Genomic DNA, 288,358 nt, shown 5'->3' on the forward strand with positions numbered 1-288,358 from the left:
AGCTTCTTCAGTGGCAGGATGATTATGATTACCAGCGCACTGCAACGATCAAAAAAGGTAAATACAGTTTTAGGAGCTGGCACAAGACACTTCCATTGCAACGAGGCACGCGTTCATCCTGAGGTAGAAGCAACAAGGATTCTTATGCATCCACTTAAAACGGAATCGGGAACAGGTGCAGCAAAAAGTCCCTAACGGGACGCAGGGAATAAAGTTATGCCGTTTGTTATGCAGGAGGCCGGCAGGCCCGGCTGCCCTGCCGTGTCCTGCCCTGCCCTACCGACAGCGACCCGGGGGGGCACCCGGCCACCGCACCTCAGGGAGAAGACGAGGGCGGGCAGCAGGTCAGCACCGGGGCGGACGTACAAAGGACCCTTCCGTGCCGCTTGCTCACGACCGAGCAGTGCCGGCCTACAGGGGGAACGAGCCGAGCCCTGGGGTACCGGGGGAGAATGTCGGGGGGGGGGGGGGGGGGGTAGGGTGTGGTGCCGCCCAACCCCTCAGAAACCCCTTCTCTCTGCCGCTACCCGCCCTTTTATTACCGCGGCTGCTCCTCCCACCGCTTCCGCGGGCCTCGGCTTGCCTCCTTTGCGCCCCAGCCCCAGCCGAGCCCGCTCCTTCCCTTCTCTCCCCGCCGCCACCGCCGCTTTCCTGTCACTGTCTTCCCGCCCGCCGCCGCCGCCGCGCGCAACGGTCCGCCGGCTCCGCCCCTCCCCCCCTCCGCGACCGTTGGGAGCTTTGAACAGAACGGGACGCGGCGCGCGCGCGCCAGCCCCGCCTCTCCACCCCCCCCCTCCACCCCCGCCATGGCGGCGCCCTGCCCCAGGCCGTGACAGCGGGAGAGCCGAGGCCGCCGTCTCTCCCGCCGCCCTCCCCCTCCCCAAGACAGCGGCCCGGGTCCCGGCTTGCACCCTCGGCGGGGCGCGGGGGAGGGGCCGTGAGGAAAGCTGTCATGCAGGACCCTACCCCAGAACGCGGCGGTAGCCCCCGCCCCGCTGAGGAGAGGCAGGGGGCGGCGGCGGCGACGACGACGAGCGGCGAGGCCTCCTGGCTGCAGAGGGTCTTTGAGGAAGCGCGGGGCTCCTCCCAGCTGAGCGTGGCCCCCGCGGAGCCGCCCCCCGTCACGGTGGTGGCGGTGGAGCGCTACCTGGCCGAGTCGCCGTCGCCTTCGCCGCCGCCGCCGCCGCCCGCCCCTCGGTACTGGTACGACGTGACCCTGGCGGACGGCGCGTGCCAGGAGCGGTGCTACCTGGCGCCGCGCCTCAACGGCCTGGTGCAGCGCGCGCACCTGCGCCCCGGCGCGCGCCTGCGCCTCACCCGCTGCTCTTACCTGTACGACGAGAAGCGCCTCAACTACGGGTTCCTCTGCCTGGAGGAGCTGGAGAGGGTCGGGGGAGCCGGGCCCCCCGTCTCCCCTCCCCGCCACCGCCCGCCGCCCCTCCGCGGGGAGAAGAAGCACTACCTGCCGCTGTGGAACAACGAGGATCCCTACGGAGACATGTGGGTGGCGGACAAGCCCCAGGCGCCGGTGGACGTCGACGGTAAGAGGAGAGGAGGAGGAGGAGGAGGCTTGAGGGGGGGCGGAAACCGGCCCGGAGGCAGCCGGGCGCCCTGGGGAGGCCTGAGCCGGTGAAGGAGCCCGCAAAGATGAGGGGGTGCGGGGGCTGGCGTCGCTTGTGCGGCTGGGCGCGGCTCCCCGCTCAGAAGCGACCCTCCGGTCGCGTTGGGCGCCGACACCGCCGCCCAGCGTGTATCGCGATTGACGCCTTCGTGTTATTTTGGGAGGGTTCTTTTTACGAAGCGCTGGCTGAAAATGGGTGGCTGTGGTGCTTGTACCCACCCTTCCGAGATGCCAAAAACATCTGCTCCGGTAGCGGTCTCTTGGCTAGTCTGTGGGACCGGGTGCTCCCGCCAAGCAGCTGCCGCCCAAAGCGCGGTCAGCGTCGAGGGGCTCAGGCCAGTCCGCGAAGCTTGAGCGGGAAGGAGGTGGAAGCCCCTTGCAGGCTGATGCTTATGTCTTTCGTAGTAGCTCTTCTGCTCCTCCTGACAACACTTCTGTGTCATTTTAAATGCATCATCACTGTCCCTTTCAATTGAAAAAAAAAGAGAAACCAAAACTATGCTGTGCGCAAATAGCTCAGAACAGGACTTCACGGTGAGTAGTTATCAGCAAATGAGCCTTTTTAGATGTTAGAAACGTTAAGGAGATACATACGACGTGCTGGTCTGTGCATTTTATTCCCGCAAACTTAAATGTTCGATCGTGAACACTCTTTTTTCATCTTTTTTTCTTTTTTTTTTTTCCTTTAACCTAAGTCTCCAAGCTGACTTCTCTTGGTCAGCTGGAAATGACGTGGAGAAGCAGAGTTCACTTCCATCCACTTCTTGTGAGAGTCCTGCACAAATCTAGACTAAGGTACTACGGGAAACCAGAGAAAAAAATGGATATGCCTTATCAGGTAAAGAGGGATAAATACATAGGTTAACACTTGAACAAATAGCGGTAGGATATTTGGAAATCATTATTCCCATGTAAGCACATAGTTAAGATTGATGTTGTAGCTACTTTATATTAAAAATGCCACCTTTACAAAAATGATGAGCCCTTTAGAGTAGAAAATGGTGAATTTAGTGATCATATGTACAAACTTTGGTGGATGTGTTTCAGTTACTATAGTTCAGTTGAGCTTTTCGTGAAGGAAAAAAAATTGGAGTTTTTTAGTAGTTTAACAGCGTAAATGTTTCTGGTCTCTATCCTTTGGAAGTTGGAGTTAGTCTGTCTTGTCCAAAAAAAAAGGCAAATAAATTCTAACAATTTGTATCCCCTAATTCTCTCACCTGGTGACTTCCAGATAGATTGTTTTACTGTAAATTCTTAATGATTTTCCTAATATGTTTTATTCGTGATGGTTTTGTGTAGAGCGTCTTGGAAATGGAGACAGGAGGTGTGGTGGGTTGGTCCCAGCCAGCACCTAAGCACTCATCAGCTGGTTGTTTGCTCTCCCCTGCCCCCTCCAGGGGAACGGGGGAGAGTATTGGAAAAGCAAAAGTGAGGAAAAACCCATGGGTTGAGATAAAGACAGTTTAATTCGGTGAAGGGCGAAAGGAAAGGGTGGGGCCAGGCAGGGGGGTTGGGGAGCGGAAGGCAAGCAAGTGATGCAAAGGCAATTACTCACCACCTCTCACCAGCAGACCAATGCCCGGCCAGTCTCTGAACAATGGGTACTTTGGGAAGACTAGGAGCCCATTTTATATCTGAGCATGATGTTACATGCCATGGAATATCCCCTAGGTCAATTCAGGTCAGCTATCTCTGCTGCGTCCCCTCCCAGCCTCTTGCCCATCCCTAGCTTACTCACTGGGGTGGCGGAGTGAGAAACAGAGAAAGACCTTGATACCATGCAAGAACTATTCAGCAACAGCTAAACATTGGCATGTTATCAATGCTATTTTAGTCACAGATCTAAATCACAGCACCATGCAGGCTGGTACAAAGAAAATAAACTCTATCCCAGCCAGACCCCATACAGGAGAGAAACACTTTATAAAGAGCTCCAATAACTCATATGAATTCTTCCATGGGGGGAGAGAGAGGTATGAAGTGTCTTAATGAAGGGCTGTGGTGGTCTCTTATTCCAAGTTTCCATTCCTTTTGCACATGAAGATAAATCTGGGTCTTTGTATTGGAGCTGCTTCTCAGCAGACAATCTAGACGATACTCCTAACTTTCATGGCAACTCCTCGGTCACATTTCCTGGCATTAGATGTAGAAACAATACCCATAACTGATTTAGCTCAAGAAGTTAGGAGACAGATTTTACATGCTTTTTGCTTTATGCATTCCTTCTTTAGATAGTGTTGTGTGTTGAATTATTGTTATTAGATAAAAACCCATGGGATAACAAAAGATTCTGTGATGTAATGGTTTACTTCCAAGGATGCACAGTTCATGCTAATTAGGAGTATTAGAATGAACTAACAACTGTTGATTTGTATAATCTCTGTATTGAACTTGGAATAAGGAAAAGAGGATTTTAGAAGCAGCAAGGGGGCAAAAGCACATAAGGTGTTAGATATGTTCAAGAATGGTGATATATTAAAGAGAGCGAATGGTAGTATGAACAAAAGCAGATGATGTTTGAGGCTGACAGATGAATGGATAAAATGAAGCATTTTGATAGAGCTGAGATTTTTTTTCAGTGGATTGCTACCTTTTAAGACCATTATAAGAGTGTTTAAAAATCTTTTTCACTGCTCAGTGATGTGCTTAGTTATGGATTCAATGTTTGCCCAGTTTAAAAAAAAAAATCTGGTGGAAATCTTTGTCGTCAGAAAAACTTCGATGAAAAGATAGTGGTTTGCAATGCAGATGGATTTCTGCTTTTTTTTTTTTTGCCTAAAAATTAGATTTGTATCATCTTTTGATCAAGAATGTTTAGCAAATGGTCCTGTAACTTCTCAACTTCCAAAATATGTTTTTTCTTCATGGATATTTTGAAATGTTATTCTAAATACAACATTCTCTGATAAAGAAGAATCTTTTCAGTATTGTTTCTTGTGCATGGTATTTCCTCAACCTCCTCCAAAAACCATAGAGTGGAACTGGTGTCACCTACCATTACTGAGCACTGGAAAAATAAGAGTTTGGGCTGGGATAGTTGTGGAAGAATTATTTTGTGGAAATCAGGGATTTCTTCAACGATAGTATTCAATACAAGTTTTGGAACATCCTCTGTATCCATTTGTAATCATCAGATAAATTGTTCATGAGTCAAGTAGCTGATGCATTATCCAAAATAAATACATACTAGAATGATGATAAATAAAAGATGAATGTATTTTGTCTCTTTCTTTAGGCTTACTTTGAAGTTGCTGATGGTTCAGGCATGATGTCCATGGTTTTGTGGAATTCATTATGTCCTGAATGGTATAACAGTGTGAAGGTTGGCACAGTACTGCTCCTTGAACAGTATGCTATCAAAACCAGTTACCCATTTAAAACACTGCCAACCCCAGGGGATTCACAGATGAAGAGATTTGCTACAATTGGTTAAGTATTGCAGAAACCTGTTTTGATTCAATGAAATACAGCTGTAAAAAGGTAGCTCTTCATAGAAATAAAATAGAAGGTGAACCATTGCTGAGTAATTAATAGGGTATATATCCTTAAATATTAACTCTGAAAGGTGTCTTAGCATCCAATTTCTTATTGTTCCCTGTTTATATTTGGATCATGTCTACAAAGTTTGCCACAATTAGTTAAAACCTTTATTTAAAAGTTAAATAAAAATCTAATCCTGTTTTCAAGTATTTGGGTCATAAAAACAGGCTTCTGGCACTGTATTTTAGTCTGATTCTACTTCCTATTTAATAATACAGATATCATTTGTGCACTGCTCACACCTTCTTCCAGGTCATTGAAGCACATTGTCACCAGATCTGACTTTAGATTTTAGTGCATGTGGTCAAGGCCCAGAGTATCTGCAAAGGTCCACTGAATAAAAAGTTACATTGATGACTGCTGACTGTGCTGAAACAGCAGCACCATGGGAGTGCACAGATGAAGAATATTCCTTGGCTATGGGAAAGTATTTTCTTACTTGCAGTTGTTTAGTATGACAGATATTCAAAGGAGCTACGCTACAGAAATACAAGTGCTGCAATATAACAATAATAGCCTTTTCAAACTGGATTTGGTCAACGTTGTTTTTTTTTTCTCTCCTACATCACTGAACATGAGTTCTTTCCCCTTTTGTGCTTTTATACTCAGAATAAAATGACAGCCAACGTTCAGAAAATTCAAATAACTTCCCTGAAACAAGCAAATATGTGTGTTAGTGAAGGATGTTAATAATATATTATTAACGATGACAGTTTCCTATTGCGGTTGCTACAGTGCACAAAAATAAATAATATTTTCACTGCTAGAAGTGGTGTATTCTCTGCCTAATGTATCTTTGCCTTAAAACCAGATATTAATATCTGAAGTGTTTGTGATGAGCTGGCAGGAGAGAGACATATTTAGCCAGGAATAGAAGTTTGTGAGGGAAGCTGATGATTACAAGCCAGCCCTGAAAACAATTACAATTGCCACAAAACCTTTCCGTGGGAAAAGGACAGAATAAAATACACCTTCTGTGGTGACTTTCGCTATGGGCAAATATCACTTCATTTTAACAGCTTCATTCACACTATACTAGTGATTTCTGCAAGCGTTATTGGGGTGGAAATGTTAACGAAGAGATCAAAATTGAAAAATAGGCCAATGGGCTGTAAATGGTAATAGGTGTGTAATGGAAGAATTACAAGTCAGTCTATAGTTAAGTGCCATGTTGTATTTTCAGACCACGGATAAACTGTAGAAATTACTGATCTTCGGTTCATATCAACGTATGTACAGTATGTTATTTCTTTTCTCAGCACAAAGCTCAGAATTTTGTCTTAATATAAACTTAAAAAGCACGTAATACCATGCACTGATGGATCTTATGCCCATATATCCTGTAAGAAGAGAGTCTAATGAGAACAGAACATCCAGAAAAATTTCTAGAGCAGTTATAGAATGGATTTTATGCAACTCCTGGTGCATGGGGTTTTTTTTGTTCGGATGAAGTGAAATTTAATTCCTCACTAAATACTCTGTTAATATAAATATCTCTGTGTGTGCCCAATATGGGGCAACGTTTCAGGGTTTTTTAAGCATGCGCAATGAGTGCTCCAAAAGTTCTTCAGCTAGCTAGTTAAATCAGTCAATTACACTGAACTGCTTGCATAACAATTACTTTTTTCATCATCTATTTCCAATTTGTAATTCCATCAGATCCCAACTTTCCAGTGTTTCCTTACAACCATTCACCCGTAAATGTTGTAAAATGTATCTGGAGGGTTAACAAGGTCACAAGGGAAAGGGCTTTCCAGATTAAGAGTTCTTGCAGGACAATATGCTTCTGGCATATTCCTAGATTACTGAGAAACGAGCTCTGCGTTGCTTGCTTCTGTTCACAGTTGCAGCATTGTATGACATGCTGAGAGGTGCTGTTTCAGGACCTAAAACCTTTGGAGCTTAAATAGTTAGTACCAACACCTTGAATTCCACTGCTAGGCAATGCGTGCATTTCACAGATCACTGAATTTATGTGGTACTGATGAAAACTGTTGTTTCTAATAGCCTGGGCTGACCTTAGCTTCTGAATCGTCCCAGGGTATAGTCCTGAGTTGAGTATGAGACTTTCATCTAATCTCAAAATGACGAAACAATTGATAATGGGGATGCAACAATTGATGCATGGGGAAGTTTTGGTTTCCGGAATTTTCTCTGAGATACTGTCCTAAAATACCATAAGCAAAACCACAATTGTCCTCCAAATACATTTCTATAAAGCAGCAGCCAAAAGAAAATTCTTAAGTAAAGCGTCCAATTTCAAGTATAACACCTTCCTAATGTTGCACCACTAGGGTGAGGGGCCAGATGTAATTATGTAAACGGTTATATACAACATTTATACCTATTTAATTACTTTTCTGTTTGCATTATTTGAATAATCACTTACCCAAGCCCAAGTATCTTGTAGAAACTTCATCAGAATCTGTCTTTTTCATACCAGCAAGATTTGTCTTGTTACAAGAGACACAATAGAGTACCACCTTCTGTATTCTAGATGCTGAAGCCATTCCTCCTGTATTTTGTATCTGGTTGCAGAACCCCTTGCTTCCCCCAGTGCTCCACCATTTTTGTTATTTGGCATCTAAACAGTCTGCTCAATAAATTAGATTTTTCAGGTGCTATAGAATAGACATGAGAAGACCTTTTGTTTTCCTCCATGGCCATGGCGTATTTCTATCATATTAATAACTACCTGAACTGGTATCAGATGTGGAAGTTCTAATCTGCTAGTTCTGTCTTCTGTTTTATTTCATTGTCTGCAAGTCAATTTTAGATCTTAGTGACATTTGAGAATGAAGCTAGCATAAAAAGTACTTTGTATCTAACCAATATTGTATTAGTTGCTGTTGCTGGTTTTTAAAATATCTGGCTGAATTGGACTAATTGGCTCATGTAGGGAATTAGAAAGCTTAACATTTCTCAGATTATAAAATTGCATTGTTGAATGCTCTGCCTGAATTCCTTACTTTATTTTGATGAAAACGTAAAGTCAGAGGAATTGATTAATAATTTCACAAGCAGTGAGACAAAGTTGGAATATTTCATTTAAGAAACTTTATGCTGGGTTTTTTGTGGGTTTTTTTAAGTTTGTTTTTTTAAAAATTTGTATTCATGCCTTAAATGTTACTGACTTTTTTTTTTCTTTGTCAGAAATCAGCCTTAATGTTCGAGACCCTCCTACTAAAATAAGTATTATTCCAGAAGAAATGGTTAAGCCAGAGTGGGGATTACCTGAAGTTAAATATCGGTTTATCACAAGGTAAAATAGAATTTTGTTGGTTATCAAGCTGGAACTTAAATTTCACTACATTACACTGAATGTTAATTGGAAATGTTTTTTGAAAAGTTTCTGAGAAAGCTTTATGTTTTGTTATTAACCAATACTTACGTTTTTGCTTTGTTTTGGTTTTAGGTCAGAACTCGATGACTTACCAAACAATCATTCCTGTGATGTTATTGGTCTTGTGACATTTGTAGGAAGGGCTGAACGAGCAAGAAAGAGAGGTTTTTCTATAAATATGACTTTCAGAATTTATCAAACAATTTTTAACTTTCTGAATAAATGCTTATACATTTTTCTTAATATTTGTTTATATAGAACATGGTGAAGATTTCTGGCTCTATCGTTGGGCACATGCCATTGATGGGACCTCAGACCAACCATTCATACTGGAATTATTTGCAACTTCTCAGCCAGATGTGTTTGAGCATATTCACCCAAGTATTAATCTCTCTATAATACTTATTAACAATGACTTACAGTGTTCTAGTTGGTTGCTAATTTCAAATTCTGAGTATAATTGCCACAGAATAAAATATTGCCATGGTTTATCTTCTCAGACAGAAAACAGCTGATCAGAAATTAAAATTTAAAAATTAAAAAAAATAGTTGTAAGTGTTTGAAACCCTTATATTGCCATCTGCCAGTTAGTCTAAAGAAAACAGATGGACAGCTGGGCCTGGGGCTCATCTGATCTCATTATTTTCAAACAGAAACTTAAGCGAAGCACCTGGGGCAACATGTCTTGCATCTGAGGCAAATAGAGAAGGCAGATGGTCAAATGTATTACTCCTTTTGTCCTGTAAATAAGTATTATTTTTTTGTAGACAGGAATAATTTAAGAGGATTGGAGGAAGGGAGAGGTGAAAGCGGAAAAGCTGTGTTAGTTATTGCATGTGAGCTAAGAATGACAAATTTGAAACTGGGGAATCCTTAATTAAGGTTTTTAAAAGAGGTTTAAATATTTCTTCTTGCCTTCTTTCTCTTCTCCTCCAAGCACTCACCCTTCCATTAACTCTGGTTGGTGTCATGTGCATTTTTTACATCATATGATGTGGGACCAGCTGCACAACCCTGTTAAGGTTATGGCTGCATTCATCTTGAGAGTTCTGGGGAAATGGCAAAGAATGACATTCAGTGTTTAACTGAGATATTAACAAAAGAGTGAGTTTGTACTAATTTAGAAGTTTTGCAGTGGCATGTCATGATTTCTTGTGCTTTCCATGATTTTATGCTTTTTATCCTTAAGAAGCACAGCCATCTAATATCCACATGTTTACTATTTGTTTCATTGATATCTTACCTGATGAAGTATCTCATGTTTTAGTCCTAATATGTATGCTGAATTTCCTTGCACAGTTATTAAATTGAAAATTTAATTGCATCTCCATGTTGTAATTTATAACAGAGGCTCAATACATGCTGAAGCATTTGTAGGGTCAAGAACTAAAATGTCTTGTTTAGAGCACTTAAGAAAATTAATCCAGTGTGTGTCAGTCTTGACATTCTAAAATCAGTGAAATACCAGGAAAAAAACTGAAGGTTTTTTTTTTCTCCAGTGACATATTTGGTGTGTACACAGATGAGAGTGGTACGGGACCTCACTGACAATCCTTCCAGCACAATTTACCTTACGACTTCAAATGAAAGTCAAATATTCATTACAGGTAACTTTAAACTAGTTTTAGGTTTATGTAGTTCTCATCTTATTTCTTTGGAAAAGGGTATTTTTGTTTTACAACAAAATAATCAGTGCATAATATTAGTTTCCCTGTCAGAAATCATTTTGAGTTAATAATGAAATACCACTGAAAAAGAAAAAGGCCAATTTCATTCTTGTGAGCCATTAATGGGTGTTTCTTATGAAAAGTACCTAAGCATTATTAGGTGAAGTCATATGTTTACTAATTCTTTCAGACTGTTTTAATCCTTTGATAGTATAGCAATGTAGATTGCCACTTCTTTAAAAACATCACAAAATCACTTGAAGCTTTTCTGGCTTACAGATTTCCTTGTTACAAAAAAAAAAAAAAAAAAAAAAAAAAAAAGGGTATAGTTGTCCTAAATTTATCTTAGGTAATCTTTTTCACCAAATATTTGGAGAGCTGTGTTTCAGCTTTCCCAATGTACCGGGCCTTACACAGACCACATGGTCTGGGAAGGGATGTGATGCTGAGCTGCACTGAAGGAGCATTCCTTTTAGATAGTCTTGTTTGAATACTCCCATCTGCAGTTACAATACTCTTTATGGTCCTGTGATACTGTACGCTAGATGCCACCAGTCAGCATGTCACAGGCAGGACCAGGCATAGCTGTTTGTAGTATATTTGCTCTTGAATCAGGAGGCAGATTATAGCAGTGTTGCAGATGTACTGGCCTAATTGCAAGGGAGTATAAGATTCAATAGGTGTATCTTTCCTTTGTTTATCCAGCTTATTTCTTAAGTGTTACTAACATATCGGTCACCCAGTCTGAATCTTTCTGCTGACAAGTAGGAATAGAGAAAAATATGTTCCCCAAAAGTACCTGAACATAGTTAGTTCTAGACACATGATCTTTCCTGACAAGCTGGGTAGGGTGTTTTGTGCTTAATTGGACTAGCAAAGCAAGCTAGTCTTTTTGTTAATGTTCTAATGATTTAATTTGTTCCTAAATGAAGGGGTTGAGATGTTGTTTTTTTTCCTTTGCTTTCCTTCAGTATATTTTGTGCTTAATTTTCTAATTAAATACTTAAGCTTTAGTTCATTTTATGTCTGTTTGGGTCCTAAATGAGAACTACAGCTGGAGATTGCAAACCATTGGGTAAAGTCTGTTTCAGGTCACAGGTTAGACGTAGACCTGGTCAGATTACAATTTGTTTGATAAAACTGATATTTAGTCCATATCTTGGTTTTAAACCAGCCAACAATGAATATGTACCTTGCCAATTACCTGTCAGTAACAATCTTTGCTGAACCCTATGATGATGATTTGTTTGCTTTTTCCTGCTAATAAAACAATTTCTGATCATTTTGTTGTTTCGTATGCTCCTGTGAGAAAATATCCTAGTAGCATTTTTGCTAGTTGTTTTATTTCTTTCTATTGCTTAACATTTGTCTAACTTTCAGTGTCAAATGCAAGCATTAGTCAAGGAATTCAAGATACTCATTTCATAAAACACTGTTGGCTAGTGGAAAGGTGTCTTTTGTATTCTCTAGTCCAGTTTTAGTTAATTCAGTTTTTCTACGTATTGTTCAGGATAGTTTCAAGATGAGAACAGGTGACAGTAACCTGCTTTGGTTTTGATACCTGATTATTTTTGTTTTAAAAGGGTGGCACAAGGGCCAGCCATACACCAAGGATACCAAAGTGAAAAACTTCATTCAGTGGACTAAAACACAAAGCGAAGCGGATCAAATGAAGAAAACTGTCATTGGTGGCTATTATCCTTTTCCACGACCTCCAAATAACTTTTTGAAATATTGTAAAAACAATAAAGGTATCATACCGTCGAATAACTTTACGATGTGTAGCCTTTTTCAGTTCAGTCTTACTCCAAGCATTTAAAGCATCAATTAAAAAGCAACACAGTTACTATTAGTGATTACACAAATTTGTAATGTCATTTAAGAAAAACTCCCTTTTGTGACTAAATGTATCATAGGCTAAGTCCTCATCTTACAGAAAGTATCACGGCACCATTAGCTGCAAGAGAACTGTAGCAGCTTACATAAGTTACAGATCTCCTCAGAAGTTTTACTCTGAATATTTTGCTAAATCAGAATTAAAGACAGTTATACTGAAGAATACAGTGAATTAGAAATTTCACCTGAAACAGAAATTGTGATATCTGATAATGCATCCTAAAAGATGCTTGTGAGCTAAAAAGGTTTATTGTTTACATTTTTTTCCATGTGGTATGAACAACAAAAAGATTTAAAATTATTAAAAAATATAATTATTAAATTGATTTAATATTTAATAACAAATTATCATTTCTTTTGAGTCTTGCATTCAGACATTTTGATGCTGTATTTCTTTAAAATTTTTTTATGGAAATTCTTTTTTGCAGTTGAATCGGTTTTGAAAGCCATAGGTGAAACGGGGAAAGAGATTGAAGACTTGCACTACAGAGAACACAAGCGCATTGCTGTTCAGGGAATAATTAGTGCCATAAGATACGTAAGCTGTAGCAATGCAGCTGAAGAAGCCTCAGGAGTGGAACTTGTTCAGGTACAGTGTTTGAGAATTAATGCTATAGCACTTAAGCAACTATGATCATAATTACAATGGAGAATTTTGCATCTGAGTGCAGAGCCTAGTTACGTTGTCTCTTGATTAACTTCATTTGCTATTTTGGGAGCAAAATTTTTGAAAGTCATAATTTAGAACTTTTTAAAAAGCAGTGCTTCAGTGCTTTTCTGAAAGTGTTACGGCAGTCCTCCGTAAAACTACGTAATTATTTAGAAGTTACTTGTTTGCCTGACTGGATGACCCTAAAGTAAATTACAATGTGAGAGAGGCAACTACTGCAACATGCTCACTGTCACTTTCTAGACAGAATTTATCTTATTAATATTTTTAGAAGATAATTTCTGCTAGATATAACATGACTTTCAGAAGGTAGGGTAAATTGTTCTATTCCTTTAAAAGTTATTTTAAAGCTCGCAGGTTTTTTAAGTTGGAAGCAATAGCTTTAAGTACTTTGAAACTCTTAATTAACTGTTGTTGCAGAAAGATACTTCTCAGTCTCTTGAAAGTTCTGCTATGTCCAAAGAAGACTGTGGTCACAAGGGAAAAAACACCAACCTTCAAAATAAAGAAGTTAAGTCTTTTCTGGGGCAACATTATACTCCTGGGGAACAACATCAACACCCAACTCTACTGCCAAAAAAGAGTTCAGTCAAGAGAAAGATACCGTGCAGATTAAATACAGATGCAGAACAGTAAGCTCTCTTCATAAATATGTAGTGGATCTTCTAAAAAGTGTTTCTAGAAATTAGTTCAGACCCCAGGCCATAGAAAATATATAAGAAAACTTTAAAAGCATATATAGTTTAATCTTTAAAAGGTAGTTAGGTACTTTTCCTAGCATCAGTTGATGACAATTATACTGTTCAGGCTAAAGAAGAATCTATTAAAGCAGGTGTCTGGTTTGCAATGCTCTCTTCTGATTAATATTTATGCTACTTTGTTGTTAATCTCACAGATTTGAAATAGAAGTAGTTAATACTTGAACCATATATAGTTTAGTGGCATAGCAGTGGAACAAGCAACAGTCACAGTGGTGTGAGGAAATAAGATTTCTTCACTGATGATGCAGAATCAGGATCTGGTATACCTGTTCCTTAATTTCAGACATACCATTTTTTTCTTTCTGGTTAATGGAATGTACTGCCTGTACCTGTGACTTGCTGTCAGAAGGGCAGGTACATGGTGGTCATGCGCTAACCTGAAGGCTCGAAACAATTGGTAGTACTATGGTTCTGCTTGTGATGGGATTTCATGAAATTGTATTGCATATAGTCAGACATAGACAAAGGATATCAGTCCAATATAAGGAAGTGGAATAAAACAAAGTAATATGATACAACCATATTAAATTCAAGAGTAAAATATCTGCTTGTATAAGATTGCCCTTTGTTGCAATGTTTGTGCAAAATCTAATGTACCCATAGTTAGTATTAAAAGCCTGGTGTATACATTGACAGATTTAATGTTGCAAAAATCTAGCCAGTCACATCTTTTTTTTTGTAGTGGATTTCTCATGCTGTAAAGGGTATATTTTTTCTTCTCAACTTTTCCCATCCAAAAGTCATAATGTGGGAAGAGGGTGGGTATTCAGAATATTTTGAGGGAAAATAAGATGAAATATAATTAGGATTGAATAAAAACTTGAGACTAAGAGAATCCTGGTGAATAGAAGTTCTGTCTTGGCAGTGTTACAGCAAACTTGTTAGTGGATTTCTGTTCCATAAGAAAAATTCCAACATTTGAGTGTCTTAGGTTAGTTCTGCCTGAAAGAAAAACATGCATGTTCTTTGCTTTGTGTATTTCCATTTAAATAAATACTGTAAAATAATGCTGAATTTCCTGCTTTAAGGGGAAGTGCATCTGTTATTCCTGTATCATCTTACCCCTATTTCACACGGTCTGCAAGAAGAAAATGTGGGTAAGTCACATGAAGTTAATTATGTTAAATAATTGCAATGATGAAACAAAGATATTTGCAGTGAAGCTTTTACAAGTCAGGAATCTGTATGGAAATGAAATGAAATGAAAGAACAGATGAGGGTAGAGTTTAATATTTTCTATTCACTTCCTCTGCACTGATTCTAGTTCAAATATATTGGATTATTTTATTCTGAAACAATTTTGAGTGTGTATTAAACATTTTTATATTGCTACTAGTGCTACTTATGGAATATATAGCAACGGATTCATTGTGGTAAGCAGAGTAATATATGTAGTCTTTGTTTCAGAGAGATTACAGTTTAAGTAGGAAAGTCAAAGGTAGGAGGGAGGGATGCTTAATTAGCAAGCAGAGTGAACAGAGTAATAGCATTAATGGATTTGCTAGCAGTGGTTAAGCTATACATCATCCTTGATGCTACAGAGGTGTAAGTATAGTTGTCCCTGAGAAGCCACTTGGCTCCTTCCACTACCCAACACTCAGTCTTTATTGAACTCATTTTGGATCCAGAGAGGGAATTTTTTAAAAAATCCAGACAGGAATTTCAAATCCAGAGCCCTGACAAGTCTGGAACCTAATGAAATAACTACAAACGGGAAATTATTAAGAAAACTGAATGAGTGCTGTTATTTGCTAGTCTGGGATAAAAAGCTACTTTCCTTCTTGCATTTTGTTTAACGGCCATAAATTCTTGTCATTTGTTCCAAACACAGCTCGGGTAACTCGAGTAGTTGAACTCTTTGGTGTCAGTAACTCCAGATGTTTGGGTTTTTTGGCAGTGGTGATTTGGGCTTGTGTCATGAGTACGTATACCCCTCAGTTGCCGCATTAGTTTACTTTTAGCACCTCTTCCTTCCCCCCTAAAACAAAGAATCATGGTGCCAGTGATATAGCAACAATAGTAATGATGGAGTTGACCGTAAGTTGTTGACCATTCTGCCGGGATTACTGCCCTACAAGCATGCCTATTTTTTGAAAAACATTTCTTGGAAGCTAATTTGCAAAAGCTTTTTCTGTGGGATAAACAAGGCTCTTTCGAGCCCATGTCTGTTGTTTCCTCTGGTCCTCTTGGTAGATACTGCATTTTCTAGGGGAAATGGTTGCCTGGCTCTGCAGCCCATTCATTAAATGTGTGACACCTGCCTTTAAGGTCACATCTCTGCAGGTGGTGCAGGAGTTTGCATGGTCTTGTGGCACAAATCCATAGGAAAACCAGGAGGTTTTTTGGAATGTGAGGAATCCTGTTTTCTTCTGCTTGCTTAGAAATGTTCCATTTTTTCTTGGGGGTGGAGGGTGGGAAGAATGTTTTCTCCCCATTTCTTAAAAGTGAAGCAAAAAGTTAAGGCATGTTTACTTTGTTCTCTGCTTCTCTCAATCTGCTACTCTCCTCGCTACCTGTGTGTCCACTCTATGCCATTAGTGCTAGAACCCCAACTAAAGGAGGAGAAAGTCTGTGTTGGATTATGGAAAGCTGTTTCACTCTATATAATTAAAAGGTAACTTGTGTATTTCTGTGATTAACTATGAAGTTGTGCTGAATTCTCCAAACTGCAAAAGAAAAATAGAAAGTTAGCCTGACGTTCCTTAAAATTGCATTGGTTTCTGTTCTGTTGCTTAGAAGTAGCAGAATGTCAGCTCTCACTGAAATATTTTAATACATTGATGAAATAACAACAGTAGCAATATGTTTTGAAGTACATATTCTAGCTTAGATTATTTTGTGTCAAGTATTTTGTGCAGTTTTTCAGCATGTGGTTGCATTTTTTAAGTTTTTTGGTTTTAAACAGTAAAAGCTTATTTTAAGGCTCTTTATTGACAGCCTCAGTTCCCACATTTCTGAGGTAACTTATTTATCGATTGTTTCAGAAAAAACAAGGTAAGAGGAAACTGGTTAATTTAGTATTATTGTTGATATTTATATCCTTGCTAGTAGAGACATTCAACATAAATGTACTTTTAAGCATTTAATATACCCCAAAGTAGTTTAATTGATAGTTTATTATGAATGGGGAAAGATCAGGAATTTCAGAAAGGCTTGTTTATATGTGGAAGTGAAAAAAAACCCCACAGTAGTTTTCTTAGCATTTTAATCTTTGTAAGTTTAGCATTGCAGTTACCATGGAGCTGCTGGTGCACCACATGCTCACATTGTACATGGCTTAAAAGTAACTTGCTTCTATCCTTGGAGTTTCACTTCTAAATGTTTATGTAACTTAGACCCTTTTCTCCTTTTTCTCTCTCCTCTGATGAGAGCGAAGGGATGAGGATTCTATCATATGGGGAAATTCAGCTTGAGGTGTCCATGACTGAAAGTTTCCTAGAATTTGATGTTTCCTTCAGACCCCTTTTTCACATATATCAGAATTTTTCAGGGAGAAACTGGTAAATATCAACAATCAATTTATGTAGACTTGTAAAATTATTGTAGAAGTCTGTTTGGTTTCTTTGTTACCTGCATGGTAGATGCGTATACCATAATGCTGTCATGACAGTTGAGTTAAGTTGATTTCAAACCAGTCTATAAAATAAGGCTTTTACCAGTTGTATCAGTGAGGGGGTGGGGGGGGTTGTTTTGTTGTTTTGAGGCACTTTCATTCCTTCCATCATTTGGGCATAGCTACAAGATGTAACTATTTTCTTTCTCAATTTTATTTATCACATTTAGTCCCAGTGCTTAGGAAATAGGTGTGAAGCACAAGACATGCTTATTTTCCCAGTATTTTCTAAAAGTATTCATCTGCCATCTATTTTGATTAATGTTATTTTCGTTGACGGTACTTTAAAGTAAAATGACTGAAAAGATGAATAGCAGTGCATCTGGAAATACTGAATAAAGGCTTTTTTGCGAGTGGGCATCTGTGAAAAGAGGGAGGCTGCAGAATACAGGCTGGGAATAGCAAATTTGGCATGGCACAAGTTCTCATAAAGCTGGCATGGGCAAAATAGGAATGTGGGTGTTTAGGTGTACAACAGCCACAGCATATTGCAGTAAATGGAAGGGTTTGGGTTATATCAGGTGGCTTGCAGACATACTGGCTGGCAAAGCAGCATATAAACTGTGTATAGACAAGTAGGTTTCCCTTATGAACTTAGCTCAAGTTACACTGTACGCACATCCAGCACAAAGCAGTCCGGTAGAAATAACGTGTCGGGCAGGTAGGAGAAATCATCCCAGCTACAGATCTGTGAAAGAAGTGGGGGAAAATTGTGGCAAGTTATTTTCATATTTTTTAGAAGCTCTACTAGCTCTAAATCAGAGCCTATTCACCTCAGTTTTAAAGGAAAAAGAAACCACTTCCATAATAGCAACTTGTCAGCAGTATGGTTGTTTTAATCTTCTGCTTTAATGAAGAGGGAAGTTGGCATGTATCTACCTTGACATGTTGATTTCTGAGCAAGCCTGTCCTAACATTTTGCTAGATTTTCATGTCTCTTGTTGAGAAGTCCGAGTCTCAGAAGTGAGAATTAGTTTTGTGGGCATTAATTTTCAGTTAGACTACTTTTGTTAATACTTTTGAAAATGTCATCTATTGGCTTGAAAATGTATTAATATAGCTGGTATATAAATGTTTAATTCATTGTTATGCATACACAGTAGTTACTTTCCATGATGGTTTTTGTAAAAGGAATTAATTCTTCATAAGATACTATTTTCATGGAAATGTTCTTTTATCTAGAAATAATACCATAAGAAGAACAATGTAATTAATGAATTACCATTTTACAGAGAGGCAAACTTTCCTACTACCTTTCATCTGAAAACATAAAAATACCACTGCAAAAACTTAGGTCTGACATCTTGCATGTATCTTTCTGAGGTTGCCCTGGACCTCAAAATTTGAGAAATACTTTGTACTACAAAGTTATATAGAAACACAAATTTTCATTTACCAACATTTTCAACACAACTCTGCTCAGAAGCTTGGGTGGGTGGTGGGAAGCAAGTAGGGTCACACTGTTTTAAAGTTCTCTGTGGCAGCTTTTTTTGTTTACAAAATTAGGTGGCTGAAACCTCAGTTGCATGGTTCGTGCTGCTTAAGCGAGGATTCTTTTGTGCCTAGACTTGGAGATCACAGGAAGGTCACTCCAGTACTTAGCTCATACCACGATGATAGTACATTTCATAAAATGTACTTTCATACTAAAAAACCACAATGTATTTCCTTTTATCTTTTCACTAGATTTTAGATATTTTCCATGTTATGAAACATTGACATGAAATTTTCAGGATATATCCTAGTATGAAATGGGAAAAATTGGGAAAAAAAATGTAAATTCTTATGACTGAAATACAGAATGTCCCACTAAACAGCATGTTCAGCTTTGATTCCTTTTTCACTGTTTGTATATTGTCCCTGTGTATTCGCAGTTACAATATTTTTATTAGTAACAACTTTGGTAGTCTGGAATTTTAATGGTACCTTAACAAAGTCTTCCCTACATCTCAGTTGTTTGTGATGCAAGATAATCAAGATACTATTTTTCCTAAGTTTATTCAGACATCACGGTGAGTTTATAGTAAGACGAATGGAGCAAAGAAGAAAGGAAAAAATGGGCCTAAGAGCTTATTTTACCATGTTGTGGCTGCAGGCTGTTACATTTTTCTCCTGCATGATATCCTAGGTCATTCATTAGAGATTGTTAGAGAATAGTTGCTTACTGTTAATTTAAAATTTAATGGTTAAAAATGAAAATATAACAAAAATCTAGTTTGCTTGATTGAACTGATTCTTACAACAGGGTAGTATGTCCAAAGGAAAATATATTATTTGGAATTTCTCTATCATTTTGGATCCCAGAGTGATGATGCGGCTCCATTCATGCTTTGGTTTTGACTGCTGAAGGGTGCTGATATGAAAGTGCAGCAGCGTGCTGTGCGACCACTTTTTAGAATCAAGTCATAAACCCGTTGGCTGTCCGTGATGTTCAGCTTTTAGTGTCACGCTATTTCCAGTAGGTGCCCAGTAGAGGGCAACAAACACTGGGTTTTTTTGAGTGCAAAATACTTAACTTCATAAACCAAAGAAATACAGCAGTTCTTGTCCTACGCTTTTCAAAACTGATTTACTGAGTGTAGTAGGTCTCGTTATGTCAAGCTGCTATATTACAAGTCTCGTGATATGAGGTAGCACAGCTACTAGTGCTCACTCATTCGAGCTTGTATCATTTATCACTAGAAATCTGTCAAGGTTTGAACTTTTGCTGCATAGTGCTTGAGGTTAAATAGGTTTTAAATATATATATACTATAACTTTCTTTTTATAGCTTGGATGAATTTCAACATGAAGATTCTGTGCAAGATAAAAATGAACAGGCTGTATCAGATGGTTTACAGTGCTGCACAGGTATGTTGCAAATAGTTGTTACATTAACCTTAGAACATTTAAGCCTACTTCTACTCTTCAGGTCCAAAACAGGCAACAGAGGTATCCTTATAACCCTTGTTTGTCAAGACAGCTCTAATGTACATCTGGCTGCATCAGCCTCTAGGGAGCCACTGTAGCAACGTATTGTTAATGTCATTCTGCTCAGTCACGTCCCTGATGTGTTCTAAAGGATGGCTGGAAGGATGGTGTTGGGCTGTTTCCCAGTATGGGGAATAAATTCTCAGTGTTGCTTTATACAAGTTTTAAGTTAGTTCTGTACCTCAGAAGCACTTAGTAGCGTAAGACCCCACATTTTCTGTTGGCAGTTTTCTTGCTATAGTGATCTGCATGTGATAAAATTGGCCCTCTCTGGGAAGGTAGCCCCAAAGCTATGTAAGTACCTAATTAAAAAGAATACAAGATGTGGGGAGGAAATGGATGAAACATATAAGCCAGTAATAAGAATGATGTTTGGTTTAGGGATTTTTCTAAGTTAATAATATTAAGTTTATCTTTCTTCCTCTGCAATTGAAAAATGAACTCGTGTTCCATGCAGTTAGTTTCTTGATACCTGGTTTTGGTTGGAGAAAGAAGTCTAACTTGTCACTTGTCATTATGTGCAGATTGGTCTGGTTTTTTATTTCATGCAAATATTTTGACATGTTTTCCTCTTTTCAGAGCTGACTGAACCTGAGTCATGTAATTTTATCTAAAAGTTCGTCTACTACTAGCATCTGTCCCAACATTAACATCTGCCAATTTACTTCTACGTATAGCTATATTATGTATAATGTTGTCCATCCTTTTATTTTTGCAAGGCAGCAGTTCATCTTAGTTTAGTTATGACTGCGATAGGTTGTTCTTTTTAGCCTATTGGTGATGATCTACTCTATTTTGCTGCTTTAAAGCAATAGAAATTACAGTGAATTTTCCCAAAGGTTTAATATATTAAGAGACTCAAATTTCTCCAACTTTCAAATTGGAGAAAAATTTGAACAGGTAACTTTGAAGTGAAATTTTATTCCAGAGAAAGAGCAGCCTTGGGTACTACATAGAGATCTGTTCTTCGAAAGTAAGAAAACATATCCCTAAGCAAGTTTGCTAATTAATTACTTTATTGGTTGTTAGTCTTTGGTGAAATTTCTTGTTGCTTTTAAAAACAAGAAATCAGATTGAGTGTTCTTGCCTGAAATTATTTTTACAGGAATTTCTGGTAGCTGTAGTGTTCATTGTGCTATGCTGTTACTCTCTCGAGAGTTGTTGGGATATTGTGTAGATCTCATAAAAAGAATGCATGTAAGCCATTTCAATAAGATGGTTTAAAAGGTTGGTTTTCAAAAGAAAAAAAAAAAGGATGTGAAGATGTACAGTGAAATACATGCTTCATTTTTTAACTGTACTAAAGAAATCTGCATTAGATACTCGTATTTAGATACTTTTATATATTTATATATGTACATATTTATATATTGAGATACATTTATTCTCAAATTAAAATATCGTTTACACTGATATTTCCTCACTGCATGTGAAACCCCATTTAACTTCAGTTGGCTGACACTTTGAGTGTAGTCCAAAATAAATGAATCAGTCCCTCATCTAATCTAAGTATGCAATAATTACATGAATATGTTAGTAAATGTAGCTACTAAACATATGCATATATTTTTCTCACATAACATCAGTCCTTCTGGGAATATCATTGTCTTATATAAAATACCAATTGTTTAGCTGATGCTAGTTTTATGTAAATAACAGCATGTTTATATTTTGCTTAACAAGCCTACTAATTATAGTGTATGTATCAAAGTGAACACTTTTTCTATGTTGTGTTCCTTCAGATTTTGAAGATACTTTTTTTTTTTTTGCAGTATTCTGACATTGTATATCAATTACTTATGTATCATATACCTATTTTTCCATTTACTGATGTGCAGGTCATAGGTAAATGGAAAAGTGTTACTCTAAGCTTCATAGTGTTGTTAATGTGGTCCCAGGTAGAGAAATTTCTGTTTTTTAAATACCAGCAAGGGAAAATGCCCTTAGCTGCCTTTAGAAGCTATTTATGGTAACATGAAATTTCTCCACCCCTCTCTTTATAAGTCTGTATTAGCAGTACTGACACTTCAATCTCTTAGCAGCTCCATATCATAACAGCCTGCATCAAAGTAACACTTTTTGATTATTTATTGGGTAGATGTACAAAAAGAGGTGATAGAGACAGCCAAAACAAGATAAATTATAAACATGTATTTTTTAGATGTTGAAATATCTGGGGGGGGGGGGGGGGGGGCGGAGAGCAGTACTTGGATAAGGTTCACTCCCCGGAATTCCGTTTACTCCAGATACTGTTTTTTTCCTTACAAATGAGGAGTAAAAGATTGCACTCTGTGCTGTAAGATAATGTAAAACGTAACTCTAAAGCAGAAATGCAGTGACTCACATTTACTAACAAAAGTGTTTGCAAAAAAGAAACTTAATAGTAATAGTGTAGGCTGATGACCAAATTAACTTCTAATTTTTTACAAGAAAAAAAAATCTGCTGTATACTGTAATTATACAGTAGATTTTAAAAAAAAAATCCTTCTGCTAACTGAACTCAAAATATGGTTCATCTTAATTGCTTTTTGTGGGAAATCATGTGTTTAAGTGTTCACCATAGTCACTTTTATATTTTTTATTGGTTTAAAGAAGAAAGTAGTCTTTGCTGCCAAGAGGCTTTCTATAGCTAGAGGAGTTCAAATATTTGCTTTATTTTTCTTCTAAAGTGTGGTCAGATTGTTAAAAATTTCAGCATATTATTGTTTCAATAACTGGTGGTGGCTGTTTCTACTGTGCTGTCCTAATTACAGATCTGTTTATGCTAAGTTAATAATGAGTGTACAAGTAGGACACGCAAATCACAGCACCAATGATATATTGAGGGAGAAAAGCAAACTCTTGACTGAAGTTTTAGAAAGAGAAAGGGTTTTTTTAATCCCACTACTTATATTCTGAAACTTTTTTGTACTCAATACTATACATTAGGCAAATAAAGTCTTCATGCTTGTAGAGAATACTGTAATTCTCCAAGTAAATTGGTGAGAAAAAATGTTTCTTTGTGTAGCAGCTTTCATGTGCCCCTTTGTCTTATATGATGGATTCCAGTTCTGTGAGAAAAATACTGCAGGCTGCTTTATGCAATCCAGAGCTCACTTTCAATTTCAGTATCAGTGTCAATTTTCTTTAAATTCACTGTCCTTTGTTGTCTAATTCAATGCAGCAAGACTCTTATTTCCCTTGTTGAATGTTCTTGCCTATGTTGTACCAAGTTTGTGTGTGTACATTCTGGTTTTCTTCATTTTTTAACATCCTGATACTGCATCATAGCAATTATGACACTAAAAAGAAGTAAAATAAAAAAGTGTATGTTCATAGAGAAGTGTACCCAGTTCGGAAGGCTACTTGATGAGTGGTTGTTTCACAGGAGATGGAGGAGATACAAGGCTGTACTGGGAATATTTTGAAATGAGCTTTCTGGTAAGGTGGGCTTTAATACTTGCCTCCAAAATTGGAAGTGATGGTTATATAAGCTTTTACCACTAACAATCCTCAAGTTACATGTAATAGGAAAGAAGAACGGAGCTATCATTGACTGTATAGCAAAAAGTTTAAATGTAGCATAGTTCTAAATGTAAGCATATAGTTATTGTGCAAAGGATGGAAAAGTTTGCCTTCACTTGTACCCATTTTAAACCTTGTTTTCGTGGTTTCTGGCTGTTTGTTAAAGACGTTTCTACTCTCCAAAAACAAGCCAGGATGATGCTCTTCATGTGGTGAAATAAGTCTTTTGACTACAAGTCTAGCCTCTAAGGTTACCAGTTTCTCACGTTCCAACCCTAGTTTAATTCATTGTGTTGTATGTTTTGAACATTCTGCCATGTCTTCATTATAGAAATGTTCTAATGAAAATACTTCTCATCTAGCAGAGGATTGATACAATTCTATGAGCATATATGCAACTAAAGGTTTTCTGTGTTTATAATAGATCAAGAAGGAATGAGTGATGTACCTGAAACTGAAGAGACTGGAAGAACTTGTGATTCATGGCAGAGTGACCTGTGGGCACAAGCAAAAGACAAGTTAATGAAATATTTGCATCACAGCACAATTTTCCCAGAAAGCATCCCACGTAAATTTGATTATGTGCACAAAGACTTACTTATGCAACAGTATAACCTTCACGCAGCAGTGCACCAGCCAAAAGAAACCAGAATGGATAAAAATATCGATGAGTTTAAAAGTGCTAGTGGCCTTGGGTATTATGAAGTGACGGTTCTGGGTAAGTACTTGGTAGCTTGGCTTCTAAAAAAAGGTTAAGCAAGAACAGTGTAAGATCTTAGATCTTTGCTGTGTTAACTTCAGAATGACTTGAAGGTTCGTCAGAAACTGAATGGATTTTTCTAGATTAATCAGTTGATTCTGAGTATTTGTTGAAGTTTAAAAAAATTATTGACAGTTTAGTTTTTTGTTAGAGTCATGATTTAGGACAATTTTTTTACCAGAAAGCTGTAGTTCTCATTAAGAAATACCTTTAAATTAAATGAGTGAATATCTTGGGTTTAGTATCACTTTTCATATAATTGCGATTTTATGTATATGTTTATGTGTATTATTTGAAGAATGTGTGTAGTCCTTAAGCTATTGATTATTACAATTAGAGGTAGGTCCTGTTCACTAATTAACCAGTCTGACATAATCAGGTAAATTATTCAGTTGCACTTGATTGTCAGCTGACTTTCCTGCTGGAGAGGTATTAATCAGAAACAGGTTAGTGTTCTTAAAGGGAAAAGGACAAGTATAAATGCTTCTTTTGAGCTTTATTGTCATTGAGTTGTTTTTTGAGTACTGTTGCTCCTAAAGTGCTTTTCTTCCATGTAGAAAATTAAGGGCTGTATTTTAGCCATACTCATGAACTGCTCTCTGCCGTTTCTGGGTTAACACAAAGCATCAGTTGATTGATCTTTATTTGTTAAAATACAAATGTACAAGTTGATGTGTGTCTGTTTGTTAGCATTACTGTGGGATATTAATCTGTTTGATTTTGTTTTCCCATTAAAAGGAGAAGGAAATTGCCTAGCTTCATGATGCTTATGTTAAGTTTCCATTATTTGCTAAGGGAGATTTGCAGAGAAGTTGTTTGAATATTTAGTCATTAGAATCCTGGCACTTACAATATAATATTCAAGACAAAAGTAGCACAAGTACTGCACCGTATACTGTGTAGATGCACTGGTTGTAAAATGAATTTCTCTGCCCATGTAGCAGCACTAGAGTTAAAAAGGAGTGTGAAATGGCTTCCAATGATGGTTTAATATTTTCTGAGCTAACAGCATTGTTAGCCTTAAATTACAGTATGTTATAACATTGTATCAAATTGAATGTGCTTATGTATAAATATATATACAAATATATATTGAAATGTATTTTTGATATCAGTTATTAATTAGTGGACAAAGAACAAGTAAATAAAAATCAGTGTTCAGCCTGCAACACTTTGGTTTTTAAAAAAAAAGAGGAAATGGTGCATGAAGTTGCTAATGGGCTGAAGGAAAAGTTTTCTGCTAACTTAAATATTTTTTTTTCTACAGGTATAAACCATGACGTAGCAATAGATGTTGCATTTCTTCCACTGTTTTGTCCTGAAGATCCCCACTTATTTCAACTAGAAGACATTCAAAATGATAGATTATTGTCTTGTATGAGTTGCATCTCTGCATGTCAGCAGAAGGCCACTAGCAATGGAAGGCTTTGTGACATGTTTCCGCTTTCGAGTGAGACTGCCTTTCACTGATGTTACTTATTTATTGTTTCTTGTTCTATCTTTCAGTGCAAGAGTTAATCCTTTATAGAACTCTCTGTTGTAGGTCAGACATTGTTCACCTCTTCAGTGGAAGATATATGAATTCTATGTGACCACCTTTAGTAAACAGATGTAATACTGAACTTTCAAGGCAGTTTTTACTGGAGCTGTTCTCATACTCTGAAGATAGTATTTTAATATCCAAACCACAAACTCCTAAGTGACCTAGATAGTATTTGCAGTTATTTGTTGATCCAAAACTATACTGATGTAGAAATCAGTATGTGTGGCTGAGCACGTGAATATGCTTTGAAATAGAGCAGAATAACTGTCAATCAGCCAATACATTTCACTGATGTCACTTTGAACAGCTGCTTTAATGCAACCTGTAGTGCCTATAAGCTGAAGTATTTGCCTGCTATTGAATTATTTCCCTTCAGATTATGCTTCTAATTACTAGCACCTCACAACAAATAAGGTGACCACTATTAACATGTATCATACTGCAAAGTGCTATATAACCATTGTGTTTTGCTGCATGTTTATATAGACAGACCTGATTTTACTTAAGTACATCTTTACTTTTCCCTGAATAATACTATGAAATGTGAGAATCACTAATGGTTAAGTAATGCATATTTCAGCTTTTCCATATGTAAGTTCTGATGCTGTCGTTTCTAGTGATTGAATTTACTAATAAAATTCTACCAAAAAGAAAAACAAAAATCCCAGTAGGCCAGCATTTAATAGTTAGAGTGAGGTTTTTCACTGAAAGAAGGTTGAACATAAACATGTTACTGCATGGAAAACAATGTCAGTTCAGTATACCTTTTTATGTATATTAAAAAAAACTTTTCTTAACTTCTAGATGAAATTGTAGAAGCAGCGATGGATCTAGATGGCAAACATGTTGTCTGCATCTTGGACATCTGTCACTTGGGTGATGATAAGGTGGAAGTCTTTCTGAGCAAAATCTACAAGACAATGGAACCTGGTGTGCTGGATCCAGTGTAATTTAATAACTTATTTTTCAAATTTTTATTGTTCAAAAGGAGGGAAATAAAATTGCTGTAACTTGAATACACCCTCTACACATTGCACTTTTATAGAACTAGTAGACACAAACATAAAATTATGATTCTTAGAGCAATTGTAATGGTCATCCATGTAACTGAGAAGGACAATTGTTGCCTTTATTTTTGGGCAGTCTTGAAACAGATTACACAATGTCTTGGTTACCTATGTTCAAGAAGGATGAATAGACAATACAGTGAGCTTATCTTTTGATAGGATACCAAGGAGTATGATTGTCATCTCTCTGCCTGTGCATGTACATACACAGGAAATGTATATATCAGGGTGAGAACTGAGAAGAGAGGCAGGCTTTCCCAATATTAAAGGCAGTGTTTGCAAAAGCATTAACTGGCTGTGATATAAATTTAGGCTGGAAATTAGAATAATTTTGAGGATTAGAGCTATTATGTCCCATAGTGATCTTTTAGTGGGAGGTACTAGGGGCAGCCTAACTTCAGCCTAACAGGCTTGAAGCTTACTGTGTTTGTGAAAGGGATTAAATATCACGGTGCCTTTAGTATCCGGGACTGGTCTCAGTGGCCCAAGAAGCCACTTTCAGTTCTTTTTACCTGAGGAAGGTCAAATGCTGTGGTTTTATATGTCTGCTTTTGTATATACGGTGCCGGGTAGTGAGTGCAGCACCCAAAAGTTTTTAACATATTTTATTTATTAATAAAAAAAAAAAAAAGAAATATTTTAAAAAAGAAACTTTTATTAGTGGAACTTGCTTCTAGCTTTGCAAGAGAAAAACTGTCTTTAAGGAGTGCTTAGCATGGCAGGATACACAGTTTGTCACACCATTAGGTTTTTTCTACTGATCACCACAATCCTCTTTCTTTTTAGTAATAGCTGTATTCTGAGAGCATGAAGGAGCTCAGCAGCTGTGAGAAGCTGCTACTTCTGCAAGAGCAAGAGACTCTAAAATTCTGTCAACTTTTTGCCTATGTACTAAGTAGCAGCTGGCTCCTGCTGAGTTCAGAACCAAGTCCCACTTTTTCCTCCCATGACAAACAGCCTCAAATAATTTATACAACCAAATCCTTAGGAAATTATTCTCAAGCAGGAGCTGAAACACATTCCTGTTTGACAACTTGTCCATGTGAAATGCTGGTCTCAGTTCAATTCTTTGAGAAGTAATGATTGCATTATGGAAGCTTGCCAATTAAATTGTACCATTATTAACGAAAGCCCACAGAGTTAATTTATAGGAACAAATTTATTCTTTTGTGGAAAACTTCTAGGCACATTTTAGCAGCCTGTTGGTAATTCAGGAGTATCTCTTTCAACTAGTAGCTCACTCATCTGCCCTGGGGACAGTGGACTTTGTCTTCAAGTACTTAAATTCTGTACCTTAACTTCAGTTAATGGTAACAGAAGAAGAAACGTAATTGTCTTTATTATAGTACAAGTTCATAGGCAACTTCAGATGAAAAGTAAAAGCCTTAACATTCTAAAGAAATTGATGAAATTATTCTGTCTCTCTAGTGTGGTTTACAGTTTTAAAATGTATTAATGAGAAAAGTTTAACTTAAATTGTACAGGTTCTAAAAGTTAATTAAATGTGACTATGTATTGTATGTTTATATTTTGTATGGTTCATATAGTGTTAGTTCTAGAGCAATGTTTGTCAACCCGTGCCTTTCAGGGTACATTGTAACCTTGCCACTGAAGGCAAAATGAAAACATACCAACCCGAGAAGAGCACAGCATTGGTTGCAATATGTTATTTGTGTAATTTTGTTGCTTATGGGTATGTGAAGATTAGAGGTCATTGCTCTAGACTGAGAGAGATTAGCACCAGCACTTCGTGTACCAAACTGAGCCATGCTGACTGTGTCAGCCAGTATTTTTTATTTAGATATACTTCAGGTCGAAGTCTAATTTTAATGAAACCGTTATTTCTAGACACAATTTTTAAAGTAATTATCTTTGTATGAAAGGACTGATGTGGCTACGCTGACAGAGCCACTCTATTCAGTTGTTCTAGCCGCTCCATCCATCCCTTGCAACAGAAATGCAGCAAAGGCTGTTTGCCACATTGCACTGCTTACTATGCTTTAAACATGTAGCATTAATCATTTCATCCTCCATGTTAGGAATTCCTAACTCTAAAAGAAATATCAGAATGGTGTGGAATATGTGTAATATGAGCTTGAGACTTTAAGGTATATAATTTTATTTTACAGAAGTGTTGTTTGAAATTTTTCATGGCAAAAGCAGGAAAGAGAGATATTTACTCTTGCAGAATGAAGTGCCAATGTTAGAAGTACAGGCTCTCTGTGTGTAGCTAGAGAATATTCAATGCCTGTAGTAGACCTGGAGTTTCAGCACTCGGGGTCATTCTGTAGAGGCACTTACCCCATCCCTGTAAGTTAACACTGAACTTAATATGCCAACTTCAGTTTCTGAAGCGTTGCAGTGTTAATACATGGTTCCACCACTCCTCCACTTCCTCCCTGCCAAACCAGCACTGTAGCACTGGGCAAAGGTCCTCTCTGCAAAGAAACTACCTGCTGGTTTGTTTTACTTGGTGTTTATTGACGGAAGTATAAAACCGAACTATTTTTGATCCCAAGTCTGTCAAAACATGTTAATTTTGCTGTGTTAAACCAAGATAGAGAATCTTTATTCCTGCAAAATGTCATAGGAATCATCTTTCTTGCTGCTGTGTATTGCTACTGCTGAGGGTAAAATACTATCAGAGCACATTTCTTAACTATAGAATTCATACCCAACTCTAAAATCTTACCATTTGCATGTTTCTTATGTTTCCAGCATTAATTTCAAAGAAAACCAAGGGAAGGTATACTGTATGTAGCTAATGGTACTTTTGAGTATATAAAACTTGCTAAATCGTAGATCTTAGAGTTAAGATCAGTTTTGAATTAATGTGATGTAGAATTAGTGCAACACTGAAACTTGGAGAATATAAATAAATGAATTAATATATGTAAACGTCTTGCATTATTTCTTTCAATTTCTTTCCATTTTCTTACGAAAGTTGTTTCAGTTTTCCAAGAATCTTCTCCACATTGATGTTTACTCTTTTAAAGAATCTTTACAGGAGAACTAGGTTGATCTTCTGTCAAAATACACGCCACCAATTGCAGCTTCTCTTGGCTTTCAACACTGTGTGCAGCATGACTTTTGCAGAAAACCAGGAAAAAGATCTTGATAACTTTACAATTTGTCCTTTGTTTTCGTTATGGACTACAGAGTTCTGACATTAGTAAGGTTTTCATTTTTGTGTTCAAATATAAGAAAACAAGAGTTGATGCTAGTAATTGTTACGGAGTACAACACTGACTGAATTCAGAGAAAGAATCTATAGAGCCTACGTCCAGAAATGGAGAGTTGTGTGATAATCATTCAAACATCTCCATGTAAATCTTGAAAGTGAGCTAGAACGTGAAAATGGGCTGAAAGAGGTAGTTTGCTTCTGTGATCAGTTTAGCTGATTCTACATTTCTTGCATTGGTATAAATCAATATTAAAATCAGTTCATTATAAACACCAGAACAAGCTGGACCTGACAGAGTAGATGACTGGAAGAATCTGAAAGGAGAAATGTGGGGAATGACTTGGTTATCTTAGTCTGTAAGATGAGTAATTTTTTTAAATATTTCCCTCCCTCCACTTGTGCCCTTTTTAACAGGGTCATTTGCATCACAGACTGTGCTGTGAAGTGAGAACCCTGAGCTTACATCACTGAATGAAAGCTGACCTGGTCCTCTGAAGTGACGTTCAGGTTGAAATAGGAGCAGGGGGCTTGAGCAATCTCTTAGGAAGCCTCATCAAAGCTAGAATTTGTGCAGTAATGGGAGAGAAGGGGGTGGGAGAGCGATGCTTCGTGAAAAAGGAGCAGAAAGTTAGGGCCAAAGGTTACTTGCAGGTCCTTCAGCCTGCACCTCTACTTCACAATAGGCAGGTGTGTCACCTGTGTCCGTCCCAGCCCCCACTCCCGATAAGCTCACTGACACCTCCAGGACTCACCTGGCTGGTGTCAGGTTCCTGCTGGACCTGAAATTTCAGACTCCTCAGCAGGCTGTGGGCTAACAGGGGCCACTGCCAGCTGAAAATACCTATAGACGTCTACATTTTGTGCTTATGTGAATAAGCAATGAAGCAAGCAGATAAGTTCAGGTTTTTCTGCCTCCCGGCGGTTGTTAGTATTTTATTCAAGCCTACAGAGGCATTTTCTGTGAGGGCCTCTGTAAGTGTATTCTATTTCAACAGCACTAGCAACAGGTCTGTGTCGGAGCAGTGCGAATGTGGCCTGTATGGATTAAATTCTCCTCTGGTGAGTGCTCAGGGGCTTGTGGGCATTCCTCAATCTGCTAATCTTCAAGCCTGCGACGCAAACACCCAGTTCACCGTCACAAAACCACCGTGGATAGCACTGATTGAAAGAGGCAACTGCAGTTTTGCTGAAAAAATTAAGGTGGCAGCCAGAAGGGGTGCAACAGCAGCTGTGATCTACAACGCGCCGGACAAAGGCAAAGGCATCGTCCTGATGTCGCATCTCGGTGAGTATCACAGCGTCAAGCGCTGAAACCTGATGATTTCTCTGAAGTTTGGTCCAGGGCAGGCTATAAGGAAGCAGTTGTGTTTGTGGATGACTGTTGCTTTAATCGAGAAATTCAGTGGGAAAGAAAATGCATTCTGCAATTTGAGTTTTGACTTCAGTGCTTAGTAAGAAATACTCCGCTGTTAGGTTCTGAGCTTGGTACAGTGCAGCCAAACTGGTGGGTCTCTGAAGTAAATACCATTTTTTACTTGCACAGCACGCAAATTATTTTAGACAGTGATGTAGAGAAACCCGTAGTGTCTGCTTTGAAGGCACTAGTTTATTTTTTGAGGCTAGAGGACACAAATGAGCCTACAAGCGTCTGCACCATAGCTATATGCTTTGCAGATTACAAGTCAGATCTTGCTTCCCCCCTCCGCCCCCGCCAAATCATTCTAATCCTTTCTGAATAGTGGCTGATCTCCGCCTCTTCTGGGATTCCCTAATTCCTTAATGAAAGGTTAGACAAAATGATTGTAATCACCCATTCTGGCCCTAATAGCTATGGATGTGTCATTAGGGAAGAACTGAGAAGCTAACTGTGGTACTGCGTTGCTTGGCTTTTATTTCTGCGTGTGTTCCTCTAGGTCAACCTGTCTAATAAGCATTTAAGTACAAAGCGTATGTATACATAGCTAATTCCATGAAATATACTTTGGTGGAGCTGCACTAGGAATCCTTTGGTGTAAGTCTTGCTTGTTTGATTTTGTGAGCAAACTGAGCAATTTTTAACCTGGAGGTGAGCCAGCATTTTAGTGATCACATCCCCGTGCTGGTTGGAGTTGCCGCTTTTAGGAAGTTTCTCGCCGCGGAGCCCACACCTGGGCAGTTCATAGGAGTCAGCCGACACCAGCTGTTGAGCAGGCTGGCTCGGAGTCTCAGTTGTGCACCTGTAGGAGCATCACAGGTGCTTTAGAAACCTAACCATCACGTGAGGCTCAGCTCCAAAAAAAAGAAAAGGCATCCCAAACAAGAGGTTGCACGACCCAAGAAAAAATGTGCTGTACAGCACTGAAAGTGCAGCGGCTTGTTGTACTACACAGCCAGCTTTGGCCATCCTGGTATCATGATTGAGCTAGTGTTTGCAAACAGGGCTTAAGTGTTTTACTGGAAATGTGTAGCCGATAAACCAAAGCTTTTGTTCTACCTCTGGAGAAAGTGATTTAGACTTCAGTGGCTGGCATGTCAAGATTCAGATTAACTTGCTTTTTTTATTTGGTTTCGGAGCGTGCCAGCTCATACTAGCACTGGGTGAATAAAGAAAGAATTGTACTGGCTTTATGTAGCTGCAAAATCAGTGCCAGCTGCGTTTCTTGCAAGCGGTGGTGGCCCCAGCTGGCCCACAGCGGGAGCAGGGCAGCCCGTTCCCTTGGAGGTCAGCGGAGGAGAACGGGATGGAACCTGGTTTAGACATGCTGGGTAACTGGGATGTCACAAACCCGACAGTTAGACCAGACTCCAGAAATAAGATAATTATTTAGGACGAGCTCTGAAAGCAGACCCTAGATTTTCAGATATTTTTTTTCTAAAACTGACAAGATTTCTTAAATCTTGAAAGCAACAGATATATCACCCAAGAGTGTATTTCATGAGACATGAACTTCCGTCTTTCTTAATTTAATTCATTTAATTTTCTCAAAGGCAAATTGTGATTTGTGACTATTTCCTATAGTTGTCCTATAGGACTAAAGTGGATGTTACGATCTGTTTGGTGGCAAAGAGGGTTTATAAATCAGTGCTAAACATCCAGTGAGATGAGCTCTTTGTCTAAACAGCATAGGAGAAGCATCTTCTCTCTGTATTTGTTTCCCTCAGTGTAAAGTGTGGAGCCATACGTTCTTTAGGTAAAACAGAAAAAGCCTGGGAAAGGGGTTGTCATTGCGGCACAGCACTTAAAGCAAAAGAGCGCTTGGAGATGATTTAGTTTTTTACAGTAGGGTTGTTCACAGGGCTGGGGAAGGAAATCTCCTATTTGGCTGGAATCTGCCAATGGTGGCATCACCCAAAGAGTCTGAGGACACTTGGGGATTAATCCTCTCTGCCATCTGGGCAGGGGACCTTCGGAGATGAGATGGCCGGTTGGCAGAGCAGCGAGAGAAAAATCTGCCCTGCTGCTGCCGGCGATCTGCGAGCTTCTGATTAAAGAAGGAGCAGCAGCCCCTAGGGTTATCGGCCGGCTCTCGGCTGGGGCCAGTCCTGACATCTTCAGGCATCCGCCTGCACTGCCCTGCTGCTGCGCAGGGTGACAGGAACCCCATCCCCTTGGTTATTTATTAGGCCCTGGGGCCTTGGCCGCAGTTTCATAGAATCACAGAATACCAGGTTGGAAGGAACCTCAAGGATCACCTGGTCCAACCTTTCTTGGCAAAAGCACGGTCTAGACAAGATGGCCCAGCACCCTCTCCAGCTGAACCTTAAAAGTGCCCGATGTTGGGGAAAACCGCTGTTGTTTCCCGCAGTCCTCCTCCCTTCCTGCTGACTTTAACATATAATTATTCTTTTCTAGATAGCTTCCTAGACAACCTTATTTTCTGTTATAACAGTATAATATTATGTAAGTATTTCACGTGGTAAAATACCCGCCCAGTCTTACAGCAATGAAATAGTTTGTTCTGGGCAAAGTCCAGGTGTGCAGGAAATGTTGGTAATTTAAAGTTGCTGGGAAGGAAGAAAAATCTCCCCTCTTGGTGACTCCTCCCTCATCCTGGACGGCAGTTCCTTTTACCTGTCCTCAGTTTTACCTGTTACTGGGTATTCTTTTGTTGTTACACACACACATACAATAAAACTGATATAATAGCTTTTACTACGGAAAATTTTAGAGGTCAAGATATTAGAAACAACTTTCCCATTCCTCTCCGATTACACAAACCACTGGTGGGAAAATGCTCTACTTTAATCTGAAAGATTTTCTGCAGGTGTTTGTGTCTTATTTGCACAAAGTCAGATTGTTCCAATGGTACAGAGACTAAGCTTTTGCTAGAAGAAAAATGTCATTTTTTAGTAGTTCTAGCACTTGCTTGATTTTCTCTGGAAAGGAAGTGGAATATGCATCTGTAACAACATTTTTCCAGCACCCCTCCTTGAAACTGAAATGGAAATTCCAGGAATTATCAAGTTTTTGAAACCTAGCCAAATTTAAACAAGATATTTTAGGGCTCCTTTTTTAGTAACAAATACCAGACCACAGACTGTAGCAGAAGAATTGTGCTCTAGAAAGTCACACAGCAGCTGGCTTGGGCCCATGCTTTGTGAGCAGTGCTGGCGCGGGTCGGTAGAGGGCTGTATCCTCTTGTCACTGTGATCTTTTTCCTTTTTTCCTGTTCGTTTACAAGAGAAAATAGGAGACTGGTGATAGCATAAAAACGAAGAATAATAAAATTAAAACACTGTTATTGCTGCCATTTGGATCCTAGTCCGATATAGCAGCTAAGCTAAAATATCAAGCGTGTTCTGAAAAGTTTTCTCCAAGGGATTTACTAAGACCCAGTGAAAGGGAACTATTAAAGCCTCCAAGACTCATGAAGAACAGTACCCTAGCACAACTGTCGTACAACAGGAGCAAGCAGGTATCTGTTTGTCTGTACAACAGAAATAATTGGCAATCCTGACTGATTGAAAAAAATTGTTGTGGATCTGTGTTTCCTTCTAACTTGTTTCCAGGATATTCTGTAGCTACAAAGTCTAACTTTTATTATCTCAGCAGTATTTTGAGATAGGGTTTTATTAGCTGTTGGTGCAATACCTATTACAAACTTGTGGGCTAAATGCCTGACAGTGGAGTTCGGTTTTATCTTTTGGTTTGAAAGCTGGTATAAAATCTTGCTCAAGTTCCCCATCTTAACTCTCTAAAATACCATTGCTTATTCCATCTTCAGAGTCATCTCTGTTTTACAGCACATTTTCAGTCATTTCCTCAGTTTACCACAGAAAAAGCCGGGTTCTCTGCCCGAGCTTTGAATAGCCTGTGGGACCTGCACATGAAAATGAATGAACTTCCCAGAACATCCATGCAAAGCAGACGCCGTGAGGTTCCCTTTTCATTTTTTCCTTGCAAACTAAGTGGCTCTGCTAACAGCAGTCCAGATGCCTCTGTGAAGTCAGCGGTCTCGTAGTGTGGACTAAATTCCTCCGTTTATCATCCGAGAAAATTGTCTAAGTGGCTTCACGCCTTCGATGGAGTGAGAGGTGCAGCGGCAGGAGGGGTGAAGCCCAGAGCCCTTCACCAGCGGGACCGTCCCAGCAAGGAGAGGCTGGGAGAGCTGCGGCGGCTCCGGCTGGAGGAGGCTCGAGGGGTTCTCATCTAGGTGTGCAAATTCCTGATGGAGCCAGGGAGGGTAAATACGATGGAGCCAGGCTCCTCTCGGTGGTGCCCAGCGAAAGAAACAGAGGCAACGGGCACAAGCAAGAAATTACATAAGAAAAAACTTCTTCACTGTGAGGGTGGTTGAAGAGTGTGGCAGGCTGCCCAGAGAGGTTGTGCAGTCTCCATCCTTGGAGACTCTACTCAAAAACCAGACACGGCCCTGGGCGGCTGGAGAGATCTGCCCTGCTCAGACCCGGGTTGGACTGTCCCTTCTCCAGAGCAGACAGCCTTTTCCTTCCAGAAAGGCTCCCGAGCAGCCGTAAAAAATCTCTGCGGGCTGTGCTCATCGCCGCAGAGCGCAGGCTGCCAGGGAGCTGCGTTCAGGTCTGGGATTTTCCAGAGCCCCCAGAATATGGAGCCAGCAAAGCCCAGGACCTCACCACGCTGGCATTTAGTATGGTTTCTTTAGCTTCCAAGGTAGTCAATGTGATAAACACTGGGTTTGTTTCAGGTGACTCCATACTGTGACCCACCTGTTCATCCATAAACTTGGTGGTGAACGTACACAGGGAGCCCAGAGTCTGCTTCTGTGGAAAAAACAGCAGAAGTTTTGTCCTGGGACCACAGCGTGGCTCTCTCATGAGCTTCCTTGTTTAGCAAAGCTCAGGAGAGGCTTTGCAAAACTCTAACTGCTAGAACCAGAAAAGGAAGCCAACCTGCTGGCTAACCATTTCCCCTAAAAAGAGAAAGGCGGCATCCTCTGTTTAACCTGCTGGAAACAAAGAACAAAAGAAATATTTGCATCTAAGTGAGTAACTCAATCTGGCTTCTAATTACAAGCATGTAATATGTTACAGAACATGCACAGCTTTCCTCAATCACTTGTCAGTGTCACCTCTCTTATCGGTCAGGCCATTGCAGTTGAGGTTGTGTTAGTTGTTACAACCCCAAAAGAGAAAAAAAAAAGAAGTAATGCTGGAAGCCTGATGGTCACCTGCAGGTATGAGTGAAATGAGTCCTTGGGGGATTGCAGAGTGCACTGGGGAGGGTCAGCTCCTGGTGCCTCCACACCGGCACCGCTGTGAAACACCTCGGAAGGACGGATGAAAGCCAACGAGGCAAATCACAAACTGCCTGAGTGTAACCGCCCGAGCGAGGAGCTGGGCATGAATAGCTAAGAGGAAAATCCTCGAGACCAATTGAATTTAAATTCTGATCTCCTGGAAGGCTCCTGTGGTTCGGGGCTTTGCTCAGGCTCGGGCCAAGACTCAGAGCTTGGAACCCAGCTGGATTTAAGCGTTTCACGCGCTGTCTCTCGCCGTGGTTTGGGACGGTCCCTCCTGGTGAAGCACAGAGGGTGTGGAGGAGAACTTTTCCTCCAGGAGCTCAGTGCACTCACCCACACCGGTGAAGAGATGGGTTTGGCTCCTTTTATCACCTGAGAGGTTTCAAACCCATTTTCTTGCTTCCCTGAAGATCCCCGAGCTGCAGGCTGTGCTGGCATGCAATATACCTTTTGCCATCACGGCACTGCAGGAAAGCAGAGCGGGTTGCTGGCCCTACCCAGACCCATGGACATGGAGAAGCAGAACAGCAGGTGCTTGAAGCAAATAAATCGCTTTATGAGCAAAACAACTTTGTCCTAACACCTTTCCCCTGTGTCCCTGCACTCCCTCTGACTCCACGTGAGTAACGTTTTCCTCTTTTCCCCCTTCCCGTCCCTCTGATTTCACCTCTGTTCCCACCACAACCTTGAGACTCCTTTTGCTTCCTTGTTCCTCAAATTAATAAACCCGCTGCCTCGCAGGCGGGCCTCTCCCTGGGCAAAGGCAGTCAGGGAGTTGCGGAACCTCAGGATTCTGCCTCTCCTGAGGGTCCTCTAACCAGCTGCTGATGTTAAAAGACTTGTGGGAAACTTCTCCTTGAATTTTCCAAGCTTTCAGCCAAGGCTGGCTGAAATTGGTCACCAGTGTAGGCAAGCAGGAAAGTTATCTGCGGGGAGGAGATGGGGAAGGAGGAGGGATGAGGGCAGAAAGGAAAACTAGATGATTGCATACCTTGTTTCCTTTGAAAACCAAACCAAAAATGAGCCAACTTCAGATTTTGGAGGTCATCTAAGCAGCAACTGATCAGAGGTTTTCAGAGGACGTTTTGGACCCCAATTTCACTCTCTTTTGGGATCAGCCTTTTGTTTCCTTTAAAATTCTTAGTGCAACTTACTGTCCTGTCTGCTTACCTCCTAGTCCAGCTGGCTTTCTAACTAAGGATTTATACAGGATTTTTCCAGAAAAAAAGAATAAATCTTAAACCTCACAAAATCAGTGGAAGTGTTTCCTTTGATTTCACTGGACTATAGACTGTGCCATTTGCACATGGAAATGTTGGGCCAGCAAGTGTACAATAAGCTACGCCACCTTTCTATAGGTGCATTTATTACTATCTCACTCAGAAATTAATCCTAAATATTGTAAAGTAGTTATTTTTGAAGTTATTCAGAATATTTTTTTTAATATGGGCCATCAATTTGCTTGTAGTAGTCACCGTTTCCAGTTAAAATCTACTGCTGCTTTCCGTGCACTTTTCCAGATGGGTTGGTAAATCCATTAAAGGATCACGTGCATCAAAGTGCATTACCATGTGCATCCCCCCAGAAGAGTGAAAATGTTCATTAAAAAAGCCTGAAATATACAAATCGTATTTGTACACAAACTGAAGAGATCTATCAATATCATTATTTGCTATGAATAGGGTCCGTTTCACGCTTGGAGAAGAGCTTGCAGGCAGTGAGCTGCCCTCTCCCCAAGCCGCGGCCGTGAGCACCTTTGCATGGGTTGAGCAAAGATGCAAAAGGCACAGAGGAAAAACCATCTGTGGTTTACAATTTTTTCCATCTCAACGAGGGAGACGTTGAAAGAAGCACACGCTGGAAGGCATCGCTGAGCCCAAACCGCCGAGCGAGGTCTCCGTCCTCTCGGGCGGCGAGGAGCGCTGCCTCTAGCTCCTGACTTTGCAGTTCAGACCTCTTACACTTTGAAGCCATGTGCCAAAACTAAATCTCAGAAAACATCTCCTGTAACCTCCCTCAAGCCACCAGCCGGGTCCAAGAACCCAAACCGTAACTCTCACATGCCTTCCCCGAGAGGATTTTTCTCCTTCCTGGTTGTTCCACTTGCATGCTTTGCCCTGATGTTTGTTTCCTCCTCTCGGGGCTCGGTCTCCGCCGGGGTGGCAGATGCCCCTCGTGGGTTGCCAGCAGCCTGTGGGGTGGAAGGAAGGACGGACGGAGCGAGCCGGGCAAGTCCTTGGCCTGGGGAGGCTGTTGGTAAAGCTCCCGCTGACATTACTGGGCTCGCCGAAGTTTGTCACAACTTACGTCCTAATTATGCTGACGTCCTAATTAGGCTGTAAAAGCTGAGCTTTTACAGTTCTGTGATCTTAAAAGCCCCTATTCAGAGTGTTCCTGCCTTCGGCTCGCGGTTCTGTAAACAAGGATTTCAGGACCAGCTCGAGTCACTGCTAAGCTTTCCCTGTTGGACGTAGTGAGGGCTTGTCACAGAGACCTGAGCAGATTTGATGGAGATAAAGTCAGAATTGAAACTAGGCACACTTGTACCTTGGATGACAAAGCTTCGCAGGGCTGGGCTACTGATTTCTGCGAGTAGCTGCAATCTGTGGCCCTGTAGTTTGTGCATACACACAAACAAATCCAGAAAGGGCAAACTTTTTGACTTGGACTCATTTCTTCCTCCAAGGGCCAAACATCAATATGTTCTGCTCTTGAGGATGTCTTCAGACTTCCAGTCACCTGATGCTCCTCAGTTGGTCAACTGCATTACATGCATTCTATGGAAAATCTCGGTCCCCAGGCTGGATGGAGATTTGCCCAAAGCACTGCAGGGGAAGGAAACCACTGATTCAGTCCCCTGCTTGGAAAATCCACTGTCACTGAATAAAGACCACCACTGAATCAACAGGCCTGTGTAGCATCATGCTTCAGCTCAATGTTGAAACCAAAACAGACCAAAAGGACGTGTTGTCTGGCAAGTTCTGGCCTTTCTTGTATGTTGGGGGGTTTTTTTGTTCTTGTTTTAATTTTTCAGAGGAACTGTAGATGCTTTTTTTTGCTCAAGGCTCCTTGTAGTCAACTGTGAGGAATGCTTTTGTCTTCACTTTAATTCTCTTGCATCTCATAGATATTGCTTATTTCTATTTAGCAACAAACTTCCTTTGAAATGAAAGATGGAAAACATGATTTCATGAAATTGCAAGTGTCTTTGGCAGGAGGAAGAGTGCTTGCAAACTTTGGTCAGTGCGTGAGCATCCATCCCTTTTGTAGCTCCTGCCTCTGCTGGCAGCGTTTTACCCCTATTCTCTGGGGTAGCAGAGGACACATGTAGTGCTGTCACAACAATTGGTCCCTCTGTGCCAGAAATACGGAGAAACATTGTTTGCTTCCCTGGCGCCGGGGACTCTTGCGCACATCTGGCTAGCCGAGGGAAAGTGTTCGGTGCCAGCGCACAGGGCGATCTGACGCACTTTATTTTTTTCCACATCCAGCGAACAGAGTCGTGTGGGCTGGAGTTTCCGAGTTGTGTTAGAGCCAGACAAGCTCACAAATTCATAGTGAAACTTAGCTGAAACTGGCAACCTCTGCATGTCTTCTGCATCTCGTCACAAGGGTCACCTCAGATTCTCCTGGGAGCTCCCAAGCCCCGCAGGCAGGGTCAGGGGAAGTTTCCAGCCTCTGCCTCCCCCGGCCTGAGCCTGTCCTCTTTGTAAAGCAGCAAAGACCCACAAGCTCCATTCTCATACCTTAATTTTTTTTTTTTCAGCTAATTTAAAAATTTGGGATGCTTTAGCCCACAGCATTGCCTGTGCTGGAGCAAGTCACCTGGCCAAGCCCCTTCCGTTGCTGGTCACGGACATGAGCTGGTTTTGAATAAGGAGATGCAACATCTGTTGTCTTTAACTTGTGATTCAGGGTAACGTTTGTTCATGGATTTTTTTTTGTCCCATGACATTCAGTTCTGGGTTTCATTTTAGGGCGCTCCTTTTGATTGTTTTTTCCATTTTCATAAGCGCTTCTCCTTTCTACTTTGTTGGTCAGTGGAGAAGGCCCAGAGACATGGTCCAGACCCATACGCAGCACTTGGAGGGTTCAGTGCCGGCCCTTGTAATGCTTTGCCCTAACAGAGATCTCTTGTGCCCTTGTGAGCTTTCCTCCAAAGACAGAGATCCAGAGCTGGGTATTTGAATGAGAAGCAAATGCAGTTTTGAAGGACACGAGTGTGCAAGTCTCTCATCAGCAAGATGCCCTGAGTCATCTGGCTTGACATTAAAAAGCAATATTTACACATACACATATACATTTTTTTAATCTTGAGAAAAGATGTTTAAATATTTACTCAAATAAGATAAAGCTCCAGATAATGATAGGGTCCATCCCTGTAGAAGGCAGTGACAGCATTTCCAGGATTTCACTTTGTTCATCTGAAAGTCATGCCCTACTTTCTGAACGTCTCAGAGCCTCCACCAGTAACCATGGGGAAAAAATGAAAAGCAAAATTATACAGCATAAGTTTTTAAATAATAAAAATCTTCTAAGGTTTTAAAAAAATCAGATCTATGCCAGAAATTCCATCATGCTGTACCTATTTTACATGTAATTCTGCTTCTGCTTTTGTGGGAGCCAATTAATGCTGCTTACCCTATCATTCTCACACCTGTAGTCCTCATGGGCTACAGTGCTTGTAATTTCAGAAACTTTTAGAAAGCTCTCACAAACAAATGTAGCAGAAGTAAGTTGCACTACTTGTTAATACGTTGTACTACATGTCACAGCCCCTACAATGTCTGGCCTCTTTCTCCAAAACAAAATGTGCTTTCTCCAAACTATAAAATCTCAGCTTTTTGTGTAAGGGCAGGAAAAAAGAAAAAAACCGAACACCAAAAAAAACCCCCCCCAAACAGCAAAAAAACCTTATTAGCCCTCCTCTTGCCTGGTCCCTGGAGGCTTCCTGCTAGCAGTGACTATTTCTAATTGCTACTCAATACCCTTTTTTTCTGTTGTGAATTACAGGTAACTGAGCTGAAAGCCATCAGACAAACCACATTTTTCAAACACGAGTAAAGGATACACTTCAGTAAGGCTGCAGATCTGTTTATTAATTATCATTCTGAAAAAAGATGTAATGAATGAGAGCCCAGAAAGTTCTCAGGGTGAGATAGGCAGCTTAAAATGGGTATAATTGGCATGCTGGTTTTAAAACGTATTGTTTTAACTCTGACACTGTCCCAGCCACCTCACCGGGCTCCTCTCCGTTCTGCTGGCCCGGAGTTGCTGCTAACCATGCCGGGATGCACAGGGACCATTGGCCTCTTCCAAGTGGCTTCCCTGCCAAGCCGAGCAAGGCTGGTGTCTTCCAGTGTTTGCTTGGAAGGACTGACCACTATCAGCACAAGCGTCCACTTTTTTGCCCCAATACAAACACTCGGCTTCCTTTGCTTTGCTAGGCTGAGAAATTCCCCAGCCACGGTCAACAAGGTTTCTGTTTGTGCCCGCCGTTTGCTTACTCGGTTGTTTTCAAGCGAGTGGAAACATTGCCTGAGCAAGGGGTCAGATACTCGTTACCAGAATAATGCCATGGCAGCAGAATGTCCGCAATCACAGCTAGAGCAATTCTGTTCCTTGTAATCCTTCTCTGCGCTGCCCGGTGAGAAGTTCAAGTTAAGGCTCCGTGTTCATTTTGGTGAGATTACCGAACGCGCCGTGGACATTTTGCCACCGGGCAGTAGCCTGGACACCCTGCGTATTTCCCACCAGTTGCCAAAGAGCGGTGAAGTTTTAGTTACCACCACCCGATGCCTGGCAGGTCTGCTCCCTGCAGCCTGCCCCCGAAACGCCTTCGCACCCACCCGCAGCTGCAACATCTGCACTTTATTATCATCACGTTACAAACTATAACGTATGGAAGGGTAAGCGACTGTGGCTAAGCCTTCTACTCAAAAACCCCCAGAACTATAGGAAGTTTTGTATCCTGCGGAGGTTCCAGTGTTTGTCTTTTTGGTCCAATTTAGTCTCGGTGAAAACTCCAGAGCCGAACATCCCTAAAACTTTGGAGGCATTTGAAGCTGAGCGGTTTGGCTGCTGTCAGTTGCATAGAGCTTGGTTATATTTTCAGAGTGTTAAGTTGTTCCCAGCACCTATGTGGAACAGGTTTCAAACCACCACCATGTCTCTGCTTGCTTACAGATATCCTTCTTATTATAGCTAAAGACGTCACTGTTGAAATAAGTTGTCTACTTAGATGTGGAATGAGAAAATGAGGGATTTGTTTAGGTTAGGACAAAAGAGATCGCTTAGTAAGCTTTGCGTGTTTAGCAACATTGATCTTGAGCAAATTGCTTCATCTGCTCTTCATTACCTGCTCTGCACGCTGCTATTTCAGCAGCAAAACCAACCGCTGATCTCCCTGTGCTACTGAGCTACAAAAACCTGTAGCCGCCGTGCTGGCAGGGGTGGACGCCAGTGGAGCGCCTTGGTTTTGAAGCTCCTGTCCCCAAGGAGTCATTCAAACCCGAGTCGGATTTGACTGCGTAACGCTCGTCGTCCTGCGTTTAGCACGGGTGCAAGTGAAGGAAAACGTGCGCCATAGCTCGACGCCGAGCTATCGGGTTATCGGCCGCGTGGATTCAGAATCAGCCAAACGCCTGCATTAAAAACTAAGCGGTGGTGCCGACTCATATCAGAAAGGCTTTAACTCTGTGTTTACCCTAATTTTGCCGGTGATTGCATAGGCAGAAGCTGATTTTGTGCCATGTAATCACTGCACAGGAAAAATCCTTTCTAAACGACGGGCTCCCACCCAGAGACCCAGCCTGTGCGCAGTGACACGTGGCCGTTTGGGGACGTGTTCGAGTGGGTCCCGGTGCTGGGGGCAATTCCTGCAGAGCAGCTGGAAGGAGCAAGGCCTCTCCATCGTGTCACGCATGATCCTGCAAACACTCTGACCGCACTGCCTGATGCGGGACAACCTAGCAAAGATGTGTGTGCGCTGGAGCAAGCGAGTTTTGAATGCAAACTGGCTGCCCAGAAAGGAACTGTAGAGCCCTGAAGAAATGTGATGGTTCATTGCGAGTTACATAGATCAAGTAAGAATCAAATGTGCAGACATGAGTAGTACATAAATGGAAAAGGTGTTTTTGGTTGAGGTGGCGGGTTTATAGCGTATGTCTAATGACACGGAGAACAGCGGCCGGTGAGTTAACGCAGCCGTCCTCGTACTCTACAAACCTCTTACTCTACAAACCCGTTTCAGGGGGGACTGCTACTGCGTGTTGCTGAGTGGCAGCGAATATTAACTTGGGGGTGCCAACTGGGCTGGGTCGCGGTCAGGCAGCTGGCGCTGCTGGGGGGGCTCTGTCCCTTCGGGGGGTCGGTCCCTTTATGGGGGTCGGTCCCTTCGGGGGTCGGTCCCTTCGGGGGGTCGGTGCCTTTATGGGGGTCGGTCCCTTCAGGGGGTCGGTCCCTTCGGGGGGTCGGTCCCTTCATGAGGGTCGGTCCCTTCGGGGGGTCGGTCCCTTCGGGGGGTCGGTCCTTTTGGGGGGTCGATCCCTTCATGGGGGTCGGTCCCGTCGGGGGGTCGGTCCCTTCGGGGGGTCGGTGCCTTTATGGGGGTCGGTCCCTTCAGGGCGTCGGTCCTTCCGGGGGGTCGGTCCTTTCATGGGGGTCGGTCTCTTCGGGGGGTCGGTCCCTTCAGGGGGTCGGTCCCTTCGGGGGGTCGGTCCTTTCACGGGGGTTGGTCCTTTCGGGGGGTCGGTCCCTTTATGGGGGTCCCCACGGTCCCGCCGTCGGGACTCCCGTGGCCGCAGCGCTCGCCCCCCCCCCCACTCCCCCCCCGCGGGATCCCCGGGACTCCCGGCGGGGTTCCCGCGGGATGGGCGGGGCTTGCGGGGGCGGGGCCGTTCCCGCCCCGCCCCCGTGGGCGGGGCCGCGGTGATTTTAGGCGGCGGCGGCGGCGGCGGCGGGGCCGTTCGCGCCGTGCCGGGATGTCGTCGGGGGCTTCGCTGCTGGCGCTGGCCGCGCTGCTCTGCCTCGCCCCCCCGCCGCCGGGTCCCCGCGGAGGGGTGGTGGTGGCGGCGGGGGCGGCGGTGTGGACCGCTTGGCTGAACGTGTCGTGGGAGGACGGCGGGGACCGCAACCGGAGCGGCTGGGAGGCGAGCGAAAGCGGCCTGTACGGGCAGGACTCGCCGCTGCAGGCGGCCGCGGGGGTGCTGGTGCTGCCCGACGGCCGCGACTCCTTCAACGCCTGCAGCGCCCGCACCAACTTCAGCGGGATCCCCCCGGCCGGGGTCGGTACCGGAGCCGGTACCGGTAGCTCCCCGGGTTGGCTCGCCCTTATCCAGCGCGGCGGCGGCTGCTCTTTCGCCGACAAGATCCGTCTGGCCGCCGAGCGCGGAGCGGCCGCCGCCGTTATCTACAACTACCGCGGTACCGGCAACGAGGTGCTGCCCATGTCCCACCACGGTGAGCCGCTACCGGGACCGGCAAGCCGCTGGGGAGCGGGGGGGGCTCAGAAAAAGAAGGGTCCTACGGTGGGAGCTGCTCCTTCCCTCCCCTCTGCAGGGTGCGAGGGCACGGCTTGGGTTAAGCCCCCGCTGATCCAGCCCTCGGTGAACGTCCCCAGCTTTGGTGCTGGGGAAGAGACGGGAATTTCTTTTTTTTTTGGCTCTCCTGCACAAGAAGAGTTTCTGCCCGGACTAGCCGGTGCTGTTCAAGGAGCTGCTGTTGTTGAATTTTCTCTGATTAATGAGTAACGACGTCTGATGGCTGAGGCTGCTGTTGTGGGCGAGCAGGCTGCCCGAGCTTTCTGGCCTGGGTAGGCTGGGCACCGGCGCTGGCGGTGCCTGGGGTGAAGGTGGGAATAGTGTCTCCGGTTTGGCTTTCTAGCATGACCACGTAGGTGCCCAGAGGTTTTAAAACCTGTAAAGCCTGTGGAGTAGATTTGGGCAGTGAAATAGGCTGGGTTTCCACACTCAGACACTGCTTTTCCCCACGTCCTGCACACTAACCAGCTCAGAAACAGGCAGAGCACGAGACTCTTCCAGAGGTAACTTTTCACCAAGCAAAATGCCACCTTCAATCCAAGCTGCTAAAGACCTTTAAAGGTTGTTTCCATTTTGCAGAGGCTGATGACAGAGCTTCTCTTCTCTCGCTATAGAAAGCCTCCTACTTGCCAGCAGCGTTTTTGTTTTCTGAACTGCCCATCTTTCAAACGAAGGATGAGATTTGGCTGTATTTCAGGCTAGTGTTTCCTGAGAAACAGCCTTGGGCTGAAAGCTGTGGAACTGCCTTCTGGGAACAGCAGGAGCAGGTGCCCCGTCTGCGGTGGGACAGACGGACCTGGCTTCGGTGGCTCTGTCCAGCCCTCGGCTGTTGGATTGATGCGCGCACACCTCGCGGCATGTCGGTATTCTGCTGAGTGCCACTGCTTTGGGAAGCCACATCTTCCAGAGAGAAATACAGCAGTGAAAATGAATAGTGAGTCTTAGAGCTTTGACTGGTTTGAAAAATAATTGTATCCTTGCAGTACCCCTCTTAGAAGGGGTGGAGGGGATTTTTTGTCTGTTAGTGGTAGAGGTAAGTGTTCTGGTGAGACAAGGAAACGGTAGCTGCCTCTGGAGGATCATTGTGTGCAATTTTAATGAGCTGTATGACTGTATTCCGCTTTAAGAATTTAAAACGTACAATCTGGATGGGCTCTGGCCTTTCTGAGGCAGAGCTTTCTTATGTAATCAAATCATCTGCTGACAAATGCTATCGAGGTCTGGCTATCGCTGGGTGAGTTTCTCCTGCTGAGCTGACAGGAGCATTTCTGCCCTGAGCCATGTTCACCGTGTGCCCGCCTTATTCTGCAGCTCTCAGAGGAGCTCCTTTGGCACTGCTGCCCTGGGTAGGTCACTGCTGAACCTGTTCTTGAGGGGAAGGTATGGGTGCTCCTGCCCCCTCCTCCATCCTGGCCGCTGGGAGACCTACGGCATCTTAATCTTGCTAGGAGCCACTTCTTGAAATGAGCCATCTGTTCTCCGCAGGGCCTGCTCCAACAGGAGCTTCCTTCTTTCCTATACTGTCCTTAAGCTTTCTGCTGAGGGATTTATGTCAGAGTGGCTCTAGCTGTCCCGATTATCCTGCATGATGGGTTACAGGCTCAAGGGCATGTTGAAACTTCCCAGCTGAACTGTAGGCAAACAGGACAGGGACTTCTTGGAGAAGACAGCTTCTGTCAAACTACTTATTTCATCTGTCTGACTCCTCCTTGCCATGTCCTAGCACAATTACTGGGCTAAGCTTGTTGCTGCTGTTGCTTTTATTCCTTGTCCTTCTAGTCCCTCACTTTCTCTCCTGTCCCACCCTCCCTTTTCTCTCTCTCTGGACTTGAGTTATCTTTTTGTATTTGTTGAAGTCACCTGTGAGCCCCTGTTCTCACGTCTTCCCACAGCGATGTTCTTCCTTCTGCTCAGGGGACTTTGGTGGCACGCTGTGCTTGGGCCACCCCTGCCCCATGCCCCTGCTGGTAGCCAACGTTCTCCAGTCAAACTTGACAAACGTTGCAGGCTTTCAACACAGCACAACCAAGAGGAAGTAAGCTACAAGTAATCAGCCTCATTCGTTTTGCCAAGTGCAGGATATTTGTGATAAGGCGTAGTGCTGCAGGCTGAGCTCAAATTGAAGAGCTGGTCATATTACCCTTTGCTGAACTGTGCTTTGGGATGGGTCTCCTCTTCTGGTCTCTGTCAGTGGCACTGGATGCTCTAACTCTTCTGGAGGCAGTGGTGAAGGTAGCCCTGCTCATTAAAGAATGGGGTTTGTGCAACTACGACTCCCGCCGTGGCTGTAACGGCTGTAGCTGTGCTAACGGTGACTTCAAAATCTAGGTTTCCTAATTGGCTTCATTTCTGCTTTAGCTGGGCTATCATAGCCATCAAGTGAAACCAAACGAGGCTGAGCACTTCCCCCAAGCTGAGGCAGTGGCAAGTAGCGGGAGGTGGCTTTGCTGGGGCGAGCGGGAGCTAAGCCTCGGGGTTTTCCCATCGCCCGACGTGTCTGGGGTAGCATCTCCTCCTGCCTGCTGCAGCGCTGCCAAGGGCTCTGCTCTCCGCAGCGGGGCACGGGAGCTGTCATCTGCCTGGCAGAGAAGGAAGGTCCCCGTGGGTGGGCTTTGATAAAATGTATGGCACAATATGTTTTTCTTTGCAGAACTTCGGTAGCAACAGAACACAAAGTTATTAGCAGAAGCTTTTGTAAAAGTACAGTGCGCTTTTTTTCTCGGGCTGTCAAGCTTGCCTTTTGAAGCAACTTTCTTGTTTAGAGACTTAAACATGCCTGTACTTGACAGAAGTATTTGTCCTGGTCATCCTGCTTCCAGAGACTTCTTTTCTTATAATGATGTTAAGTCTGGTGAATTTTTTATTGCTTATGACAGTGCTCTGTGTGGCAACTTTAAAAAAAAAAAAAAAAGGGCAAACAAACCCACCCAAACCCAAAAAAGCCCCAAGCCACCACCAAAACCCAAACTACCCTGGCAATAAAAACAAGAGAAGGCAATAAATAGCCAAATCAGATATGATGAAATCCGGCCTAATCCTCTCTAACACATGGAATGTCAAGGATTTAATGGAGTCCAAAGTAATATTTACTTTTTAGTTTTATAAGCACAAAACCATATCAATTGGCAAACTTGAGTTTTAACTGTGTTCATTTTAAGAAGATGGTACCGCTCTGTGGCAGGCTGAGCAGGGTTTCAAAGTACAGTCCTGTGTGCTTATAATTGCACCTCTCTCTGTAATCTATATTGACCTTCTGAAAAAGACATTTGATTGGAGAAAAACAGCAGCACGTGGGGAAAAAGTGCATGACAAGAGTTGGTTTGTTTTAAAGGTGGACCTTGACTTAAGATAGAACCGAGCTGTTAGGTGGCTTTGGTGTCAGGGTATGGTGGTAACCATGGAGAGTGTTTTGTGGTGTTAAGAATTTCCCTGCAGCTGGTAAAGAAGGATTCTTTGCGGGTCAGAAAGCTATTGTGATAATTTTCTTTGGTTTCTCTCTTGTTGTGTAACTCTAGCCTTGAGAAGCAAATCACCTGATCTGCAGAGGACTTATGCTGGGGGACCACAGCTAAGTAATTCTGGTGAAAACAGCAACAGTGTGTCTCAGGCTAACACGATCTGGTTCAAGTGTAAACTTGCATTAGTGGGTGAAAGAGGAAGGAAAGGTTAAGTATGTAGCACTGCCACTTAACTCGTTCTGCAGGAATTTCACTGAGGTGAAGGCATAATCTCCCTCTGCTTAGAGGATGGCAAAAGGGTATAATTGTGCTCTGCTCCAACTTTGTGTCAGGTGGGATCTTTGGAAACAAGCTAAAACTTTGCCATGATACTAAAAGGCTGACGTGACCTGTAAAACTGTTTCTGTCAAAGATTGAGACAGACTAGTAATCCCAAGGCAGGCTGTGCTAATACTTTGTAAATGTTGTGTAAACAGATAGTGCAGCTTTGCAGTGAGTGCAGACTTGCACTGAGCACATCTGAGGTGAGGAATGAGGATGCAAGGTCTAATTAATGACCCATTGCTCTCCCGTATTCCTTGGCCTTGGCCGGGTGAACCTCAGCAGATGATTTAGCCCTTCCTACCAGCAGTTCCTTATTGAGAAGGAACTTGAACAGATCCACTGTGCCTGGATCGTATCTGCAGTCTGTAGTGCCCGTAGTTAGCAGCTCTTTGAGAACAGCTATTTGATGTGTATGTGCTGCAACTTTGCCTTTATGTGCTCGGTTCAGTTCTCCTGGCTGCCTGGTTTAGAGTAAATTAATGTCACGGCTATAGTGGCGTTCCGATAACCGACCGTGGTACAGAGTCTGGCCGATGACCCTGATCTCCCACCTGCAGGGTACGTGGGGCTGCGGTAGGGAGTCGGAGTTGCCCACAGCTCAGAGGTCTGAGCAAGCACGAGAGGCACTGAGAAGCAGGATAGACTGATCGGTGCTACCAACAGCTTCTGATCCCTACCCTTGCTCTTTTCGGTCTAATTTAGGTACCTCTGTGCCATGGAAAACCGCAGGGTAGGCACCAACCCTTAGATAGCCTGGAACAGGTCTGCGAAGTGTCCTTGCTCTTCGGGTTTACTGGGCCGCTGAAATGTGAAAGGATGAATTAAAATCCTAAGTGACAGCTGTGGTAGCAGAGGCTTCATTGCGTGGGACATATGGCCCTAAAACAACGACAGTGCTTGTTTGCCTCTGGTCTTGAATGTGCCAGTGAGCAAACAGCGGTCGGGCTCAGCACTGTTCCCCACTGTATCAGATGTGACCTGTCACCTTCCTGCAGACAGATGCCTTCTGGCTTACACTGTGCTGACTTACATTATTTTATCATTAGCTCTCTCGGACTTACTCGTTTCCAGTGAGTGCTTAGCTGCTACCAGTATGTTGAGAGCAAGGGATATTAGCTGTGAGCTCAATCTCATTTGAAGAGGGCGAGCAATGTATTTAGTAAATCAAATCTGCTGAAAGCTGTTGGGTAAATTCACCAAAGAATTTTCATTAGGGAATGTTGATTGCTGCTTCTCCAGTGGGTTTTAGATGCTGTTTGCTAGATTGAAAGATGATACTTTACTCTTGCAAATGCCACTGACCAGATAGCGTGTGAAGAGAGCTGTCCTACAGATCTCATTCATCTCAGTGTCCTTAATAAGCATACTGTCTTGGCTGCTGTTTTAAAGGATGATTTCATGTTCTAAATGTTCTAAGATTTAGGGCCTGGCAGCATTTACATAAATCTCAAAGGCTTGGCGGGGGGGGGGGGGGTGGTGGGAGAAAAAAGGGCTGGTAATTGTTGGATTCACTTGGCAAATAGTAATTTTTAACAGTATTTAAACTAAATAGGGTGCAGGTTGGTTTCCACCTCCAGTATCCCCTGGGGACCCATGGAAACTCATGTCATGTAAAACTACGTTTGGTCTTGATGTGCTCTTTTAGACACCCGGTTTGTTTGGTAAAAGTTTCCCTGTACTTCCCACTGGGGAGATCTTCCTTATCCACCGTAACTGTTGGGTGACCAGTCTGGAGGCCAACCTCACTGGAGTCTCCCTAGACAAACATGGGCAGTAGTTCCCAAGAAGCGTAGTCCCATTAATAAATGTAGTGTTGGTGAGGAGCGTACGGTGGTACGTTTCCAGGCGAAGACTGCTGTGGGCATCACTTCTTCAAAATACATGCTTCTTTTGCGCAACACAACCACCACCTAGTAGGGGGTTTCTTTTCTTCCTCTTTTCTGTCCTCACCATACTGAGGATCTTCTAAGGCTCTCTCTTATCTTTAATTTTCTCTGTAATGCTCCCCCTCTTTTTTAATTTTCTTTTTAAAGCTCTGGATATTGCTTCCCGTTCCTGAATACTGCCAAATTTTGCAACTTTTTCAAGTGTCTTGCTGTTCAATGTTTACCTCTGTACTTTGAAAGACTTGTGTGTTGAGGAGGAAGAGATCAGACATAGCGCCAGCTGCCAAGTAAAGCAAGCTGAAAGTGGATTTCCTTAAGCTTAGGTGATAGTGTGAGCAAGAAGACAGTTCAATCAAAAGGCTGGGGTCATAAGGGGCTGTTGCTTTAAATAACTGCTAAGTAGCCTGGAAGCGAGCAACTCTTTTATCTCGGTGCCAGGCAATGTTTGGGGTGGAGAGCATGCAGAGCAGGAGAAAGGGGAGGGCCAAGCCTACCTGCATGTCAGCTTGCCCGGGCTGAAATTGCTCTGGGAACTATGAGTTCAGTCGCCCTTCCCTCTTGCAAAGGGGAGAGTTTATCGCAGGGCAGTAAAGGCGTGAGGATGACGTTTCCTCTGCCAGCATCTGCGATGGAGGATGAATGCCAGGACTGGTGCTGCTGGGTCAGATCTGCGCTCCCGATAAGACTTGGCCTTGTGCATGTGGATGACAGCGGTCGTTAACTTTTTTTTTGTCGCCGTTGTACCGTTGATGAGAGCAGAGGTAGCGTGCAGGCGTCTGGTTTCACAGTACTGCTCTGAGGCCGGGTATAGCCCTTGCGTCTGTAGCGTGGCGTGGTGCCGAGACACAGTGGCTTTTGTGTGCAGCGCTGGCCTTTCATCCCAGGTGAATTACATCACGTCCAAATTACTGTCTCAGTCTGTGTATGCTGCTAGTTTATTTTCCCCTTCTTGTACCAGCCTGTTCGATAACCACCAGAAATCCCCTTTTTCTATTTTGATACAGTGAGATAAGCAATATTCAAAATGTTGTGTCTTTTTTTTTTTTAAACCTGAAAGATGGTATATCAAATATTCTTGCATGCCTGAAGAGCCAAGTGTGCTAATCTGGTTAGGGAATTGTTGGAAAGTCAACTGACAGTGTCTTTCACGTTAAAGTACAAGAGATGGCTTGGTCTCCCAATGCCTTTTTGCTGACGTTGGGGGTTGGAGGGATGCCAGGGGAATACTACTAGCTCCTTTGACTAAGGCTGGAGGCACAGCTAGTGCTAATCTTCTGTGCTGCAAGCATCATATCCTGTAGATAAAACCAAAGATCCAGCCACCATCTGACCAAGGCTAGGGTTTGTATTTCATCTCCCTAAAGAGTCTACAGATAGCGATTCTGCTGTGGTTAAGGAGAACCTATCCTTTCCTTGAGAATTCAAATTCTGAAGTCTGCTTTTTGCTCTTCTTTTTGTATGTGGAAACAATCAAAATCAAAAGTAATTTCTTCCATTCTGCTTATTCTGAGCATGTCGTTTACATGGTGGTCAGCTGGGGCTTTCTATAGCTGCAGAAAGGGGGTGTGATGGGTTATTGCTGTGGTACTTTGAACAGTTTTTTGCGACTGCATTCTCTGAAGGCTTCTCTGCAAGATCATGCAAGCTCTTTAAAAATAAAATCCTTCATCCTGTAGTAGTTTTCTGGCAGAACTTACTCAGCAGTAGCAGAATGCTTGCAGCCTTTAATCTGTTAAAAACTGTGTCCTTCATTTCTCAGTCCCCTTAAAGCATTCAGAGAAAACAGTTCATTGGTTGTCTGCTGAATTGCTGTTTAATTCCTTTGTAAAAAAAAAATCTTAGTTTATCTGGACTCACTCTGCCACTGTGATATTAAACAACTTCCAATCAGCTAGCTATGGCTAGCCTGTCAGAAAACCCTTTCTACACAGGGAAAGATAATGTTTAACTTTCAGGTAGAATTACTGCACTGTTTCCCTTCCTTCTCCTTCCAGTGACTTCTGTGAAACTGCTTCTCCTCAATATTAAAAACCCAGTTGAGTCCTGAGGAAAATTTCGTGTTGGTTGGATATTAGGTTAAAATATTGTTGAAATGGATTGCTGATACCCCCAAGACGAAGGACTGTTCGCTGGTGTAGCCGAGCGAAGCGTTGGGCAAGCCGGGCAGAGGAAGGTTTGGGTGTGCCACGGCAGCGGCGCTGGTTGCACAAGGTGCTCTCTGGACAAAGTGAAATACGACTGGCAAAACTCCGGGCACTTAATTTCACTCTGCTTAAAGATGATGCAGAACTTTGGACTTTCAGAAAGGGGGAGAAATTACTGGTTCTGAAACGTTGGAGCTTGTGTGTGGCATGCTAGCTTTTGCCTTGTTCTGAAATAACTTGCCTACTTACCATGTTTTATGCCTTCTTTCTTAAAAATACCTAGAAAACTGTTGCCTTCCTCAAATGTTTTCACCAAACTATGTTGTAGCTAGGTCTGCTCCCAAAGGGGAGAGGGTCCCATCATGCTGTTTTACAGCCTGTTCTTGGTAAACAGTGATAGAGACATTAGAGGGGGTTGGCTTCTGCTATCAGAGAAAATAAAGATCTGTAGATTATTATTTTTTTTCCCCCAGGTTACACTGAGGCCTTTAAACTGAAATGAAAGGGTCTTTCATGACTTAACTGAAGCTGAATTAGGTTGGTTTAAAGAAGTTTAAACAATGCAAACCAGTTCCAATGCCTGAATGAGCTGAGAAACCAATTTTAAGTGAGGCTAGAAGAGCTGACTTGGAGCTGGAGTTCTGGAGTTGGCTTCCATGACATGTAAAGCTGTCAAACAGCTGGAAGTTAATTATTCACTGCAAAAAGCTTTGCCAGGGCCTCACAAGAGTTGGAAAAACACACACGGCATTTGTCAGTGTCACCTCAGTATTGCACAGAGAAAATGTTAAATATTTCTCTTAGATTGAATTAATGTTCTCTGTGGTGTTAGGTGGGGGTATTGAAGTCAGTGGTAGAGGAAGGGAGAGTGTGCAGAGATGGAAAGTTTCATAAGTGAATTTTTTGCTTAAGTTTTGAAGGCACATTATGTTTTCTGTTAGGTACTAGTATATTAGACCTTAAAATGGGCTGCACCAGAAAATAATGTGCAGTTGTAAAGCTGGCCTTGTGGTTAGTGATCTGAGCCAGTTTGGTTTTCTTGGTTATGAAACTAAAGTGGTGAATAAGAAACGTGGTATTACAATAAAGATTCCTTACATACAAATGCTGAAAAAGGTTTCCTTAAAACTAAACTTGTTTTCTGGCAGGTAATTAGCTGGGGAACTTAAATATGGCCTTCAGAACTTGAGGGGGGATTGCTAACACAGCAGAGATTTAAATTCCTGGAGGTGCTCTCTTTCCTCCCCTTTCCAGGCTGTGCTTCAGTTTTATTGAATGCACAATGCAAATGCTACATTAAGATTAACAGAGGGGCAAAGTTTTCTTTTTTACCTAACATCTGGAAGAAAAGGCAAAGATCTGAAAGCGCAACAGCAAAGTTTGACTTCAAACTGCTTGGAGCTTTGAGGAGGACAGCATGCACAAAAAGGCCGGTTTCCTTCTCTTGAGCTGGCTGCTGCGTGAGGAGTGGTTTCAACTTGTAGGAGTCTGCACCAGAGTGTCCAGGAGCCAGGATTTTACCCTGGAAGGTGTACTGCTATTGCAACACCTTGCCCTCCCCAGGGGAAGATTTGCTTACCAAAGCTGTTTTGGAAGGGATGGTTGCTGCCAAAGCAAAAGCAGCAATGGGTGAAGCTTAGGCAGTGCCCTGTGCTTGTTCGGATGTTCTCATGCAGCGAGCAGCTTGACTGCAAGGCTGGAGATGCAGGATACTAAATTTTAGTTATGGTTAAGGTAGCATTCAACTTTCATCCCAGGTGAGGAAATCTGCCTGTTACATATACAGCTAGCAGCTGTGCTCTTGGAGGGCTGATGGGACCTTCCCATGCTCCCCGGTAGAGCAGAATTCAAGTCAAGACCATGAGCAAGCTCAGTGTCACCATTGCAGAGTCTCTTGTGGGCAGAACTTCCCTATAAGTCTGCATGCTGTGGCTGTAGTCTCTGGGCTTTTAAGTCTTATTCTGCTGTATTTATTCCACCTGGAGTGCTAGTGTAGCTCCCTTTTCCCTTTCTGTATTATAGAAAGGCTTTAACAGTAGTGAGTTTTGGGGGCTGGGCAGAAAGCCTTCAGTCATGTAGCCTCTAATTACTGTAAAACCTGGTGCATTCCTTAATCTCTGATTCTCCTTGACACTTTGTGAACTCCAGACCACCTGGAAGCTGTACTACAACTACCTGAAAGGGTGGACAACTTCAACAGGTCCCAACAGAGAAATGAGAAAGGAATGCTCATTACTGCATATTAATAATCAATATCTATGGAAAACCAGTTCCCTTTTCATTTAAAAAAAAAAAAAAGGAAATTTCACTGTAACACTCGGAGAAACCTGCTTGTAGTATTTCTAGAAGTTGTACTTGTGCTTGTAATATGCCTGGGAAGAAGGTAGTTCCTCTAGCTGCTAAGGCTTCTCATTCCTTCACTTGCATGGGGGAGGAAGGAAAAAAAATTAGACCAAGTCTGAAAATTCCACCTCCTGGGGGAATTGGCTTGCAGTTTTGTTCACCCTGAATATACTGTGACAGCTCTTCTGGGCAGCTTCTGTGGGGAGAGGGTTTATGATGATAGCTGTGCAAGATATGGGGACCGTGGAGACATCAACGCTGTGCTCTAGCATGGATCTGCAAGGCAAGTGTTGCCTTGAGGTATGCCATGGAGTCCCACCATACTTAGCAATGGCACATAGGTGCCTACTTATTTGGGACTTAGTCATATGCAATAGCTCAAAGATATAAAGTTCTGGTTATCCTGTACATTGTGTATACTTAATCTGAATCAGGTAAGCAATGCTTTGCCATACCTTGTTTTGAAGCAGGGGATTTGTTTGGCCCCAAGATCTAATCCTTGCCTTGAGGTGCTTTAATGCATGAACAGATTGTGATTTTTAGCTAAAAAATGACCGCTAATAAGGCATTGATTAGGTCACATTGCAGTCTGCTAAATATTGTGGGGTTCTCCAGGACCTACAGTTTGCTTGGTTCAGAATAGATTTATCTGTAGCACACACAAGAGTAGCACTGGATTACAATAATCCCCTTAATGAATGTGAAAAAACAGGTGTTTACTGTGCAAAAGTTAATGCTCCCAGTTCTGTGCACCTCTTGCACGTTGCGTTTCTCTACTGAATTGCCAAATCTGTAACTTCATATTTACAGGGAGCAGAAGTGTAATGGCAGAAGTGAAGTCTTTGCAGGGCAGAGTTTAATATAGGTATTTATATTGGTATAAATAGATGCAACTCCACTCTGCATGTAAGTAAACCTGACCTACAGGAAGGTAAAACTTTGATCCCAGTCATGCACTGTCCTTGTGTGCCAAATGCACTTGTGTCCCAGCTCTTCCCTTGCCCCAGAAAAACCATTTAAGTTCTTGTACTTCATCTGTGCCAACCTATATCTGCAAAACAGCATCCTTTGGATTTTGACCAGCATGCTGCCTTATGATATGGGAGGTACCTTCTGCAAAACTCCAGATCTACAGAGGCAGATTGTATTTGTCTAAAACTTGAATAACTTTCCCTCTCCAATTTCACAGGAGATGGGAAAGGAGAGAGGCTGGGAAATGTTTAACTAAACAGGTCTTGCTTCTGTTTAGCAATGAGCCCATTATTAGCTAAACAGGCAGCAGCTTAATCTCACCTTCTAATGTCCCTTAAAAACTGTTACAGAAAGCTTTACCTGAATTACAAAACCTGACGCCTAGGTGAGGAACTTGGGTTTCTGTGAGGCTTTTGCCACATACAACTAATTGACTTTCCTCTTGCTTTGCTGGTGTCTGGGGTGGGGAAAGCTGAAAGTTCAGGGCAGCTGCTATGCTTGAGACACCTCTGCAGGTGTCCCCTCAAATAGCTCATTTCCATTACGATGCCCAAGCGCTCTCAGGAGCCTGTGTCTAGGTTGGTGGTTTCCAGGCCACAGTAACATGTTTCAGTACCTGTCATGATGGGACCCATCTAGCAGTTCAAGAAGCACTGGCTGAGGGTGATCCTAGCTGGTTTTATTCTAGAACCACAGCAGTAGTCCTAAACTTGGGTTCTGGGCTTCTGTCTTAGCTTCAGGCTAACAGGGCATCCCTGAATCTCCTCTTGGCAGGCAAAGGAAGCCTTGTTTTCTGCAGGTAAGGCGATGCCCCCATGGCAGGCCCTGTGTGATGGTACCATAGCCTTGTTTAGTCCCTGTCCAAAAACTGCTTCTGAAATGACTAAACTCCTGGGCCGCTGATGGCCAGAAATTAGGTGCAGTTTCTGGATTCCTTTCCCGTATTGTTGGCACAAGGTGTTTGGTTAACTTAATGTGATGTCAGGTTAGCTCACCTTTAATTGCCCTTAGAAATTAATTGTTGGTCCTAAGAGTTTGCATTGCAAAATATTGAAGAGGGATGCCGATTTGTGTCAGTGGAGGTTTGCTCTGAGCAGGAGGCAGTAGTGCAGGTGCTGATGGAAATGACCACTCGCTTCTGCCCTTGTTGCTCCAGCATCAAAACTACCAGCTGACCACTTGCATGTGTTTATCTAAAGCAGAGCTGAAATTGCGAGAGAAGTCTCTGGAGGGAGAAAAAGTGTCAGGAAAAGACTTAAAACTGTCATCTAATAACTTCCTGGTGAACTGATTAGCCTGAAACTTTAATGGAAGATATTTTTTTTTCTTTAAGGGTAAAACTTGTTCACAACTGATGGTTTAGTAGCTGAAGTGGTTTTGCAGGCTGATGGTGACAGTTCATTAACAAGAATCCCTACACTACATCTTGTATTGCGTATAACCACAAGCTATATTTGACTAGTGAGACATGCAGAAGCGAAGGGGAATAAGGTGGAACAAACTCTTTTTGCTTTTTTTTTGGCAGGCTTTTTATTTTCTTGTTGTCACAGTCTGTTCTTCTGTGCTTATGAAAGTAAGTCAAAGCTTCTGTCTTGACTTAATGCTTAATTCCTTACTTGCTCCTAACACCTGACTCCAGCTCATTTTATAACTGCTGTATAAGCCTTAGTTCATCATAAAGGATGGTTGTTGTGGTCTGGCTGATTTTTTTTAATTTTTTTTTCCCTCTTCTCTGTGTGATGTACTTCTCATTACAAGGAGCTTTCTGAATAAAAGATGAGTTTAGTCACACTGAGGGGAGTTGCAAGACATCATGCTTAGCCATCTTGGATCAAAGGCATTATGTGAACAAGCTGGAAAACTAATAAGCACTTTCTCAAATGAGAGCCTTTGTGGTTTAACACCAATCCTATGGTTTTTGATAGCTGAAAGTTGGATAAGGTTTCTCTTAATGGAGGAGAAAGAATTGGTCTCCCCATTAAAAAGTGTTTGGCTGGGAGGTTAGCTAAAAATAGCACTTCTGTAACAGCCTTTATTCCTTCACCATGCAGTATCTATTATGAATGTTGTGCAGCTGATGGTTCAATGCAGCGAGACTCCTGACTGGCTACTCTGCAAATCCATTTTTCCTCTATTTAGTTTAGAGAGAGGCCAGCGACAATTTTTCTTGTCTCCCTTCCTGCCTTTTTTTTTCTCTTAAGAGCCCCTCTGTTATATTGGGACTGCCTGACGTTCCTGCAGATAGTATCAAGTGTCCTCAAGCACTTGCTTGTCACAGAAATGAAAGCAGCTTTGTTCTGCTCTGTACGTGGTGAGCAGAATTGCTTGAAATTTCTTCCTACCATAAAACCGTTGATGCCTCTGATGGCTTGTCGTGATGTTCAACTGAGTAAATGAAATCTGCTGTTAAAATCTGGATGGAGTTTGCCATCTGCCACCAACTGTTTAAAAGCTGAGCACACCTCCATGCTTGCTTCCCTCTGAATTTGCATTAGAAACCCACAACAACATTTATAGTTCACAACCAAATTTCACTCATTCACTTAAACATTTCTCAGTTGCTTGGCAAAGCAAAGGCTGATCTATGGCTTTGATTGCTCAGTGTCTGGGGAAGTACTCAACAGTACTGTTAAATTTAGAAAAGAGGTGTTAAGAAGTAGCAGCAGAGCAGGGAGGGAGTCGGATCCATTACAGGAAGGGTCCCTAAGCCACCAGCTCTGTACCTGGCATCCCTGAGCTCCTGGAGATACTGCAATCCCTAGTGACCTCATTCTGTATATTTTTAACTTCATGTAGTTTAAAGGCATGTTAAAATGTAAATTGCCAAAGTGTTCAGTCTAAAACAATGACAATGCATGTCCTATATGGGAGTGAGGAGTGCTATGGAGAGGAATGAATTCTAAATATGGTTCAATTCTGCAGCTCATAGGTAATCGGACCTACTTTTCAGCTGAACAAGCACATGGAGATGACACTTATTCCATCAGCTCATGTTGACTCTCCAAATGCTAGTTAGAAACTTTCCAGTCTGTTCTTTAGCACTTGAACATCTAAGACGATGACTTTTATGCAACACCTGGGAACTGAGCATGGATTCCCCTTCTCCTTTGCAGGTGCTGAAAGCATCGTTGCAATTATGATTGGCAACCTGAAAGGCATGGAGATCTTACACCGGATTGAGAGTGGCATGAAAGTGACTATGGTTATTGAAGTGGGGAAAAAGCATGGTCCTTGGATGAATCAATACTCCATCTTCTTCATCTCGGTGTCGTTTTTCATTGTCACAGCAGCAACTATGGGCTACTTTATTTTTTATTCTGCTCGGAGACTCAGGATCGCAAGAGCTCAGTCCAGGAATCAGGTGAGTTTGTGTGTGCCATTGCTTTTTTTTTTACACCCTTGAGCCTCCATGCTGTGGATCTTGAGGGCAAAGTACTTGTTGAGCACCAGAATTACTGAATTTGTTCGTTCCACAGGAAGGAGAGAGTGTGACCTTTAAAATGCTGAGAGATGTTTCTTTAAGCAGCTTAAAACTTTCCAAAGAAACAGCAAAAAGTAAACAGTCTGGAGAAAGCAACTGATCATGTTTAGCTAACTTTGTCTCCTATAAATTTTACTCCCTGAACTGCAGTGCAGCCATAACGCGGATGTATTGGAGGCGGTGAGAGAGCTAAACTGCTTTTAGCTGACCCTCGCACTTCCCATGTAGCACTGCCGATGTGCTAGCTGTAACGTGAGACACGACTGCAAATGTGTCTGCAAAACGGTGCAAGACTTTGGCCGCCTTTCTGTAGACCACAAGTTGGGAAGCTGCTGCTTGTTGAAAGCTGCTTTCTGACTGAAAGCTTTCTGAGAATTGCAGTGACAGCCTCAATTAGGAACTGAAAAAAAAGCACTGTTAAATTGTGTTCTTTTTAAACTGCAGGCAGGGAGCTGCTAATGAGTTAAGTTTCCAAGTAACTCTCTTCTGTACAATAATCTGATCAGCTGATAGGACTAATGTTTACAGCTTTGTCTTCAGTCTGATCAGACCCGCCTTATACCTGCTACTTCAGGGCTTAACCAAACGCCTTAAAAGTGAGAATAAAGTCCTGGTATGACATCTGTCAAAGATGATGGGCAGCAGCAGGAACAGGATCTGAGTGGCTCAGATGCAAGTTCTTCAGCCTTGCTCTTAGAGCTGTGTTGCAAAGGAGACCATTGGTATTTGCAGTGCTTCTTGCGGGAGCTACCTGAACTCTGAAAGAAGAGTTGTTCCAGAGTTCTTTCCTACAGACAGCAATAGCATGAGCATCTCACTCTAGCTGGGCTCAGAGTGTGTGAATTGTCTCCAGATCACTGGTTAAATAGTTAAAGAAGTGACAGACTTCTCTGCCATCGCAGATGACCTGCCCTACTGAGCTGCTCTGCTGTCCTGGAGATTTTCAGGCCCCTTGAGCAAGATTCTTCTGAAATAAGCTGATGAAGCTAGAAGTCAGACACAGGTGTTCAAATCCAGGCCAGTTTCAGGCTTCTGTAACATTTTAGGACTGGCTTCTTTAAAATGTTAACACGCAGAAGCATCGCTGTTCTTGGCAGGCAGAGAGACTAGCTAGAGTTATTGACAGCAATATTCCTGGAGTTGAATGCCGGGTTCTCTCTAGTAATCACAGAACCTAACTCAGTCTGGTTTGTACTGAAATCCTGTTGTCTAAGTGTAACCTTGTGGATGATGGTCAGCTGGCTATATCCTTACTGAGACTAGAGATCTAACAGCGAGCCGGACTGTATTTGTGCCTCTTCTAAGCTGTGTCTGCCTCAACTCCTGGAGTAGACCTCCTTTAAGTGCTTTGTTTTAGCCTGTTTGTGTGTTCTGGGGTTATGCCACACCTGGAAGTGGCGTGAGGATACAATAAGGGAATAGTTGGAAGAGTGGTATTGGAAGTTGTCATCTCCCTGGGAGATGTAGCATTGCCACTCCTGGATGTCATACGGAGTTGCCTCTGTAGTACCTCCCATGAGGGATGGCCTAGAGCTCTGTAACTTGATGCTGTCCTCTTGCTGACATCTGTGGACAGAGATGCACGCTGTCTCCTGCTGATGAATTCCCTCTTTCATTCCCTGCCATCTACCCCAGAGTGAGAACTCCGTTTAATGCTAAACAAACCTGGGCAGGAAAAAACTGTGTGCCCTAGAAGCTGGTCTGCAAGAGACTGTTTATCAAATCACATGAGAATTTTTCCTCCTTTGAAGGTATTTAACAGAGCAGCTGTGGAAGTCCAGCTCTATTCTGAGCTATCAGGCTTTCAACAAGCATCAAATGTTGTTAATGCCTCCATGGTAGATGGTACTGGGAAAATCCAGTCTGCTTGGCTAGCACTTTCACCTGTCTTGGGCTCTGTGTGCACAAGGAGTTTACTGTAGATTGAAAAATAACATTGATGAATGACATGCCAGTTCCACATGATTTCAGCTGAACTGGAATCAAGAAGCCTTAAAAAGTGCTGTATAGAGTATAAGAATAGAAGAAAGCTTTTCTGCTCTCAGGGGGTAAAAATGTACTATTTTGTAAAAGTGAAACTCAAGACGATCCAGAGTTGCTTTCAATTGTTTTTATACTACGGCATCTAAAAACTGACCTCACAATGATTAGATAAGCAAAGAATAACAAGAAAGTTCTTGTTAGTGAAGGTGAACTACTAAAAGGTGATGCTATAGTGTTCCCTGTTAGCCAGCTGATTGGATTTTCAGTGTATATCCAAAGTTTGAGACTTAACTGCTTTGGTGCCGTGAAATACTAAATATTAGTCAAACAACTGATCAGCTTGCATGCTGCATGGGCAGCTTTCCTGTCATCGTTCAGCCCTTTGGAAACTTGGATTGCCTGGACTTCAGTCTGTTACTTGGTGGAGTAAAGGAGTGTGTTTTGTCTCTTTTATTGCACAGGTGTTGAAGGATTATACATTGTTTTAGGAGGTGTCTTTAGGAAACAGTCAAGTGTGTTGATAGTTAAGTATTACAAGTTTTCCCTTTTTCAGAAGTGAACTGCTGTTCTGAATGCATCTCTTAACCCAGTGTTACTGCTCTTCAAAGTATCTGTCTGCTTTTTTGACCTTCCCTGTGGGATTATATTGCTATTGTGTGAGCAGTCTTTTAAAGTGCCAATCTACCACTTGAACCAAAATGAGCACTTGTGAATTGCTCTACAGAGTGCTATGATGAGCTAGTTGTGATATGTCATACTGATGCTCTGTAGCTTGCCTCTTGTATGTTCAGGTTCCTCAATATTTGTCTTGCTCTTGTGGACTGAGCCACTGTCCCAGGAGAGCTCTTGCCCTGGACTGAAAAGGGCAATGAAGCTTGAGTCTGACTTGCTTGCTAAGGGGTAGAACAGAAAGAGGGGAGACCATTTGCTAAATGTTTTGTCTCTTCTGCAAAGGCTTCTTGAAAACAAGAGCCTGGCTAGATATGTGTTTCATTCATGCACAGGACTAGTGGGAACCCCAGCTTGAATTGGATGGCTTACTAGTATTAACAATACGTGGCAATATGTTGTTACTTTTCTTTTAGCTTGGGAAAAATTGTCAGACTTCAGTGCTTGCTGAAGCAATCTCTTGTTTTATAGACAGTCAGGCCGTTGAGTGCCTTTAAACTTTGCCGTTTGCCAATACAGCTTCTGTACTTCTTGATATGACTACTTGCTTCTTCTGGTGAAGGCACTTTTCCTGGATGGCTTGATCACATATAACTCAGGTTTTAAACGTGTTCTCCTCTGCAGACTTTTCTTGAAGGCAGCAGCTGTCTCTCACTCGGCTTGAGCAGGAATTGCAGACAAGTCAGTAATGAAAAACTGTGCAGAGTGTTTCTTTAAAAAGTTGAGTGACTATTGAGAAGAACCAGTCATGTTGTCTTGCGGTCCAAGCGAAAATTTAAGTTTAGTAGCACATCTGTCCTAATTGTGAGTAAAAATAAAGCAGCTTTTTCCTGATGAGCTAGCCAGCTAAACTGTTTACAACCTGCTAGTTCTTATGTGAACGCGTATTTTCTTTTGGGTTTGAAATTCAAGTCCCCACCTCTGTGATCTCTTACTGCATCGTGAGGTCTGTGAGCAAGAAGGTGGAAAAACAAGGCAAGTGTGGCAGGTGGCTTGCTACCTTTCTAGTCAGCAGAGCAACTGGCAAATTCAGTTCCTCAATATATTAACCTTTCCTAACATCACTGGCCATTCTGCATTATTATCTGTGGCCTGGTTTCTAATTTAAGCTCAACTCTTCACTTCCAATGATTTCATAAAGATTAGATGTTGCAGCTGAGAAATGACCTGATTAATGGCTTTGGAGGAGGTGAGTTGCTCAACTTTCCACAACTCAAAACTGGCTTCATGGCAGTAGCTACCTGTGGGGAAGAACTTACTTAGCTTATAGGAAGGAGAAAAGCAGGAATTCCTGCCCTCCTTTAGGGCTTGCCGGTCTGCATGGCCATGACTGTGCTCGTGGGGTGCCGGGAAGGCACCCTTATGCAGAAAGGGTTGGAGATAAAATCAGCAGCATTGGATTAGGGAAGACTGAGGACTAAGCAATAGCAAACCTAGTTTTCCCAGTTGGGTACCTCTCTACTTCAGCATGCCAGAGCTTGGATAGGAACTGGGACCTGACCTGTTTTGTGTATCTTGTTGTTTTTTCTTTTTTTTTTTCCTGCCTCAACTTAGCTATTTTTTTCTAGAGTTGCTGGGTTGGGGCTTTTAGACTTTTAATGTCATTAACTTTTAATGTTTGCTTGAAAAACTTGGCTTCACAAAATGCTTTGACATTCCAAGCTCGAGTATCCTGGATCTCCTGGTAGGCTATTCAATAAAAAGCTTCCTCTTGCAATGTTCCTCCATCCCCCTGGAGGGGTGTTTTGCTGTACTTACCAAAATCAATGTTAAAGGTGACTTTGCCATTGGTGCATTTCTCGAAGAGCAATTAAACTTGTGCCCAGGCAAAACTTAAAATATTGTTTCAGTAAATTATTAACAATACAGCTAGCTGGGTCCTGTCTAATAAGCTTGGCCTGGCATTAGATGTGCAGATTAGATGCTGTATGAGGGAGTACATTCCTAAAGTTTAGTTTTCAATTAATAACAAGTAGCAATGACAGATAGTTCTGGCCACATGTGAGAAGTACTAATATTGCTACATTCCTGCTCTGCTGATGTTACCACATTTGCTGCCCCCACTTTTGGGGGCCTCGGAGTTTACTGAGATGAGTAGGTGGCTGCTTCTCTGTGGCTTCAGTCTGAAACATCGACAAGGGGAACATCATTCTGAGGTTAACCTTAAGTGACATACAGAAACATATATTGATGTCTTCAGCAGAAGAACTTTACAAGCTTCAAAGAAACCTTGACTAGTTCTTGTTCCCCCAAAATATACCTGAAAACTTGTTTGTATCCTTCACCTTTGGATTGTATGTATCTCTTCCTTGATAGTTGTTAATAGCTGTCAACTATTCAACTCCTAAAAGTGTGCACATGGACGCTATACCGTAGGACCCCAAAACACCACCAATATACAAATAGGTCATTTGGCACCAAAACTGTTTGAGAGGGTCCCAGCGGAAAGTATAAATCAACTTGTTCACCAGTAACTGCTTGAGCACAGGGAATCTTGTGCAGATGTGAATTACCAATTCTTGCCAAATTTGTTAGGTGTCAGCAGCAGCCCTCCACCCACTTATACTTGTGCCACCAGCACTGCACCTTTATCCCAGAAGAGATTCTTGTAACTGAACTAAAAGGCATAAGGGGAAGTAATGTTGGAAAGCTGACAGCGCGCTGAGCAGCTGAATTAGGAGGAGGGTTTTTGGTTAGCTGCAAAACTTGAGTGGAGTGTGTCGCTAAGATAAGTGCTGTGTTGGGGTGGCACTGCCAGACCTGCCTGATATGCCTCTGTGTCCTGAGGCGATAAGTACGCTGGGGAGGGAGAGGATGCTCATATTCTTTGTGTTGGCGGAACAGCATCAACCTATGACCTTTAAACAGAGATGTTGGCTCCTGTGCTAATTAAATGCTTTGCAGTGACAGCTGGACAGCAACAGTTGCCAGGCAAGCTGGGCTTCTGCTGTCTGCTCATCTCTGCCCTGCTATCCTGACAGCAGCAAGCAAATTATTGCATGAAGGGGAATGCTTCCTCCTCTGCTTTCATTAAAGCTGCCCTGTAACCCACCAGGGGCTAGTCATTTGATTTGTTTCACACCTTCTGTCACAGGAAGGAGGAGAACTAGCTCTGAGCCCTTTTTTTTTTTCTTTTTTCTTCCTTTGTGCATGTTACTTTGAACCAATATTGAGATAAAACTGCATTCTTCCACTTGACAGGAGTGGTTGGTTCTAGGAGGCTCCTGAGCTGTTTGCGTGCCCTGTAAAGCAGTCATGGCAGAGGACTAGTTCAGGGCAGCTTGGTGGTAGCTGAGCTGACTGGCAAAGAATCTCATCTTTCATCAGGATGTGAGTTTGTGCCAGGGAGTTGTCATAAAGTGAGTAGTTAAAATTATTGATTGTTGGACTCATTGTTTGGTCTTCTGTACCAAGTCAACTTGAAGGCTTCTGCTTGTTTTGCCTAGGTTTAATTTGATCAAGGTATCTTCTCAGAGAAGAAACCCTTGAAATTCCTGTGCTTTGTGAGAAGGTTAGGTAAAAACAAAGCATATGCAAATGCCTTGATGTGTCATCCAGAGTCAATAACCACATCAGTATGTCCTGAAACTCCATTTCATGTTGTCTCTAAATAGCACGGTCATGCTTACTCGGCTTGTTTTGATAATATCTGGGTTATAAAACTGGTGCCTGCTTGCAGTAGGCACCTTGGTAAGTACTAGTAAACATGACTTAAGAGAAAAATGACTGTTTAACACGGACTGCTTTCTATTACAGCGACAACTAAAGGCCAGGGCTAAGAAGGCCATTGAACAGTTACAGCTGCGCACCCTGAAGCAAGGGGACAAGGTATGACTGATCCCGTAATCTCCCGAGTGTTCCAGCACACCCTTTGCTCAGAACCCAGAGAGTGGTCCTTGGTACCGGAGCAGGATGCAGAAGTCGCGCTGAGCCTGTAACTGTCTCTTGCAGAGATGGTTCATTTTTCAGACTAGGTCCTTTTCTGGGGTGCAAGACTTTTCAATTTGAACATTCTTATAAACCAGATTATTGTTTTAGCTGCTTGCTTGTAGTCTTGCTGAGGTGAGAGGTCCTAATTTGCCAGTATGAATGCTTAAAGGTAAACTAGTGTATCTAATCAGCTTCCCTGGCTATTCTTTTTGTAACTAAAACTGGAGGTAGCAGTTTCTAAACCTCTACGGTAGTGCCTCAAATAATCCAACAATGGCTTGCAGCTGGACTTCTAAACCACAGGATTAAATTTTCAATGCTTCTGTTGAAGTGTCAGCTTGACTATGAGTAATCCACACAATGTGTTTATGTAAGATTATATATGGGAGTTATTTTAGATTACTTTAGCTAGACCCTTTTGTCTGCAGCAAATCTGACTGTAGTTCAAAGGAAGCTTTCAAAGTCTCTTAACACTAAATTCATTTCACTCCTTTAGGAAACTGGTCCTGATGGAGATAGCTGTGTTGTGTGCATTGAGCTGTACAAGCCGAATGAAGTAGTGCGTATTCTGACTTGCAAGTAAGTTGTCTTCCAAACTGTCCCTTAATCTAAAATCTGGAAGCATGCCTCTTACTGGTTGTTCCTTCTGCTCTGTTAACAAGGCTGATCAAACTTTAATCAAGCTGTTGCACAGCAAGAATTCTTGAATCTCTGTCAAACAGTGTTTTGAACAACAGGAACTGTATAAATACACACTTACAGTGTGCCCCGATGGCCTGTGTTCATAACTTCCCCTGTGAGTGGCTTGACAAGCATAACTTGGCCGACCACAGTGCCTCTCCAGGGGATGCCAGGGCTTTTTAAAGATTTCTTCCTTTGCTGCTGTATAAGAATGCTACCTTTAAATTGCAGATAACTGGCAAAACTGTGCCCATTTCTTGTCACTAGTTTACTGGTTACTAACAGGGTCATGCTCTTACTAAACTTGTTAAACCATGCTAACTTTGGTAGTTTAGAAGAAAGCATTTCTATTCTTGTATGCATCATCTGAAATAGAGACCAAAATAGAGCTATAGCAGTTTATTTTTCTAGAATTCTCTACTGTTGTACCTCATGGCTGTGCTTCTGTGGAAGGCCAGTATTGTAGCACTGACTTTAATTTGATTGCTCTTAAGATGAGCAACGAAGCCTTTTCAGGGCTTAAGAAAACTTGTTTTGTGGTACTTGCCCCTGTGCCTGCTGAATGAAACTGCTCTGGCAAAGCTTCTAAAATCAGAGGGCTGCAATGTGAACTGCCCAAACTTTGTGTGGGAAGAGGTTTTGTAACCCTTGGGGGGGGGGGTGGTGTTACAAAAAAAGCACTTGGAAAAATTCTGAGGTAGGAAAAATCAAGTTCTGAAGAATGGAAAAATCTGTAGCTCCTGTTGTGTGCTGAGCAGTGTTATTTGTCAAACACTATCAAATCTGAGCTGGGTTTACCTTTGCACTGGGTTACAGTTTTGCAAAAGCTTTCTCTGCTCCCAAGCAGTAGGACTTCTAAGCTGTTTAGGTATCACAAAATTGGCCTGTTAAGGTGTTACCAACAACCTTCCTTGATCTAATGCTTAATACTTTAGAAAAAACCCAAACTGAATAAGCTTTCAGGCACATGCATTAGTGATTATCCAGTTGTCTTGTCAGGTTTATGCTTGTGGGTAGTCCTGTTTAGTGATGAAGTCCCATGAGTGCAGAGCATTTAGACAGGCTCTAGATGCTTTTGGCTGATAGGAGACCTGACTTCTCATTATTTCCTTATAAACCCTGCTAATCTTGATATGAACTTGCAAACAAAGCATGACTTATTGGGTTAAGAGGCGAGTAACTTCTTTTGAATATATTCTTTATACACAAAGTTGCTGCATTATGCTTTGCTCTGAGAATGCTTTTCCATACATTTTGTGATATTTCATTCCTCTTTGGCCCAAATGTAGCTCTAAGAGGCATTAGATTAAGATGACTGCATTTACTTGATAATCTTCACCAGTGATCTCTGCCAGTATCAACCATCTTAAATTCTGTCTCACATGAGTTATAAACTGATATTTACTGCAAGGATGTACTTGATGTCGGTGGTTGACCTCAACAGTGAGACTCTACTTGTTGAAAGCATTTAACTATATCCATGAAGGAAACAAGCAATTGAATGCTCCTGTGAGTCACATCAGTGATATCTAAGTATCTGGGGTGTGTGTATTTGCAGAAGGCATTCTTGTCCAGATAGTCAAACTGAAGGCATTTATAGTAGCCGGGGTACACAAGACCAGTATTAAGCCTGAGTACTTAAAATAGTCATGCATCAAGGAAGTTTCAGGTTGTACTTTAGACATTATGTTGGTGCAGCTGGAAGGAGGTGCTGGTTATGTGGGCTGAACTGGAGAATCCTGGTATTATACTGGGGCATACAATACTGAGCACTGGATGTGGCGACCTCTGCACTTGTCTCATAATAGAGTTCTGATTAATACTGAGCAGTGCCTGTCTGCCATGCTATTTCTATTCAGGCTGAGGGAACAGGCAGATTACAGGATTTCAAGTCATCCTACTAAATCTGTGGCCTAATTCAGACCCATTGTGGAATTGAGTGTCTTCAGAGAAGCACACATTTGCATCTGTAATGGCTGAACTATATTTACTTTCTTGGGTACATAGCCTGCCAAATACTCCCTTGGAATATACAGTGACCGCATAGACAAAGTAAATGTGTGGGAGTATAGTCTATCTTGAGGACGAAACTCAGTGAGATGATTTTTCTATATAGTTTTAACAGAAACAAGTGCTATTTAGTCATCTGCATCTGCGTGACAGAAGTTAACCTTAAAGCTAAGGCTGAGATGTCAATATTTGTATTAGTTAAATTATCAGTTGGGAATGTATTGTACGCAGACTTAAAAAAGCTTAAGACTGATGTAGCAAAGATGATAATGTTGAATTCTAGCAAGTTGTATAGAAATACTAATAAGTATAAACCAGCTACAGGTCGAGAGATCAACTACCCATAAATTTCAACTGAAACTTGTGGCAAAATAAGGTAATCAGTTCTAGACTGAATAAATTCTCGGTGTTTCTAAATGGGCCTTCATAGCTGTCACAACAGTTTTCCTGGCATGAAACCTAACTTGTTGGTTACCTTCTTCCACCAGCCATCTCTTCCACAAGAACTGTATCGACCCCTGGCTTCTGGAACACAGGACATGCCCGATGTGCAAATGTGACATACTCAAAGTTTTGGGTGTCGAGGTAAGCCATTAGTTTTTCTTAGTGACAGATGCCATTATCAGTATTATGCTAGTGTAGTAACCACATATTGAGCTATTTCATGGTGCTTCTAGAGTGCAAGAGATAAGCACAGGCGTTGCCACGTCAGTGGTGAGATGCTACAGGACTAATTGCTGTGTCCAATTTAGCAAAGCCTGCAGCTGACCTGGTCTGAGGTGGTATCACCTAAAGCCTTGGATAGAATGTCAACCAAAATTGGTTGTAATGCATGACTGAAGAATTGCTCTCAGCTCTTGTGCTTGCAGGTGAGGGTGTTTCTCAAAGCTTCAGGCTGACTTTGACAACTAATACTGTCCCTGAAACCAGCCTCTATTCAGTTACTAAGTACCCGGAGTCCTTGAATAGTCAATGTGTGGCATGTATGGCTTTCCTGGAGCCACATGACTTCCTAGGATACATAAGGAATTTCTGATGTGTTCTGCAACTGCTCTTTGTGGCAAGAGCCAGGGGAAGATGCTGTTGCCAATGCCTGACACTGCCTGGAGCAGCTAAAATGTATGCCAGAGTTTGCCTGGGGGAGGGAGATCTGCACTGAGTGGATGGAAGAATCTATTTTCCTGGTACTGGGCAGTAAAAGGGAAGAGCTGGCTGAAGAATGCAGAAGCTGCATCTGAACTTCCCACTCAATTAGCCAGTAACTGGTTTTCACTTATGATGCTGGAGGTTAACAGCAGAGCTTTTTTCAGTTTTAAATTTTTTTTTTCAGGTAAAAGTTCACTAGACTCCAGTCCTTGCAGGTATTGGTCTCCTGGAAAGATGCAGCCTCCTACAAAGTTGTAACTTAACCATTTTCTCTTTTTTCATGAAGGTGGATGTAGAAGAAGGGGGTGAGTCTGTGCAAGCCACAGTAACCAGTGGGATGTCAAATGCCTCTACAGTTAATGAAGAGGATAATCATAGTGAAACAGCATCATCTGGATATGCTTCTGTACAAGGAGCAGATGAATCTATTCTGGAGGAACATGCACCATCAGAAAGTGCGTCTACTGTTTCATCTGTCTTGCAAGATTGCATTGCACTTTGTTGCTTATGCTGTGAATTTGGGGGGTTTGCCTTAACATCTCACAGTGCTTGAATACCTTGTTTTTCAGGGTAATCTTCATCTTCCCTTTTGTTTTAGTACTTGTCTCTGAGACTTAGTCTTTGTTTTCAAATGAAACATAACCTAAATGTGAATTAAAAACTGAAGTCTATGAAAAGAGTAGTTGAAAATTGGAGGCTTACTACTTAAAGGCCAAAGAGATTTTTCTGAAGATGTCCCTCATTTTATTGTCTCTCTGGAGATTTCATTTGGATGAGTGAGTGTTGCTTTGCCACCTGATCTGTCCGCTTTAAGTAGTTAATTACTTCCAGAAAGCTTTTGAGGAGTCAGTCGTGCTCCAGCTTAGATGATGCAAAATGTAGATGACAAATACATCAATTGAATTTCAGATTTTGCCAAGGCTGAGTCATTCTTGCACACTTTCAGAGAATTTTAATTGGAAAAGACTATCAGCTTTTCCAAATACCTTGTCTTTTTGAACAAAAGCAAACTAATTGAAAATGTCTTTCTAGTGCTCAACTTTGCCAACAAATGCTCATTGTTGCTGTTGATTTAAAAAATGGAAAGGTTCCAGGTAAACAAAAGTAACTATCCCTAGGACTGTGGAATGGCCTTGGGAAGAGGAGTAAGTGGGGGAGCTTTCACAGGCAAAAGGGATGCTCTGGCTGTGTCTGCTTAGATTTCTTGTGGGAAGCCTAGCTGATAGGAAAGCACAGGATTTGCTGCCTGCGTTCTGTGGGACAGGTTGTTCCAGCGAGTGACGTGTGTATGGGAGTACCCCATCTAGGCACCCCAGTAGGGCAGGGGGCACTTCCTATCAGCTAAACATCAGAAATTGAAATTGCAGCCCTATAAGCAGCTGAAGTGATGCTGAATTATTTATATGGCTCAGGCCCTCGTGTATTCTCATTTTGAGTGGCAAGGGCACACACTAACATCAGCCTAACAAGGTTAGTCTGTAGGGAGAAAGCCTTCCTCTCTGAATCAGCCTGTCCCCCACAGCTTATCCTGAACCTAGTCCCTAGAAGTTGCTCCTGATGCCCGTGTTCAGCAGCCCTGAAGTTATATGAGAATCGCCAGTCTCCTTATAGTTGGATTTCATAGCCTCACATGGCCACCTGCTGCTTGAGCACACAACGTAGGCTTCCTCAGCAGTAGTGAGAAGTGAACTCCAGAGCTGAGCAGACACCTCTGGAAAGGACAAGCAGTGTCAAGAACAGGCTCACAAACTAACGAGGGGTGGCAGAAGAGTGGTAGTTGGAGCACGGCCTTGGATTTCCCACTCTGCAGGAAAAGTGCTGGGAAAAGACCACTACAGTGGGCTTGTGGAAATAAAGCAAGCATGGTTTGCTTTAAAGTAGTAAAGGTTGCCTATGACATTTCTTAACTTGTCTTTTCTTGGTTTTGTTCTGGACAGATGACGACATGCATCTTGTAAACAATGAATCCCAGCCCTCTGCTGTGAATGTCCTTCCACACATTGACAACCCAAGTTTTGAGGCAGACGAAACACAAGTTCGTGAAGTCAGGTCCTAAGAACATGCCCAGCAACACGGTGTAAGCCTTCTGCGAGAAGCTGCATACTGCCATCACGTGTATACCAAACATTGCAAGACTGTAGCAGAAAAATATTGCCTTGGCAATGCTGAGATCAAATAGACTTGTTGTTCAAATCATAATTGTATGGTTTGCCATTCTTAAAACTGCATCTCCCATGTGGAATTTAGTTTTAGCACTCTTCAGATAAAGCTGTCTTAAATATAAAGAAACCATCAAATTTTAACACTAAACCAAAAGTTCCATCTTCAGCAAAGCTTCTCTTCGGTGTTTGAGTCCTTTAAGGAGAAGATCCTTTGTTGTAGCTGTCTCTACTGGGAATTGTTTTAACTTGGGCTTTTTTGTGGTTTATTGTTTTAATTCAAGTGGATTTTCATTGTAAACAAATTGATTTTGATCTGGTCTAATACTTATTTACCAGGCACAGTTTGGTTTAAAGCAACACTGTATTTAATATTTCAGTGCACTAATTTGATAGGAGAAAGTATAAACTAATGCCTGTCAAACTGGATTTTGCCCACAGTGTCTTTGGTTCTCTAGTAAACCGACTGATTCGCTACCTCTCAACTCCAACCCGCCAACCACACGTTCCTAAAGGGAAAAAAAAGAGAGCTGCAAGCTGACAGGCCAAATCTGACTTGCACAATACTGTAAAGGGAACAATTGCAGGAACTTTTCAAAGCTGTTAGTATTAGACAGTCTGAAAGATCCTCTGTGATTTTTGGAGTAACGACCATCTCTAGCACCAGCAATATGCCAGAGTTCTGTCTTTGAGAGTCTGGGATGACTTCAGGAAGGCTGAACTGGAGATGAAAAGATAGATTCTTCCCAAAGGATCTGCTCTGTTTTGTTCAGAAAATGATCCAGCCTCTGAAAAATGCTGGACTGTTGCTGTGCATTGTCTTGCCTGTGTGCTAAAGCTGCAGGGAGAGCTGACGTCCTGTAAACATAATAGATGATTGGAAGAGTTGTCTGCCATCTGTGGGGAGTTGAACTGGGGTTGAAGAGAAACACTGGGTGCCTCAATAGTAAGTGTAAGGCCTTGCGCAGCGAAGGTAACTAAGGACATCTTACAGATGCACTTTATTTTTTTATCTCTGTATCTATGGCTTGTTTCTAATGTTAGCAGAACTTTTGTCTTAAAGTCCACAATAAAGTACTCTTGAATCTGGAGGGGAAAAGCAATGCATTTTCTTAGCTGTAATGCAATTAAAAATGTTGTAAATATTTTGTGATTTGTATTGAATTTGAAAATGTAAATAAAACTATATTTTGATGACCCTGACTGACATTAAATGTGGATTACCAGCTCTTACATGGAACACAGATGCTGAATTTGACCTGTCCCACAACCCCAGAACTCATTCAGTTTTGGGAGGCCAAAAAGCAGCAAACTAATTAGAATAAGGAGTGCTAATTCTGTGCAGGGTGCTAGTTACATGAATTGAAATTGTGTTGAGAGGCTTAAGCCTAGTAGCTGTATGCTATATAAAAGAAAAAACAAGCAACTTAGGATGTGCTCAGTGAGCTGCTCAATATACCTCTGAACTGTTCTTCTAGGCATGTTTGGCACAAGGTAGTCTTACATGAACTCTTCAGATCAGGTTGCATCTCACTTTCCTCTGTCAGGTTGCTCAGCATCCCTCCTTTACTCAAAAGTTTATGTTTGCTTTATAAGACAAAGCATTTTAAAAATAATTACATGTCCTTTGTTCTGTACTATACTATTAGATGTAGTAAAAGCTTGTCGCTCCCCTGGCCGGTTTGGTGCTGCTTTTTAGCTGAGTTCTAAGTTGAGTGTAGGAAGCATTGGTTGGGTTATGAGCTCAAATTGCAAAGCTGAGTATAATCAGACTTTGCTCTGAAGCTGTATTTTGCTGTGATCACATTTCTATTCTACATCTGAAGTGCAGAGCAGAGAAAGGAACAGCTGAGCAGTAAATAGACAATTTCATTTTCATTTCAAAAAGCTTTTATAAATTTATTGTGGTGTGTAAGCTGTAATGTAGTAGAGTTTCATGATGATATGCTCTTATGAAATCATCTGCCACTCTTTTGTGTTTAATAGGAACAAGATTTGACCTTCAAAAAGAAAGGGGGGGATTCAGATCAATTCAATATGTTGAAAGGCACTTTGGCTTTTTTTTTAAGCTATATGTTTGGGTTGCTATCTTTACAGGATTCTAGCCTTTCTGTTTACTGTTTAAGAGCAATAAATCTGCCTTTTTTCAGTACTCGTATTTCTAAGGATAAGGTGGATGCACAGCATTTTCTCAAGCAATGCACTAGTGGAATACTGGGGGATGCAGCAGTTCATGTCAGTGAACTCATACTACTGTAGTATCAGATGATGTGTATGTGTTCTGTAAAGATGTGGACTTGCTTGGCACTCAAGGCACTTACACTAGTTTTCAGATTTTTATTTTTTTTTTTAAGATTCTTGTATTGAATGTTAAATACTGCTAAAGAAATAAATGCAGCATTTGTACCTGAACAGTATTTGAGCTACTGCTAGGCAAAAGAATTTAATGCTTCTCTGGTTTTGCAGCTTAACCTGAGAGTTTGCGATGTTCTTGTGCATGCAGATTTATCTGTAAATATTAGCTGTGCAAGGGTTTTTGTTTAAAAATGAAAGTGTGCAAATTTCATGCATGCAGTATATGATACTGAACTTGGGTCTGTTGCTGTCTGACTTTGAAAAAACCAGTCTTATTTCACTGAACTCTGCAGAGTTTTTTCCCTTTGAGAACATTGCTACAGTTCTACCTGCTTTAAAGGAATTTCAAAGCTCCGTTCTCACTTTGTATTTTCAAGTTTCCATGGATAACAACTGTCTCTAGCTGACCCTACTTAGAGCGCTGTGCAGCAGGTTTTTTAAATTTATTTTTTTTATGATGCTATGGGCTTGAATGGCTCTGTGTTCTGTATACATATATACGGGCACTATGGCATAATAGACTCTTTCTTCTAAGCAAGAGGCAAACAGGAATATGCCTGGGGATAGGGTTGTTCCTGAAATACAATGCAAGCTTGCTGTTATTGTGCAATAGTTTGGGGTTTTGCTATTTATATACTAACATTTGCATGTAAGGTCCTGGAAATTATGTGCCCACGAGTGGTAACGGTTGCTAAAATGTGTGTGTCTTAGACTCTGTTAATATTCCCATTGAGTCACACAGACATGTCAATTATTCTGCTCCCAAAGAGAAAGCAGAACGGGCTCCAGCATCATCTCCAAGTGTTTACTCACTACTGTCATTTATCTCTCCCCCAGGAAAGCTCTGATCTAGATGCTTCACTCAAGCGCTTGCATGTTCTCGAAGGGGGACTGGGAAAGATTTTTTTTTTTTTTTTTTATCCCTGCAGGAAAGGAAGCATTGTCACCTGGTGCTGGATTACTGTGCTTTCTTGTAAACCAGGCTTTACAGCAGCGGGATTTTATTTTAAATCCCAAAAGAAAATAATACAGTTTTGTCATATTGAGGAAAATTTTCAGGTGTCCCTGTAGAAATGTAGTTATAGCTGAGATTTTTGTGTAAGGGAAAAGCAGGACTGGCGATGAGGGGCTGCAAACATAGAAAAGCAGTTTGAGTCAAAAGGGCAGTTGGACTCTTCCCGTAGAATGGAGAGACTTAGTCCATCTCAGTCTTTAGATGGAAAGATCTGCACTTGTCAAATGACTTAACAGTTGGACAGAATACACACATCTACTTTGGCTGTGTGATTTAATGTAATTTCATTCCGTGTTTAACATACACAAGCTCAGAAGGTAGCCCTGCCTTTCCCCCCAGGTTTAGACTGATGTTTTTCCTGTGCAGATTTGAATAGAGTTCCACTCCTGCAGGGGTGTAATGGCTGGCATTTTGGAATAGGTGAAAGAAAATCTACTGGCTTTGAGAATTTAATTTTGGCTCTAAAGGAAACTTGAAACCAAATTGCAGTGTTCACCCACTGTGAATTAACAACTATGTAATTCTCTGCAGTGGTTGTTCAACTGTTGGTTACACAGAGTGAAGCCAAAATTTATAGCTATTTATCTTTTATATAATCTTGGCTATGGTTACTTGAGGGAAGTAATTTACTATTTCTAGGAGGTCTTTAATACAGTGACAGAAAAATTCTGCAGCACTAAATGGATCTCTGTTGCTGTAGAATGCATTGATTAGAATGTAGGATGATTGTGCACTGATTAAGAAAGAATTTATGTGCCTATAAATAAATTCCTCCAAGCCGATAGAGGGGCACTCTTTGCATCTTAATAGTTTTTCGTTAAGAATCCAGTGCCTGAGGGAATTGGAAAAAAGACAGACATTCAAGACCTTGAACCAAGGGAGAGAAAACAAAACAGACATTTTTCCAAGCAGTAGCATTTTACTGTTAATTTTTTATCCAATTAACGAAGTTTGAATGTTATATAAGAAAGCAACATATGTCCTAACGTGTCCAGTGTCTGGGAGATGCCAAAAGCCAAGCTCTGGGTTGGAAATGCCAAGGGCATCTCTCCTTACAATTAGCATCAGAATTAGAAGACCTGTGTTAGATCCTTAATAGGTATTTCCTATACAAGGGCTTGGCTAATTGGGGAAAATTAAATGGTAAACACTCTCTCTGGGAATGCTCTTAGAAGAGCAGCATCCATGCAGGAATCTCTATCGGTTCAGCTGGTAAATCTCCAGGAACCTGCTAATGTCTGTTACTCTCTGTCACTTCAGGTGAGGGGATTGAAGAAACTGCCTCATGAAGAGTGACGTGCTAGTATATCTAGGAGTTGTTTGCCTTGTCTCATTAATGTTTCATCTGTGTTAGTTACCACATGCTGGCTAATGCCTTTTAATTCATTTTTCCTTTCTAGTAAACGTAAAGCACCAGAAATTTGTTGCTTCCTACTCAGTTATAAAAACAGGTAAAAAGAATAGTAGTAGTAGTTAAATCTATATTCAGTCCCAAAGGTAAAACCTTTTAATACTAAAGCTTCTCTTACTGTTGTGCAATGAGCAAGTGGAAGGAAAAAAAAAAGTCTCATATCAGTACAATTCACCCAGTTTTGAAGCCTTCCACTGAGTTAAATGGGATGGCACACTCAGTTCTGCTTTTACACTGGTGCCTTTGGGTAGGCGGTTCCTTACGCAGCTGGAACAGGATGGGCATTGCCAAACATCTTTATGTGAGTGCTTGGCAAAATCTCGCTGTGCCTGTGCTTGCAAATAGACTAGTGCTGGCAGAAGCATTTTGGTAGTGAAGGTACATTTGTGACTGATCAAAGGGATGAAAGGAAGACAGGATAAAGCAGAAGTGCCATGTTGGCAACCTATAGTTAGTGCATAATCTGCATAATTTTTTTTAGAAAGAGCTCAAAGTAGAGGCTGAGTTTAAACAACTGTGTTGAATTTTTTGTATGATATACAATCAATAAAGCATTATTCTTGAAAATTTTAGGAAGATCAATTACGTTGGAAAGAGAATGCTATGGGAAGGATCTGACAGGACAGCAAATTGCAGAGAAGTTCCTGGGAAACAGGGATGTCCTACTCGCTCCATTTGTACCAAATTACAGATTGTGTCAGGACCAGGGGTGAATCTTGCATGGATTTGGGAAAAGACAGTAACTCTGACAAGTCCACAGCATCAGCAACCTGGAGCGGAGGAGGCAGTGGGTCTTCCACTCCTGGAAGGTTTTTCATTGTGTTTTTGGTCAGCACCAAAAAACACCATTTAGGAAGCAGAGTGCTATCAAGTGCAAGGCCTCAGGGGGAGGTGTGGAGTTCTTTGGAATGTAGTGAAGAGATTGGAGAAGAAACAGCAAGAGAGGGGGCTCGGTAATGGATGGACTGAGCAGCTGGGTGGCTGTGATCATGACTTCGTGGGGAGCTGGGAGTTCTGCCATGCTGGCCCATGCTTATGGAAAGCAAGTCCTGAGGTCATCCTACAGCCTTGGGAAATCCTTGGCGGCCAGGCATGTATGGCAGAATAGTTCCAGCACCTGCTATATATATTTTTATTTTTTTTTTGGAAACCCGGCTGTGAGAGAACTGTTCTTTAAATCAGCAGACAGCAACAGAAGACAGTAGTGAGAGCAGATACTCGAGTGCAGTCCCTACGAGTATGAAAGCCACTGTCTTGTTCCTTAACAGGATAGATTGATTTATTCTAGTGCAGAACAACTGGTAAAGTCAGCCTGCAAACAATCTGAAGAGCTAGTCATTGAGGACAAATGCTGAAGGTCTTGCAGACAAATCATGAAAATACTGAGACCACGAATCAAGCTGCTGTTAAGGGAAGCAAAACGTTTAATCTACTCCAGATTGGTGCTGAATCGTGTTGGGTGGTAGAAGCAATGAGGCAGATTGTCTCTTTATAACATGAAATGTAAATAGGCAATGCTGACCATATGTCTGCTTCTGCAGCTGGTGGGGCTGCTCCTCTGCTCCCAGCGCAGCCTTCGACCAGGGATGGGACGTACATAGGCGCTGTGACGGGTGCTGTCATCAGTGGAGGTGGTGGTCACGGCTCCCTTGCGTGGCAGGTTTTTCCTGTGGTTTTTTTTTAATGCACCCCAACCCACTGCTGCAGCATAAGGCTTAACGTTGACAGGAAAACAAATGCAAAAACAGAAGTCTTGTGATGTCCATCTTCTGAGCTGAAAATGGAATTAGCGTTTGGCCAACATTGAAAACGGGACTTCTCCGACTGGCAGAGAGGATAAACAGATACCCAACTCGCTTCGCGAAGGCATTTTAGGGACAGGCCGGAGGTCCGCGCCTGCTGCGGCCCTGCCTGACAGGAGCGGGATCGGGGCCGCACAGCTCCCGGACAGGGGCAGGGGAGGCGCCGTGTGCGGGCAGCGGAAGGAAGAGTCTCTCCCCGAGCCTGCGGGACAGAAGGAGCCATAACAGTCGGGCCTCCTCCCCGCGCCGGGACGAGCCTGTCGGGGGGCTGTAAGCGCAGTCTCCCCGTCCTCCCTCCGCCTTGACGGCCAGGCGGGCGGGCTGCCGCCACACGGCCCGGGAAGGCGGGCGGCCGCGCAAGGCCCGACGGGAGCTGTAGTCCTCGAGGCGGCGGCGCAGGGCGGCCAGCGGGCCGCGAGGACTACAGTTCCCAGCATGCCTCGGGGCAGGGGCGCTTGTTTCCCCCTCTCCCCCCCCCTTCCCGCCGCCCGCCGGCGGCGCTTGGCCGCTGGTCTGTGTGGGTGGGAGCGGGAGGCCGGGCGGCGCGGCGGGCATGGGCGGCGGCGGCGGTGGGGAGTGAGGGGTCCGCCACGATGTGGCTGAAGCCCGAGGAGGTGCTGCTGAAAAATGCCCTCAAGCTGTGGGTGCAGGAGCGCTCCAACCAGTACTTCGTGCTGCAGAGGCGGCGGGGCTACGGCGAGGAGGGCGGAGGCGGGCTGGCAGGTACTGCCCCCACCCCGGGGGCCGGGGCAGGCTGTCCCCTCGGTGTCCCCTCGGTGTCCCCTCGGTTCGGCGGCGGGGAGGGGTCGCCTCGGGCCCGGTGCCTCCTGAAGGGGCCGGAGGAAGGGCTGGAGGGGGGGTGGATGGCCCTTGGACCCCCCGCCACCAGAGGGGCAGGGAGGAGGGGAGGCCCGGCCGAGTTTTGGAGCCCTTGACCCTCATGGGGTTTCTCTTTTTCCTCCTTCTTCCCCCCCCCCCCTTCCCCTTTTTCCTTGCATGAGAGGCGTTTCAAAAGATGTCCCGCTGGGAAAAGGAAGGTTTGTTGAAGTTCCTGGCACGCTCCGTCTGGGATGGGGCCTGCTGGTGCCCGTGGTGGCAGGGGCTCCCGGGAGCAGAGGACCCTGCTGGGAATGTGCGTCCCGGTGGGCCCGGGGCCAGCAGCCACCCGTGGGGCGGTAGGTAGAGCTGAGGTCAACGCTTGGTACGAGCTTAGCAGCCCTGTGCTCCAGCGGACACGCTGGCAGAGTTAGATTTGCGGCGTGGTGGAAGAGGAGACGTCAGAAGAAATGACGGATCTGTCTTGCTTTGGCAAGGTGCTCGTTTCCGAATCCCTTTTCCTGCGTGCGTCTGAGGCTGCTTGGAATGAGCTCCTGCTCAGGCATTTCTGATCACGCATTTTAAAAACAAGCATATGATTTGATGGAGCTTGTCAGGAGGGGTGGGTCAGGAAAGTGACAGGGCATTGACCACTGCATAATAAACTTGATTGCATGAGAACTTCAAGGTATGGAACTGAGTTTCTGTTTTTAATTCTTGTCCGCTTTTATCATTACACACTGCAGGGACCCCAGCAACCACCGAGACCTCTGTTGTGGTAGTAGCTATTCAGACTAGAACTGACTCCTTCGTAGTCTGGTGATGTCTGTCATTGACTCTGTCAAGGAGAAATGCTACAGGGAAGCAGAGTAAAGTTGTTCCTGGGTGGAATATGGTTCTTGGGTGTTTTGCATGAGTTGCATCTCTCTGGGTTTTCTAGGCTCTCTCTAATTGTGTCATTGTAAGACACACTATATTAAATGTGAAGCAAAACTGTCCTGTTGAAACATTTATTCATTCTACCGGACAAACCACAAAGTCCAAACTTTTGGCTGATGAATTTCCGATGTAGAAATAGCCCTCCCAGCTGGAGGTGGGGCATTCTTTGTTGGCATCTGAACCACTTGCAGGGCGCAAGGAAAGTGTAAAAAGAATACCCAGACTTCCTTCTAGGCATATTATAATATTATATAGTTAATGTTAGGCTTTGGCTTAGAGCCAAGGGTGGTATTTTGCAACCTTGGAAGTCTTGTGGTCATCAGGCTAAATGGGCCATTCTCTGACCTAGTATCTTTGGAAGCCACGGAGGCTGTGCTGGTATGAAGGCTGTCTTTCTGTGTGATAAAATTCATTTAAGAACTGTGACTAAGGTGAAACAATGAGAACTAGAATTAGGTGTTGATTTAAAAACATCCTCATAGGCTTATAGTTGGCCCTCCTAGTGCCCTTCTGCTTTTGTTGAAGGTGAGGCTTCCATCACTAGTCTTCTGTCCTTGATGGCATTTGACAGCATGGAAAAACACTTGAATAGGATAGTTCCTGTAGCATGCTTTTTTTTAAGGTGGCATTGTACATTTTATTTCTGTAACTTTTCTCATAATGTTTCATCTGTGCAAGTTATGTTTTTCACTGGACAGAAACAAAAAGAGTGAGATGTTATTGAATTAAAATTGTGATTAAGAAATAGTAACAGGAAAATTGGAAAAGCAGTTACATCTGTGTTTGCAGGTTTGAAAATATTCAAACCTCCTAGGTATAAGCTAGCATAATTTGCTATGCCCGATTTTAATTTTATGTTGCTATGTGTCACTCAAGAAAATTAGTGCTTACTTTAGAAAAAAACCAATGAACAGCTATTATCTTATGAGGTCATCGCAAATCTGCCAAGTAAAATCTTGTTCTCCTGAACAGCATTTTTCAGCTGGTGAGACAGGGCTAGAAGTGACTGGTGGCACTGAGGGGCTGGGGAGTTATGAGTGAAAGAGGCAGGCAGTAGTGCAAGACTAAGTCTTGAGGGAAGAGAGGGGCAATGCCTCAAGACAGGAAGGGGAAGAAAGATGAACAGTGCTGCAGGGTTTGAATAGCAGTAATGGAGACTAGCTGAAGAGGCAGTAGCAAAGGATTCCCAAGAATACAGGAGTACACTTGGTAAGACAGACTTTAAGGAGCAGAGATGCGAGTTTTGAGGAAGCAGCCAATAGCTGGAGAAGGTACTAGACCAAGGAGAAAAAGATAGAAGACAGCAGAGGCACTTACCTGAAGGAAGGCAGGGAATTCTGGTGCTGTCCTAGGTTTAGAAAGAAGGCTGCAGTTGGATTTGTTTCTGTGACCCTTCTGGACTGACTGTTACAGCAGGACCAATTTGTAATCTGTAGATGATACAATTAGCTCTTATGGCTTGTGTCCACACGCAGCATAGTTCTGAGTTGGCCAGTGTCGATAAAAATGGACAGAAATATCTCGTGCTGGTTGTGCTTAGACTTGTTTCTCTTCCTGCAGGTATGCACCTGCTTATCTTTACATTTCATTCTCTTTCCTTTTTTTAGACCTCACTTAAGGATACAGATGCTGTAACCTGTTTGACTGGTTCTGCACCTGATAGTTCAGCATGCAATAGACTGTCCCAGCGTATGTTGCTGTACATCTGGCAGTGCAGCCCTGTGACCACTTGTTATTCTGTCTTCTGCAGAGCTGCTGTGGGAGAGCCACTCAGGTTTTCTAGAGTGTATTGATACAAATATAGTTAGGCAAAATGGCCCATATGCTGAAGCACAGTTATGATGACACAAAACCTGTGTTGCGAATGCATGTGCCATAACCAAGGTCTAGTGAGATTAAGCATATTGGTCACAAAGGTGTTGCTTTGGTTATAGTTTAGACAGGACCTTAGTTAGGAGATGGGTATTCCGGGAGTAGTTATACAAATGAGTCTTTGGTGTCATAAAATATCAATCTTTCACTGAAATGTGAACAAACAAATAATTTGTTTTCTGCTTCCATTGTTTCAATTTGCCTCTTTCTGCTTGAGAAATTTAAGTAAAACACAACCGTGAGAGGAGAAAAACTTATCAATGAAAGACATGGTTGGAACTAGTCTTCCTTGTTTGTCGTACATGCCATGTGTGGAAAAAAGGGGGATCTCAAAGGTACGGAAAAACCCTGACTCTTCAAGTCCTGGCTTTCCTGCGGCAGTTACTGCCATCCTGAAACTGTAGGAGGTCCTTACTGGTATTCCTGCTTTTTAAAAGATGTAGCTTGTTGTCTACTAGCTTGCAGGGATAGGAGTTCGGAGGAAGGGAAGACAGAGCTAAGCTTGTGTATGTGCTCTGGGGAAATTCTCCTTGTCTGGTATCTGTCAAAAGGAATAATATTAAAGTATTATCAAGTAGTGGATGTCAATGGCAAGGACCTTGTCTCTAACAGAATTACGTGGTGGACCAATTAAAAAAGTACTTGGTGATCTTTGCGCAAACTTAAAGAAATTTATTTTGGTAGGAACTGCAGGATGGGAGAGGAAACTTGCACTGTAGCTAGGCTTGGTGTGCAGCAAAGAAGATGCTTGCTTTTTAAAACTTAAAGGTCTGTGCTGTGGCATAACTAAATATACAGTAGTAGAATAAATGGTAGAAGTAATTTATACCTACTGGTGTTTTAGCACACTGACCTTTTGGTGTGGCTTACTTGCTGTGGGTCCTCAACTGTGATAGGAATCGAAAGGAAAACTTGCTGGTTAATAAAGATCTGAAATGACCTCTGCTGCATGCTCTTTTCAGCAGCTGTAGCAAAGATTATTTTGCAGTGCATATATTTGTGAGACTAATAACATGACTCTGATAAGAAGCATATTTACATTTGGGGATGACAGGTGGGAAAATGACCAGCACGTGCTTCCAAGTTCGTGTTACACAGCTTTTTAGCTGTACAGAAGCAAAGATAAGGAGGAACTGTGATATTTGTGATACTTTTCTCTGGGCCTACCAAGGAGACTAATACTTAGCTTATTTCAGAGTTGTGCTTCTAATTTTCCCTTCTTTCAAGGATATCTTTATTGCCACAAACAGGCAAGATAGATTGACACACAAGGGCTTGGATACACACTTTAGTTTATTGAGTTACCGTTGTCTTACCCAAGTCATAACCACTGGCCATAATGTACTTGAGTTATTGTAAATGGAGGTGAAATCTTTTTTCACTGAAGGGTTAAACTGACCTGTTTTACATCTCAGTTGACTAAGAACATTTGTGTCTCAGCCCATGCTCAGTATTTCATTAAGCTGAGGTTTCTTAGTCATGAGATCGAGTTCACTTGGGAAATAAAATTAAGCAAAAAAAGAGTTCTGTGCTTAATTTGAGGAGGCAGAAAAAAATGTCTTATTCACAACTTGGCATTCATGTGTTTTAAATCAAATACACAGAGACAATGGCTTTTCATAGTTTATATGGTATGTATTTGTATCTTAGTTTATCTAGTGAAAACTGGGGCTTCAGTCTTTTTTTTTTTAAACCAAACCACAATGCTCTGTAAAACTGCTGTTATGGAATAAAGCTTTATTCTGCTTTATCCCCTACAGTAAATATTTACTGTAGTAGGAATTTACAGTTTGAATCTTCTGCATTGTAATTTGGCAACAGTTCACTCTGCATGTGTGTTTCTCCCCTGATATTATATCCTGTGCCAGAGAAGCCTTTGTGGAAGTTACATAGTGTCTGCTATGTTACTCTGGTAGTTTTGGTTTCCAGGGACCTGCATCTTCTAATTTTTTAAAAAAGGTTTTGCTGAAAAATACAGTCCATTTAAATTGCAGTTGGAATACTTGAATTTCTTTGCTTGCTTATGCAACGGATTTCAGTTTTGTAGTAAATCTGTATATTCACATACTATTCCTATTGATTTTATTCCTTGCAGTTGTATTTAGGTATTACATTGCCTTCAAGTTTTATTTTTCTTTTTAATTCACAATTTATTAACAGATTGACTTTATGGTACAAAAACAACTAAAAAAATTAATTTGAAGTGCATTATTTTTATTCTTCACATTATACTTCTTCAAACCTAGAAATTTTAGTTGTCAGGACACAGCTATTATAAACCTCTCTTAAGATTGCTCTAGGCTTTCTTGCTGTGAGGTATCCTCTGTAGGATTTATGGAGTCTCTTCATGTATCTAAGAATCATATGCTGAAAACTTAGGAGAATGCCTGTAAATGGTTTTAGCTCTTGAAGTATGACAGATATCTGATCAAACTGAAGGATATTTGCTACTGTATTGGGCATGGCAAGGTTTCAAGCCACCATTAGCAGGGTGGCTGCAGGGGTGGCTTCTGTGAGAAATGGCAGAAGCTTCCCCTCTGTCCGACAGAGCTGATGCCAGCCGGCTCCAAGACGGACCCACTGTTGGCCAAGCCCGAGCCCATCAGCAATGGTGGTAGTGCCTCTGGGCTAACATATTCAAGAAGGGGCGAAACCCCCCCAGCATTGGAACAGCAGTGGAGGGAGGACTGAGAAGATGTGAGATAAACAACCCTGCAGACCCCCAGGTCAGTGCAGAAGGAGGGGAGGAGATGCTCCAGGTGCCGGAGCAGAGATTCCCCTGCAGCCCGTGGGGAAGACCATGGTGAGGCAGGCTGTCCCCCTGCAGCCCAGGGAGGTCCACGGTGGCGCAGATCTCCACCTGCAGCCCGTTGACCCCATGCTGGAGCAGGTGGATGCCCAAAGGAGGCTGTGACCCCGTGGGAAGCCCTCGCTGGAGCAGTCTGTGCCTGAAGGACTGCATCCCATGGAAGGGACCCACACTGGAGCAGTTCATGAAGAACTGCAGCCCGTGGGAAGGACCGACGTTGGAGAATTTTGTGGAGGACTGTCTCCCATGGGAGGGACCCCACACTGGAGCAGGGGAAGAGTGAGAAGTCCTGCCCCTGAGGAGGAAGGAGCGGCAGAGACAACGTGTGATGAACTGACGGCAACCTCTGTTCCCCATCCCCCTGTGCTGCTCAGGGGGAGGAGGTAGAGAAATCGGGAGTGGAATTGAGCCCAGGAAGGAAGGAGGGGAATCCTACTCTGATTTGATTGGCAATACATTAATTTCCCTGAGTTGGGTCTGTTTTGCCTGTGATGGTAATTAGTGAGTGATCTCTCCCTGTCCTTATCTTGACCCACAAAGCCTTTCATTGTATTTTTTCTCCCCCTATCCAGATGAGGAGGGGGAGTGATAGAGCAGCTTGGTGGGCACCTGGCATCCAGCCAAGGTCAACCCACCACAGCTATCTACCACAAACTTACTTGTTTTACAGTATTTTTTCCCCTTTGGTTCTGCTCTGATTAGCCCTTAAGTTCTTCAGATTGTAGAAGTGAGCTGTTTTTGCCAAAATGAAGCTGACTGTAGCTGCAGAATATCACTTTCTGCAGTTGTTGCCACTCAGGGAAAGCTTTTACAGTATTTTCAAACAGCTTCTTTTTATGATGATGTAAATAAACTAAGAGTGAGAACTCAATTGTACATCAAAGTGTCTACTCTTCAAAATTCTTAGTGTGATGGGGCTGACCAGTGTTGTGCTAATAGAACATTTCTGTTTGTAAGGAACTCTTACAGTCTTATAAATATTTTATGTCCCGTAACACTTCTAATGTAGCAAATCAGGAGGCTGTCTGATCCAGTTTTATTATAATTAATTATTGACCTCAAAGGTACTGTTATGCATTAGAGGAGAGAACAGGCTTGTGCTAACTTTGCTTCAGAACAATAGTACTCTTTTAGAAAAGACAACAGCATGTTTTCTTTGCTTCCATTTCTTCATCGGAAAAATGGAACTTATATTATTCTGTTGGCATTACACTAGTCCTTAGCTAGGAAGTAGTCAGATTCCTGGGTATGATGTACATATTTAAAATGAAGATTCTCAGCAATAAAAAAGATGTAACTGACAGCTATTCCAGGAAAAGAAAAAATAATATTTGAGATTGTGGATTGTAAAGGACCAAAAAAACCCCCCAATATTAGTACTGTCCTGCTGTAGTTGGTGGAATAAATAAAGAAGAACAAAGTGGTGTTGCCCCCAAATGCAAAAATGCTAGCCAGTTATTTTCATGTAACATGTTGGCTTTATTGCCCTAAGTTGGTACAACTGAGAGCAAAATTCATTGCTCGTCTGTTTTGGTGCTAATGTTGATATTTTGCTAGCCAGGTGTTTTAGAGACTTTTGGGAAGAACACATCCTTATTTGAAAGTTTTTCTGGATTCCTTGCCCTTTATTATATTTTCTAGGGTATTTTACCTTGTTTATTTAAGTATCTAGGGTATTTGCCAGTAGTTTTACTCAAGTAGCTATGAAACTGAAAATGTTTTCTAAGAGTAGAGCCCTTTCTCTGTATAAATGTGCATCACCTTCCTTATGACAGCTGAAGTCATTCCCTGAGTAAGGCAAGAGGATGATTTAGATGGAATCCCCAGTAGAAACTGTGGGCTCTAGCTTTGAGTAGACATGAGAGTAGGTGACCTTCTGTAGGTTGTCCCTAAAATTGGTTGTTTGAGAACAATACGTTCCGCATTTCATTAGCGAGGGATGGGCGAGTATGGCCTGAGCTGCTTTTTCCACTTGCCACCGTTATGGAGGTAGTTCTAGTGTCTGGGCTGAGCAGTTACTGATTCTTTTGTTACCTTCTCCTTTATTTTACAATTAATATCCTTATCATTATACAGGTGAGTTTTAAGTCTCCACAACCCTGGATGTGAATCCTTCTTCGGTAGGCTTGTGTGAATGGAGTTAGCAGAGTGCCAGCAAATGGCTCACCAGTGGTCTTACTTGCCTGGCTGAACATGGTTCTTGATTTCCCATTGGGAAATAAATAGCAATAAAAGGGAGTGCTTGCTGAGAAGCACCCAACAACTTGTTGTTCTGGAAACCTTGACCGATAGTACAATATTAAAAAAATTCACAGCTCATAGAGCACTTTCAGGACTAGGGTAGTCTATATTGCATTTGTGGACAAAGCAATATTGACTAGTGGGACTGTTGAATTGACTGATACTAACCTGATGCAATTTAATGTGTCTATAATCTAATGACCTTCCAAGTAGACAGAAACTGTTACGGCATTTTGAGGAGTGCTGCTTTCTAGTGCACTGTTGTAATTGTTCTCTCAACCTAAGCAGTTGCATCAACCTTACAAATGGTGACTAATGTCCTTGTACTGTATATCATAACAGAAAATTATATTAGGAGAATTGTGAATGAAATAATAAAACGTTTGCTGAAGCAAAGCCAATGTTGAGATCAGCTCAGTGTTATGACTCATTCAGTAAGCCAGAGCTCTTTAAACAGACATTAATGTTATCTATTCAATGTCTGACTTCAGTTAGAAACTACAAAAAAGTTCTACTTTCCAACAGTAACTTACAATCTATGAATTGCAGACAAGATAGTATTTTTGATTGATGTAATGTACTGGTCTTTGGGGGGGCTTTGTGTTTTTCCACTATTACTCACTTCCATTTTTTTGAAGAGAACCAAAAGCATTCTGAGACTTGAATAGCTGCAGTAGAGGTAGTCACACAGGCTCTGTGCTGAAAGTGTATCCTTAGGAAAACTATGTTCTGAGGATGATTGTCTAGACTTCTCAATTTTGTTTTACTTTGCTTTCTTGTATTCTCTCACAATTGTTATTTTTCAGAATTTGAGAGGGGGTTAATGGAAAGAAAATGGACCAAAAGTACCAGAAGCCAACCTAAAAATTCTGAAGTAACTTTTGAGGGATGCATTTGAAATTTTCTAAATCTAATGCTTCTATGGAATACTAAAACCTGAATCAACAGATCATTTTCCATTAAACATGGAAGGGTACTTAGAGGTGCTATAAGGGATATATTAAATTTGCATACAAGCTCCCTACCCTAATAGCATTTTTGGGGGGGAACACCCTGCATCCATGATCTCAGCAGGTTTGTGGAACAGATTTTACAGCATCTCTTTGAGTAATTGCATCTCATATTTTTTGGTGTAATCTAATCTCTTATTTTGCAGTTCTTCTGTAGAATGAAAGCTCTGTGTGATTGCTTTGGTAGCTTTGCTTTAGTTGAAGTTTCCACTTATGTGACCAAGCTAGAAGGATGGCAAGCGTAGGAAATATGGGAAGGAAGCATAAGCTATTGTTGCTTGTATTTTTGTTTCTCTTGTAACAAGAAGAAAAAGTTTTACTTGTGCATCAGGATCCAAAAGCTTGTATTTTTTCTGTATGGGCTTTTCTTCTTTTAGAATTCCCCAATTCTTAGATTTGAAAGGAACTTTTAAGATATCTGGGCTAGTTTTTATTTACTGTGCAGAAGGAATGATTTTGGCAGTCAAGATAAAATGCATACTCATTTTCTCAGGGAACTTTTTGCTCCCAGTTGTGGAGAGATGAAGTATGTCTCATTAATGACATTAGTATATTTTGATCTGAACTCTGTTTAATAGGAGCTAATTCAATATCTAGTGGCAGGGAGTTGACATGGCCATTGTATCGTGGGTGTATAATCTATGTGGCAATAATGCGCTTTATATAATATACTTACGCATATGATGGTAGGATGAAATATTAGTGTTCTATACTTCATGTAGGAGTCATCTGATAGACTGTTTATGAAGAATGGCAGGTGTTTTCTAGCTATAGTATGGTATGAGCCACAAGACTTTTGTATGTACAGAAAGTATGATATGATGTTCTATTGTAAAAACAGTGGGATTTTCATAAAAATCAGACATAATGGAATTACAGTCTCCTAAGAGCTGTTTCCTGTGACTGGAAAACAGAACAGTAAATGTCTAGTTAAGGGGTAGTTCAATTACTGCTTGTGCTCATTGAAGGATGGGAACTACCATGTTATGTTTCAGGTTGTCCTCTGGTTTACCACATTACCTGGCTATTGCTTCCAAGGGGATCATCTTAAAAAACTTCTTCGCCCTCATTTTGTGTTTATAATGGCTTTTACTGGATCAAAATATCATCGCCTCCCAAAGAAGTTCCTCTGGGAGCACTTTTTGCTTTACTCATTTGTGCTTCTTATTTTCTCAGTGTTCATTAATCCTTACTTGGGTAGCATTCCTGTTGACTAAGAAGGGAATCAGAAGCGAGTGTACATTTCAAAACCTTAGTTTCACTATGCTGTATACATTTTCTTGAATGCAACAGGTCTTCTCGTGGGAACATTAGATGCGGTGTTGGATTCTACATCGAAAGTTGCCCCATTTCGCATCCTGCATCAGACACCAGACTCTCAAGTCTACTGGTCCATCGCATGCGGTATGTACTATGATTTAGAAGCAAACTGAGTTTATAAAGTGAAAAATGAGGGTACAAAGTACGGGATTCAATTTTGGGTTAATCCTCTCGCATCATTATTCATTCTCATGACCTCTAAATGGTTTAAAATTATTTGCAAACCTGTGATTGACAGTAATGTGTGGTTCCAGTTTTTCAGAATATATCTATGGGCTCTTCATATTACAATTTCAGACTGGCTGCCTTCTGCAGTTGTCCATCAGGTACTAAAGCCTTGGTGCTCTCTTAGAATAACAGAGGCACAATCTTTTCTTCTGGACCTGCAAGTGTAACTTTGCAAAGTTCAGGATGATAGGGATAAGTTGACCCTTGGGAGTACTAAGTGTGCTGTAGGCAGGAATAACAGGAGCCACTTATCCTGATGTTTTTTTCCTACTTTATCTTTACTTGTTAAAATGAGCCAGGTTCACAGTCATGGTTGGAGCTGAATTTATCCTCATATCTGCTGCTCTTGTAGAAGTTCTTTCACTTTCTCATATTGCATTATTAATCAGTAGGAAATGGAAAAGAAAATTGACCTTGAGAGTAGAGTATGTAATTTTTCCTAGAGCATGCTTTTTGATAGCATGCATAGGTTTATTTTGTTGTGGGGGGTTTTTTTGGTGTGTTGGTTTTTGTTTTTTTTGTTTGTTTGTTTGTTTGTTTTTTAATTTTAAGTTTTGCAGCTTCTCCTGAAAATAAAGTCTTAATTCCTTTATACAGGCTGGTTAACTACTGAGTGTCCAAAGAGACCTTCATTCCAAAAGTTGAGAGGACTCTTTTATTCTTTATGCATCATTGGCTTTTCTTCTGAGGCATGGTCTTGTCTTTATATTAAAATTAATTAATATTGTCATGTGGTCTAATGCTAAAAAGTAACTGTTGTGGAATTAATCTATTTCTTAGGCTTATTGAAAACTCTGAAAGCATCTATAATTACAGTGAAAAAGAACTGTATATTTTAGTTCATTCTTCCATGCTTTAATTTTTTTTAAATAGTAGTGTTCATCAAAGAAACAAGACTCCATCTAGACTTCTCTGGGCTCTAGGCCTTCCTTTTAGTTGCCTGTGGCAAAAGATGAGCTTTGCAGGAGATCTACCATTCTGCAAACCCATGCATGAGTAATTCCACTAGTAAGTGCTATGCTGTTGTTACATTGGATTTTGCTGTTATAGCTTTATTATGAATCTTCATTGTTTCACCTTAAATGAAAAATTGTGCCTCTTGCTGTCTTTTCTATACAGTTAGCTACTTCCAAAATACAGATTTGTTCTTTTAGATGTTTAGTTAATAGTTTACACATTTCATGCTGTAATGGTAATCTGCTTCTGTTCACATTCTGCAAGGACTTCTCTGAAGGGCAGTAGCCAGTGAGAGAGCTGTTTAATAATGATTTAATGTAATTCACTACATGTCACTTTAAATGGACAGCCTTATAAAGTTGATAGAATTTGAACAGTTTCTGAATTGGCAGTAAATAAAATTTTAGGACTACTTCTGAAGAAGTCAGAACTGATGGTGACAGGCTATCAAAAACGTATTTTCATAAGTATGTTGGAAATATACTCTGGGGAATTCTAATGCCACCAGATCAGCCTTTGGGAAAACACAAAGGGTAATCTTCACCTTAGGACTGAATTTATATCAAATCTGTGCTGTGTAAGTATACTTTACAACAAAAGGCTACATAATGTAGTTGTACTTTGTGTTAGAAAAAAGATTGTTCCTTCTGTGAAGAAATTGGAGAGGCTACATTTTGTTCCTGCTATTACATATTAAGGATCTGAAACAGTGCTCCTAAATCATTGAAATATTTATTAAAAACTTTCATCTTTACTGTGTCACATCTGTGCCTCTGATTCACAGTGACTCAAATAATTGGTCTACATGTGTAGTCTGAGAAAAATTAATTAGTTTTCGATTTAAGTGCTATGTTAATTACTGTTCATATAATTTTTTTAAAGTGTTGTTGCAAATCCACCCTGTGTAGCGCAGTCTAACTATTTAACAATATTTAGAACAATTTCTATTCATCCCCAAGGCAACTAACTAATTCTGTGGAGTCCATTGAAAGTTGCTTAATTAGTCTTTACAAAGGAAATTGAGAAAAAAGAAATTGTTAAAGGTGTGTTCTTGCTTAGGGGGTATTGATAGTATGTGATTACACTGGCTGATTTTATTTGTGGCATTCCTGTGGAGGATGAAACTGCCAATTAATTTATATTCTGGAATCCCTTTATTCATATTCTGGAATCCCTTTATTCAAACTTACGTAAATTCTTCCCTCTCTTTCCCTCTCCCTGTCTCCCACCATCTGATGGGGGACCACCTGTCTTTAAATAACTGATTCAGTGTTGTATTTGCTGGACCTCTACTATTGTTTCACTAGTATCATCTCTGCTTATTACCTCTTACCACTTGCATAATTTGTAATTGAGTGTGTGAAGAGAGTAAGATGAATTACCATAAGCGTTTTGAAGTTGTCCTACCACACTTCTCTAATTATAAAAGTAGCTAGTGGGTAAGAGTGTTCCTTTTTATTTAAAGTAAACCAGTAATCTAAATGTATTTTTGGAAAGTTCAGGTGAGAGAGGTTTTTCTTTGCTATAAAGTTGCAGTGACATTCACCATATAGTAGGTGATAGCTCTCTGAAACCTAAAATAAAAAGCAGTGTAAAGTAAATAAAATAACAGGGCTGGCTTCTCTCTAAGGTGTTTGAAAATGCAGTATTTGGAACATAGAATTTTATTTTGGCTCTATGGTTTCTACATTCCTTATGGTTATTGATAACATTTTTTTTAAGTTACTCCTCCTCTTGCACATATGTAATGAAAGGAAAGAAAACAGTCCTTATTGCCATGTGTTTGAGTCCCAGACGGTCCAGAAGAAAAGAAATTACTTATTCTGGTGGTGTTTCAAGGATCATTCAGCTTGTATGAATCAGTGAGCCTTTTTTCCTGCATCAGGAGTTAGTTCTGGTATATGTTTTCCATATGGGGTGCAGCTGTGCTTCTGTCCTCTTGTAGAAGCCTGCAACTGCATGAAAACAATGCGTTGTTTGGAATTACAGCTTAAGCAGAATTTTATTGTAGGTAGGATGACATTGTTTCCTGAATGGTGGTTGCCTAAGCTTTAGAAATATAATTGTCAGAGAATGAGATAACCCCGTGACCTATAATGAGCACAAGTAAGTAGCAATTGATTGATTGTTGTAAGCAGCATAAATGGTTGTTTCATGTATCCAAAGAGAAATCTTTGCTACCTTCCTGGTTGCAGTGGTGTATGCTTTACGTCCTTACACTTGTTAGAAGGGGTTTTCACAGCAGGTCTAAGTCTTGGAGTTCTACTCTGGAAAATGGTGTGGTCCAGTGATCACAGCTGAGGATATCAAAGGCCCAGATCTCATTTTCTTCTTAGTCTCATGAATTTGATATCACATTTCCCACCTTATAGACTATTAGACTGGGAGTGTTCTAGCAATGCTCTCTGTCTGTGTTGGGGAGGCACTGCTGAGCTGAAGGAACTGTCAGTCCAAGTCAGGCTTCAGCACTGAGCCACATCATGTTGACAAAGCTGAGATGCTTCTGGGTGTAAGGCTAGAAAAATAGCTGCATAAAGGGCTTGAAAGATAAAAACAGAGCAGTGCACTTTTTTAATGTACACCAAATACATTTTTAGTGTACACAAGAGTTGAGGACAATAGATTTGAGACTTGTGATTTGGACTTGTGTATCTAAATTACTCTGTGAATTGGGAATTTGCTAAGTATTCTCTTGATTAATATTTTTAGTGAAATGATTAACGTCTGTTCTAATTTTAAGTAATACTAACTTTCTCTTTCAATCAGGATCCAGCAGAGAAGAAATAACAGAACACTGGGACTGGCTAGAACACAATGTTATGAAGACTTTATCAGTATTTGATTCAAATGAAGATATTACGAGCTTTGTCCAGGGAAAGATAAGAGTAAGTAACAGGCACATGACGTAATTGGGAAAGGCCAAGTATTTTTTTTTCCTCTAAACGTACATGAATAATATGTCCTCTTTAGAATATCAGAGGACAGCATCGTAATGCTACATACTTCTGATGGAGTAGTATGTGGCTGTTAGCTTCAACACACTCCATTGCTCCTGTTTATCTCCCTCACAGGTAAGTAAGGTTGTTTGACATAAACTCTTCTTGATAAATGATACATCAGATGCCTTTAGATAGTGGTCTAAAACTGTTGATAAATTATTTCACGATCATTTTAATAATGCCTGGGAAGCATATGGTATATTTTTTTGAAGGCGCAACGGTTCACTTTATGTATGCTAAATATTTAGCCCAGAAATTCTTGTGATTAAATGAGGAAAACAGATATATTTCAGAAGAGGAGACCTGGGAATGTGTGTCTTGCCTAAGTTGTGTGGGAAACTTGGTGGATGAGTCTGAAATAGCACATTTGATCTGTGACCTCTGTTTTGATCCTCAGATTACTCTTCCTGTTCTAAAACTTACTATCTTGTTAGGAGAATGCAATGCTGTATGTATGCAGGTGCATATATGACACCCATCCACATGGATGCATATATAAAGTAACTGGTTCTTTTGTTTTAGGGTTTGATTGCTGAAGAGGGAAAAGGTTCTTTTGTAAAAGAAGATGATCCCGAGAAGTTTCGTGAAGGTCTTATGAAGTTTGAAAAGTGTTTTGGATTACCGGAGCAGGAGAAGTTGGTTACCTATTACTCATGCAGTTACTGGAAGGGCAGAGTGCCCTGTCAGGGATGGCTTTATCTTAGTACCAACTTCCTTAGCTTTTACTCATTTTTGCTGGGAGCAGAAAGTAAGTAAGCCTCAATACTAAGCCTAGTCCCTTCACATTTTACTGTTTATCTTTCGTATTTGGAAGAACTATTCCTATGTCCTAACGGAGCTATTTTGCCATGTGAGCAGATGTCAACACATAATAGAAAGAACTGCAAACATAAAATACTTTATGGAAATGAACACATTTGTGTAACTTACTACATAATGTCCATTAGTTTTCTTCCTTTATATAAGCTCCAGAGAGAAGGCAGACCTGTTGCAGTTGACTCTAAATAAAAGTTGTTTGTCATCTTTAGTTCATGCTGTATATTAATTTAGCCTGTAAGGATTACAGTTATTTCTTCACACATAGACCTAATATTTCACATGGGTGCACTATGCATTGGTGATAATTTCACATCTTTTTCTTCCTGTGTGACATTAGTTTGAAATGCCCAAACAAATGCCTCTAAGACTGTGAGCTATAACTGTATTTATGTGAAAACTAGAAAGCATAAAGAAAGTAGGATCCTTTCTAAGCTAATTTTCATTTGTATTGGGATATGTCATAGCTAATGGGCATGGTTCCTCTAAATGCTAATACATGATTGATTTACTTTAAGAAGCCCTAATGGTAGACTGTTTAAAGTGGGGTGGCTTATATGATGATGTTTGTTTGCAATTTGCAGTTTCACATCAGAGCAAAGAAAATGTGATGTAAGCTTCTATGTTCATACATGGTGTGTCTTTAATGGTTTTCTTTCTTTAAAATTCTTTCTAATGGAATTCTTTTATAGGAATTGTGAAGAGAGTGGTTTTTGTGCTTTTGTGAGTTTTTAGCCCTTTCCAAGTATGTTATCATTTAACTGTATTGCTTAATTATATTTTATTAGTGCTGTTGACTACTACTTTTCTTTTTTTAATATGAGGTAGCAACTAACAAGAAGTTACTCACATCTGCTTATATTTGTATTTTCAGTAAAACTTACTATCTCCTGGGATGAAATATCAAAACTTGAGAAGACTTCCAATGTGATTCTGACAGAGAGCATTCATGTGTGCTCCCGTGGGGAAGATCACTATTTTTCCATGTTTTTGCACATTAGTGAAACGTTCCTTCTCATGGAACAGCTGGCAAACTATGCTGTTAGGAGACTTTTTGACAAGGAGACATTTGAAAATGACCTAGTCCTTCATGACCCCTTGCAGATCACCAAGAGGTAATATATTACTTAGAGTCTATCTGCTCTTGGCCTAGTACTTTTTTAGGCAAAGGGGAAGAGAATCCTTGTCTCAAGGAGATACGTAAATGTCAGCAAAGCTGGTGTTCTCTTAAACAAGTGTCTCAATAAAATTTGGGATCAAAGCAATGTGGGGCATTGTATTTCATTGTTACTTTGCAGTATCAAAAGTCTATATGAAGGCAGGAGGTGATCAAAACTTCAGAGCTGGTCTTCAACTATAGGGTTTATAGTGGTTTGAATTTTTAAAAGGCATTCTAGCAGCATTTAGGATTAGAAAATTAAGACTGGAGCTGCAGTGTCTGCAAAGAGACCTGATGAGGAAGGATAAGGTGGAGAATAAGTCATTTAATAAACATATGTAAATAATAACTACACGGCTTTTTTGCCACTGGAGATGGGTGATAAAATCAATAAGTTGCAGATGGGTGCATGGCTTTCCTTATTTACCACAATATTTTAGGCAGTGGGAAAGATGTGTATGTAAGTCACCTGATGGTTAGCGTCCATCCTTCTCAAGGAAGGTATGTGATTATTCCTTGTAGTAATTTTATGGTTTCTCGTCAGTTCTGGTTTCTGTTGAAGCAAATGTTGTCTTTTCCTCAGAGACCTGTCCAAATTCTCACTCAAATATTCAGGTTTTGATCTGTGGACCACAGCTGTTTACTGTGAAAAGTAACCAGGAAGAGCAAGTCTGGTTTAGGTAATTTAGATTCACATAAAGGGACTAAATCATTGTTGGAAAATGCTACCTATCTGCAAATCAGAAATGAAGATAAAGCGTTTTTCTAATAATTGTTTCTACTGAAAGCTCCATGTACCTGTGATTAAAATAAAAAAAAGCTATTTAGTTTTATAGTACAGTGATAATAAAACCTGATTTAAGTTGTGTTTTCTGGATAATTGATACCTCAGTTTGGTAGCAATGTTGGAGAGGGATGTTGCTCTACAACCAAAACATTGTTTCTGGCTGCAGTTATCTGTGAAGAATTAGCCCATGGCAGATGTTTACAGCATGTGCTACATTTCTAGGTAATTAACCTCTGTCAAGCCAAAAACTTGTTTTATGTTTAAATGGACTATTCTGATGGGTGGGGAAACAGACAGGATTAGGCTATTAGTATGTTTTTCTGCACTACCTGTAGGCCCTGATTCAGCAAAGTACTGTGTAAGAACATGCTTGAATCTATTCCTGTACAGTGAAGTATTTAAGTATTTTGTTAAGTGGGTGTATATAGATAGGTGTGGTCCTGCCCTTTGTTTCCTCTTCAAGCAAAACATTGAACCCTCCAGATCGACCCCATGGATTATGGGAAAGCGTGATGTTAGTATTACTGACTTTTCCCAAGGTATTTTTAACTTTTGTATTTGTAAAGACATTTTAAACTTACTTAATTTTTATTTTCTCTCTTCTACCCTGTTTTTTGTTTTGTTTTTAATCTAGAGGCCTAGAAAGCCGTGCCCACAGTGAGCAGTTTAGTGCATTCTTCAGGCTGCCCAAAGAAGAGACCTTGAAGGAAGTTCATGAGTGCTTCTTATGGGTTCCTTTCAGCCATTACAACACCCATGGGAAAATGTGCATTTCAGAAAACTACATCTGCTTTGCTAGCCAGGATGGCAGCCTGTGCAGCGTAATCATTCCATTAAGAGAGGTAATGCAGTCTACAAGTCAGTTATACCAGAAGTTTTGCACTTGTGTAGTTTAATGCCAGTTTAGCAGATTTTCATTAGAATCTGCTTGCTTTACATGATGTCATATATTTCCCTCTATCTTTGATACTGCATGTAAGAATTCTGTTTGTAGGTTTATAGAACTGCTTTCATGTTTCAGCTTTGTTCCCTGTATCCTCTTTCCCTTTTCTCTTTACTCTGATTTGTGTAGCTGGGTACAGAATCCAAATTCTTTAATATTTTTTTTTTTAAATGAAAAAGCTTATGCTTAATTCTTGAAGTTGAATTAATGAGAGATTCTCAAGATAAAAAGTAAAGAATTGGAGAGGGTTGAGAGTCTTAGAATCATAGAATCGTTTAGGTTGGAAAGGCCTTTAAGATCGAGTCCAACTGTCAACCCAACACCACCATGGCCACTAAACCATGTCCTGAAGTGCCACATCTGTGTGTTTTTTGAACACCTCCAGGGATGGTGACTCCACCACTTCCCTGGGCAGCCTGTTCCAATGCCTGACAACCCTTTCAGTAACAGAATTTTTTCTAATAGCCAATCTAAACCTCCCCTGGCGCAACTTGAGGCCATTTCCTCTCATCCTGTCACTAGGTACTTCATAGAAGAGACCAGCACCCACCTCACTGCAACCTCCTTTCAGGCAGCTGTAGAGAGCGATAAGGTCTCCCCTCAGCCTCCTTTTCTCCAGGCTAAACAACCCCAGTTCCCTCAGCCGCTCCTCATAAGACTTGTGCTCTAGACCCTTCACCAGCTTCGTTGCCCTTCTCTGGGCACGCTCCAGCTCCTCAATGTCTTTCCTGTAGTGAGGGGCCCAAAACTGAACACAGTATTCGAGGTGCAGGCTCACCAGTGTTGAGTAGAGAAGGACAATCACCTCCCTGCTCCTGCTGGCCACACTATTTCTGATACAAGCCAGGATGCTGTTGGCCTTCTCGGCCACCTGGGCACACTGCTGGCTCATATTCAGCCGGCTGTTTACCAATACCCCAGGGCCTTTTTCGCTGGGCAGCTTTCCAGCCACTCTTCCCCAAGCCTGTAGCGCTGCATGGGGTTGTTGTGACCCAAGTGCAGGACCCGGCACTTGGCCTTGTTGAACCTCATACAATTGGCCTCGGCCCATCGATCCAGCCTGTCCAGATCCTTCTGTAGAGCCTTCCTGCCCTCCAGCAGATCAACACTCCTGCCCAACTTGGTGTCGTCCACAAACTTACTGAGAGTGTACTCGATCCCCTTGTCCAGATCATTGATAAAGGTATTGATGAGAACTGGCCCCAAAACTGAGCCCTGGGGAACACCACTTGTGACTGGCCGCCGGCTGGATTTAACTCCATTCACCACAACTCTCTGGGCTTGGCCATCCAGCCAGTTTTTTACCCATTGAAGAGTACACTTGTCTGAGCCACGAGCTGCCAGCTTCTCAAGGAGCATGCTTTGAAGATCTTGAAGATTAGTAATTGCTCTGCCATGTTCCTTTCTTAGGTCAGTAGTCCAATATTTTTGCAGCAGTTGAGCAGTGCTGTCTGTTCAAAAGTCTATAGGAAAATCCACTGACAGTTGTCAGTGAACAAGCATCAGTGCTGTTACAGCTGATAGTGTCAACAGACTGAATGAGGACCATATTGTAAAGGACACAGCATTCGTATTTCTATAAAGTACTATAGCTAGACTGTGGAATAACTTCTGGGAAAAAAACCCAAAAACCCAAACCTTCTCTGTCCTTCTCTGGACTTCATGTGGTCTGGGGCATTGCCATGTTTCAGTCTTCCAGTATTAAGAGCTTTCCATCAGCACCCAGACATATTTTACAATAGCCTAAAAATTAACCAGGTTCTGTAATTGCTCTGCATACTCTGTGTATATGCTGCCTGACATAAGACACCTGACATAGGGGGGTGAGCTGAGCTAATTTCAGCAATACACTTGGTGTTCCCTGCCCAGATAAAGCAATTTATTTGATTATCTATAAATAGTCCTGCAAACAATAGCGATTTCTATAACCTCTGAAAAACAAGAAGAGGCTATGTTAAAGGAGCTGACTCTAAATTTATTCTTGTGGATTGTCAGGCCCTCAGTATTTGTTCTAGGGTACTGCAGTTACTTTATTTCAGTGGTCTTTCATTATTTACCTGTAACAATGTAAAAGCATCAGCAATAGCAGTCAGTCTAGCTGTTCGTGATTGTCTCACTTGTACTTGCATTATTAAAGTGTATTAACTGCCCTAATCTGTAACTGTTCCATCATGGCAATTAAAATCAGCTCCAGCTGTCATGTGTTATGACAGCTGTCTTTGAAAGGGTGTTCTCAGTAGAAATTTGTTCTTGTGAAACTTGTTTCATTTGATTACTTGCAAAAGCCATGTTTTGTCTGCTTTCGGATGGTAGGAAAAAAAGTAACAGCTTCAGCAGGTAGAACAAGGCAAGATTTTCAAATAAGCTCAGAACTCACAGCTGGGAAGACCTCTTCAAAGATTTTTTGGTACTTTGTCAAAAATCTATTGCATAAAACTTACTATGTTGTGCTAAAATAGCTGCAGACCACTGAACTTTAAATGTAGTGAGTTTGTTACTTGCGTTACTAATTCTGCTTGTGTGGTGCTTCATACTACTGTGTCATGTACACATGTATTTTTAATAGGTTTTCTCTTTTAGAAGTAAGCTGATAAAATTTGTTGCCTAATTTATGTATCTTTGCTTCCACAGGTCACAGGGGTGGATAAGGCAGATCCAGCTAACAGAGGAGTCAGCATTAGTACCAAAGGGAAAACAGCTTTTCGTTTCACAGAGGTTAGAGATTTCGAACAGCTTGTGGCAAAGCTCAGAATGAAATGCAATGCGACTTCAAGTCCACAACACATCATAAATACAGAGGTAACTGCTCTGCTAATTCTAATTTCTTAGTACCTGTTCCTAGGACAAAGGTTGTGTAGTCTTACTAAGAGTTTACGTATCATTGTCAGTGTTTTGCTGTGTAATGTAATACATCTATATTTAAGCCTGAATCTAGACACAAGATGGGTAACAATGTCTGCTGTACCTCTAGATTTCAAGTTGCCAAAATAATTTTTTTTTCTCTTTAAAATTTCATGTTCCCATCTCTTGCCTTCAGACCCTTCACATTAAAACAGAAGTCCACCAGTCTGATGTAAAATTATATGTAGCTATGTTGGTTTTTGCCAGCTGACTATTTGACTCAGGAGGTTGATGGAATGATTGTAAGGTTGTTTCTAGATGTGAAGAAATATGTATGTGTAGTTTCCTGCATGAGAAATAAGAAAGCAATGACAAAACATCCCTAACAAGCATTACTTATTATAGTTGCTGTATCTCTTCCCTAAAGATTTTCCCCTGAGAAAAAATTAAATAGAATCAGCTGAGGTAGCCTCTAAAGTGACAGTTGTAAGAGTGGAGAAGCGTACAAATAAATGCCTTTTGGTAGAAAAGAGTCAGTGTATCAGCAAAATCTCTACCTTGAGATTTTGATTCTTAAGGATTAAAAGGCAAAAATGAGTAATAAAAGCAAGATAGTTTGGAATCAGCAGAAATGCTCAGCTGATAAGGGTACAGCACAGCCCTGGGAGACCTGAGTGGTAAGGTCTGCTGCTCAGAGGCATTCCCTTTTAGATTACCTTATTTCTGGTTATATCTGCATTATTTTGACATACCATGCTAAGTCGTGTACCTCTGGTTTTAAAGTGTGGAAAAATAAGTAACTCTGTGGCCTTATGAAAGAGAATGTGTTAAACAATGGTGCTGCTGTGAATGCATTCTGGTTCGGGTTCTTTTGCTTTGTTTTCCATCAGGTTTTGAAAAGCAATCCAGGTTCTAATGCTGGTTTTTAAATGCCTCAGCATTTTTGTATAGTTCAATCTATGGCTCCATTTAAATGAATGTTTTTCTTTTGACTTCAATGGTGATGGATGATCAGACCTCCCTGTCTATTACAGTTCTCATTATGAATATTTGTCCTTTCATAATTCAGTTTTTGGCTGTAGAGATGGATTTTTTTTTTTTTTTTCCAAGTGCAGCCTCCTGGAAGCCCAGCTGTGCAGAGCAGGGATTGCTGTTTTTGGTTTATTTTGGAAGTCTGTGTCTGGTACCTGTAACTTAATATAATAAACAATGATGGTCTAGAAGCAAAACAGTTTCTGCTATCAGTGCTGCTTCTTGAAGGATTGTTTGGCATTTAAAACTACCACTGTTAAATTTTTTTTCAAGGTTGCAGCTAGTTCTGCCTCTGACAGTCCAAAGGATTTTGATGCGGGATCGTCAAAAATGGGTCAGAGAGATAACAGCAAAACTGTCGGTACGGAAGCCCTAATGACTGTTTACCATCCTCAGGATGCTGAGAATCTAGACTCTAAAATGGTAAGGGATAAAATGGCCAACAGTTTTTGGAATCTAATTGGAAAGGACTGAAGTATATTCAAAATGTATTCCAGCAAGGCTGCTGATTTCCTCTGGGGCTTTGCCAACCTTCTTTCATCTGCTTTTTCTGTATTTGGAGTCCACAGGGTGCTTCTTCATGGCTCCATTCAATTTTCTGCTCATCTTGTTGAATAATGATATGCCTTATCTTCATGGAGCTAATTCCTCCTGCTCTTTCACCCCTCAGGGAAGAGTTGGCTGTTTGTTTTATGATAGTGAACATGTTTCATATCTATCTGAATTGTCAAGATACAAAGTCGCTACAAACTCTTCGGGGGCAAGCAGAATGGTATCAAGAAATTGACTTAATTTCTTCCTTGCTTCATTCTTTTGCACTGCTGTCTAACAATGTTATGCTCTGGAGAATGTTTCTTTAATTGTTTTTGTAGTAGGACATCCTATTTTTCCTTCTCCATAGTGTGTGCAAGAAGACAGAAAGCTTTTATTTTAAAATTAAGTCTTTCAGCAGAACTGGGTAAATTATGATACAGAATTTTTTATATTGGAGATATCAGAAAATAAACACCTTCTGGGCAGGAGAAAAGGGAGTCCAGATTTTTAAGTTCTGCTTTTTATAGTATGTTGAACAAAAATGGACAAAATCTACTTTTCCTTTTGGCACCTTTAATTGCTTTAACAATGTTAAATCTTACTGCTGCATGCACAAAAAAATGTAGTGGCAGTGTTCACCCTGTCTCAACCCTGGAGCCTCTCATGAGTTAGAGCACCTGATCATCTGTTGCTTTGCTTCAGAGAAACTAAATTGCATTTTAGGTGCATAATCAACAGTTTATTAGTAATCTCTTACTTTACAAAGGATCTATTTCACTGTTTCTACTATCTCTGCCTCCTACTCTGCAGGTAAAATGCCTGTAACTTCAATTCTCTCTGAATAGGGAATTTTTGCCAGTTTTCATTTTGTGAAGTGGGTTTTACTTACATGGCTGGTCCTACTGAAGTTCAGATTCATACACTGTTTTCTTCTATGTTGACAGAAATTGGCATTTTTTTAAAAAGTACTATCTGGTTGATAAATATTTGATTAAATATAAAACCTATATGAGCATAAGTGTTTTCAGCTACTAGTTCCCCTCCTTAATCCAACTAGACTTTATTCTCCTGCAAATTTTCCTGATTATTGATTCTCTCCTAGTGCTATTTGGAGCTCATGTAAATAAACTGAGGAGAGATTGAGAAACTGTGGGAGAATGATGACACTGATGTCATGCCACCCCTCTGTGTGCTTTCCACCATTCGTAGCCATTCTGCTCCAAATCTGTCTGCTAATAAAATGCAACAAAGCATGATAAATCAAAAAAAGGAAGCAACCTGTTTTGCCTGTTGAGTTTCTGTGGGATATTATTTCATCTGTAACAGAGTTAGTACATTTTTATTGCTGTTACCAAAGAACAGCTCGTAGACATGTTGAAATTGAAATAGGTTAATTTATGAGATTAATTAAGCAGGTGTCTGTGACAGTGAGTTGACTTTGCAAATAATCACTTGCTTGATTTCATTGTGCCATCACGCCCAAATACTTTTTCTCATAGTTTGTTTGTTAGAGCTCTCAAATTACCACAGAGAAACCTGCCACCGCATATAAGCATTCTGAACTTCTCTTTACCCTGTTTTTCCTGCTTGTCTTTTCTACTGCTTTCACTCAGTTTCATCTTTTTTCCTTCTTCTGTTGATTTACCCTTTACCAAGAAAATGTTATGCTGTTTATCACAAAGCAGTGACAAAAAAATGGGATATTTTGAAATTGGCCCAAGTTACAATAAGCAGATTTGTTTGTATGTATGTATCATACAAACATATATATATATATTTATGTGGAAATAGCTGAAAAAGAATTTTACAAGAGGAAGTTTTAACATACCTCTAATTTTTTGCCATAGGAATTATATCAAATGTTTAATTTTCTTATCCATTATGCTGGCAATGCATTTTTGGAACGCCTTGGGAGAAGTATGCTGGCAGAATTTTTCTGCACAGTTGCACCTTGCACTGGTTTGCTATCTTACTGCTTTATCACTGTTCATTCACTCCCTAAAAGTACTTTGTGGTCCTTTGATAATTATGTAATTTTTGTTGATGTGGTGCCAAAGCTGCAAATGGTTCCATCTAGAGGTAACAAATAGGGCTGTCTACCTATTGATTTTTTTTTTAATTAAGTTTAGCAGAAACTTTTTTAGTGAACTAAACTTTTTGTTTAGTGAACACAAACATAACAAATAGATGGTGATGACTTCATTTAAAATGAAAATCCAGCTTGCATACAGTTATTGCTGTTTACAGGTTGGAATCATTCTCAAGTGGGAAGTAAGGAAAAAGTTGAACTTAGGAGTGGCTTGAAAAAGGTGAAAGGGAGTGATTGTTGTCATAATACAGCAACAAGGGGGCTTCAAGTGAGGTTAGAAGGCAGCAGGTTTGTCTGGGTTCAGAAAGAAATTTGCAGAGAAAAATCTGCTGTATGTTGTCAAATTCAGAGACATTGCCTCTGCTGAGGAGGTGCCTGTTTTTCCATTTTCTGGAGGATGGAGGAGGATTTTGCAGATGTTTGCTTGACCTTGCTGTCCTTTGGCACTTGCTGTTGGTTTCTGTCAGATCGGATACTGGCTTAGATTTACCTTTTGTCTGATCTGGTATAGACACTCTTGTAATAATATGCTTTAAAGAATAGTAGGTCATGTAGTTGCATTGTATGCCAAACTTAGACTATGTGCAGGTTAGATTTTGCTCTGATTTGCATCAGCATTCATTTCACATGTCAATATGGATGCTGGTGCTGCTATTGCCAGTTTATATGAATATAACTGAGAGCAAAATTTGTTTCTGTTCTTTGAAACCTGAGGAAAATCTTCCAGTATACTTAATGCTTGTTGTCTTCTGCTTTTCATAGTTGAAAGAAAAAATGAAAGAACAGTCCTGGAACATCCTCTTTGTCGAACGTGGACATGGTGTCAGTATGTTTCGAACAAAGAAGACTCGAGACCTAGTTGTAAGAGGGATCCCAGAGGCATTAAGAGGAGAGCTGTGGCTACTCTTCTCAGGTATTGCATAGCAAGTATAATTGATTCATTTTGTGGGCTCTACTGCATGGATGTTCTAGTTACTGACTGAACATAGTCTGACAAAAAGTGCTCTTACCTCTGGCAATTTGTCCATATCTTTGTTGGCGACATGGACAGTGGGATTGAGTGCACCCTCAGCGAGTTTGGTGACGACACCAAGCTGCGTGGTGCGGTCGACACGTTGGAGGGAAGGGATGCCATCCAGAGGGACCTTGATGGGCTTGAGAGGTGGGCCAGTGCGAACGTCATGAAGTTCAACAAGGCCAAGTGCAAGGTCCTGCACATGGGTCTGAGCAATCCCAACCACAAATACAGGCTGGGTGATGAGTGGATTGAGAGCAGCCCTGCAGAGAAGGACTTGGGGGCGTTAGTGGATGAAAAACTGAATATGAGCCACCAATGTGCGCTTGCAGCCCAAAAAGCCTATTGCATTCTGGGCTGCATCAGAAGAAGTGTGGCCAGCAGGTCAAGGGAGGTGATTCTGTCCCTCTGCGCTGCTCTCGTGAGACCCCACCTGGAGTACTGTGTTCAGCTCTGGGGCCCTCAGCATGAGAAAAACGTGGACCTGCTCGAGCGGGTCCAGAGGAGGGCTACGAAGATGATCAGGGGGCTGGAGCACCTCTCCTATGAGGACAGGCTGAGGGAGTTGGGATTGTTCAGCCTGGAGAAGAGAAGGCTCCGGGGAGACCTTATAGTGGCCTTCCAGTACTTAAAGGGGGCCGACAGGAAGGATGGGGAGGGACTCTTTATCAGGGAGTGTAGTGATAGGACAAGGGGTAATGGTTTTAAACTGAAAGAGGGTAGATTTAGATTAGATATAAGGAAGAAGTTCTTCCCTGTGAGGGTGGTGAGACACTGGAACAGGTTGCCCAGAGAGGTTGTGGATGCCCCATCCCTGGCAGTGTTCAAGGCCAGGTTGGATGGGGCTTTGAGCAACCTGGTCTAGTGGAAGGTGTCCCTGCCCACGGCAGGAGGGTTGGAACTAGGTGATCTTTAAGGTCCCTTCCAACCCAAACCATTCTGTGATTCTGAAGAAAGACACTTCAAAATGATGAACAGGATAATTTTGTCTATTATTTTGTTTTGCATTGATTCAAACTAAACCCGCATCTGCTTCTTTTACAACAGACTCAATTGAAAAATAATGATAAGAGTACATGCTGTTCCAGGGGACAATCAGTTTCAGCAAAGCCTCTTTACTTGCTAAAAAGAAAAGCATGTTTGTGGGACTGTGTTCCAATTGTTTTGATTTAAGCTTTCTGAGAGGATAGCATTACCATACGCACAAAAAAAATGTTTTCCTGGCAGAGAATTTGGCCCTGGTTATTGGCAGCTCTTTGCTATACCAAGCTCTTTGCTAGGTTTAAAGAGTGAGATGTACAGGAATTGTGGATTTTCTTACACATATGGGATCTCTTGCCAAAGCTGAGTGTGCTTTTGTGGCTTTCTTCTGTAGAACACAACTGTGTCAGAGCGCTTAACTTGAGGAAATGGAGGCCCAGGGAATTAAGGCACTGCTTTACAACACCTCTGTGTGCTTTCTATTCCTGTTCACTGAAACACAAGTCAGCAGCCACTGACTTGATCAGGGTCATGCAAGAAACCTGTGTCAGATTCAGAAAACGAGCTGCAGATTTTGAGGAACCACCCAGGATGTTAGCTGCTAGCTGTACTCACTGTGTTGCCCTGGGCAGAGCTTTCTGCTGTTCCAGACGATCTGTTTATCATAACAAATGCATTTTATACTCTTCATTCAGCCTACTGTATGGTAGTTCCTTTTGAGGACATGTGAACATGGATTTATCTTTGCTAGTGTTCTTTGAGCGTTTACATAGGCATTTATGCTTCTGTTACCAGACTTGTATCTCTGTCTCAGAAGGTGTTGACATAAAAGTTATGGAATTAATTAGGTAAATATTAGTCCTTTGCCTAGTTTTTCTAATCTGTTCCCAACTCTGCAAATGGAAAGGTACTGTGTTTGCCCGAGAACTTGGGTGAAATTGTAGATGAAAGGAAGCTCTCCCCACCTCCCTCCAATGAAACAAAAAATAAGTAAAAATCAACTTTATAATGGAAAGTGACTTAGATTTCCTCCAAGCCTTATTTTATTTCACTTTTCTGTTTTCATTTCAGAGTAATTCCATTAATTTCAGTAGAATTACACTGATACATTACTGCAGTAACATCTGGAGATTCATGAGGTACCTCAGTAGTCACCAAAAATTTTTATATAAATTGCAGACAGTCATGTAGATACTTTATTGTTGTCCTCTTGGCAGGTGCTGTAAATGATATGGCATCCAACCCTGGTTATTACACTGAGTTGGTGGAAAAGTCCTTAGGAACATGTACTTTAGCTACTGATGAAATTGAACGAGATTTACGGCGCTCCTTACCTGAGCATCCTGCTTTTCAAAGTGACACAGGAATTTCTGCACTAAGGAGAGTTCTTACAGCTTATGCATACAGGAATCCCCAAATTGGATATTGTCAGGTAAAGCAGTTTTGAGACTCTTAGTGTTGGTTGTCTAAATATTAGCTGATGATGGCAGTATTGTGGCACTTCATAAAATCAATCACATAAATATGTAATGGTTTCTTGCTCAGTGGTTCACTTTGCTTATTTCATCCCACTCTGTAATATGAGTTTTTACATTGTACTTGAATTTGTTGATAAATGCTGTCATGTCCACTTCATATATACCTTTGCATTCTTACTAGACTTTTAGTACTTAAAAATATTTTAATGTAGTTTAAATACTATGCTCTGTATTTAATAATATAGAGGTAAAAGTCTTATTCTGGATATGGCTGTAGGTTTTCCTAGCACTCTAAAAACATGCTGTAAAGTGTTTTCAGAAATTTAAAATTTAATGAATGACAACAGTTGTGTTTTCACCATCTCTCCTCGTCAATGCTTCCTTTCCTGTTTAAATGTTACAGGCAATGAATATTTTGACATCGGTACTTCTGCTGTATGCTAAAGAGGAGGAAGCATTCTGGCTTTTGGTTGTTGTGTGCGAAAGGATGCTACCTGATTATTTCAATCGTCGAATCATTGGTAACATCCATCTGTCTTTTCGTCTATCTAGAATTGAATGTCAATGATCATTCATTAAGAACTAATGTAAGGAGTGAGCTGAACAGTGGAGAGAAACAGGTGCATTTGGTTCAGTGTTGTGAAGTAGAAAATGGAAGTTACAGGGAATGTCCCAAGATTCCTCCTTAAGCAGGAGTGCATATGCTTTTCAGATGTTGTTATTACTCTAGGCATAACTACTCAGGAAGTAGTCAATTAGACTATTATACTGTTCTTTTGGAATTATAACGCAGTTCATACTATTTATTTGAAACTTAGTCAGCTTAAATAAAAGAAAAAGAGTTATTCCAAGTCCAGATATAGTCTTTCATCTTGTGTCATCTCAGTACTTGCAGGTGTATATGCTAGAAGAAAATTGAATGTGAAGTTTCTCTCTCATTGCAGAGAGCATGTATCAGCTCTCAGGAGAATCACTGGAAGCAGCCATGCACCCACAAAAGTGCTAACACGCTTTATAGCATGCAGCAAGGCTCTGGACCCATGCATAGAGTGCATAGCTTCCAGCATAGGGAACGAAGCCAATGGTTCCATGCAGCTAGGCCTGTGTTTGCTCTTACAACAAAGTTGCAGTAGGACAGCAGCTTTATTTCTGGCCAGTGCTCTGAGAAAACTATGCTTCTCTGTATTAAGATTTGGGTGGTGGTTTTGTTATCCTTTCCCTGCAGGTGCCTTGGTAGATCAGGCAGTGTTTGAGGAGCTCATCAGGGTTCATCTGCCTCAGTTGACAGACCACATGACGGACATGACTTTTTTCTCCTCGGTCTCTCTCTCCTGGTTCCTTACCCTTTTTATCAGTGTGCTGCCTATTGAAAGTGCAGTCAATGTGGTGGACTGTTTCTTCTATGATGGAATAAAGGCAATCTTGCAGCTGGGTCTCGCAGTGCTGGAATACAACATGGAGAAGTTGCTGACTTGTAAGGATGATGCAGAAGCAGTCACTGTTCTCAACAGGTATCAGTGTAACTGTTGCTCTTATGGGCTGTGTAGCACCTGCTATAATTGCAAATAGATAAGTCATTCTGGGGCAGCTGAGAAAACATCTGACTAAGGCTTCAAAGGAATCAAGTGTTCATCTTGGGCCAAAATTCTGGAAGGGGTGGCTGGAAAGTGTGCCTGGATCCTCTGAAAATCCCATCCTCCGTTAAAGTTCTAAAACCATTGCCATTTTGTGTATTTTAAAGTAAAGGGAATGTGGTTTTTGCCTGGAATTTATATTGCTTACAGAAGGTGGCTTTCCTTAATGATGAGGTAATCTAGAGCACACTAAGACTGTTCCAAACAGTTCAGGCATCAACTTACAGACAACATATTCTACAGCTCAGTTCTTGTAGTTGAGGCTACTGGCTCCTCTGCTGCTAATAGCTTAAAATAGAAGAAAAAAAAAATTCAGTGAGGATAATCATGACCAGATGTTTGTTCTATATTAGCATTTGAAGAATAAATTCAAATATGCAACATAAAGTACATTTTAAACTGTTGTATTGCAAGCAAAACTTGCACAGTTTTTGCTTCACTACCTACCTAAATTCTGTTGTTGCTGCTGTGATTGTGTGTCATGGAGTATTGAAATAGCAAAATGACTGTGCTGTAGGAGTCACCAAGTTATGGCTGTTAAGAACTTTAGTGAGACTTTAAAATGTTGCATGTTTGAATAGGGTAGGAGCTACAGAATTAATGAGGAAAATGTAATTTTTCTTGTAAGAGACCATGCAGCCTGGTATTTATTGTAAAACCCAGCTGTACTCATTTAAATATTTAACACTTAAAAAACCTAACAGTAAGAGCACATTCTCCCAGTTTAAATGTATCAAAATTTAAAATTTAGAACTGTGGTGAAATTTTAATTTCGCTTGAACCAAACAAGCTTCTGTTTCCGCTTGACACTCAAGATTTTGATGATTATTATGAACTCCTTTTGAACTCCTGCTTTCAACATTTTCTCTGGCTGTAACATTTCTGTTGCACAGTTAACCCAGCCTGCAGCATGCTGGTATATTTAAAAAATGATTACAGTCGTTTGCCTCTCCTCAAGAAAAAGGAAGCTATCAGTCTGTAGGTACGGTTCCTCAATGTTGGCAAAGGAATTGGCCAGCCTGCGTAATGGATCTTTTTAGGCTGGTTATGTATGTATGATGAATAGGTGCAGATCAAGCATGTCTTGGCTTATGCATCCGAGTGAATTAAGATTGCCTTGGTCACAGTTCAGGACAAGCCTCTTTTCCTCTCTCCCATTTATGTAGTACAACCTTGCTAGATGGATTAGAGAACCAGGGGAATGCCAAGTGGAAGGAGCCTTGGCAAGTCTGTAGTCTAACTTCCCACTCAAAAGAGGATTACTGCTAGCACTACGTCACATCAGCCATGTTATTGTCTAGGCTAGAAGCTCTACAGCCTTCTCGGGGTAGCCGGTTCCCATGTTTGTATACCGTTGTTCCTATTACAGCATATTTGTGCTACTCATTCGGATATTCTTTGCTATTTCCCATTCTCTGTGCACTTTCTCTTCAGTAGATGCTGATGTTATTGTTTGGTTGTGATAAACAGGTTCCTGCTAATTTCTCATGTGTTTTCTTTGTGCAGATTTTTTGACAGTGTCACGAACAAAGACAGTCCTTTGCCTCCAGCTGTGCAGCAGGGCTCCAACCTCAGTGATACAAAGAGTGACCATCCAAAAGTGGACATTACTGATTTGATCCGAGAGTCAAATGAAGTATGTGTTCTTGTGGGTATGTTTTCGCATCCCATGCAGTTTTTACGTTGCATGGGCTACCTTAAAAATAATGCAGCTGCATTGTACAAACTAGAGTAGAAAATCTGTCTAGATTGGTAGAAATTGGGCTCTGTATTTTGTTGAGCTTCACTGAAAACCTTATAGGTTATGGGATAGGTTTGTTTTTGTATTGTTTTGGTTTTTTAACTGCCTGGCCATGCTTGCTAGGCTGTCCTGAGTGGAGTTCCCTAGGTTCATCACAGGTCATGTATTGTCATCGCTCATTCACTTTATTAGTATGTCAACTAAATGACAAAGTACAGCAGAAACAGCCCTTGCATTTACTAATTTGAGACTGATTACTGCATGTTGCAGATAGTGGTAACGTTTGACATAACAACCTGTGCAGGAAACTGTGTACTTGACTAGTTTATTGTATGGGTTAAATGACTGTTTAGAGATATGTTGGGTGAGGAAGACCAGTTATGATCTTCTGGTACTCTCTTTCAATTTGCAAGTTTGATTTCTGCAGCGTCTAGCTTTGCAACTCTGCACTGGGGAGGAATTAGGTCTGGCTTCTCCTTCCCCTTTTGTCCTCAGATTTTCATGAGGTGTTTCCTTCCTCAGCATGATTTGTATCAGGCTATTAATCCATTTGTAGATAGGCTTTCTGCTCAGCCCACCTGAAGCGAAAGGCAAGCTGAGAGAAAAGATTTGTTCACATTTTGTTTTTCTATTAGCTGGTTTCTTTCATCTATATGATACTTTTTTTTTTTTCCTCCTTTTCTGATTCTCAGTCATATGTTTCTAGTGAAAGGTCCACAATACATCTCTTTTGGAAAAATGTACTGGCCTTGATTCAGAAAAGATTAACTAACTGTAATTTGTATAACTTAAGAACTGTCTCTTATGATTTTTACTGAGAAGAGGGCTTTGCCTTTAGTGGGGTGGACAAAGACAAGAATCAAATTCAAGTTCTCTTGAAGTGTGTTTAGCATTGGGCTAATCATATAAAAAGCCTGTGCTTCTGTTATCAGTATTGTTTCACAAGAATGTTATACTGAAGAATCATGTTAGAAGAATCTTAAAGCATCTTACAAAGAAGAGTTGCAAACTATTATGGGTCTGTCTTGTCATGGTGAGATCTCATAGTGGGGTTGAATACTTGCAGAATAAAGAACAGAGATGGTAAATAATGAAGTGCTGTATAATGCATTCTGAAGTGTAAGCTTTCACAGAGAGGGAATCATTACTGAAAGACAAAGCAAAAGAAACTCCGTTTCTTTTTCCCCTGCCTTTGCAGGCAGGTGACTGGACCAAAGCGATAGCCTCTGCTTTGGTATGGCTTTTGAATGTTAATTTGGGCAGATCCTTGAATCTGAATCTCCCACTGCCAAGTTGACAGCCCTGTTCCTAGGCCTGTATCCCCATTTCTATTTCATAGCCCCGTTTTTGGATGCAAATTTTTATCTTCAATTGAAACTGAATTTCTTAAATGCTGGTGAGTGTCACAACCCCTTGTCTGAGAACTGCTGATACAAAGTGAGAGTCAATTTGCTGCTTCCCATTTTGAACAGACAGTTAATTTCAACATAATTCTGTTCAGATGAAGGGTTTTATTTTCATATCACTGTGGAAATAAAATAAGACAAATTTCGAAATGGGAAGATTGCTGCAATGGAGAGTTGTCATTCTGCAGATAGGTCTAGTTACAAATCATGAATAAGTGAACAGAGACGTTCTTTGTGATACTGTTGCTTTGCATGGGTGTTCACAAGATAAATGAGATTAAGTGAAAAGATATGGAGTTGAATTTTAAAATGATGTTCAGTTTCATGCCTTTATGACTCAGGCACAAATGCAAGACTGAGTCTAATCAGGAATGAAGAAGTCATGTTTAACTAGTGAATGGAAGAACGTGTAACTTTATCACATCACAGTAATTAAGAGTTAAATTGTACATCTTGTTTATATTCTTACTGAGGTCATTGCACAATATCAGTGCCCAGAAGCCAGACCAGTGAATGAGTTATGATTCAGAGATGCAATTTCTCTCTGCTTCCTCTTTGTTCCAAGTCAGAAGTGTGCTGATAGTGGTCTTCACAGGAATAGAGAAATACAGTTCTGGAAGAGAACTCCACAGGTCATCCAGTTCAGCCCCCTGTCCAGCATACACTCAGATCATCCTTGAGAAACATCTAATGTTATTAAAACTCTTCAACAAAAGGGAATCTGCAAAAACGTTAGCCCATTGTAGGCTTTCTCGGCCCTTGTCAGAAAATATCCTAATATCCAGTATAGTTCCTCTTGGATGCTCATAAAGTGCTATTAAGGATAGTCATATTGCAGTTTTCTCTGCAATTCCTTGTTGCTATTAGGTTGTTGTTCATCATGTCCCCTTTCAACTCTGATCTATTGTTTTTCTAGATTCATCACAACCAGTTCCTCTAACCTTTCCTCAAAGCTTATGTGCTCAGACTCTTTATGACTGTGTTGCAGTTTTTCATATCTTGTTTTAAGTGCACTGCTGAAAATGGGAACAAAACACACTGCGGAAAAACTTCAGGAAGTCCTGCCTAGTTTGGTCATTTATCACTCATTTGTTCTCAAAGTTTGTTATTAGAACCAGTTGTGCACATGGTGCATGGTGATCGTGGTTAGGCCGTATCTTCCTGCTTGCATGTGTTGCTGAAGAATGTCAAAAACCTTACAGAATTAAAGATGTATCCTATCTGCTGTTTCTACACACTAGACTAAATTTCCTCATAGGAGGAAGTTAAATTGATTTAACATGATCTTGATAAAGAATGTCGGCCTGTTTTGATTTATCTTATCTGTTTCTATTTAGATTTTAATTGTTCAATAATTTGTTCCATGATTTCTCTGAGAATTTGTTTCTAGTTTTTGCCTACTATCCCACTTTTCTTTAAAGGTAAATATAAATGTATTTATTCTACTCCAATGCTCAGATACCTTCCCTGTCCTTCAGAAATTTCAGAGGTAGGTAGGAACGGTTCAGAAATTACTTCAGCTAATTTCTAAAATTCACTAGGGTGAACTTCAAGCCCTGGCAACATACATGCCTCAGACTTTGCTACACTGCAGTAGTAGTCACCATGTGATAGCAGAGTTGGATACAGAGCCAACACACAGTAAAATCCCGGCCTTTGTCTTCCCACACAGTGAACTACTCTAGTTTCTTTTTTCTCCATCACTCTTTGAAACACCTGCCTTTTAAAAAGTTACACTGTTTAAGGGAGAATGTTAGTGCTCTAATAAATGATTTTTTGCTCAGAGTTTCTGGGATCTTCCTTTGTGTCCATACCTGTATTGTACTTACATGCAAGACAAAAGTATCTGCTTAGATGTGTCTAGCAACAGTTGATTTCATGGAACGATGCTTTAATCCTTAGAGGTATGATGATATTCGATACGAGGATGTTGAGAGCATGCGCTGCAGGAACAGGCTTTATGTGATCCAGACGTTAGAAGCTACGACCAAGCAGAATGTGGTGAGTGACTTGGAAGAGCTAAACCCTTCCCTCTGATAAAATTTGTTCCCTTTTGGAAAATTCTGAGAAGAGCTACATTTTCCAGGGCCAAATACATAATTTTATACACTGAAATCCCTCTCGTCTGCAGGGTGTCTGTTAACTGAGGTTTGGCCCCTGGCCTTTTCAGTCCCTGAATCACAGCATGACCTTGTGGTCTCGTTACAAGTAACACCATCACAGACAGCTTCTAAAGGCTGGTGTATCGCTGACACTTTGCATTGATTGGAACAGGCTGACCTATATTTCTATCTGCTGTTGTTAAATTGTTAATGCATTTCTCTTGGAGGCATAGAACACTGTAAAATGTCCACAGTGCTACAGTAAAACAATTAATTACCTGCATTTTTAGTCTGGGAAGCAATCCCAAATGTCACTGAAGAGATGATTGTAGTGCATTCAACAAGGGTTACTTTTTGTCTTTGGATGTGCGTGGATGGTAATGCGTGCATGGTGTGGTAGCTTTTCAGCTGCCAATATTATCCTTTGTAAGTTCAGACTCCTGAATGAAGGTGAGGGTTGCAAGGTGCTTCCTTTGCCTATTTTCTTCAGTGGCTCATTTCCAATAACTGACGATGCTAGTCTATTTAACAGGCAGTGCTTCTTTCTGTAGTAAATGTGGCTTGTAGCAACCAATATTAAATGCTGCTGGTGGTAACTGTTGTATTTCATTTTACAAAACATGCATATTCTGAAGATGAAATCTGGTCTGGTAGCTAACTTTGTTTTAAAAAGCTGTGAACATTTTTTTTAAAATTTAAAAAATGAGGTTTCAGCTTCACTGTTGAGAGCCAAACATGCATTTACCCATTATAAAGGAAGCTATATGTTATATCATTACAAATAATTGAGTTTTATTTCCTGGTTTTTTTTATAGTGTAGGCTCCATGTATGCAAGTAATGTGACTAGCTTTAAGCTCCCTTTTTGGGGGAGAAATTATTTCTTTCAGTCTATAATCTTCTCATTGCTTTTAAAAAGAAGTTCTATTCTTACTCCTAATTGTAACATGCCAAAACCTGGAATATTCAAACAGTGTCTTTTAATGTAAGATTAAGTCTCTCATAACTTTATTCTACAGCCATATTCCAAAGAGGGAAGACTCATTAATTAATTTTCTCTTAATTTTGTTTCAGCTACGTGTTGTGTCCCAGGATGTAAAATTCAGTCCCAGTGATCTTGAAGAGCTTTACGAATTATTCAAGGTAATGTGCCATTTCCCTCACTTACCAAACATCCATCTTAATGGTGGACCATGTTATGGGTGTGAAACTGTTTTAACAAACTGAGGTAAAAGCTAGATTCAACATATGTTTTACATGCCAGCTTTAAATCAAATTAGATAGTTAATTTCCCCCATCTTTCACTCAGAGAGAGTTGTTGTTTCAGGAAATCTAACATTTTATCTTTCCTTTGCAGAAGGAGCACTTTCTTTCATGTTATTGGAATGTAAATAGCCCTGTCTTGCAACATCATGATGCCAGTCTGCCATATCTTGACCAGTATCGGATTGATTGCCAGCAATTCAGGGTTCTCTGTCATCTCCTGAGCCCCTGGTCACACTGTGCAAACAGAGACTCGCTTGCATTGTGGACATTCAGACTGCTGGATGAGAGCTCTGATTGCCTTATAAACTTCAAACAATTTGCCTGTGTTCTTGGTACGAGAACAACACATATATGTAGCACATTCACAAGGGAACTCCATCTTGGGAGTAGTCCTGGAGTGTATCACCTTCCATACACTATATAAAGGGCCTAAGGAGACTAGCCTCTTAACTTAGGGTCAAATAGTCTGATTTTTATCAGGTGACATTAAATGCAAAGACTGTTTAAACGGCAAGCCAAACTCTCAAAAGTATATTTATAAGCTTAAGAGTGGGAGCTACACTTTCACCATGAAATAGCTAACACAAGGCTTTACAAACTAGTAACTTTTCTGAGATGTTAATCCCCTAGACAATAATCTCTTATCTGAGATTAAATTTAAGTATAGCTTTACCATCGAAATATCAGAAAATTAGAAAATGGTATGATCTCATTGCCCAGCCTATTTGGTTGATGATAAATGCTTCCTCATACTAAGCCATGCACACAGATCGTGCAAGATGACCCATGCCTTTTATCTCTGGGGAACTGAAAATTTTCTTGACTTTCTACTCTGTTGCTTACATCTTGTTTTCAAAGCGGTGTTGTTCAGGAAACAAAAAGTTAAGGGAAGATGCTGAGAAGACATTAGTGCTCTATTTCTTTGGTGCTGTGGTTTCATTTAGTAAGTCATAGACATTATTAGCGTTCTTTCCTCAGTGTAGGCAAACCCCAGGCTCAGTTGCAGGTGATACTGCCTTCCTTAAACTTCATCTCTAATTATATTCCATGTGAGGTAGGACATATGCCCAGTTCCAACCTCTCTGGGTTGTATTTGTTTAGGTTAAGAGGGTGTTTTAAAGTTTGGTCCAGTTGAACAGACTGTCTTGCCTCTTTCCTCTAACAGATACCATGTATAATGGAAGTTTTACTGACAAACTCAAGCTTCTTTTTAAGTTGCACATCCCTCCAGGTAAGTGAGAGGCATTGGCATTTGGGGAGGGCTGTTCCTGGCTTCTATCATCTTTGCATGGTTCTTTTTCTCAAGCTTTACTTTTCTTCCTGTTGTCACCAGTCCTGGCCACAGTACAGTCCGATAGTGATAATACAGATGTGTATTTCTTCCAGTGTGTTGTACTCTTTGGGAAGGACTTAATCTGCTCAAATACCATTTTTCTTCATAGGGACCATTTGTCTGTACAAACCTTTTGCTTTTTATCACTGCTTTGGTAATGCTTGGGACCCCCAAACCCACTTTATTCATTTATTTTTTGCAGCTTTTACTGAAATTGAATCTCTAAGCCCTTCCAAAGGTGGTGATCTTTCAAAAGAAGAGCTGATCCACTTCAGCCAACTCAGTGGTAAGCTCCAGAGTGTGAGGCTCTGCCTGCAGAATATTAGAAGGAATCTATTAATTATCTCATGGTGAAAAATCGGGAGCTGTCTTCTGAAAACTAGTAAATCATATGACTGTTAACAGGAATCCTCTGTGAAGATCTTCTGTAGATAGTTACATTTTCATAACCTAATGCAGAATTTGTGGATGGCTAGTCCGGTGATTGAATTCAAAGGCCACTGGTGTTTACATGGAAATAGGGAAGTGTATCTGGTCAGCGTTTTTCAGCATAGTAGGCAACCTGTTGCAGTGGTTGTTGAAGTGATGGCCGTTTCACTTTTGCATTCAAGACATAAAGGAATGATATTCCTACCTCAAGAAATAAAATATCCAAATCCATAATTATTTTGAGGCACATAAGCAAGTGTTTCAAAATCCTTTGCCTTCACTTTAAACCAAGCAAGCTGAAAAAAGTTTTGTGGGGTCTAAGTTTATTGAGTTGATAAAAATATTCTGTTTGGAAAGCTGTACAGTTTTACTTCGTTGGAAGGCAGATCCTTTTTGTTTTTAAAAACTATCCAAAAGTACCTTATCTGTAATATACGGGTACTGTTATAACCACTGTTCAAGACAGGGGGTGTGAACATTATGAAGATTATTTGCTTGATATAACTGATTGCAGTTTCTTTTGTGATCTCCAGCCTCATGGTGGCTTCTGTTTTTTATAGAAAGTATACAAATTTTACAATGTGGTTTCTTCTTGGCCTAATCTGTGTGGAAAACATAGGGGTCAGTGAGGGTCTTGCTCCTTAAGGAAAGAATTTTTGATAAAAGGAAATGAACCATTGGTCCTTTTTCCTCAAATAACTCTTTCTTCTTTTTCTCCTCCTAAACTGTAGTTTCATCTGTTGGGGATAGTCTTGAAAGTGACTCTTTGAAGAGCAGCCCAGAAAAAGGTAAAGAATCCTGGAGAGACACTTGGTAACTGTGTGTCTTTTGAGGGAGTAGAGCTGGGAAAGTGTGTGGTGATAAAGTATACTGAATAATTGCATCCCTAGCGTAGTGCTAATATTATATCCACTTTTGTAAGTATAGTCCTGGGGGGCGAGAGGGTAATGTAAACTCTGACTCTGTTTAGTCCTTGGCCCCACCACTCTGTTGAGAAGGAATGACATGAGGATGCCAGTTCTTTTGCTCATCGTGAGAAGCTCTTAATTCTTGTTTGTTCACTTTTTTTTTTTTTTTCTTTCTGTCAAGTAGGGAAGGGGAAGGTTGATATTCAGGCATATCTGAAGCAATGGCAAGATGAACTTCTTAAGAAAGAAGAAAACATTAAGGATTTGCCAAGAATGAATCAGGTAAACTGTCTGTCTGAGTCTTATTTAAGTCTATTTTTGACTGCTTTTTATCCTTTAAGTCCTATTAGTAGTTTTCTAAAGGATTTGTAGGATCCCTTAAGTTTTAAGCCTTCACATTAATCATTAGACTGTTTTTTTTAAACTGCTGTAACTGTAAGCTTATGAAGACAGGGACTTTCAGGCACACTTGGGTTTATCAGGTTCACGCCCATATTGTTATTAGAGCAATTATACCAGGTGCCTAGCAGCAGCAGGCACTGGATTGAGGTCACAATGTGTAGTAAAGCAGGACAGTTGTGTTGCTGTTCTCTGAATAGTCTCCTCTATATCTCTCTGTAGTCTCAGTTCATCCAATTCTCAAAAACTCTGTACAATCTGTTCCATGGAGATCCTGAGGAGGAACTGTTATATCGGGCTATAGCGGTGGTTACCAGCCTCCTGCTGAAAATGGAAGAAGTTGGGAGAAGACTGCAGAGTCCCACATCTCCAGTCAAAAGTCCAGTTGCTGTTATGGAGGTGCCTGCTGAAATCCCCAGAAAAACGCAGGACGAAAGCAGCTCTGAGCAGACTGAAGGCAGTAGAGCACAGAGTTTGAGAGGGAACCAAGAATGGTCTTTTGCCTTTGAACAGATTCTGGCATCCTTATTAAATGAGCCAGCCTTTGTGAGATTTTTTGAGAAACCTCATGACATAAAAGTTAAAATAGAGAGTGCTAAAAATTTACAACTTAAAGCAAGAACCAGAATGTAATTCTCTTTACCTTTGAGTCTGAATTAACCACATAAAGCGCATACAAGTGAAGGTTGTTACTATGGAAATTGAGTCTGGTGTTTACATAGGGAATGGAGTTTGAAGAGTTAGCTTTAAATATCAGCTTACTGGTATGTAATGTAAATAAATATAGTTTGAAGCACAATCACTTTCTTGCATTGTTCATAAGTTTCACTCCAAAAAAAGGACTGAATAATAAACTGTCTTTACCATGTTATTAAAATATGCAACATTGCTTGGAAATACTGAATGTGACCTATTGCAAACTTTTCTGAATGACAGCTGTTAGTGTGTGCTCTCCAGGTTCATTTCTATTACTGTCATAAAAGGAATGACTTCCAGCCATTTTCACTTAAAAGGAGTATCGGCAGTTTAGAGGTTGTCTTCCAGGTTAGTTTAATTAGTTATTTTCAACCTTGCATGTGGACTGGGATCAATGCAGGGTGAAGACTAAGAACAGAGGCTATGGTGGGCACAAGAGCATGAGGTTGGAGGAGAAAGTTGCCCTACTCTCAATTCCTCTGCTTTGGTGTTACTGATGGTCCTGGACTCTTGCAGATTCCAGCCCCTCGTTGGCAGTTTGCAGACTGCGTTATCCCAGCCCACGTCTCAGTTTTTGCAACAGACAACTGGTTTCCTGTTTTTATAGCTCAGCCTATATACAATTCTCTTTCTCATTTTCATACCAATTCTCCTACAATACAGGTGAAAAGGATGGAAGCTTGTTTGGTCATCCAGGCTGCACACAGATGCAAAAGCTAGTATAAATTGTTGAAATCAAGGGAAAGCAGTGGCTAAATCTGTCTGACCACGTGGTGGATGTCATTCATCTTGCAAGAGGAGCCATTGTTTGCTTCTTAGGAGCATGTTGATGAAATATATAGTTTTGCTTGTGTTTGGAAAGCACAAGCACAGGCCATCTTTAGCTGCTTCATAGTTAGCTGAATGATGAGTATTGAACTGCTAGGGACAGATTGCACTTGCTCCTTTGCCTACCCTGAGTCCATACCTCAACATAGTAATTATTCTTTCTTTTCAATAGCTCTCTGGATTATTGCTGCTGTAATATTTTCTATCTGACAGGATTCATGGCAACAAGAAAATCCTCTGGTATCTGACTTGAAATTTTTAATATATAAAAAATGATAAGAGTACAGATCCTGTGGAGGCAAGCTCTGCCAGTGTTAATGCTGATAAATGTTGACCTTGAACCTTCGGTAGCTGGTGCTAGAATGGGTTTAGAGAAAGAGGGGTAGAGCTTGTATTTTAGCAACAACAACAACAAAGTAAACTGGGACTCTGCTGAACTAGTTAAAAATGGCTGTTTCTAAAGCCTGTATGACAATCTTTCTCTGCAGAGCAGCATTATTTTTATACTGTGCATGTTTTTTGTAAAGAAGCAGAATGGGGATGGTATCATTCACTGGGGCTTTTCTTGCAATACTAACATTAATGAAGAATAAAATGAAATTTTGACCTGTGTTACAAGCACTTGGTGATTGCAAATTCATTGCAATTGGTGTTAAAGTTCCCATGCTGCTTCTAAAGAATACAGTTTTGATCAGGAGCAATGAATTGAATTATTTCTTCTACTTTTCCCCATACTCTCAGGTATTAATGTAAAATAAAGTTTTATTGAATGAACAGTAGCTCCAAAAACTATATAATATATGTGAGAAATGAGGAAGCTTTTTTCAGAAGCCTTCACAAAGTAATTACACTTGATACAATATAATACTGATTTGTATTTTTATGCACAAAATATAAAAACTAATTTATCCATTCATATGGATATGTTTCTGAGGCAAAGTAGGGCAACACTGTGTTACTTTTAAAATGTATTTACTCACTGTTTTCCTAATGTTGTTTTAGAAATACGAAGCAGATGATATTGTTGTTCTAGTCCAGGACATATTCGGATAAGGTTTGCTCAGTGAGTAATTCTTCTGCAAATAGCCATGCTGAAATTATAACGGGAGTCCCATGAAAATAGATGCAGCTGCCCATCCAAAAAGCTTTTGTAGGTTTATGATGGATATTGTTAATTTTTAGAATTAGTCAAAGTTATGAACTATTTACTAAGCAAGGTAGCACAGAGATATGAAAGTTTTAAAACTAAGTGACATTTTTTGGTTGAGAGCCAAGATGTTAAGATGTAAGTAGAGAAGACTGTACTGAAGGAACCTGCAAAATACAATAGCCTTGTGACATTACGTGGCTTGCTTATGCAAAACTGAGCACCTTTTTAAAATACCATTTTCTATTAGTGTCGATCCAAGAGACTGTAGAGCCATTAGTAACTCATCAGCTATCATATCTATGTATAAAGAGAGATTACCAGCATATATATATATATATATTAAAAAATAGATTTAAGGTGAGAAGTTGGGATATGTAGTGGCATACTAACTTTTATTAACTGCATGGATTTTCTGTTCAATTTGTTTATATTTTTTTCCCCCGAAGGGTAATGTCTTTAAATTGCTGCTGTAATACACCTGCAGGTTGATCCAGCGAGACTAGTCAGAGTGGCCAGGCATCCAGCCTCAGCAGGACGGACAGTGGAGCACGGTCGCTTCCAGCAGGTTGGCAGCACTCAGGCAACTGCCCAACTGGCAGGTTCGTCCTTTTGGAGCCTCTGGATCACGGGCTGATCCTTTGGGGAGATCTAGAAGTAGCAAATGCCAGCTGTTTCCAAGGAGCGTGACCCAGAGGTGTGTTTGCTGGGCTGCTTCTGGAGTGTGCAGTAACATTGAGGGACACCTCTGCTTTGCCTGTGACAGAGTAACTCTGGACTTGGTGCCCAGCTCCTTTCCTTCCCCGTCCTGTTGTGGAGATAGGCTGGCTAACAAATACATTCAGGCTTAGTTGGGATTGGGGGAGCTAGAGCAATAGAAGCTCTTTCCTTCTCTTCAGTCCCAAAGGGTGATGCCTTGACTTTAAAGCTCTGCATAGGCAAGGACAGAGATCCCCATGCGATGAAGCTTTTTGGCCATCTGAAGGTCTTGGTGATGCAAAGATGAACCCAGATTCACATCATATTGCATTAGGACACTGCGGGTGTGCACACTTCTGTTGCAGCAGGTCAGCCGCCACATGTGGCTGAGAATTAAGCAGAAGTGCTAGCAAGGAGTCCGGTGGTTGCAAAACATCTGACCCAGAATTACTCAGCTACTTCCCAAGGTGGGGACTTTCCAGTCAAATAGTAACTTGGAAGTTTTTAGAAGTGTTTTTGAACTTTGAACAGTTCATTCATGAACAGGAAGCAACGTGGTTTAAGTGAGTACTGGTGTCATTTCACGTATTTATGTTACTTCTTTTCTGTAACAGTTTTCATGAAGTTATCCGTCTTTATTTTTTTGGTTCAGTCATAGGAAATGAATGTGCATCATTCAGTACAAAATAGACAGTTGTAGGTAGGATATAGCTTGTTACAACTAGTGATGCTGTTCATACGTTTTTAAAATTGCACTACCTGCTGCAGTGTCACCAGTGTGACTTGGCAGCTATGCTATGGTTATTTACCCTGAAACATTCTCAGTGGCTGTTAGCGTACGCTACACAGTCTTTTCTTGTGGCTAGGCCATTATTATTGTTGCTATGCTCATAAGATGCCTTTTGTCAAACGTAATCGTTAGCCCAGGGGGATGGTTAGCAGAGCTGTGATGTTCCCTTGGTCTTGCAATCCAGTGCCTGTCGCTGTTCCCTGCGCTCCGGGTGAACGGTGACAGCCGTGACCACCACGAGGAGCTGCTGCTTGACCTCTTTGTGCGCCGAGTTCGGGGCTTGAACACACAAGGTAAGGGAATAGCTCAACTAACAGTAATAAAAATATGAGCCCTTTCCACCATGGGGGAGAACTGCTTGTAATTCAACTGGCAGCATTTCCCAATACACGGAAATGGTCGCTGCCATGTGAGTCAGAAAAAGCACTCTGTGTTTCCATCCATTCCTAAAACAAGCCACTTGTTCATCATTCTAATGGCTAGATAATAATGTATTTTTAGAAGAGTTTGCTACCATAGTGACTAAGAAATAGCTGTGTGTTGATTTTATTAGAAATGTCTCATCCAGTTGTACCATACAAGGTTCTTGATTGCAATTGCAGTTGTTATCTGGACTAAAACAAAAAGAAATATTCCAATTTGTTTCCAGAAAATAGGCTATTTTGTGGTTTTTGCTACAGCTTTGTCACTTTACCAAGAAGGCAACACGTTTGTGTTGGCAGGTTGGCCTTTTTATACCATGTATTGTATGCAGAAGTACTGTAAGACAAGGGGGGTGTTAAATAAAAATTTGTTTCACTTAAAAAAAAAATAAATCTGTGTCTGAGGCACTATTCTTTCTTATGATGGACTGTTTCAGAAGTTCCTTCAAAAGCATTGGTCTTGTTAAAGCCACGTTTAGTCAGTGCTTTCCAAAGCAAGGACCAAGCCAAAAACCACGCCAGGATGCCAGCCTCCCCAGAAGTGGAGGAAGAATGAAGAGGAGGCCCAGGTGTTGAAGCCTGGGTCTAGTTCAGCCTTGCATACAGCCTGAACTTGTGGGTTAGCCCAGGAAGAGTGCTGTTACTCATTTTTTGCATCCAAATGAAAACATTTACAGCGTGCAGCCATGTCTACACTTTCTCTGATGCCTTGTTCTTCCTAATTTATGTGTTACCCCTATCGCTTCTGGCACTGGTCATGGAAATCCCAGTCTTTGTCTTGAGCCCCATCCCTTCAGCTGTTTATACAGGGGTAGATGCACGTGATGGCTGCTGCTCTTGTGCCTCCTGGAGAGCAAGGAGCACATTCTGATCCCCAATGGACCCATACCACCCAGGGAATAATAACAGCACATACTGTGTAAGAGGTCTTACAAGTATTATTTTATTTCTTTTTTTTTTTTTAAATACTATGTACAATCTGTTTAAAGCTTGTCAAAATGCACAGGCTCACATTCAATGGAGCTGTGCAGGGACATAGATTCAAGACAAGAATAAGATCTTTACTGTTCATCTTCATAAGACACTTCCTTTTTCCCATTACAAAATACTTTTAAGAATAGTAACATTTATAAATGTATCTATATTCAACATCATATAAAATAAACCAAGATTTATACTCAATTCTAAGATGTTTTCTTTCTTTCTTTTTTTTTTTTTACATGGAATATATACAATATATACAGTAACTTTTCACTGTGTTTGTCAAACCAGCCTGATTATACCCACCAGGCTTTAGCTTATATGTACAAATACGCTAAAAGTGCAAGACTTTATTAATTAAAGCTGCCTGTGTTTTCAGAGGTCTGGAATTGTGTGGCCTACGTATATATATAGATATACATGTACATACACATATGTATATTAAAAATACATATATCTGTATATCTATATATATAGAGAGAGAGATAGTATATAGGTGTTTGTGTGCTAGAAAGCCTCAGAACATTAATGACTAATAGGCCGACACGGAGACTGGAGCCCAACCCCGACGCAGGCGGCATCGGTCACGTTCCTAACCCTCTGCTTGTCCCCAACAAGTCACTTGTGTTTTTTGTAAGCACCTGGGGGGGTGTGAGCCAAACCCACCAGCAACCCTCAATTCCAAATGGGTCCCAAAAACACAGGTCATAGCTAACACTGAGGTAAACAAATACAAATCAACCTGAATAAAGCGATTTATTTATTCATATATTTTTTGAGAGTGAATGACGATATAAGGCAAAAATCCCGTGGCCCTGACTCGGCCTTTCCTCAGCCCGGAGGCAGACGGAGCAGGGACCAAGCAAAGTCCCAAAAAGGGTCTGTGGGATTTTGTCCTTTGGCGCGTGTCTGGAAAACACAGCTCTACCCGTGCGGCAGCGCCTGGGACCGTGCAGCCCCCCAGTGCCCCCCAGCAGCTACGTCAGCGGCTGGACTGGGCACGGGGAATAAAGCGGGGGGGGGGGGGGGGGGGGGCACATGATAAAGTGCATTTTAGGTCTCTTGTTTTAGCAAGGCCAATCTAACATGTAAACATCCTTGCAAACCTCCTGTGCTCCTCGTCGACTCGGGAGAGGCTGTGAGCAGGGGTGGTGGTTCCCCCCCAGCCCTCCCTCCCTGTGCAGCCCAGTGCTGCCAGCAGAAGGGCTGAGTCCTGTGTCCACGGCACAGCCCCCATCTCGCACACCTACCACCCCCCCCCCAAAACCCCTTCCCACCCCTCTTTTATTGGACTTGCTTTCAAAGCCAAGCAATGGCAGACCACCACTGCCTTGGCTACTTCCCTACCAAGCCCTCTTAAAAAAAAAACAACCCAAAAAACCCCAAAAACCAAACCCCAAGCCCCTGACTCTAACCACCACCCCCTCTGAGATACATTTGGTTGACACCTGCCATGTCGGGGCTCGTGTACGGTGATGGGACGCTGCAGAACAGCGATGATGGTGTGTCGGGGTGATGCAGGTTTAATGGGCAAGACAGGGAAATGCACAGCCTTTCCCTCCTGCCAGCCATGCCAGGCCAGAAATTGTATACAATAGTGGAGCCCTAACATAAATGTGTGTGTTTGCCTCCCTACTAACGTGATATGCCAAGGTTAGGGGGGGAAAAAAACCCCAACCACCCCCAAAACCACAGCAAACCCTCCTGCCCCAGCCTCACAAACAACCCTCCTGTCTTGGCATGGGGAGGGGGAGACCCTAAAAGTAATAGTGCTTTAAAAAAAAAAAAAAAAAAGAATTATTATTTCCTACCTCAAAGGCTCCGTGCTGGCCCTTGCTGCATGTGACGCTGCAGCACAAACCACCTGGGGCAGAAAAGACCCTGTGCTCTCCCCAGGACTCGGGGGTCTCAGAGCCAAGGGTTGCGGCTGTTACTGGTCCAGCTCCAGATTTTACACCGCCAAGCCTGGTGCTCCCCACTCCCAGCAATGAGGCGACCCTGGCCCACGGCTCTGCTCGTAGCCACAGTTACTTGTAGGGATTTAAAATGGGGGGGGGGTGCAATTCAGGCTGTGCCCAAGAGCAGGGGCTCAGCCACCCCAGGGGCTGCGCTCTCAAGGCACTAGCCCCGATATCGTAACCCCAGGGCTAAGGGCTGCCGGGCACCTCCTCTGCTCTCCCCTGTGCTCCCCAAAACGCCGCTCGTGGCCGGGAGGCTGCACCTCCCCTCCGCCTGCTCTGCAACCCGCAGTCCGTCACCGCCGGCATCCCCGGGAGGTGAGCGTGCCCTGACGCCCCGGCCAAAGCCAACCCACGGCGATGCTTTTGCCAAGGGATGGGGTCCCGTGGAAAGCCGGAGCCTCGCACAGCTTTTTTTTTTTTTTTGCGTGCCAGAAGAGCACAGCAGCCCAGCGCCTTGCACCAGCCCCGCAAAAGCCCCCGGGTGCCCCTTGCTCCGACAGCCCATCCTCTCACCACCACCACCACCACGGGCGATGAGGCACGTGGAAAGCCCGTCCTGGTCCCGTTCTCCAGGGAAAAAAACCCGGCGGGTGGGAAACGGCCCCTTGTGTAACGGGGCCGGGGGTGAGTCACGCTGCACCCCGCCAGGCAGCAGGAAGGGCTGCAGCCAAAACCCCGTCTGGGGCAGAGCTGGCGCGCTGCCCTTTCCTTCCAGAGCTCTCCGGGAAACGCGGGCTGCCGCAACCTGTTTCAGTCAGGCTGAGAAAATCAGGTTTTTCTGTCCCCCTGCCACTGACCCCACGCGCTCGCGCCCGGCCCCAAAGCCAACAAAATCCTCCCAGTGCTGCAGCGCAGAAAATGCGTGTGGTCGCTGGGGAAGGCGAGCTAGCCGGCTAGCTATAGACATACCTATATCTACAGCATTAGATATCTCTAGCTACAGACATATGTACCACTAGGGTTTTTTTGCACGCTAACTTTCCCACTTCCCCCCTTTTCTTGAAACACAGGGCTGCTGGGGGTTGCCCGTGCCAAAGGCTGCTCCACCAGTAAGCACCAGCATCCAGCTGCCTGCGGTGGTGCAAAGAGCCAAGAAAGCGGCTTGCACAAGGAAAAAAGCAAACTGCCAAATAAAAAAAGGCAAAAAAAAAAAAAAAAAAAAGCACGCTTTGCTCGGATTCGACAGAGGTTACAAACTAACCCGTCCCTAAACATTGCTCTGACTGCCAGATGGAGCTTTGCTGCTAGATGGACCTGGTCCTAACTGACCATTTTCTTGCAAAGCTTATAGTAATGGCCTAACCCATCTCCTACTTTTGGGCTCTAACAGTGCCCAAAGTCAGTACTCAGCTACTAACGCCTCAAAAATGTACATTGTAATTTTTCCTTTGGAAAGACACAAACAGTAGGGACAGTTAACTATACACCCACTGAGGAATAAACTGGTTTTTCAATTCATAAATATAAACTTATAGTTAAAAAGTGACAATTTACAAAAATACAATTTATTGCTGACCCTACGGGCTTGTAACATCACTTGTGTCATTGTGATCATACGTTTCAGGTTCGCCAAATTGAAACATGACCTAGCAAAACCACAAAGTTTGCCGTCATATGCTGTTCTACGCTTTTTTGTTTGTTTTCACGTATAGAAACATATACAACTACATCACTTGAAACAAAACAACTAAAAAAAGAACGAGTAAGGATTCTTTGTCTGTAACCTGAAAAATATTTGGCTACAGGGAGTAAAAACCATATAAATTTATCTGCACTTGTTAACCAAAATAAAACATGACAAATACCTTGCTAGCTGCGATGTGAGCTGGTATAACAACAGTAAGAAATTCAGGCAAAAGTGGTGTTATGTAAATTAGCAGCATTATCCAATCTCCTGGAGAACAAAAAATTGCGGGACTGAGGTATAGAAAAAAGGAAAAAAAAAAAAAATCCACAATGGACCTACTACAGCGAAACGAGTTATGTACACAGTAACCCAATGGCGTCCTGTGGACCGGGACAGTCTGTGTATGTGCTCCAAACGCCGGGCTCAAATTCACAGTGACTTTCAGCATCGAAGTCCCGAACGGAAAAGGGGTTTTCTCCGTTGCGAAGCAATCTTCGCGGCGACCCCGATCCCTAACCTCCTCGCAGCCAGAAAGCCGTCGCCTTCCCGTCGTACCGTGGTGCTGGGCGAGGGCGCGTACGGCTGCCGGAGCGACGTGACGGCCCGGCCGCGTGGAAATCCCGACCGACAAGGTGTCCCCCTCCCGGAGGGGACCGTCCCTCCGGCCACCACCTTCCCCGCGGGGCCCGACCTCACCCGTCCCGCGTTCCGACGGCGGCGTCCTCCCCTCCGCGCTGCTGCGGCCGAGGCGCTCCCTGCCTCCCGGACCCCGCGTTCAGGGCAGCTGCATCTCGGGCAGGTCCGGCAGGTTGCAGGTCTGACCCTGCGTGTGGCGGTTCTGCTGCTGCGGGTGGAGGAAATAGCTCAGGGGGTTCTGCTGCGGGGCGTGGGGGGGCTGGAAAATGCACTGCGTCGGAGCCCCGGGTACCGGCTCGGGACCTTGCATCTGGCCAGGAGACACAAGGGCGACAAGTCAGAGCTGCCCTATCGCCCACCCGCTCCCTCTCTTGCCCCAGGGCTTCGCACCCAGGAGCGTGGAGTACCAAGTCCTAAAGGCAACCTCCACCCACCGAGGGTATGAGGAGCTGCGGACAAGCACCTTGGGATGCTGGTGCTACCAGCACGATGCCTGGAGGGTACGGAGGGGAAGCAGGACCCATCCGTCCTACCGGCCCCATGGGGAACCCAGCAGGAATGGAGACCTTCAAAAGCTACTTGGAGGTGAGGTAATATCTGCAGAATGTGGAACTTCCATCTTCCGCGGGAAGGATCTTCAACCAACGAAGAGGTTGTAGAGTGACCTTGTCCACGTGCCACCCCGTGGCTGGTACCCCAAAGGCCTGGACTTGCTGGTTCACCCCCCGTCAAAGGCACTGTGGCACCAAAGCCTGGTTTTCTGTTGCCCTGGAGCTATTGATCTCCCACAGCATCATCATTCTGCTGTCCATATCGCTAGTCCTCAGGACCTCAGTGCAGCCCGTGAGCACGCGTACCCAAAGCGGGGATGGCTCATGCCCGCGTTTGCTGCCAACAAGGATTCGTTTTTCACTCTAAATCCAGTCCTGCTGCACGGCTACTTTCAGCTGTACCTACTCCTCCTGCTTTGTTTTCTACTAACTTTGCCTGGAGGACCGTAACTTACCTCTGCCAACCAGGCAAGTCTTGGAGAGCGTATTACTAATTAATTATTAGTTTCAACAACCCCTCTCCTTGGCAGCGTCATTGGTTTGGCAGGTACTAATGAAGCTGTGCTTTGAAAAACTAATATCACCTTCTCCAGAGGTTTGTGTTGTGAAACACCCATTTATTAAAAGAAAGCAGTGACAGCAGCTGATAAAACCCATTGCTATGCTGAGACGTAACAGCAGAAGGCATGTTTTCAAAAGAGTTTATCCCTTATCGTGTTTCATGTCTACAGCAAGATTCCCACCAGAGCTCCTCTGGATGACAATCTATGTTTGAAAAAGTGGATATTTCTTCTGGACACTAAGTGATAACTGAGTTCATTGGAAAATATGGCCTCGAACGGGTGCAGAGCCAGCCTGGAAAGGCTGAGCACTCGCGTACGTGCAGATACAATGGGAACAGAGGACGTGCGAGTGCACTGACCAGGTTTGATTAGCCAGGTAAGCCCCATTTCTTCAAAAAACCCAACCCAATCCCAAAGCCATCCCTGGACATCCTCAGAAACCTGTTCTAGCTCTATTACCTGAAGGTAGAGACGGTGCTGCTGAACCTGTTGCTGTGGCCACTGGTGGAGATGAACCGGTGTGTTTGCCTGGTGGGATGTGAAGCTGGTGTGGGGGATCATCAGAGATGGGGAGAAAACGGGCGACGGGGCTGGAGGTCGGACGGTGCTACAGGTAACTGGTTGCATCTGTATTGGGGGAGGCAAGATCTGCTGCTCTGCAACGAATCTGCCACGAGGAGGAAAATAAGGCATGAGAACCTAAACCCAGACCCACCACCGGAGCGGGCCCTGGGGAGCCCGGGTGCTGCAGGAACCAGACTGGAGCAGGGTTTGTCAACCCATGCAGGGCCTGGCGAAAGCAGGCTCCAGATTTCCCCTTCCCCATCAAGCATGGACTGGAACTGCAGAAAATTAAGGGTTTTAAGGCTGTATATCTCCTCCATGGCTTGGATAGGCATTTCAGGCTTTGCAAAAGCCAGAAAACAGTTTAAAAAAAAAATTTTAAAAAACATTTTAGTTATCATAAAGTTCTTTGTAATTAAAAAAATATTCTCATTACTTTTTCTCCTAACCAGCTGAGCTTTTGTTTCTTTTAAGACTGAGACTGCTTGTGTTTGCGTGATCACGTACAAGTTTTTCAAAGTAATTTTCGGTGCTCTAAAATGCCTTGCTAAAACACTGCATGAAAACAAGGGCCAGCGAAGACTCACTTTCCTTGCTGCCTGCTGGCACTGCTCTGCGTGGCCTGGCCACTGCCGTTGGCGGTGGGCATCATGGCTTGGATAGACTGATCCAACAGCATCCTGCGGTGGAAGAAAAACAGAGGATGGTCAGGAAAGGGAGAGGTCCAGACTCCTGACTGTCAGTCTCTGGAAACAAATCCCTGAAAATCCTCCCTGAAAGCATGCAAACCATCACCCTGGAAAAAAAGCTAATGAAATAGGATGCTTATTACAACCTTGTCTAATGCACTCGCAAAGGTGAGCTGAAACTTGCTAAATCTTTCATGTAAGAAATATGTTTTATAGATGGTGAGACCTCTAGGGTTTATCTTGTTTCCTTACGCAGTACTTCAAAACGGCTGGATCCTGTAGGAATTGTCTGCAAATACCTCCCGGAAAGGTGGTTGAATAGTTTGGGGCGGTAGTATGTGTTTTATACAACGTTTCCAGCACTGTATAAAAGAAAAATGCCTTTGCCACGGCACTTGTCCTGGCTGGAGAAAAGACACTCTGGAGCTTCAGAGCAAGCAGACACAGGTTTGGGAAAGCCTGTCCCTGCTCGTTTTTCCTGTTCACTCCCTCTGACAGCAGCAGATGTCCAAAGGTTACTGAGCTACCTGGACAATTTATGGAAATACGGAGAGAAAAGGATTTCGGGCCCCTGAGGGCAGGGCACGGTGGGCACAGCACCCTGCCTGCACGCACGCTGTGCTCCCCACTAACGCAGATCTCTGCAGGAGGGAACGTCCTTATGTCCCTGCTGTGGCACCCAGAGACCACGGCTGCCCTGAGCCCAGATGTGCCTGCCCTCCCCGCTGCCCAGGTATCGCTATTTTCTGCCGCTGCCGTCAGGATGGTCCCAGCAGGGCTGCGGTCGTACCTGAGGCTCCTGTCCTGGCTGTAGTCAGACTGCGGTTGCCTTTCGCTGCCGTCGGTCGGCATCTGTGCGGCCACCGTAATGGGATGCGCTTGCGAAAACACCACGGGGTTGTTGTAGAGGGGCACTGAAATGCTCGTCTGCCCCGGCAGACACGTTTGCTGGGCTTGGTTTCCTCTCAATAGGTGCTGCTGCTGCACCTGAAATGAAGACATAGATACCCACCTAAGTTTTTAAAGCTCCCTAATTAGAAAGCTAAAATAACTGCTTCCAGTAGGCAGGTGGGAAAAGGAGAAGGAGCAGTAGGATATTCTCCCTGAACACAGCAGTAGGAACAGTATATCTGAGAAATCAGACTACAAGGGTAAGGGCATGCAAGGCTCGAGAGAGAAGAGACCAGCTTAAGAGGGCAGGAGGACTGCAAATCCAAAGTCCCCAAGGAAAGCATCTCATCCGTCCTTTAAACCAGCAGTTTTGGTATTTTTTGCTTTTGGACACCTCAATTCTTTCCCAAGCAGATGTGACCATCAATTTAGTGGATTTAGGTCTAGCGATGACAAACTTGTTTTTCAAAGCTGCCTTCCAAGACTTCTCAGGCAGAAGAAAATTAATCTTTTAAAATTATGCCTACTTCCCCATGTTACGAGGTCACAACTCTCACTGGCTATGAATGAGCATCATGCTGCAATCCCAAACAAGAAGTGAATGAGAGCCCAGACCTCCCACTCAGTTCCTCTCTGGTCACCAGGACGGCTCCAGAGGTCCCCAGGGTTTAATGTTTTTAGGCTACTTGGCTTTTTTTTTTTTACAGTTGAATGACATCATTCGCAACTGACTCCCGACACAAATTTCGTAATGCCAGCTATGGAGTAAAGCCAGCACAGAGGAGATGCGTGGGACCACGGGGACGGGGGACGAGTGTTTAAAAGCCAGGAAAGGGGACGATGAAGACAACGAAGCAGGCGGCGGACCTGGGCGGCCGTGCCGCAGGGGTCCCTGAGGAATTGGCGCGGTGACAGCAGGTGGGTGCCGCAGTAGTGCTTTGTCCCCACAAGGCCTGGCTGCTGTGACTTCTTGGCCGTGGTCTGCCTGGGCGTCCCCGGCGGCGGCGGCCTCCTGGGGCTCGGGTGCTGCACGTTGTTAAAGACGACGGGGATCGGCTGCTGCATCAGCATCTTTAAATAGAAGAGACATGTGAGTTGTTGCAGCTCATGCAATGGTTGTACTGCCCAGCAGATACCATCTCTGGCTCCCAGGCTGTCTCTAGCAATGTATATAACACTGCAGCAGCAACACCTCTAAATCCAGGGGCAAAGTGAACCACGAATAATGGAAAATCAAATGTTAGCTTGTGCCCAAACATTTATTCAGAGCCATGACCATTCCAGCTCCATTGTGCCTGTTGCATTTTGCCAGTGCGGCGATCCAGCAGCACTAACCAACCACTGAACCGCCAAGCTTTTTGTGCAGGGGGGACTTTGGATTAGCTCCGGATTGTTTTTTTCTAAATCATGAAAATTACTGATTCAATACTTAAGCAGATACTGACACCACTCATCTCCTGGGAGACACTACTCTCACATCTGAGACCAAACTCCCAATTTATCCAGAGCTCATTTCTAAATGCTTTTGCCACTGACAATTTTGTTACTGATCTGTGCACTCAAAAGAAAAGCCAATGGTTTGTGGGTTTGGGAACCCTGGGGGTACCTGCAGGTTGGAGTCCTGCACTAGCTGGAGCTGCTCCTTGATGACATGGAGCTCTTCTTGCTGTGTCTTGATGTCAGCTTGCAGTATGCGAGTCCTCTCCTCCAGCTGCTCTTTCAGCTGATGCATCATCCCCAGCTGGGTCGGGAAATGGTACACTGGCTGCGGAGAACAGAGAACAAGATCACGGGGTAGGACCAGTCCTGCTACTCACATTCATAGCGATACTGGCTTCACAAAAACGACTGCTTTTCAGCTTTTGCCATAGAAAATACGATGCTGACAAAAACCGGCAATTGCGTATTTAACCAAAGTACCAGCGTACTTCCAGAGCAGCGGCACAGCTGGCTCATACTCAGTGCTTCGCTCCAGATCTTGGTCTGTTACATTTCTGTGCAGATGTAGTGTCTACGCACGGCACTCCCCTGTCCCTTTAGTGGGACACCCTGCTGATTTTGGACCGCTTGCGTTTTGTGGCAGATGCTGCATGAAAACCTTCGCCACACCTCCAGGCTGGGCTTTCAGTTGTGCTGCCAATTACGTTTGCCAAATGCCAGGCTCAAGTTAGATTGTAATCCCACCCTGGGATCCATCCTTCACACCTACCTTGGCCGCCTTCAATCCCTGTATTACAGTCTAAATGTTTACTGCACTGACCTCAAAGCTCCATGAGGACAGGCCTCATAGTTATGATTTATGACTCCCACATTTTTCTTGTGGGTTTTTTTTTTCCTTTTTTCTGGCCTAACTCAAACCTTCTATGACATCCCCTTCCTCTACGAGGGCAATAAAACTCTTCAGCGTTGTATCACCGTGTAGTTAGTTGCTAGCAATTCAGAGATGAGCCTTCAGCAGCCCCCAATGGTTTTAACAAGCATAAACCTTTTCCTAAGCTTTTTCCTTGGGTATCCTACCTGCTGTCTCCTCGCTCAAATAAGCGGTTGCAATAATTTGGTTGCACGTAAACCCCAATAACAGCAACAGAAAGGGCACTGAAACCTAGCCCCCACGCCGGGACCAGTCAGCAAGGAGGTAAGAGCGGTGAACCGGAGCCACCGCGTCTGCCCCGCTGACTGGCCACACCAGTGCGTTTAACAAAAATAAACCACGTACCATCACAGCGTGCTGAGAGGGGACTGCCGGCTGAGCCACGGGATGCTGAGGGAGGTGCTCGCCAGGGGCTGGAGGAGTTACTATGGCCTAGAAATGAAAACCTTGCCTTACTGTAGGTCCATAGCACCTCTAGTGCAGAGTTGGTGCGACACCAGCTCGTACTGGTGATAAATAAGTACAGGGAATTAGACAACTCCACGTGAAGATCTGAGGAGAGTCTGAAGGGAGAATTTAAGCCCTGGCGTGCCCCCTGCTGATTGCAAATCTTTGGCGTCAGCATCCATTTTTGGATAAAGGCCATCTCACGCATTACAAACCCCCCCGAGAGCCTTTTGCTCGCCGGTCCCACCAACCTGAGCGCTTCCAGCCGACGCCAGCCGCAGCCCTGCCTTCTTCTCCGCCTGCCCCGCCGGCACTGACGGCCGGGTGGGAGTGCTGGCGTCCGTGTGTCGCATGGACGACGTGGCTGGAAAAGAGACGGTTTACTAGGATACGGCAGACCCATGCCTGGGCACCCTGGCTAAGCCTGAACTCCGTGGGCGAGCGGCGACCCAAACGCTGCCGAACCGGGTCCCCAAACTGTGGTCCCTCTGGCTCCGTGGGCATCCCCAGATGAGCTTTCCCACTCTTCCCTGGCAAGTATTTCAAGCAAAGCCCCCCGAGTTGGCTCCTACCCGTGGCCCCGCACGCACAGGCACTGCGGTCACCTCGCTACTGTCCCCAGGGCAGGGGGGGGATGCTCGTGGGAGCTGGCATGAAGCTGGCAGCAAGGCAGGCAGCCTTCTGCACCCCTTCTGCAGGGATCTATCGTCGGGGACCGAACTACCTCATAATAACAGTTTTGCCAGCGAGGTTCGGGACTCTGTCAAATTGCTTCAGCTTAGCGAGTCCCCTCCTGTCCCCTGAGCCACAGCAACTGCCCACAACCCTCGGCTGGTGGCAAACGGGGGGGACGGCTGCTCTCACACAGGCAGCGGGCTAAGACGGAGAAAGCAACACGCGGCCGCGGCTCTGCCGCCGTACCGTAAGTCCTTAACGGCACAGTATGTCGGTCCCGGTGCTGAGCGCCCCGCTCCTGCCCCGACTTGGTCACTTCCAGCTGAACCCTAGTATTTTGGAGGTTGCTTTGCCCTCCAGCCCGCTCCACACCCCCCACGCTGGGCTTGTCCCCGGCCACGCTGGCACCCTACACGCGGAGTCACCTACACGCGGAGTCGGAGAGGGCGGTGTGCGAGGAGCGCCGGGAGCTGTGGGACGACAGGGAAACTCCCTCCCGGCTGGCATCTTGGCTGCTGCCGCACTGCCCCACGTCCAGGTAGCTGCTGCGGCTCTGCGGGGAGCGAAGCACAAGCGGCGAGATCGTCAGCAGCGAAGGACGGCGCTGGAGGGGACCTCCGCCTTCCCTGACCGCTTGCGGGCAGAGAAAAATAGCAGGCTGGGCGCAGGGAGGGCCAGCACTGCAGCCCCAAACCCCGGTATTGGGTCAGCGCCTGAATGTCCACGCTAAAGCCATCGGGTATCCCTGTGCAGACGGGACCCTCAGGATCACATCCCAGGCACCCCTGGCTTTGGGGAGATGCCACACATTTCTGTCCTGGGACACCCCTCCGACGGCAGCAAGCGGCGGTGGGGGGGACGCACGCCGTGCGTCAGGCGAACGCCGTGGGGACTGCTGCCCGTGCCCCCCGCTCCGACCTGCCGCCCTCCCGCTCTCCTGCCTGCGGAGCTGTGTGTGCACGCGGAAATACGTTTTTTTTTTTTTGTAATTCGCTTCCTTTTGCCTGATTTCTTCAGCCATGTCACGGTCTGTTGGCCGTGGCACGCTGGGCAGGGGTGGCAGAGGTAACGAACGAAGGCGGCAGGAGGGGCTGGCCGGGGAATGGTTTTATTCACTGCAGAGATGGAGAGAGATGGCCGGGAAGGGACACGGAGCGGCAGTGGGACAAGGACACCAGCTGCAGCCCGAGGAGAACCTACAGCAAAGGGCTCCTGCGAGGGACAGGTACCGGGCGATGCTGAGGGCTGCAACGCTGCTCGCCGCTCCCTGGGGAGCAGTTGCTCCCAGTAGGCTGTTCTGGGCAGGAATCTGGCAGCACATCCGCGGAGGGGAACAGCCTAAGCTAGGGAATATTAACGGCTTTGGAGCTGTCACACCAAAATGACAGATGGCAGATGGTTTATGGCAAACTGTGCTGTCTCACCTGCAGGACATGGGTGACCACGACGGCCGTGCCACCACCCCCCCAGGGAGCTTCCCACTCCCATCCAGAAGACCAAGCAATGGGAGAGATCATTCTGCCTCTCCTCCAGCTGCCTCACATCAACAGATGCAGCTTAAGGTCTGCCAAAAAACATCTCAGCTATCGTGTGGAAAGGGGAAAAAGACACAGAAGTGGGCTGTGGTGACAGAAAAGCAGCTGTTTGCAAGACAGTCCTCGCTGAAGTGCAAAACATCTCTGGGACAGCTTCCCCCATACATCCCATAAACAGCTTCTATAAAATAATGTCTGAAGAGCAATGAGGCTAATGGAATGATAATTACACAACAATCCACTTGAAATTACTTTGATTACTGGTCTTATTTGTAAACTACTGAGAGGAAGAACTTAAAAGTAATTAAATAACCTTGTTAATTGGGCAGGTGTGTTGGGCTGCCAGACTGATTCAAGCCATGCGAATTATTGCTCTGGTCACAATCCTACACTCGATGCGATGCTGTCCAACGGTGTAAACAGAGCTAAAATCTGGCCTAAGTGTTTTCCCTTCACTTCCAATCTTTGTCTGAGTATCGGTGAAGAGCTGGCATTAACAAAACAGGTACCATGTGGTACTGCCCTGCGCTCGGATCCTCTGCGCCTTACTAATGGTGACAGGTACAGCAATCTAGCCTCCAGCTCCGGCTCTACTTTTCTGCTTCTGAACTCAGGTGGTTTAACCTACTGTTTGAGTAACGGTCTCAGAAAGATAATGAATAGCAGAACAGCAGCAATGCAACTGCTGAATTTGCGGTTACGCGCCTGAACCAAGACAGGCCGGTTAGAGCTATGCAGTGGAGAACTTCTCATGATCTGTTTGAGTCATAACCCAACTGAAGGCTTGGAAGGAGATGGGAGTAAAGGAGAATGAGACGAAGGAACAGATATTTTCCTAAGATTGGTAAGCGATTACTCAGTTTGGTTTAAACACCTACTCATTGAACTGTGAAGGGACATGGTACCTTTAGAGAAGAGGATGCCAGTTCAATTGATGACTCTTCAAGGCCAAGATCTCGTCTTCTTTCAGCTCGAACTTCCGCATAACTAAAAAAAATAAAACAAAATTTAAAATCCAGTTTTTCAGTCTGGCAATTGTTTACTGTATGGTAACTATCCTACCATACAGGTCACTATGGACTTTTCATGTTGAGTCAGAAGATTTGCACAGCGCACACACACACACACACAATCTCTCATATACAAGGTGCTTATAGGAACATCATCATACAGCCTTGCTATCTGTGAATAACTGCACATGCTGAATATCCACAGACTAGAAACAACAGGGCGGTGTCCCAGTCCCACTGCGCCCAGGACTGCAGAGCCTATGTGATTAATTGTACTAATCATTCCAAGCACAAGTGTAGACTATCCTTTGCAAATTTTGGCCCTGGATGCCTTCAAGCAAAACTAACCTAAACGCAAAGTGCACTTGCTTACTGAAGACAAAATGGGTGTCTGTTCTCAGTACAGGTTTCCTAATAAAGGAGATTCCCATTTTCCATAAGGAGGCAGAAAAATGATCCTACAGCTTCTGTGCAGGTAAACTGCCATAGCAAATGTACATTTATTTTCTAACCTGCTGACGATCACGAATCAATTTTTTGCATGTTGTACGGTAGCTCAGTGAGACCTAAGCCAGTGCCCTGGGGAGGAGGAGGAGGTCAGGTCCCCTCTTTTTGAGGGTGCGCACGGAGCCGTGCAGCGTGCTACATCAGAATTAACATCCCTCACTCCAGCGGAAGCTCTGAATACAAACTGGCAGCCATCCAGGTGCAGGAATCTGCAGGAATGTGCCTCTAAAAGTGTATATTTTCTTTCCTCACTATTTTTTCCCTTAAATAATAAAATACTTACAGTAAACAATGCCACATGAGTCACCACTAGGATAAATTGGAGAGGATGTTTTAAAGACTCTTTGAGTGCTTGTGGATTGTGGGCACTGAAAGGTGCCAGAATTTAGGGTGCTGAAATATTAATGGGTCATAACCTTTAGGACGCAAGAGAAGTTGCTGAACTGAACTCACTTATATCATCGTAGGCAGTGAACTTTACTGAAAACACATTTTAACTTGTGTGTTTCAATAATGTATTCTAAATCTTAACTATATGAGACAGAATTGAATTTCAAAATCTATTTAGGACTATATCACTAGGTTTGAGAGACACTGGAAGCAGAAAGAAGAAACAAGTTCATGCACAATAAATACAGAGTTTAAAGTGAAGCCAAATTCCCTGCAGGGCAGCAGAAACAACACAGCTCAGAAGCAATCTCTCTGCCTAACGTTTGCTTATGATAACACTTGACATGTAGTTTATATCGGCACACACAGCTCTAATCACTTACACCTGTTTAGTGGTGTAAGGTGTTCTCAGTCTGTTTCAGAATCTAGAGAAGAATCTCACTTTACTAGTGTTTGTTCTTCCAGATGCTTGATGACAAAAAGGGGGACCAGAAAAAAATTCACAAATTGATTCCTGAAAGACTGACGCAGAGCAACAACTTTATTCAAGTTAATAGAGCAAACCAGTACGTCACTATTTTTTCAAGCCCTTCAGCAAATATATTCTCATTCTTAACACAATCTTTTTTGAGATGACAGTGGTAATCAAGCAGATTCGCCTCCAGAAGGTGCATATCACAGAGCATCCCACACACGCATCGCCTTCCAGCACGGGTCTGCAACCGAGCACCAGCAGCTTCCCACTAGAGGGGGATCCTGGGCTGAATTTCAGGTGAGGAGGAAGGCTAGCAGGACAGCAGCTGACTTCAAGTCATAAAGATTTAAAGCTCTGATCAAAAGGTTTCGCAGGAGATGTATGATCCCATTCACACCCATAAAGCCGTCTGATTCTTAACAGCTTTAATTCTTCCTACGGCCATGTCATCGCTAGGGATAAAAGGGGAATGTAACACACTGATAGACTTGGCCAACGGTGGCTTGCAGGCTTTTGGCCCGGTTGCAAAAAAAAATGAGTAACGAAAACACATTATGCTTTTCCCCATGTTCCCTGTCATAATAGTTTTATAGAATTGCATACCATCTTAGTGCGTCAATATGCACAGCAAATATTTGGCTAAGGCAAAACAGAACTAGAGAAAATAATGGACGAGCACATGGGACATACACTGTGAAGCGTTCGGTGCTTGCTCTTACCTAACTACCAGGTGAGTGCAAACGATGAACTCGGGTTTGGAATTCCACTGGTGGTAGGTGATGTAGTAGTGTGTCTGCAGCCATATCCACTGCTGGCCTTTGGTCAGGAACCGATAGTAACAGGACTTCCCTTTTCCAAACTGCATCACTGTTAGACAAAAAAGAAAGCAATTTATAGCAAACAGAAATTTCATGGTGCAAAGGTGATTAGAAAAACCACTTGCTCCCATACACCTCTTGCAGTCTGCTACTGCACTAAAATGGCTCTTGCAGTTTTATAAACATGACACAATACGCAACCAGGTACTGGGCTTTTACTTGGGTTCTTTTCTGCTACTCTTTTCAAGACCGCGCTTTGCTATTTTGAGATTGTTCTTATAATTGGCATAACCATATAACTAGCTATATTCTTATAACTTATTCATGGGCTCCTCTGAAATAAGCATAAACCCCATAAATTAAACAAAGTATTGGCCTTTCCCAAGTACATGAGAATGCATTTCAAAGACTAGGGGCTTGAAGTCAGGATCCTAACAGTGACACAAAACAATAAGATAGTGGAATTTTAGCAGTTTAACGGAGAGTTTTCTTTCAAGAGATGACCTAAATACACCAGACTGGTATGTATTATCAGGGTATGTCCAGAAAAATCTCAAGTGGTGTAATACAACTGGAAAATAATGAGGGGAACTACATTAATTAACCACATTAATTGTTCCCGGACTGCTGAGAGTACAAAATGAAACCTGCTGACTTAAAATACCCATAATTAATGCAAAGTAAAATACAAACGTGGTTTAAGCAAACCCACTTCACTTCACAGTAGGCAAGATGCCTGCCCAGAGCGGTCAACCTGACAAACGGGAACTTATCAAGCCACACTAACCCAAGTATTTTTACTCACCTGCACACCTCTACTTTGTTAAATATCAGGACTAACTTCTTTAGCGATCCCATTAACAGTCATGGGCTTTAGATAAAGCACTTGGCAAAGGTCTTCTGGCTACCACGCCATGCTGGGGATCGCTCAGCTCCTAGTCCTGGCAGAGATTTCCTGAAGCAACTTCTATAAGGCACTTTGCCAGCACTTTACTTTGTCCCTCTGCACAGTAACATTAAAAGATCCTTTCCTTCAGATGCATTGTGCAAATACTCTTTTAATATGTAAAAGGAGATCTGTGGCTAGTAAATATGTAGAACATAAATCACTAAATAGATTCTCTGCTGAATGATCTGACCCCACTCTCAATAGAGTTAGCGTCTACGTCAAACTGCATGCACATACTACCAAAGGGACATCGTCTGGTTAAAAGTAGCTCACTTCTGTCTGAATGGTCCTTTAAGCAAACAGCACTAAAAAGTACTGTACTTGAGAGCAATTAAAATATGCCTTTGAAAGTCCCATCTACACACTTGCTGCACTTGGCACAACTTGTGTCTAGCCCCTTTCACAGCTTCCTTTGTACACTCAGCTGGGCAACCGCTTCCCCGCTGCCTGTTTCGTACCAGCACTTTGCCTTGACAGGGCAGAAAAGCCAGCAGGCAAGTGGAGTGGGGAAACTTGACATTCAGAGAAGCTATTTTCTCCATTCTCTACTAGGTCCTTTAGCATCTTATACATGTAAGTGGCTGGGAGTACGTGGTAAAGACGGAGCTGGTTTGCAACTCAGGGACGAAGCAGCTTGTCTAGCTCCAGCGTGCTGGGGGGCTGTGGAGCTTTTTGGTGTCCCTGCATCGCGCTGCTCTGCATCTCAGCGTAATTACAGCATCCCACCTTCGCCACTCTCTGGGGTGTCCTTGTTTCCTTTTGACACTCTCCTTTCAAAGAGAGATAGCGGAGACAAACAGATACAGAGTTTGCCCAATAGGCAACCTATAAGTAATATTTCTTGGCAAAATACCCGATTACCTAGATGCATTTTACAAACTGCTTAGTTACTTTTCATTACAGTGCTTGGCAATGCAAACCAGCTGGATGACAGACCTAATTGCGGCTCAGTATCTCCGTCTGAAGTGCATACAATAAAATGGAAAAACAGTCTTAGGGATAAAGCATCTCACGTGTTCGTCTGGTAGGAACAGCACACCGATTAATAGTAGACCACGTCTGCTGCCACCTTTTGCCCTTCCTCACATCAGCTCCAGTCTTCAGCAGGACATGGTTCTTCACCAGCGGGCTGCACTGCCGCAGTACTCGGGCTAAGCGCTCCTTCTGACCTGGCTCCTCCTGGGCTCTTGCAGGTCACAGTATTTCACCTTGCACAAAGATGAACGTCGTGGATGCTCTCTGGTGTTCACACATCAGCCTGAACTGGACTTTTCTGCTTTACTTTCAGGTCAACCAAAAATGAGCCATCTTCATCCACAGGGAATCTGTATTCAGTACTTTTGTACTTAAAAAAGAGTATGGATCTCCAGAAGCATTTTACTAATAGTGAGTGAGGTTCACAACATCTAATCACACAGGCAGGTGATCCAAGTGCTGCTTTCAGAAGGCATTTTGGTGAGCTGAGCCTCCTGGCTGACTCCGGAGCCCGGTGGAACAGCAAGAGCCCACGAACTGCGACAACCGACAAAACTCCCAGGGTTTGGGGCTGCCCTCACAAACTGGGGGCAGAGGGTGGAAAGTTCTGACCTCCCATCTATTAATCTCATTTCACTCTCAGAAAACCTGTGCTCGAACAGGGTATCTGCCAATTTGGGAAACCTGCGCAAAGAGTTCCTGATCTGAGTGAATTCTGCAGGGATTCAACATCCCAGGTAAGCGTCAGATATGACAGTCTGTCGTGGGAAGAGAGAATTCCCTCGTGCCCCAGATAAAGATGCCTTTTGCGACGACAGTAAAAGGTTTTGCACAAGTGACAAACAAGATCAAAGACAGGCACGCTGCAAAGGGAGAGGAACTTACAGTGTTCATGGCACCTAGCAAGAAGCTCCAGGTCATCTGCGTGGTAGTAATCATACCCTGACGTTCCCAGAACCTCAAAGGGTAAATATCCTATAATAGGTGGAGCCCTAGAAAGGAAGCAAAGGGCAGGGAGTGAGCACAAAACCTGACACTTTGACATCCTGGCAGATATACACTGCGATACTTGCAACCAAAACCATCTTGTACGTTCACTTGGCAGGGCAATCAGGAGTGGATTTTCATATACACAATGATGTCTTTTCGTACACAAGCAAAAAAAACCAAAAAAAAAAAACAAACCAGCAAGGGAGAGGTAAAAATTGAGAAAATGAAAAGGTGTGTGTTTACTGTTTCATAGCCTATTCATTATGTGGGTGTAGAGAAAGGCATGTACGTATGCAAGTGACTCAATTCATTAAGCACGCTTGTGAGACACACAGCTTGAGAAACGCTATGGCTGTTCCTGTGCATAATAACATGGAGCTCGAGTAAAATTATTCAGTAGGTTGGCTGTAAATGTCATCTGGGTAGTAACTGTAGAAGAAAGAGTAAGTGGGAAGCTGCAATGTGTGTCAGGACCAGCTTGGGTAAAAGAAAAAGTAATTGTTCCCATGGAAAAGCTTGAGTAATCATAACCAGCAAAAATGTTTCTATGCTGGTACTAAAGGTAAGAATAGGCATGGGGCTGGTTTTAAGGACTGTTATTTCTATGGCAGGAAGAGAAGGAATTGACGAAGTACTTAGATAGACACATTGCAATGATTTACCTGACTATTCTGCTGTCAATTCTAGATTTTCCATTTTCTAGGCAAAATATGAGTTGTTTGTTTTATTTTAAGCACATGTCCTAACAACACTGAGCTTCTGCACAGCCTTCACTGGAGCCTGCTAGCTTATGATTATGAAAGAACACTGAAACGTGAGGAGAAAACCAGTATTTTTGCCTCTACCCCCTCTATCAGCATGCCACCTTCTGTCCCCTAGTGCTCAAGTACACTCCTGCTTGCACCAATTCAATCACCGCACTTACTCGGTGAGGCAGGACTTGTGCTAATTTGGCTCCACCTATTTGTTTTGGCTGCTGGATGTGCTGATAGCATGAGGCTCACCTGCCAAGTTCAGCGCGTTCCTCAGGAATAAGGCGGCGGGTGTGTTAGTGAAATGGTTAACGATTCGAAACCGGGGCAGGCTGAAGGTGTCACTGCCTATCAAACGTGCCTCTCCCGCTGCCCTTCTCTTGGGCTGTCAAGTGACCTTCTTAAGGAAGGCGAATGCCATAAAGTGGCCAAGAACGTGAGCAAAAAAATAATTTAAGTGTAAGTACATTTGGGTTTGGATGGATCAGTCCTGAGTCTTCCGGATATTAATGTGGGAACTTCTCCTGTCTTGGCTGAGTGACCCAGCTCCACATTTGTACTCTTGAGAGACACGGTGGGCATAGATTATTCAACTAAAGAGAGCCCAGACAGGTCTATAACCCCCCTCTTTCCCACAACTGTGGGCAGTCTGGCACCAAATGGGAAATGGGGAAAAGGACAGCCAGGGATCGGCTCAACAGCAACCCCGGGAGGATCAAGGTCCGAGCAGGAGCTCCCAAGTCCCAGCAAGAGCCAGCCCTCCGCACTCTCGGATGGCAAATCTCTCGAAACAGAGTGCACTTAGTACACAGTAGTCTCTGCCACAATACAGCTTTCTTTATTCAAATAATGTTTCATAGAGCACTGTGTTCCTTTTCCTCATGTGGCCCAGATTTCTGTTAATGATGATAATATGTGTATTTATTAAAGTGTCCTTCCTTGCTGTCTCTTTGGCAGAACGCACCAGTGTCTCTCCCATCTTTAATAACATGCTTATATTCAAGACAATAATGTCTTTCAGATGCACATCAGATAAACATTTAAGCTGATCAGGAAAGTATTATGACTTTCACCAGAATTCTTTAAATGAGAAAGCAACCCCAAAATGCTCCTCTTCAGTCATTTGACAAGGAGCTGCCTTGCTTGTGGAACAATTTGAAAGTGTCTTGTCAGCTTAAGTTCCAGCCTTGAGGCCTGCAACTCGCTGTGCAAATGGAAATGCACAATCTTCAGAGAGCCTTTTGAGTGCAGTTGTTTAATACATGAAGGGAAAATAAGGAGAGGACCACAGTGCAGAAGAGAAATAGATTGTTATCAAGGTTGACAGGTTTTCTTCCTCTACACATATTTACATGTCGACCCAGAATACCGATTTTTTCCTAGTTTTCTAATGTTTATCCAAATCTATGGAGTGCTTTCTGCATTATCTATCTTTAGTCCAATGTATGTTATCGTCATGATAGCAAAGGTCCTGATTCCGACTCGTGCTGGGTACCCTCTGTCCCTACTGATGGCACACCTCACATCGGGTGGCGTGAGTTGACACAAATAAGCAAGAAACAGCAAAATACCCAACAACATTTCACAGCGTCCTGCAGACTGTACTGGAGAGAGGTTGGAATCGGTGATTAAACAAGACAACCCCCACGATCCCTTGTTCATTCTTGGGTCTGGGCTTACCACTCGCATCCAGGGCTGTCACGAACTCTACCTCAGCATCTGCATCAGCTTAATTTACTCTCAGTAACAACGGTTTCCTCACCGGGGATATCACTGGGACCAGAGTGGCTGCAAGCACCCAGCGCAGAAAGATTCCTCTCTGAGTCATAACCCAGATTCATCAAAAGACTCTTTGATAGGTTTCAAAGCAGCTCCTGCTTGCCTTATTCCCAGGAACTGCAGGGACACAGCCCTTTGGAAAGGCAGCTCACTTCAGCAGACAGCGAAGTAAGGGGCTTAGGGCTCTTTCATGAATCTTAACGTTAATCACCTGATTCTGAAAATGTGCATTATTGGACAGGCCAATTAAAGTCTAACAAAGTCACTCCAGCAAGATCTCGACAACATGAATAATAAGCCAACAGTGCCAAACCACACAGCATTAACCGTAGGGCTGTCGCAGGGTCAGTTCCTCCATGCGTCAAGGTAAGGAATGTGAGGTACACATCTTGTCTACTTTATAAATGCAAGTTATTATTCATTTATATTTGTTCTCTCTCTTTCTTGCTGTAAATGTGCAGATGATATTTAGGGTTTTTTCCTCCCAAGTATTTTTTTTCCCTACAGCCTTATTTACTAGTCTTCTACTTCCAGTAATGACTACCTTTGCACAGTTTGCTAAGGGAGGGATAATGGAAAGGGTAGGATTTTGCAATGTGCTTATGCATACATGTCACATACAGAGAAGTAAAAGAGTGAACAAAAAACTCCAGCTTCTTCTGAAGAAAATGAATCCTACATTAATCAGCTTAATAAAGTAGTTCCACTCTGTTTCATTCACCAAGCTGAATCTGAGCCCACCATATGGCATTGTCAAAAACAAATCTGCAATTAAATAATCTAATCCACTGCTTTTCCTTTTATTTTTATAAATTCTGTCATTTCTCAAGGTGAAAATCAAAAGTTTATTGACACAGCAAAAGATTTAGAGGGATTCCTGGAAGCTGTAGCTGGAAAACAGAGGAGCTAAACCAATACAGGGAACAGGACTGACACTGCTCAGTTTTAATGACTTAATATCTTGGTGAAGCTAGACGTTTTGCTAGACATTTTCCCACCATTTTATATGGTTTCTTACCTGCCTAAAATAAGGACAAGAGTAAAGCATTGAAGGATGCCTAATAAGCAAGTTCAGAGTATTATTACTTACTCAGTTGCATTTAATTGGAGCTATTCTACTTGGGATCTCAGGCAGGAGCTACACAAAGTTTTCTATTTTTAAACTAGAGTTTGTTTATTTTTCAGTGACTAAAATGAAATCTCTTACCTGTGGTCCAAGAATAAAAACTTCCACTCCAAACTATGCCTCGATGTAAATTCTTCACATGGCTCTTCAACATTGCAGAGCTCCTGCAAAACAGTTGGCTCATTCAGACATTTAATTCTATGAAATGACAAAAGGAGCCCTCTATCAAGATCAAGGGTGCATCTTCTGGGTATAACAAACCCTAGCAAAATGTAGTGCTTTTAAAGCACTTGACTTATTTTCCTCTAAGGAATGTATAAGCCTTGTTTTATAGATGCATAAACTGATGAAAAGCGGCTGACTAATTTATCCTGGGCTGAATTTCAGAGCTAGGATAAATAGTCCAACGGCCTCATCTTGCAGTCTGTAGGCAAAATTCCCCAGCTTTTTGTAAATATTGGTATCCGAATATGGATGGCAGCACCAGGTCCAGCCTCAAACCAAGCTGGCTAATGCTCTCTTGAGCAAGAAGCACCTACGGTCGTTACCCCTGTCATCACTGCACCACGGGACACTTACGGACCAGCAGAAAGAGTCCATGAAACACAGTGTTCACGGTGTTTCAAGATGCAGGTGGCCTTCTTACACAAGAAGGGCTGTATTTCTTTAAAGGCTGCAACTTTTCAAGCGGTTTCGCTGGTCACCTTGTATTGGCGCTTCCTGGGCTGACCCCTCTGAGAGACCCCATCATACGACTGCCTCTTCCCCAAAGCAGCTCCCGCTTTGTATCTCACCATTCCAAAATACGCACTCACGTCGTCCCACTCCCAAACGCAGCGGCGTCCCCTCTCATTTACCTCTGCCCAAACAACCTGTGCCGCTGAACGTACCCTTTGAGAGGCTGCTGCGACACAGCTCGTGGTACCCGCAGCATCTCTGCCGCTGGGCGCCGGCCGACCCCCGCGCGAAAGGGAGGACGCAGCCGCAGAGCTCTCACCTTTAAGAACTGCGGTGTGACAAGACGAACAGTTGCTACAAGGCAAATCTGCTCCTCCGTGGCTGACCTGAAAGCTCGTGCAATAGCTGACTCAAAGCCATTACAGGAGGGTGTAGGCACTAGACACAACCAGACAGTTTATTTAAGAAGAAGAGGAAGGAGAGCTTTCTTTTCATGTTAAGACAGGTACAATGACTGATGAAACCCAAGCAACAAACTCCTCCTACCCACAAGGTGATGCCATGCTGATACAGGCTGATGTTATTTAAAGCATGACCCTTTAGGCTCTGAGTTACCCAGTTGTAACCACCTACCCCTGGCGTGCAGGGAAGCTTCCTAAGACAGCTCTGAGCCCCTCAAGTGTGCAGCTGCAGTCTCCTTGTCAGCCTTTCCCCAGCTCAACGTTTGCGACAATCAAGATTTTACAGGTTTCTCGAACTATTTAGTCTTTAAAAAGCGTCATTTGATTGCCACAAGTGAAACAGAATAGCATATTTTACTGGTTATTTGAATAAGTAGGCTGCTTTACAATTCACAGTGGGTCAAATGCAGGTAGGATCAGTCTGGTATCACTTCTTTAAGCACAGCATGCAGAAGAGTGCACTCTTCTGACCAACGGCCTCCCCACCACTTTTATACAAAAAATATCTCCAACATATCCACAACTCATTCCATCCCTGCCTATTATAGGGCATTTTCAGCTGAAACAAGGCCTTTAGGAGGCTACAGATCAACACACAATTTATGGAACAGAGGTAGAGAGGTAAAGGTAGGCTGGAGCAGTAACTTACCATGAGTAAAATATTTAAAATCCACTACAAATTTCACATATTCATACATCAGGGGTTCATTTGGATCTAAGCTGCCTCTTGCTAAATGGCAGCAAAACTCTATTTGTTTTTCCGCTGAAATGAGAGAAAGTGAGGGAGACATACACAATGTTACTAGAAGTCTGCATTTTAGCACATTCCCTATATCAAATCTGCCTAGGTGCTTATACCAACCCTGCCGCTGTGGTATCTGAGCACACCCTGCTGGGATGCTCTTGATACCCATAAGTAAATATATAACTACTAGGAGCAATGATCAGCTGGTTCTGCTGAAGGAAATGTATTCTCACCCTTTCTCGCATGGCTGTGCAGCCACCCCACTACGCTGGGCATGAAGCCCTGGCAATATCGGTCAGTGGTATTTTCCCCTGACTTTGTGCATGTACAATTTCATGCAAAGCTGTTAAATGATATTGCAGTATTCTGCCCTGACACTGCTCCGTAGGACTCAGACCCAAAGGGCACTGAAGTCACCCTAAGCCTTTCCATTAACGGCGGAGGGCACCGTGCCAAGCTCTTATTCAGTTTTCTGCCCAAGGTCAGAACTCCACGGATCAGAGCGTGTGGTCTTCAGCCGGAGGGAGACCAAGCCCAGGGCAGAGCACCAGCACGAGGGCTGCCCAGTTCCCACTGATGCTTACGGGGCAGCAGAGAGGGGAGGTGAGCACTGCCCGGCCACGGTGAACCCATCAGGAAAGGGGGGTCCCAACACAGGCTTGGTGAAACGTGGATGTTACAAAGATGTCACTGCCTGCTCTGGTGCTGGGGACGTTTTCTTGGGGAAAAGGCACAATTTGGGGGTGGACAGCAGACAGCAGTAGAGATCCGGATGGAGTGTTCAGATAGGAAGGCTGTTGCTAAATTACACGTAGGTGTCCTCAGACATGCAAGCTTCCTAAGGAACAAAGACTCTGCCAAAACCCTTTGGGATTTCTCCTACCCTTTTCCTTCCCCCAAGCCCCTCGCTCCTTTCACAGGCTCAGTCCAGCATCCTGCTCTGGGAAAAATATCTAATGATTCACTGTCCTCTGATGCAAAGCAGACAGTAAAATAAAGACTGTCCAAATCAAAGACCAAGTACTGGGAGCATGTAGGAACATTAGATGATGTGCTGCATTAAAAACCAGAAATATTAACTGCAGCAAAACAGAAGTGGCAGGCAGGAGAATTAAATAGCTGGAGAGCTCTGTGCAGGCTCCCCTGGGAGCTGTTTGCCTTTGGCAAATTTCCCTGACCGACAGACAAGAGCAGAGCTTACCATTTAGAAAATCAGCTGCAACAGGATCTGTCATGAGCACGTGTGGAGAAAGGAGCTTGTACACCTCGCTCTGCTCCCGCTCAGGCAGAAAGTTTAATATATTTTGGTCCACCAAATCTGACTGATACAAAAGAATGCTTTGTCATGTTCAGCAGTACAGCCTGACACAACCACACGCCTTTTCATCCCGCAGAAGAGCACAGACGCTGCCGGTCTAGCGTGGATACTTAAGACAAGGAAGCCCAGTCAATCTGCAGATGGATCTAGGGCAGAATATAACCCCTAGGTTATTTTACCCCAGGGTTGCCATCTATTTGCAAAAGGTTGAACAGGTCCCAGAGGTTGCCCTTCAGTTCAGCCAGATGCAAGCTAGAGAAGAAACCCTGGTACCACAGGAATACAACATGATGAGAAATATCATATCAATGTGAAAATTTGAAACAATTCCCCTTGGAAGCATGAGACAGAAGTGGGAGAGCTCCTCCTCACATCCTCAATTTTTCTTCTAGGCTGAACAACTGGCAAAATCAGCTCGACCTGCAAGTGGTTCAGTGCTGATAAATCCACACATCCTGACTAAAGACTTTACCAAAATGTCAGCACATATTTGATTCGTTGCACACCAGGACATTCAGCCAGGTTACCTGTGTGTTCAAATTTGCCCTCATACAGCATCATTTATGTCTCACATTTAGCACCAGATAAAAATAAAAAATGCTTTTGAGAGGGCAACAGAAATTTCTGCACCTGACAGCTAACTGATTTCTAGAAATTCTCTCAGTAACCTCTGAGGCCACCCACTTGTTACTAAAGACCATGGGCTTGAAGTAGAAAAACCCCATGTCATTAGGAGAGCATAGAATCAGTCCTGAAATAATCTTTAAATTATCTGAGAAGAGCTTCAGCATGCACAGATTTCACAAGCATGAGATTTTTCATATACCTGGTGGGATAAACACCACCCAGACCATCCTTCAGACATGCAGCCAAGTGGCGAGCTACGAGTACAGCGATTTTGCGTAGGTTTTTTTTAGCTAACTCGCAGACCCTGAGAGAGAATCTGTTATTCACAGGAGCTTGAGAAACTCCCTAAGATTTTGTTGGTTCATTGCCCACCCACAGTCAGTTGCCTCTTTGGTTGGACAAAACCAATTCCCAGCCGTGCAGTGACGGGGCTGCGTTACGGCAGGGGAATGATTCTTCAACATATTGCGTTGTCAGAACTTACCGGTAAGTGTCCAAGCAGAGACGAAACACTATCAGATACATAAATAATAATCCCATCAGTGGTAAGAGCAATGAGAAAGCCATCTAGTGCCTAATGACAAAAGGCAGGCAAAAAGAAAAAAATAAAAAGAATTATGCAAGGGAACAACTTAAAATATAATAGGCTAATTTATTCGTTGGTGATGCTTCTAACAGCCTAAAACTAACATAAATCAATTATGGAAATGATAGTTTAATGTGGAAAAATAAAAATTACACATGCTGTCTAATTCAACATTCTTCTTATATTCTTATTTGCTCATTAATACTAAATTGACTTGTATTTTTCACCCAGTGAGTATTTATTTAACATGAAGCAAGACGGTGGTGGTTAGAATTTCTACACCCACACAATCCTAGTGACTTCAGTCACTTCATTATGTGTTCTGACTTACACAATAGTTAACCAATTCGGTGCGTAAAGAGATGTTAGATATCATCATGGCAAGCCCAGCATTGTGGATGGATGGATGGATGGACAGATTGACAGATGGATAAGCAGAGACAGAAAAATTATACAATGCTGTATTGTTTGCAATTTATGGACAAGATGGACAAGATCTAAAGCCTTATTTATTTTGCTTAAAGCACTCATTTGTTAGGCCAGACACAACAATTTTAAAGTTCATTTTGTTCCCCCTTTCTTATTCACAATGTTTTTTGTCCTGGAGTCGAAGTTCTCCATCCCTTTAAAGGCATTGCATGTGCTTTCCTCTTTGGGTGTTCTCCCTATTCTTCACAACATCTTCTTGTACCATTGACCCAGTGTCTGTCCCTGTTCTTCTCTAATACTTACCAAGACCTGGGAGGTTTAATCTCTGGCCAGCACTGTGCTTCTAAGGACACCGTTATGCTGCTCCGCAGCTTAGCTACAAGGAGCCAAAGATGCAGCATTCACCATCTTCCTCACCTCACTGTCATACTCTGCCTTTGCTGAAAATAAGCCCTCTCAGGAAAAAAATACTGATTTTAAAGTAAACTGGTCAACGGTCTAACACAGTCCAGCAAGCCAACAGTTACTAAAGGGCTCTCTCTTCCCCACCACCTCTAAGCGGAGAATTTGTTTTGATTCAGCTGGAACAAACTAGCTTGTTTGGTGAGAGAAATTCCCAGAAAGAATGAACAGACTTTTCCAGGGAGGTGAGTCATGACATCCTGATGAAAAGGAATAACTAAGACACTGCAGCACCTCCCAGCTCAGCCCAGCATACACCCTTATTTTGGTGGGGCAAAGAGCAGCAGCTGCCCACGCAGGGTAGGAGATGTCCTCGTCAGAGAAGCATGCAGCACAAACCCAAAAGCCGCATCCTTAAGAAAGTAAAAATGTAGGCTTCTAGATCAGCTAGGCATTTTCGAGGTGAGTGTATCAGAGCTGTTCTCCTGAACGCACTTAAAGGCAATCCAAGGAAAAGATAGAGCATTCACGTCACAAGTACGGCACCGCACAGCTAGCAGCAGCAAAGGCAGCAAAGTAAATGCTGCCTGGCTAATGGGATGTGGGAGGAAGAGAGCTGCTCTGCTTTTTTCAGGTCCTTTCAAGTTTTCGCTAAAACTCCTAGCTCTAGCGGCTCTTCTGAGAAAGGCAATTCTCTTTATCCTCTCTCACCAGGCCAAATCTGGGCCAAATTGGTCTCCATTCCTAAATGAAAAGCTGTTTATCTTTAAGGGGAAGCAATCATATTTTTTAATTCTGTGTCTGCAAAGCATTTAGCACAACATTGGTCTCTCTCAGGTTTGTATTATATGTGCCAGCAGAGTAGAAATCATTAACATTAACGTTGGGACTTACAGGTGAAAAGGAACTATATATCTCTGAACTACTCCACTGAACTGATTACTTCTCACTAATCTATGCAGCTTTAATTTCTTCTTACCTCTAACATCAACTGGGTGAACTCCTCGTTGCTAAGAAATGAAGGCTTCCAGTCTTGTCTAATCTCACAGGCTTCTGTCTGTGCTGTGATTTCTTAAAGAGAAAACATCAAAAAAGCAACATGACTCATGCTAGTTGGATTTTTTTTTTTCATTTTCAAGTAACACTAGATTTCTTTTAAGAGGCTTTCAGAGGAATCATCCTCAGATCATTCTCCACACAAAGCCTTCTTGTATGCAACAGTCGTTTTCCACACCATCATGACACAACTGCATTAGAAATCAAGGAAAGGAAAAGGAGACATTTTGCGTGGTCTGAAGAAATCCTTCAAAAAAATAAGGTCAATGGGCTAATTTCAGGGTAGCTGAGCATCACCATGAGCAGAGCGTGTCTGCGAGTCTGGAGCCATTTCAGGAAGGCTCACGGCAAAGACAGTCTGCACCCAGCCACGTCCTACCCCGGGAGACCTGGGGACGGTGCAGAGACCCCCCTTTCCCCTTTCCTCAGCTCTTCCTCCCTCGTGCTCTGTTTGAGAGTGTACAAAACCCGTCAGGGGATGCGGAGGCCAGCGAGGGAAATGGAGCGATGTCACTACATTAAAAAAACACACAGCATTGCATCTTTTCAAGTATATGTTTAACTGATCAGCGCTGTATTCAAACCTAGCCCATTTCCTAGGGCCAACTGCTACGCCTTACTCTGCCCCTCGCTTAGGATCATGTCCTCTCTGGAGGTCTTAGATGCTTGGAAAAAACCAGTTTTCATCTTCTGAGTGGGGAAACTGGCTGCTGGGCAGATGCAGAGCCAGGGCCTTCAACAGGAGCACGCCAGCACCCTCCAGTACCTTTCTGTTTCTGTAAGAAGTCGATGGTCCTCTGCAGTATTGTGGACTTGTCCATCTTGAGAGGGTGGCCGTGGCCCTGCAGCATTGTGCAAAGCTCTTTAATGAGGACATTGAACTGGTCTCTCCTCTTCTTTTCAGATTTGTTCCGTGATGCCCTGGGTGACAGCAACATAAATGCCGCTAAGTAAAATGAAGGACCTACAGCTCGACTTGGGGAGAGGTAAGTGGCCCTGCCCCAGCAAAACACTTTCAATACAACAATCTAAACTCTGCTGGGACTGCTCATTTGTTTAAAATTAGGCTTGGGTGTAAGTGCGTGCCTTGCTGGTGCTTAGAGCCTTGCAGCAGGACTGAAGTCACTATCAGCAAGGAACACCTGGAGGTAAGAAATACGATTTACATTCATTCGAGCAAGACCGTATCCCTACATGCATTTCAGGGGCAGTTCCCATTGTTTTAAAAATTGTGATAATGAGGTAAAGGCGTTATGGGCAAAATTTCTCCCGTAAGAGAAGTCCTGGCATCTACACACTTACGTTTTGTCCACCTCATTTTTATGAACTTTTGTTTTGCGGTTAGTACACACACATAAAGGTCCAAATGCAAAGGATTCTTAATTCCCTGACTTGCACTTCCAAAAGTAGCTTACAGACAGACAATACTGTGCAGAGATATCTCAACTACAGAATGAAGTCAAACACACGCTCTTGTATCTGGTTTTGAAAATCTGCTGCCATGATATATGAAACTGGGAATGTTAAAAGTCTGGCTGAGGAAACCACAGACAAGCTTCCAGCTTGCATTAATACAATTTAAGAATGTTTTATTAGGGTTTTCCCCTCCATTAAAAACAATAAAGGAGAAAGCAAATCCATTCAGTTTCTTCCAAAATGTTCTTTCCAATGCTCATATCTGAGATGATAACCCGATTTTCATACAACCTCTTCCAGTAGTAATTAATTTTCTTTACAAGTGTATTCGTGATGATACATGCTTCCTGTGATCTAGACCGAGTGTGGTATGCAGAAAGCATTTCCATTCAGATTCAGGCTGGCATTTGGAGGTTCTCAGATCCAGCATTTATGTTCACAGCCATTTCTGTTTTGGCACTCGTGTACAATGACTAATTAGAACTGAGCCAAATGCTTCTCTGAAGTGAGACTAACTCAAACCTGTGCTAAAACAGGACTGCTTTCTAAGTTCCATGGGGAACTCTACCCCAGGTGAGCAGCACTGCATGATGCCAATAAAATCACAGGTCAGGAGTCCTGCATCAAGATAATAAATAGCCATGGGATAACACAAGATTCTGAGGGCAGGACAACGTAATTTAAGGGCAACTCAGCTGATTAACCCATTGTCCGGGTGGTCAAACACACTATGAGAACCTTGAAAACGGTGACTTAATTATGCTGTTTGTGATCTGCTGTACACAGCCTGTAAACTGCATGGGGGTTTTGCCTCTGACATCAGTGGTCCCAAGTACTTTTCCAAGCATCGGACAACACAGCATTTACAGTTCCCCCCCGAGAGAGCTCCCACTCTCAGTGCTCTGTGCATCCCTTCATACCTCTTTGCCCTGTCCTTCTCATCTTCATCCATCAGTTCGTTTACACAACACAGGGCTCTGGAAGGAAAAGACAGAAAGACATATTCCTGAGACACACTCCCTGATTTTGTTGAGGATGACGGAATGTGGAGCTTACTGGTTTGTACTTCACGACCTCCTGGATGTTTCAATCTTCCCTTTCCCAAACCCCACTCTTGTTATATAGCTTCTTGCTTGTTCTGTCAGCTACTGAGGCTTGAGAAGTGAAGATGTTGCTATACACCCAAACACACAGGTACAATAAGCGTGACTTCAGAGGGAAAGCTAAGAGCCAGCAGCCCCTCAGCCAGCGTTCGCGCTCCCTTCTGCCTCAGGATGGGGACCCTGCCGAAGCACTGAACTCTGCACAGGAATCAGCATCTCCTCTGCAAATCTGCACGCGAGTCAGCATCTCCCCTGCAAACGTGAGAGCCGATTTGACTCCGATGGCTGTACCAGGCAGCACTGCGCCTGGTCCTATGTTGGGAAATCAAACAGGCTGCTGGTTGATTTCAAGCATTGCAATGCTTGAAAAGCATCTGAAATTTCTTTCCCAGTGGAAGGGCATAGGAGCAAGAAGGAAACTGTGCTAATCCCCCAAAGGATTAGTATTAGGCAACAGCAGGGTACTATCAGGACATCTAAGAGATGACATGATAGACAGGTTCATCCAAAGCATCCCGCAGCCAATGACTGCCGCTTGCGGGCTTCCACCACAGCATCTGAGCTGCGTCCTACCACCGGGATTCATACTCAAGACTCTGAGTTAAAACTTCCTCACCTGGCACTAAGCAGTGAAAAGAAGGGAACGTGACCTGGGTTCCCTGGGTTCTATACGTTCCTGCACCAGAACAGTCATGGTGGGCTCCTGTCTTTACTTTATCTTAACTGTTCCTGCAGCGCAGGTAAGGACAACAGTTGGCAACAACTCTCAGTAACGACACGGCAGCCTCAAGCCCCGTGAAATGATGGAAAATTCATGAGGGTAACTTCTTCACTGGTGATTTGCTTTCTGTGACTCAGATGGGCTAAGCCCAAGGGACGGGGAGCCAGGCAGATGCCGGCCAGCTGCCATCGCTCCACGCCACGTCATCCGGATCAGCTCTGCTGGGGTGTACCCCCCTCGGACTCCTCCAAATTGGAGATTGTACCTGTCCCCGGCATCAGCAGCAATCTGCCTCCATCTCTAGCAAGTACTTTCATTGGCAAAACCCTCCCACCCTGCCCAGCACCCAAGGGGCATTTTTCAATGGGTACATCCAAATGTTTTTCCCTGCTTTGAGACTACTCCAAGCTCAAACAACTTGGTGGCTATAAAAGTAACATGAAATAAAACCACCCACAACTGATAGGAAGTCAAAGATGCTGCTTACAGTAAAAGCTACAAAAATTTACCCTTCCTTTCCTGTTCCAGAGCAATGATCCCTCCCCCTGCAGATGACCTGGGCAGAAGAAACTGTATGATTTCTTTTGTCCCAAAATATGAATGCACTCCATGGGGAGGGAGTGGCTCTCACTACCTGAGTCACTGAAAGCTACAAGCCAAATTAGAAATTACCTGTTCTATTCCTCAGATTCATCAGTCCAGACTGACGGAGCGGGATTAGCACTTCTTATCACCATGTAAATACAGACAAAGAAAAATTAATCCTGGAAGGAAAAGCAAATCCAGTTAAAACATAGTTGTAGGCAAAACTTAGCCTAGAGAGCAGCAATCACTTGAAGCTGAAAAAATTTACCACCGTAAATTAGAAACATGCTCAAGTGTAACTGATGAAAGCTCAGCAAAGCCTCCAGGAACGGGAGCTGGACCTGTGCACCACCTGCTGCCTCAGGAGAAGCCTGGGAAGGCCAACTTGTCCTCTCACGTCCAAAAAGCCATGTGGGCCAGCAGCGTGGAGGAACGGCCCTTCTAGCTTGGGGCCACTAAGGATCGATTGGAGCCCTTCCGAAGTATAACAGTCTACGTGGCATGCGTGCTATGAGAACCAGCGAGTATGATCCATACTGCATCTATCCAATCTTGCAACCAAAAACCTCCTTCGAGATGAACACGATCAGCTAAAGTCAGTGCAAGCCACAACCACCCACCTGTGGATGGATTTTAAGCCTCCCATTAAGAATTGCTACTGATGGGACACACACTCCTTTTTGTTTGCCATTTAAATGGTTACTAATGAACAGCCTGAACTCCTGACTGTACCAACACCACAGTGCTCACCTCTCCGAAACCATCGCTGTTGAAACTTGTTTGGCTTCAGATGAGCCTCATTCTCAGGAAGGACGTGGATGCCACCAGACTGTCCATGACTGCCAGTAATATCTTCAACAACAGCCAAGTGTTGGGCTTCCAAATTTAACAAGCTTTTAATGCCTTTGAAGTGACCTCCCTACTTCGAGCCCAGGTTCATGGCTGTTTCTCCTGTTACCATTAGTTCCAACATCAGCTCAAGACACTGCAAAGGACTTGCTGCCACTACCAGGGATTACATTTTTGTGACCATGGTGAGTGAGCAAACATAGCCCCACATTTTCGGTCATCTAAAGGACTAGCATGAGCTTGTTCGTTTCTCCAACTAGTGAAAACACCTCAAAGGGAAGGAAACACAAGAAGGTGGCTGAAGAACCATGGCAAGGGACTCACGTCAGGCATGCACACTGGAAAGGGCAGCAGGGATGGGGTAGGGGCTGACGTTGTGGGGCCGCTGCTAAATACCACGAGCAACACAGATCCCAACCGGTGATACGGTGAGAGTGCTTTGTAGGGGAGGTTCATGTGAGTAACATGAGACAATGGGCCAAATTCCTGCTCATTGCAGCTAAATGAAATTATGTCAGTCCATTTGCTCAAAAATTAAAGCTCAGATAAAGCGTGATACAGTCATTCTAAACAGTAATATGGAAGTTACTTGCAAGAGGCTTGAACCTCCTGACACAACAGAAGTACAAGAGTAACTTATAAAATACCTAATGTGTTTCAGTGGTAGGTGAATCAGTAAAAAATGCCATTGGGATGAAGTGATCATTTTCAGTCTGAAACATGAACTTCCAGGGAAAATCTCACGCAACTCCCGAAATCCTCAGTGAAGCTGCAACTGAAAACAACACCCGCGTAGCAAGTTTAAACACGGTGGATCTGCTATGCTTCTGTTCTCACAGTCGTCATACGCTGGTCAAGTTACAAGCTTTTATTCTAGTTCAAAAGGAGTATGTGATTTTATTTGTTACCCTATTGAGCTACCATGGAACCGAGGTGCTTACCTTAGTCACTGCTGCTCATTGGTCAGTGCTGTTTTATCAAAATCATACAGTTGTTTCTCGTCTAGAAGAACAATCCATACAGAAGTTGCGCTAACTTGTAATAATTTTGGAGATACGTAGGTAGGTATAAAGAAAATTCTTTTTAAAGCAATGGGTTAAATTATAAAAAAATGCTTGTGAATACACAAACGGATCTATCACAATTTTTCAGGAAACGTTTTTTCTATATGGGCTTAAGTATGCAAAAATTCAGCCAAACAAAAGGATTCTTCCCGAGTTTTTTATGCAAAGCTTTATGCAGAATCCTTCACACTGCCTTGCCCATAGGTTGTCTAACAACTGAAAAGACCCAGGAAGCCTGACACGTTTTCTGCCTTGTACGTGTGGTTGCCCTCCCAGGCAGCTTGAATAGCAGTAAGTTGAGGGGAGCGGCTTGGTCACTGAGAGAGACAACGGTCCAGTTAACGCTCACCGAGTCTAAATTGGGAAACGAAGCCCGGATTCTCCGGTCTCCAGCAGCAGCTATCACATCCCGCTGCGGTACGGCTGATGTGAGCTGCGAGGGGCAGGGGAACGAGGCTTCCCAGGTCTCTCCCAACAGGACACCCCTAATGAACGTGAGAGATGTCCTCAGTCAACACCAGACTTCAAGGCTCTAACAGAATAAACAGCCATAAAAGAATTCACAGGCCCAAACACACAGAGAAGCTTTTTGCATGATGCAGCAGGACGGTGAGCTACAAAAAGTCTTAGTAGAAGACACCTAAGGACAAAATATTCTTAACCGGATTAAGCACTTCAGGACTACATTTAGCTAAGTGCTTTTTGTCTTGTTATGAGCCAGAGCTAAATATAGTAACCAGAATACTTAAGAATAGTTTCATAAGGCTTGTATACACTCCTCAGCAAGATAAGGCACTTAGCACTACTGACAGCAGTATGTCTGCATGTTAAGAGTATTTTAAATAGCTCCAGATGGAATCTCTTTGACCTTATCTGTATTAACCAGAGGGATCAAAATTTATTTATTGCCTCCTGAAAATCCTCTCCTGCAACACTTGGAGAGAAGGATTCCTGAACTCTATGGGCAGGTAAAGAGAGAGGATGCTTGTCAGTGCTGCTAGCATTGTTTTTCACCCCACCTACAACAGGTGAGGATCAGCTTTCTCATAAAGAAATGCACATCTATCATTGCTTAATGCCCTCTGTAAAGGAAAAAAAAATTTCTTCCCTTGTACAGGGAGCCTCCAAAAACATTCATAGCATTTTAAGGGCAAGTAATATTTCAGACTTTTCAAATATCACAGTATTTGAAGTTGTTTCCAGGGTTACAGAAAGGGTAATGTCATATGACAGCCTTAACAATACAAATGGACTTCTCAGACACACAGCTAATAGTTAAAGCACTATCCCATGTTATCTGCAATATTCTAGCACATTTTTTACTGAAGAGAGAATGGGAGAGGGAATTTTTAAAAAAATATTTGTTTTGCAGAACTGTCTGACTTCAGGAGCTATCTAAAACTGCAAACTTCTGCCTAAAGACAATGTTTATTTATTGGCTTGCTGCAAATCATCAAAATATTAACATGACCTTAGGAAAACTGTTAATGGAACATCACATTAGTAAGAATTATCTCCTGAAACCAACAGTTCCTATGAATGCTTCATTACAGTTTTAATTTTAATTATATGGTTATGTCACTGACGGCAAGGCAAAGATCACTCCATAAGTGTGATGCTGCACATTTCTTTGTGATCAGCAACAACTACAGCTTTCTTTGGTCACCTAAAAAGGGTCCCTGAACCCAGCTAATTTGATTGTTTTTCCCAACTATATTGACCGGTCTAATTAAAAATATTCTCTATGCATAAAAAATTTGTTGTGCTCGTATTTGAATTTTCATAAAATTTTGCATTTCAGTAATGTACGGTGGCAGTTAGGGAGTCTTCAAACCTATACTGCAGGAAATATTTTAATTACGGAAATGTGCTGTGCTAATAATTTCCACAGATTTTACGTGCAACGAATTCAGCAGAGAGCCCTCAATTATGAGATGCAGCACTTTGTGGCACAATGCAGTCATAAATAAGAGAGTTAATGCATTCTCCAGCAATACGATTTATATGTCAATATGCCAATGTTTCATTCTTCTTGAGGCAACAGGAGGGCATGACTGTGGTTGACAGCTAAACAGCTGATTTAATTTTTAAAAGGCAGAATTTAACCTTTTCAGCAAAGTGCTACTGATTCAATTACAAGATGCTAATGCAAATGACATTTGAAAAACCAAACAGCGCCAGTGAATCTTCACGGCTGTTTAGCAGAAGCGACCACCCCCTCCGTTCACGCACCGCAGCACCGCAGCCGCGCCGCCCACCACGCAGCTACCCGCACGTTCGCCCGTCACCCAGGGCACAGAGGAAAACCACGGCAGCGGCTCTCACAGCCCTCCGCTGCAAAGGGCTTTGTCCTATAATGAGCAGACTCGATGACAAACTTTGGGACAAATGTTTCTGGACGGGTTTTGTCCCAGCGCTACAGCAAGGGGGCAATAGCAGCAGGAGCTGCTCCATGCGGCCACGGCACTACCCGCTGCCGGAGTACCCCCTACGAGCTGCCGCGTCACAGCTCAGCGTGAAAGCATGACGTGGAAATGCAAAGACTAAAACAGATGTTTTCGAGGCAAAGGAGTTGCGTTTCTGCATTATTTGACCTGCTTGCTTAATTTTTTTTTCTGCATGCATTTTACCCTCGCCTTCCCTTGCCATGCCTTGCCTTCTGTTCTTCATTCTTTCCTGCCCTTCTTTCACTTATTACTTAACATCCATTGGTTTGCAATTCAGAGAACTGAACGTGGATCTTGTTGTTTCCTATGTCATCTGCCTTCATCTTCCCATTGCTTTTTCTTCTCCCTGTTCTCCACTTTCCTCTTCTCAAAAGAGAAAAAAAATGTTACAATGATCCCAGTATTGACAATCCAATCAGCCATTTAACTGCGGGAACTCTTGGCTTGCCCAAGCCCGAGGCGTGCGTGACTGCCAAATTCTGTTTAGGGACACGCTGCCTTAGGGATCATGCTGGTGGGGATCAGATGGGTGTCTTCAACACATTTGGCTCCCATGCCACCTTGGTCCACGTCCTGGGTCCTGTCCTGCCCGATAGCTCCTAATTCCAGTTTCAGACCCTTTGCCTCTTCGGAGGACCCGGAATCCCCTTCAGTCCAGTGGTGGAGCTGTGCAGCTCCATCCCTTACAGAAACACCACCCTACATCTCCACCGTGGCTGAGGACGGTGGAGGGAAACGGTCCGGCACAGCACACTCACCCGTGGCACCCAGCACACCTCGTCACGATTTGGGGGTGTCAAGGCAGGGTGACACACTGTGACCGTACCTACACTCTCACACAGCGTCTCTGTTCACTGGAACATGGGTAACGGTGGCGAATCGGTGCGAGAACCAAATATTCTGCACCCTCTTTTGTTAATCTATCAGAAGCGGACTTTTTGTGCCACTATTGTAACTATTGCATCTCGATGTGCTCACTTATCTACAGCATACTCTCCCCTGGTTTATTGAGCTCTAAATTTAGCTTGTTACCTGTGACAGATTTATGACTACATTCATTATAGCAGTAACAGCTTCAGAGAGAAACTAAGAGGTGCCCAAAGAAAATGGATTATACAAAACAATTACACCATAAAAAAGGCTATATCAGAACACTGTGATTCAGCACAGAAATGAAATGAAAGATACAGGGAGGAACAATGGTGGTGTGTTGGGGTTTGGTTTTGTTCTTTTTTTTTTTTTTAACCAGGATACACTGTTTTCTGACAAAAGAAAGGGGGGAAAGGTTTAAAAACTAACAGACACTTGAAAAGAAAAGATGATTACTGGAACATTTTGTTCTCTAGGATTTTTTGTCAGATACTGGAGAAAATAGCTAGCCAAGTTTGTTCTGTTCCAGCAAATTACTGAACCTTGCAGGGTTCAGTAACATTGTACAACATCTTCAATAACATCTACAACATTGTAGACTATTATTTAAAATGTCTCCAGGGTTTCTGTAACAAGAAGGGCATGCATTTAATTAATTCTATCAATTTGTCTAACAGTCCCTTAAAATTCTCAAAACATGGCAAAAGGCAGAACTGCTGATTCACAGCCCTAGGTAGTACAAAACTATACTTCTACTGGCACAAGCAGGGTACGATAAAAATGCATATGCAAATAATACTTCTTCTGCAGTCTTGGATTAATACCTGTGTTCATTTGTAGCTGTTTAGTTACTACAGGAAAGGTAAACGTGTGTTGTAGTATGAAATGATGATATCTAACCTATAAACAATTCTTTAACACACCTGACTCAGACAGACATAGAGCCAAATAATCCTCAAGTAGTAACATACTTTTTCCTTCATGTAAGACAGGAGCAAAGGCAGCTGTCCACAGTTAGTCCTTCAGCAGAAATTGAGATGTGTGTTTTCCTGGGACAATTTCCAGGAAAGGCACACAGAGCTAAAGAGAAGGCAGCAATATTGCAATCTAACAGTCGGAAGACTTTTGAACAGAATGTTCTCCAAAATTTCCAGCAAATAGAATGCTCTTAAAGCTCTGCCTCCGCTTATGTCTGATCCTGATGGTGCAAATGCATGTGTGTGTGGGTGAGTGCATAGACACACATACATAAACACACATTTTACTTCAGAGCAACTTGCAAAAAATTACCAAGAGCAATTTCCAGCAAGGAAAGCAGTGGTGGCATTCAGGATGACTCCTGCACCACTCACCTCCTGAGGTTGGAAGTTAAGGAACCATTCCTGCCGGGTGCACACGAAGGGAAGGTGAGCAGAGCTCCCTCTCTCATGCCTCTGGCCACTTTCTATCATATTCACCTCTCTGGCAAATCACAAAGGATGGGCTATGCGTGTGGGAAGGTTAACCCAATAAATTTCAGCAATGAAAAGAGTGGCCAGACAAGCTAAAAGTGCCCCAAAGCTATTGATTCTGCAGCTTAAACAATATGGACAACATCTGATCATAAAGCCACTGCTGAAACTCTGGGTAATTTCAGGGTTTCGTTCAGAATAGTTTCAACACTACCAGAGCAAACCAGCTAGGAACATTTTTAAAAGAAACCAACACTCTCTGCTAACTCGACAGCGTTAGCTTCTGCACCTACCGCAGAACTGCCTGTGAAGTGGGTGCTGGGCACCCTGATGCCTTGTGCTCCGTTTTTAGGGATCACCAGCTGGAGCTTCTCCCTGGGAGGTGCTGTGCGTTACTCCCACCAAGAGGACATAGCTTGCATCAACTGGATTTATGGCATTCAGTGAGGTCATTGGGTCCTCCTTCAGTTTCGGATTTTGTTTTGGCAACTATGTGGATACTAGGACAAACATGTCAAAGCTGTCTTTTTGGATGTGTTACTCTGAAATCCCTCTTGCAATTCCTCTTCTCTTTACTATGGGTGAAACTCATCCCAAGCAGACAGCTACACAAAGTCTATGTCTCATTAAACTACCTACTTTTATGCCTTATGCTCTCCCTGTGCACATTAGATGACAAAGAAAATGAGCTATCTAATTAAACTCAATACCTTCACCTCGACTTTTCTCAGCGAGAGAACACCCCCAGCAACTACCAGTTCATTGAAGGAGGCAACGGTAGCATTCATGTCCTTAGCTGTTCTCTTTTTCTCCTCAAACAATACACTTTTTGCTTTGTTTCTTCCTTGCCTTTCTCAGTCTTGTACATAAAATGCATTTCAGGTGCTAGAGGACGGTACAGATGAGGAGATGCTTGAGGACGGTACAGATGAGGAGATGAGCACTTGTGTTTTGCGTTTGCTTGTGCTGGAGGTTGAATTCATAATGCAAAACCAAACGTGAGGCCCGAGGGCTGCTTGCCTTGCACAGTAAAACCAGGGGCCTTCAACTGGGTCAGGAGCGGGTCCCAGGTGGTTCCAGGACCACACTTCCCAAGCGCTCTGCTCCGGTGAGAAAAACACTGTGTATGACTTGGCTTCAAAGTCCATGGGCTCACAGGTTGCCGGACCAGCAGATCCTACATCCCTGGATCCCCCCTCCAAGAAAAGGCAACTCGGCTGCTCCTCTGCTGCTTTGGGCAACAGGTGGGAAGGAAAGCTGGATGGGCTGGATGCTGGACGGACAGCCTGCAGATAGCTGGCTAGCCTTGCCTCTGTCGTTGCTGTGCTTCCTCAGATCTGCTGGGTCCTCCGCACGGTCTGGGGAGCCCTTTGGCTGGTAAAGTGGGAGGTCTTGGAAGTCGGGTTCTTGTTTGGCATCCTTTGATTTGTGCTGAACAATGTCTACTTCTCTGTTGCTTTGCAAGCAACTCGCTCCCATCCTTTCTCTCCTCTAATGGTTTTGCATCAGGAAGCCTCGGCGCACTCCATGAACACAGTCACCCATCCTTGTTGTACAAGTGAGGAAACGGGCACTCTTTTTGTGAGTGCCCCAGTTTTGGGAAGCTGAATTTGAAACAGTAAATGCAGTTACAGCCTAATTTTCAGTAATGCTGAAACCCAGCATAAGCACCTACAAATAATGCACATTTTGGAAAAGCTCGACCTAAATCATTGACCCCAGGTCACACAGCAGAGTTAAGAAGTGAATCCAGATGTCCTGATGATTAGCTCTGTCTATTGGCATTCAGTCAAGTCTTCCCTCCTAAAATTAGCTTCCTGAAGCATCTAAGACTATAGTCTTAGACCTCCCTTAAATAAGCAGCACTGGTAAGAACCGATTTTCAAATGAAGTAGGGGGGAAAAAAACCCAGTTCGTTATTTTTTCCTCAAGTGATCACTGACTGACCAATGAAAGGGCAGCTCAGAGTCACTTGATCTCAAACTTCTTCCTGTAAATAAAAAAAGGAAGATTCTTCTCCCTTTTCAAACAACATGAAGAAAAAATGTTCTGCCTCAGTAATCCTAGACCTGAGTAATTCAATCTGCTCTTTGTTGCAATCTGTTTCCCATGTGTATCACCAGCCTGGAATTTCTGGAACTCAATACATAAGGAAGCTATTCAAAAAGAGGAAATAGTATGACAAAAGGATTAGAGATAGGTCTGAACCAGACTGAAAGCCTCCCTATAGCAGAGGAGAATTCAGCTCCTGATCCAGAGTTCAACTTCTTGACTTCAGCCCAAATCTCAAACCCAAAGACTGCCAGAACGATGAGTTTCTGAGAGCCAGACCACATCTCACCTCTGGTTCAGAGACAGAAGAAATAAGAAAATGGGTTGTGGAGACCTGCAGTGGTATCGCAGCAAAAGTGGAACAGCACTAGCTCTGTGAACAGTTAAACTGCCGAATAGAATAGAATAGAATAGAATAGAATATTTCAGTTGGAAGGGACCTACAATCATCATCTAGTCCAACTGCCTAACCACTTCAGGGCTGACCAAAAGTTAAAGCATGTCATTAAGGGCATTGTCCAAATGCCTCTTAAACACTGACAGGCTTGGGGCATCGACCACCTCTCTAAGAAGCCCGTCCCAGTGTTTGACCACCCTCTCGGTAAAGAAATACTTCCTAATGTTCAGGCTATGTAAAAGACCTGTGAGAAAATTATAAAGAGCTTTAGCAGTTAAAATTCAAAGTCTCCCATGCAAGCTTACTTAGAGTTTTATCTACTTATCCATTAAATGAATATCAAAGGATTCATTGCAGCTGAGCTAAGTGACCTCATTTTACGTCTTTGGCTTCACACGTCCAAGTTCAAGCATAAGAAACTTCTTTACCCTCTTGGTGTGTTTAATTCTGGAGCATTCCAGGTATAATGTGCACATAAGTCAAAAGGAATTTAAACAAAGCCCTTACATTTCAAAATTTGTCTTATCCTCATTTGGCTCCGAGAATTTCAGCTGCTTTCCTTAAATGATCTGCTCACATCTGCTCTCCAGCTGAGCCGTGTTCATGCCCCACTGACCTTACCGCTGCCATCTCTGTAATCTTGCAGCTGAGAATAACCAGCAACGCACCCAGTCCCTGTAAGCGTCAAGAGCCTTTCAAGAAAGAGGAGGTAGAAAAGAATCAGCCTTTCTATAACAAGGTAAAGAAGGATTTCAGAGAAAAACCATTGTTTGACTAAGGTGAGTAATGGGAGCCGCACGCCTGAAGTGCCCTGGTCCAGCTCCCTCGGGCAATGGAAAGCGGAGGTGTCAGCATCTTGCAGGATTATACTCCACAACGGCAGCTGGCAGATATTTTTCTAATAGAGAGCACAGCAGCATCGTTCACACTCATTTGATTCTATTTGCTGCTGTTCCTATTCAAACTCGGCTAATCCGATCAAGTTATTTCTTGGCCTGTGCCTTAAAGCTGAGTAAGTAAACACCTTTCATAAGGTCTGAGCCCACTTGTTTCAAGTGTATGATTAAGGGCTAGACTTGAGCATTATTGTGAGAAAACTCATCTCATTACTCAGAATTTCCAAAATCACTCACAGTTGTCTTAAAGTGGCACTTTTCCACCCAGTGTTTTACTTCCTGCATTACAAATATGTAATATGTCTGCAAAGGGTCCCAAACACCAAATATACATTTGTGTTTCGGCTGCCCTAAAAACCAGCTCTTTTTGCTGAGAATAGCTCATAATGGCACCAGTTAGACACTATGATGCAAAATATTTTCTGTGGCTACCAGACCTTCTCCACAGATGTCTCCTCTTGTTTACTGTGAAGAAGACAGATGATAAATATAGTCAGCAAATGCATTTTGGACAAAGTCATGCTCATTGGTAGTATTTGCATTAAGTAACCCTAGAAGACTTGTGCACCGGAGACGGTGATCCAAGTATAATTCCATTGCTGTTACACCAAGGATGGATTTGAACTATTGAAGCTTACATATTTTTTTCAAGAAGAATTGCTGCCATTTATGTTACTGGTATTGTTAATAATATAACTAGCTTGCTTTCCTTCTTTAAAACATGCCCCCCCCCCTTCTCTTTTTCTTCTCTGAGGCACTTTTAACTTCACATTCAATATTCTCTTTTGCACTATCTTGCCCACATCACTTCTCAACTAGCTCCTCAAAAGATGCTTATTTGTTTTGAAAGCTTCAGGAATAAAAGAATATTTAAACAATTAACTGTAATCATAGTCATCATTCTGCACAGTACCGCTGATATGCACTAGAAATATAATAAGAAAGCAAAACTTTCCTTCAGAAAGAAGAAAAGAGAAGATAAACACCCACAGATCTCTCTCTCTCTCATTACTTTGTTATCTTTTTTAGACTGCAAATATGTCAGTCACTAGAACACTTTCATACTAGGTCATTATTGTTACACTTATTGTGTACAAAGACCCAAGGCCTCATTCTGTCGTAGATAAGATATTCACACACATCCTTTTTTTCCCCTTGCAGTTTATTTGCATGGCTGGCTGGATAATCAGCCATAATAACAAAATATGACTCAGCACAACTGAATGTCCACTTTGCTTTAGGGATTCTCTTGGAGGTTGGTTTTTTTTTTTAACTATTTAAGACCAGAAAAGATGTGTCCCTCCCAGATAATATTCATGTAAAAAAAAAGATTTGAGTAAACACAGAGACTCGGGGGAAAGGGAACGGATCAAACAGCAACATTTCTGCCGTCATGCCCTCAGAGAGGCTCTGGTCTCTTTAGTAGCTCGGGCCAGTGGTGCGGAGAGCACGGTCGCCCATCGCCCGCTGCAGCACGGGCGGGCGGGGGTTTCTCACCGACGGCGGAGGGAAGACGCGGGACAGAGACGTGTCCCACAAGGGCATCTCTGAAATTAAGGGCATACAGGTTTTTCTGGACATCTAAATGTTGTCTACGGGTTACAGTTGTGCAAGCATGCAGAACGTTTTAAAATATGCTTTATTTCACATCTGCAATGGTCCAGTAGTAAGAATCCTCCCAGTATGAGCCAAAATCAAGACTCCAATACAACCAGTAAATTAAATACCAGGGTCCATCTCTCTCAAAGAATAACTTTCCTCTACTAAGTTAATGGCAGCAGTGATGGATACTGCCATCGCTAAGCAATCCCAGCTGTGTAGGTGTGGCTGACAAGGACGGTGGATCTGTGCCTACAGATATCTGTGGTCCCTGGTTTTCAAGAGACCAGGCCAGCTGAAAAGGCTGCAGCGTGAGATCTCATCTCACCTGGGAAAGAGTGCAAAGAGCATCGAAAAGCTTGGCCCTTCATTTAGCCAGATCCATTGGCACATGCCTCTTTTTTTAACCATATGTGTAATTCTTGGGTGGAAATAGTGGGGTTTATTTGTGCTTTCCAGAATTAGGATAAACATGAACTTATTACCTAGGGCTTTCCTGAGTAAAGCACCTTAAACCGTATATCCATATACTAACAACGTCCATACTGTATTTAACACAACAAAATTAGGCTGGCTGAGAAAATACACATCAAAACCAGCTGATAGAAAGAATCGTACTGTAATGTACAAGCTTAAAAAACACATGGGTAAAAGGGGAGCTTGTTTCTGTGATAACCTGACTACGTAATACCACCAAGGCCAGCAAGACCCCTGACAAACATCTACGCAGTAGCATGAAGCCAGCAGCAGAAGTTAAAAATGCCCATGACCTTTAGCTGGCAGTCCCAGTTTCCTCAGAATTTCACACCGTGTTCGAGAGGCAAATATCATCTGTATGCCCAACCTCCTTCTTTCATGCACTGCTTTTGCGTGTGTCTTCTAAAAATCACAAGCAAACTATACAATAGTTTAGCCAAAACTCAAGTAGGGAAAACATTCAGTTAGGCAGAGAGAAAAGCTAACTTCTTCCTTTTTTTCCTCTTACCAGCCCTTCTGCAAAAGGTCAGCAGTAAAATTCCTATCTACTTCACTGAAATTAGTGGTAAATCAGGATGGGTGTAACACTAAAGTTCCTTCCAATTTAATTCAGTTTTGTTTTCAACAAGTGAGAATTGCAAAACAAACAAGAAATTAAAGCCGTGTCCTTAATTATTGCTTATGTATAGCCAATGCTTCAGAGAGCCAGCACAGTTATCGCGGAGCAATTGCACGAGAGGGGCACAGCACACCTAGCCCTGGCCCAACTCCCAGCCCAGGACCACGCTCAGCACCAAAGCTTGGCATCGGGTGGGCAGGTGCAAAACCGAGGCAGAGGATGGACGTTTTGGTGCTCAGGCTGTCATCTTCCTAACAAAGCCAAAATTAATTGCTGTGCCATGATCACGTCCCAGTGGCAGAACCTGCAGCTTTGTGCTCATCCTGTGGACAAACGCTGCACATTGTAAATCAGGATGAAGCTGGCCGTGTTTATTAGGGTTAAACATGTTTGGCTCTCTTCAAAGTGAGCCCCTGGTTATGATCAGTGCTGCCATGAAAAGTAATCTGAAGTACCTAAGCTGCTTTCTTCTGCACTGAAGTTTAAATGAATAAGAAATCAAATACGGTGCCACAAAATGCCCCTCTTCAGCCTCAGAAGCTTGTTTACCATTGCTGTAGTGGCTGAATCGCTGAATGAAATATTTACAACTATTCATGCAATCAAACTCATTTTCCTTAGGAAATAACTGATTAGGTATCTCACATCTGTTCCTGACAATGATTTAAGCCTGTGCTGATCCGTATCTAGACCTGACATGAATGTTAATGCTTTGGGAACAGTCATCCTTAATAGGAGGGTGACGACAGGCTACCCGGGTCTGGTGGCGATTGACTGCAGTTCGGAAGTTCTGTATCCACAGGTGAAGGATGACACAACCGGCCCACAATTTTCTCTAACCTTATGACCTAGTGCTTAGGAAGCCTGGCAGGAGACAGAAGTTAGAGCAGAGCTTGACGAGGAATTATCTTGAGAACTGTCTTGCTACCCCCATCGAAAGTTTTTAATATCTCACAGATGTTTATTTCCTCTACGCAGAGCAGCAATCCTGCTCCGCTGGACTCCAGCATTGCATGTCATCCTTCCAGCAACGATTCCCCATCAGGGCTCTTTGATTGAAGCTGCTGCTGCAATTGTTGCAAGGCTGGCTGGGAGGAAAATCAACTGCTAGTAAAGCTGATTGAGATGATTCCCTAATAAAGCATGATGTTCATGTCAGGAAAGAGACAAAAATAAATTCCATATTTTTGCTCCAAAAATAGCTGGTTTACGGGTAAACAGTCAGTGCCAACGCACTGTTAGAAACAGAGGGAGAAATCCAATGTTTACTTAATCTGATTTAATTCATCCAGCAATCCTCTTTTCCACAGGAAACTTATCACAAGAACTTACAAAAACGTGGGAAAAAGAAGTGTTTATTGCAATGGCTCCAAACTCCACACTCTTCACTTCTGCACAGAGCAAGAGAGAGATCTTCGTCCCTCTCAGGTCAACTGCAAAGCTCTGCAACGTTGTGTCAAGGATGCCAATGATGAAGGAGATGATCTGTATTACTGCTTCTTCTGGTAAGGTGCATCCATTGAGATAACAGTGCTGCTTAAGTTCTGACAAGAGCAACTAAGTCAGAAGAAAACTCTTGGCAACACCTACAATCACTACAAATTTTACTTCAAGGTTAAGGAACCAAATAAAAACAACTGAAGAAAATGAACATTTGCCTGCAAAGGACCTTGTAGAGCTGTAAATCAAATATAAATGAAGTCTACAGAAGCGTCTGAACAGTAATCTCTGGAACAGTCAGGAATGCCTCATAAAAGTAGATTTCAAACACAATCCAAAGAAGATTAAACTGACAATTCATCTCTCTTAGGACTTCTATACATCATAAATAGACATTATGCCTTCTATGTAAAGCAGCTCATTATCTGATTTATTCACCGGTATCTCTTCTTATTCAAACAATTCAAACCGGACTGTATTAGAAAATCCCAGAATAGTTTCCTCACCACTGCAGCTTTTGAAATAAGATGATGATTTATATTTATAAAATTTTACTTACCGTGCAATCAAATTCATGTTAATACACTATCTCTAAGGACAATTTTTAAGAAAGATGCTATTCCAGCTGGATCGCTTATTAGTATTCATATGCTTTCCTTCAAAAAAAAAATCAAAACACAGAAGTTGTTCTTCTTTGCATTAGTCTTTTTTCCATCCCTCAAGTGAAAACAGAGATTCTACTCTAGTCACAACAGCCTACTAACAACAAACTAATCAGTCTAACACTCTAGATCTTGATAGCTCTATTAGATGCCTTTTTAACTACGAACATAGCCAAGATAAGGAATTCAGCTCCAGATTCCAAACATGTGCCCTGGATAAGACAAAGTTCTGATTCAGCCTCATTTCTTTTTTCCAAATGGTTTAGGGCCAACTTTAGTCCATTGCATTTATTCTTCTCCCATTTTAGGCAGTGGATCTTTGCCCTGTCCAGACAGTATACCAGGACTGTTGCAGAATCATATACACTCTCCTGCTCTAACAACGTTCTTCTGGGACCCTCTCCTTCCAAACTCTGAATTATTTCCAGAAAGTAGAAAAACGGAGTTGTAGACAATTTTCCCATGTAACAAAATTTTTAGCAAGGGTTCCCAAGTTGCGCAAATTTCCCCAAATAACGGACTTCTGCTCCGGGCTCGGTGAGACACAGATACCAGGAGGTCTTGCAGTTGAAGAGCTAAGTCCCAAGAGATGTGAAGGTGCCCCAGATAAGAAAGTGATTTAGCTTCACAGAAGTCCGCGCTCCAGCAGAATGAACAATGAGAATTGTCTGTCCCAGGACTGGCACCCAAGGGCCAACGTATACTCCCTCTGCAATTACACAACTCCACATCACCACTGCCATGTGGGAGGCTAACCCCAGAGCTTATGATGGAAAGAAAATAAAGCAACTCACTTTTTCTATGTTGACACATTGTCTTCACTAATGACAAGGCTGAGCTCTCTGCAATAAGCAAGATTAAATAGAAAATGTAGGTGTTAAGATTAGCATCAAGACTTTATTAATGCTTCCTGCTCTGCCCCTTCCATTAAAAGCCTGCCCCAAAATGAAGCCATTCCAATTATTCCCTTTGAGAGAAAAAGCAAACCATTGATATTCATCTTTAATATACACACCAGGAGCGGAGTCAACCAAAGTCCCGCCTTTTTGCCGCACATGACTCACTTAACACACACACTTAATACAACCCTTCATAAAATTTGATCGGAAACAGTTTGATCAGAGTGAATATTTTTAGTTTACTGTAAATTGTGCCAGTGTACACTGCACTCAAAGACAGGACAAACAGGTTTATGGCCAAACTTCCTCAGCAAGGGGCGTAACCCTCCCCAGCTATTACAGCCTCTCTAATTGCTGCGTTTGCTGCGGCAAGCCAACAGTGGACCAAACACACAGCATCCTCCTCTATGCATAAAAACCTACTTGCAGTTTGCGCAGCAAAGCCTTAAACAGCCTAACCGCAGGGGCTGACTCCCAAGGACATTTATTTTTCTCTTTGGCTGATACTCTGGGAGAGGTCCTCACCGCACAGAAGCTGATGGAAATTCAACCTTTGCCTTCATCAGGGCAAAGGGTTCGTCTCATCCCCTTCTGATAAAGCCTCTGCATTTGCTTGAGAATCTTTCGGTAACGTTGCCATGTCTATGCAAAATAATTAATGGCAATGGGAGTTATTACCAGCTCATCTATTGTTCATTTGTTTCTCCAAAAAATGGTTTACTTCCTATGTTGCTTACGGTCAAAACTTTACTGTCCTGAAGCAATGTGCCACACTGTGCTGTGAGTTAAAACAAGATTAAAGTAGGCTGAGGCTAGAAGAGAACAAACCAACCTTATTAATTTCTTTTAAGCATGTGTGTATGCGTGTGTTTGTGGGCTGAACAGATGAAGCAAGAGGGGAGATTAGCATTTTTATGGATATGATTCCTGCCATTACTACATACTCGAAAATCTTGCCTAAGCTTGGGCAGTTTGTAAACAAGAATAAACACACCTATGACTATCTTTGCACTTATCTGTTAGTCAATCAATTAATCAATCTGCCTACAGCTGGCATTCAACAAAGCGCCTCACACTGACTTACCCATCACCTGGGGGTGAGGGGGAACGCTGGGGTTGGCAGAGACCCACCGTACGCGTCTGCCGAGTCGTGACGCCGCCGTCGGGAACCGCGGGGGCTTGCCCAAATCCCTGCCCAGAGCCAGGGCGCAGGGAGCGGCGCAGGTGGCAACCCCAGGTGGCAACCGCAGGTACAAGGCAGCTAGCCGGGGTACGCCGCGTACAACTCCCCGCGCTCCTACTTCACGCGAGAGGTCCCTGAGAAGCAGCCCCGGAGGACCGAGGTCCCCGCGAGCCGACGGGGAAGACGGAGCCCTTCGCTCTCCCTGCCTGCTCGGGACCCCCGGGTGCTAGGGACCCTGCGGGAGGGTGGCACAGCTGTCCCCAGCCCACCCGCTCCGCAAAGGTCAGGTAGCACTCGCCTTCCCGGCGGTTGTCAGCCAGTGTCGCCTCTTCAATCACAGCCAGAACACGCGCATCACCGGCAAACCACCCTACGCTCATCGTCCACCACCACCAACGGGAGGCCGTTTCCAACTGCTCACCCGTGCGACCGTTTCTGCGCGTGTGTGTTACCAGTCCTCCAAAGTTAGAGCTCCATGGTCTTGCTCTGCCTCCCTCCCTCCCTCCCTCCTAAGGGAAGATCTATTTTACAGTGTTCTCTGTGACAGTGTTTAGCGAGCCTCTTGGTTGCCATAGTGTTATGCACTAAAGAAATGTTGACAAATTAATCAAGTGTACAATTGTGTTTGCCTAAGAATACAAGTCACAGTCAGATGATTCAACACATTTCAACAGCTCTGTGGAGTTTGGTTAACACACTTCCTCTTCTACCATCTCAATATTATCCTCGTCTGCACTGTCATTTCTCCGTATTTCAATTTCTCTTTACAGGCAGTTTAGCAGGTATGTGATCTCTGCTTCAGGCTACGTCAAGCTGTTTTCCTTCTTGCTTGCCTGCTTGCTTTCTGTCATATTTTTTTTTCTTTACTTTTCTCTTTCTTGTAATAAGATGTACATTATACATTCAACTTTCCTATAACAGAACGGTATTTTTAAAATTACTAATCCATCACTGATAGTCAGCAATTGCTTCTTCTTCTAGAGGTTATCCTGCACAATTTAAAGAATTTTGCTCCGATCAGCACAAAAGCAGAGCTGATTTTAAGTCCAGCTTTGCAACTTATTTTAGGAATATCAGGTAGAAAGGGAACACCAACCCCAGCACTCCAGTCTGGGAAAACAACACTACTAATGGCTACTTCACAACATCTCTTCAGCCTGCCGAGATGCACCAGGAGCCCCAGAACACATCCTCACATCTTACAACAAAATTATGATAGACATCGGAAGCACAAAAGATTAAACTGTGTTGTGACACAGAAAAGGGCAGGTGAAGATCACTGCCAGTACTGCACGTCCTTGTATCCACACAAAGCCCATTAAACAACGCTAGCAACAGATCCCAGAAAATATACCATGAAGTACTATACGGTTACTGGCAACGCAACCTGAAGGAAAAACGCCTCTCTGGCCCAAAATCTGATGAACAGGTTAAACCAGGGAGCGTGCCAGAAAAAACTGCAGGCAACTGTGCCCGTCTAATGCTACCAGGAGTCTCTGCACTGCACATTTGCAAGGTCTAGTGCTTGAGAGGAAGGCAAATATGGGGAAAAAAAAGATTAAAATCTGCAGCAACAGGGAAAGTTCATTCTTGCCTTGGCTCCCAAGAAAACAGCAGAAGCCTCAATGCGTGGGGTTAATAGTGAAAACAAAACCAGGTCCATTGTCCTTTCAACCTTACATTAAATATAGGACTATTCTGGAGACCAAAGGACAAACTCTGCAAACTTAATTTCCTATCTCCAGGAACTCTCTAATTTAATTGTATAATCTCTTTCATAAGATTATCAAGATCTATCTCAAAACTACCCTAATTGAAAAACTATTACACAACTTCAATTCTTAGGTAGCTAGAAGCTTTCTTCTAATTTCCCATCCAAATTTATTCACAACCAACAAAGACAATCTGATCTTGTGCGGATGGTATCTTTTGACTTAGTTTTTCTGCCTTCTTGCTATTTAGTCCCAACTGTGTGTAAAAAGACATATTGCAGCCTGTCCCTTCATTTGTTCAACTGGCCAAAGCTAAACAAATTACAGTCTTCAACCTCACTTCATGCAACAGACGGTCCATTTGTATAACCACATCTCCAGCCCTCCTACTACTGTAATTTAAAGTTTTCTTGACCAGTGTGTCCAGAGCTATGCAAAATCCCAATGGGATACTCCATGAGCAACGGAAAGCTCTTGTACAACGACGCTCTGTGTGATGATTTGTACAATGACAGTATCACACTTCCCTGAATCTCTCATACTATTTTCCTTTGATATCCAAGGATGTCATAGGTCTCCTTCACAGCTGTTATCTCACTGCTTGCTCGCAGGTATCTCCTGACCAGCCAGTGCATCCACATCTCTCCCTTCTGTCACGGACAGCTGACGAGCTCCTGTTTCACACTGGAAATTCTCGTTACCGGTCTCCACGCTTAAAACTTTGCATGACTTTGCACTCAACGCTATTAAATGTCATTTTATTTCTATCACTCCGATCAACAAAGTCATCTAAATTCCTTTCATATGATAATCTGATCCTCCTCCGTATTGACAAACCTCCCAACTTGGTGTCATCCCACATGGCTCCTGGTCCCTCCCCACAGGTCAGAGCAGCTCCAGTCAACAGGCGCAAGCCTGGTCCCCTGGGAGCGACAGCACTCATCTCTCTCCATCCTGATGACTTTCTTTCGATACCTCTCCCCATTCAGACAACTTTATGTGCATGCAACTGTTGTGTGTTTTCCTCAGCCAGCTCCTTTTCCACCTTGCAATTCTTGTACTGAACCACCATCTTCATTTTAAGCCATGTCCTGTGGGGCATGGTATCAAATGCTTGGGTTTAGATAAATTACATTCCTGCCTTACCCCACCTAAATAATCTCTTATACAAAAAAGATGTTAGATTAGTCTAGCACAATCCATCTTTGATAAAATCTCGTTGTAATTTAGCCTGCTTCCTCATTATTTCCATGTCTAATTATTCTTTCCGACAAAATACGTCACGAGACACTGTGTACTATTGCATTCAAACCAGCAGGCCTATAGTTCCCTACATCGCTTTTTTATTTTTTTGACTGTATAGGGACTCCGTGTACAGGACGCAAATGCTTCCCCTCTTACGCAGCTGAAGAGCCATGGGACAGCCTGGCTGCAAGCCGTGCAAGCCTTGTGCCACTGCTGTCAGTATTCCAGGACTGGGATTATTGGCACTGCTTCATCCGTCTCACCAAGATATTTAAGTTTTGCTTATTTTCTTGGGTTTTTTGGGTTTTTTTAACTTTGCTATGAATAGCTTTCAGTCTCCTGCAGATTTGTTAGTAATTACACTCTGTTCCAGATTCTACAGAAGGTTCTGCTTTCATGAGAAAGTTGTGTCATTATTTAGAGACATCAGTTCTCCTTTCAGTTTAGGCATGGCTAATTTCGATTCTGTGTAAATTGACTAAGTGCAGGTTTTGGTTGAACCCAAATAAGTTCATTCGAACCAAAATAAGAATGTCCTTATGTGAGGTCACATCAGGTTAATCAAATCACTTTAAAAAACAGACTTAAATTAAATTGGTGTAATCTCCCCATGTAGACAAGGCCAAAGCCAATAATGGAATATGAAGTAGGTCAAAGTCTCTCATTAACTGTACACACACCTCTGCGGTTTGACTGAATCTGGTGCTTCTGAGGCCGAGCAGATGTGTGGCCAACAAGCCCAGCTGTGTACAAAGCGCTTGTCGAGGCCTCGCCACCACCTCGTGTAAAACCGGGGCTCAAGTGAGACCAGAGTAAGAAAAAAGAGGCTTTTATAGGGCTCCTGCACAGGGGTACCATTCGTTCGGCACAGAGGCTGCAGGGCAAGAAGTGGCGCTGTGCTACAAAGCCCCGCGTGGGCCAAAAGCAGCGGTGAAGTAAGGGAAAAAAGAGAAACGGCCTCAGCCTGGGCAGCAGAATGGGACAGAAGCGGCAGAGCTGCAGCTGGGACGACGTGGGGCACATCGAGCAGAGCGTGGCCTTAGGTGAACAAAAATGCGCGTGAAAGAAGGGTGTCATCCAAGCCGTAACAAATAAATACAGGTTTTGTACCTGCCCGACTTCCTTAACAAGAGATTTGGAACTGAAGCGATACAGAGGTGTATCATTTTAATAATACCACCAAAGACCAGTCCATCCTATTTTGGGGTTTATAGGTTTTACTATCTTGGTTAAAGCCATATTACTCCAGTGGAATCCGTAACTGTTCCAGTACAAGCCCGGATTCAGTTGTTCTGGTATAGGCTCATAGCTTATTCCCCCAGTCTTGAAAGAGTGAGCTATGTTGGCATCAAAACCTTTCTACCATTACATGTGAATCTTGGGAGATTGCGTAATTTAAGGCAAAACAATGCAACTTCTGTGCATAGACAAGCCCTAGCTCCAAACTGTAAAGACATCCTACCAATTTTTTGATACTACTAATGAGCAGAAGTTGGATTCGACATCGGTATCTCTGAAATGTAACGCTGCTTCCAACACCATGAGACTTTAATTATGAACTACTCATTTGCTAATTTTAATTTTTAACCCTGAGCTATTTTTGAGTACTTGATGGGTGTCTTAAACCAGGGAAATAATTTAATAGATAGTCTGAGTGGCTAAAACCCAGGAACCATCACATACCTGACTACCAAATTTCACGGAAGTTTGCAGTTTATTAAAAAAATTTCAAACCAATTTTACTTTTTCCTCTCGATCAAGTAACTCTAACCCACAGCTCTCAACGAACAGAATAATTGAGCAGTAAGCAACCGCTCCTAAAAGCCATTTGCATTTTTTCTATTACATCTTCCAGAAAAATTCTAAAGAATCAGTAGTAAGCACGTTTAGCCCAAGAGATACAGATGCCTCCCTTCCACGCAAACTTCCACTTTTGGCTTAACCCCTGACCCTCCTCTCCTCATCAGTGCTCGCTGCACTTGTCAGAACTTCGTCAGCCAGAGCCCCGTGTGCCGTCCTTACGGCACATCAGTGCACAGGGTGCTCTGTTCCTCCGCGATGCGTCACTGACCCACTGCTTTACTCCGATCAGCGCATTACAGGAAAATTATCTTTTTTTTTTAAAACACAGTTTCTAGAAAACCAAAAATCCAAATGTACTTTTCTGCCTGGGTAACTATGGTGAGGCACTGCAGCCGAGGAAGTTTATAAAAATTACACAAATGCCTAACCGAAACAGCACATGTCGGAGTATGTGGGGTACAAGGGGTTCAGACCGCATACTCCTGAAATTATCTGCTGCTTCACACAGCACTTGTAGGACCTACGAGGACTGTACAGCCTTCGTATCAAAACCACGAAGAGCTGCCTCTTTAAGGCAAGTTCCCATTTCCAGGACTAGGGATTAGCGAGCAGCGATCCAGCAAAATGAGAACAGGGGAGCATCGCCATTCTGCCTAAAAATGAAGCGACTCCTGACATTTTCCCATCTATCCACCAGAACGCCTCATCCCGTTAGCTAAATCAGCACCGCCGCTTTCACCGCACGCGACAAAATAAACTTAGGCTAATAAATAACCCTGCCTTTTTATGCAACGCTACGCTGCACCCTCGCAGGCGGGCAAAGCATGGGACATTTTAACAGCTTTGGGTTCAGGTACGTTATCTCCAGAGCCGCTCCCCTGCTGAAGAAGGCAACTTCGTTCAGGGATCGGGGCTAGTTGGCACTTGGGTGCCGGTTCTGCCCCAAAAAGGGACCGCTGTGCTGGGCTTCTCCAAAACCCACCGAGGAGGGACCTGCTCCGCGGACGGCTCAGGAGCCTCCTGCCTTCGGGGACGGTGGCATTTGGCAAAGGACAAGCGCTCTCTAAAGCGCCCGTGACACCTCGTTTATGAATCACGCAGGGCTCAGCTTTGGACTGTGCTCCCAGTACAAGCTACCCACAGCCATCGGTTCGCAATTTCTGCCTTTAAGGAGCGAGGCTCGGAGTTGTCATTCACAAATCCCCAGCTGAAACACGCGAGGGACTTTCAAAGCCTTCCTAACTCCCCGCTTATAATGTAAACAGGCTGTAAAATCAAATGGCACAATAACCCCGGTGGGAGGAGTAACTTTTCAACCTGGATTTTCGATGCTATCTTTAGGTGCAAGGCTCGCTCCGGAGGCTTTCCCCCCCCCCCCGTGTTTTTCAGCCAAACGCATCCCCGCAGCGACAGAACTTCAAGGCAGAACGCGAAAACTGCCATCAGGCCCGTTTTTAGCCTCCAGCGAACCGGTTTCCCCCCCCACACACCCGGGCACCCCGCAGCTCTCCGCTCCCCTGCCCGGTCCCGGGGCTCGGCGGGCACCGGCGGAGCGGCGGCCGGGGGGGGAGCGGGGTGCCCGGCCGCCTCTCACGGATGCTCCGGCATCCCCGCCCGGGAGCTGCGGCACCCGGAGACCCTTCCTCACCTCGACGACGGAGACCCCACCGAGCAGCCTGCGCTACACTCCGGTGCCCGTCCTGCCGAAACACCGATTTTTTAAATTTTTTTTTGGGGGGGGGGGCGGATCAAACGACTTAAGTTGCGGCTGTAAATTTTCCTCTCCGAAACTTAACCGGGACCGTCCCGGAGGTGTTGGACGAGGGCAGGGCGAAGCAGCGGGGGGCTCTCCCCGGGACACCCCCCCCGGTCCTTCCCCGTCCCCCCCCCACCCCACCGGGGCCCGCAGGGACGTACGTACCGTCTCGGAGGACGCGCGTCCCGGAGCCGCTCTCAGTGCCATGCCCAGCCCCGGCTCGGTTCCCCCCCGGTACCAGGGGTTACCGCCCGCCCGGGGGTCCCGCTACCGGGAGGAGACATGGCATGAGGGCGGGCAGGGCGGTAACGGAGGGGGGGGGGGGTGGGCGTAAGGTTGGGGTGCGGGCTACCGGCGGGCTGCGGCGGGACTTGTGAAACTCGCCTAGCTGCGGCGGCCCGGTTGTGTAACGCGGCGGCGGGCTGAGCCCGTCCTCCCGGCACTGCACAGGCGCGCTGCTCCTCCTCCTCCTCCTCCTCCTCCTCCTCCTCCAACCCCCGCCCGTCCCCTCCTCCGCCGCCGCCGCCACCACCGGCAGCGGCGGGCCGGCGGCAACCCGCCGCGCGCGCCGACGGCGGGCCCGCCCGCATGCTTTTTCCCGGCCCCGCCCCCCCGAGCGGCGGCGCTGTGAGGCGAGGCGGGAGCCCCGGCACCGCGGCGGGGGGGGGGGGGGAATAGGCGGGAACGGGGCGCGGAGCCCCGGCCGGGGCAGGGCAGGTCGAGCCGGGAGGAGCCGGCGGAAAGTAGGTCACCGCCGCCGCTTCGCGCCGTACCGGCACCGGCTCGGTGGGCTCGACTCGCCCCGGCCGTTCTCCCACTCTCGCCGGGGTGCCCCGCGGAGGGGAGCGAGGCACGGGCCCGGCAGGCAGCAGGGCCCCGGCGGGTCCCCACAGGCCGACCGGCCGCTTCCCCCGTGAGGCGTTCGGCACCGATTCCGTGCCCGGCACGAGCCGCGCTTCGGCGGGATTAGTCATCCCGTACCATGAGTCACCGGGATAACACTTGCTCCTTCCTTCCTCGTACGACCCCTTTTATTATTATTTTCTTTTTTTTTTTTTTTTTCTTTCTTCCTCCCCCGTAATTATTCTCCCCAGGGACGGTGGGTTGCTTCTTCCCCCCCTTCCCGCGACAACAACCGTGCCCAGCTCCGGGCGAGGAGCCGGAGCCGGGAGGCAGCGGGTAGAACCGGAGAGCCGGGGCCGCTTCTCCCTTGTTCCACCAGGCAATGCTGACGGCCGGGGATCACCCGATCTGGACTTCTCTTGCTTCTGGAAGGAGTAGGTACCGAAAGCTGTGGCACCGGGACTGGTCCATAGCCTCCTCCTGCCCCCTCTCAAGGTCCTGCCGGGAGGGGATCACCGGGAGACGCGGAGCGTGTTGTGCCCCGGTTGGGGTGACCTGGGGGAACGCGGGGCTGGGGGCATCGCTTGGGTCCCTGACCCGGGGTGCTGCGAGTAGCTGCACCACGTAACCCCCCTTCCAAAACTGGGACTAACAAGTTCTCACCCAGGGGGCTGCAAGTAGCCGCACCATGTAACCCCCCTTCCAAAACTGGAACTAACAAGTTAGATTTTTTTGGTGGGTATTTTTGGGTAGGGGTCAGTTTCCGCCCCCCCTTCAACTCCTCTTGGGAAGCTGCTCCCCAGCCTGCGCAATGCTGGGAGATCTGCTCCTTTTTGGAGTGCGTTCCTGCCCAGTCGCCCTTTCCCACAACTGGCATACCTGACCCCTGGCTTTCTTTGCTCAGCCAAAATTCCTGTTCCTCTCCCAGCCCTCGCTCTGCCGGAGGAAGGGGGCAGGTGGGCAGCCTGCCTGCATGGCCCCGTCCCCCACAAGTGCCAGTGCCCCAAAGCACAGCATGGGGGACAAAAGCAGAACCAAAAAGGGGACAGCGGACAAAAAGGCTTTGCTATGAAGTTTTTAATATAAACCTCATGCCACTGGGAAAGGGAAGTGACATGGTTACAGCAATAAACCTGAGGAACATCAGCTATTATTGAGGAAGACAAGAGAAAGGGCACCTTTGCATGCAGTTAATATTTCTTATTTTCTTTCTTATCGGAGGCAAAGCAAACAGCACGGTTGTTCTGACTGCCACAAGTGGCAGATCTCCTTTTTCCATTTAGTGTGGGGTTTTGAGGCACGCAGCCTCATCACTCAAAACACAGCAACCCTTCCCTCGTTCACATGGGAAAAATCCTTCTTGCCCTCTCTCAGGCAAGGTACAAACAGGTATCAAATGCAACATTTCTCTCCTTTTTTACTTGAGTTAAGGTGTGTCTCTGCAGCCTGCAGTGCAGCCCTGTCACCCGAGTGACAGTCACTAGGAGGATGCCATTGCCCGTGTCTGTGGGCATGCAGGTACACATTTGGGGAATTAGATCAGGAATAAAGAGAATACCACACTGCAACTGAGGCACTTCAGGTTAAGCACTCACAGATGGATGCCATGGGCAGCGCAGGCGGGATGTGGCCCCAGAGGGGCTGAGCTGGGGCTGGGGCAGGTTTCCCCTGGAGGCACCAAGTGCCACAGTCTTTGTCCCGGGTTGTGTCTGCACCTGGGATGCTTCCATGGCCACCCCCCCATCCCACGAGCCTGGCAGGCACAGCAAACAACTTCAACACTCTCTTCCAATAAAGCAAAACACTCAGAAATACCGCTTTACACGTTAATTGCAATAACATGATTTTCCGACCAGAAATCGTGTTTTATTTGAAGTGTTTCAACCAACTCCCCTGCAGCCCCTGGCAGGTAGAGACAGCAGACTGGGTGAATGCAGGGGCCACTCCTGCTATAGCAATGCTGAAAGAGTTTTCATGTCGATTACTTTAATTATCTCATTTAGAGGAACACACTTGCCACTAAGATCCTTCCAAAAGTTGAAAAAGAACAGGGACACAGACATTTGTGACATGACAAAATTCACCCATTGCTCAGCAAGCTGCGGCATTGGGCAGCTTTGGCTGTACTCTGCAATGGTTGGCATAGCCTCAGATTTGTTTATATTATTAGTTTTTAACAACGCTGTGTTGCAAAGACGTGCTAGCAGCAATAAAACCAAGAGAGAACTGGTTTTGGCTGGAAAATAAGAACAGCAAAGCATCTATCTATCTATCTATCTCTCCATCTCTCTACCTCTATCTCCATCTCCATCTCCATCTCTATCTCTATCTCTAAACCAGCCTGTCCCTGCTACATTCACCCAGCCGACTGGAGAATCCTGTAGCCTGGCAGGCACCATTAAGGAATAACATAATTAAACGAAGAAATAGAGGGATAGCTTGAGCTGTATTTTGCAAAATCACACTCCCATGCACAGTCTTTCATCCGGGGCAAAGGGTTGTCCAAACTAGCCTTTAAATTACATACTGCAAAAATTCATAGCCAGGAAATGTTTGCATTGCGCAGTGCTAAGTCGAGTAGAAGCACCAGTACAGGATCAGGCACCTCAGCCTCGTCTCACTCCAGAGTATGCCCAGAAATTCAACATAATGTTCAAGCAGTAACTGTGAGGCTTGGGAGAATGCAAACTAAAAGGAAAGAGAAGAATAGAGACAGCAAGTTGGAAAAAATAACCCTTGCCTTGATCTGAAGAGGCTGGTTCTGTGTAGGTTTTGCTGTGACTCCGGGATGCAGCAGTGAACGGAGAGTTGAAGCGGTGAAGCCCACCCAGCGCCCGCCATGGGACCATGCGTGCGAGGCCGGCGGGAGCCCAGTTCCCAGCGCTGCCCAAGGCAGGGACACGGCATTAATTGTGTCAGTGGTATTGCACAACACTGTTGCCTTGACACCGTGTCATGTAAAGATTTTAAACTGCCTCTTTATTAGTCATCCTCTATTCATTTTAATTGTACCTGATAAACAGGGCCATTTCACCTTTGTGTTCTAGTGTACGCACTTATCTTGCATATTTATATCCCCCATGAGACTTTCAATCTTTTACTGTAGCGCTGGTAGATGCAGAGGAATGAGCAGGCATTGCCGTCACAGCCTGCTGGCGTTCTCGTGCATTTGCTTCCTACTTTTTCAGACCTCTGCTCTCCCAGTGTGGGGATCTCCACAGGTCCTTGATCCTGGCACTGAAAATGTTCAGGCAGAGGCTTAGGTTAATGCATGGGAACCAGTAAGAAGGGATAGGCTGAGTGAAACACGCACTTAATTTTTTTTCAGGATCAAGTGCTGTAGGTGTGTGCTTAACACCACAGGACTCACTTTGATCTTCTCAGAGAACAGAATTTTCTGTGGATTAAATTCTCGCCTCTGAATTATGGTATTGGTTATTTAACAAAATCAAAGTTGGGAGATGAATAAATAATTATTGGATTTAATGTAAAGAATATAGTTGAAGTTTCTGGAATATTTTAGTCACATTTACTTGCAACATAAAAACATACTGCCCAAGAGTTTACCTATGTGAAACTGTCCCTGCAACTCCTTATCTATCCTTACGTTTGTGAATTCTAAAGTTTCACTGAAAACTCCTGGAAATAGCAGTGCATTTTCCTTTCTGTGGTACTGTGACCTTCTCCTCATCCCAAACATCCCCTATGCTTGCGGTTTGGAGAAGGAAGTGCATTTTGGCCAGGCACAACTCTGTCACCGGTAAGAGAACCACAGTCAGGCTTTGCCACATCTTCTCCAGCACCTCAGAGTACTGCTGGCGTTGCTGCTGCACTGCGGGGACTGTTTGCTTAGAGCTCACGTCTCTGCTTCAAGCAACACCCTACAGTTATTAGAGTCCTTCTCCCTCTGGAGATGCATCTGGTCTCTGGGCTTGTATAGTTTCACCTTCATTTTCCCCTTTTAAAAAGACTCAAACGTAAAATTCAGGTTTGTACCACAATCATGTGAGAAGATGGGTAAAATCCCATTCTCATTTAAGTTCAGAAAAAGGAACGGAAACTCCATTAAAGGCAGAGCAAAAACCACATTTACTCCAGTGTGAACAGGATTTCCCCCCTAGCATAAAATCTTGCATCCCTGTGGGCTGGAAGGAGCTGCTTGCTGTCCCATCCAGCATCTTCGAGCGCCACTTTGAATCCTTATGCAACTGCTTGAAAGGATTGGGAATATAAATGAGTTAATCACCATTTAGGACAAAATTCCACCTAAGCTTTGAGAACCAATTGGAATATTTTCATTTCCATCATCCAGCACCTTATTTTGTAGAAAATTATTTAAAATGGTTCTTGTAGAGGCAAGATTGGTATCCAAAATCTGTGTGTATCTAAGGCCCTGTATTTCCTTGTGCTGGAGTAATAGCACAGCCAGATAAATGGATTTCTTTTTGAAAAGCTGAGAGGTGCCCAAGTCAGAGATCTGGCCAGGAAAAAGTGTAAAAGAATACTTCTAATGTGGCTGATCATACTTACAACAATAATTATTATTTTTGCAAAGGAAAAAGTGTTCTCTCTTAACTGCAGTAAAATATTCTCTGATAAGTATTATTGTGATCTGTTATTCTGCCTAACGCAAAGTGGGGAAAAAAACTTGCACAAACAAGAACATGGCTACCTTCCTCTGCCCGTATCCTTCCATGAGAGCATACACTGACTCTAAAGCTCTTTGACCACATTTTAGCTTGATCCCATAGGATAATGTACCTATGAATTAGTTTTCTTTGATGCTGGGTTCATATCTTCTAGAGGCTGTGCTGAAGACAAATTCAGCCTGCTGCATTTAAATATGGGTTAAGTGGGCACAGGCAGTAATCGCCTCTGATTAGTATAATCAGCTACTGAGGGGCCTCATGAACAGAGACATAAAATAGAAACTTAATGATAATTATGTTAAAGGCCCAAATCCCCCTGAATTCAGCAGTCAGAGGACAAATGGGCAGAGGGAGCACTGGGCAATGGCAACAGCTATAGTAGTGTCACCCAGGGATGAAACATCGAGGAAGAACGGGCAAGTCAGTGCAGAATTACTGTCCAACATCTGCAAGTGCTTCCTTCCTAACAAATCACAGTTGTCACTAATTAGCACATTAAATCCACATTGATAAACAAGGATATTTCCTATTAATACTTCTGCTGATGCTAAGCTGTATTCATACAAGGTGGTAACACTTTAAAGCTTCCCTCTGGTATTTGCCCGTTCTTAGTTACTTGATCCCACGCACAGCACTTGAGAATTCTGCAGGTCAACTATTCCTTGCACTGCAAAGTTTCCACTTCTTCTCTCTGGCCTTTACGCAGAGCAAATGCAACGATAACAATGCCATCGGATGGAGTTTTCAGCATCATGGGTGAGAGCAGCAGCGTCTGGCTCCCAGACAAGAAGCAATGTGCTCCTGGCCAAACATGGCAGAGGGAAAGCTGTCCTTGGCACCTGATCTTCCTACTACAACCCAGGGTCTGACCAGATCCCCAAGTTGCACATGTGGGTGACAAAGGACCATGTGTTGGAGGGTCTGGCAGGCTGTGCTGGGACAGGAGCTGCCTCCATCCATACCTTCCCGCCTGTCTCCCAGCTGCTGACGTTCACCTCTTTTACTCTGCCTGGACTGGTCTGCAGCCAAAGGGCTCTCAACTACACCCTAATCTCCTTTGGAAACTGGGTAACTGGGATGGAGAGCGGCATTAGGATGGCTGTGACCTGCAGGCACAAAGTACTGCAGTTCCTGCCGCCCCGCTCACCCCCTGCGCAGTCTCCCTCTGCAAAACCACATGCAACAGGGTGCTGAGAGAAGCTATTGCCTGATTTTACTGTGTAAGGAAAGTAAAATCTTCCTTTCCAAGGCAAAGTGACCAGTGCGGTCCTTTCCCAGCTCTGCAACTTGCACAAGAAGACGTTAAAATCAAGACTACTTAAGATCATGGAAGGACCTAGTACAAAGCAGAGAGGGTGTTTGCATTTAGAAGACCGCGGGACTGCCAGTCCTTCTACCACACCCCGATTGCCAAAGACTGAAAAAACAATACATATATATCTGCGTACATATCTGATACCATCCAAGCTCACTCACCGCAAACAGTTGCATGTACTTAACCACCAAGGAAAGACCAGGCATAGTTTGACAGTCAGCCAGATTATAAATGTCAAGCGGTGGCTTCTTAAGCACAAGCTGTGCCGGTGGTTCTTCAGAAAAATTGAGCAGCCTGATTGTCTCGAGGGACCACTGACAACACAACCCAGATGCTAAAAAGGACAGGCGCCCGGAGCACAGGCCCCAGGGCACAGCTCTCCAAACACCTCCCTTAATGGTCTTTTAGGACACACAGGAAAGAAAATGTGTGTCCTTGATCCCAAGTGCACCAAAGTCAACAGGGTTCTTGTGTAACTTCCACTGTTTTCCTTCTGCCTTTTTTAAAAACACAGAAACCTTCTAAATAAATTCATGAATGCATAAAACAAGTGGCCTGATATTCAACAGAGATTTTATCCTGGAAGCAGGATGGACTGAAAGCATCACGTGTTGCTGATGCTGTGCCGCTGTGCTCATAGCTAAACAAAACCAAGTGAAAATGCAAGTCTGCGAGACTTTATCACTGTGTTTTACCACTAAATGATACTAAAATGTGTCAAAAAATACTCAGAATTGCGTGGGATGTTACTGCACCCTCTACTCACAGAAATGCAAGTGGTTTTTCTGGGCACAGGGGAGGTGCTGAACACCATCAATGAATTGACTATGATGTTAGATACTAGTATTATGCGACAGATTTTGTCTACAAGCAGTGTTGCAAAAAGTCAGTCCTACTAAGTGGAAACAAACCCTTGACTGGCCTGGTGAAATCAGCTTCTATTATGCAGCTATAAGTGACTGATAGCATTCTTGTGTGTCTATGGAAAATGAATATGCAAGACGGTTGGAATTTCCTCATCTAAACAGGAATATCACAATCGGTTTTGGTCAGGGTTTGTGAACGAGGGGCTGGGACCGGAGAGAGGAGCTGTCTAATGAACGTGCTTGTCATGAAACTCGGGACACATTTTGCAGAAGCAAGGTGCGTGGGAAATGGATTACATTTTTTTTCTTTGGCTAGCTTGTCTCTTTCCTTGGCCCGCTTGTCTCTTTCCTTGGCCCCAATATGGTGGTGACCATGCGGGCAGTTAAGTACTGCCACCCTTCTCATCCTGACCCCAAGACCCTCCATCGCACCCCTGACTGTCTTAGGAACAGATCTTGCTGGTCCTCCCCACATCAAGAAACCCCCTCTGCCTTCTTACTCCAGGGGAACATCCATCTTCTGTGGTGAGCCAAGCAGCACCTTCCCAGCACATTTTCAGGCAGCCGGGCAAGCCTGAGGAGGTTTTTGATTGGGTTTCTGTTTGTTTGTTTTTCCAGAAAAATCGTTCCTAGTTGTTTTGCACTGACCAACTTCTGTCAAGTTGCAGTGTTTCTCACGGACTTCATCCACCTTTGTACCCAATTTTGCATTCAACAGAGCATACAAACAATATGGTTCTGCAGAGCAGAGCCCAGGGCTTCTCAGAGCACTGCAAACCACTGTTGAGGAAAATGCTGGCTTACAACAAATTTCTTTTCATTAAAGTGAAAGACTATCCTGCTTTGGAGCACCATTGCTGTTATAGTGACATCTCGTTCTCCCCGGTTTTTATCCTCCCCTTGTCCATTTAATACATCTGCCTGCCCTTAGCACTGGTGGTGGTGCTAGTTTGCAGAATAACAAGTCATTTCAACCGAGGAAAAACAAGCGAGAGAGACTCCAAAAATATATTTAAAAAAAAAAAGTGCATTGTTTCCTGTAGAGCTTCAGTCCTTTCACTTGCAAAACTTCGGTTGACCTGCATTGGACAGCACTTGCACGAAGTGCTACAAAAACAGCACTCGCTGTGGGTTTGCTGCCCCGTCATCATCTCCTTCAGTTAATTCAGACACCACGCAGTCGTATGTACGCAGCGCAGATAGTGTCACCAGCGTAGCAACCGGTGGGTGAATCATAATGAAACTATGAAGAGGAAACATGTCACAAACCAAAGGAAAAGCTTGCTTTTCAGTGGAGTGTTTCATCTACAGAAGAGTGCTCAAGTTAAGGATGCCAACGAGAGAATTAACTTGTCCCCTGGTCACTTAATGCAGCTTTTTAGGCAGTTGTTTTCTGGTTCTGTTGCTATGGAAAATATGAATACTCGCCACGACAACTGCAGCAGAGCGTGGCACACAATCCACTTCACACAGAGTGTCTTCTTAAGGAACCGCTCCCATTCATACATCCTACAAAATTCTGTGTCCTTGAGAGCAATTCAGCGTGGGGTTTTCAGGCACAGTGATTAATTCTCCTGCATTTTACAGTGGGATGTTGCCTGGTGTCTAATATTATTTATTACTTGATTCTTACACAGCCCTTTCAGTATTACAGCTGAAAATACTTTGCAAAGGTAATCCTTACAAAAAAAATACTCTGCTTATTTTACAGCTAAGCAATTCAGGCAAAAAATTCCACATAAGGCTGCACGGCATGGCCGTATCAGGACTGGCATTTGCACCCGTGTCCGTCGGGCCAGTACATTAGGGTAACAGGAGCATGGCTGTCATTGCAACAGGGTGGGATGACCCTATGAACCCTGCAGACAAAATTTGCACCATGAGGGCCAAACGGCTTGCAGGGGAAAACTTCAGGAAGCTCAGTGCATCCGTACCTCTGATTAAACAGGAGCAACACACCGCAGCGCTCTCGCTTGACCCCTGGTTTGTGGGGCGGCAGCAGGCTCACGGCTGCTGGCTGCCGTAGGCAGGGCGTGGGGATGGAGGGCGCTCCCCGTGCCAGCCAGCACGCTGCAGGAAAAGGATTACACGCCCCTGTAACATTTTGTTCCAGAAGATGCTTCTGGAAACACCCTTCCCCATTTGCACGGAGGGGTTGATACATGCTGCTGCTGATCCAAGCTGTGCACGCCGGAATAAAGCACATGCCGTCCTTGTTTCGTTCACCCTGGCCAACCCGCGGCTCCAACCAGCCTGCAAGCCCGCGCTTCGCTTCGGCGGACGGGTTTCCTTCAGCCGAATTGCAGGCTGCTCCCGAGGGCAAGGACCCGCCGCTCCCCGACGGGCTGCGAGCACAGCGCGAACAAATTCCGCAAAGTTAGATGGCTGGCTTGCGCTTACTTTACGATAGGAACTCATTGAACCTCTGTCCTGCCTTGGCTATCCGTGGAGCATGGATGTTTCTAAAGTTATTTGTTTTAAAATGGTTTCTGGAGGCGGGGGAAGCCCAACAAATTGTGATCAAGAGTTATGAGTAACCTGGAACACAAAGAAAGTGCTCAGAGTAAATATGTGGCTGAGAAAACCATTACCAACCCAGACGATAATCATTCTGGCTATTTACCTATTAACCTTGCCAGACATGTTCAAAAGTGCATAATAAGTGACATGTCTCCTTTATCACAGGGTTTAGCCTAGAGGGAAACTCTCTCTTTTAGTTACCGACGCTAACCATGTTGCTTTTGGCATTGGATCTGTTTCCCTACTTTAAAAAACAGCATTGACAACTTTTTTCCACTGTTTAATTTGTGTAGTCACAGTAATTAAATATGAATCTTCAAATATTGCTTGACATATTGCAGATTTATCATCAGTGAAATAGTCTTCTGCACATTTCCATAATTGCTGCTGTTCAGAACAAAATGGTTATGCACTGAAAGACTGACAATTTTCTTCTTTTGGTTAAGTTCTCATTTGTTTGCCCTCTTGGCAGTGCTGTACAGCCGTTTCATTTCATAATTAAATTATTTTCCATTCACATATGGAGGCAATAGTTTACTTTCCAATTTTTTTTTTTCTTTTGATTTTACATTGTTTCTGAAGATGTGGAATTCAATACGTACTGCAAGGAGCCAGCATATCCTTTAATGGCGTCTTATGAAACGCTGTTCATGTGCTGCCCCAGCTGAGTAACAGACAAATATAAATCACATAGATACTTCATTTGAATATAGTGCCCTTGATGGCCAAGAAAGAGTTTTGCCTGATTGGTGGCTTTAACCCTTCATGCTTCTGTGGACGGTAAATTTTGCAAAGAATTAACAGTGACTTCAGGCCTCAGTTCAGATTGAAGGGTTGGGTTTTTTCCATCTCCGTGGTGTGCACTTTTACATCGTTGTTGCCCACCATCTCTATGTGTTTTCTTAGAAAGGACAAAGACTTACATTCCCTGAACAGATCCATTTTGCCATAAAGAGGAAAGATGAAAGGAGAAGTAATTTGGGGGACACTTAAACCCTGGCAGGAGCAGCCTATGTGATTTTCGTATTTCGGAAAGTGCTGGGGCGAAGAGCTCCCCATCCCGACTCCCCAAGCAGGCGGCTGCCTAAATGTTCCCCGTCCATCAATCGTGCTGTTACACAAGCTGTCGTAATAGTCTCTGCTTAACTGTTCACACATTTGTATCTGCTCAGAAACCCTTCTGGCTGTCTTCCCTTCAGTAAATAAATACGTAGCTTCTTACGAACAAAGCCTTATCAGATTGAACAAGCCCCTTGGCAACGTTCGAGGTATGAGAACTAATACAAAACAACTGCAGACAGGTTGAAATACTGAAAGTGATAAGAAGCCCCAATGAATTTTTTTTGCTGAAAATCAGGATTTCATTCTCGGGGCCAGGTTACCTTCGCTCCCTATCAAAGGTGAGAAAGGAACAGGCTGTTCCTGTTGCGTGTGCCTTTTGTCAATCCTCAGCAAGCATAGCTGTCTGTGTCTCACCACCCTGCTCTTTCTGGGTGCTCGTGGCTGAGCCCCAGCCCGGGTGCTGCAGTCACTCCTCAACACGTCTGGTGGACGGTGCTGAGAGCCCAGGTGCCTCCAGGGACAGTGGTGGGACCAAAGAAGGGGGTTACAAACACGACCATTACGTTAGGAGGCAGCAAGGAGCTTTGCTTTCAGCTGCCTGCCCAGGACCCGCTGCTGGTGCCTGGGCTGGAGGGAGAGACCTCCTGATCCAACCAGACCTGCAACTCCTGCCCTCCTGGTGGGATGACACAGGACGTGGTCTTGTGTGGCTCCTGCCCATCTCATCACACATCTCAGGGTTTCATCACGGCCCTGAGGAAGAACATCGCTTAATTTCACAGAAGTCAGATCAGTCCTCTTCTTTGAAAAGCAGCTTTCATCACAGCTTAGTGACTGTGAGACGACGGCATTTGTTTGGGGTTTTTTTTGATCTTCAGACTTCGGTGCACAAGGTTAGAGTCACAGCCTGTCGTAGGGATGGGCAAGCCTCAACCTTTGAACGGGTTTCCTCTAAAAGAAGGACCTACAGCTTGAGGGGCTGAACCGATCGACTTTTAGTAATTTCCTCCTTGCCGCAGGCAAACCCCACTGTCCACGTGGACATCAGGCGCTTTTGCTATCACTGACCAAAACGTACTGGGGCCAGAGAGCAACGAAATGATCTCTGAGCAAGGTGTCCTCCTCCTCCCTCCATGAGGACACTGGAGATCTTCCAGAGCATGGCCAACATTCAGCTCTGCGTTTCTATTTCAGGTCTCGGCTGCTGGAGCTGGCTGGAGCGGTTGATCGGCTTACCTACTGTCTGCCAGGATCAGGGCCTGAATGAGGGCAAGCTGGCTGTGACCCAACCCAGATAAGTCTGAGGTTGTGCTGACAGGCTGGGGAAGAGAGGGAGATGGGAGAACTTCTCTTCTCTGCGAGGGTAGTTTGCTTTTTATGGTTCAGATTTTCAGACCCAGGGACCTTAGCGGACTGACTTCTGCACTGTCAATTATAAGAAGAACCAAGGGTGGTCTGTTTGCCTTTTTTTGGACTGCTTTTCTGGATCAGAAGGTGGAGCCCACTCTTTTGAATGTGGGTCTTTCCTATACCGAGTCATCTTGAGAGTGGACTTCAAATGTCCAGGCCACCCTCATAACTACGTCTGCACCAGGAGTGATGCAAGCTTTCCTTTGAGCAGGTTGAAGCAGTGGTTTGAATGCACAGCTTCCCCTGTTCACAAAGGCTGCAGCATTGAGAGATTGCACAATAAATGAAAATAAGAGGCAAAAGCATTTGCGTCTTGTGTACTAAGTGCTGGAAATGCGGATATCCACAGGACAGACTCTTCATCCTGAGGCTGACCGGCAGAGCCAAGGCATCCGAGACAGTGCTTATTTGTCATCCTTGGAAGAATAATTTTCTCCTTTATGTAGCCTTTCTGCTGCTCGCAACTACAAAGGGACTTAATGGCTCCGTATCGTGACCTTTCCTCATTCAGATGACTGTAAGCAAATGAACATTTTGATTGATCTAACAGACAAGAAGCCCAGATGCAATGCTAGAAACAAATACTGAATTTTTGACAGAGCAAAACTGCTTTGGTGGGGCTCACTGCCTCCTCGTGATGGCTAATTTGAGCGTGACCTCAAGGCTGAAAAGAGTTGCCTTGGAGATCTTTTGGGAATAATATGCGCTGTTGACCAGTAAAGGTGAGACATTGAACTTTGCATAAGTCTGACGCTTTTCAGAATAAAGCTGAACAACCAGGTGGTATTTTTGGATTACAAAACTGGTTTTGCGTATGCTTCCCAGAGGGAGGGGAAAGGCATCCCTTCCTTCACAAAGTCCGGTGGGGAGAGAACTTACTCGCATTTTCTGAAAATCCTCTCAGAATGGTAATAGACAGGACCTTTGCTCCTGTGTCCTCGTAAGACACGTAATGGTCAAAATTTTAAAGGGAACTAAGCCTTTGTGAATATCAGTTCTCTTCTCTAACAAGTGCAGGGGCGATAACTACGAAGAAGTACACTCTTTTAGGCTCCCCTGTATGTTGGAGCACTGGATTTAATTTTTTGGGACTGCAGGGCCCGAGTTGTATTTTTAGAATAGCTTGGAAGTTATAACCAAGATTTCCAGCCAGGCATATGACTGCGTTTTGTGTGCAATTTACAAATGGGAGAAATGAGAGACATATCCTTCGACTGAATAAAAAGACAACAGAAAACTTCAGGCAGAATTCTTTTCTCAGATCTACCCACGCTGCACACAGTGATGGCAAAGACAGACATCTTCTGTGCCGATTGCAGAGAGAATGCAGCATGAAAACAGATGCCCAAAGCACATATCTTAGAAGAATATATTTAGCCTAGAAGTGTTTTAGACTGAGAAGTGATCGTGCAAAATACAGTTTTCTTGCCAGCGTTATTTTAGTAAATAAGGAGGAAAACTTTATCCTACTTCCTATTACAGATAATCTGGTTAAAGTGGGGATGAAGGAGTAGCTTTGGGTGTGCATTAAGAAGTACCATGACATTTAGTCTACTCAGAGTCTTAGATCTTCATTTCAGATTCGACTTGTTCAGTCACTTTATCAGGTGGAAATCTGCCAATGCGCAGTGAAAGGTGATACATACAGCTTCAGAGGGCTGATTGATTGTTTCGTTTGAGGGAACTACGCAAACATGTGAAACATTGCATGCAATAGAGAGTGCTCTGGAGATTTTAGAAGACCCATCTGAAGGAGAGAGAGGAGAGACGCCAGAGGTTCACTCCAGCAGATACACTGGGTGCAGCGCATTGCCTTCAGTGCTGCCAGGAGGTTGGTGCGTGCCCATCAATATCTTTTACATCGTTTCCCATGTACCACGCTACTATTACCTGTTGTTACCACCATGCCAAATGGAGTTTGGTTCTCACTCTTTATCCTTAAAGAACAGACTTCTAGATGTTGCTACAGCACCACGAGTTTGCCAAGTATGTAGTTCATCGCTAATGCAGGAACATATTTCAGGCACTGTCAAAACTAATCAATATCCTTCAATTTGGGACACAGTCAGCCTAGACTGAGAAGTCTAATGTAGGCAGTCTTGAGCAGCCTGTCATTATCCTCTTTAAAAGAACGAGTTGAGACCTAAATGCATCAGATGAACAGTGACAAAAAAGTACAGAGGATACTAGAGCAGAGTAAATATCATACATTCTGATCAGAGCACAGATTTTCCAGTTGTTTGATCCACTCCATTCCAGAATAAAACTAATAGACCAAATCCTGAAATCAGTATGTAGAAAATACCTCCACAATGTAACTATAACACTGAACACTGTGCTTTCAGTGCAAAAGTATTCAGAATTCAACACACCATTAACATTTATATTATAATAGCCATTTAGCTATTCTTGTATGGGGAAGCCCCTATTAACACTAATAAAACACTGTGAAGATGGGAGTTACTACTTCAACAAGTCATCATTGTCCTCAATAAAATTCTTCTTTTGGAGTTCACTGGAAATAAGAAATTCTGTCTCTAGTCTAGAATGATTAGAAATTACATGATCTCTTCTCCCACAGATGGAGGACAGAGAAAAGGTTTTTAAGGTGAATTGTGGTAAAATCTAGCAGGCCTATGACACTTATCAAGGATATTATTATTATTGTTGTTGTTATTATTGCTGTCATATGCCAGTTGCAGATGGATAAAAAAATGGGTTAAGTTTAGTTAAAAAGAAAAAAGCCCCACTGCATTTAGACTTCCATTATTAATGCACTTACCAAATTAAGCTAAATGACTGCTTTTTGTTCAAACAGTTCAGACTTTGCAGTCAATGCATAGTTACGTTCATTTATTTTATTAGTTGCTTTTCAGGTAGAAATTCAGTAACTTAAATGTTCTTCAATCTGAAGTTCAGCCCAGTATCCTCAATTCCTACCTGCAGCCTTTTGATGTAAGTACAATCTTAAATCTCTACTTCACACAAGCATAAAGCTAAAAAGATAATGGCAGTGCTACTGCCCTATGTGTTTCAAGCTCTTTCCATTTTATATAACCCAGCAGCACAAGCAGGCTTTTCTTCTATTGATAATAACTCCAGATGTGGCACAGCCATACCTGTGACTAACACACTCAACAATAACTTTCATAAAATATGTTGGTCAGGAGGGCAATCAAGCACACAGCGCTAGCCTACATCACCTCTGGGTTTCAGCATCTTTGGAACACAGTCATCCACTTGCAATAAAGGCTCAAAAATAAAGGAAGATGCAGCTTCCACTACCACAGCTATTAACAGCGAACAAGAGAAAGCTACCTTTGCATTCCAGGCTTGGAAGAGCGTAGTCTCTGAATAAGAAAAGTTGAGCTGCTGGAATAGTTTGACTTTTGATCTCTACTTGTTTGGGTCAGCCTCGCAGCAACTACGAGTGTGCCTTACTTTGCTCTTCACTTTCCTCACATGTTTTGCTATGATGTTCCTCACCCATCCGGTAATGCTTCTGGTTTTCTTATTAAATGCATTTTCATCACCAACAAAGTGCAGTTTTAGATAAAGACACAGGAAGAAAAATGGTGCTGATTCCCCATGGCAATAACATGTGTATGTTACCCTACATGGGGTCTCGGCTCCCTTCCTTGGGCCATAAGAGCCCAAATAATATGCAACAGAGGAGGCAGCGCTATGGCAAACCAGAACTGCAGGCACTGTCAGAGGAGGAGCACCACTGGACATTTAAAAACTCAACTGGATCAGGGGAACACCCTTTCCACTGGTAACAGAGGAATAGGGTGAGGTTTGGCCTGATAAAATGGGCCGGTTTGGTTTGGCTGGTGTATTGGTTTTGTGCGGCAAGGTTTTGGTAGCGGGGGGGGTTACAGGGGTGGCTTCTGTAAGAAGCTGCTGGAAGCTTCCCCTGTGTTCGAGAGAGAGTGAGCCCGCGCTGGAGCAGGTTCCTGGCAGGACCTGCAGATCTGCGGAGAGAGGAGCCCGTGGAGCAGGTTTTCTGGCAGGACTTGTGACCCCGTGGGGGACCCGCGCTGGAGCAGTCTGCTCCTGAAGGACTGCACACCGTGGAAAGGACCCATGCTGGAGCAGTTCGTGAAGAACTGCAGCCCGTGGGAATGGCCCACGTTGGAGAAGTTCGTGGAGGACTGACCCCGTGGGTGGGACCCCACGCTGGAGCGGGGGAAGAGTGTGATGAGCCCTCACCCTGAGGAGGTGAAGCGGCAGAAAATAACGTGTGATGACCGTAAACCCCATCCCTGTCCCCCTTGTGCCGCTGGGGGGGTTTGGTGGAGAAATCCGGGAGTGAAGTTGTGCCCGGGAAGAAGGGAGGGGTGGTGGGAAGGTGTTCTGAGATTTCGTTTTATTTCTCATTACCTTACTCTGGCTGATTTGTAATAAATTGAGTTAATTTTCCCTAAGCTGAGTCTGTTTTGCCCGTGACGGTAATTAGTGAATGATCTCTCCTGTCCTTATCTCGACCCGCAAGTTTTTGTTATATTTTTCTCTCCCCTGTCCAGCTGAGGATGGGGGAGTGATAGAACGGCTCTGGTGGGCACCTGGCGTTTAGCCAGGGTCAACCCATCACAGCTGGCTGTTTCTCTAAATATACTATTAGTCCCAAATGAGCTGGCAATTGTATTTTCATCACTCATTACATGTGTTGCTCAAAAGCTGCTCCCTTCAGTCACTGGGCACTATCCTAGGGGACACTCCACCCCAGCCAGCTCAGGAACTTCTGCTGATAAACATCCCTCTCCAAAAACAGGAGCCCACCTCCTCCGCAAAACCAGATCACTTTCACGCCAAGAGGACTGAAGCCGCACTTTCTTTCCCTTTGCCAGGTCTCTGTACCTGATGAGTCAAGCCTGCTCCCTGGCTCCACTGGGGAAAATGATTCTGCTGGGTGGGGAAATCCTGCCTCCCTGAGCTGCCCTGCTCAGGCACTGACTCTGCTGCCTGCAGGTGTCCCCAGCCAGGGGTGGAACTTAGAATCACATAATCATTTAGGTTGGAAAAGACCTTCACGATCATTGAGTCCAACCATCATCCATGCCCACTAAACCATGTCCTGAAGTGCCACGTGTCTGCACAAAAGACATCACCGTGAAACATCGGGGCGGGGGACACTCTGGACAAATCAACACGTGAACCATGAGGCATAAGCAAGTGACTGCCAGCTTTACGTATTACAATATATAACTTGCTGACAGGCAGAACTTCCCTTCCAGGACAACTTCATCTCTAGGATGAACTCCTCTCCTCCATGAGGATCCTGCAAACACTTATCTCCTGGGTGGGAGAGCAGACATCAGGAAGACAATGATGAAGCATATGGTTAAATCAATCTATGGATTGCTTGCCATACAGTGAAGGACACAAGTACCCATAGGAAGTTCATAAGCACTGCTGCAATAGTGAAGAACACGAGTCGGAGGAGTCTTTTCCTTGTGGTAACGCTGCAAAGAGCTTCCTGTCTATCAGATGGCTCTGTTAAAGTCAGTTTTGCACTGGGAATGGCCACTGGCAGGATGACAGCCTACACTTGGCTCCTTAATCTTCCTGGCACATTTAGTTGGCCAGAGTTGAATTAAAATTAGTACTAGGTTGATTCATGGTTGCAATCATGACGGATGAGAAAGTTGTACGAAGGACATGCAAAACAAGGACAACTGCTAGACCCATGAGATTTCCTCTCATTCTTGCTGTCCAGAATTTCTTTCGAAGCCTCCAAACACCTCTGACTTCTCTAGGTTGGAATTTGGAGGTAGGATGGCTCCATAAATGCATTGGGAAATAATACTTAGTAATGGACAAACCTGAATCAATGAGTCCTCTCAGCTCCTTTGAGATATGGGTTAGCCAGCTAAGCCAGAAGTTGTGCAATGCCCTGGCAGAGCCGTGGAACGTGCCCCGCTGCAACACTGCCCAAGCCCAGCTTAAAGGGAGGGGGCCATTTGTGCCTCTGCAACACGGAGAAGTGTCCATTCTGAATCAAACTTAAAAACTGCCTCTCAGCACTTCGGTGACACGCGTGGGTAACGCCTGTGCATGGTAGCTTCTGCCCGGCTCCAGGAGTGGGTGGGACGAGCCTGGGAGCTGCCCTGCAAGTGGCCTTGCACCACGAGCGGTGCAAGTCAAACCCCACTGACACCACCACCTTCTCTGTCCCACACCTGTAAGTGATAACACCCCGAACGGACGGCACGGGTACACGCCTAAGCCATTACTCCTCTCTTCCCACCTATTTCTCTAACTGTGCAGCCCGACGTCTGATGGCTGCTATTTATCATCCACCGTTCAAGATGGATGAGACTGATGGGGGTCCAAGCACACCAGCCCTATGCACACAAAAAAACTTAAGCTGGTTCTACCAGCCAGCTGAGATTATGGTCTGAATAATTCATTTAACTACAGTGCAGTGCAACGCGACTGTGACATGGATTTCAAGCCAAAAGCGAGTAACGTTTTGAAGGGCCTCCGTGACATGGGAACCTGGGTTCCTCTCACTCTCTGTAAATCACAAGGGGCTGCATTCATCAGAGGGCAGGGACGTACACGCTTCTGAGGAAAGAAAATAGGCGTTTTTTTAAAATGTCACACATTAATCTTGCTTTTCCAAGCACGCTGAGATACAGCCAGAGAAAGTAGTAGCTATGAGGAAAATTATGACTGTGTTGAATAACTGTCTAGCCAATAGGATCTCCATAAACAGTTATTCAGATATGCCCTGCTCACACCTATCACCAACTAATTGCAACATGACTATAAGATCACCAGGACCGTATTGACATGTGAGGAAGTGATTATGAACACAGAGCTTCCTAAGAAGCAAGGGCTGTCCCACTTTTCACAATGATGTTGGAGAACAGAAATCTCTGCGGAGCTCTAATGGGCTACCGGGGTGAGCTGACAATAAGCACTCTTTAATTAAGCTCTTTGAGAAAGTCAGGCTCCCACTGGGCTTGTTGTGAGAGCAGCAAAGCTCTTGATTTATAGCAATTCAATGCCCAAGCTTCCTAATACTGATGTAGGACACCAAATCACCAAGACCTCTTCAGTATAATTAAAGGCAGGATGTGCTCCTGGCCGCCTTAGCGCATCCCTGAACGGGAATGCAGTCGGATGTCTTCTTGGGGTTTGTTCCTGTAGCTTATATGTCGTATGTTATATAACAGGTTGCATCGGTGATAGTAAAAACTGAATTAATTAGAAAGGGGGAAGAAGTAGCGATGGGGAGATTATTCAGGATCTTCTGAGTTCTGATCATGCCACAAACTTGCCGCAAAGCTTTGAGAAGCCTAAAGTTTCTCTTTTCCTCTCTTAAATGAAGTGGAAAAAATAATTAAGCACATAGGCGTGCAGGAGTTAATTAGTTATGGCTCGGTTTTCAGAAATGCTAAGTAAATCTCAACTAATTCCTGGTGCTCCTTATCTTTGAAAAATCAGGCCAAACAGTGTTATATTTCTTTGCAGCATTTATAAAGGCTAAATATTGCTCCTATAACCTAAATCTATTATGGCCATCTCATCAGGGCTCTGGGCATTAATGCAGCACATACGATGTCTGGATTAACTCCTGCCTGAACTAGCGCTCAAGCACACAGAGAGTGTTAGACCAGTGATGTGCCACCAATTAGCGTGACACGTGGCCGCTGGCCACTCTCTGCTGTCTTTACGTGGAGGTACACGAGGTGGTGCTGCCAGTGTCCGTGGCTGGGAGCACCTTTGAGCTAGCCAGTGGCATTTTAGAAAGTCAGCCTGCCTGGGCTTGGAACTGCCTTATGCGTGAGGATCTGTTCTGATCCTTGATGAACCACAATGATCTCTGCAAATTGAATTGATTTGGGAATCCTCCTAACTTCCCCTTCTAGCCATTGACTGTCATTATGCCTTTATCTGCTAAATAGGAGGACTCCCTGCTAATAAGTGTTCTTTCTTGGCAATATTAGCTCCTTCTAGGCTGCAGTCAAGTCAGCCCTAAACCTTTTCTTTGTTAAGCCAGCCTGGTGGAAGTCTTGGAGTCCTTCACCAACAAATGCATTTTCCAGTCCCTCTGTCACTCTTGGTCCTCTGCAGCTCTTCATCATCCTTCTTGAATTAAAGGAAGGCTTGCATCACCGTTGCCATGAGCACCAAATAACAGAAGTAATATCACTTAATATCCCTGATAGTATTCCTTCTAACTACAGCACTATGGCTACTTAACTCTTAAAGTCTTGTTCAGAGTCATTGCTTTCAATCCTGTGAGCCTGCCTTCCCATCTTTGTCCGCTGAAGCATGACTCTGTACTAGTCCGTACTGAAACGAAAGCTATGTGCTTGCCACAGGTAGCTATTCCCTTTGTATTACCCTACAGGGCTAAAGAAAAACAGGAAGAAAATAACTGCACAATTTGAATCACCATTATTCTTACTTTTTCATCAGAAAAACTATGTCAATATTTGAAAAAAAAATTAGAATTTCAGTTTTCTGCTTTGGTGCAAAAATACCATAGGAAAGAAAATGCCAACAACAAAAATATCTAGATACAGTTACAACCCTAGAAGTCATGACTACGCTGTGGCTAGTGCAACTCTTTTGTAGGTGAAGTTAATTCCTCTGTGGAGGCCAATCTGAGGCCTTTGTCCCCAAAAATTCTTCAAAAATAGGTTCCCCGCAGCAGGTAGGTCGCTCCTTCACTCAGGACTGAATTTCAATCTGTGTGCATATCAGATGAATAGGATTTGGTTCAATGAAAGAGTCTGAAGGGAAATTTTTTTCAAGCTGTGTGATGTGCAAAAACACCCAACCCATCAAGAAGAAAGGCATGAAAAAAACAATAGAGAAACCAAAAGTATAAGGGAGGAATAAAGACATCCTTCGGGATAAGGCAATGGAACACGTGTGGGTGGAAAAGCACACAGGAGAGATATGGAAAGTATTCAAAGAGAAATTACTGTATGCCCAATGGTTATGTGTGCCATTGAGCTATAAATACTTCAGGACTGGAGACAAGGGTAAAATTTATACAGGGAAGTGGAAAAAGTCATCTGAAGTAAGGAAAAGCTCTCTAAAAGCATAGGAAAATTGAAAAAATTGAGGTGGAGAATGGAAAAAAACCCCCCAAAACAGTTAATGACATGATGAGAACAGGTCCAAAGAGACATTTGCTTCTTCCACATATGGGTCTCTAAGTGTGCATGTTTATTACAATCTTACTGTTAGCAATCCTGGTGTCAACCGTGAAAAAGCGTATTTCAGAAGCAGGCTGTACCACAAAGGCTTAGTATGACTCTTCGGAGCCACCCTGGCTAAACCTCCTGGTCATCCCACATTTCTCCCACCGCTCGCCGCATCCACCCACTGCCTCCCGCGTCGTCTTACACTCGACGCTCCTGCGGGTCCCGACTGCTTTTCTATTCTGTGGTTGTTCAGCATCAAAGGGACCCAGTGCCTCCGTGTGCCCTGAGACCAAGCAGAGCTACAAATGACACCACCGGTGCCACGGCTGGCTGTTTGTATCTCCACGGCTGATGTACATTCATTTCTGTTTGCCCAGCAGCATACCTGTCTATTGAGACTTATAAGCAGGAATTTCACTTCCCCAGGTGATGGATGTGAGTATACAAATAAAATGTTGCAAATCCTGTAACTACCACTGCACGTCGGGAACCACCTACAAGACCTATGCCCAGAGGTGTGAACAACTTCCAGCAAGGGTAATTATGCATTACCTTAAGGAATTCAGGTTCCCCAGGGCAGGATTCATCTCACCCAATTTCAGTTATTTAAGAGCTCAGTGCTTACTCCCAGCCAATTGTGTAGGCTCATTTCTAGGAGCAGAGGAGGGAGAGGGGCTCCTTCAAAGACCCCAGCTCCGGCTGCCCGATGAAGAGTGCGTGGAAGGGCCCATCTCCCGCCGTGGACAATCAGCTTGTTGGGCAAGGCATGGGTGGCTGCCAGGTGGTTTCAACCTCAGCGCAGGCAATTCTGTTTTCCAGAACAGAAATGGTTGGTTGCGCTGTTGTAATATTGGGGGGATGTGTGTCAAGAGCTGAGAAGGAAGATTTTAAAGAAGGGGTTGAAGCGTTCCTTCCAAAACCCCTTCGCCCTACTACGAGCAGCTGTATTCCAAAGCCCTGTGAAGGTTCATTCCAACAGGAGACACTTTACCACTGCTGTCATTTCACGATGGGCAAGTACATTTCTCTCTTTTTAACCCTCTAGCCCCTGCTGAGTGAGACCAGCCCCCTGTACAGAAGGAACACGAATCACACACGCAGTCGTGCTTTGCCCTGAGAAGCGAGCACGTGAAAGCCGAGCACGACGGCCCGGTCTCTCCTCTGTCCTACTTGCTTTGCCGTAATTACATAAGCAGCATTTGCCTGGCTCCTACTTTCTCGTTTCCTTCGCTTGTTTTCTGATTTTTAGGACACTCTTTTACTCGAGTTACACTGACCTCTTTTGTGAGAGAGGGTAACATATTTTCTGACTAAAGCCTCTTATCTTTAATAACCTGGCACATTTACTGCCCAAGTCAATAGTTAGACTTGGGAATTCTTTTAATTAGAAAAGCGACCACTCTAATCAATAGTGAAACCTGAAAGCCCCATGTAACAGAGAAGCAGCTATGCAGAAATCTAGACCATCCACAAGCAAAGCAGACACCTACAACAAGTGTCATACTCATTTTCTCCTTCTCATTCAGCAGTGGAAAATATGTGAACATATTGCAGGGCATCCAAAGGACCCTAAACAGAGTCATCTGCAGAAAGTTCTGCTTTAGTTACAGTGGAATAAAAAAACAGCAGCACCACTGATATTCAGGCCTGCTAAATATCACTCTCTCTTCATAAAAAAACTGGGTACCAGTTAATATATGCCACAATGCTCCCTCCACTCCTGCCATTGCCGTTGAACCATGCAGCTGCGGGAGGCTGGCAGCAGCACGGTGGCTTATCTGCCTTCAGTAGGAGCTTACCAAACACAAGCTGAGGGTTTCCTTCTCAGGTCTGCAGATGGGTAGCATGGGGGGCAGTTAATGCAATGGCACAGATAGCCAAAGTCCCACGACAGCCAGCCGGCATGGCGATGGATTTTCTTTTTAACCCGTGACAGAGCCAGGGTAATACGAAAAATGTTTTATCGAGGATATAAGAAAACTTGTCCTGTGGAGGGCAGGGGTGAACAAGGGAGCAGAAGGCACGTGGTGGCAGGGGAGAGGAGAGAAATGGGTTAAACCAGAAGGTAATAAAGTACAGAAGGTCCAGGTCGGTCCAGAGGTCCCATCCTCGACCCGCTGCCTGCCGGGCAGCGCTGTGACGGACAGCACAGGGACGCAGCGTGGGCAGGGTGCAGGGGTCGTGCTCTGTGCGCATCCTAGATACACGTTAGGATGCTGGAGGGTTGCTTTAAAACGTACTTGTCACGGGCTCCTGTAGAGAAAAATTTGGTCCCCCAACTTTAAGCTAAGCAGTTGCCAACCTCCCGACCGGCAAGGCTGAAAACCAACATGAGAGATTTTGCTTGAAAGCCTTTGCGCTGGGTGACTGCTGGTTAGCGAGTACCGAGCGCCTTTTGTACCCAGCCCAGCATGATGGCGCTTCTCTACTCAAACAGAATGGAAGATTAATCAGATGTTAAAAATTACTATTCAAAAGATATTCTGTGTCATAAATATCCAGACTCACAGCAGCACATTCAGCAGCATATCTGAACCCCCTTCCTCTTCGTGAGAGGAACAGAAACTGCTTCTCAAACAAATGAGAACAAGACTTTTGTTTTGTTTTGTTACAAAGAAAAATCAACTGATGATAGCAGATATTTAAAAAACAACCCCGCTTAATTATAATCTTTCTGGAGCAACCAGGATGGCTTCAGATTATTTTACATAACTGTGTTAAATCCCCCCTGAGAATTATTTGCCTCCTACACTCCAGGGTGCCTGAGCTTAAAAGATGGCCAGTTATTTAACAGGCTTGTGAGTAGCTTAAAAATGTACCAGCACTTGCTGTAAAAGAACAATTGCGAGTGGGTTTACTTCGTTATCTGCACAGGCCCTCTACAATGGGCAGGAGATTGTTCTTTGATGATGCATTTTATTTTGAAATGTGTATTGCACCTGTCCTGCTGTGTATTCAAATTATAATAAGCTTTATATATATATATGGCCAAGGCTTGGAGTCTCCTTATAAGCAGTATTTGCAGTAGCAGCCTTGCAAAACTTCACTAGTCAGCTTGCACAAAGACAGCATTTTTTCTTCTATAATTTGTAAAAGGAAGCAACATCTTACTTTCCTGCATCGACTTCCTAGAAAAGGACGAGCAATCTGACTAATGAATAGCCCAATATTTTTGCGTGGACTTAGAAATGCAACCGGGAAAGGAAAAGATGGCAAGATTCAGCCCCAGCTGTGCTGCAGTCTTTCCTTGGGTTACATTTATTTCTTTTGATTTTTGGTGTTTAAGGTATATATCTAACCACAAGTCTCTATGTTTACCTAACATAAATTATGAAGATAAGTAACAAAGTGAGGAGAGAACTGGATTTTTGTTCATGGACTTTTAAGCCCAGTAACTTTCAAAAGAGTTTACGTGCAGATTACTAGAAGGAGTGCCTTTGTACCGCCTGAGTATCCCTCACTGGAGGACAAGCCTCTTGCCTGGGCTTGAGCAGGCAGGAGGACAATTTGTGTCTTCTCTCCCTCCTCTGGGCTGTCTTTTCTGAGTAGAGGCAGGTCTTAAAGCAGGTAGGTAAAAGGAGTAAGCAGTGCGTAGGCTTTAGCATGGCCCAGGTATTATCTTCACTGCCATAGAGACAACAAATGAGAACACTGGTAGTATATTCATTTTCCTTTCCCTCTGATGGGCTGGCAGCAAAATATGTCATCTGTTAATCAAATTCTCAGTGAGCTATACAGGGACAGGAGTGGCCATTAGCCATAGCCATGAAGATGGAAGAAGCGCAAAGCCTGATGCAGAGGCTCTTTCTCAGCTGCTGATGGTAAAAAACAACCCAAATACCCCACAGAGCCGTAAAAAGGATCTGAAGCCACTCCTGAGCATCACTGCACCACCATCAGCACCCTTGGACTGTGCCTAGTAAGGCTGAGGAAGTCTTTTCTGTTATTATTTTGGATGGTTAATCCAGCTGAGGGCTGGATGAGGGGCATCGTGCTTACGGCAGGCAGCCAGCCCCGAAAGCAGCCTTTGGAGAGACACCCAAACTCTCTGCCAGCATCGGTTCCCAGTCCACCCATAAGAACCTTTTAGTTATAAACATGACCCAGCCTTCTTCCAGCAGCGGGAGAGCTGTAAGGACTGGACTTAGCACTGCTGGGCTCGGGGTTAAATCTCACGCTGGGAGGTTCAGAGGAAGGTCCTCCTGTGCCGGATGGCTCTGGTCCCTTCTGCAGGTCCCCTCCACCCAGTAACCCCCATCCTGCTCTTGCACAGAGGGGCTGGTGCAGGTCAGGGAAAGGGAGGAGGAGGCACTTTGTGGAGTCAATGTCCCCCCTTCTTCATGCCCTGGAGCTGGATTTCCTGTCTTTGTGGCAGGGCGGAAGGGAAAATATGGCCCTGAGCATGATGACTGTCATTCCTGTAACCAGGGACTGATGTGAAACCTTCAGCACTGAAATCAAAACCAAACAAGAGGGCCCGTAAGCTGGTCGCTATGTGAAAAAACAATCATCTCCTGAAAACTGGTCAGAAAGGAGTATAGACCTCAGTCACCAGTTACAAACCAGTTGAGAAGGACAGAAGTTCATCACGTCCCAGGCAAGACTAGATCACCTGCATCCCTGAGCTGCAGACAAATCCTAACGCTTAACAAAAGGGTAAGCTGAACGTTGATGGGTAAGCTGAACGTTGATGCAAACCCAAGTGTATGGGAACCTGCAGGGCCACGTCTGCTGCCGGGAATCCCTCGGCACTGCAGCACTGCGGATCAGCGCTGTGCCTCCCTTCACACTTGGTTGAAGCTGTTCAAAAGGATGTGCCAAAACACGGATCTCTAAGCTGGGAAGGGAAGGGGTACAAGCAGAGTTCAAGCTGACAGAGAGACTGTGCCGCAAGAGCCGAGATGAGCTCTGGGGCAAATGGAAGAAGGCGACAGAGCCTGAGCAGCCCTGAGGTGGCCAGAGGACCCAGGCGGTGGCTAAAACGCAGCCAGTTTCTCATGAAAGCTCTTTGCAGAGCTGGAGATGGCAGCAGCGGGCAGCACGTCACGCCGGCTCGGATGAACGGACACGCGGCACGGCGGGACGGATCAACCCTGCGCTGGGACCTGCATCGCCATCTCGGACCGTGCCAGGGTCCTGTCCCCGCATCTCTCTGCATCTCGACCCGTCCCATACGCTGTGGGCTGTGTCTGGTTCTGGGCCCCCAGCTCACCCAGCCTCTTGGGGCTGTGGGGTAGGAAAGAGGAACTCCCCTCTCTCTCCTTCTCTGTATATGTAAAAATTTTCTTCTGAACTAATGTGAGCAAACTCATCTAGAAATAAGAAACTCGAGTCAGCTTTCCAAGAAGTCTTTGGAGACAGATTCTATGCTTGCGAGGGTGTAAATTTGGGCTTAGTGACTTCAGTGGAACTGTTTTGAATTTGCCCCATATAACGAAGCTGGCCATTTTTGAATACAAATAGAAAATACAACAATTGATATTAAATACCTTCAGTCACATTTTAAAGGACTCTGTATTTCAGGGCTGGGGTAAGTGCCTTCACTCTCTGCTATTAGTATAAAAGCTACATGACTACACGGTATTATTATATGGCAGAACTGACAGGGAAGTACAAACCTTCACCTTAATTGCTGGAAAGAAAGTTAAGAGTACCTAGTTGACGAGCTTATCTTATTCACCCTCTGGGTTTGCCACTTATTCAGTTCAGGGGAATAAACATACATCATTTACACTTGTAAGTACATTATGTCCTTTTTTCCCCTCAAATAAGTCCCAGTAGGGAGCACTGCAATTGAGCTGCCAAAAAGGAAACCTTGGGAAAAGTCAAAACACACGATTTTAAAGCTTGAGCACATAATAAATCTACATTGTCAGTGTGACAGATCTGTATTTTATAAATCAGGTCTCTAACCAGCTTTTTAAAAATATAATGGAGCAGTCCCAATTACTACTGGCAGCTCAGCGAGCGGGGAGTGGGGGCACAGCTGGTGCTACAGGAGAAGCAGGAGCAGTCCCAGCCACCCGCCCCATGCAAAAAACCAACATCACTGCCACAGCACCCGAGTCCACGGTGCAGGGAGAAACCTGCAACCGAGGAAGCAATAAAGTGCATGGAGAAATTTTTACTCTACTCTGTAACTTTTCACAAGGAATTCTAGCAGCGTTCAAAACACCGGGTCCATCTCTGAAACACGCTGCCCTGGTTGGTGAGCAGCGTGTGGCCGAGCCGAGATTTGGGTTTGAAATGGAGGAGATGGTCCATCCCTCGGTGGGCAGGTACGAGCGGCCAGGTTGCCTCTTGACTGCAGTCCTCTTGCAGGGATGGCCTGGAGAAGCCTGCAAAGGGACCCTGCAAAGGGACCCTGGAAAGGGACCCTAACTGGGACACTGGCCGGGATCCGGAGTGCGGTGCTGCCCCGAGCCTGAGAGGATCATCAGAACCCAGGACCGCATCCTCTTACCTCCCTGCTTGGCAACAAAGAGAAATGATACACTCAAAGCACATATTCCATATGCTAATTTAGGGGCTCACCTATAGTACATAGGTACCCAAAGTATCTCCATTGACCAGACATTATAAGTCTGAAACACAGACTCTGTAGGAGGTGCTGAAGTTGATCTCTGGTGGCACACAAGCTGTTTAAATAAGCTCCGAGGAGAAAGGAGTTCCAAAGAATGTCCTAAAATTATCCCCAGGGGAACCAAATAATCTTCTCTTTTCCAACCAGCCTGAGATTATTTCCATAGCACGGAAGGAGTGCCACCCCTTCCTCAGCACAAGCAAATGCTACACTGGAAAATAAAGTTGAAATGTTCTTGAGCACAAGGTGATTAGTGGAGGAGTTAGGCTAAGCAAGTCCAGTCTCCACTGAAAATAAAAGATATTTAACGTTTATGTAACTTAAACATTGCTGCTGTTCAATGAACTGTAGAAATTAAAGAGTAAAAAAAAAAACCAAACCAACTTGCATCAAGCCATCTGTGCCTCCTGTCTGTTCAGCGTGGGGTAGAGTCTTAACAAAGAAAGATTAACGTGTGGAAATGGAAAGAACCATGTACAGAAAAATGCAAATAAGCAGCAGGACTGCAGAGCCAGAGCAGGGGCTGAATCGTAACCTTGAGACAAATGGATGGGGCAGCTTTTCCACAGTTCGTGAGAAATCAGCCTGCATGTCAACTAAACCTTTCCAGCTGCGAGCGGAGAATTAAGGAAGGCCAAAGAGGAAGGGAGCGTTGTTCTGCACAGAAGAGTTGCATCTCGCAGGCTGCAAACACTTCAGGGCCGGGTCACTGCAAACATTACGAAGGATGCAGAGGAAAGTGTCGGGGAAACAACAGGGAGAAGAAAAACTTGCCCTGCTCAGGGCCTGAGCCTCACAGAAAGGTAAGAGGGAGCAATGACCCACAGGTAGCACCTTTGCACCGTGGGGCAGAAGGATGCTCAGGGCTGCCCCTTGTCGGTGTGAAGCTGATGGGTCCGTGCGAATCATACCTGCTGCGGATCCGGTCCTCTCTACATCATCTACGCTTGGTTATTTGTACGAATCATCCAAGGCAAACCTCGTTATCCAGCCCCAAAGTACCTGTCTTTAGTTTTTCATGGACCACGTGTAGAAGTAACAAAAGAACGTTTTTACTTGAAACCTGAAACAAAACTTCACAAAATCTGTTGGTTGCGTTTCTCACTGAAAAGTAACAAAAGCATTTGCAAATGGCACCGCTGCTCAGCCCTGTTTATCCCCTTTCCCAGGGGAGCTCTGACCTCAAAAATCCCTGAGGGTTTCGTAATCGATCAGGATCCGTATTTTCCAGGAGAATGGCTTTTTAAAAAAGCATCTGAAAGCTGACTCTCAGCTAATCCCTTCACAACAAAAAGGCACCTTCTTTCCATGCTTTCTTCTCTCTGCTCTTTTTTTTCTCTCTTTGCCATTTTTTTTCTCTCTCTGCCATTTCCTACACTTTAGTGTATATCCAAATTTTCTGATTCTTCCCTGTCTCCTTCTCTGCAGTCAGTTCTTAGTAAAAGGGTAAGTAAAAGATGTGGCCCACTCCATGCTTTCATGATCCTTTGGGAAGAGCAGGCCACAGGAAAGAAAGAAATGGGTGCATGAGCCACATCCTGCTCACCATCACCAAGCATGTGAGCAGGATGGCAGCTCTGACCTCGGAGTACAGAAATACCAGCAGCCCCTGTCTGGAAAAAGTGAATTTTCCTAAATGCTTAGGCAAATCAAAGGCTTTGGAGCTGTTATGAATAGACTGGGATAGCTGGGAGAAAGCTCACTGTATACACTAACAAAAATGTGTCTAAGTACTTTGGAGACGTGAATTTCTATTTTTAGAGAGATGTGGGTAGTTAAGTAACCCCTGGCCGCTTGTGTCAGAGAAGCAGCGGCAAGTGTCCTGCCTACGGAAAACCCCAAGCCACAAAGGATGGAGGAAAGAAAGAATTTCCTATAAGACTGAAACAGAGCCTTTCAGCTGAGGGGGACCCAGAGCGCAATGAAAAATCCGGATGGACAGACAGGCACAGAGCGCTAGGCGAAGCCCAGCCACGTCCAGGGTAAAAGGCAGCAGTGAAATAGCAAAAGAAGGGCACGACCCACCAGCAAAGGGCAGGAGGTGCGGGAGAGCAGCCCTCCCATCGAAATCGCGGGGGGCATTTCAGGTAGGCACCGTGCAATTATTCCTATTGGGATTCAGCCACGGTGCCGGAATTAACGGCCCTTCCTCGGCTGACAAATCCGACCGGTGCTCAGAGCCCCTCCGCCCGGGAAGAGCACGGCTCCAGCAGCCCCGAGCTGCTGCACGTCGGCTCGGCCGCGGCTCTGAAAGCAGAGAATCCGCGTACAGCGTTCGGGGCTGCAGCCCCCACAAGCCCAACATCTCCCCTGCAGCGCCAACCCCATTTCAAACCTTGCTATCGTGTAAGATAAAATTGAAAGGGGTGAGAGGCAGGAGCAGAGAAGAGAAAGATCTCTGTAGTTTCAGATGAAACATAAATAAAACTGGTTTTCGTTGCCGTGCAGGCTAGGGAAGAGGCTGTTCAGAGCTTGCTGTGCTCCCTCGTCGGCAGAGAGCACGGGGTTCACCGCTCCACCACTACGGGCTTTGGCAAATCTGGGGCCGAGGTGACAAAATGCTCCAGCCATTTTCAAACGCTCCCTGAGAATGGCCGATTTGCCCAATTTCCAGCTAACCTCCTTAACTTGGTGCTTCATGGGGGGACAATTAAACAGCCATAAGCAACAGGCGTGGAGATAGCCTGCTGGGGGCTCTTGAGACTTTTCTATGAATCTAGTATTTAAAAGGTTAATCACTCCCTGTGGTGGCGAAAAAAGCCTACTCTAGAATTCATTTGCCTTGATCACTTCCTATTCATAAGAATGCAAAACATACGTATTTTGGTGCAATTACGAGAACATGGCTAATGTTCAAGCTTGGCCTTGTCCACTTCATTCATCTGGAGTAGTACCGCCGAGCTCTGGGGAGCTGCACAGAGGTGAGCAGGCCAAGAGCTGATGAGGATCTGATGATTTGATCTGTGTCACAGTCCTTTTCCATCTTTAAAAAGAGCTGAATATTTTATTAAGGGCATCCAAGAGGATGCTCGTGATACTTCTATGTGCAGTACAGGTGCTTATCTTAATGGCATCTCTGCCCATCATCAGCTCAGACTATTAAACACAAAAATGGAAAAACACAAGAGCAGTCTTAGAAGTGTCTGTATGGATGGGTGGATAGCGAACCCAGAAAGGAAGAAAGTTCAATTCTCCAGTTCATTCAAAGTGGAGATTCTCAATCTCTTCTCCTCTGGCACGTTACAAAAATCTGAAACAAAAATATTCAGTGAGGAATTCTCTCTGCAGATATATTCATTACATTCTGATGTAAACTCTGCAAACCACCTCCCACACTACGGGCAGCTATTCCAGGCATTAGCTGACTCTCACTCCAAACACCAAAGAGGAAAATGGATGCAGCGGGACCACTGACACCTCTGGGCTCAGAGCAGCGAGGACCACCAGCACCATTACTGTCTCCAGGAGCATCGCTCAGCAGCATCCTCTCAGGTACCTGCAGGCAGTCGGTCTGCCTTTGGGATTAGCCACGCCGTGGTGATGGAGGCAAAAGAGCCTGGGTTCTTTGGATCAGGCTCAACTTGGTTTCTTGAAAGGGTTTAACTACTTCGGGTGCAGAGTCCTGGGGAGCAGATGGCAGAGTTGGAACAGGACCGGTGAGGAGGTGCAGTACAGAGATAACTTGGCATAGAAGCAGCACAGATTTGGTGTGGCCACCATTGAGCTACGGCAAGGCTGGACCCAAGCTTGATTTCTGCAAAGGTTCCTGAGTGACTCCTTGGTTCCTCCTGGGATTCTAATGTAGGGCAGGGTTTGTCCACGTGAGAACAGCTCACGTAGCTCCAGCAGTCACCATGCTGCACGTGAGCTAATCTTTCTCCCTGAATCTAGGAGCTCAGGGCAGGTACACCAGGACAGTGCCTACATGAAGAGAGGACCCAAAGGAATTTGTTAGAAACTGCCCTCTACAAACTTAGGGAGGCTGTATTACCTATTGTATTCCCTTGTTATCACAGGGGTCCTCCTTACAAACACAGAAGGAAAACACTTGCCGATTTTTGGAACATCACAATGCATTATATATGCCCAGGAAAGGCAAAAATCCCCAGCTTGCATCCAGCCTGGCTCTCACGAAGCCAAAGCTTCTGGGCCAAAATTTTAGATCCTAAGGTGACAAAAAGGTAACATCTAAGTAATTGTGGAGCTCCAGTAAGGAGCGCTGCAGGGACTGCTATGCCCTGCTTTTAATTGGTGTGAACCACCACGAGCAGACCGACAGTGATACACGTCAGTCAGCAATCCGCCTCGCTGATCCCGCTCTGCATTTCCTTCTCACCAGACAGAGGCTGCGCCGATGAGTACGCTGTTAGTTGTCTGAGAGGATGTAAACTCCGATGAAAGAATTCAAAGCTCCCACAGACACTGAGAAAAGGGAAGCGGGAGATTCCCAGCCCTGCTGTTCTGGCGTGCCATTTGGCAAATTTTCCTTAGGACCTACGATTGGCAGTAGGTGGCACCTTTCAAAACAGAGGAAAGAGGAGCGATGTCCTGCCACTGCGGTATTTCCACTTGGAGGGCATCTCCCAGGATCTCCACCGGGGAAGACATTACTCAAGAGCTGCTTGAAAGTGGCAGGTTTTGCTAACAGTATTCCAGGCAATTGAGGTTCCGTTGGGTCCCCTCCTTCCCTTTCCATTTTACTCCAAAACCAGTGATGTTTCACAAGAGGGTGGGAGACGGGACCTTCCTTTGGAGCTGGGTGAGGACCGTGGCCGGAGGCTGGTGCTCGGGTGGCCGTGGTCTGGGGACGTCAGTGCCGGGCTCCCAGTCCTACAAGGAAAGGCAGCCGTGAGTCCTCCTTGATGTTCCCAGCGAGGTGGACATAGCTGGCAGAGGAACCAGACAGATTCACGTGGTGGTACATGACTGTGAAGATGGAGCTGCCTGGTCCCTGAGAAGCCCCAGCTCCCCTCTGCTCGGAGCGGGATCGCTCAAACCACAGCCGCAAGTCACAGACCCGGGTTCAGCTCGTGGGGAATTTTAATTCCGTGCTCAACCAGCCATTGATAACAATGGTCTTCGCTGCTATAAAACTCTCTAAAACACAAACATCTGTGTGCGGATATTACCGTGGCCATGCCTTGATGACAGAAAAAGAAATTCCTCCTTTCCCACAGCCCTTTTCAGGGTGGATGGTAACTATGGAGCCTTTCCCACTCATTGGGTGTTTTCAGGTGGGAAAAAAAAATAAAACAAAATCTTACCAGGTATAAATGAACAGGAAAGATAATATAAAGCCTCACCATAATTAATGGAATACAAACATGTGTGTGTCTGAATGAAATTGCAGCGGTAAGTAAAGGTTTTCTTTGTTCTCTCCCATTTTTCAAATAATTCTTGAAAATAAATATTTGAGGTATTTTTCATGTGAGAGACAGAGAGGAAACACATGCATCATTCTTTACAAGCTATTATTTTTATATTCTAAATAGCTGCTGTATTAAGAAGCCAAGAGAACACAACTGTGTATTTAGTATCAAAACAAACTCAGTATGAGTAGAGCCAGCACTGGCTGCTCTCCCAAGGGCCTTGCTCTAACATACTTCAGCTTTGATTTGGAAAACCATCTTTAGGGAAAGAAAATGCCACAACCCTGTGTCTGCCTGGCCGCTTGCCTGCCTACAAACAGCTGGCCATGGTGCTAATGAGGGCAGGAATGGGATTGCAAAAGACACTTCCCTCCCTCAAAAGGGAAAAAAGAGAGAAAAAAACCCCAACAACCTGAAACCCCAAAAGTTTGTGCACTGGCTGCTGAGCTGAGACTCATTTTGCACAGGCCACTGGGCAGACATCAGATGGTAAGACGTTTTAATTGCTAATGGCCTGGTCTGGATTTCAATGCGTGACACAGAGATAAAGGACACTATATCCTATTATCAGTCCCCTGAGCAACTGTTACATCTTATTAAGTGTAACTAGATTCATAGGTCAGAATCCCATACACGGGGAGTATATGTATTTTCTTTGACTGGAAGCAGAGTATTATCAGGGCATTCCTTTGGCATAATAATGGTTTGCAAGTTCCTAAGCAGAGCCCTTACATGAGGCTTTGATATTTTTACTTTCATGCTGCAGCTGTTGAAGTGACAAAGCTGGGCTGGAGAGCTATTTGTGCAGCAGGGATGAAGAACAGACACAGATTGCTGCTCTTTTATGTCGCTTTCCACCCCCAAAAAAAGTCTAGGTAAAAAGCACTCAGATAGCGCTGTCGTCATCGTTTTGCAGAGAGAGAAATCAAGGCCAGGCACAGCTACGGGCTTTGCATAAGATCACACAACAAAGCGGTGGAAGGGCAGAAGCAGGAGCGAGCACGTGTGATGTGGCAGCGCTCTCTAACCAACAGACCGTCACTTCCTTCGCTAACCCTGCAACGGGGACGGGGAAGGCAGCACCGAGCTGCGCAACGACTGCAAACTCCCCCACGACTTGGTGCCCGAGAGAAAGACACGGATTTTTCATACAGGTCAACTTCCAGGCCAAGTGAGCATCAACACAATCCCCCAAGGAATGAGGCCGGCAAGAACTGACGCTGGATATTTTGCATTTTACATGCACGCCTCTCCTTAAAGTTTTAGAGCTTTTGCTTCTAAATAGGCACCTGGCCAGATTCTGATCCATCGTACAACAGTGTAGCTCCTCTGAAGGCGACGGAGCCACGTCTATTTTTATCAGCTAAGAATCTGATCCAGCCCTCTAGAAAAGAAGGGGGCACGCAGGGAGCGAGCCGTTCACCTCCTCGCTGCCTCTTGTCGTGCTGCTGCCCGCACCAAACGCTCAGCACCTCGCAGGACTGGGGTCTTCAGGGTGAGGCTTAACATATATTCTCTGGTAGTCGCTGAACTGATTGCCAGCAGAGAGGGAACTGTAAGTCAGCGGTGATAACCGGGGCCCTGCTGAGCTGTTGCCGGTGGGGAACCTTTGCAGCTCCGAGAGGTTGATGATAGTCTCTCATAAATAACACGTCTGCCAAGAGATGCTGCAGTTTCACTTGCCTTTCATTAAATGGTAAGAAAATGAGTTGATCCCTACTTTGAAATACAGAGACTTGCGGGTTTATTAGCTGCATTACCCACCTCACCCTTCTTCGAGCAACATATTTTTCCTCCAGTTGCAGAAAGTCAGATATTTTCAAGTCACGGGCAAGAAACATGAAGAGGCATGTGGAAACCATAGTGCTGAGGGTGGCCTTTGCAGGCTGCATGAACGGTTTTCTGGGTGCGCTGCTGATGCGTTGTGATTAGATGCCATTTTAGCTCGGTGAGGAGCTTTAAGCGATGCTGTTCTTTCTCTGTCCTGCTACATCTGGTCTGGCAGCAGAAAGCTCTCTGTGATTTAAGAGAGATTTTGTAAGGTACAATCTTTCTTCAAATCCTGCCTTTTTTTTTTTTTTTCTTTAATTTCTTTTAGATGAGTTTTCAGAAGCACTGAAAACTCGATGAATCACTTGGCTGAATGGCCCACATAGTTTCCTCTTAAGTCAGCTTTGGCGGCGAGCCACCGAACATATTCTGAGGCTTTGCTTCGAGTAATATTGTTATTGGTGAGATTATTAAAATATTTGAAGCCGGGCCACCCATCCGATCTGTACCCCACTCTGCACTTAACCAGAGGGAGGACGGCTGCAGGATCAGGCTGCAGAAATCCGGGCATAAAGGCAGCGATCGAGAGGAAAGCTCGCCTCCAACACCGAAGGAATTTCCCTTGGGATAGAACACATGCCCAGCTGCAAGGCTGGGGCAGTCCAGCTGCGTGCTGCTGGCCTTAACGGCGGTTGGATGTGACCTCCGGAGGGATCGGGCCCAGAAAGGGCTGGTGCCAGCCCTGAGGATGAAGCTGGTGCCACCTTCGCGCCCCTCGTGGGGCGATGGAGCCCACGGCAGCGCCAGGACGGGCTGTCTGCTCCCAGGCTGCGGTCAGCCGGCACGGGAGGGACCGCGGGGCCCGATGCTCGGGAGCACGTACCAACCCATGGGCAGCGTGAGTCGGCTTTGCCCCTGCAATCGTAGAAGCATTTAGGTTGGAAAAGACCTTTAAAAATCATCCAGTCCAACCGTGATCCTCTCGCCCCCGTGTTCTCGCTGGGAAGACGGCCGCAATTGCGTTCCTCGTGTTCCCCGTCTGGTTTCCCACCCTCAGCCTGGCACCTTGCTCTCCCTCGGGGATCCCATCCTGGCGGCAGCTGCCCTCCGTCCGCACGCCCGGCAGCTCCGACGTGAGCTCTGGCTTTGCGGAGGCTTAAAAGGACAGAACGCCTGCGGGGGGGAGGAACCGGTTTCGGACAAAGCAGTGCAAGCAGCTGGGGGGCGTTTCGAACGGATTGGAGCCTGAATCAGAACTCCTTTATTCCAAAATTCACCGTTCTGAGCTAGATTCAAATTTTGCAGATGTCTCAAAGGATCTTCTCTAACACAACTCTGGATCTGGGAGCAAATTCTCCTAATACTGAATTCTGAGTGAGCCCGCATCTCTGCACTCTCCAGTGAGTTTAGAAAGTTTTTTGATTTCAAGCTAATCATTTAGAAAGGACGACAGTCTTTTTTCGAGCAACTGGATTCCAATTAGCTTTACTTTTCGTTTCAAAAAAGGAAGCCACCATAAAGTAAGCATCCTACAAACTGATAATCTGATGCAAGCACAGAAGGACAAGTTCAATCAAACACATCTTGCTGTTTTAAAGCACTGCTTGCACTCATTTTAGACTCATTTTAGCATGGCAGGTCACAGCAGTATAAACATTGTGGGGGAAAAAAAAAGGCCGAGCTGGCAAACAGTCAGAACTTGCTGTTCCCGACCCAGTAACCTACTTTTTGAGCACTACGTAACATGAAAGCCACCCCTAGCCTAGACTGCGACGTCACCTCTTACTTAACTTCTTAGAGGCAAATAGTGGGTCTGGCTGGGAAGAGTTAGATGAGATGTGGTCATCATTTACTTCATTCTGGCCACAGAAATCATTTTGGGTTAGGCAGGAATACAAAAAGCGGTTTCTAACCTCGAGTCATTGAAAGCCACCATCTGAACACACATGCTCCACGCGGCAGAGTTTGGACACGGGAGTCCATCATGCTGACGCATAGAGCGACCTCAAATTTTGTCTACAGCACCAGTGCCACCATCAGCATCACGGCTAGGGGTAGAGAAATTGTCCAAGAGAACACTTCACGAAGGAGACCTGTTTTACCTCTGTAGTGCTGCTTTAGCTATTTTCACTTCAACTCCCTCATCCTGACCTGATGTGGTATTCAGAGACCACATCGCTCAGTCTTTAAAGGCAGGGGAGACTTCAGGACCTCTGTGACCAGCAAAAACTGCTCTCTTGCGATAGCTCTCCATGCCGGTTCTCCCTTCAACAGAGCAACAGCAACAGCCATCGAGACCTACCAGCCCTGGGATGGCATCAGCCTTCCTCTTCCCCTCTTCGCTCCCCCAGATCTCTCCCCCATCTCAGGCTTCCCTTCCATCCGAGAAGCAGCCAAGCTGATCCCACGCTGTACGCTTTGCCACCTCTGTTCAGGTTAATGAAGGATCTTGGGGAAGCGCTAAATAAGGTGGGAAGAGATATATTCTCAAGGATATGCAGCATCCCTTTTCTCCAGGGCACCTCCTGGGGTACTGGGAATTTTCTCCTGCATCTTATCTATAGTTTCTCTTCATTTTTTTTTAATGACAAAAGCGGCATCACCGGTTGAAATGCACCTGGATACAGCGTCGTAGCCTGCAGACAAGAAAAGTGGTAACCTGTGGCACTCATCATCCAGAGACAGCCCTCACTTAACACCTGCTGTCCCCAAATGGGTCAGGCAACAAACACCAGCTGCAAAGTTAGTATCTGTCTCACAGCATGGTGGATCATCTATTTTCATGTCGTATTCCTGGGACTTCCAGGGAGGGGAGGGAAAAAAAAAAAAAAAAAAAAAGCCAATTATACTACTGCTACTCCTCTGACAGAGCAAAGGAGGAGAGCTGGATCATTGAATCAATGCTAAAGCAGGAAGGAGCGAGACGGCTTGCTGGGTGTTTTGGTAGCCTACATTTCACTTGAGCTAGTGGAGGGGTATTGAGCAGCCCTTGCAGACTGTGGCAGAAGGCACGAGTGCAAAACTATCCAGAAGCTCAGCAAAAAGACTTCCATGAGTGCCAGGGTGTCCCAGCACAGCCCTGGCACTGCAGGACCAGAGAGAGCTTAATGGGGCCCCAGTTCAGCAAAAGACTGTCTACATCTTCAAAGCATTTTGATTGCCGAAAGCCAGCTGGAGTTTTCCCATCAAAACACAACTGGAGATGGGCTAGGAGTAAAGTTTTCAGGCAGTTTTCTACTAGAAATAAAGGAAGAACAGAAGCAGAAAATAGTACTCATCTAGTGTTGTTTGAAACTGTATCTGCCTCTGTGAACATCCTTGGAAATCAGTGTTTAATAGTAGCCATTAAGAAGCAAAGGATAAACTGAAAGACTAAATTAAGGCCTGAAAGAATTAATATTTTACTGAACATCAGGGAAAACAAATAAGAGTAGTAAGACAGAGTGAAAGAAATTACAGAGGGAGCTCTTTAGGGAAATGATGGAAAATGATTCTTTAGTGGAATATGCCCATTTTTGCAGGTGAGTGCTTCCATTCCATCTCTCAGCTGAAAAACACACACACACACACACACTATAAGAAGAGGTGGAAATGAAATGACTTTCGGTCGAACATCCCGGCTACATGCAAAAAGAAGCGGTTGAAATAATCAGAACAAAATGTCTTGAAGTTATTCCACCTTCCAGCTGGCTCAAACTGACTAAGATTTTATTTCTGTTGACACTTTGACTTCCCTATTGCAGAGTAGGAGGGGACCGGGCACTGCAGTATCTTAAAAATTCTAGCTACATTTTCTTGCATCATCACAAACCATTTTTCCACCATCTCTTTTACCAGCAGTTTTAACTTAACCTAAGATTAAAAACATATGGAAGTATTTCACTCTAGCTGGCATAAGCACAACGCAAAAGTAAATGTTCTAATAGACATAAAAAGTCATTTTTCTTTACTACAATGTCTAATTTAGATCTCTGAAATTGTAAAATTAAAATCTATTCTAATCCACACTTACACAAAAATGCATTTCTAGCAGATTATAATATCTAACTGCTTATTACACAAAAATCTTGAAATGACTGTATTGTAAAAAAAATAATTGCCTAATTATGAAATCCTGATGATAAAGACACCATTGTCATGAAAACATCTGGGCTACCAGCCCCCCAGAATGCATGAAATTTCAATAGGCAGAGAAAAATTGGGAGGCAGATGAAAGAAGAGTTATAAAGAGGTCCAGAGAAAAAACATCACCCACTGCAATTTCTGTATCGAAGTGTGGGTGATGACTACAAACAAGCAAGCCAGTAATAACCTATTCACAGTAGCAGAGCAGGAAACATTTATGGGGATGTGAGGGACAAGTAACAAATATTATGTCTATTTTTGCATAACCTTGGAAAAAAATATACATCTACTCTACCTCTCTATAATGACAACCTGGAAAAATATTCATTGTATCAGGGTGTTAGAAGACCGTTTAGCAATCTGATGTCTTAGAATATGAGTTGTCAAATTTGAACAGAGCAGCAATCGATACCATTTCTATAGCATTTAACCCACATTAAACATCATTTAGATGAGATTTGAAGTAGAAAACAGGAAGAGGAATAGGAATTAAGGAGGGGGAAGGTAAATTATGCACAAACAGGAGAAATATTGAGAAAAGTAAGAGAAGTTTGACTGTTGCATTCAGTTCAGCCCAACAGGACTAATTACCAATGAGAAATCTGGTCCTTGTTAAGCCTCTTGTAAATGTTATGTTAATAGCGAAGTTAGTGGCTATGCATATTTTAGCCGCTTATGAAGCAATGAAAGCTTTTCTTGGAGAACAGGGACTATGACGACATTGTTATCCCAGACGTGAGATGCTACACCAAAAGGACCAGGGGAAGCATGAGAATGTCTGCAGTAGGCTGGGAGATGCAGTCTAGGGAGAACAGACCTTGCCTGCGAGCCAGGATGTGATGGTGTTGGAAGGATCTCTCCCAAAGCAGAGCTTTTCTCCTTTTCCACCTGAGCCCAAGCCCTGGAGATGTGTACACTGATAACTGGCCCACGGCACGCAGGTGACGCCAGGTAAGCTAATGAGGACACACTGTTCAGATGGTTAAAAGTTAAATGGGTGAAAGTATTCACAGGTCTAACAGCTTCAGTAAGGCTTGATTTCTTAACTCTAACTAGAGCTCCCACCACTGGCAGCAACTTTTCACTACTGATCAGCCTGAACCTTGGACTCTGCAATGGAAACCTCATGTGTAAATAACCTGCAAGGCCCCAGAACCAGACTTTATGGATGAGACATCAGAGGGTGATGTATCACTGATAGGATATGACACTTTTTTACGGGGGTGATTACGATGCAGATGGCATCAAAAGCACAGTAGCCTTCTCACATGGTTGCCATCTGTGATTCTCGGCTAAAGGTTATATGAGGATTGCTATTACAAAATGCTGCCGGCTGAGATTTATAATTCAGTGGACAGCCAAATTCTCAGCCAAGAAGACCTTCCAAATGAAAACTGTTCAGTTGTGGGTATTCTGCTCATGTTGGATATTTTTGATCACTAACACGATAAAATCCACAAAGCAGCATCAGCCTGTGCATCTGATACATTTTCCATAAATGGCTCTGCACAACAGCCAAACTGATGGAGTCGATCATCTCCTTTGGCCTCGGCTCTGCCTGCTTGTTCACACAGCGTTCAGATGGCAGGATGAAACTCGCCCCCTGCGTGAAGGCTCACCACAAGATTTGTGCAGCACTTAAGTCTCCCCTAAGCCTGATATTTGGGCTTACAGGGGATTTAGGAAGAGTGTGCACTGTGCAATGGCCTGCAGGGTACTGGTGAATAGAGTTGCACGCGCTAGGAAAAGCTTTCATATCTTCTGCAGAAGTGTTACTTTTCTGCCAAGTAAACAGATACGGCTGCTATTTACTTTCCAGCACATATTGCAAAGCTCAAGTTAATTAAACTTCTAAAACACACAACAGAATAAATCTGGATTGACATAATGCCAACAAATTGTATATGAACTCTTCCCCATGCACTAAGTAAATATTTGCTTGGAAGGAAATATCTTGCGCTGTCCTGGACAAAGGACAAGCTGGTTAGGGCACTGGAGCCAAGAACCTCATTTCTGCTCTTGTGGGCTCCAGAGCTGAAAATCTGGGATCCCCTGAGCCAGCTTACACGGAGTTCAAACATCAGGCAAACACATCAGAAAGAAGACAGGCAAGATAAACCTCACAGGCCTGATGCCAGCCTCACTGTTACGGTGGCCACTGGTAGCTCTGTGGCACTGGAGGATCTTGGTACAGCAAAGACCTCAGGTATTTCCCGGGGGTAGGGGGGGGGTGGTTAAAGTTTGGTGCACAGGGGTATGTCAGTGGTTGAAAGGATGGCCCAAATCCAAAACCATCCCCAAAGCTCAACATACATTACAGAAAAAAAGTCCCCTTTTCTTCAGAGAAGCCAGCCCTTGTAAAGACTACTGTAGCTCTCAAAATCCAAGCACTAGAAATCTAGGAATATTGGGTCTGTTACTCATTTACCTTTAGGTGAATTTCCAAAGTACTCCACGTATGGGTAGATTTCTAAAATATATTTTCTCTTGTCCAAAACCTAGTTACTCCCAATGAAATGCACAAGGAACCCCAGTTGAGCCTTGTTCGACATTTACAGAATGCCCTTTCAAATAACTCTGGTCTATTAAGGCAATTGCATTCTGTTAGGCTGTGCAGTGACTAAATACCTTTGTTAATGGCAAAGCTGCCTCTGACTTCAGCAGTCAGAGGTTCATTCCTAAAACTCCATGAAATTTCAATCTGTTACTATCCCTCTCATTATTAATATTTTTTTTTAATTTCATCTTTAAAGCAGGTGGACTGATTGCACAAGGCTGAAAGATGTCCGAAAGAGCAGTGTCTTCTACTTGGGAACAGGGTATGACGCATAAGCACTTCCAAAATATGTGAATCACGCTGGCAGGCTGTCACAACACTTTTCTGACTTCGAACCTACACAATCTGAGATCCTTTTTCTTGGTGTCACACCATATTTTGACTCTTGCCAATTCTCACTGGCCAGCTACAATTCAGTTCTGACAAATTTCAAGAAAATTGCAACTATGCAAACAAAGCCTCTTAACCTCCACGTCGACTCCCTGCTGAAGTACACGCAGAGATACATAAAAGTGGAAAAAAAAGGAAGATTATTTTAAACTGACATATTACTTGGATTCTCATACCTGTCTTTCAAAAACTGATTAGATAGCATTACCGTCCTGGAGTAGAGGGACTGGGATTTTGGTTATGTTTCCAAGTAAAGGTCACAGGGAATTGCTTTTAGTTGGTCTCTTGTCTTCTATGATCCACAGGGATAACGGACACACGTAACGCTGCTTATCAAAATACTATACTCTGTATCTACATCACTGCTGCTCAGGAAAGACAGAAGCATTACTGTTGATTCCTCTATATAAATAAGATAAATATGGCTTATGAGAAGGCATATTTACATAAGTTTTGATGACTCATGCAACAGATAGAGACACCTTAATGCACTTTTTTCTTCTCCTACACACTGCCGTGTGCTCCGTGCTTTGTCTGGAGCTATTTCACAAAAAAGAAATGTCTCAACAGCCTTTTTTTCTCCCATATAAGAGCTGTTTCCAAACATCAACACTACCTTCTGTTTCAACAGCCCTGTCACCCGGTGTATTGTTACTGAGCCGTTTGCAATGCAAATCCATTGCGACCTACCAAATTTCAGCATGGGCGAATGCAAAGTGAATTTTTCATTTTGGCGTTGCAATGCAATGGGCTTCTGTGTTTGAAAAAGAGAGCACTGAATTTCCTACATAGCTGAAGCCAGTTCTTGCACCAACGATTACTTGATGTTCCTAATTTAGGCCCTTATTCAGCAAATGTAGTGAAACTTGAGCTCGTGCTTAGGTTCAGCCCTATTCAACAAAGTGCTGCTGTGCAAGTTTAAAATTCAGTCTAGCTCTTCACAGCTTTTGTGTTTCAATAGTTTTCATTCAGCAGGGGGCAAGATTGTAAATGTCACCCATGTTATTTCTAACACGGCTCAACTTCCTTGGTTTAGCATCTTTACGAAGAAGCCTTAACCACAGCATCCAGCTCAAAAAGATCAAAACCACCCCAGACCTCGCCCTCAAAACAACGAAACAAAACCACCCCGAATAAAATTAACAGCTTTGGCATGCATTTATGGGTAGCTGGAGGATGCTGGAGAGTCAGAACTGCTGCAGAAATACCTTCTGGCAGAGGTCAATGAGAACTTCCAGTTAAGTGAGGAAGAGGAAGGCAGGCTGCAGAAGCGTCCCCCCCGACGCCGGCGGGAGCAGAGCGCCTACCTTCCCGTTTTCCAGGAACAAATCCTGGCTTGTGTAAACACAGCCACGCTTGTGAGAGCCAGCAGTAGCTCACATGCAATCCGTAGCCCCTTCAGAGTAAGTTCTCTTCTAAGGACGATAAAGATCTAGACAGTGGAAATGTTATTTAAACCTAAATTCCTCCAACAAACCCTCGGTCCAGGGCAGGGCAGGCCAAGCAATCAGTGGCCAGCTGGATTTTCAGAACACACTCTGCACGGCACCGGGACACAAATCCCATGGCCAGATTCACTTGAAACAAATAGTGTTAAACTTCTGAAAAGCGACTCAGGATGTCCAAGCTGAAATGCCTGGAAAGGGCCCGGTTTCCAAGAAACATTCAATGTCTGAAACAAATGGACCCACGTAAACCTCGACTCACTGCTGCCCAAGATGGGCACTAGGGCCTCTTTGCTTTTATGTGCCACTGATTTTAAATTATGCCACCTTCCTGCAAAATAAGCTATTTCTAGGGATGTAATGGCAGCTTTCCAACCCCAGAAATTTAATTTACTAACATTCTTTGATGTCTGTACTTTGTTTTTTTTCCTGGGTTGCAGTGGAATCCCAGATTATTGCAAAATTGAATCTCACCTGCAAAGTAAAACTTTTGGATAAGCTTCCTTTAAAGACTTCAGTAGAACAGCAGTATTTAGTAAAAAATCTCTAATACCTACATAGCAAGGATTTGAGAAGACAACGACTCAAAAACCTTTTTGTTTTGTTCAGCTTCATAGAGAAAAAGGTGAATTCTGCACTGATGGCTGATCCACTGGCACAGACACAAACAGAATGACACCTCTTGATGAATTCTACTGTATGCTTTAAAAAAAACCCAAAACCTATGGGAAAGAATTCAGTCTACCTAATTCTGCAGTTTTTTAAAGTACTTTCTAGAGCTGGTCACAATTTGTACACAACACTTAAAAAAAAAATCTACAGTGTTAAGGAAAAGAAAACCTTTTTGCCTAAAATATTTCTGTTTTACGTTGCTTTGGAGGATTTATGCTCTTATCTTTTCCCACCAAGTACTTTTAACTCACAGTATCGCTTGCCATCGACCTTCTGGGAACATGGGTTTTAGGACGAGGGCAGCAAACAGGTGCCAATCTTCTCTAAGAGTAGACCATGAAGGGATTTTACAGACTCCATCTCCGATGCTTAGCTTTAAACACAAGTTGTAGCCTTTAAATCAATTGGACAGCAAAAGTTTAACCATCAGGGTAAGCAAGTACCAATCTCAACGCGCGTGGCCTACAAGGCTTTGAGGAACGACTTTTTTGGGGTGCTCTCCAGCACTGCCCGTGGGTTCCTCAGCAAGGGTTTCAAGCCCTCAGTAGGTGGATCTCCCTTCTGGTAGGTAGGTTAATTTACGGAGTGCTTTTTAGGCATAAATGCCTCATTGGATCTCTCCAGTGGCAATGCAGCATTCTCATCCTCACAGGCCTCATACGAAAAGAGTCTTCTAAAGAGTATTCAAAACCGTAGACTGTCCATCACCTCCAATAATTGTTAAAGCCATCCAAAAAAAACCCAAACCCAATTGCTGAAGACTGCAGTGAACACACAAACCAAACATATAAGCCTACTGGTAAATATTTTTCTACCTTAAAAGAAGTTACACGTACACATAGGTACCATTCCAATTAGAAATGTCTTCACCTTTTAGGAGCCAAAAGGTAATTTCAACAAATATTTCCTCCTGAAGATAAAAATAAAAGTGCTGTTATGGGAACAGAGCTGTATTTTTCAACAGCCTCTATATTACAGCTGGTTAAAGCTACCAATGATGTGCTCTCCAGTAAGACACAACAAACTGTTTGAAATTCAGAAGAGCGATAATGCACCTTCAGCTTTGCTCTGTGTAGCAGTCGGTAACCAAAACACATCCCAAGGTAAACACCGGAGGAGCTGGGCAGGCGCTTCCCCGTGGCTCCGCTCTGTGACCCTGTTTCCCTGATGCTATCGCTTTATCCTCATTGTAACACTTCAAAAAAGGACATAAACATCTCGTACATTAAAATGCCCTTGACTTTTATGAGCAGCCTGACTCAGCAGCCCTCAGGGTGCAGTTTCACGACCAGCTCAAGCACATCTTGCCCTTGAAGGACTTCTACCACTCCCAGCCTCCCTTGCATGGAAAAAAATCATACTTGCATGGTTGAAAGCTAGTGCTGGAAGAAAAGTTTTAAAAAGATCAGCTTTCAACTACTTTGCCACTGCTGTGCTGATGCAGCAGAGACGGCAGGGAGCAGGAGAAGACAAAACTGACTTCTTTGGTCTTAAATCAGCTACTCGTGAATTGGTATCCTTGGTCGCACAAGCCATCATCTGTGACAGTCGCCAAGGATTCTCACATGCACCCTGGTGTCTGCAGGAAACGGAGGGGACCTCAGCTCTGCATCTCAGAAACATGTGAATGCTGTTGGCATCGGTGGGCTGACAGCCAGGAACTCCACCGTGAACGTACAGCCCTGCCACTAAGTGATTTTAATAAGGCATTTAATCTGTCTCCCATCTCCTTTTCATGACAGCATTTCAAACCACTTTCCTGTCTTGTTTTCTTAAGCTTTAACTCTAGAAGTCACGTCAGCACATCTCTGCTTTTGGTTGTGATGGATCTCCTTGTGGGGAGCAACAAAATGCCCCCCCTGAAGCTCCTTCCAGACATATTTTGTACAGTCCCATCATTTCAAAATGCATATTGTAATTGACAGCCTTTGAACTCTATGCACGATCTACTGTCCCAGCTTAACACAGCACTCCAACCTCGTGTGGAGCTTCTCATGCAACCACAGGAAAGACAATAGTGTGTGATGGGTTGACCCTGGCTAGATGCCAGGTGCCCATCAAAGCCGTTCTATCACTCCCCCATCCTCAGCTGGACAGGGGAGAGAAAAATATAACAAAAGCTTGCGGGTCGAGATAAGGACAGGAGAGATCATTCACTAATTACCGTCACGGGCAAAACAGACTCAGCTTAGGGAAAATTAGCTCAATTTATTACAAATCAGCCAGAGTAAGGCAATGAGAAATAAAATGAAATCTCAGAACACCTTCCCACCACCCCTCCCTTCTTCCCGGGCACAACTTCACTCCCGGATTTCTCCACCAAGCCCCCCCAGCGGCACAGGGGGACAGGGATGGGGTTTACGGTCATCACACGTTATTTTCTGCCGCTTCACCTCCTCAGGGCGAGGGCTCATCACACTCTTCCCCCGCTCCAGCGTGGGGTCCCACCCATGGGAGACAGTCCTCCACGAACTTCTCCAACATGGGCCATTCCCGCGGGCTGCAGTTCTTCACAAACTGCTCCAGCATGGGTCCTTTCCACGGTGTGCAGTCCTTCAGGAGCACACTGCTCCAGCGTGGGTCCCCCACAGGGTCACAAGTCCTGCCAGAAAACCTGCTCCACGGGCTCCTCTCTCCGCAGATCCGCAGGTCCTGCCGGGAACCTGCTCCAGCGTGGGGTTCCCACGGGGTCACAGCCTCCTTCGGGAACCCACCTGCTCCGGTGTGGGGTCCTCCCCTGGCTGCAGGTGGAGATCTGCTCCCCCGTGGACCTCCCTGGGCTGCAGGGGGACAGCCTGCCTCACCGTGGTCTTCATCACCACGGGCTGCAGGGGAATCTCTGCTCCGGCGCCTGGAGCATCTCCTCCCCCTCCTTCTTCACTGACCTGGGGGTCTGCAGGGTTGTTTCTCTTACATGTTCTCACTCCTCTCTCCAGCGGCTGTTTCTCACTCTCCCAACTTTTTTTCCTTCTTAAAAATGTTATCACAGAGGCGTTACCACTATCACTGATTGGCTCGGCCTTGGCCGGCGGCGGGTCCGTCTCAGAGCCGACTGGTATGGGCTCGCTCTCTCTCGAACACAGGGGAAGCTTCCAGCAGCTTCTTACAGAAGCCACCCCTGTAACCCCCCCCGCTACCAAAACCTTGCCACATAAAACCAATACATAGTGTCAGCAAGCACCCTCTACATGTGGAGCACTGCACAGATGACTGAACAATTTAAGGGGAGTGAAAATATTCTTAAACACTATTAAATGCCACGGAGGAACAGTTGTTAAGGGCGGATATAAAGACCTGTGAAGAGGAAACTATTCAGAGCGTTCAGCACTGAGTTTTATTGTCCCATAAAGCTCAGCACTGTGCCCCATATGCCACAGCGTCATCTGAAGAAACTGCATCTATGATCTAATATTTAAATCTATAAACACTTCTGTAGCACAAAGGTTGCCAAAGATCAAGGAGCTGATCCAGCAACAGACTTCATTTAATATTAAGCAGCAGCACCTCCATTAACGGGATTATTTATCTACTCAAATTCAAGGATCTGCTACGCACTTTGGCCAAATGAGGGCCAAAATGGGGGATCAATTCTGAAAGACACGTTGTGTCTTGTGACGCATGGGTGAAGTCTCACCTGTAAATAGAGAGGGACAAACCTGGGAGAGATCCACTGTTTTCCTGCCACGGAAGCATGAAGGGACAGTCATGCCCAATGTAGCAACGGTGAAGAACGACCTAGGGCTGAAGGCCAGCGGGAGGTGGTGCAGGAAGGTATCAGCAGAAGCAGATAGCAGAAGGTACCCACAGCATCCTCCCTCCCCCAAACCCACCACACAGCCATCGCAGAGCCCACGGGCTGCACTCGCACCGGTGTGGGTAAGGTCCCGGCGGGGTCTCTAGGTTAAGGATTGGCATCTTGCTACACAGGGAACAGAAAGAGAGAGCCGAGAGTCTCTTTGTGTGCCACTTGCCACAGCTCCCACCCATGAAAGCTTTGCTGAGAGTCCCATACTGCTGACCACGTCTCACAGCCCTCCCCTCTTCTACATAAGGCTCCGTTCCAGCTCCTCAGGTTGCTTGCATATCTGTGCTACATTGCTAAGCAATGTACAAGGATATGTTTTCTGACAAATTCCATGTCGTTTCTGTTCCTCAGAGGTCCTATTTTATCAGCACTTATGGATGAGGGTCTACAAGCTCTTGAGCAGACATGCAGGTGGAGTTTCTTTAGCAAAGCTGGTGACTGTTCTGCTCCTTAGCTTTTTTTGTGCCTCTGAGACAATAGTTTCCAAGGGACAACTGTGTTCTTGAGAAAGGCAGACTCCAAATTTGACTTGGTTAGAGCCCTAAGGTGGATTAGACATTCTGCCCACCTCAACTGCATGCTGTAAGCAGCTTACTTGCAATATGACAGATTTAGCAAAAGGGACAGTTGCTTGCCGTTCAATATCATTAGCCAGCCCGGCCACAAGTGCTCAGACATGGTGCTCCATCTCCGTACAAAATCAGCTTATTAGTAAACATAGAGCCTGGCTCAATATTTTCTGCACAGCTGAAGCAGTACTTTGAGCAGGGGACTGCCCAATCCACCCACCTATGGAGACTCAAAATCAAACTCTAGCCAAGATGAGGTCAGAACAGCAAATAGGTTCAACGGACTGGCATGTCGGAGGGACTGGGATGGCTAAACATCTGTGCTTACCTTTATTACTCATCCTTCATTACCTCTAGTACTCCGGTCCTCGAGTCTATGGAGGGAATGGCAATCTAATCAAAAGGCTACTGAAGTCAATGAAAACATTGCAATTTATTGCACTCCTTTCCCCAGCCGACAGGGCTCAGCTCCTTCCCCAAGGTGCTCCACGTCAGCAGGTAAGAGCCAGACTGCTCTTCCAGGTAGGCAGAGGGGGACCTCTGCTTCCTATGTACACGTTTGTGTTGTAATGTTAAAAGAATTTTTGTAGTAATTAGATATCTGTTAATTCCTGCAACAAAATACTTCAACTAGGAAAAAAAAATTGGCTGCGTCAATCAGACGGCTGCAAACAATACCATTTGTACTAAAGCCTCAGTTCTATTTTAAAAAGTTTAATTTAAAGAACAGAACCAGTTTCATTGCTGATGTTGGAAAGGTTTAAATATAACCCCAGTCAAACCTGTGATTTGCCCTTCATAGCCAGGCAGGCAAGACTGCGTGCTGAGCCATTCCCTCCCCTGCTATACAAAACCATGGACCTGCACATCTCCTGTAATGCAGCCCAGGAGAATGATTTCCCAAAGGTCTTCACAGTAATCCCAAGCCCAGGTAATTCTATGATAATTTCAAGTGGAGAAAATGAAATGTTTTTATTTTAACATACACCTGTCGGGAAAGAACATCCCACTATTTTACAATAAGCTACTTAAAAACATCCTGGGAAATTTTCCAAGAGCTACAGTGAAATTGAAGAATGATTATTTACTTTAGGGGTTTTATTAGCATGTTGGAAATCATTCTTGTCCTCTCCCCTCCTCCCCCCAAAATAAAAGCCTTTATTTTCTGAAGCTGGGACACTTCTGACGAACCTGGCTCTGACCCTGCCACGGAGGTTTACGTGCTGACAGCTTCACTGGCTGCAGCTCGGAGCTGAACTGTCGGGGCTCAGCCTGCCCCGAAGGCAGCGGGGCGAACGGGCGCTGGGGAAGGCAGGGATTTATCCCATCCCAAAGAACTTAAACTGCAAGCAGTGGCTGAGCTGCCAGCCAAACCCAGCTCTGAGCCACCTCCAAGCTAAAGGAAGAAATGCAGTAGGTTTTAAGCCCATTTTAATACCCTGAAAGATTCGTAAGCACCGGAGAGTCATTTTACTGCAAAGTGCATCAGATGGCTTTACCTTGGCGAGACGGGTGCTCACGGCTTCGGCAGCTGCCAGGAGGTGGCACTTTGCAACGTGACGAGGGAGGCCTGGGGGTGGGTGAGGTGGGTCAGGTTTTGGGGGTGTCCCCTATGGAGCAGGGGGACCCTTCCTGATGCTCCTTGTGCCATTCGGGCTCTTTACTCCGACCGGTCCTGTCGCTGTACCGCAGGCACGCACGCGAGAGGGGCTTGCCATGTGCCAGGCACGGTCCAAAAAGCAAAATGAGGAGCGTGGATGGGAGCAGGGCAGGGAGGTGGGTGCTGCTCCTGTCCCTGGACCACGCAGCTGGGGCACGGTTGTGTGGGGATCCCATGGCCCCTGCCCTGGGGCAGGCTCCTGCCCAGCCCCGCGGAGGTCCAGCCTTGCCACCCAGCTGCCCTGGACCGCACCGCAAAGCGCTGTTCCGAGGATGTTAACAGAAGGGGAAAAAAAAAAAAAAATTAAAACGTATGTACCATTTAAAGGCCAAAATCACGCCAGGGCAGACAGACGGCGACACGAACCCACTCGCCAGCCCACTCAGCTTGGATTCTCCAAATCGTTCTCTCCGTTATGTGACATGCTTCTACACTGCTTGGCCCAAAACTTCTCAAAGACTTTTCTTCGCCTACCCTCACAGCAATGGACGTGTGCAAACGTCTACAGCTCTCAAATTCAACGAACAGGCAAGGAGATTTAAGAGGGTGGCACGAAGAACACACTATTAAAATGTCAAGGTTTCAACAGGAAACATCCAGATACCTCCCATTATCTGAAAACCTCTTCTCTGCACAGTCAGTACCCATCCTTTCCTCCTACTTTTATCACTGATGCCTTCACCTAAGTCTTTATAGTTATTTATAACCTTAGAACTGGGTTAATCCTGCAAATTTTGAGGGTTATTTGAGTGTTCACCATATGCATTTTAACATTCTGCTAACCTGGATGCTAGGTAGTGCTTTGACTGATTCTAGAAACCCACAATACAAACACAAGTCCAGGAACTCTCCTCCACAGCAGAGTTGCTGAAACAACTGCAGGCAGGTAGTGATATTTAAAAAAAAAAAAAAAAAAAAAAAAAAAAAAAATCACACTCCTGTTGCTTTCTCATGACCACCAAGAGACGTGTCCAGCTTTATCATCTGAGTGCTGATAAGAGAAATACAACCGCTTACTCCAAATTCTGATCCAGGCTCCTACAGTTCCAGAAGAGCAAGCACCTGACCTCAGGACCGTGGCTGAGCAGAGGCAGTCATCGCACACGGGAGAAGATCTTCCAAGTGCTCCGACTGCAGCTGAACTTGGCAGGCAGCTTCCATTAGAGCCACCCCAACACAAATCAAGGGCCAAACCGCTCAGCCTAAGGACTGACGACTGGTGGGGACGGTGGGTTGAGGGCTGAAGCAGCTGCCAGCAAAGGTCAGCACCAGCACAGGGCTGTGCTGGTTTCCTGCTCCAGGCTTGCTGGGCTGGTTTTCTCCTTGGGGCACAGGAAGGCAAATGCCAAAGACGCTCCATTGGGCATCTCTCTGCCCGGTGTTTTAAAGGAAACAAAGGAAACGACCTGCAGGCACCTTTGGTAGGATGGCTGTCAACTAACAGATGCAAAGATGCTCAGCATTCGGCCCCGCGACGTAACACGGCGCCGTGCCTCTGCTGTCTCGGAGGCAGCACCGCTCCGGCGGCTGCAGCGGGGAGAGAGGAGTTCAGTGGCATTAAGTTATCTCCGTGGTGACTTTCTCAGAACGCGTACCAACCCACGTCAGGAAGTCGAAGCAGTCCTAATGACCCTTGTCTACATCAAAATAACTCTCCTTCAAGAAGCAAGTTGCTCCTTGGGCAAAGCATGCCTAGCACTGCCTTTGTTGAGGCATCTGGCTGGTAGGAGTATTAACCAGGCTAAAATTCCACCATAGGAAAGACTCAGGAAAGGTGCTGACACAGTCATATCCAGGCAAGTCAGTGACAAACGACGTGAGCAACGTCAGCCTGCTCAGAGAGCGCTTCATAGAGGGGAACAACCGTCCAACGGCAGAGTTCAGATAAACTCGGAGCAGCTTCACCAACAGGAGACTCGCAGCTGGATTGCAAATCCCAGCTCCACACCAAGTTGTAATGATATTTTAAATTTTTTATTACCATTTCATAATGGTAATTAAACATGTGCATGCGCACAGAGGGAAATCTGCTTATATTTAGGGCAAGGCTCACCATCTGCAGGCAGCAACCAGGACCCTGCAAACTCAGCTATGGGGCTTCCAAAGTTACAAAGCCACCAACACCATGGTGATCACGTATGAAAAACTAGGCAGCTATGGGATATTTCTATACCTGTGGTCACTTACGGCCTTCTACCTGTGGTCAGTGATGCACCCAGTGCTTGGGGGCTTGCAGCATCGGAACGCCTAACTCCATTGCCGTCTTTGCAGGTCTGGGGGAACTGTTGCGTTGCTGATGCACGCAGGACTAACTCCCCTCTCCCTCCTGCAAAGGGAAAGCAGAGGTTTCTGCCCATCCTCCTGCCCAGCAAGACCGAAATTACCTCAAGGAGAGAGTGGAGCATAGCCTTTGAGGTGTGGTGGCATCTATGTTTAAGTTCCCAGCAAGGCTGCCCATCACTTTCAATTATTATAATGATTTTTATGACTTCTTATGTGCATTTAGCAGTCTTTGTTTCTGGCAAGTCCTGTGCTGCTTCTATTCAATTGCGCCCTACCCCAGAACTAGGGAGCCTGGTAGAATGAAGCTGAGCTTTTCAGCCCTGGTGTGACTGAAGCTGTTCCAGTTCAGTTTTAAGCCCAGGACCAAACTGGCTCATTGCCTTCCAACCAGCTCCCATGGGCAAAACTAAAGTGGATGAAACAGAGACAGCCTATCCCCAAGTATGTCCTTTCCCCTTGCCAGAGCACAGCACCACTTGGAGTCTCAATATTGTCCACAGCTGCCGATTCCTACATCTGGCATGAACGATGGGTGACGCAGCCCAGGAGAGGGAGGGAGAGGATGGACAGGAGAGCGCAGCGTGGCACTATGCTTTGGGTCCTGGGAGTCCTGCTGGGGAACAGGTCTGACAGATACCAGTTTTCAGCTGGACCACTATCCTGGACCAGAACTAGACCATGTTTTGGTTTGGTTCTGGTTTGGATTAAAAAATTTTAAAAGTCACACCAAGCCAAAACCCCACCCAAACCAGGCTCAGTTCCTGCCCAAGGGAAAAAAAAGCAACAACGCCGGCTAACTTGCAGTTCAGTGCCACGCTGTAAGTTCTCACCAGGCAGCCCTGCTCAGGGCTCTGGTCATCTGAACTGCTCCTTCCATTTTGTCCAGTTCTGTCCACGGGCAGCTGTTACTGGGATACAGACCTGCTCCATTAAACCTCTTGCACTTCGACACCAGCCAACCTGCAGGTCAAACCATCTTCTGTTTGCCTCTGGCTGGCATCAGCTGGGAACTGGTCAGCAAGAGAGAGATCTCTATATCTAAATACTAATCGTATTTTTAAATCTGTGATCCCTTTCTGGCCCAGGGAATGAGCCCAGCAGGATCCAGAACAGAGCCCCAAGCCATTAGGTTTTAACAGACCCATTGCTCCACGTGTGTGCTCCCTCCTTGCCCTTCTCCCCTGCTTCTTGGAGCACCCCAGAAATCCACAGCTGTGATCTCAGGAGCACATTCAGAGTCATAAAAGCGTGAATTACACCTTGCCGTCTGGCATTATAATTACCACCCACCCACTGTCCTCCCCAGGGCCATAACCTGAAGTGAGGGCAGACCCCAGACAGGGTCATGCCTGTAGGCCAGTCGTGCAGCGGTCCTTACTGCACCACATGGCTTGTAGTAAGAAACAGCTCCTGCCTCAACCTGCCTGCAATCTTCACAGATAATGTTTTTTTTATTAGCTGCACCCACTTATAGCACACAACTGATGATCTTGCCCTGAAGCAACGAGGTGTTTCTGCAGCACAGAGAAGCCACCTTCCCTGGTGCAAAGACAGTTATACGCCACGCTTGCCACCAAGGTGGGATTCCATTAGCTCATTTCCCTTCCCGAGGTCCGAATCCTGGACACCACGGCCGCCAGCCCCAGCCATCCCTGCCACGCTCCTCCTGGGGTGCTGGGGTGGGGGTACGGAACGTCGGGGAGCTGCTCCCTGCAAAACTTCTGCAACAAACCAGAAGCGCGCTGGCGATGGTGAGATGCAGAGGAAGCGGCCACCACGCATCCGCCTGCCCACGACCCCAGAGATCGGCGTAAAAACCATTTGGCAACCAGTCCGCGTGCAGCTCACGCGAGTCTGGAGTGGGACGCTGCCCTCGGGTTGAGTCCCCTCTGCTTACACACATCTCACACAAGGGCCACACAGCCCGCCGGGGACCAGCCGGATCTATGGGACCACCAGACCCACGCAGAGTGAGAGAAGAAGAACAAAGATGAAATAGGATGTGGGTCCCGGCAGTCTGCTATTCCAGCTGAACATTGCAAGGACCAAATGCAAAAGCTGAAGTGACAAGAATTATGGCATCAAGTACCTTTTAGATGATAACAAAAAAACAGAAAAAAAAAAAATCGAGCACAAGAGAGTCACAGTCTCAGGGGAATATGAGCTTGTATCTAATACCAAGCGATTTTTCTGTTGCACAGTTCATTTTAGGACAACGCTCACCCCTGCAATGCCAGTCCCACAGCCTGAGGCTGCTCCGGATTTAGGCACCTGACTGTTCAGGAACAAACATTTCTGTTTGTGAATAATTCAGATCCCCTTGCTTATTTAGGTTCATTTGGGCTCTGTTTCTCACTGTTTGAATCTTCTGAGCTTACAGCTAATTGGGCTGCAGACGTACAGCCCCTCTCCACAGCCCTTCTCTTTCTGTAAGGGAACCATGGGTTTCACCAGTAACTCCTGCATACTTTAAGCACATACAGAGCGGGCATAACCCCAAAAAGCTCAGGCATTCTCTTTGTTGTACATCTTGCTGCAAACTGAGATTGCTTTCTGTTCCGAGAAGCACGTTTGACCATAGCTCCATGAGAGTGCTACGCATATGAGTAGCTCTTCGGTGACAGCGGCAAGCACATCCAGACCTATAGCTCCAGTCTTAAATCAAAACAGACACTCATGGACAGAGTCATCCAGCACGCACTCACCAGTCAACATGAACATTTGCACTCAACAAGCAAACGTACCAGCTGAGCTGCAAACAGGCACAACTCCGCAAGTGCAAAAAACCAGCAGCAAAGCCCCAGCAAGTTACATTCTGAACAGCATCAACATCTTGTGAGTGTTAGATGTAAAGCATTTCACTGCCTGAGCACAGCCTTCTCTCAAAAAGTGTTATTACCACTATTAAGGGAAAGCCATCATGGCTTAAGCACAGCATATTCTTAATTGTGTTACAGACACAGAAAAACCGTGCAAACAAGTTACAGAGCTGTTTCACAAAGCAGCGATATCCTATAATGATCTTTTCCAGGCAACGTGCTAACCGTGCAAAGTGGCTGCGCTCGCTTGAGGTCCCATCGCCTGCACCCACATCTCAGCCTGGGATTCTGGAGCCCCTTTTCAGCGCCACACACGCGTGCGCACCCCCCTTTCCCCCTCCACCACCCCAAGAACCACGGTCCTGACTTACCCTTTAGCCAGCCAGCAGCCCCAAACCCTGCGAAACCTCCCGCAGAAGAGTTGACGGAGTTTTTTTACCTCGTTACCCGGCGAGGGCGTTATATAACCGGCACCGTTTCGGCAGGCGGCGAGGATGCACCGGCCGCGCATCCCTCTCCTTCCCATCCCGCGCGGACGCATCTCCTACCGACAGCCGGAGCGAGGGAGGGGCAAGGTGGGCTCGGGGGGACTCGTGAAAAGCAACGCCGAGGGGATCAAAGAAAGTTCAAAAGGCGCCTGGTGTTTATTAACAGGCATCGCTACTATGAAAGGACGCGGCGTAATGGTGTAATGTTCCTTAGCCCGCTGAAAGCGGCTTGGCCTAGATTTTCCTGTACCGTTTGATGTGACCATTCATGCAAACGGGAGTAAAACTTTCTCTTTGCTTTTAATTAAGGAAAAAAGAAAAGCAACACGTACAAAAGACCTTTTTCTGCTGTCATCTGGGTCTTCTGGGCTGCCGTCAGACGGAGGATATGCAGGAATCGGCCCCATTGATTAAACTATTATTAGCGGCAAACAAACAGATGTGCTCAGAGAAAGACAGGACAAACCCCGTGCCCTGTACTTCTGGACTAGATACAGAAAAAAAAAAGATTATTTTACCAAAGGCTTAGTTGGTATTTTCGCAAAGAAAAGTAGAAACATTCTCTAGCACACCGGGCAGAGGCATTTTAATCTGCAGAAATCAAGATAAATAAACAACATTATTGCCTTTGCTCTGTTCCCACATACAAAACCTCACCAGCTTTTGTGAGACAGGGACCAGGTCCTGTATTTGAAATCTCATCCTAAACAAAACATGGCTTGTAGTCATTCAGGAGCTCCTGGTGTCCATGAATCATTGACGGACACAGCACACAGCCCACAAACACACAGGGGCTGTAGCTTTAGGACAGACATAAAACTCTTATGTAAGCCATAATCCTCTCAGACTCCTTATTCAGTGATTTTAAGATCCGCACTGTAGGAGCCTGCTGGCATGCCAGTGGCTTTTAATCAATTTGGAAATGGGAAACTCCAGTTGCAGCGCAATCCCCTCGCCGACACCGGTGTTATCGTCAGCACGTGGCACTACCTCGCAGGGTTTCGGACCGCAGAACATTTCTGTACGCTGATATTTTGGTCCTCTGCAGAACTGGCGCTGTTGCTTTCTGTGCTGAGTGAATCACCAGGATTAATCTCCTGCAGAGTTCACGGAGGTTAACGATAATCAAGTTAAATTTACACTATATGATCAGAGTTTAATTAGGTACTGTTATACAACCCCTATTAATTACAGTGATAATACCCTTATGAAATGCAGATGGAGGGTGGGGCTCTGGTCAGAGGGGGCTCGGCTGCTCGGATGATTTCAGGAAAAAGCCACATTAAAATGCCCTGTGTGTACCTTTAGTTACCCGCTTGCCTCTGCCAGTGCTCAAGATGAAACAAAAAGCTTAAAAAAATAAATTATAATCCTACAAAACGTAACTCTAGAAGACAAGATTAAAGACCTCCCACATGCTACGCTATCACCTTCTGTTTACACCAAGCAGCAAGAACGCCTTTTAAAATCCCAATGCGCCAGAATCACCACTAGCTTGCTGTGCTCAAAATCCTCCCCAGGGAAGCCCAAGGTGATAGAAGCCATTTATTTTGCACCGAGATATTAACTCACTTGAAACCAAGGCAGGTCTCCTGGTATTAAAGCAAGTTTCTCTTTCCCTCCCCGAGTTTACCCCTCCGATGACCTGTTGGGTCACGGCAGACGCCAGCTCGTGCTCGGCATTTGCTCCCCTGGGACACGGACCCCGCGTATGCCCGGGGACCCCCCTCTCGGTGCCCCCGCAGCACCTGCATTGCTTGGACGCCGTGGGGAGAGGCGGCTGACCCAAACCCCTCAGTGAGTTACTTCTGCTAGAAGCCGGGGTGTCTCTGCCGACAAGGTGCAGCCGGGGGGAACATCAGCTCACGAGCGGACCCCAGTTTTCAGCGCTCGGTAGCAGCTGCGATAGGAGACAGATTGCGCTGCGTGACATTTCAAGCCCGAGACTAGGTCTTTGCTTTCGGTAAATCTTGCCCGAGGTGTGCTATAGAAAGAGCGAAGCTTGTGCCACGTGGCTTCCATTTAGCATCTGCTCCATGGGATGTTGGATGGCTTTAGTGAAACCTGCAAGAGACCACGTGCTGGTACGGCTACTCACGTGGCAACACCAAAACTCTGGCCTTGCACCCGTATGGTCAAAGATGCAGGCAAAGGTCTCTTCTTCATTAAATAAAGTAAGCAAGCAACACAAAGAGCGAAGCTTGCTGGCAAGAACAGATGCTGTTCTTGAACACAGACACCTGTATGAGCCTCCTGCATCCAGGTTCCCTCTCCTCTGCAAATCGCTTGCTCAGTAAGCGCGTCCCAGGAGAAGCCCTGGCACTTTGCCATCGCTGCCACTGCTGATTATTTAATTAAACCCCCAAAAGATAGGAAACGCGTTTCCTTCTTCCTGTAGGTTTTTTCACCCTCTTCACCAGGCAGCAGCAAATTAGCAAAACTAGCACACCTCAGCACTCCCACTTTGCACAAAACACATGTAAAAGCAGCAGTATGTTACAGTATGTTGTACTACGTATTACCTGGCCCTGCCAGCTACATAATTATCTCATTAAGTTTTGGCTAGATACACTAAACTGGCTCTTTACAAAAGCAGCTGGAGGACACTGTCGCACGGATTCCAGGAGCAGAGTCCTGTTCATGGATGCCCTCTAGCTCCCACCCCACCATTACAGACAGCTGAATTGTGCACGAAGGAGTTATTTTGCCCACATGGCAATTCCACAGCAGCCTGCGTGGCCCCATGCACATGTACTCAAATCCCCCTCTCTGTCCCTTGGTGGGCAGCTCTTCTGGGGATACACAGGAACTGTGGCAGGAGAGGGAAATGATGGTTTCTTGGCAGTTCCTTGCTCTGTAGGCAGACTGAGATTGGCTCTAGGCCCGTACGTTTTTCTCACGGTTCACAGACATCACAGGTGTGTATGCTTCGGAAGATCCTCAGTCTCTCCCAGCCCTGGGAGCTTGTAGCCAAGACTATGAAAAAACCCTTGCTTTTCTGGAAACATAGGGCTAGCAGAACATCCCAGCTCCCTTGTTGGGATTTTTCCTTCATTTAGACACAAAGGACTCGCTATTCCTCCTCACTGCTAACTTGTGCCGGGGCTGGCTACAAGCATAGTTGGGACCAGGACATTCCCCCCAAAGGGATGCCTTGAGCACCTCCACATCCTCATCTCAGGGTTTGGCCAAGGCCTTCAGCCCTTTATCTGCTGTTGTGACACTTTTTGGTCCCTCACTGCCGAGAGCGGCGCTTGTGACACACTAGTGGGAGCGCAGCAACGCTCCTGCAGCAAGGCTTTGATTTCGGAAGCAAAGCTGCTCAGCCCACTCTGCTCTTGCTGATGTAGTGACCTGGTTTTGTCAAGACTGTTTTTCTCCTTTCGTCTTTAATGTCATTTTGGAAGGCAAGTCATGAGATTTTCATGGAGGCATTGACTCAAAGTTGGACTAAAACAAAGCCAATCACAATACCATTATAAATGAATGAGTGTGCAATTTCACCTTAGAGGATTATTATACTATTTAGGGTTCTAGCACATTTATTTCCACAGTTTAGTAATCACTTTCATGCTTCTCATTGGACTATGCTCTAATCCATTTATATTTTAATGTAACAAGTTACAAGGATTAGCAGCTTGTAATAAATACGCTCATCCCCTAAAGCATTTAAACAGCCCCTACACTCTGTAAAGATCTTGCTTAGTAAGCAGACATCTACAAATGAATGAGGAAACTAACACTATGTTATATGGAACAAGATCAAATTGCGAAATACACACTGCCTAAGTTACTTTTCTGTGAAATAAGATCTTTTTCAGCACACAGATTCTATCTTCATTATAGTACACTTTTAAATTCATTTTAGCATAGTCTCTGGAAGTCACGGAGATTGCCTTTTGCATTGGGCATTTGTTTACCTTGTGCTCTTAAGTTTGGAAGGATATATTACATTCAGCCCATGCACAGTACTACATCAAACCAACAGATCACTCATGAAATTCAAATTAAGGAAAGCTGTTGATACCAGCTAAAGGGAATCCACCCCAAGCCCCCCAACCTGACTAGCACTTAGGTCAGTTCTAGTGCTGAAGTGTCCAGGCAGCCATGCCCACTGAAGCCAGCTGAAAGCTGCGCTCTCTGTCAGAGAAAGGTAAAAATCTCTCTTGACCTACTAGCCTGTACTCAATCATAATATTTTTCCATTTGCAGTTGTCTTGAGAAGGGATGGGAGAAATGAAATATTACCTGTCAAACCATAAAGGCATTCCTTGCCTATTCATAGAGCTGCCCAACATATTTTTCAGCAGAATTGCCTCACCTAAGCTTCTGGTGTTCGCTCTACTTGCGACCAAAATCCTAACTGAGTTTGTAAGGCAGGAGCACGAATTACCCTCCAGATCCTCCAGTCTTTGAACTTCAACACTCAGTTCAACTTCCCATTTCTGCTATGGCGGAATCTCTTCTTCCTCCCACGTGCTGCATCTGCCCAAAGTGTTTTTCTCCATTGGAAAATGTGAAGTTGATGGTCTAGGTAGCTTTCGTCCTTTATTCTTGCAGATGCATGTTCTGTTTAGCGTCCTGTGGGATATAAAGCTTAACCCTTTGCTATACAAGACCCTGTCAATCTCTTGCACTTCTGCAGGTTCATCTATCAAGAACTCCATTCACAGCAGCACACTTGCTGTGGAGAGTTCCAGGAAAATAGAAGTGCTGCAAAATCTCCAAAACCCTTTTAACAGGAATCCATAGATAGTCTGGCCTTAGCCAGAGTCATACAGAAAGAGGCTTGTAGCTCTGGCTGATGGAGAGTACAGACATGTCTATTCTGCAGCTTCTGTAACTACAGCCAGTCCCTCCCACCCTAGGAAATGAAGGGAGGAGGTAGTTATGCGTGGATTTTTTTATCCACGGTCTTTGTTAAGTACCAGTCATCCTAACAACTGCAAAGCAGTATTAAGTGTGCAGTGACCAAACAGGAAAAAAATTGATGTTCGCAGTATGGGTTTCTTTCTGCAAGCTGCTTCTTTTGCTTTACCTCTCCAGATTTCACCAAAAAGGAGTACGTGGAAAAACAGGGCTTGCTCTTGTGAAGCTGCTGAATAATTACCAGTAGGGAAGAGAGGGCAGAACACCTCTCCAGACTGAGAATTCACACCCATGTCACTGGTTAGGCTTTGGGCACTGTCTACAGCCAGACACTGATCAGCACCTAGGCAAAACCAATTCAGGAGTTCAGCTCTGTTCTAGGTTACACAGTATTTACATCATAAAAGGATCAAATCTTTATAAAAGAACCTAAACAGCATCAGGCTCAGCTATGTAATGTAAGTCAAGTATCTCTTTGCCCAAGAGTTTGAGGTTAAATGGACAACTCAAACGTCCACCTGTAAGCCAGCTTTCAGGACCAGCTCTCCAAAGTAACCAGCTTGTCCTGCAACTGGTTCCTCACACTCTCTCCCTAATCCCAGTGGACAGAGGCCTCAATCCTGCCCCTAGTCACGTCACCTGGTTTATAAGCACCTTTTGAGGGATGAGCAGAGTCAGAGAAGCCAGATCCTACATTTGAAACACTTTTGCCAGACGTGGGCTAGGAGACACCAAGAAAGCCTCTTATTCCTCTGCACCCCTATCAGGCATCCCCCATGGGAGGCTTTAAACCAGGACCTGCCAGCAAGGATGCTCAGAAGACCTTTGCTCAGTTAAAAAAGCCCAATGCAAACCCCACAACTTCGCAGAGCTATCAGCTGCCTTTCATGTGGTGAATTGTACTGAACAAGCTCTTTCCTCTCAGTGAAAACTCACGGGGTATCCACACTGCAGGGCTGCAAGGCCGTACCTCGTTTTAGCTTTAGGCAAGCTTGGCTGTGTTAACGTGGGAGTCTGCTCCAGCTAAGGGTGCCTGTCACAGCACGGGGCTTCAGCAGCGACCCTGACCTGAAGCACCTCCACCCATCTCCACCCTCCGCGCTCCCTTCCGACTTACACCAGCACAACCATTTGCAGGACTGTTTCAGTCAGAATGAAAAGAGAGGGCGTTTTTATCCCAGATCGGTGTAGCATCTTGTACATCCCGATACTCTCCACCTGCAGGATTAACGGGCCCAAAGACAAAATATTACAGGTCTCTGCCTTCTGCTGTCTATTCATGCGTCAGAGCCACAAACCTTCTGGCATCACCATGAAGAGTTACAAGCACGCCAGACTAGGATCACTGTAAACCCGAGCAATGAATTAAATCTAATGCTGCTTTCTTCACTTAGGGAGTAAACTTTGCAAAGCTCCTTAATGCCCAGAGATGCAGTTTTACTGTGGCAAGGAATTTTCCTCTTGTGAACTCAATGTTCAAACAAGCTCCCTGGTGAGGTAAGCATAGGCTGCCTTTTAATACAAACACAAAACTCACATTTAACTTATTAGCTGGGGGAGGAATACAGATGAGGGTTGGATGAATCTCATGAGTCATCGTTTCTGTAGGATAAAAAGCAAGCTTGTCTCAAAAAAAAAAAATCAATTCATTCGCCTCTATTGTGTATTGCGGATAGAAGTGCTTAAATAATAAAGAGATTAATACAAACACTTCAACCAATTGTTCTAAAAAAATGAAAAATAGCTTTTGGATTATGAAAGAATATTCTTTAAATACTGAAAAATAAAACATTTCAAATGGTACAATGTTTTGGGAGAGGGAGACAAATGCAGATTAGTCATGCTTGAATGCACTTCCCCAAACAATACACCGCTTAGAGCTAAGACATGTACACACCCCAAGGGATAGATGAAAAATTAGGGACTGTATATTAGTTTAATTCCTTTATCATTTGCCATATTCTTCCAGTCTTTTACTAACCCTTCCCCCAGACAGCACCACATGCATATTCTATGCCTTGACCACCGACCTCACTCCCAGCTCAATCTTGTGGGCAAATGAAGGGATGTGCTCTTAAAGTGTGAAGCAGGACAAAAGCATGGCGCTACCCTACTGAAAGGATAATGGAATCACACAGTTCAAGCACAGCATCATCCTCCAGTGGTGTGCAAATTTCCACTAGCTTTATTATTTTTATTTAAGATTTTAGGAGGAGTGGAAGGAAAAGATCAGGCAGAGAAGTCTAAAGCCAGCTGAACAACAGCAAAGATCTGCTGAAACGGGGATTTCATGGAATACTCAGAACTGGCAAAGAAGGAAAGCATGCACTACAGTGTGAGCTGCACAGACATTGAAGAGAACGTCAAGCTATGCAAAATTAGGTAACATTCCAGGTATCCACTGATTCAAGATCTCACCAGAAACAATCCCTAAAAAATCACTGTGGATGGATGGTGGCGAGTGGCAGATATTGCTGACAGGGCGGTGGGTCAAAAGATTCAAGTTCCAGTCCCTTCCCCCACCTGCTCTCCATGTCTAAACCTGGGATCTGCCATAGCACGCTAAGCAAATCCCTTTACCTCTCTGAGTGCACCTACACACAGTAAAGATGTGTTATTTCTTCTTCTCTGGAGACATAGCTCAGAGGCCAGACCCAGTGACCACAGGAGTTACCATGTACTAACTGCACTAAACTACCACTAAACCGCTACTTCCACTTTGACAGGTTTGCTGTGTTTGTTTCCCAACAACCCTCTCGCCTGACCTATCTAGTTATACAGCGACTTCTTTGGGACAGCGATTAACTCTCACTGTGCGTTCATAAAGATCTAGCACGGCAGGATCCTATCTTGTTCTTTGGGTATTGCTGCAGTGAAGGACAGCACACGAAAAGGCAAGCACTACAGAAGGTGATCTGGATACCTTGTGGTACAATCTCTAGGAAGGTTAAATACTCTGTTCCAACACAATGAACCCGTGGATGCTACCACACATAGTATTCTGTGATATTAACTTTTTTTTTTTTTTTTTTTGCACAAAAGGAATACGCAGGGTATTCTGGGGAGGAAAATCCATCAACACCAACACCAGAGTTTTATCCAAAAGCTCTTTTTTTTGGCTAAAGAAATAAGGAGCTTAAATTTGTACTGAGTCTCAAAAGCCTAGTTTAAGTAGAATTTTTTCCTGGGGAAATATTAAGAACAGATTGTGTTTCTCAAAGACTGTTAGAGTAAATGATGGCTTTATACTGATTTCCCAGTGCTAGGAATGCACATGAGAAAAAAAGCATCAGGCGACGTCCCGTCACTGATGCATAACTCCTGTTATCTATCTGTGTCACAGTACTCCTGGCACAGATACCTCCAACACCTCATTTTCTGCATTTCATATTGTATCGGATTTGGGATGAGCCCTTGTTAGTCCTGCAAAAGCCAGGATCACAGGCAAGGGGACTTCCCTTACGATGCACAGCCTCACCTGTTCATCACAGGAGTCGGAAGCACGCTGGCTTCCACAAGCACAGCAATTCATCTTACTGGTCAATCGATCTGTACAGTAATCTTTGAGGCTGAGCAAACTGCTGAGTTGGACTGAAAGAAAACTGTCTTGGCAGAATTCAAGGAGACAAGACGAAATAAATCACTGTGTCTGCTTTACTGGGCAATCAGTTCACATATCCACATACAGATGTGATTAACCGAACTTGTGCTTATGTAATCGGCCATCTTATTGCACTGCTCCATCTTTAACTGAATAAAACTGCAGCAAATTAGTTCTGGTGCTGTGCAGAATCACCTGCTGTGAAGAATTACCTGTTCACTCTTTGAACCAAGTCCATAAAAAAGCACACAGAACTTGTTTATCCCATCAAATTGCAATTTGGACCATGCAGCTAGAGCACAGCTGACATGAGGTAGAAAGTTCACAAGCCACTCAGCTCTGCTTCCAAATTAATCCCTTGCATAAGCTTGATACAATGCAAACACGGCTTTTTGGCATGGACAGGCTTCTTGAAGAGCTGCATCATACATTCCCAGGTTCTCTCTAAGATTTCCTTACCAAAAGGCTGAACATAGTTTTCTTTCAGAGCTGGAAAAGTGAAAGCAGCCTGGATCACACTGACAATGCTACTCGTGTAGTTAAATGTTCTTAAGTTTTGTAATATGCTAAAATAAAACTACATTTGAATGCACAGTTGGACTGTTTTGAATCTAAGAAACATATGACAACACAGGAACATGCTATTATTTTAGTGCTGTTAATTACTCCTCCCAAGGCCCACGACAAATAGCTATCTGATTAACAATTGTTTATAAAATTGGAAACTTTTTTCCCCTGCATTGTTTTCATGACTCAAATATCAGAACTGACAGCACTAACAATTCTGAAAATTCATGGGCAGGAAAGCACGGTCCCCACCAAGTGGTATAAAAACCTCATCTCCCTGCAAAATTCAATGTAATCTTAACTAGGGATCACAACAGATGTCTTACTATAGAAAATATTTGCTCCCATTGAAAGCACTTGACAAATAGCTAGGAGAGGTAAAGAGGGAGAAGTGCTAAAAAAAAAAAGAGTGAGGAATCTGCTGCTGCTGCTTGCAAAAGTATAATAGGTTAGAAATAAATGCTAACTAGAAATAAAAGGAACTAGCTTAACATAACACATCAGTCAGTCATTACCATGAAGAGAGCTGCCATTATAATTTTATTTCAAATATAAAAACCAGTTTTCATTTAGTAAAACTGGGAGCTGTAAAACAGCTGCTATTCAAGATTATTTCTAAAAACCCTGCTGAAGTCACTAAGCCTTAAGGTAAACAAAGGACCCTCCTATTAAACACACGGTGCACAGAATTTGATATCTACCCAGCAAGTCTCAGAGATGTTGGGCTAAACCTGCAGATGATGAGCTACAGCCACTCCACATTTAGACACAGCTAGCTGCACCTAACACACAAACAGCCATCAAAACAGTTCAAACACGCAAATCATCAGAATCACCCTTGGTTTGGATTTTTTGGCAAGGACATATTTTACACTGGGAGAAAAAAATGCTGTACTGAAGACATAACACAAGCTTCTAAAGAAACTGCTCTATCATAATGCTTCAAATTAAGAATCATCCAACACTTGCTAATTCTATAGGAATTGTTCTAGGAAAGGGCTCAAACTGCAATAAGGTTTGAGAGCAAAGTGGGTTCTTCTGTCTTCTCTGTAAGACAACACAAAACCACCTACACATCAAAGACTCATTCCCTTGAAATGAGCTATATGAAGCATTCCAGCTGTGGAGCTAAACTTTGGTAATTCCAGTTGATCTCCAACATCAGCAAAACTGTATTAATGAGTCAAGCAAGTTAAGAGAAACTCTGCATCTTGAGGATGAAAAACTGCAGAGGTATTAAATGGCTCCTCAGTGGTCCCTGCAGCATGGGCCCACACCCACAGCAGTTTTTGTTCTTTAACTTTGACTGCTCTTACTCTCACTCATAAATCATCCTTCAATTAAAAACAGTTTTAATTAATAACACACCCCCTGTGCCTGTGCCCTGGGCCATTTACATCAAAACTATTAAACCACGCTGTCATGTGCCAACTATAAGCATCGACAGCTTTTTTCCAGGCCTATGAGTAGTTTCCACTATTGTAAAAGCACAGTTGCAAGTAAGAACCGGATCACTCCTAGAAACACTGGGCACTCACAGGGAATCATCTCGGCAAGAACATGCCATCCAAAGCCAGTGGGTCAAAGAGAGCTGTGAAACGTGACAGCAAAGCAGCACCAAGAAAACTCAGTCCCAGGCATTCAGCTGGCCAGTCACCAAGTTAACTACTTGACTTTCCAAGCTCTTCTGCCTGGTCATCCTTCCCCACAAAGCTTCTCAGTCAGGGAAACAGGACCACCATCAGCTCTGTCTCTTGGTTTCAGAATGCAAACTGGGAGACCAGCACCTAAAAAAGCTGCTTTCTACAGAAATCCCCATTCACTTCCCCCATACTTTTTCTTACCATTTTAGGTTCAAACAGCACTCAAGTCCCAAGAATTTACCTCCATCTCTTGTCTTGAACTATACCTCACCACTGTTACACAACACTGATTCAGTCCTCCTAATAAAGAGGCTCAAGCTGTATCCCACCATCTCAGAAATTCAGACATTAGCATGTCATCAGATGAAAGAATGACTGTGGGGGCCCCAAATTACACAGTATTTACTGCCTTGTTGCAAGGCCCATTCAAGAACAAGAGAGCCTCCCCTTGCAGGGCAACAGCAGGGACCGAACTTGAAACAAGAAGCTTGTGTGTCTTCTTTTAACTGACAGTTGATTAGAGCTAATGAAACATTAGAGTGGCAGTTGCTCTTTGGTATTTTTAAAGAAATATTTACACTCCAAGGGCTTGACCCTGCCCCAAGAGATGACTCTGAGCCAGTAACAATGCTAGTTTGTACAAGCCAAAGCTGAATAAATGTGCCCCAGATGACAGACTGCAAAGCTGTCAACCTATGAACAACTTTAACTGGAAGTTAGAAATGGAATTGGCTTGCTATTTGGTATGATTTACATTTAATATTTCAGATCAACGACTCTGCATAATCCCCTGGAGAACAGTGGAATAAACACATTGTGCCTCAGTCATACCAAGCTGTGCCAGCACATTCCAGTCCTCACCCTACCCCATCTCCCCTCCACCTCTCCGGGTCACTCTTGCTTCACAGGACCCCTTCCTCCCCCTATCCCATGGGCTGCAGCCTACCTAAACTTCAGTCATACCCATATCATGTTATTTTGTAATAATACATGTGTGGCCGAGTTCACTATTTTAAAGGCCCTCTCCTTTCCCACCTCTTACTCACGCGAACTATTACCAACAACGCCTCTGCCTGGAGGCTTTGAGCACACCCTGTCCAATTGCGTGGGCTATCAGAAGCCTAAGCACAGTTTATTTAACTACAATAACGGTGCAGCAGCCTAAACCCCGTCAAAATTGCAGTAACATCAAACATTCTACTGCTCACCAATGCAGGGAGAGAGAACCTAGTTTTTCAGCCAGCACTACAACTTCCCCTCTCCCATCAAGGCGATCAGGTAGAAAAGCCTGCCCTCTAGTTTACCAGGCTGCATTAGCAGCGTGGCAAAATTACCTTCGTATCGGTCTGATAGCATCCAACAACCATTGTGGTGAAAATTATGCAGGAGGTTGAGGGTTTTGAGGGGTTGGTTGATTTGGGTTTTTGTGGGGGTTTCTGTTTGTTTTTTAATGTTAAAGAGTTATTACTAGGCCCTCTCTTACATAGCAAAAACCAGGTAGGTAGTATTTTGTTTTGTTTCAAATATGCTGTAAAGATTGTTTAAAAGTTCATTTACATTACTCAATGTTAGGGTATGACAAACAATTCCTGTTCACAAGTTGATCACCAACATCACCATTTTCTCTGGAGGCTTCCTACTCCATGCTAGCAGTTAACAGATTAATTAAGTCAGGCATCCCTAACCACAAACTAAAGCTGATCACCTGCATACTTTCATAGGCTGGATACCCACCACAATGTTCTGCAGGCATTTAAAAAACCCCAAAGATTATAAGAAGTACAGAAGAAGAAAACTAAACTAATTCTGAGAAGTCACTGATTTTCCACTTCTCAGTTCTCCCCAACTGCCTTTACTATTTATAGTCTTGGAAAACATTCCAGAAAAATTCTGCTACAATCTCAATCTCAAGGTATTCACTCACTGCTAGATACAATTGCTTGCTTTAGCTAAACTGCCCAATTGTCAACCTTTACAAACACATGATGGACCACTAAGGGAGAGGCGATTTGGAAGTACTGAATGGCTTATGCAGACCAGCTTTTCCCAATTTGGTGTTTTTAACAACAGTTGTCTCAAATCCATTACTAGTAATAAAACAAGCAAACTTACAGTAACACTTTAAAGTATTACACGATTAAAAATTTTACATCACCATTTTATAGAAAATAAAAAACAAAGCAACAAGAATATTGATCTCTCCACACCTTTTATCAGTTTCCACATTTGTGCATGTGGTGGGTTGACCCTGGCTGGAAGCCAGGTGCCCACCAAAGCTGCTCCATCACTCCCCTCCTCAGCTGGACAGGGGAAAGAAAATATAACAAAAGGCTTGTGGGTCAAGATAAGGACAGAGGGAGATCACTTGCCAATTACCGTCATGGGCAAAAGAGACTCCACTTGGTGAAAATTATTTTAATTTACTACCAATCCAATCAGAGTAGGGTAATGAGAAATAAAACCAAATCTTAAAACACCTTCCTCCCAATCCTCCTTCCTTCCTGGCTCAACTTCACTCCTGATTTCTCTACCACCACCCCCCGCCGAGCGGCACAGGGGGACAGGGAATGTGGGTTATGGTCAGTTCATCAGTTGTCTCTGCCACCCCCTCATCCTTAGGGGGAGGACTCCTCGCTCTTCCCCTGCTCCAGCATGGGGTCCCTCCCACGGGAGACAGTTCTCCACAAACTGCTCTGGCATGGGTCCCTTCCACGGGCTGCAGTCCTTCAGTGACAGCCTGCTCCAGCACAGGCTTTCCCATGGAGTCCCGGTCATCCTGGGGGGCATCCATCCCCCTGCTCCGGCATGAGTTCCTCTCTCCCCGGGCTGCAGGTGGGCATCTGCTCCCCCGTTCCCCTCCACGGGCTGGGGGGGACAGCCTGCCGCCTCACCACGGGCTGCAGGGGCATCCCCTCCTCCCCTGCTCCTCCTCCCCTCCTTCTTCCTGACCTTGGTGTCTGCAGAGGGGTTCCTCTCACATCTTCTCACTCCTCTCTCCCAGCTGCTGTCGCGCAGCATTTTCCTCTTCCGAAACAGGTTATCCCAGAGGCACTACCACCGTTGCCAATGGGCTCGGCCTTGGACAGCAGCAGGTCTGTCTTGCAGTCAGCTGGCATTGGCTCTGTCGGACATAGGGGAAGCTTCCAGGAGCTTCTCACAGAAGCCACCCCTGTAGCCGCCCCACTGCCAAAACCCTGCTATGCATACCCAATACAGTACAGCATTATTTAAACTCTAAAAGAATTACAACGGCCATTATACAATTAAAAAAACTGACATGAGAATTAGCTTTGACATTAACAGGAACATCAGATACACGAAAGGAAACACTCAACCTAAAGAGACCACAACAAAGCTCTTGAAATATAACAAATCTTAATATTGATAAGGGACAATAGGGGTCCCAGTATGCTATCTACTCCACGTACACTCTACATTGTATGGCTGCAGTTTCTGTTCTTTGAGCTCCCTAGCCATGGTATAATTCCACCACTTGACTGTTTTCATTGTACCATTTACCCAAGTAGTTTTTTCAGCTCTCAAGCATAGGCAACATAAAACCCAGTACGTGGCTGTTACTATGCAGAGACTCACACATTGCCTCTTTTCTCAAGAGCAGCATTGTGGATCAAAGGATTATCTTCAAAGATCTTCCAATGGATGGATTAATGCTCAGCCTGTTACCCCCAACTGCTTAGACATTATAGTACCTATACTTACAACATTGGTCAAACTTCAGATTTTTGTAACTAAACAATTATAATAAGCAATTATTTCCCTGTTAGTCCTAGGAAATTAACTTAGTGTCTAGGGATTCTGGTACGTAAAACACAAAATAGATACAGCACAAGACTCAGCTAGTAAAGCACGACAGCCATGTTCCCATTTTTTCTCCACTATAAATGGAGTAAAAAAAAAAGCTACTGAACAGTGCTATAGCTGATCTGTTTGTTGTAGGCTGTGCTGCACATGAGCGGTACTAAAGAGATTACTCAAAAAACTGTTCAGCACAAGTGCTTGTTTACTGGACCTTGTATTGCTGGGTAGTTCTTTATTAAAAGGCAAAATTTGTTCTACAATGTACAGTTCATATACTGGAGAACAGGAAGCCAATATGCCAATGTACAAACTAAATTTATATTTCAAATACTGCAAGACCATTCTCCAGTTTGCTGGCAGCAACCTGACAATGGGCTTCTGGATGAGAAAAGTTAATGTTTCAGAAACAAAATGTAGAATCTGATTTGCATTGACATGGGGTATATAATTGTGCATGCCTGGGACTGTGGCGGAGATGAGAGGAATGAGACCTGGGAACACATTCCTCAAGCCACTGGGCATGGATAACCAATTTTTGTGTCATTTATGGGTAAGTTTTAGCATGGATAAATGCAGCATCAAAACCATTCCAAGCCCTATATTAAGCAAAACACTTTCAAAAAAGGCTCAACTAATACAACAAACTGGAAAACTCAAATTAACAGAAAGACCTTGAGCACAACAGCTTAACAGCAATCATCAGCGTTAGGAAAGTTCTACGCATTGCTGGAACCTTAGGAAACATGTTTTATCTACAGACTAAGAAGCTTGCTAACAACAGCACAAGAGCAAAATGAAATTCAGGTTATCCTACAACACAAAAATCTCACATTGGTTTGACTACAGCAAGTTTCTATACACAACCAAGGAAAAAAGAAAACAATCAACATATTGTATCATTTCACAGTGTGAAAGTTAATATTTATGAAAACAAGCAAATTTTCCATGTGATCACTCCTGTGTTCTGCTTCATAAAGGACAACATTTGCAGATGGCTACAGCTTGTTTTCTCATGCTCATTCCTCTATTAGCAATTAGAGTGGCTTATAGCTGTTACTGACATTACTTTACCACAGGAAATCCAACTACATCCTTCAGCAATTATGAAGGAGAAAAATGTAAAGAAATATAAGAGAATATGCTATGTCATTTCCTTTGCATCATCAAGATTTAACTGTAGAAGAGTGGAAAGATGAGCAATCCAGTAATACAACAATCCTCCCAAAAGGAAATTGAAGATTGAATTTTACACTGTAATAAAAAATTACACTTGAAAACAAAAAAACTCTGTACTTCACATTAGAAAGACATCACCTGAGTTTCTACACAATTCTATTTTTGCAATTACTTCTAAACTCAGAAATGTATTATTTATGTCTGTCACACTGTGCGGGTTTTGGCTGGAATAAGGTTACTTTTCTTCACAGTAGTTGGTATGGAGCTGTATTTTGGGTTTGTGCTGAAAACAGTGTTGATAACACAGGGATGTTTTAGCTATTGCTGAGCAGTGCTTACCCAGAGCCAAGGCCCTTTCTGCTCTTGACCCCACCCCACCAGTGAGGAGGCTGGGGGGGCACAAGAAGTTGGGAGAGGACACAGCCAGGACAGCTGACCCCGACTGACCAAAGGGATATTCCAGACCATAGGATGCCATGCTCAGCAATAAAAACCTGGGGGAAGAAGAATGAAGGGGGGGGGGGGGGTGTGGGGTGTGTGGTGTTCGCAGTGATGGCATTTGTCTTCCCAAGTCACCGTTACTTGTGATGGAGCCCTGCTTTCCTGGAGATGGCTGAATACCTGCCTGCCGATGGGAAGTGGTGAAGGAATTCCTTGTTTTGCTTTGCTTTGGTGTGCAGCTTTTGCTTTACCTATTAAACTGTCTTTACCTCAGCCCACCCATTTTCTCACTTTTATTCTTCTGATTCTCTCCCCCATACAGCTGGGGGTAGTAAGCAAGCAACTGCGTGGTGCTTAGCTGCCAGATGGGGTTAAACCACAATGCCCATAAATCAGGAAACTATCCACAACAAAGTGAAATCCCATCTTTTCCTCTGTAGTCGGAGAGTGAGTAATGTAGCTTTTTTAACTAGCAATTTAATTACTCAAAAATGTAACACTTGCTTCATGCCAGTATCATTTTCAGAGCAAGCCAGAAAAATACTAGGAATGGCAAAAATAGCTACAGGATTTTTTCAAAAATTTATGTAATTATTCCATTCTAATTCCAGGGGAAGACCTCCTCAGCTCAACCTAGTAGAGGCTGGCTGAACCACAACTTCCATCAGCATTAAAGAAAACACTGGTACACATTCAAGATGAGCACAAGTCTTATTCTAACCCGAGTTGAGGCATTAGCCTTATCTTTGTACATGTGTATTATACATTTTTAAAAATGCTTTTCCTTCAGCTCACAAAACTTTGATTTACAGTCTGTAGGTGTCAGATGACGATGGTCTTCGTTCTAGTCCTGTTTGCCTTCCCGCCACTGTCGAGAACCCTCATTCCATGCTACATATACAAAGAGAGCAAGTACCACATGAACAGTAACTACAGCAACTATGGCAGCATAAAAATAGCTGTCTCTGTCGGACATTCCTAAGGTACCTGAGAAAATAAAGAAAGTAGAGAGTATTAGTTATTGGGAACACTGAAATGGTAAATCACAATCCTTCCTAAAGACCAAATTTACATTTACTCCTGTATCAAAACACTGAGATCAGAAAGATTCATAGGAAAGAATTCACCATGATAACTACAGACCTTGAAACTATTTCTGGAATAAAGCAACAATGCAATTACTCAATATTTAAGATACCACACCCTGGTTTTGAAGTCAACAGCTTAGAGTTCTGTAACATTCACTTTTTCTGTTACTATCTTCCAGCACCAAATAAACCTCAATATTCTGTTTTCATAAGTGTCACTCTCTTTGTGGGGCAGAAAAATGGGGGGGTGGGGGATGTTAATTATATAATTTATTTGCTACTATAACAGGATAAAGTGGTAGAACAACAATTAAATTTAGAGGACTTCTAGTCTCTTGATTTAGACTGTAAAACAATAATTCCTCACCAGTTAAGAGACATGAATGCATCTCGCATGAAATAAGCCTTCAAATACCAGAAGACCAAATACTAAAATATCATTTCTCTCCATTTATTTCAAAACCCAAAAACCAAAAACCAACCAAACAAAAAAATACACATCACACCACACCAAAAATAGCAGCTTCCAAACACAAACCAAATCCTATCACTGTTGACAGATCTTGCCATTAACTGATACAGAAAAAATTAAGGCTCAGTTTGCTATACCTCATGTTAAAAAACAACCAACAAAACAAACAAAAAAAACCCCCCATGCTAAAAAGGATCTTGAAAGTTACTTAACAAGCTTTCAGCTTCAGCCTTCAGAACTACATATAACAGCACACACCAAAGGAGAATCATTTTGGCACAACTCAGTTATATATTCACACACTGGTCTTAAAAGTAGCTGCCTTCTCCATTCTTCCTCTCTGCTACTGAAGGAGATACTTTTCTCCTGCACTATTAGGAAGTTATTAAAGACTTGCAGAATCAAGGCTAGAATGTGGCTGGTTAGTAGTTTGACAGAACAGCTCCAAATAAACAGCTAAAAATCTCTCTTTTTTTTTTAAATTAAAAAAGAAAGCTCTACAAGCAACCACATTCAATATCTGAAACTGGGTATATGACTTAACTGGTTTACACTTACAAATGCAGGTATGTTTTAAAAAGCAAACAATAAACCCAGTAAACAACATTATTCTGTCTTGAATACACAATTAGTTTGCAACACCTGCAGGAAACATATCCCTGATGATTCTGATAAAAGTCTGCTGCAGGATGGTGTTAGAAACCCTTTAGGTAAGTGGAACAGTGCACCTGTATACTATATAAACCATGGTATAATAAACAGCAAATACCAGATTGCAGACCACAATGCAGGGAAGGATGCATCGACCATTTATGTAATTTTCTGTTCTAATTAGACATTACAAGGCCTTTAGTCTGCACAAGGAAACAAATATTCAAAACAGGAAGGAGAACAAAGAAGTTATGAGAGGATTGTGCTTTTCCTCTTTTTTGTAATAGTAATGCTAATTGGCAGAAACAGAATTACCTTCAAATATATAAGCCTTTGATGAAAAATATAGCCCCACAGGTAATGTAATCATTAGAGCTGTGAAGAATAGAAGCGTTCTTAAAGTTGATGTTAATGAACCCTCATTTCTGAAATAAATAAGAAAAGTTACACACAAAAGAAAGTCACAATACACATGCCTGAAACAGGACAAGAACTAGTCCCAAACAGAAGACAAGTAATTTTCAGGAATTGAGTACGTATATCATTTGGAAGCAATAAAGACTTGGAGTATGCATTTGTTGGCTGCAATAGAAAAATCACAGTATTCAAAATGATGCAAGGATTCTGCCAGTCAAAGCTCACAAACAAGATTAAAAATAGTCTTTAGATTTTTCCCTGTTATGTCTTTGCAAGTATTAACAACACGGGGGGGTACGTTAATATGTTTATCAGTGTATTATTATATAATTATTAAATATCTAATACTAGATACACATGCATTTGTCATATGACAATTCTCATAAGTCTAGGAAAATGAGAAATCCTACAGGCCAGGATACAGACGGAAGTATGCAGAATAACTTTAACAGCTTACTATGGGAAGTGAAGTTCCTTTTTATTAGATATTGTTCCTCTATTTAAAATAATTTCTCAGTTTCCACTGAAAAAGTTGGAATAACTATAGCGATAATCAGAACAGAGCCAATACACCAAAACATTAGCAAACTTTTTTGCCTTCACAGACCTAAACCTAGAATACTTTGAGCAAGACAATCACAATGAAGGATTACGTACTTGGTAAGGTTTCCCTGAACTTGACCTGCTAGAACAGGTTTTATATGTACAAAACACTGCATACAGCTTGGTTTTGTGTGCGCTTCCACCAGTTTTCACTCTCTCTGCTTGGCTAACTACATTATTTTATGCTGAAGTAAACATGTAAGCCAAGCAATATCCTTCTGACTTTCAAAGACTACCAGATTCAATGGCATGTGTCCTTAGACTCATAGAATCATTGAGGTTGGAAAAGACCTTTAAGATCATCAAGTCCAACTGTTAACCTACCACTGCCAAGCCCACCACTGAACCATGTCCCTAAGCACCACATCTAGATATCTTAAATACCTCCAAGGATAGTGACTAAACCACTTCCCTGGACAGCCTGTTCCAATGCTTCACAACTCTTTCAGTGAAGAAATTTTTCCTAATATCCAATTTAAACTTCCCCTGGTACAACTTCAGGCCATTTCCTCTTGTCCTTAAGGCTCTGAAACACAAATCTGCATAAAAAACAATTCAAGTCAGGGACACAGAATTCTTAAAACTCCCAGGCACCTCCACAATAATTTTTGTATAAGTAGTTTCAAAAAGTTTTATCACGACATATTTGTACCATAGTACATTGCTTGAAATCACATTTTATCCTTGACATTTTCTCGGAAAAAAGAGTGGAAGTGGGAAAAAGAAAACATCTCTCATCCTCTGACAGTCATCAAAAGACAAGTGACATGCAGCCACATGCAGCTTTTACACTAAAGCCAACAGCACTTTTTGCTAATCATGTACTGCCATACATTTAGGTAGCACATTAAGTAGCTCAAAAAAAAAAAGACATTCCGAATCTTTTCCTTTACTACAGTTTGTCTCGGGATGGCAAGCGTAACCCCATTCAAACTTTCCCTATGGAAATTAGAAACTATTCCCTACCTAACACCTCCATGTAAAAGAATAAGATGACCTCCAGCTTATTACCGAAGTTAAAAACTCCACTGTTGACAAATACTTTTCCTACACGGGCATACTCCCATCGCTTCCCTACGCAGCAAAAACAAATATTCGCGTATGACCTCAGCCCCAGCACGGAGCTTTTAACTGCAGACCGGCCTCCGCGCTCGGGTTGCGGGGCTGCCCAGGGTTATGCAGCACGGCCAAGGCAAACCCGGGGCCTCCTCCGGGCCCGAGCTGCCGCTCCCCCCGGCTCGGGACGGGCAGACACTCTTCCCCGGGTGCCGCAACCCCCCACACCGCCACCCCGGGCTGGCGGCACCGGGAGCGATCCCCGCCCGCCGCGGCCTAGCAGACACCCCTTCCCCCGCACAGCCTGCGGCCCGCCGCCAGGCCCCGCCATCCCGGCAGGGCTGCCCGCCCCTCCCGTCACCAGTAGCCCTTCCCCTCCCCGGGACTTACTGCCTGAGGTCGGGCACGGGGACGGCGTTCAACGCCGCCTCACCGTAACGCTCCATCGCCGCCTCCTCCTCCTCAGCGTCCCGCTCGGCCGAAGCTCCTGGTCTACCGGAAGCCCGCCGGAGGGGCGGGCGCATGCGCAGGGCGGCGGCAGCGCCGTGCGCCGCCGTCTCCATAGCAACGGCGGGGCCGTGGCGGCCTAGCGGTGGGCGACCGCCATGGCCTGCCAGGCCGGGGCCTAGGCCGCAGCCGTGGTTTCTGTTGAGCTCGGACAGTGGTGTCTCGCTACAGGGAACGCTACCCGCCCCCCCCGCCACGGGCTCGAAACAGCCCCGCAGTCTTTTCTGTGAGGGAGATGGAAAGTGTCCGTGCGTGGGGAACCCGCAGTCGAGCGGCACCCACCCTTGAATGTATTGGGAGAAGGTCAAGGCTTCCCAGCAAATGGCAGTGGTCGCGGAGCCAGAAAAAAAAAGGTGTTATTGAGATGTTTGGATGAACTCACCAGTACAAAACTCTATACGTGAAAAAACACAGGCAAGGGCTAAGGCATTCTCTAAGGGGAAACTGCAAAGTTGCTCTACGTTGTCCTGTTTAGGAGGGAGGTTTGTTCTCTTACAGGATTCCTGTTCTCCTGGCACTAAAGTTTATCAAAATTCCTTCTCCAGCCAAAGATGAAATTTCTGGTCAAAATCGGAGAGGAACAGTCCCCAACATAGCTAACAGGTGCTGCAGATGAGAGACCAAGGACTCGGGCAGGTTTCGCTCTCCTGTAGCCTGGCTGAGCACTAAGCATTTCCAAGATGATGCTCCGTTTAAGCCATTAATTCACATTCCTGTTGAAGCTACTCTACTCTGCTTATATACTCACCAAGGGATGGACTTGAATCCAGCTTTTCGACAGAAGGCCAGAGTGTTAAAATCTTTGTGCTATGCCATCAGTCTTGTCTGCAGGAGAATTAATTGTTTATACTCAACAACCAGCTCTAGCAAGAACACAAAGCATTGCAAGCTTCCAAACAAGAGCTCTGGACGCTGTTTAACTGAACGTTGCCATTTAATTGAATCTCATATACCACAGCTATAACATATTTGCCCCTTTTATGGTAAAACCACGTTGCTATCTTACCACTCAGCCATGCCAAACCTTGATTGTGTGAGTCACTAACTCCACACATGACTCTTTCCTCATGTTTTCCTGCAGCGTGCAGACATCCAGCATTTGTGCAGTCCAGCACTGTGGCCTCTGCCCTGCTCCTTGTTGCAGTGCCACACAGCACATGGCACAGCACAGTGGCCTTTTCATCCTCTCATGGGCTAGCATGGCATCCTGCTACCTACGGGCCTGGAAGAGAAGAAGTATAAGAGAGGGTTGTTTTCCCTGCAAGCATTAAGATCAGGAAATAAGCACTTTGTTCTTGGTAATCCCTGCTGTGAGCTTGCTTCTCCAAGCTCACTCAGAGTGAATTTCCCTCATCTGGGCTAGAGGCAACGGATACTACACTGCACCAGCAGCTACAGTGTGTAAAGGTGGGAGTGAAGGAGCAACACTGTCTGCAGCACTGATTTTCTTCCCTCTGATTGTGCATAGTGAGGCCTTTTATTCTGTTTTCTCCAGTGTATGTGAGAAAGAAGGTGAATTTTGTCAGAAGCATTTTTTTTTTTTCAGCAATGAACGTAGCTCAGCTGGTGGCTCCCTCCCGTTTGTTAAGACGGAGCACAGTTCAGGCTGTTCAGTGCTTAGGGACGAAGGTCTCACTTTCACTATAAACCAACCGATTTCATGCTCTTTTAAAATAGGACAGCCCTTCTCTCATTTGATTCCACTGCTGCCTGAGCCCGCAAGAGAGATGATTTGCATGAGGGGGGCAGAAGGGGGCTGGTGTGGACCTGGGGGATGCCTTGTAGCCCATACCCATTTGGATGGGGATGGAAGGAGGGTTTGCTGTGTAACATGAGCTTAAAACTTCAAACTAGTTCTTAAAACCATCTAATTAGACTCCAGCTAGCCACTCACAAATCCAACCCAAATGTGTGAGCAGGTTTTGTTTATTTATGGATTGCTCAGCGAACAAAAATACTTTGGCAAAGAATCAGTGCGTGGTTAAGATATAGGACAGATGACTGAAAAATATGAATGTAGGTGCAGTGAACATTTAATCACCAGATACATGATGTACTTTCCACTTCTGGTTTGACTTTTCTGTTTGTTTCCCCAGTAGGAAAAGCAATGACATAAGACAGTTTTAATAACAAAACAACAAAACAAGGAAACATAAAAGTGGAATAAGTCTCACGTCATATAAACTTACCATAAAGATGCATATCAATCATTAGAAAGTAGTGAATCACTCAAGGCTTAACAGCCCAAGTCATTAATTTTTTAATATAAAATTACTTCATATCTCATCACACTGATGCTTTCATCTGCTAGACTAATAACAATTTCGCTGAATGATTTCCTGCATGTTTAGCAGCTTTTCTTTCATGAGCACATAAGGGAAATATAAAACTATTAGAAAAATTTTGCAACCGTGAGAAAAAAAAGCTTTTTATTTGCTTTTTTTGTGTCAGTTATTTTACAAGATCTGGAGCATACAAAGTCTTGTCCGTTTGCTTCAGGTTTTATACGTCAAGTATTCTGAAATTTCAGGCAGACTGCAGACCTGTCTTACCTTCTGGATCATAGAGCAAATAAAAATTTGCCCTTAAGCAGAAACTGTGCTGCAAGCACAAGAAACTACCAGTTTAGCTGAGACCAAAGATCTGCTATTCTAAGACGTCCTCAACAACAATTGCCAGGGGATTCTTGAAGAATATAAAAAATAAAGCCTGTGCAGAGCAATTCGTTTCCTGGGACACAATCTCAGCTCCTGGCAGTGAGCTCTATGGAGAGGACTGCCTGCCGGTGAAGGCATTCCTGTTTTTTCCAGCCAATGCAGCAAGAAAGCCTGTTAGTCTGGTAACTCTGGCCATGCACCTCCAAGCGCTTGGAGCATTTTCTTTTCCTCCTCATCTTTCCTTGGTGCTGCAGCCCCTTTAGCTGGTGCCTGTGAATTGCCTTGCAGCCTGCCTGTAAAAGATTAAAAGCAACGTGAAAACACAACCCGTCGTGTAACTGCTGAACTCGGTTCATCTGGGCTCATTTGGCGTCGTGAGCACATTTCAAAATTCAGACTGAGAACAGAGCCTGTGCGGACGGAGTGCTCTGCAACGCAGGAGCGCCGAGGCCCCAGCTTTTCTGGGGGTCTGCATCTCAGCAAGGGTGCAGAGCAGCCGGGAAGGTGCCTGCTGAAGCAATACCATCTAGTGGCAGATGGAGAAAAAGAATCCCCCCAACATGTGCAGAGCTGGAAAGGTGAAGACTGAAAAGGTAATATTTAAAAACAAAACCACCTGCTTGGGAATATTTTTTTTTCCCAAGGTTTGCTTCCATGGTAATGTATCAAAAAGGAAGATATAGAACAGATGATCAGAAGAGGAGCTGGAGTGGGGAAGGGACCGTGGTTACTGGGGCCAGTAACAGGCTCAGGTTACAAGGGCTGATTTTGCAGAAGTGCCAAGTGACCTCAAGGGTCTGGCTTTTGAAATGAGATTTCCCAGCAACAAACAAGCAGCGCTGTGCAGCATCAACTTTGAAGCTGCTAACCACTTAGAATTAGTAAATGTTTTTATGTGGTTAGGGCTTAGCCCCAGAGGAGATGGTGTAGAAGAAAGAGCAGCTGTGAGACAGGGCTTTGCTGCCGCTGGGGGAAGGATGTATAATGTTTGTGACTGGATTCACAGTGTGGAGGGACAATTCCTCTGTAAGAGAGCTGGCATTTGTAGGTAGCGATAACATCTTTTATTACACCATCTGATAGAGCTTGAGCAAAGACAATTCTAGAGGCTGTCAATGTCTTTTGCTGAATAATAAGGACTTCTGTGCTGGAACACTGTCCATTTTTTTCCAGTGATGTCAGTTGATCTAATTAAAGATGTTAGCTCTTCCTACCAAACCCTTCCTCTTTCAGTTTCTTGATGTTCTTGGCTCCAGCAATACCATGAATACTCTCTATTTATCTGTTTTGTGAACCTCTATACCCCAGAAAGAGATAAGTTTCACAAAAGGTGAAATGAATGGATTGGCTAACTCTTCATGATACTCCAGGCCAAAAGCACAACTTTTCCATACAAAGCATAGAGCATGTTGCATAGTTGGCCAGCAGCTTTTGTGGAAATAGAACCAGAGTAACGTTAACGCTTGGGTTAGCAGAGAAACCATTTATATGGGCATTATAGGGGTATATTCCCTGTTATGATCCTGTTGCTTTATTGCATGTCCCAGGATCAGTTAGAGCAAAGAGCTAAGACACCCCTATTAGCTAATGGAGCTTAGAGTCTCACTGTCTAATTTCTACCTCCCACTATTATTGCTGTCATTTTGCAAAGAAAACATAGGGTTATGGATGGAAGTGGCTGCCTTCCACATGCATTGTGAAATACCTGAGGCACCTACATTAATAGAATGGGAAAGGCTTCATTCCCACAGCTGATATAAGTCAACCAATACTTACCAATTACTGCTGAGACTCTAGATGCTGAAGGAAGGAGAAATCCCCTTTTTCTGTAGAGGCAAATGTAATCAGTGTCTTACATGTTACATGCAATTAAACCACTATGTGACTTTTTATACCTCTGCCCGGACAAACAATGCTGACTATAGAGTGGATGATGTGGATTTGTTTTGTAAGTTTGGGGGGTACTTGTCCGAAAAATAGTGTATGTTAGCACAAATGCACAGAAAACACAGCCTCTTCCCACTGCTGTTTGGTTTATAGTTACCTTTGGAAAATACAACAGGTTTTTGTGAAGATGGAGAGTTATACAGGTGACGTTTCTGATGGGCTCGGCCTTGGCCAGCGGTGGGTCCATCTTGGAGCCAGCTGGCATTGGCTCTATCAGACATGGGGGAAGCTTCCGGCAGCTTCTCACAGGAGCCCCTGCTGTAGCCCCCCCGCTACCAAAACCTTGGCACACAAACCCAATACAGTACAGCATTACTTAAATTCCTGTATTGGGCTTGTGTGGTGGGGTTTTGGTGGCAGGGGAGGATCTTGTGAGAAGATGCTCGAAGCTTCCGCGGCTCCAAGTCAGACCTGCTGCTGGCCAAGGCCAAGCCCATCAGTCACAGCAGTAGCGTTTCTGGGATAACGTATTTAAGAAGGGAAAAGAAGTTGCTGTGGAACAGAAACTGCAGCCAGAGAGAACAACAATTAAATTTAGAGGACTTCTACTTTTTCATTTGATGAAAACCTGTTCCTCAACTGTAACTTGATCATGCATGCAAAAAAAATGTCACACACAAAAAAATTTCACACTAGATTATTAGATAAAATTTCACAGTATTGTTTAGCTGAGACAGACCACAAATGACTTTCCACCTTTGCCAAAAGGATTTTGTCACAAAGGGGAGGTTATTTTTCTAATTAATACTAGAAATTTTCCAAGAAAAATTCTTCAGCAAAGGCAGAACAACTGGGATGCTCTAAGTGCCCAGGAAAACCATCAAAAACTGGAGACACTTCTATCCTTATATCGAAACATAGAAGCACGAAACCATTCATCTAGGGTTACGTGGGGCCTTCTCCATTTATTCTGCTAGGTGTTTATCTTCCCTATCTGATTCTCTAAGGAATTTACCTGCACCTGTACTAGAAAACCAATTAGGGCTGAGGCACAGGCATGTACTCTATTGCTATCATCCCCATTACATCTTTGCCTGCTTGCTCCGGGGTTTGTGGGTTTGTCCCGCGGCAGCCAGTGCTCTGCAGGCACCAAGCAGGTACAACTGGGCAGCACCGGGTCCCAGCAGGCGACATAGAAAAAAACCATATTCTCTTGCTATGTTCACAGGCGCCACTGAAAAGCAAGACGGTGGCTAGAACAAATACAACCAGGCAATACCTTGCATCAGCAAAGCAGGTTTTGAGGTTGGCATACTCACCTCTAGGCAGGGCGGGACGTGGCCAGCGCTGCAGTGCACTGGGAGCAGTAGCGGAAGAGAGATCCATCAGTCCAAATAGCAGGGGACTGCGTGACAAACATTAAATGTGGGGCCTCAACTTCACGCATACAAATAAACAGGAAAAGCAGTTGTTTCCTGGACAGGTCTAGAGATACACTTTATAGACTACAGAAACATGTGTAGGTTTTATGGCTTGAATAATGTCTACTCATAAAAAGGATGTTGTTTCATGCAATGGGAACTGCAAGACTTTATGCCTACTAGCTCTGGGATGACAGCCCTTTTCCTACAAAAGATACCCTCAGTAGCAGGATTACAGCCATGCCTTGCTTACAAGTGAACGCAGAAGAAGCAGGAAGAAACCCGGGTCTCCAGCAAGTTCTTCAGAAGGGCTTGGTGTGAAGCATTTCCCCTTCGATTTGAGACTAGTATTATTAGTGGAGAATAAGAGGGAAAGGGTCCTTTGCTATGGGGCTGGATTATGGCCAAGTTGTAATGTTACAGCCCTCTTTCTTACCCAACACATGGGGTCTGACGAGAACAGAGCGATGCTGTTTGCATTCTGTCCCCTGTGATACACCTGCCGATGGGATATTCACGGCTCCCCAACTGCTTCAGCAGTGGCCCTCGGGATCTAGTACCATTATTTCAGCAAAGAATTGGACCACATTTTACCTTCATCTTGCAGAGTTGGAAACAAAACAAAAAAACCCCAAAGCCCCACACACTTGAAAAGGATACCTGAAAAGACTGATGGTTATAAAAGTGACTTGGCGAATAAAAAATTACTTCTCAGTGCTATGACTGTGGTCCATCAGAAATAGCCGAGAATGAGAGTGAAAATAGTTACCATTATTCATATGCACAAGTGCACACTTACTGTAAACTCTTCTCCTCCCCAGATCTGTGAACCTGCTGTTCTTGGCAGACCTGTAATAGTACAATTACATCGCCTACTACTAACATTAAGTCCTTGAAAGGACAGTACAGGGGTAAAAGTACTTCCAAAGCCCATTCAGGGACATGAATGCAAATTCTCTGTTCCAAAAATAATCCAATTTATGAAATACAGTCCTCATTTTGGTTAGGTCTCAAAGTCCTAAACTACTTCAAAATGAATTAGAAATCAAAGGTTTCTGGCTCCAGCCAGGTCCTGGCAGACCTCTCACCATCTTTTTATAAACAGAACTGGGGAAATCTTTGTCCAGCACTGTGAGCAACTGCCAACAGAGACTAGAGACCTTTAAGAAGGTCTTAGTGGAGCAGTCAAACCCCAACAGATTCAGCTAAATACTTCTAGGACCCCCATTCCTATATCTGATACCAAAGACCCTGCTCAAGTCATAGAAACTTGTCCAGAGGGTAGCAAAGGAGGGACTTGAACTCGCATTTCTCATGTCATGGTTATGTGCATGGAACAGATTTCTTTTGCCTTTAATAAGAGGGAATCTTCTGAGGATTTTTTACCTAAAACTACTGTGTTGATGATAGATAAGTCAAAATAAAGCAACTGGAAGAAATGCATGTATTTAATTGTTGTTCGCCCCTGCTTTTTGTTGCTGCCATTGAAGATCATTGTGAAAATGTGAGATGAAGTTAGGGGCTTTGCATGTTTGTCTGCAGGTACAAAACTTAGAAGATAAGGTGGAAAGAACAGCTGCTGTATTCAAAAGTGGCCCCCTCAAGTAGTCATTGGTGCATTTGAGTAGTCACTGGAGTTCAAACAAATAGGTGAGATCTACAAGCCAGCTTATCTCTGCACTGTGTAGACAGACAAACTGGGAATAAAGATGAAATAGGCAAAACGCTCTGTTTGGCTGACCAGGTAAAGAGCATGCTTTGGGGCATAGTGTTTCTGTGGATCTTCCTAAAGCATTTGGCTTTGTGGTGGAAGTACGCGCTCCCAAAGGAAGAGAAAGAGCACCTTCAGCTGAGCCATAGCTCTGCAGTCACCGTTCAATGTTCCCCTCGGTGCTGTGGCACAGGCTGACTTCAGCTGAACCACAGGACTCTCGAGCTAAGCAGAAAGATTTGGTTTAGACAGATAGATTGATAGATACAAACCCATACATACACATGTACTTTAAACCGGAGATAAGACAGACAGTGCTTGGGAGTAAATAACACTATATCACAACAATTAGTGATACTACTATATGACTACATTGTGTGGGAGGGTTTTAAAATGGGTCATTTCTTTGTTAAAGCGGTCCTAAAAGTGAAGGATTTCTGATGAGCTTCACAACATCAATTACATGAAAATTGCTTTCCCTTCTCCCTGCTCCCAAGAATCTCAATTTTATTTTCATTGCAACTGACACAAAAAATCGTCCCTGTTCATCCTGTGTCCAAATGCAGAGATCCAGCACGCTGGGCCAACCCCACCACAAAATTTATCAAATTTTATAAAATTACCAACTTTTCCCCCATCCTGTTACATGCTAAGCCATCCATCAGTATGACAGTGATGTTATTTGCATTCTCCGGTAAAATGAATGGTAATATTCTTATAGCTATACAGGATGCCAACAGCTTAGGATGTAAGCCAGACTTCCTCAACTCAATTAATAGAGTAGCTAAATTTTAACTGAGGCTGTGGTTTCAGTTCTGTCCTTTGAGTGCGGCATCCTAATTAGCTAATAAAAACCTCCAAGGTCAGCTACACTGACAGGAGTTATTTGTTTGGATCCTGTATTCACCCAAAAGATATTTGAATCCAGCCAGAGCCTCGGTCTGGCTTTCAGGTGAATGAACACTGCTCAAAGGAGACCAAGAATGTCTGTATTGAACTTAGCAAGTAGCACAGTTCATAGTTTCTCCACCAAGAAGGATGGAGAGGTGCAAATCAGGCTTCTGTCTTCGCCCAGCTTTCCTGCTAGGCACAAGGAGGAGCAAGTCACCAGGAGATGCCTCAGAGTGAATCAACAGCGTGTCCTCGCTCCCATCCCAGGATTCTCCAGCAAAATGCATTATCCAAAGCACAGACGCTCGCTTTGCTCCTGGAAAAAGGCAAATGCAGCATGTGTCACTCAGCAGCAGCCACTGCACAACTGTGTAGTCAAATATCTACAAGGATGGTTCGTTTCTACACTTTTAAAACACAAATATGTGTCTGTTTGGTTTTTAACCACAGGAAGGATATGGAATATGAAAATCCGGAGCTTTGGAGATTTTCATATCTGGAGATATCAAAAAGATGGGAGAAAGTCACCACTTTCCCTGCACACCAGAACCAGCGATGCTCTCCCTGGGCGTGTGGAAGCCCCGTCTGCAACTCCTCTGAGATGTCACCGGGGACACCAGTTACAGCCTTTAAATCTCACATGGAAAAACAGCTGAAGCTCTCGGAGGAGTTCAGGATTTAGACTTTGGTTTTCCTGATTTTTTGCATAAACTAGCAAAGAAAGGACAAAACACTCCAAGCCTGCTACTGGAGACCCCTCAGTAGTCACAGGGACAGACAGGGATCCTTGGAGCAGCTCTCTAGCAGGCAGAGAAGGACCTTGCTCCACAGACCCCAGCTGGATGGGATGCAGTCACAGGGAGACATGAAGGGGGCAAAGCACCCTGTCTATTCCAGAGACCAGTGCTTCTCAACATTTCCCTTCGACATGATGACCCCTCCTTCCACATAAAGACGTCTCATCACCTCTAGTCTTTTCGGCATCTGGGCAAACACATCAGTGCTGCCTCTGTAATTGGTTTGCATGTAGGGACTTGTGTGTTTTGAGAAGCTGATGAAGAACAGGGAGCCTTGGAGGACCTTGAAATGCAGAAGTCTGGGCAAGATTCTCTTTGTTTTCCACTGTCATAGCTTTCCATTACCTCATGTCTCTGCCCCATGACTTCCCTCCCCATACAGGCACACACTCCTGTTATCCGTGTGAAAATGAGAAAATGCCCCTTTCCCTCAGTCAGGTCTTTCACTGGGACGCCAGAAGATTGCTACCCCTTCCCCTCCCTCACCCACAACTGAACTGACTTCTGCAGTAGTAGCCCCACAGTAGTTATCCACTTGGTGCTGCATCAAAGGTCTCTGCTCTATCATCCCCTCATGGTAAAAATTACAGACAATAACTGAGGTTAGTAATTAAACATGTTAGACAATATAAAATACAAAAAGCTTCACTACATGCTAGTTATGCTTCAAGGCTGCAGCGAATGGCAGACATCCGAGTACACCACGTACAGGACATAGAAATGTGAGCATTAGCTCCATGGTAGCCCCAGGCTAGATGATGGATGCTTCTGTTTCACCAACGCCCGCCAATGATATGGCAATAATTTTCTAAATAAATAATATTCACTTTTCATTGAATCTCCCTGCCTCTTCCTTGCAGGGAGATGTTTATCCTGCTGGTCTTTCCTTTGCTTGTTACTGTTTCTGCTGAGGTTAGTAGGAATTTGGCCTTTAATGAAATCTCATGTTAAGACATGGGGACTGTTGCATGCAGAGGAAAAAAGGTCTCTTTTTCTGGCCAATTCTTCAGCTTAGAAGGTCCCATTCAAAATTAATCTGATATGTTGAAAAATGGATAAGTATGATGTAACTGTGGTTATCAGTAAACTCCATTAATGATTAGGGTGTTCCTTTCACTGCTATAACAAAACTATGATCTTTCCCCTGGGTACATTAACTAGAAAACACTTAACTCTGAGTCTTAACTTCATGTGCATGGACTCTCGCTGCTGCTGGTCGGTTCCTGAATATGCATAAGATAGGGCCAGCAGATACCCTGTCAGCTGTACCTGCCCTGGAGCTGGTTTTCCACTTATTTGAAGGCAATTGGCGCTTGATCATATTACCACTCACCAGCCTCTCCAGCAAGCCTGGAACAGAGTGGCTCGCAGTTTCACTTCCCCAGCCCTTCCTCTACGTTAGACATTCAGATACTGCATGCTTTTAGGGTTTACTTCTTCTGTGAAGGCAAATGCATAATGCCACAGGGGATTATTTTTTTTATTTTTTTCCTTCAGGCCACCGGTGAAGCCTGCAATGTCTCACTCCTTCCCAGAGCCCAACATTGCTCATCTATTTTCCTCCCCCGAGAGTGGCTTTGTGCGACATGAGCAACACCAAGCCTCATGAGGAGCTGAAGAACAAGGTCCTCCTCAGAGGACCTCAGCCCCGGTCCCCAGCAAAGTCCTTTCTATGTAGTCCAATGAAGAAAACCATACCAGAAAATTCCCCTGCTATTTGTCAGCATCTCAGAGCCTCACTCTGTTTAACTGTAGCTGCAAAAAAGTGGCCCTGAAAGACAGCAAAGCTTCACCTTGGCCGGAGCTCAGAGAGGCCCGCTGGTGACTGGCTGCTGAGCTTCCAGAGCCCGGCTGCGACCACCCTGTCCCTCCCTTTAAGCAACACTTCCACTGAGAGAGCTTTGCAAATGCTCTTGAACCTGCTTCCCAGCTCCCGCATTTCCCAGCACCTCGAGGAGCAGGGGACTGGGGCGCATGGCACCAAACGAGGCTTCACTTGGGGTGACCTGCTGAGAAGAGGGGATGCCTCAAAAAGCCTGAGCCGATGCTGTTCAGCGCCGAGGACCTCTTCCAGCTCCCACCCATGCAGAGCGCATTGCAAATAGAAAAGTCACCCGCAGCCTGGCCAAAACCGCGCATCTCGGCCAAAACCCCGCATCTCGGTTGTGCTTCCCGGGAGAGCGATTCCTGCCGGTGTCAGGGCTGCAGTGCGTTAAATAACAAAATCCTTCGCCTCCCCCTGCCACCGAACGGGGCCAGCTCCCGGAGCCAGCACACCCCGCCGGCAGCGGCCAAAGGAGTGGAGCCCTTGCCCGGGGGTTGCCGAGCTCCCGGAGCCGTTCCCGGAGGCGGGCAGGGCCGGTTCCCCCTGCCCGGGTGCCCCGGGAAGGCAGCAGCCTCTAGATGGTGCTGCTCAGCAGGGAATGAGGGCCGGCTGCCAGGGAGCCCACCCGGCACCCACCCACCCGTGGCCGCGGCCGGCCGGGGAAGCGCAGCCGGGCTGCGGGGGTCCTCCTGGTCGGCATCACTGCGCAGCACTCCCCCCCAAAAATCAGGTTTGGGGTGCTGTGGAAGTCCAGGCAGTTCGGCAGCCCTGGGCAGGAGGGGTGGCTGGGTCTGGGGGGGTTTATTTAACGGTGTTACATTAAAAATGCTGTTTTAAGGGCCGTTCTAGTAGCAGGCTGCAGTTTTCTGAAATTATTTCGGTAGAGGAGGAAATGTAGCCGGGCTCAAATCAAAGAAGTTTATTTCTGGCTGTTAAAGGGGAAAAGAAATCTTAGCTTAATCACATAATATTTTATAATCCAGCATCCACTTTTCATTTACAGACTGCAGTTTTATAGTCCTTGCCTGCTTTGCTCACCAGCAAACTGTCAGATACCCAAACACAGGCTCAAACCACACCAGGACCTGCGAGGACCCAGCTGCGAGCAGAACCCCAAGCGTGCAGCGCACGGCTGTCCTCGCACGGGGACCGCGGACGCTTTGCACAGCCATTTCTGCAGCAGACCTGGGGCATGCCCGGGGATGCTAATGAAAGGCTGCACACGAGCTCATGAAGAGCAGGAGCTGTTAATGCTCACCTCCAATCTAGGCTTTAGTACAGATAATTACCCTGTATCTAAATTACCTCTGTGTTTTGCTGGGATACTAATATTTTTATTTTTTTTTAAGTTAATACTATATAATGGAAATCACAGACTAAGCTCTGAAGGATCTGTCCCATTAGCACTAGCACTATTTGATGGGCAGAGTCTGACCTAAAGGCCATGAAAGCAGAAAAGATTGCTGTTGCCTTGGGTGAATATTGACAGGTTGCTAGGACCACACCGCAGGGGAAATTTGTGCTCTACAATAGCTGTGTGAGAGCAGCCAGCCTGAAGGTGACAATTTCCCAAGACAGAACATCTCATCTCCCCAGAGACCGGGTCAGGTGTAAACACACTGCTCCTTTGATACACAAAAGCCTAATTACTGTGCCTGGAATTGCTCTGGGAAGAGGGCCGATACCTTTCCCATGCAAAGAAAATGAAACTCAAAGGAATGCCTTTTTCTTCTCCCTTTCAACCATCAAGTTGTGTCCAGGAACTCCCTCAGATATGTATTTTTTCACTTAGCACATACCACTTCAGATCAGTTGGGCTGGATCCATCCACAAAAGATGCTGAACAGTTGGTGCTTAGCCCACACAAAATCCCATCCACAAATAAGGTCTTCCTCTACTTTTCTCACCTACAGGACTTGACTCAGCTGGTATTTTCAGAGCACACAGAAGCCAGAGAAGCAACTATTCTCCCCAGCACATTTACCCTGTTTCAGCGGTTGGGTGGTCATCCCAGAGTGAGGAGAAATGGGCTTTTCTTCTGGGATACACTGTGAAAGTTCAAATTCACATCTGCCTCCCAGGGGACTGCCCCCAAACATCCAGCAATAGACGAGTCTGGGATGACTACTCTCTTAGGCACTTTGCTGCTCCGTTGACTTTATGTAAGGAAAGTTCCTTATTGCCTTTAAAATTCTAGCATATCACGTAATCCCCAAACAAAACTCCAACCCACTGAAAGTTTTTTCAGAGAACCAAGATTCGTCTTACAAGTGTGAAGGTCTAAACATCATTTGGGATGCAGCGAGGTCCTCCCAGGCATGTCCCAAGCAGCCCTGCCAAGTGTCACACGCACCCCAGCCCTCCTCTGTAGCCACCTCCGGGGCAAGAGCAGAGGAAGGAGTAGCAGTGTCCGAAGGGAAGATTGCACAGCCGGATGGCATGCAGTGGAAACCACTCCTGAAAAGACAAAAAGCAGGAGGTTTCTGCCTGATGTGTAATCCGACCAGACCAGTGAGACAAATGAACCTTTACTTTTTTCCCCACTATATGGCAGTTGTGCAATTTTTCATAATCACAAATAATCAAGGTGGTGTCGTGCCTCATGCAACACACCATGCCCCCAAATACCTTGGTGTCCTGGTTTCAGCTAGGATAGAGTTAATTTTCTTTCTTGTAGCTGGTATAGTGTTATGTTTTGGATTTAGTGTGAGAAGAATGTTGATAACACACTGATGTTTTCAGTTGTTGCTAAGTAATGTTTAGACAAAGTCAAAGATTTTTCAGCTTCTGATGCCCAGCCAGGGAGAAGGCTGGAGGGGCACAAGAAGTTGGGAGGGGACACAGCCAGGACAGCTGACCCCAACTGGCCAAAGGGGTATTCCATACCATATGATGTCATGTCTAATATATAAACTGGGGGGAGTGGGGCTGGGAGGGATCACTCCTCTTAGGAACTAACTGGGCATCGGTCGGCGGGTGGTGAGCAATTGCATTGTGCATCACTTCTTTTGTATATTCCAATCCTTTTATTATTATTGTCATTTTATTATTCTTATTATCATCATTATTATTTTCTTCCTTTCTGTCCTATTAAACTGTTCTTACCTCAGCCCACGAGTTTTACTTTTTTTTCCTGATTCTCACCCCAATCCCACTGGGTGGGGGGGAAGTGAGTGAGCAGCTGTGTGGTGCTTAGCTGCTGGCTGGGATTAAACCACGACACTCAGCTTGCTCCTCTTGCAGTAGCCAAAGAAACATTGTGTTGGACAACTCAGGTTTTAATTTTGCAGCCTCGTATCCCAGTATGAGCCTGGGCTGGTTTTATGAATTCTGATTAGGTTGCAGTCTAATGTGGCAGTCTGATAGATGCAGACTGAAGGGAAGGGGGGATTTAAGAGCCCTGGCCCGAGCACTGAGCTGGTAATGAAAGGTTGTTATTAGTCATTTGCATAACATAAAAAGGAGATCCACATCTAGGCTTAATAAATTCTTCCTCGTATGAAATAACACAGTTATAGCCGTTTCTATAAAAATGTCAAAGCCTTTATGCGAAGTAAGTGTTCCTTCAGAGCATAAAATACAGTCCTACAACTTAATAAAAATCACTTGTGTCACTACATGGACTTCTCTGAAGTGCTACTCTGCAAGGGGAGGGGTGTGAACTTAAGCAGCATGCTCATTCTCACATGGGGTGTGAGACAGCACGATGACAAGAAGAGCTGAAGTTACAGTGCAAGAACTAAACCAGGGACAGCGAGGAGCAGGCACAGAGAAGCAATGCCCTGGGTGTGGATCTACTAAAAAGGCACGCTACTTTTTCTCGTTTGGTGATTTTTTGGCCCTATTTTCCCTTGAGAAACTCTAAGCCACCACCCAGAATTCAGAGATAAGAGTGAGCTCAGAGATGGGTTTGACCCCCAGCCGATGGGAGGTGGATGGATTAAGTGGCTGGGCAGCAAACAGCAAACCCAGCACCGTGCAATTAGTTTGTGTACCAGACACAACTTATGGAAGGCAGATTTGGGTTCTCAATGACAACTGGTGATGCTGCGTGCAGAAAAAGCCACTGCAGCGGTGGGGATGGTGCAGCTGTGAGCAGCCTGACTGCGGGGAGATGGAGGTGGTGTTGCAGGAGCCTCAGCCAGCCGCTCCATGCAGTTTCCTCTCCGGCACTGCCCTCTTGCGAGGGCTGTAAATGCCCCATACCTGGGCCAGTGCCTGGCCTGGCCTGTACACAATGCTCTGATCCCTCCATGCACAGCTCAGCCACAGCTCCTGCAAAGTAACAGGAGGTTGGTGGAGCCCAGGGGGTCTGGCTGTGCCCTCCAGGGAGCCCCAGGGTGGCCAGGAGTGCTAGCATAAAGGCCTGTGAGTCATCTTCTCCTTGAGCAGCCCAAGGAGCTGAACCCTGCCTGGATCACAAATAGCAACTAGTTTCCCTTGAAGACAGATACACTTCTCATACTTTGAGATGTTGAGACTCAGGCATTGTGGTGACCCTGGAAGAGTCATCACACCACAGCAGGAGCATGAGTGCTATTTCTCAATGAACTAGTTGAGACGCGAGAAGCAGTGTAAGTGCAAATTCAGTGCTCCTTCTGGGTTAAAATATCTTCTGAAAGGGTATGAACAGCTGCAGAGCTCAGCGAGCAATTTGAGGAAGCTCACATTTCTTCCTGCAGCACCCCGTTGTGCCATGTCAACAAGGACAGAGAACAGCAAGTGCCCAGATCTTGCCTGCCCTGGTGTGGGCAGGTACAAACGCAAACTCTTTACAACAGCTACCATCGAGCATCACAGCTTGGAAAAGATGAACCCTGAAAGACCGTTACCCAAAAAGTAGCATTACAAAGAGGTACCCATGGAAACATAGCGGTGGTTTCACCATCCACCCCAGCGGGTCCTGGAGCAGCAGGGAGGAGGGGATCAGAGGACCGAAGCAGCCAGTGGAACCCTGCGGCATGGCCAGCCTGCGTGTCCCTCACAGCCTGAGCCCTGCACAGTCAGCACCTCCAGTTCTCCAGGTTTTTGGTTCACAAAATCCACATGATGTCACAGAAAGTGCACATGTGGCTGCTTTTCTCTTGGTCTTGTACACAAGTGGTGAGAGGCTGGAGCCTATGTGATACTTCTCTGTTGGGTGACTAAGAGCTCTTCAGCATACTCCAGTGCAGAAGCACAGCTATGTTGGCAGCAACAGCCACCCACTCAGCTCGACTTCTACAAGACAGTATCTCCAGTAGAACCCCTAAATAGGATTTCAAAAATAACTCACCTCCGCAGCAGCATGCTGGCATTGCAGAGGTGACAGGGAAATCGTTGAAAGAAGCACCCGTAGCCAGACCCTGGGAACTCACACTTCGCAGGGCTTTTGGGACTTGCTCGGGGAAGCCAGGTAGCCCAGGAGACCTTTAGCATCTGATGCCATTCTGCAGGGTTTGCCTACAGAAGGGACAATGTCATCAGTTACCTTGCTATTTTTATTCCTGCTGCCCTCTCTGGGCCCCAAGGTATCCGTAGGGAACAGCTCTCCCATACCTGCTTAACAACAGCCTCATCCAACTTTCATCTGTTCTGTGACTGATGGAGGGGAGTAAACTCTACCTTTCTAGCAGACTTTGGTTCACATGACAAAAATGAAATTGGATCTAAGCTTCTCCCAAATCCATCAGCCTTCGGAGCAGCCCAGGCAGAGACCACAGGAGCTGAAACAGATCTGTGTCCATCCATTACTATCAGGATGTCTTTCTAATGAGCAGTCCATTGCAGAATCGATGGCAGGGTACTCCATCCTAAAGGAAGGATCTGAAAGGCAGAGAAAAGCAGCTTTGAAGACAAGGCTTACCTAGCAAAAAAAAATTTTTTTTTATTAACAAACCCCCACATTTCAGCAGTCAGATTCAAACCCAGGAAGGTAAAATGTTGCAGCCAGGGAGCATGCACAAGAGCTGAAAGGCAATGAGTGCTCATCATTGCGAGCAACAAATCACCAGAATCCAATGTTGACCTGTACTCAGGCTTTAAATACATTTTAATTAAAGAAAATGTAGAAATAGTGAGTATTTAGTGTTTCTGCAATGCCAATATGGAAACATCATTTATGGATGTGCAGGGACATGCAGTAAAATATATTTGGAGATTAAATTTGCTGCTGATATATAGTCCTGGGTACAGAACAAGGCTTGCATCCTTATTGTGCAGCCACCCCTTAAAGCATTGATCCTGCCACAGAGCAGTGCCTCAGGGCTGGCTGCTTATAAAGCTTAAACTTAGACTGGTCTAAGAAAGACAGGCTTATTGAAAAGGAGTTGGCTGGTAAAATCCTTTCAGAAACAGTGTGTATTAAATACATGTTCCAGGCAGCTTAGAAAACATCTATGTCCACTCATTTTAAAATTGAAATTGCCATTGTAGGAACATGCATCCTCTCCATCACAGGTGGAAGGGCTAACTCCCAGCTCTCTACATACCGGCGCTGGCAGAGGGAAATTCCCCATAACGGATGAAGCCGTTCTTTCCCAGGGAGCCATGCCCTTGCAGCTGGACTCTGAAAGGATGATGAAGCCTCTGGCCTGAAGCCTGTCATTTGAAGGGGCTGTTTTCTTACCCGTTCCTACGCAGAGGTCCCAGGTCAGAGAGCTGGCCGTGGCTGGGGTCCCTGCCTCTCACTGCAACGTGCAGTCTGCTCCGTCTCTATCAAATACCTGCAGGGTGGTGAAAGAGGAACTGAGCAAAGTGAAGCAAACCTCCTCCTCACAGGAGGGACCACAGAGGTGTTGAAGTCTGTCTGTTTAAAAGAAAGCAAGGTGGAGGTCAAAGGCAGAAGAATAGGTTGCCAGAGGGGGAGAGAAGAGGAGGGGATGCTCCTGCCCACGGAGCAGATCTGCAGCGTTAAAGTGTCCACTGGCACTTCCACCAAACCCAGGGCCCCATCCTTTCCGTGGATAAGTGGATTTTCCTTGTTATGGACCCGTCTCTGCACAATGTTAAACACCTCTGGGCAATGTTAAACACCTCTGCACAATGTTAAACACCTCTCAGCTGTTGCTGAGCTTCTACCTGCAATCGCTAAAGGGATCGGCACAGATGAAAACTCAGATCAAGCACAGGAATTTTCCTGGCCTCGCACCAGACATGCTCCATTTCTGGAAGCACTCTCTGCTTAACGTGTCTGGAGACAAACATTTCAGAGATGTCAGCTTTGCACTGTCTGCTTTTCCAGTTAGCGTTTTCCCCTGAACACATCTTCTACAGCCCATGGAGTTTCTGGGTGATGTGACAGAAGCATCCATATTCATTAAAGCAATCTTCTATTAACTTTGTCAGAAAAAACTTTTACCAAGGGGCAAAATAGACCACGTGTAATTTTAAAAGCCATTTTCTCTAGTCCCTTAAGTTACTTTCAGATGTAATAATACTCCAATAACAAGATCATCCTTTACTAATACAGAGCCTCTCCTCCCAAAGTACTTTAAAAGCTACTTCACCCTCCTTTCCCTCCCAGAATTTCAGCAGAATTTCAGGCTGCACAAGGAGAACAGGGTTATCTCCTTCGGCCCACAGCCGAGACCCATGGCTAGGAACTGGCCAACTGGAAAGCAAGTTGTGACTTAGTTTGGAAACGGGCAGACTGAACCCAGCACTCTGCCATGCACACGGGCCTGTTATTACATTCACAAATATTCAGAAGTTGTGGGGGATTCGGGCAGGCTGTAGCTCTGCAAGATGCGAGAAATCTGTCTTTTAGGCTCAGAGCACTCAACCTAAAACATCACAGGTACACGAGACGACCCAGTGGCCTCGTACCAGCCCAACCAGCCGGCTCAGATCTGCTCAAGACTTTCCAAGGAGTGACTTTGTAGCAGGAGATTTCATGCCAGATCAAATACCAGCTGTGCTCCTGTAGCCAGCATAAAGCACAAAATCTAATACACTCTCACATGGCTATGCTTGCTTGCAGACACTTGACTATGGAAAAAGTTCATCCAGCCTGGAGATCTGTTATCATGTGGATCCAATAATTAATTAACTGAAGTTTTCCAATATTTTAAATTCTGCTCCCATGCACCACACAGACTATCATCATGCATTTCTGTGTGCTTATTTGGCTGAGTTTGGGCAACCTGAGGAATAACAATCTGGAATTTGACACCATTTCCCCTCAAAATCCCATGCTACAAAAAACTGTGAGTCAAGTGAAGATTTTCAGGCCATCCCAGAGCTTGGAAAAGCTTCTTGGGCAAACTGCATGGCCCCAGTGGGACACAAGCTCCAGATTTGGCTGCAGGATGCTGAACCAGCTATTCTCTCTCCTGTATTTAAAAAAAAAATACATCTGTAAACACACACACACATAAGCATATAACTGGATGTCTGTGATCCCACCACAGTGATTAGCATCATATCCTTTAAAAGAAAAGAGGACAATACAGCCACTGTTACATACACACCAACTTCCACATGTAGATAAGCCATTCTCCTTGAAGGGGGAGTTATGACGTGTGCGGAGAATAAATCATCCCAAGCATATTTGGGGATGTCCCACACTCCCTCACCACTCCCTCAGGAAACAGAACGTGGAGTAGCTAAAATAAATTGGAGAGATGAGCAGTAATTTATTTTCCTGTCTGGAAAAGATAATTTAACTACTCAATTAAATATTGCCTTAAGCCATACTATTACAGTTGCACGTCCCATCTGTAATACAGATGGATCTTGCTCTCTTATTACTGGTCTTCATGCTGTCTGGTACTTAAAAATTCTGGTTTAATTAGACGGCACCTTCCACAAATGCTGAGCTATTGGCACATGATAATTCAAGTAGTATCTAGGAATTTTTGCCATCCAAGAAACCTTCATATGTTCTTATCTCTGACACATAATAGCAGGTTGCAAGCAATACTGGATAAACTGATGATACATTATTTCTTACCTTGTGTTATTTTGAAGCACAGGGCTCCAGTCTGGGCTCTTTTCTCTCATTTTTTTCCATAGTTTTCACCCAAGACCATCCACAGATCAGATACATTTACAACATATTTTTCACTGATTTTTCTGAAATGTTGATTCAATATTGAAATAGACCCTTTTAATACTGAATTAAGAAGCAAATATGCCCATTATGAGGAGCTTTAATTATGATTGCAGTTATTACACCTAATTATAGCTGTCTTGAAACAATCCAGTTGGAGAGATTTGTGAGCGATGCCTGTATGGGCAGTCATCTCTGATAGCTGAAATACGTTCAATCATTTCCCCATCAAGCGTGATGCTGAGGAGCTCCGCTGGAGCATTTAAACGACACATCAAACACGTGCCTTAAAGACTTGTTGCAACGCCGCTGCGGAGGAGGTGGGCTTGGCAGCCTGCCTCGCCGAGGGCTGGCAGCAGGCATGGAGCAGAAACACGCTTTTGCCCTTGGGTACCACCAGCTCTTCACCAGCTTTTCACCAAGGCGGGTGTAGGAGGGAGCAAGTAACCCCCTTTTCCGACCACTACTTCCCTCTGGGTAGGGACTTGTATGTGTGGAGGGGGAATATTTTGTAAGGGGCTGTTTTCAGGAGTGCCTGGCAACGCCTCCCATCTCCTTCTTGCCCCTCACTCCACCCGAGCCCGCAGCGCAGCAGGCAATTCCCCGCAGCAAGCGCAAAACCCCTGAGTTTAAGGTGTTAATACCCACAGAGCCCCTCAGTGGTCCCACTTGAGAGCTGAAAACATCCGAGATCCACAGACTTCTGCCTGGGACTCAGAGAATCTCCTCCAGCCCATACGTGCTCCCGGTTTTCCGTGCTTCCCCAGCTGTGCCCGGGGAAGGCAGCGCGGCTGCCGGCTGCTCGCCCGGCTCAGCTCCCCGCAGGGAGCACCCAGCTGGGCACGCACCCAGCTCAGTGGCAGTCCCACGGGTGCTGGAGAAAGGCAAGCCCAGCGGTGGGCTTGTCCATTCTGCTGGCCAGCCCACAGGCAGCGTTGCTGCTTGGCAAGCTTTAGCAAGAGTATTTTAGAGAGTATTTTGAAGCAGCTATGCAACAACAGTTACAAAGAGCTAAAAAATGAAAGAGGATTAATGTTACAGTTAACAGTAAGGGCCCATCCACCTCGGATGGTCATCTAAGCAAACTTGTGAGGCTGTGACCTACCTCAGGACTGATGTGCCCAGACCTTCACCTTCACCGAGGTGCAGATAGCACCCAGCTCCTGGTTTGCTCCAGGGTGACTCCTTCCCTCTCTGTCTACACACCTCCACCATATTCCTAAGATGCTGGGGCATTGCCTGGCAAACAGGCAAGATGGAGTCACCTCTACATGCCTCCTCATTAAGCCTCCTCAGGTAATAAATCTGTTGCTCTGCACGTCCCCAGCTTTTTAAAGTACAGTCTTGCAAATCATGAGGGAATTGACTCACAGGGCCTCTGTCATGGTTTAAGTAAAAGGTATCACCACAATTCTCAGACAACCTGGAGGTGTTATAGACACTCAAGGTTGTTCAGACCAAGCCTTTTCTTTCCCTTTCCTTCTCCCCTCCAGGTAACAGCACACATTTGACTCTCCTGCGGTGCTTGGTAATAGCAAGGTGCAGGCTGAAGGACCCACCGGCTGCACTGCTGGGGTATGTCCTGGCTGCGGTCTCAGGGTGCCTGAAATGCAAACAAAATGCACCAACTTCAAATCTGAAATATGAGGAGATCCTCCTCTATGTGATAGCTTCCTATTTGCAATGGTAATGCTAATTATATATTCCACTAAGGCCTTTATACATGCTATACAGATAGAAAGGGGGGAAAAACCCAGCCGGGGTCAGAGTACAAGAACATTACCCACTCTGATCTGCCAGTCGCGATGCTGCCAGACAGCAGCTCCTCAGCACCTGCAGCCTGAAAACACCCTGCAAACACCGACCTTCAGACATTCCCATTAGACACATGTGCATTACTATCCCCCTTTCTTGCACATGAGAGACTGGAGGATGCAGGTGAAGAATTCTTCCATCAGGGAGCGAGCAGCACAAGTCATGAACAAAACTCAGATGACTCGCTTTCCCCCACCTCCCATCTGCTTTAACCCATCAGTAGTCCACCCTCCATAGGATGGTGAAAAGAGGCGCACAGAATGCTGTTGGGAATGCATTGATATTTATGGACTAGTTGAATCAGTTCCTCCATTTGTTTTGTCAGATGATCTTCCATCTCTTCACCCCTTATCCACCCCCACCATCTGCCTAAAAAAACCCATCTGCTTAAAAGTTTGGGGGAATTTACATGTGACTGAGAATTTTGCACTGCAAGTATAACTGAACAAGGTGGATCTTTTTGCATTTGCATGTGGATAGGAGAATCGCTTCGTGCTTCTGATCCCCATGACAGGTTTTCTCAGGAGCTCCATCCCCCCAGCTCAGTGGGGAACTAGACAAACATCACTTTATTCACTGATTTGTGGTATTTTCCCTAACCCTTTTTGTCTAGCAATATTTGCCAGGATGGGAGATTCCCTTGGACTAGGTGCTGTATGAACACAGTACAGAATCAGCATTTTATAAACACCTTCCTGATGAAGACACTGTAACTTTGGGGAAAACAGAAGGATTTACAGATACGATGAACAGACCTCCTGTGGCCACTGCTTCTGGATGTCTTGGATTAACCAGGCAGCTGGGCTATCAGTGAACACCTTTAAGCACAAAGAACAGTATTCTTTATACCATTTCATCTGAACTGCTATGACTACAGGGTTTTTTTTAATTATATTTTCAGCTTTTTTTGTTGGTTTTGTAACCCTATTAAATTCTTTACCCTTAACAATGTCACCATTGGATGCACAGCACATTGTGATTTCTTTATATTGTACTACATTTACAAGTCATAGAAATCAGCCAGGCACAAAAAGGATGATGGAAGATGCAAAAATATCTCTTCAAATTGTTTGAATAATTTTAATTTTAATCTGTTTTGCTCTTCTGCTGCTTGCTTGGTAGCAGCAGTTTATGGAAGAGCTTTGGACAACTCATTCAGCCTTCAGACATCCCCAGGGATGGCTGGAGCATTGGTAGCTCCTAGACAAACAGCTGTCAGTACCTTCTACGTGCACTCGTCCCTGCAGGTTTCGTGAAATCCCATGAAGACAAAGCCAGAAGGCGGACTTCCCGCAAAGAGCCTTAGAGATTAAAAAAAAAAAAAAATAATAAAAAAAAGAATACATATATATCTCTCCAAAAGATAATTCCTTCACTGTTAGATTTGTAACAGAAGCTCATCACATATATCAGATCCCTGGGTACATATGCAGATGTTTCAGCCATATGCAACAACATATGGCACACTTCTCACAATAGCTAGTCTTTTTTCCTGTGTGAGGCTACAAACCCACAAAAACATAAACATGGAGTGTCCCAGCCTGCTTAGGACAGAGAGGGTGTCTCTGCTGCCTTCAGCTCCCCCTGCCAGACTAACTGCCCACCAGCCAAACACTGGTTCAGCTTCCCCTCTCTCTCTCCAGTCCGCTTCCCCGTTATCCTGGTACAATTCAAGCTCTGCAGAAAATACCTTTCTCCCAGACCAGGGTGCAAGCTGAGGCACATCCAGCCACTTGGGCAAGTCCCTGAAACCCAAGAGCTTCTCCTTGCCTTCTTCCCACGTGGCGGGGTTTGCTCCATCACGATGAGCCTCAAAACGGCCACGTTGCGAGCAAATGAAATGAGAAGTAGGCACCTTTTATCTTGGTTGAACAGCCAGGTGTTTGATCACAGTGTCTGGTGCCTCTGCTGGAAGATCAATAGCAACAAATTAAGTGCTGCTCAGCCTCTACTGATCAGATCACCTCCCTGCCCCAGACATCCTGGCGGTGGAAGAGGCTGCTTGCAAATACTAGCTCACTTCCTTCCCAGGCATCCTTTAGCAGCAGCACGCGTGTTGAAAGGCACTGGCTTAGCGAGTCTCACCAAATACCAGACATTTCTCCTGTCTGATTAGCGACCAGGTTTTGCATTTGTGAAAGTTACTTGTAGGGCAAAGAGGTTTTTCTGGATGCTGGAGGAAAAGTTGCTAGCTCAGATGAAATTCAGTACAAGCACTCGAGATTGAAAAGGTCATGGCTGTTAGACTGGGCAAAATCTAATTCTTTTTGGTTATAACAACCACAAAGAGGGAAAGAGAAGCTTGGGGGTTCTAGCCTGCCTCGCGAGGAAATACGAAAACAGACCTACAGGATATTTTAAGCTTATAAACCAAAAAGCAGATCAGTGTGCTTGACAACATAGTATCATGGAGAGACGTTTCAGGTTGTTAAAAAATTCCCAAACCAGAGAAAATCAGAATAGCCGCTGGGATTAGGGAAGGTTTTGTCCAAAATAATTCAAGTGGCTGCACACATCACATATACCGGAGAGGACTGAAGACCTTACAGCCAAAAGCGTGCGTCAGGAGGGCTCCTGCTCACTACGGCAAAAAACTCATGGCAACTTCGTGAAGCTGTAATTGAAGCACACAGCTTCAGTCAGGTAAGAGTGGGTGGCTTTGATGGATGTGCCAATCACAAGTGGATCCCTTTTAAACTGAAACCTCTCTGGATATTTTGATTTGCAAAACAGTTATGATTTTTTAACACTTTTCCCACTCCACAACATATATTCAAACTTTGCCAACTTCCCTGGGGCTTAGAGCTTTGTTTCCTACTTGCTCTACACAACTTGCAACGTCACTGCTTCGCCCGACGTAAATACAGTCTGCCAGCTCCTTAAAAACAAAATTGTCATTTCCAGTAGAAATATGAACTGGAGCGTAAGTGCAGCAATAAAACATGAATTTTTTTAGATTTTTATTCTTCAAAGTACTACTTTACTCACCACAAAAAAGGCGTACTCTACTCACAGACAACTTTCTGTTTCCTAAATGCCTGTCAGAAGCAGGAATTATTCAAATAATGTCATTTTCTGGAAAGACACAGCTATTTCAGACCTCTGCTGGAAGTTTATTGAAGGAAATATCAGTGTTTACATGTAAAAGAACATGTTTGTTTGGGAGAGCAAAAAAAAATAAAAATCAGAGCTACAAAGATATGAAAGGATAAAACCTGTTTATTTTTGGGTTCTGCTTCTCAGTGCCTTGTCTAAATAAAAGACTCTGCAGCTCTAAAGGAACATGGCTGCGAAGCCCTGAACCCGTCCCACTTTCTCTCTCTGATCCCAGCACAAGAAATAGCTGTGGAGGACACAGAGCTGTGAACCAGTACTCTGCTCATTTGAGAGCAAAGGAGGAGCAGGTTTGGTTATGGAAACCGGAGGGTATCTCCAGCTGCCCCCAACCCCTCCTGCCCCATCTGCTCCGAGAGGTCCCGCCTGGAAGGAGCCCGTCCTGCCCAGCAGAACCTGCCAGACCCCTGGTACGGGGCAGAGCGATGAGCCACAGCTCACAGTAAGTACTTTTAACAACATTTAGAGCAAGACTTCGGGTCAAATGCTGCTTTGATACCATTTAAGAAGCCCGCCTTGGCCTTGCTTTCCCCAACTCTTTCCAAGGGCCAACGCCTGCTTGGAGCCCCCGCCGGGAATAATGGATCTCTGCGAGCGGCGGCTCCAGGGCATGCGCTGAGCTCTTGGGGGAAGCAGGGCTGTGATGCTGACTCTGTGCCTGGTTTAAAACTATCATTTTATTATTTAAACTATTTCTTTTGTTTATGACCTAGAGGCCTAGCTGTTTATTGTGCTAGGTGAAGAACACCTCCATCTATTAGAAAACAGAAAAAACCCCCAAGAACACCACATTTCACTTTTCTCCCTGGTACCTCTTGGCAGCTCTATAGCTGCTGTCTTACTGAACATATGTACTAGGGGAAGTCAAGTTTATCTCCTTTTGCTCTGTGTTTTTACAAGTTTGACAGCTGAACTGCATATTCTGGAAAAGAAAAAAATACACCCATTCTTAAGATGGCTCTAGCGGGATCTTTTACCTGATGGGGGGAAAGCAAAGGAGATGGAACCAGACTTTCCTCTGTGGACTCTTCTGGACACAGTGACAGGACAAAATTGAAATACAAGAAATTTTGTTTCAAAATTAAAGTGCCTTTTTTTTTTTTTTAAACTGAGGTTGGTCAAACACAGGGACAGGTTGCCCAGGGAGGTTGTGTACTCTCCATCCTTGGAGATACTCAAAGCTGAAGTGGGGATGGCACTGGGCAGCCTGCTTTAGCTGATTCTGCTCTGAGCAGGGCTGGACCAGCCCATCTTCAGAGCTGCCTTCTCACCTCAACTATCCTGTGATGCTAAATTAGACAAGGCCCACAGCCAGCCTAAAAACAACCTCTCACCTGGTGTAGATGTGTTGTACCGCCTTTTGTCTTTCGAGAGCATGGAGGGCACCCTTAACTTCTACTTAGACAAAGAACAAACCTAGTGAAGGACATTATTTGCATATGGGAAAAAAAACCCCTTCCACATCTTCTGGGCATACTTTGTTCTTCCCAGTGAGAGAGAGAAAGGCTTCAGAATAACCAGTGCAATCAGGGACCTGATTTCTTCAAACAAGACAGCTCAAATGAGTCATCCCATATTCCTGGCACAAACTGCTGCTAGCTCTTGGATGCTAAGTGAGATGGGCAGGATATACTAGGCAACAGCCTGCCTGTACATGAAGTGAGAGCTGGATTTGATCACGCCAATTACTTTCAGAGATCAGCCTTCGCAAACACACTTTCTACAACCAAATCAATCGCTAGCCCGTTTCAGGCCCCTCTGTTCACTCACCTCCTCTGTCACTTGCCACCCTGCAGCAAAGTAACCAGCTTCTTTACATGCTGAGATAGCTCAGCGATTCACACACCTGGATTTTGGTTTCCATCCACGTCTCTCTGCATGTCTAGGGTACACCGAGCACAGAGCTCCTCTTTGCTTTTCATTCTGCCTGCTGTATTTTAACAAACCGAATCTGGAGCACACAAGGGTGACGTCTTCATTCCAGGCAGGACAGAGACATGACACATCTCTCTGCTTACTGATAACTCTGACACGCTGTTGGTGTAATCATTTATATTTTGTCATTCTAGAACAAGAATGAAGCAAGTCAATGACCCCTGTTTGACTTTAAATTGTTTTCTACATTGTCAAAACACACAGATTTGGAAAGATAATTACCCCATTACTTCTGGATGACAATCTCAAATTAAACTACAAGATCTCCATGGTCTGTCTATCTCTTTGCAGCTGAACTCACTCCAAACGCACACAAACCAGGAAGGCAGGCAACCAGGAAGGCTTGACAGGGCTCGTGCCTCTACCTCTCGCTACAGAGAGAAAGGGCCAAGGAGTGCCCCATCCTCAGCGGGCAGGTCGGGTGTGAAAGCCCACGCAGCCTGGATGGGCACTGGAGCAGGTATAACCTTCCCCGGAGCTGCGGCAGCCCATCCGCAGTAATCAGCCTGGCTGCCCTGGGAAGGAGCATGAAGAGCAAAGCTGAAAAGCAACCACCTGCTGAGGCCATGTCCCCTGGAAAACTGCTGGGTAGACACAGGCTTGTACACCCCAAGGACAAAAAAGGGGCACCGGGCTTTCTGCATCACCCCCCCACCTTCAGCTACCTGAATTTTGGGGAGCAAATCTAGCCCTCTCTCCATCTCCCTTGGCTCAAGGTGCTGGATGCTGCTGGCTGAACTGGTCCAGAGGAGGTGTGCTGCTGTGCAAGTGTGACAGCTTGAAGGGTCAAAGGCACCCCAGGCTATCTGGGAGCCAGGACTCCCTAAAGTGCCACTAGAAGATAGGAGGAGAGAGTAGCCCAAATGAGCAACATACCCTGGAAAGAGCAACTGAAGCAGAGCTCAACAGCCACAAGCCTCCAGCTGCCCCTGCTTGAGTGGAGCTAATCTAACAACCAGCAACTGGGGAATTGACTGGGTCCCAATTAGGCTAAATTGGGTAATGGTGTGAGTCATGCAGCTAGCGATGAAGAGGGAGAGGCTGGCAACTTGGATTCATTTGGGGACCTGACAGAGGTTACCACCAATTCTGTACTTGAGCATTTGCTTGAAAATCTGTGCGTCTCACGAGTTCTCCATCTTTCCCACAGGGATTTGGGCTGCCCAGTAAACCCAGCCCTTCCTCTGCAGGTACAGCATAACACCCTTTACCATACCTCTAGTGACACTTGCTTATTTGACCTTGCAGTTATTTTCTATCAAGTAATCCCTCTTCCTTGTGGTTTCTGCAGTGGGTTGTCACCAAGGACTGTATGTTTAATCATTCTTTTATCAGTGAGAAAACATCAAGTGCTCTTGCACACATTTGTCAAGAGTGCAACCCAACCTGCACGCCCTCTTTCACAATAAGCGTGCAGCCAGAAGCCTCTGCGTCACTGCAAGCCCTGAATCCAGCTCCAGGCACACACATCACATACAAAACCATGCCCAGACCCCACCTTCCTGCTTCATACATGGCCGTGCATCTCACCAGCTGTCAGAGCCTCTCTCTGACATGATCTTTACCAGAAAATGCTGAAATAGGAGGTGATAACCCAATCATGGAGTAACTATCAGCCCCAAAATCTGCACTCTTAGCCTCAAAACATGGTCAATCACCAGCTGTAACCTTGCCTGTCTTGGAGTTCACAGGTGTTCAGTGTAATGGCTTTAGTATAGATACACATTTCTCTCCATTTTTTCCATCATAATTACAGATTAATTAGAAAATAATCCAAGCATGTTATATTCTAGGTAAAAGCCAGCAGTTCTTATTAATATAAGCAGGTATGATATGTATTTCAAGACAAAGGTGCTCTCAGTTCAGGCTTTTTCCTAATCCAAAAATGTATTATTTCTCTTCTGGATCCACATGGAAGCCGATGTGAGGTAGTCCTCTATATTTATGTTCCTTGATTTAGCTTATTCTATTATATATTAATGTAGGCTGCCACTTAGCCAAGGCCAAGATTTAAGGTGTTATTGTGCTCTCCTTAGGATGCTAATTCTTCCCTGAGTGCTCTTGCTAGTACTGCACAAATCAGGTGGTTAATCACACCTCAGGTTACAGGTCTCAGGGCTCCCAGAGATGTAGCCACATTCATTTTTTTCTTTTGTTCCTGTGGGTTTTTTCATGTTTAAGGTAATGTAGCAGGGTCAGGATGTGGGATACAGCGGAGATAAACTAGGCAATTCACTGTTGGACATGCAGCTGGAGGGTGAACTATTGAAAACCAACACAATTAACCAGTGGAAAACTCTGCTGTAAGATCTGAGACCAAGAGCTGATATAGGATTTCAGAGAAGGAAGGAATACTTCTCTGACTAACAGGGAAAACATTGGTTTGGGCTCTGAAAACATTTGAAGCCCTGTAAGCTTTATGTTCCAAAAGAAATATCTGCTTCTGATTTCTGGGGCTGTCGAGGCCAAAAGGTGAGTCCATCCCTTCGGAGAGCTGCCCAGGCAGGGACTGGCTGTGGGGCAGGGGACGGCTCCAGGTGCTGCTGGTGGCCGGCAGCTCCCTGCTCCTTCACACACTGCACTATGTTTTCCAGTCGGACAATCAGGGACATCAGTATTTACCTGCTGCCCTTAGGCAGATAAATAAAACTGGACCCAGCATTTTTTTTTTCTTTTTGCATCCCTTCAGCTTCATTCTTTTGTTGTTGTACTGTGAAATTTTCCACTTTCTTCCAATTGCCTTAAAAACTTAATTTTTTAAAACAGGGAAATGTTTTTGCTGCTCTGTTAGATAATCAGCTTTCTTTGAACTGTGAGGCAATGCAGAAATTCCCCATGGGGAAAACCAAGAGAGGATAGGTCAGATGAATGCTACTGGGTTTAGCTTTGGGATCTTTTCCTAGGACTTGCCCACTGTCCTTAACTAATGAGGGATGCAGGAGAGACCATAACTCCAGTGTCATGCTGGGGTTGAGGACCCCTAACGTCACTGAGAAATGGGCTCCACTTGTGCCTCTAGTAGTAACTACTGTAAATGCTTTTGTTTTGCTATAAGCTCTAATTATCTGCTTCAGTTTCACCAGTTGCATTGCTGATGAGCGAAACAAATACGCGATTGTCATGTTCCATTACACTGTCAGCAATTTAGCCCTGATTAAAATATGTCCATGTTGCAAAACCAGGCTAGCACTGAACCAGTCACTCCTTGAGCTCTCAGAAACACAACCAAAAAGCGTCCAAACACAGCTGCCCATAGAGAGCACCTTACCAATCTAGTAAGGATGAGCGTCACTCTCTTGCCTTGAAGCCCTCCATTTAAGCAGTTACTGATCTGCAAATAAAATCCATAATGGCTTTTAAAATGTTGCTCAAAT

The 288,358-nt window shown here is 44.1% G+C and overlaps 5 protein-coding genes across 9 annotated transcripts; 3 read left to right on the forward strand and 2 right to left on the reverse strand.

The window, feature by feature from the left end:
• The first annotated feature begins 825 nt into the window (after positions 1–825).
• RADX (RPA1 related single stranded DNA binding protein, X-linked) lies at positions 826–29,839 on the forward strand. The gene is made up of 15 exons (XM_075053727.1): positions 826–1,541; positions 2,317–2,459; positions 4,857–5,049; positions 8,315–8,423; positions 8,577–8,668; positions 8,763–8,885; positions 10,004–10,111; positions 11,755–11,922; positions 12,496–12,656; positions 13,158–13,369; positions 14,527–14,595; positions 19,882–19,961; positions 24,010–24,303; positions 25,613–25,795; positions 26,693–29,839. Exons 1-15 carry the CDS (start codon positions 953–955, stop codon positions 26,836–26,838), a joined length of 2,670 nt encoding a protein of 889 aa, XP_074909828.1. The 5' UTR covers positions 826–952; the 3' UTR covers positions 26,839–29,839.
• Positions 29,840–31,018: 1,179 nt separating this feature from the next.
• Positions 31,019–73,760, forward strand: RNF128 (ring finger protein 128). 2 transcript variants are annotated; one of them, XM_075053759.1, is made up of 7 exons: positions 31,019–31,424; positions 59,618–59,865; positions 66,394–66,465; positions 67,064–67,146; positions 69,747–69,843; positions 70,691–70,859; positions 72,342–73,760. In XM_075053759.1, the coding sequence occupies exons 1-7, from the start codon at positions 31,019–31,021 to the stop codon at positions 72,458–72,460; spliced, it is 1,194 nt and encodes a 397-aa protein (XP_074909860.1). In that variant the 3' UTR covers positions 72,461–73,760. The 2 variants fall into 2 exon arrangements, with proteins under 2 accessions (XP_074909860.1, XP_074909859.1); XM_075053758.1 differs by lacking the exon at positions 31,019–31,424 and adding an exon at positions 44,820–45,297.
• Positions 73,761–79,659: 5,899 nt separating this feature from the next.
• On the forward strand, positions 79,660–125,059 carry TBC1D8B (TBC1 domain family member 8B). Of its 4 annotated transcripts, none has more exons than XM_075054399.1 (21): positions 79,663–79,869; positions 90,127–90,237; positions 94,105–94,223; positions 94,860–95,085; positions 96,028–96,268; positions 97,734–97,941; positions 100,674–100,841; positions 102,189–102,338; positions 105,301–105,451; positions 107,752–107,966; positions 108,416–108,533; positions 109,238–109,523; positions 111,153–111,282; positions 114,696–114,794; positions 115,968–116,036; positions 116,251–116,491; positions 117,325–117,390; positions 117,695–117,778; positions 118,653–118,709; positions 119,011–119,111; positions 119,451–125,059. In XM_075054399.1, the coding sequence occupies exons 1-21, from the start codon at positions 79,740–79,742 to the stop codon at positions 119,859–119,861; spliced, it is 3,381 nt and encodes a 1,126-aa protein (XP_074910500.1). In that variant the 5' UTR covers positions 79,663–79,739; the 3' UTR covers positions 119,862–125,059. The 4 variants fall into 4 exon arrangements, 3 of the variants coding, with proteins under 3 accessions (XP_074910500.1, XP_074910501.1, XP_074910502.1); XM_075054400.1 differs by having other exon boundaries at positions 119,014–119,111; XM_075054401.1 differs by lacking the exons at positions 79,663–79,869; positions 90,127–90,237 and adding an exon at positions 91,235–91,389.
• A 908-nt stretch (positions 125,060–125,967) lies between these two features.
• Positions 125,968–181,045, reverse strand: PASD1 (PAS domain containing repressor 1). The gene is made up of 22 exons (XM_075054118.1): positions 180,786–181,045; positions 157,287–157,378; positions 155,711–155,767; positions 154,141–154,295; positions 153,298–153,389; positions 151,386–151,475; positions 150,158–150,278; positions 148,861–148,974; positions 148,070–148,188; positions 147,154–147,236; positions 143,311–143,417; positions 140,403–140,550; positions 138,207–138,288; positions 136,196–136,319; positions 135,343–135,455; positions 134,990–135,076; positions 133,880–134,038; positions 133,141–133,344; positions 132,173–132,369; positions 131,281–131,373; positions 130,589–130,796; positions 125,968–129,325 (listed from the first exon to the last, which is right to left on the reverse strand). Exons 3-22 carry the CDS (start codon positions 155,740–155,742, stop codon positions 129,155–129,157), a joined length of 2,499 nt encoding a protein of 832 aa, XP_074910219.1. The 5' UTR covers positions 155,743–155,767; positions 157,287–157,378; positions 180,786–181,045; the 3' UTR covers positions 125,968–129,154.
• A 72,749-nt stretch (positions 181,046–253,794) lies between these two features.
• On the reverse strand, positions 253,795–257,917 carry VMA21 (vacuolar ATPase assembly factor VMA21). The gene is made up of 3 exons (XM_075053961.1): positions 257,784–257,917; positions 255,633–255,742; positions 253,795–254,093 (listed from the first exon to the last, which is right to left on the reverse strand). The coding sequence occupies exons 1-3, from the start codon at positions 257,915–257,917 to the stop codon at positions 253,951–253,953; spliced, it is 387 nt and encodes a 128-aa protein (XP_074910062.1). The 3' UTR covers positions 253,795–253,950.
• Positions 257,918–288,358: the final 30,441 nt, after the last annotated feature.

The sequence above is a fragment of the Buteo buteo genome, chromosome 22, assembly GCF_964188355.1.
Source record: "Buteo buteo chromosome 22, bButBut1.hap1.1, whole genome shotgun sequence".
Classification (NCBI taxonomy): Eukaryota; Metazoa; Chordata; class Aves; order Accipitriformes; family Accipitridae; genus Buteo; species Buteo buteo.

Excerpts from the sequence above, each read along its gene's own strand:
- TBC1D8B (XM_075054399.1), top strand. The coding sequence starts at position 79,740 with ATGTGGCTGAAGCCCGAGGAGGTGCTGCTGAAAAATGCCCTCAAGCTG. Across the intron at positions 97,942-100,673 it reads TAATCATTCCATTAAGAGAG|GTCACAGGGGTGGATAAGGC; the intron begins GTAATGCAGTCT and ends TTGCTTCCACAG. Across the intron at positions 109,524-111,152 it reads GCAGTCACTGTTCTCAACAG|ATTTTTTGACAGTGTCACGA; the intron begins GTATCAGTGTAA and ends TTCTTTGTGCAG.
- VMA21 (XM_075053961.1), bottom strand. The coding sequence starts at position 257,917 with ATGCGCCCGCCCCTCCGGCGGGCTTCCGGTAGACCAGGAGCTTCGGCC. Across the intron at positions 255,743-257,783 it reads CCCGTGCCCGACCTCAGGCA|AAATGAGGGTTCATTAACAT; the intron begins GTAAGTCCCGGG and ends TATTTATTTCAG. Across the intron at positions 254,094-255,632 it reads AAAGGCTTATATATTTGAAG|GTACCTTAGGAATGTCCGAC; the intron begins GTAATTCTGTTT and ends TTATTTTCTCAG.
- PASD1 (XM_075054118.1), bottom strand. The coding sequence starts at position 155,742 with ATGGATGAAGATGAGAAGGACAGGGCAAAGAG. Across the intron at positions 131,374-132,172 it reads AGCCAGGACAGGAGCCTCAG|GATGCTGTTGGATCAGTCTA; the intron begins GTACGACCGCAG and ends CTTCCACCGCAG. Across the intron at positions 129,326-130,588 it reads AGCACCGTCTCTACCTTCAG|ATGCAAGGTCCCGAGCCGGT; the intron begins GTAATAGAGCTA and ends TCTCCTGGCCAG.
- RADX (XM_075053727.1), top strand. The coding sequence starts at position 953 with ATGCAGGACCCTACCCCAGAACGCGGCGGTAGCCCCCGCCCCGCTGAG. Across the intron at positions 1,542-2,316 it reads GGCGCCGGTGGACGTCGACG|TCTCCAAGCTGACTTCTCTT; the intron begins GTAAGAGGAGAG and ends CTTTAACCTAAG. Across the intron at positions 19,962-24,009 it reads TGGTTTACAGTGCTGCACAG|ATCAAGAAGGAATGAGTGAT; the intron begins GTATGTTGCAAA and ends TGTTTATAATAG.
- RNF128 (XM_075053758.1), top strand. The coding sequence starts at position 44,820 with ATGTCGTCGGGGGCTTCGCTGCTGGCGCTGGCCGCGCTGCTCTGCCTC. Across the intron at positions 59,866-66,393 it reads GAGCTCAGTCCAGGAATCAG|CGACAACTAAAGGCCAGGGC; the intron begins GTGAGTTTGTGT and ends TTTCTATTACAG. Across the intron at positions 67,147-69,746 it reads GTGCGTATTCTGACTTGCAA|CCATCTCTTCCACAAGAACT; the intron begins GTAAGTTGTCTT and ends TTCTTCCACCAG.